General features: G+C 41.4%; 1 protein-coding gene across 1 annotated transcript; it reads left to right on the top strand.

The window, feature by feature from the left end:
- Positions 1 to 86,486: 86,486 nt before the first annotated feature.
- Positions 86,487 to 276,496, top strand: WDR72 (WD repeat domain 72). Its single transcript, XM_075273477.1, has 20 exons — positions 86,487 to 86,658; positions 114,271 to 114,435; positions 116,474 to 116,580; positions 119,418 to 119,496; positions 120,304 to 120,475; positions 125,268 to 125,344; positions 127,976 to 128,095; positions 130,162 to 130,307; positions 130,669 to 130,762; positions 131,752 to 131,893; positions 133,527 to 133,772; positions 135,732 to 135,952; positions 143,714 to 143,909; positions 167,596 to 167,801; positions 210,103 to 210,908; positions 211,755 to 211,843; positions 212,964 to 213,046; positions 215,461 to 215,641; positions 260,708 to 260,803; positions 276,384 to 276,496. The coding sequence occupies exons 1-20, from the start codon at positions 86,626 to 86,628 to the stop codon at positions 276,437 to 276,439; spliced, it is 3,315 nt and encodes a 1,104-aa protein (XP_075129578.1). The 5' UTR covers positions 86,487 to 86,625; the 3' UTR covers positions 276,440 to 276,496.
- The last annotated feature ends 11,862 nt before the right edge of the window (positions 276,497 to 288,358 follow it).

The following is a 288,358-nucleotide window of genomic DNA, read 5'->3' as shown; positions in this document are numbered from 1 at the left end:
TCCCCTGGGCTGGATGACTGTCTGTCATCCACATTTGATATTTTGTTATGACCTGGGGAAAATGATTTAGGGGTTCATCTGAATTACTTAGGAGGCCAATTAATCTCCTTGCTGTGTGGGTATTCAGACTATATGCACAGTCAATCCTATAGTGCTAAAGGTATGACACTATCAATGCTAGTGGGGGGGGGGGGGGGGTCACAATAACTCGCCTTTGCCATGAGTATTTAGATTTGACTTCTTTTATCTGGGAGGATATATTGTCCACATTTTTGCAAATGTGCATATTTGATTAACACTTCATATTCTATCATGTTTGTTTACCAACAAAAGTTATATTTTATATAATTTTTTTTCTTTGACTTTTTCCACCCTGTAAATAAAACCCTATGATAAAATTTACAGAGTGTATTACTTGTTTGAACTTTTTTTTACTTTATTGAGAAGCTTATTTGAGGTTTAATCATATTTATTCACATTGGGAGTCTGCAGACAATGTACTATACAACATTTAGTAGCATACATGAAATTTCTTTCTCTATGCCACCAGGTTTGATGACATTCCCAACTGAATTTCCTCATGGTGGGACTATTAAAGGATTATCTTATTTTATATTCTTAAACTAATATTGTGCCAAAAAATGGGGTATATAGTGTGATTAGACATTTTCACATGGCAGTGTCATGTCAGCAATTTACAATAACATCAGTATTTGTAAGCCAAACTCAGAAGTGGAACATACTAAGGGAAAATGTGTAATGGATAGATTTGTACCTCTTCTGTTATTCTGGCCTCAATCAAGTATTTTCAGTTAGAAATACAGATGAGAAATACTCAAAATACTGACTGTGTAAGGCTAAGGCCCAATGGGACGGCAATAAAGTGCTACGGGAAAAACCGTGGCGGGAACGCATCGAGGTTCTTCCCACAACGCTTTTAACCGAAAGTTGGCGGAGTTTTCCTCTACGGACTTTCTGTTACAATTATACCTATGGGGAAACCACTGGCATTTCTTCAAGTATAATTGACACCCTGTGATTTCCAAAATTGCGCCGGATTTTGCTAGAATCCCATCCACTTTGCCTGTACTGTAAAATGCCGCGATTTTTCCCACGGCATTTCTACTGAAGGCAAATCACAGCATTTCTGTCCCGTGGGGCCCCGGCCTCAAAGTGATCTTGGGCTAAGGCCACATGTTGCAGAAACGTAGCATTTTGAGCTGTTGTGGAAATGTAGCAGAAAAAAACAAAAAAAACCCCACTGTATTCTATGGTACCAGGAAAGTGAATAAGACTTTTTGTAATACATTGTGGACAAAAATCTGAGGAAACTCTGAATTAAGCATGTGTTTTTGAAAAACGCAGAATGTTAATTTTACCTATGAAGTTCTTCCCATAGGCTTATATGAGGAAGGCAAAAATTAAAATGGAGCAGAAAAGCATTGAAAAGCACAAGTGTTTTCCTATATTGTTCTGCTGCTTTTCTTTCCACTGCCTTTTGCTATATTTGGCCTCAGGCCTCGTTCACATCTGTGTTCGGTAATCTGTTTGGGGGAGCCCGCATGGGGACCCCCTGAATGGACTACCGAATGCATTGGCAAGCGGTGTGCAGTGAAAGCACCTGGACCCCATAGACAATATTGGGGTCTAGGTGCTTTTCGCATGGTCTCCGCACGAGTCATGTGGACAGAAAAGTAGATCATGAGCTACGGTTTTGTCCGCATGTTCCGTGTGGAGACCGTACGGAAAACACACAGACCCCATCATAGTCTATGGGGTCTGTGTGCTTTCACTGAACACCACTTGCCAATGCATTCAGTAGTCCGTTTGGATGGGATCCACATACGGACTCCCCCGAACGGATTGCCAACGCAGATGTGAACGAGGCCTAAGCCTTAGATAAAAGGGAAATGGACAGGAGAAAGAAGAGATTAACATGTCTAGCAAACTGCAAATTTGTCTTATCTAACAATTTGCTCTATTTTTCGATTTTCTCCATTGAATTATATGGGGAAGGCAAGAATAAAAACCGCACTGAAATGTAAATGTTATTGCTGTTTTTTTCTTTTTTCAAAAACTTTTTCCACACTATTTTTTACTTGCTATCTACCACATGAGGTTTTAGCCTAATGCAGTTTGGATCCACCATCATCTGCCAAACTACTCATCATTTTATATTATAAGAACGTTCGGCCTGTTTTAGGTGTCTGGTGATAGAGCATCTGCAAGTGCAGGACCAAAGGTGTGAATTTAGTACAGAAGGAGAAGCTCAGCAGCTCAGACATCCCTAGCTTTAGAATAACTGATTAAACTTTAGTTTCTGATTGTAGCGCATTTATGTAGATGTCCCTCTATTGTATCTATATATCTATACACGCTATATTAGGCTATAACTAGTATATTACTATACACTGATGCCATCCATGATTTGAAGCTATACAAGCGTTCCAGCTGTACGTCTACCAGACATCTAGTGCTCCTCCTCCTTATCAGATCAGTCACTCTTCGTAGCAAAGTTTAGCAGAGTCATACATTACAGTCTCATTCAGCAGAGTCATATGTTACCTTTCACACACAGGAGCACCATGTCCCTGGATCCACACACAGTGAAGTCAGTGAGCAGCAGTACACAGAGGAGCAATGTCACATCAGTCAGCCCTTCTCCCGCCCTCTCTCAAGTAACTACCAGTACACACTGATAGGTGCCGGCTAGGCGATGAGACCTGTACAGCTGCAAGCACTGACGTATCCGCCCACTGTATCAATAGTTCACTGTAACCTGCCCACATAGTAAACATACATTACATATCCTAAAATATTATGTCGCATGTTGAATAATACTGGAAGACTTAGAAAGGAGGAAGCAACACCATGCTGGAGTTTAGTGAACATTACAATAAGCAGAGGCAATAAGCAGAGTACAGGGCTGAAAGTTGTAGACATGTCAGAGGACTGTTCACACACTGACATTAATCACAGACAGACACACCCTGTGTGTAGGAAACCATAGGCATAACCATTGCTTTTCCTACAGGAAAAGAGTTTACATGTGCAATACTGCACAGGAGGTGAAGAATGAATGTAGTAGACCTATATACTGTATACTAAATGAACAGCTGCTTTATAGGCAGGGTGTGCAGGGTGACATGCTTGAAGCAATGCCTAAGTGCAGTAAGTTGTAAATGAACATTATATAATATTTTAGCCACAGATTTTTTTTGCCCTTTATTTTCCTCTAACCTGAATACTTCCTTGGATATCAGATTGTACCTTTGTAAAACCCAGGAGAGGCATAAAAATCATGGTTGTTACATTGTGTAATATGATTTTTGCAAGGTTTAACTTATCATGTGGACCCTGGTGTAAACTTTTGTCCAGGGCCCCCTACCCCACTCCTAGAGTGTATTCTTGATAGTAGCATTTATGGGTGCTGCAGCGATATCTCAGATATTTGAAAAGATACAGCTTTAGTACCTATAACTACAGTCATCAAGAATACAGTGAGTAAACAGTGCAGCCCCCAGCTTGTAAACAAGATAGGCACAGTATTACATGCTCCACAGTGGCCCCCACACAGTATTACGTGCTTCATTGTGGCCCCCACACAGTATTACGTGCTCCACAGTGCCCCCCACACAGTATTACGTGCTCCATTGTGGCCCCCACACAGTATTACGTGCTCCACAGTGGCCCCCACACAGTATTACATGCTCCATTGTGGCCCCCACACAGTATTATGTGCTCTACAGTGGCTTCCACACACTATTATATGCTCTCAAGAGCCCCCCTCCTCCTAGAACTAGTGCTATTATAATACTCTGGGGTCTCCTGAGATTCCAGAGTATATTAATTAAAGGCATACACTTATACAGTTAGGGCCAGAAATATTTGGACAGTGACACAATTTTCGCGAGTTGGTCTCTGCATGCCACCACATTGGTTTTGAAATGAAACCTCTACAACAGAATTCAAGTGCAGATTGTAACGTTTAATTTGAAGGGTTGAGCAAAAATATCTGATAGAAAATGTAGGAATTGTACACATTTCTTTACGAACACTCCACATTTTAGGAGCTCAAAAGTAATTGGACAAATAAACATAACCCAAACAAAATATTTTTATTTTCAATATTTTGTTGCGAATCCTTTGGAGGCAATCACTGCCTTAAGTCTGGAACCCATGGACATCACCAAACGCTTGGTTTCCTCCTTCTTAATGCTTTGCCAGGTCTTTACAGGCGCAGCCTTCAGGTCTTGCTTGTTTGTGGGTCTTTCCGCCTTAAGTCTGGATTTGAGCAAGTGAAATGCATGCTCAATTGGGTTAAGATCTGGTGATTGACTTGGCCATTGCAGAATGTTCCACTTTTTTGCACTCATGAACTCCTGGGTAGCTTTGGCTGCATGCTTGGGGTCATTGTCCATCTGTACTATGAAGCGCCGTCTGATCAACTTGGCAGCATTTGGCTGAATCTGGGCTGAAAGTATATCCCGGTACACTTCATGTCATCAATAAACACAAGTGACCCAGTGCCATTGAAAGCCATGCATGCCCATGCCATCATGTTGCCTCCACCATGTTTTACAGAGGATGTGGTGTGCCTTGGATCATGTGCCGTTCCCTTTCTTCTCCAAACTTTTTTGTTCCCATCATTTTGGTACAGGTTGATCTTTATCTCATCTGTCCATAGAATACTTTTCCAGAACTGAGCTGGCTTCTTGAGGTGTTTTTCAGCAAATTTAACTCTGGCCTGTCTATTTTTGGAATTGATGAATGGTTTGCATCTAGATGTGAACCCTTTGTATTTACTTTCATGGAGTCTTCTCTTTACTGTTGACTTAGAGACAGATACACCTACTTCACTGAGAGTGTTCTGGACTTCAGTTGATGTTGTGAACGGGTTCTTCTTGACCAAAGAAAGTATGCGGCGATCATCCACCACTGTTGTCATCCGTGGACGCCCAGGCCTTTTTGAGTTCCCAAGCTCACCAGTCAATTCCTTTTTTCTTAGAATGTACCCGACTGTTGATTTTGCTACTCCAAGCATGTCTGCTATCTCTCTGACGGATTTTTTCTTTTTTTTCAGCCTCAGAATGTTCTGCTTCACCTCAATTGAGAGTTCCTTTGACCGCATGTTGTCTGGTCACAGCAACAGCTTCCAAATGCAAAACCACACACCTGGAATCAACCCCAGACCTTTTAACTACTTCATGCATTACAGGTTTACGAGGGAGACGCCTTCAGAGTTAATTGCAGCCCTTAGAGTCCATTGTCCAATTACTTTTGGTCCCTTGAAAAAGAGGAGGCTATGCATTACAGAGCTATGATTCCTAAACCCTTTCTCCGATTTGGATGTGGAAACTCTCATATTGCAGCTGGGAGTGTGCACTTTCAGCCCATATTATATATATAATTGTGTTTCTGAACATGTTTTAGTAAACAGCTAAAATAACAAAACTTGTGTCACTGTCCAAATATTTCTGGCCCTAACTGTACTTACCTTTCTTCACCTCTCTGGGGCATATTCACTCCGTCCTGCTGTCTGCAGCATCTTCTTCTGTCTTACGACTGAGGTCTTGCACTACAGCAGTCAGGTGGGGCACGATGATGTCATTACACCGGCACGCCCCATGTGATCACTGGTGTAACCTCAATTATCAGCAGGAAGACCCCCGGAGTGGATGCTCAGGACAGGTGAGTATAAGTATTTTTAATTACACAAGTATTTTTTTTAAGACTCGCCATCTTTACTTGTGTAGCAGGTCCTGCGTAAGACCTGTTTGGCTGGCTGTCAGCACATGGCTGTTTCCTAGAACTGCAGTGTATTCTATCAGAGATCAGAAGATCCTATAATCTAGTCTAGTCTCCTAATAGTACTTTAAAAAAGGTTATAAAAAGAGTTTTAAAATAAATACAATTAGAAACATGTTCACATTCATTAAAAAAATAAAAAGCAACACACGTTTGGTATCACTTTGTTGATAATGGCCTGTTCTATTATAATACATTATTTGTCCTTCACAGTCAACATCTATAAATGGCTAAGAACAGAAACAGCAAAGCATGTTTTTGAACAATAAGCAATGAAACAGTTGAGTATATCTTAGAATGATATTAAAGCGGCTCTATCACTGGGAAAAGTCATTTTTAACTAATCGCATCCTTGCATAGGCTTTAGAAATGCTACTTCACACCTACCTATAGTATGTAGATTGCCTCAGTGGTTTCTGAATAAGTCCGTTTTTATTCATATGCTAATGAGCTTCCAGCCAGCACAGGAAGTTCCCAGCAGCCTCCTCTTTTCTATTATCTCCTATGTGTGTGAGGCAAACAGGAAGCTGAGTCATCAGCAGCAGCAGCCTGTGCATAGGAAACAACAGGGAGAGGAGTGCACCATCTATCGAGCACCAGTCTAATTAGCATATGAATAAAAACAGACTTATTCAGAAACCACTGAGGCAATCTACATACTATAGGTAGGTGTGGAATAGACTTTCTAAAGGCTATGCAAAGGTGTGATTAGTTAAAAATGAATTTTCCTAGTGATAGAGCCCCTTTAATGAAAAGTACAGCTATCTTCATTTATTGGAAAAATAAAAAAAAGTTATGGCTCCATTAACACGACAACATAAAGAAATTAAAAAAAATGCTTACAATGTGCAAAACCAGTAAAACATAAAACAGCTATGTTTGGTGTTTCTGTGATTAGAATGTCCCATAGAACAAGAATAATATATGTATGCTGGATGGCGAATGGCACAAAATTTATAATGTTAAAAAAAGGTGAAAAATCTGTGGGGGTTTTCTAAAAAATTGTTAAAAAAGTGAAAGAGAAGCCAAAACAATGCTATGGAAAAGTACAATGTGTCTGACAAAATACAAGCCCTTAAACAGCTACATTGTCACAAAAAATAAAAAGCTATGGAGCTTTTGGAGTACTAACAAGAAAAAAAATCAAAAAGCCATAGGGCCAGAACTGGCTATATCCAGCAGAAAGCTCAAAAAGACGCATTTTTGTTGTGGTTTCAGGAAATAGCAGAATTGAGAAGTATAACTGTTTCATGTATGTTTCCCATTCCGTTTGAAGCCGGTTAAAATAACGCAACAAAATTTGCAACAAAAAATTCTGTTTTCCGCAATATGTGGCCTCAGCTTAACCTTCACATGGATCTGATAGAAGTATATGCTGGGGAAAGGGGGGCATTCAAAACTTCACTATTGAGGCCAGTTTCTTCTAGTTGCACCCCTGTTCCAATGACTCTATACAACCAGGTTCTCCACATAAAATATGCATTGAAATAAGATTATCTTAAAATTATCCATTTAGCATAACGTTTAAATGGTTATTAGAAAGTAATTGATTTTTACTGGTTATGACGTCATGAAATTGGAATGTTCCACCAATTTATGGACAATGTTAAACAGAATTCTGACACATCTCATAGCATATTCATTTAACCTTCTGTTTGTTTTTTTTCTATTGCTCAACCTTTGTTCTGGATGATTGTAAAAATGAGAATTTATAATGCTTACATTTCCTTCTTTAACATATAGTCACATGCGTCAGAAGTGCTGCAGACTGTGACTGAATCATCCATACAACTAAATTAGGTTGTTTTTGCAGTAACCCTTTTTTACAGGAATTCCACAGTTTTTCTATGTGGCCTTTTTGCTTCAATTATACCTATTGGGAAACCGCCATTGTTTCTGTAGGTATAAGTGACATGCTGTGATTTCTAAACCTGCCGTATTTTTCTGCAGCGTGTGGATGGGAATTGTAAGAATCTAATCCACTTTGCAATGACTGTAAAATGCCATGGTTTACTCCACATGGGGACCTGGCCTGAATCCTCAGGAGAAATCCCATCAATGGGATCACTCCCCCTGCTATTTAATCCCAAGGTGCTCTCAATTCTGGGATGACTGAAGACGGACTTCTTACATGAGGAGGAAGGAAATGCTGGAGGTGCCACAGATTTTCAATAGACACAGTTATGATGGACAGAAATGAACATACTGTCTTTCAGTCAAACAAAACAGCAGTCAGAAAATTGAATACTGAAAATAATAATAATAATAATAATAATAATAATAATATAATATATGATAATCAATTACAAGCAAATGTTTGTTCATATAAAAAATGCACAAATATACACTTCTGATGGGTGTTTAATGCTTTTAACATATTATTGTACAAAGCAAAGATTTTTTTTAGTCTCAGCATCAGTTCATGGGCAATAATGAAGGAATCCAAAACCACAGCTTGAGATCAAATCACTAGTGTATGTTCACTTTAATTCATTTACAAGCCTCATGCAGTATATTGACTCACACTACTTGTTAACCTGTGGTCTAATACCCAAACGCTTAAAAACCCTTTGTCCTACTGAAGCTTACTTTATGACCTATTATTTATTCTTTGCTAAAAAGTACAACAAGAAAGAAAGCATTAGCTGTGATGAACACTCTGATCCATCTGGGGAACATTAAAGGTTACATTTTATGCATTGTTATTTTATATGCAAAAGTCAAAGTTTTAATGGTTTTCGCAAGTATAGTATAAAGCAGTGTTCAGGGTATTTACTAGAGATGAGTGAACAGTGATATATTCGATATTTGATATTCGTTTCGAATAGCCCCTCGATATTCGACTATTCGAACGAATATCGAATCCCATTATAGTCTATGGGGAAAAAAGCTTTGTTTCATGGGAAACCACTCTTCGACTCAGGAGAGTCACCAAGTCCCCTATGACACCCCAGGAAATGAGGACAACACCTCTGGAATGCAACTGGGACAGCAGGGGAAGCATGCCTGGGGGCATCTAACATGCCCAAGTATTACGCCACTAATAATGCGGGAGCTGACTTTTTCCCATAGGAATGCATTGACCAGCGTTGATTGTCCAAATGCCATACAGAGTACAGCATTCGGCTAATCAATGCTGGTTCTCCTCTGTGAGGAGGTGGAGTCTAAGATCGGTCCACAGCAGTCTCCATTGTGGTCCGATCTCAGGTATAGCTGAGTTGACACAGCTCTGCTACACCTGAGATGCAGCAGAGCTGGCCGTGCGCTGAGCACTGCTACACCTGAGATGCAGCAGTGCTGGCCGTGCGCTGAGCTCTGCTACACCTGAGATGCAGCAGAGCTGGCCGTGGGCTGAGCTCTGCTACACCTGAGATGCGCTGAGCTCAGGTGTAGCAGAGCTCAGCGCAAGGCAAGCTCTGCTGAATCTCAGGTGTAGCAGAGCTCAGCGCATGGCCAGCTCTGCTGCATCTCAGGTGTAGCAGAAATCAGGGCATTGTATTTTAGGCATTTTCAGATGTGGAGGTGCATAATGTGTTTTTTTTATTTAGTTTTATGTGAGATATAGGAAAAGTGGGGTGGGTAATATGAAATTTTATATTTTTTTTACAGTTTTTTTTAGATTCCCTAGGGGAATTGAATGCTATGATGTTTGATAACTATTGTATTGTAGTTATTGAGAAATCAATTCACTTTTATAATAGAAATGTATTGAAGACAGACCTGTGGGCCTTCAATAGATATGGATATTATGGATACAGGTCACTGCCCATGGATGTGATTCAAGGGAACAGCAATACTGTTTATATTGCGGTGATCTGATGCCTTGATCACATTTGAAAAAGGCATTAGAAGGGTTAATGCCTGCGATCAAAGAGAATACATCACAGGCATTGCTGTTGGAACTCTGCTTTGTAATATAGCAGAAACCCGGGGGCTATGGTTCCTGCTCAGCTCCTGAGTAGAGTCATGTTTAAAGTGCCGACATTCACCATAATAGTACGGCAGATGTTGCAAGGGCTTGTCCAAAGCCTAAATATGGATAACCTATCCTTAGAATAGGTTATAAAAATAAGATCCGTGAAGGTCTTCTTTTAAATTTGATAGCAGGTTATTGCATTTCCCTGTCACAGTACAGGATTGTACTGTGTGTGATACACTATTCCAGACATTACTATTGTATGCCATGAATCCATTAATTTCTGTAGCATAGTGGGAAGGGATAAATCTTTGGATTCAAGAGGACATACAATAAACTAAAAAAAAAAAAAATTCTGGTTCAAATAACTGCTATAAGGTCATGGATTTAAAGGGGTTTTCCTACAATCCATAAGTGATAAATGTCTGATAACTTACAGCCCCACCTCTAGGACCCTTGGTGACCAATAGATCAGAGGTTGCTCCTTACTACACTGCAATGAGGTGAAGTGTGAATGGAATAGTAGTCAAGTAAGTGTGCTTCCACTCCATTTAAAGTCTATGGGAGTTGTAAGCATAGCTAAATGGCTATCTCTATCAGTACAGCCTCCAATGCAGAGATGAACAAAACTTTACTGGTACAATACTTTCTTATGGAGTGACTAGGTAGTTAGTTATTACATTTACACAGAAGACACATCTACTTGTTATTGTGTAGTATGTGCTTTATAGGCAGATATTGCATGTAAAAAAAAAAAACTAGATAAATTGTCTGGTGGGATAAAGATCGGTGCACCTCCAAGAATACTACTGTTTCCCTAACAGATTGGACAGATCACGAAGGTAAATATTCCTCCCTCTAGACAAACTGGAATAGTTTAGCCAAATCAAGACCCAATAGATTAGGAGGTCACCCTGTCCTGACTCTGTAAATACATCACTGTTTTCTTAAGGTCAATAAATTATATGACGCCCTGGAAGATATGGACAGATAAATTAAAAGAAAAATATGCCAGGAAGCAAATTTATGCATATACTGTGTGTGTAATATGTTTAGGCTGAAGAGTGATCTGCTGGTGTAGTCTACCAGTTACATCAGTTGCCACCTAGTAGCATACAGAGTTCCTCAATGCCTGGGCCGGCCCGATACTAAGCGATCCACGGCTGGGTACTGGTGCGTGGTCTGGCCATTGGAGACCTCTGTTGTAGGGGACTTATCCTTCACTCTGTGCATAGGGCATACATGTTGCTCATAGCTTATTTTCATGTATTGGGCAATTTGTGTCTTGCATTAGGACAAAGCATTGGACTAGATTTTGTATTCCAAAGTCACTTTATCAGATACAACTGGATAAATTTGCCATACATCTGATGATTTGTACAAAAAAGACTGGCATGTCCCAAGACTGGCAATTTGCAGCAACCATAAAAGAAAATGTTGTGTCAGCAGGCGTGGCCCCACCCTAAGTGCACTAAACCGCTTATTTGCACATGGAATATAAGTGGAATTTCTCAGCACAAAAAAAGGTATTTTTACTATGTAATTAACTGACCCCAAAACAGGTTATACATGATTTAGTAGTGATTTTTGTGGCGACAGACTATCTTTAATACAACATTTTTTCAGAGGTAGTTTTCTTCAATGCAAAATTCATAACATAGATCTCACCTACTGTGTACCATTTATAATACAGGTGTCTTCTAATGTGGCAGAGGGTCTTTTGGGTCCCCTCAGATACAGGACCTAGTTGTGACTGCTAATTCTAAGGGGGCATTCACACTACATATACTGAAGCTTATTCTGAACGTAAAACACGTTCAGAATAAGCGGTGTATAAAGCAGCTCCATTCATTTCTATGGGAGCCGGCATACGAGCGCTCCCCATAGAAATGAATGGGCTGCTTCTTTCACTCCGTGCAGTCCCATTGAAGTGAATGGGAAGTGCCGGCGTGTACGGCAAGCTCTGCTCATGCCGAGCTTTTACGTTCAGAATAAGCTTGAGTATACGTAGTGTGAATGCCCCCTAAGGGTGCATTCACATGGAGTAAAGTGGTGCTGATTCTGCCACTATAACTGGCGGCAGAATCAGCGCTGACAAAAAGCCTCCCATTGATTTCAATGTGTTTTGCACGTAAGACGGAATCCATTGAACTCAATGGGAGTCTTTTTACCAACACTGATTCTGCCGCAAGTTTTTGTGGCAGAATCAGCACCATTTTACTCCATGTGAATGCACCCTAAGACCCCTATAGCTACACCCCTGGCATTTTCATCCAAAGAATAGGAGCTCAGTGCACCTGTAGTTTATGAACTACTCAAACTTTCGTGCCAGGCTCCAACAATCATTACATGGCCATGATCTCTCAGACAACATCTTAGCTCACCGTTATATTAATAATACAGCTTTGTAAGGAGTAAAGAATGACAGCAGAAACTGTACTATTTATAATATGGCCAAAAGTCTGAAAAATAAAGACAGGAAATGCACAAGCTCCTACTTTTTACTGAAAGCATATAATGACAAACTGTATCCAGCTCATAGCTCATGGTGGCGTCTGGAAAGTAACCTTTTGCCTGGTACACAGAAGGCAGGAAACAGGATAAGTGAAGGAATGTGTGGATCTGATTAGTTAGCTGGATACAATAATGTCTGTGTTATTCTGTAGAATGACATAACATCAAAGTACCTCAAACTGAGCTGCATGGTAAGTCACACTGTAAAGTCATGAAGTCACTACATAAAGGAGCTTAGAAAATATTTTTCATTAGCCTTAACAGGAATTGAATGTTATACCAAAAATCTTTTTAAACATTTTTTTTTTCTTTTCTTTTGGATTTGTTATAGAGATGAGCGAACACTAAAATGTTCGAGGTTCGAAATTCGATTCGAACAGCCGCTCACTGTTCGAGTGTTCGAATGGGTTTCGAACCCCATTATAGTCTATGGGGAACATAAACTCGTTAAGGGGGAAACCCAAATTCGTGTCTGGAGGGTCACCAAGTCCACTATGACACCCCAGGAAATGATACCAACACCCTGGAATGACACTGGGACAGCAGGGGAAGCATGTCTGGGGGCATAAAAGTCACTTTATTTCATGGAAATCCCTGTCAGTTTGCGATTTTCGCAAGCTAACTTTTCCCCATAGAAATGCATTGGCCAGTGCTGATTGGCCAGAGTACGGAACTCGACCAATCAGCGCTGGCTCTGCTGGAGGAGGCGGAGTCTAAGATCGCTCCACACCAGTCTCCATTCAGGTCCGACCTTAGACTCCGCCTCCTCCGGCAGAGCCAGCGCTGATTGGCCGAAGGCTGGCCAATGCATTCCTATGCGAATGCAGAGACTTAGCAGTGCTGAGTCAGTTTTGCTCAACTACACATCTGATGCACACTCGGCACTGCTACATCAGATGTAGCAATCTGATGTAGCAGAGCCGAGGGTGCACTAGAACCCCTGTGCAAACTCAGTTCACGCTAATAGAATGCATTGGCCAGCGCTGATTGGCCAATGCATTCTATTAGCCCGATGAAGTAGAGCTGAATGTGTGTGCTAAGCACACACATTCAGCACTGCTTCATCACGCCAATACAATGCATTAGCCAGTGCTGATTGGCCAGAGTACGGAATTCGGCCAATCAGCGCTGGCTCTGCTGGAGGAGGCGGAGTCTAAGGTCGGACCTGAATGGAGACTGGTGTGGAGCGATCTTAGACTCCGCCTCCTCCAGCAGAGCCAGCGCTGATTGGTCGAGTTCCGTACTCTGGCCAATCAGCGCTGGCCAATGCATCCCTATGGGAAAAAGTTTATCTCACAAAAATCACAATTACACACCCGATAGAGCCCCAAAAAGTTATTTTTAATAACATTCCCCCCTAAATAAAGGTTATCCCTAGCTATCCCTGCCTGTACAGCTATCCCTGTCTCATAGTCACAAAGTTCACATTCTCATATGACCCGGATTTGAAATCCACTATTCGTCTAAAATGGAGGTCACCTGATTTCGGCAGCCAATGACTTTTTCCAATTTTTTTCAATGCCCCCGGTGTCGTAGTTCCTGTCCCACCTCCCCTGCGCTGTTATTGGTGCAAAAAAGGCGCCAGGGAAGGTGGGAGGGGAATCGAATTTTGGCACACTTTACCACGCGGTGTTCGATTCGATTCGAACATGGCGAACACCCTGATATCCGATCGAACATGTGTTCGATAGAACACTGTTCGCTCATCTCTAATTTGTTACAATCCTCTTAATAAATGTTTTCCCATTTGACACTACATGTGATTATAAGACTAGGTTCACATCTGCAGCAGAGTCAGTCTCCACCACAGACACGGATGAAATTCATTATAGAAACGGTGGACACCCAAAGGACTGCATTATAGTCTATGGTGTCTACATTTTAGTGATCCATGTGCGTAGATGTGAACAAGTTATACTTGCAAAAAAAAAGAGCACCATGGTTTTTCAGCCTTGCTGTTAAGTGTAAACAATTCCAAAAATATTGAAGTATTTTTCAACAAATTCATACCACAAATAATACTGTCTTGTACTGCCCAGATAGCACTGTGAGTAGAATAATATTCTGTTACAAGAGTATATTTGTGTGTTTTTGTGTAAACTTCCTGAGAGCTCCATGAAATGATGGCTGTTGGACTGAAAAATGTATATTTTATGTTAAAAAAAAAGCAAAAGTATGCATTCATAAAGTGTCATCTAAAGGCCAATGTAAGCCAAATAATTTATGTGCAGCCCTAGTGTAGCCATAGGAAGTGATGGGGTAGCAGTCGCTACTAGGTCCTGGACCCTGAGGATGGTCCTAAAAGTCCGTATGCCATTCTAAATGGCATAAGGTAGATGGGGGGCACAGGAGCTTCAGGACGGGGCCCCAAGTTGTTGTAACTGCCACAGCAAAAAACGCTGCATTCTACAGTCCTTGCAACACATTACAGAAAAAGACCTGCAGTGGAATTGCTGAGATTTACAAAACTGTTACGTTTTTGAAAATCACAACATGTCAATTATACCTACGGAAATGCTGGAGGTTTCCCTATAGGTATAATTATAGAAGAAAATCCGCAGAGGAAAACCCGCGATGGGTTTCCGCCACAGTTTTCCCCTGCAGCACTTTTTCACTGTGACCCTCTAAGCGGGGCCTTATCCACTAGTTACACCTACACTATGTAATCAAAAGTATCCAGACACCCCCAAAAACATATGTTTTTCATATTAGGTGCATTGTACTGCCACCTACTGCCACATACTCCATATCAGCGACCTCAGTAGACATTCGACATTGTGAGAGAGCAGAATGGGGCACTCCACGGAACTCATGGACTTCGAACGTGGTCAGGTGAATGGGTGTCACACATCACTCAGGTCAATGCCAAATGATGCCTCACTTGGTGTAAGGAGCGTAAACATTGGACGATTGAACAGTGGAAAAATGTTGTGTGGAATGACGAATCAAGATACACAATGTTGCGATCCGATGGCAGGGTGTGGGTATGGCGAATGCCCGGTGAACGTCATCTGCCAGCATGTGTAGTACCAACAGTAAAATTCGGAGGCGATGGTGTTATGGTGTGGTCGTGTTTTACATGAAGGGGGCTTGCACACCTTGTTGTTTTGCGTGGCACTATCACGGCACAGGCCTACATTGATGTTTTAAACACCTTCTTGCTTCCCACTGTTGATGAGCAATTCGGGGATGGCGATTGCATCTTTCAACATGATCGAGCACCTGTTTATACTGCACGGCCTGTGGCGGAGTGGTTACATGACAATAACATCTCTGTAATGGACTGGCCTGCACAGAGTCCTGACTTGAATCCTATAGAACACCTTTGGGATGTTTTGGAACGCCGACTTCGTGCCAGGCCTCACCGACCTACATCAATACCTCTCCTCAGTGCAGCACTCCGTGAAGAATGGGCAGCCATTCCCCAAGAAACCTTGCAGCAGCTGATTGAATGTATGCCTGCAAGAGTGGAAGCTGTCATCAAGGGTAAGGGTGGGCCAACACTATATTGAATTCCAGCATTACCGATGGAGGGCGCCAAGAACTTGTAAGTCATTTTCAGCCAGGTGTCCGGATACTTTTGATCACATAGTGTATGTTTTTGTGTATTACTTCAAGGAAACCTTTTTAAGTATAGGGAAATTGTTTATGCCAAGAAAGACCTAACACTACACCAAGAACGACCTAAAACTACACCAAGAAAGACCATACATTTTGTAGTATTTTTTTTATTCGTTACTACTACACAGCAGGGAGAAAGGATTGCATTATTCAATGGTAGGCCATTTATTTGGCTGAGTCTCTGAAGGCTATATCACTATACTGGTTTCTAACTTTCAGAGTTTCTAAGTGAGCATTTTTTATGTTAAAAAAAAATCAGAACTTAATAAACAAAAATATAGAAACTAAATGTCAGACTCAGGGTACAGTAATCTACCTATATTTATGGCTGGCTTGATATGCTGGGTTCTGGTGACAGTCTTCTTTTACATGTAAGCACATGAAACAGATCAGTAGTGATCATATATCACCTCTGCTTTACAGTATGGTACATGATCAACTCCTCTGAAACATTGAAAGGGAATTATAGCTAGACACTGTGACTGCACCATTAAACTCCAATATATTGCAATTACTGAATAATCTGGTTTGAGATGTCCAGAATGAGCAGATTTGCTTTTATGCGCTGTGTGTATCAGAAGTCATTGTTAATGCATCACTCCTGTTCTAATGGACTGGAAGATGAAGTAACGCCTGCTACATCTGCTTATGCTTGATAAAGACACTATTACCAGCCTGAAATCTGGAATCAATGAAGCTTAATTATTAAAGAGACAACTTGTTTGCTTGGAACTCTTTCCAGTTACCACACTATGGACTTGGTGCCGTCTATCAAAGAAACTGAATCCACAGACATGAAAAATATATATTTATCTGGAAGGAACACATACCCTGTGATATATATGCTTTTTTTTTTTTTCTTTTTTTAGTAATGATAATAGTACGGAAGGCACAGATAAAGTCTATTCGGGGTATACACAGATATGATGTGGCATGTACTCTTTATGTTATGCAATCCATATCTGCAGAAATAATTCATTGCTTATGGACAGATCTTAAAAAAGGCTAATAAATTACCATGGACATGGGAAATGTAATGCATATTATGGTCAGAGACTTTCACTACATGTAGGCACAAAGTTATTAATAGCTTTAAAGGGGTTGGCCCATTATAGACAGGGGATACATGTCTGATCACTGAAGGCCCAATCGCCAGGACTCCAGTGATCAGCAGCAAGTAGGACCAAAAGCCTCTCCAAGGCGTCCATGTGTATGGAGTGCCAGTGTGCTCGTGTGACCGGGTCTCCATTCACAATGAGGGTTTAGGGGGACTTCTGGTCCCCCAACCTCCCGATCACTGTAAGACCCACCCAGCAATTGGACACGTATGCCCTGTCCTGTGCATAGATGTAAGTGTCCATTACGGCACAAACCATTTAAGTTTCTGTAATCTTCCAATATATTCAAAATGAATAAATTTAGTATAAGTATACTATAGTCTAATAACAGCAGAGAAATGTGGCTGAGGTTAGTCTAGGTGAGCTGAATGCTGTACAGGCATATAGCTTCTTTCCTAGTCATTTGGATTCCTATCCAGTATATCCTACTAATCCTACTAATCCAGTTAGGGTCAGAAATATTTGGACAGCGACACAAGTTTTGTTATTTTAGCTGTTTACTAAAACATGTTCAGAAATACAATTATATATATAATATGGGCAGAAAGTGCACACTCCCAGCTGCAATATGAGAGTTTCCACATCCAAATCGGAGAAAGGGTTTAGGAATCATAGCTCTGTAATGCATAGCCTCCTCTTTTTCAAGGGACCAAAAGTAATTGGACAATGGACTCTAAGGGCTGCAAATAACTCTGAAGGCGTCTCCCTCGTAAACCTGTAATCAATGAAGTAGTTAAAAGGTCTGGGGTTGATTCCAGGTGTGTGGTTTTGCATTTGGAAGCTGTTGCTGTGACCAGACAACATGCGGTCAAAGGAACTCTCAATTGAGGTGAAGCAGAACATCCTGAGGCTGAAAAAAAAGAAAAAATCCGTCAGAGAGATAGCAGACATGCTTGGAGTAGCAAAATCAACAGTCGGGTACATTCTAAGAAAAAAGGAATTGACTGGTGAGCTTGGGAACTCAAAAAGGCCTAGGCGTCCACGGATGACAACAGTGGTGGATGATCGCCGCATACTTTTTTTGGTCAAGAAGAACCCGTTCACAACATCAACTGAAGTCCAGAACACTCTCAGTGAAGTAGGTGTATCTGTCTCTAAGTCAACAGTAAAGAGAAGACTCCATGAAAGTAAATACAAAGGGTTCACATCTAGATGCAAACCATTCATCAATTCCAAAAATAGACAGGCCAGAGTTAGATTTGCTGAAAAACACCTCAAGAAGCCAGCTCAGTTCTGGAAAAGTATTCTATGGACAGATGAGACAAAGATCAACCTGTACCAGAATGATGGGAAGAAAAAAGTTTGGAGAAGAAAGGGAACGGCACATAATCCAAGGCACACCACATCCTCTGTAAAACATGGTGGAGGCAACGTGATGGCATGGGCATGCATGGCTTTCAATGGCACTGGGTCACTTGTGTTTATTGATGACATAACAGCAGACAAGAGTAGCCGAATGAATTCTGAAGTGTACCGGGATATACTTTCAGCCCAGATTCAGCCAAATGCTGCCAAGTTGATCAGACGGCGCTTCATAGTACAGATGGACAATGACCCCAAGCATGCAGCCAAAGCTACCCAGGAGTTCATGAGTGCAAAAAAGTGGAACATTCTGCAATGGCCAAGTCAATCACCAGATCTTAACCCAATTGAGCATGCATTTCACTTGCTCAAATCCAGACTTAAGGCGGAAAGACCCACAAACAAGCAAGACCTGAAGGCTGCGGCTGTAAAGGCCTGGCAAAGCATTAAGAAGGAGGAAACCCAGCGTTTGGTGATGTCCATGGGTTCCAGACTTAAGGCAGTGATTGCCTCCAAAGGATTCGCAGCAAAATATTGAAAATAAAAATATTTTGTTTGGGTTATGTTTATTTGTCCAATTACTTTTGAGCTCCTAAAATGTGGAGTGTTTGTAAAGAAATGTGTACAATTCCTACATTTTCTATCAGATATTTTTCTTCAACCCTTCAAATTAAACGTTACAATCTGCACTTGAATTCTGTTGTAGAGGTTTCATTTCAAAACCAATGTGGTGGCATGCAGAGCCCAACTCGCGAAAATTGTGTCACTGTCCAAATATTTCTGGCCCTAACTGTATGTAAACATTTGGATGTTTATGTGTTTGGATGTTTGTTCCTAAATCACACCAAAATGACCCATTGGATTTGCATGAAATTTGCCACATACCTAGAATGCCACCCAGATTAGAACATAGGCTGTTTAAAATCCACGTAAAGGACCAGGCAACCCGAGCGCCGACATTATGTACCGGCTCAGCTAAAGAACCCGACATGACATCATCTCAGAACCTTCCACTGTTGTACAATAGGGACGCAGGATGGTGTGAGTGGAGGTAGAGCGAGAGAAGCCGGCAGCAGAGCGAGGTGAAGAAAATGGTGGCTCATGTGCGAGCCGGCGACAAACAGACATGCAGCCTTGGTTTTGGGGGTCTGGTGCGTGCATCGGGTGAACCTTTCACGTGAGTACGCCGGAAAGGGGGGACACTGGTACGCTGTTCGGCAACATACGTTGGGGCATCTGAGCCATGCCGGGTGCGGGACGCGGCTGTACATATGCAGATTCCGTGATGTATCTGCACATTGACCCCGCAGGAGCGCAGCACAGTATGCTCACCATAGGCTGACATGTACACAATATGCAGCGGCGGCCGTGGACGCAGGGAGGTTCGGGGGCGTGCACATCGGCTGCAGGAACATGGGTGGGGGGCACACAATGGAGAGGGGGGGTCGGAGGCATGGGGGGGAGAGAGGCCCTTGGCCGCGGGGTGCGGTGGGGGGAGGGGGCAGGGACGCGGGGGAGTGGGGGGGCGGAGTCAAGGGGTAGATAGGGGGGTTGCGGGGCCAAGCGGGGGGGTGAGGCGTGCAGGGGGACGGCACAAGGGCGCACGCCATGGATCATATACAACAATTGGCTAACTATACGTGGTTCAGCGCCAACACCAACGCACAGACGAAGTCGCGGGCAGATGCTAGTATGTACATAAACAATTTAAAACATGTCTCCAGCATGTAAATGTAGTCTCAAAGCAAAGTGCAGACTATAGTGACGCCTGTGAATATTGAGTTTATGTGCTATTTAGTTTCATAGCAAATGTGAGATGCTTTTCTTTAATTATATCCTGTTGCTTATTCATCACAAACTGTAATGGTTAATAATACTGCATCCTAAGAATGGGTCACAGTTGCCAGGGGCATACCACGTGGGTCAATATACTGTTTATTAATAACTTGGTAGGGGATTTACAGAGTAGAAATTCAATATTTGCAGATGATACTAAGCGTTCCAAAGTAGTCAATATAGAAGAGGATACCGTAATATTGGAGACGCTGGAGGCTTGGGCAGAGAAAAGACAATGTAAATGGAAGGTAATGCACAAGGAACAAGGAAACCAGTTCTACAGTTAAGCAGTAAACACTGGATAAAACTGCCACACAAAATGACTTGTGGAAAACTTTAGCAACTAGTGCCCAACAATACAGTCATGGGGCATATCAAGACAAGATCCTCTTGATAATATCATTTTGCCTCTACACAAATCATTAGTCAGACCACACAGGCAATATTAGGAAGATTTATCATGAGAGGAAAAGTCAGTTTTGTAGCACTTTATCAAATGTCATCTGATGTTTAATAAATGTGATGGATCTTTAACTCTAACACATATGTCTAAATATGGTCCAACTCAGCAACATTTGTTTTGCAAAGGTTTGCCAACCAGATTGAAGGTTTAGCGTCAGACTGAATTTGCATGATCCAATCTGGAAGTGCTTTTATTATATTCTGGGGTCTCCTCTACTCTCATTTACATTGCAACTTTATTTGTCTTTTTTCTGCCCAAGCCTCCAGCTTTCCTAATATTACAGTATCCTCAGAGGTGTAACTAATGATAATATATAGTGATAATACTGGTATGCCTGAGTTGGTTGCCCACTTGGATGTGTTTGTTCCCCCTGTACTGAATCCCTAGCTACACCTCTGGGTATCCTCTTTGATATTGACAACTCAATACATTCATTTTGAATATATTGGAAGTTTGTCTAAAGAAACCTAAAGGGCTTTTCCTGTTATGGACACATCCCCTATCCACAGGACAGGGGATAACTGTATAGCATTCGGCCAATCAATGCTGGTTCTGCAGCAGGCTCGTCTTTGCCAGTCAGGAGAGCTGGCAGCTTGCGGTTATGCGGTAGCTGACTTTTTCTCATAGGAATGCATTCACCAGTGTTGATTGACCGAATGCGTTGAATGATGAGGCGGAGTCTAAGATCGGACCACAATGAAGACTGCTGTGATCCGATCTTAGACTCCGCCTCGTCACAGATGAGCCTTCGGCAGAATTATGAGAAAAAAATCAGCTCTCGGCTAACCGCAAGCTGCCAGCTCTCCCGACTAGCAAAGACGAGCCTGCTGCAGAACCAGTGTTGATTGACCGAATGCTATTCACTGTATAGCATTCGGCCAATCAATGCTGGTTCTGCAGGACGAGTAAAGACCGGTTCACATTAGCGCTTGCCTCCCGTCCAGAAGGAGTCCGCAGGAGGACCCCCCCCCCCCCCTGAACGGAATATCAGCGCAACTGCAAGCTTTGGACAGTTAAGCAAACGGACCCCATAGCATATAATGGACTCTGTGTCCTTTCAGCGCACTGCCCGCATCAAATGAGCATTTTTTCCCATAGACTATAATGGGAGTCGATATTCGATCAAGTAGTCGAATATTGAGGCTCTACTCGAAATGAATATCGAATCTTGAATATTTCACTACTCGCTCATCTCTAGTCTCTACCTCTATTGTCTCTATCTTTTCTGATATACTGTCCTGAGATAGTCTTTTTTTTGTTACCCATCTAAAAAATTTGCATATGATAAATCTGAATCCATCAACTCGACAGGCTAACTATGCTCTCTTTCAAGTTCACTTTTCAAAAAGTATGGCCAGTATGATGATCACAGTGGTAAACATATAAGAACCTAACATTGTTTTATTACATCCTCATCATGTCCTGAGATTGATATTATACTTAGAATGGCTGGTAGTTGTTTAGTTTTTCATAATGTAGTTTCTAATTGCAAATGGTGTGGCCTAACACATAGTAACACACCCTCTTCTTCAACAGCACAATCTAAACACTATATCTCAGATTGATAAATGATTATGTTTGGCATTGCTTATTTTCTAGTCACTGCTTATATTTTTTTGTGTTTGCTTTCAAAATGGGAAGATCCTCGAAGTGAGATCTAATTTATGGTGGAAATTTCCTTTTTTATGTGGTGTAAGAGAAGCTTGATTTTCCATAAAGATTTCCTGCATAAAGCTTCAGACTTTGAGCACAGAGATTGCAAAAACACTTTAATGGAAAGTAAAAATCCCTTGGGCTGTGCGTAAACATGCACCTTCATTTACATGACATTATTATCATATATAATACTCACATTGCCATCTAGTGGTCTTTGAAGTAACTTCCCCCAATGTTCAAGTAAAACTTTCAACGCAACTACTCTGCATCTATTTGGCCTTTTTATTCTTATATAATCACACGCAGTGTTTTAATGATATATTAATACCGTGATTGCAGGTTATAGCGGAGGGATACATCTGTACACCTCTGATAAATTCCTCAAACACCATTATAATCTAATCCGCATCAACACTAAATGGCTTATGTCTTTGGAATGACTAAACAAAAATTCCAAAATGCTCATGGTGACAGCACCTATCAGAAAATGTATGTATGGTTTTTCAGTCCTAGATAAAGGTCCTCTTTTGGTTCCACGTGGTGTCTCGCAGCAAAAAAAGCACTGCAAGAAAAACTGCACAGAAAGTTCTCAGAAGTTTCCCCTGTGGACTTTCTGCTTCAAATATACATATAGGGAAACAGTTGGCATTTCCATAGGTATAATTGACATGCTGCGATTTCCAAAACTGTAACAGTTTTGGAAATCGCAGAGTGTCCACTGCATATATTTTATCTTAAAGTGGGGATGGAATTTCATCCACTTTGCTGTGACTGTAAAACACTGTGTGGTTTGCCCGTGGTGTTTGCGCTAAGTGGAGCCCTGGCCTTAAAGGGGTTGGCCACTTTCAGACAAATATTGACAAACAAATGTACAATAAAAAGAAATACAATTTTCCAATATACTTTCTGCATCAATTCCTCGCAGTTTTCTATATTTCGGCTTGCTGTCATTCATTCTGTTACTTCTAGAGGATAAAACTCTGACCTGGGTCATGTGATTTACGGTCCATGGTCATGTGATGCGCACACAGGTGCAGCTCGTTACAGTCACAGCACAGTTGGAGCTGTGACATAAAAAGTGAATATAATGGTTCAGTTTAACAATGGATATAACATTCACCCAAAGTGCAATTGTGTCAATCCAATATAGAAAAAAAAATAAAATAAACATAATGCACAAATAAACACAAATTGCACAAATAAACATCTAATTGAAATCGCTCTAGATTAACTCTTCCTAGAGATACTTTCCTCCATTATATTCGTACCGGCATAACCCATGATGCCGAAGATAACTTTAATATATCATAGGATAGTTTTACTTCTGAACCTTATAGATTACACGCTTTTTGTATCAAAAGCAGCCTGGCATAGATGTTGTTGCCGTTCACTCCAAAATACCTTACCACACACTCTGATCTATGAGTTCTCCGGTCACGTGATACTAATGCACCTATCAGGTCTTCTTGTCCTTCTTTGTTTTTACTATATGACCATGTGACTCAGTTCTACCAATAAACAGTCTCCCTTTCAATGGTGGTCTATAGAGACCATGAGCTTTCTTTTTTCCGCTATCGGCAGCTGCCGAAAGCGGAAAAAAAGAAGCGAGCTGTCCTTTCTTCAGGCGGAAGCCCTGGCGCGCTGAGCCGCGGCTTCCACCTAGTGGCAGCACCCTCTGATGTCGGCTCATTCATTTGAGCCGGCTGCGGAGGGGAAAGCCGTGACCGCGATGGTCGTGGCAGGCAGGTTTTGACCCGAGAGTGACGCGGCTCGCCGCGTCTCTCTCGGTGTCAAAACCCGCCCCACCGCCCCACGTGTGAACGAGCCCTAACCTCCTTCCTGGGTGTTATCATGGGAACCAGTTATCAGCTGAATACTCCCCTTTACCAGGTGATGTCCTCCCATTGGACATTTGGTTACCATTCAGTGCTACGGGAGGTGTGATGTATGTATGAGACTCACTAGGTGGCGCTGTGTGGGGAGACTCAGGATCCCCGGCTATGTCACACAGGCTACATAATATAATACAATTATACCAGAGATCACCCTCAGCCCAGCCACAGCCTGCTCTGGTATGGCACACAAGCTATGTGTTTCTAGCACCATAGCCAGCAGGCTACCAGACAAGCTAGTCTTCATGCACTAGGAAAAATAGTTTGAATCAATGATTGTGGATTTTACCTTAAAGGGATGTTCCAGTTTTTTTTTGTAGTGTTTGGGTGTATTCACACTGAGTAAACGCTAGCTTATTCTGAACGTAAAACACGTTCAGAATAAGCGGCGTCTAAAGCAGCTCCGTTCATTTCTATGGGAGCGGGGATACGAGCGCTCCCCATAGAAATGAATGGGCTGCTTCTTTCACTCCGTGCAGTCCCATTGAAGTGAATGGGGAGTGCCGGCGTATACGGCAAGCTCTGCTCATGCCGGAGCGTACACGCCGGCACTCCCCATTCACTTCAATGGGACTGCACGGAGTGAAAGAAGCAGCCCATTCATTTCTATGGGGAGCGCTCGTATGCCGGCTCCCATAGAAATGAATGGAGCTGCTTTAGACGCCGCTTATTCTGAACGTGTTTTACGTTCAGAATAAGCTAGCGTTTACTCAGTGTGAATACACCCTTTACGTGTCAGAATGAGCAGCGCGTTACTCCGTGTGAAAGCAGCCTTACACTTACTCTTTCCTGTATTAACCCCTTAACATTCAGTGCTGTAATATTATTTTGCATTGAGTATTTTGTTAATGCTTAGTGCCATAAAATGTTACCTGCTTCATCAATATATTACACTGTTTTTATAAAAATAACCCCCTTACGCTGGGTTCACACCTGAGTTTGGGGTCTCCGTTCTATGGTTTCCGTCTTCTGCATGCCAGAAGACGGAAACCATAGACCGGGTCCGGCCGTGAGCGGCGGTGAGCGTTTTAGGCTCTCCGCCGCGAAACCGGATTTTTTTATCCGGACACAGAGTACTGCATGTCCGACTCTGTGTCCGGATTATAAAACCCGGTTTCGCGGCGGAGAGCGCAAAACGCTCACCGCCGCTCACAGCCGGACATCTCTCTCACCCATTCAAATGAATGGGTGAGAGAGACTCCTGCAGGTTTCCGTATCCTGCCTGTGTTTTAGGCAGGAAACGGAAACCTAAGTACGGAGTGCCGGGCCGCAGATGTGAACGAGCCCTTAGATGAAAATGAAGCTCTTACCTTTTAAATAGTTAGTGTTTGTGTGAGAGCTACAGTTAGGGCCAGAAATATTTGGACAGTGACACAATTTTCGCGAGTTGGGCTCTGCATGCCACCACATTAGTTTTGAAATGAAACCTCTACAACAGAATTCAAGTGCAGATTGTAACGTTTAATTTGAAGGGTTGAAGAAAAATATCTGATAGAAAATGTAGGAATTGTACACATTTCTTTACAAACACTCCACATTTTAGGAGCTCAAAAGTAATTGGACAAATAAACATAACCCAAACAAAATATTTTTATTTTCAATATTTTGCTGCGAATCCTTTGGAGGCAATCACTGCCTTAAGTCTGGAACCCATGGACATCACCAAACGCTGGGTTTCCTCCTTCTTAATGCTTTGCCAGGCCTTTACAGCCGCAGCCTTCAGGTCTTGCTTGTTTGTGGGTCTTTCCGCCTTAATTTGAGCAAGTGAAATGCATGCTCAATTGGGTTAAGATCTGGTGATTGACTTGGCCATTGCAGAATGTTCCACTTTTTTGCACTCATGAACTCCTGGGTAGCTTTGGCTGTATGCTTGGGGTCATTGTCCATCTGTACTATGAAGCGCCGTCCGATCAACTTGGCAGCATTTGGCTGAATCTGGGCTGAAAGTATATCCCGGTACACTTCAGAATTCATTCTCTTTACTGTTGACTTAGAGACAGATACACCTACTTCACTGAGAGTGTTTGTAAGGATCCAGTTCTGTTTTTACGTTTCACCTGTCTGTGGGCAAGTCTGCCTCGTTGTAAGATGGCCGCTATAGCTTCGGTGGCCATCTTGCCTGCTCTTGAGGCTATATTAATGAATGCACCTGTGTTCCTCCCTGCTTGAGTATCAGTCAGATCTTTGTCTCGTCTGCCTCTAGCTCTCCGCCTCTATTGTGAAGAGTCCTGTGGTTCTCTTGTTCCAGAGTTCTGCCATTTCCTACCATACCTGCATCTAGATACCTGTCTTCCTCCCGGCTGTTGCCCTTCAGCTTATCCCCTCAGCTGCACATGAGCTCCCCCTGATTGATTCAGTCTCTCATCAGGAAAACCTCTAGTGCTACACAACCTGCCTTTTACTACCGGCCGAACGCTACCCAGCTGTGCTGCAACTGACTGTAAGTTCGTCTCTTCTTTGCTGTAACTATTGTCTGCTGTGCATTTCCCCTATCAGCCATAGGTGTCCACAGAGCATCCACACATAGTGTAACAGGATACTCAAGCCCACAAGATGGAGGCCGCTGAGTCTGGGGACTTGGAGACCCGTATTAAGAGAATACAGCAATACACAACTTCTTTGTATACAGAGTTGCAGTCGCTAAAGTCCAAGATAAATTCTCTAGAGTTACAAGCTAACAAAAATGTGCAGGATCTTGGCAAAGCGATGCAGGACTTGCATACACGGACAACCGCGGTTGAGGCTTTGAAGTCAGCTCCCCCCGTAGTACTGAGCCCCCCAAAATTGCCACCATTTAGGTTTGGTGGAGACCGCGACAAGTACCGTGGCTTTGTAAACCAGTGTAAACTCTATTTTGATGCACATATCGGTCAATTTCCAAATGATCGCGCCAAGGTACTCTGCATCATCATGCTTCTGACACACAAGGCTCTAGCATGGGCAAACCCGCTAATTGAGACCGCTGATCCTTGTCTAGATAGTCTGACTCAGTTCCTTGATGGCATGGCCCTGATGTTTGATGATCCTAATCGTCGCGCCACTGCAGAGACCAACTTACTGGCGCTTCGACAGGGCCGACGTACGGTCACAGAGTATGCCATGGAATTTAAGAGATGGGCAGTGGACACGACTTGGAAATCTGAGGCGCAACTACCGTTGTTCAGGAGAGGATTATCCAGCGCCATTAAGGACGAACTGGCCCGTTCTGAGGCTCCCTCCAAGTTTGAAGAGTATGTACACCATTGCATACGGATTGATATCCGCTTATCCGAACGAAGACAAGAGAGATGGGCAGCGATGAATCGCAGGGACAGCCCACCAGCATTTTCTCCTGCATTTCCCAAGGAACCTTCTAATAGGCCCCCACAGGAGACTGAGCCAATGCAACTAGATGTTGTACAGAGGTCTGAGAGTAATGCTCGTAGGGAACGCCGGCTGCGTGACGGTCTATGTCTCTATTGTGGGGAGTCCGGTCATTTTCTCATAAATTGCCCGAATCGACCTCGCAGGACTGTCGCAGCCGTGGCCGAAGGAGATTTGTCTGACTGTGAATCAGAAGCCTCAGAAGCGTCACAGCCTTTGAATGCAGTTATTCAGACCCTGTCGTCGGTGGCTTCACACCTGGAGAAGAGGAAGAAGGAGACCCATTGCCTCCTGCCAATTCAGATTTGGACCAACACTCGTTGGATTTCCACCTCAGCAATGGTGGATTCCGGAGCTAGTGGCAACTTCATGGATCTGGCCTTTGCTAAAGAACATGGTATCGCAACCCAACATAGGGCCTCACCCGTGCTTATGGAGACTGTGGATGGTTCCCCCCTGGTATCGGGGCCAATAGATCAGGAAACCAGACCCCTAAGGGTATCCATGCCGCCTGATCATCAGGAAGAACTATCCTTCATGCTTATCTCCTCTCCTCATTTTCCAGTAATCCTAGGCCTCCCATGGTTGAAAAAGCAGAACCCAGCTATCAACTGGGAAACTAGAGAGTTACGCTTCCCTGCAAAGAAGAAGTCAGCCATTTGCCCGGTCACATCGGTTCCTGACAATCCTTCTAACCTTTTTTCATCAGTCTATTCTGACTTCTTGGGCGTGAGTGACAAGAAGAATGCAGATAAACTTCCACCACACCGGCCATATGACTGTCCAATTGAGCTTTTGCCCGGTGCAGCAATTCCGTTTGGCCACATCTATCCTCTAGCCGGGCCGGAGTTAAAGGCCCTCAAGGACTACGTTGATGAAAACCTGGCAAAGGGGTTTATTCGTCCTTCCTCATCTCCAGCAGGTGCTCCAATCTTTTTTGTGAAAAAGAAGGACGGGTCCCTCAGACCCTGCATAGATTATCGGGAACTCAACAAAATCACTGTTAAAAACCGTTGTCCACTTCCTCTAATCCCCGAACTTCTGGAACAAGTTCGCCATGCCAAGATTTTTTCCAAATTAGATCTTCGAGGAGCATACAACTTACTGCGGATTAGAAAAGGAGACGAGTGGAAAACTGCCTTTCGGTGTCGGTACGGACACTTTGAATATCTGGTCATGCCGTTTGGTCTATGCAATGCCCCAGCTGCTTTCCAACATTTGGTTAATGACATCTTCCGGGATCTCTTGGATCAGTTCATGGTGGTGTATTTGGACGATATCCTTATTTTTTCCAGCTCTCTACAAGAACATGAGGAACATGTGAAGATTGTTCTGGACCGCCTACGAGTAAACCAACTTTACATTAAACTCGAAAAATGCGAGTTCCACAAGACTGAGATCCAGTTTTTGGGCTATGTAATCTCACAACAAGGATTGTATATGGATATCAGTAAGATCCAAGCAATCATGGATTGGCCGGTCCCGAAGAATACCCGAGAGGTACAACGTTTCATAGGCTTTGCCAACTTTTACCGGCGCTTTATTAAGCACTTCTCAGAGATTGTCAGTCCCATTACCCAACTTACCAAGAAGGGGACAGTGTTCCGTTGGACACCCCAAGCCCAGGAGGCATTTACTCGCCTTAAGTCAAGGTTCACATCCGCCCCAGTATTAATACATCCTGATCCGGAGTTGGCATTTATAATAGAGGTGGACGCTTCAGACAGTGCCGTGGGAGCTGTCTTATCTCAGAGAACAGGAGAGAAGGGTCTCTTGCACCCTTGTGCATACTTCTCCCGAAAGTTATCTTCTGCTGAGAGGAATTACGATGTCGGAAACAAGGAACTGTTGGCGATCATCTCCGCGTTCAAAGAATGGAGGCATCATTTGCAGGGGGCTTCTCAGCAGATTGTCGTACTCACCGATCACCGTAATTTGGAGTTTGTCCGATCCGCAAGATGTCTTTCTCCCCGACAGGTTCGCTGGAGCCTATTTCTAAACCAATTTAATTTTATCATCTCCTATCGACCGGGCTCCCGTAATGGCAAGGCTGACGCCCTTTCCCGGATGTTCTCTACCGAATCGGATTCGGCTCCCTCATTTGAGACTATAGTACCCGACGCCAATGTGGTGGGAGTGATACAGAATGAAGACTTAATTAACGCCTTTAAGGAAGCCTATGTCACTGATCCTCTCTTGTCCCAGCCGGCTAATGACGTTCATCTGACCTTTAAAAATGGAGTATGGTTCCAAGGCCAATGCCTCTACGTGCCTAAGTCTGCCAAACTAAGAGTACTAAGACTGATGCATGACTCCAAGGTGGCAGGTCATAAAGGGGTGCAGAAGACTCAAGAGTTCCTCTCACGATTCTTCTGGTGGCCGGGGTATCAGAGGGATGTTAAAGACTATGTCCGTTCTTGTGTCATCTGTGCCAGATGTAAGACACCTCGGTCTGCTCCGACTGGATTGCTACAACCTCTGCCAGTGCCTTCTCGTCCATGGGGATCCATATCTATGGACTTTATTGTCGAATTACCTATCTCTAAGGGTATGAATACCATTCTAGTTGTGGTTGATCGATTAACGAAGGCTGCCCACTTTATACCTTACCCCAGACTACCAACTGCTAAAGACACTGTGGAATTAATTATTCAAAATGTCTTTCGGCTGCACGGGGTCCCCGACGAAGTCATTTCAGATCGAGGAGCGCAATTCATGGCGAGATTCTGGCAAGGATTTTGTTCAGCATTAGACATTAAAGTCCGCTTGTCCTCTGCCTACCATCTGCAGTCAAACGGCCAGACCGAGAGGACCAATCAGACTTTGGAACAGTACCTGCGTTGTTTCATCAGTCATTTGCAGGATGATTGGCTGGATCTCCTTCCTCTGGCAGAATTCTCCTATAACAATTCCCAGAGTGCTTCTACAAAGGTGTCACCCTTCTATGCCAATCTGGGGTTCCACCCCAAAGTTTTTCCCAGGCTGCCAAGTGTTGTCACCATACCGGCAGTTACGGAACGTGTGGCAATCATTCAGCAAAACTTGGAAGTGTTGAAGGAAACCTTGACTGCAGCTCAGGAGAGATATAAGAGATCAGCGGATCAGTCCCGCAGACCAGAACCCATATTCAAAGTTGGAGACTTAGTCTGGCTTTCTACAAAAAATTTAAAACTGAGAGTACCCTCCCCGAAGCTGGGGCAAAGATTTGTAGGACCATTTAAGATAAGTGCCATCATCAGTGCAGTGGCCGTTAGATTAAAGCTCCCCAACACCATGAAAATCCATCCAGTATTCCATGTTTCCCTATTGAAGGCTGCTATCCCTAATCCGTTCCCGGGACGCGCTGCCCAACCACCCGATTCAGTATTGATTGATGGTGAGGAACAATTTTTGGTGGAAGAGATTCTGGATTCTAGAATCCATAGGAACCAATTACAGTATCTGGTCAAGTGGGAAGGGTACCCGCCTGATGAAAATTCTTGGGAACCTGTTGATAATATAAATGCTCCCCGTCTGGTGTCCAGGTTCCACCGAAGACATCCCGGTAAGCCTGCCCATAGGGTGTCCGGAGGCCACTCCTAAGGTGGGGGTAGTGTAAGGATCCAGTTCTGTTTTTACGTTTCACCTGTCTGTGGGCAAGTCTGCCTCGTTGTAAGATGGCCGCTATAGCTTCGGTGGCCATCTTGCCTGCTCTTGAGGCTATATTAATGAATGCACCTGTGTTCCTCCCTGCTTGAGTATCAGTCAGATCTTTGTCTCGTCTGCCTCTAGCTCTCCGCCTCTATTGTGAAGAGTCCTGTGGTTCTCTTGTTCCAGAGTTCTGCCATTTCCTACCATACCTGCATCTAGATACCTGTCTTCCTCCCGGCTGTTGCCCTTCAGCTTATCCCCTCAGCTGCACATGAGCTCCCCCTGATTGATTCAGTCTCTCATCAGGAAAACCTCTAGTGCTACACAACCTGCCTTTTACTACCGGCCGAACGCTACCCAGCTGTGCTGCAACTGACTGTAAGTTCGTCTCTTCTTTGCTGTAACTATTGTCTGCTGTGCATTTCCCCTATCAGCCATAGGTGTCCACAGAGCATCCACACATAGTGTAACAGTGTTCTGGACTTCAGTTGATGTTGTGAACGGGTTCTTCTTGACCAAAGAAAGTATGCGGCGATCATCCACCACTGTTGTCATCCGTGGACGCCCAGGCCTTTTTGAGTTCCCAAGCTCACCAGTCAATTCCTTTTTTCTTAGAATGTACCCGACTGTTGATTTTGCTACTCCAAGCATGTCTGCTATCTCTCTGACGGATTTTTTCTTTTTTTTCAGCCTCAGGATGTTCTGCTTCACCTCAATTGAGAGTTCCTTTGACCGCATGTTGTCTGGTCACAGCAACAGCTTCCAAATGCAAAACCACACACCTGGAATCAACCCCAGACCTTTTAACTACTTCATTGATTACAGGTTTACGAGGGAGATGCCTTCAGAGTTATTTGCAGCCCTTAGAGTCCATTGTCCAATTACTTTCGGTCCCTTGAAAAAGAGGAGGCATCTGATTTGGATGTGGAAACTCTCATATTGCAGCTGGGAGTGTGCACTTTCAGCCCATATTATGTATATAATTGTATTTCTGAACATGTTTTAGTAAACAGCTAAAATAACAAAACTTGTGTCACTGTCCAAATATTTCTGGCCCTAACTGTATGTAAAGTATATGACTAGCTTAAAGTCATGTATTGAGTGGTGCCAGGGTCTGCGGTTGCTAGGTGGGGTGGCATAGACACACAAGTCCAGTTTCCTTAGTCCAAAACAAAGGTAGAGTTTTATTTTCACTCAAAAATATAGTGCCCCCCCCCCAGCTGTTCCATACAAATAATAAGTAATGCTTACTAAGTTCCATTCCCACAGAGCTCTCTGCTGCTTTCCTCCAGCTCATCTTGTTTCCTGGTCAATGTAGCAGGTCTGCACTGAGCTTTAGACAATATTAACTGTAACCTGAATGGTGGAGCAGGAAGCTAAAGACACCCTGCTTCACCATTATGATCACTGTAGCAGTTGGGAATTGCTGGTGTAGGCCTACAGTGTAATTGTCAGGTCATTGCAAAATATATACACTTAGTGACATATTGCACACCCCTTAGATATCATAATTATACAGTACACATTTGGTAATGGTAAATAGAAATATAAAATTACCACTGTGAGCTTTAAGCCACTAGATGCAGGAGATGGGGGTCTTCAGATACCTATTTGCTGTACACATGTATCTAAAAGTGCACAAACTACAGTAGTACAGTAGATAGGAGAATAATGTCATTGGATAGAAATAAATAAGCAAAGTAGACCACACTGTTCCATACAAGGGTGAATACTGCAACTGGATGATATCCATCACATGACTCAATCAAAACAGTTTGTCAGTAGCTTTTTCTGGTGTTAAACAGTACATCAATGATGTGAACAAGGCCTAAATCTGGTAATAATGGAAGCTGTCAGTCAAAGTGCTCTAAGTGAATTTGAAAGTTGTGTTTACTGGAAAAATGGGGGTCAGTCACAGCTTTAATAAACCATAAGAAATGTACAATGGTATAACATGAGGCTCCTGGACCCCCAATCTGTACCAGGCCCCCAAACTGTAATGCATCATTTATAGTACAAATCTCCCATAATTGAGAGGGGCACCTTGTGGGCACCCTAAGGCTCCTGGATTCAGATGCAATAGCATCCTCTGCACCTCCTCAAATTATACCCCTGTAAATGGGAGTGTTACTCTTTGTTCACATTTGTGGTAAAGGGCACATGTTCCAACTGTTTTGATGGAAAGCATTGCACAGTAGGTATGTTGTTCTTAACACTAATATGATGGCGACCACAATGCAGCTCCCATTATAAGCTAATTCAATTACTGTATGTAGATTAGGCTTGTTGGGATACATTGTATGACAATATGACTCAATGTTTATCTATTATAAACAGAAGTCAGGACACAATTGTTAAAGAACCTCTCTCTGTCAATGAAAATGAGGTTAGTCTACCTAGCCTACCCTAACTTTATAGAGAAGGATCATTACTATACTATATGTTATTATATTAAGCTGTCCAAATACATTTGGTTTAAATATTCAATAGACATAAACTTGCAGGATTTTATGAAGTGGACAATAGGCATAGACCACATGGACCACACACATAGAAGTAAACACATACTGCAGTCACACACAGATGCCACTTACTGAATGCACACAAAATGAACTTACTGGTCCACATCTATTATCACTCTTATGCCTAAAAAGTGGCTAAATGGTGCCTCACTTGGCACATTTTAGGCAAATTCTGGCACATCTCTTGACCCCGCTTGACACTTTTAAGGCAGTGAGCTGATCAGTAGGCCAAGGCATAGATGACTTGGTCCGTCAGATTTGCTATAGAAATTTGATATGAGTTATTACAGAATTCTAGGCTGGATTTGAATTCAGGCATATGAAACATCTCTACATTCACCAGAATTATTAGCTGATGCCTTTTAGTAATTCTGACACATCAATCTCACTGTAGCAAGGGCTCATTGCAGCATTTTTAAGGAAACACTTACATTGCTATTCCCTTCAGTGGATGAAATAAACTGTTGGCAATGAACTTTTGCACCATAAGGTGATTGGGATGAGGGTAGGTAAGACTTTATGTCCTCTCCCATCTCCTGCTGTCGAGTCATTGGAGGCAATAAGGAAACTGTTGCTGGGCCAGCCAGATAAAATGATTCTGGAGATGCACTCTCCACCAAACCCAAGGTTATAGACCATAACACCCTTCAAATGTGGGTGTCTTCTCTTGGACCATTATTGTGTTAGAGCCTGAGATCACTGGAGGATTCTTTGGTACTATTGGTGGGCCAGTCCAACGTAGAATAAGGGTACTTTTCATCAACACAAAGGAAGCTCAGCCTAACTCCTGGAGGTCAAAAGAACCAGGAAGGGGTGGGGGAAATGATGATCCAAACATAGAGCACAGCTGCTAGCATGAAGCATGCACATTAGAGATGAGTGAACAGTGAAATATTCGAGATTCGATATTTGTTTCGAGTAGAGCCTCAATATTCGACTACTTGATCGAATATGGAATCCCATTATAGTCTATGGGAAAAAATGCTCATTTTAGGGGAAACCACTATTCGACTAAAGAATAGTCACCAAGTCCACGAATAGCAGGAGGAGAGTGTTTAGAAGGAGCGCTGTGCAGTTAAAGCGCATGGACCCCATTATAGTCTATGGGGTCCGTGCGCTTTAACTGCATAGTGCTTGCAGTTGCGCTGATAAAAAGTAAGCTTCCTCGTAACCGCAAGCTGCCAGCTCTCCCGAATACCAAAAATGAGCCTGCGGCAAATCAACGCTGGTTCTGCAGCAGGCTCATCCTTGCTAGTTGGGAGAGCTGGCAGTTTGCTGTTACGAGAGAGCTTACTTTTTCTCATAGCAATGAATTGACCAGCGTTGATTGGCCAGTGTACAGCACTCGGCCAATCAACGCTGGTTCTGCCAGAGGCTCGTCTATGAGGAGGGAGAGTCTAAAATCGGACTACAATGGAGTCTTCTGTGGTCCGATCTTAGACTCCGCCTCCTCACAGACGAGCCTCCGGCAGAACCAGCGTTGTTTGGTCAAATGCTGCATTTAGTCAATCAACACTGGTCAATGAATTCCTATGAGAAAAAGTCAGCTCCCGCATAACCGCAAGCTGCCAGCTCTCCTGACTTGCAAAGATGAGCCTGCTGCAGAACCATTCGGCCAATGAACGCTGGTTCTGACTTGAATATTTACTGCGAATAACTAGTAGTATTCGATCGAGTACGAATATTTCGAATACCGTAGTATTCGATCAAATACTTACTCGATCGAATACTACTCGCTCATCTCTAATGCACATGTCATGATATATAGCAAACATATCTCCTGGCTTAAGTTGCATTAACAAAAGGAGACATTTTAAGAAGCAGCAGAATCTCCTTGGGTAGTGTAAATTGTTTAACCACTCGTGTATTCCCCTACAAACAAGTCAAAATGCACAACTTAAATAGAAACAAGTAATCATATACCTTAATAATAATAATGAACATGTTTCTCCTATTACTACTTGTTTTTACCTTCTAAATACATCTTTTTAAAGGTAACCTTAGAAAAATTCCGCCCAGCCTTGCTTCATTTCTCTACCTCTTAACCTCCTTGACGAGAGCTTAGCCCATTACTCTAGCAATTACTTGAAGGAGACATATTTAAATAAGTCAGCTAATCAGTATTGTGCCCAATTTCTTAATGTTTCTCTACCTATAAATTTTATGGCTATTTTATGACTTCAGCCTTCCCTGTCCTGAAGCACTCCCATAATTCAGCTTGACAGCTCCGCTTAGTTTAGTGTAATCTCAGGGAGTTATTTACTGGTTGTGCCGCTGTAACATATCAAAATGTGCCATAAATAAATACTTCTCCGGTATTACCTAAATACAGGCGCACAGGACATCGCTCATTCTGTTTGTCCTTCACTAATTTGTTATATGACACCTGCTCCAATCAAAAGAATGATTTAATCTGCCAAATTTCCAAATATCTAGAAGTGTATGTGAAGGTGTTACAAGTATGTAGTTTATCTTTAGAAAATAATAGCTTCTCTGACATGAAATGTAACGTTGCATCCTCAATATTTTACCGAATGATACATAAGATAATACAATAAATTCTCAGTGCTTGACATTCCTGGGTTGAGGTAATCTGAGTTAATGTTGCTTCATTTCTTAGTGTGCCGACATCTGTCAAGCATGATTTTAGCAACTAATTGTAGTGCTTAAGGTCTACAGCTGCCCATGCTTTCTAAAACACTTATATGTGATAGGAGGAGGGTAAAATTGCCCATTAACATGTTAATTTCACCAGGTTTGGATATTTTTTGAATATGTTGCCTTCTACACAAAACGTTATTTTCAATGATCTGAACTATTTTCCCAGAGGATACTATGTAAAAAATAAAAACATCAAGAACCGGATAGAAAGGGATATTTTCATTAGCAGGGTGGCTCATAGGTTAAGATTTATTGCTCTGGGTTGCTAAATTTTAATTTGACCAAAGGACACATGGAGTTTTTAAATAGGACCTTTCACCATCTCTGCCAATTCAAGTGCTTAGCATCTGTTAATAGGCAGCACTCCACTGATTCCAGCACAGTTGTAATTTTCTCTCTAACCTCCACCATTCCTGTGCAACAAACGCAGTTAGTTTTGGTGACTGATGTGTTATTTAAGCTCTGTATTGTCAGAAGAGCAGTGTTAGGGTGCATTCACACTGAGTAAACGCTAGCTTATTTTGTAGAGTAAAATTACACTTGTAAATTTTGTTATCCCATTGACTTCAATGACATTTTACAGGCGTATTTTTACAGGCGTATTTTTTACAGGCGTATTTTTTACAGGCGTATTTTTACACTTGTAAAAAAATATCATTGAAGTCAATGGGATAGCAAAATTTACAAGTGTAATTTTACTCTACAAAATAAGCTAGCGTTTACTCAGTGTGAATGCACCCTTAGGCAGGGGGGCATGATTAAGCATTGAAATCAGAGTTAGCCAGTGTCTGAGCTCAGAATCACACCCTTGTCTGCTCCTGCCTGACACCGACCACCTGACAGTACAGAGTCCAAATATCAAATCAAGCACCAAAACTAACAGCACTTATTGCTCAGGAATGGTGGGTGCTAGAGAAAAATTTCATACTGTGCGAGAATCAGTAGAGCAGTAGCTATTAGAGATGAGCGAACACTAAAATGTTCGAGGTTCGAAATTCGATTCGAACAGCCGCTCAATGTTCGTGTGTTCGAACGGGTTTCGAACCCCATTATAGTCTATGGGGAACAGATACTCGTTAAGGGGGAAACCCAAATCCGTGTCTGGAGGGTCACCAAGTCCACTATGACACCCCAGGAAATGATGCCAACACCTCTGGAATCACACTGGGACAGCAGGGGAAGCATGTCTGGGGGCATCTAACACACCAAAGACCCTCTATTACCCCAACATCACAGCCTAACAACTACACACTTTACACACTCAATACCACCTCTCTGACAGTAGGAAAACACCTTGAAACATGTGTATTTGGCACTTGCAGTGAGGAGAGCTTGTCACCAGCAGTGAATTTGGCCCTTGTAGTAAGTTGAGGTTGGCACCAACATTTGTTTTGAAAATCAGGGTGGATTGAGCCTCTAACCAGCAGAGTTTGGGCAAATTCATGGTGGAGGGAGCCTCTAAAAACCCCAGTTTGGACCAATTCATGGTGGAGGGAGACTCTAAAAACCCCAGTTTGGACCAATTCATGGTGGAGGGAGCCTCTAAAAACCCCAGTTTGGACCAATTCATGGTGGAGGGAGCCTCTAACCAGCCCAGTTTGGGCAAATTCATGGTGGAGGGAGCCTCTAACCAGCCCAGTTTGGACCAATTAATGGTGGAGGGAGCCTCTAACCAGCCCAGTTTGGACCAATTAATGGTGGAGGGAGCCTCTAACCACCCCAGTTTGGACCAATTCATGGTGGAGGGAGCCTCTAACCAGCCCAGTTTGGACCAATTCATGGTGGAGGGAGCCTCTAAAAAACCCAGTTTGGACCAATTCATGGTGGAGGGAGCCTCTAAACAGCCCAGTTTGGGCAAATTCATGGTGGAGGGAGCCTCTAACCACCCCAGTTTGGACCAATTCATGGTGGAGGGAGCCTCTAAACAGCCAAGTTTGGACCAATTCATGGTGAAGGGAGCCTCTAAAAACCCGTTTGGACCAATTCATGGTGGAGGGAGCCTCTAACCAGCCCAGTTTGGGCAAATTCATGGTGGAGGGAGCCTCTAAACAGCCCAGTTTGGGCAAATTCATGGTGGAGGGAGCCTCTAACCAGCCCAGTTTGGACCAATTCATGGTGGAGGGAGCCTCTAACCAGCCCAGTTTGGGCAAATTCATGGTGGAGGGAGCCTCTAAACAGCCCAGTTTGGGCAAATTCATGGTGGAGGGAGCCTCTAACCAGCCCAGTTTGGACCAATTCATGGTGGAGGGAGCCTCTAACCAGCCCAGTTTGGGCAAATTCATGGTGGAGGGAGCCTCTAAACAGCCCAGTTTGGGCAAATTCATGGTGGAGGGAGCCTCTAACCAGCCCAGTTTGGACCAATTAATGGTGGAGGGAGCCTCTAAACAGCCAAGTTTTGGGAAATTCATGGTGGAGGGAGCCTCTAACCAGCCCAGTTTGGACCAATTCATGGTGGAGGGAGCCTCTAACCAGCCCAGTTTGGACCAATTCATGGTGGAGGGAGCCTCTAAACAGCCCAGTTTGGGCAAATTCATGGTGGAGGGAGCCTCTAAAAAACCCAGTTTGGACCAATTCATGGTGGAGGGAGCCTCTAATTAGCCCAGTTTGGACCAATTAATTGTGGAGGGAGCCTCTAACCAGCCCAGTTTGGACCAATTAATGGTGGAGGGAGCCTCTAACCACCCCAGTTTGGGCAAATTCATGGTGGAGGGAGCCTCTAACCAGCCCAGTTTGGACCAATTAATGGTGGAGGGAGCCTCTAAACAGCCAAGTTTTGGGAAATTCATGGTGGAGGGAGCCTCTAACCAGCCCAGTTTGGACCAATTCATGGTGGAGGGAGCCTCTAAACAGCCCAGTTTGGGCAAATTCATGGTGGAGGGAGCCTCTAACCAGCCAAGTTTGGACCAATTCATGGTGAAGGGAGCCTCTAAAAACCCGTTTGGACCAATTCATGGTGGAGGGAGCCTCTAACCAGCCCAGTTTGGACCAATTCATGGTGGAGGGAGCCTCTAACCAGCCCAGTTTGGGCAAATTCATGGTGGAGGGAGCCTCTAAACAGCCCAGTTTGGGCAAATTCATGGTGGAGGGAGCCTCTAACCAGCCCAGTTTGGACCAATTAATGGTGGAGGGAGCCTCTAACCAGCCCAGTTTGGGCAAATTCATGGTGGAGGGAGCCTCTAAACAGCCCAGTTTGGGCAAATTCATGGTGGAGGGAGCCTCTAACCAGCCCAGTTTGGACCAATTCATGGTGGAGGGAGCCTCTAACCAGCCCAGTTTGGGCAAATTCATGGTGGAGGGAGCCTCTAAACAGCCCAGTTTGGGCAAATTCATGGTGGAGGGAGCCTCTAACCAGCCCAGTTTGGACCAATTAATGGTGGAGGGAGCCTCTAAACAGCCAAGTTTTGGGAAATTCATGGTGGAGGGAGCCTCTAACCAGCCCAGTTTGGACCAATTCATGGTGGAGGGAGCCTCTAAACAGCCCAGTTTGGGCAAATTCATGGTGGAGGGAGCCTCTAAACAGCCAAGTTTGGACCAATTCATGGTGAAGGGAGCCTCTAAAAACCCGTTTGGACCAATTCATGGTGGAGGGAGCCTCTAACCAGCCCAGTTTGGGCAAATTCATGGTGGAGGGAGCCTCTAAACAGCCCAGTTTGGGCAAATTCATGGTGGAGGGAGCCTCTAACCAGCCCAGTTTGGACCAATTCATGGTGGAGGGAGCCTCTAACCAGCCCAGTTTGGGCAAATTCATGGTGGAGGGAGCCTCTAAACAGCCCAGTTTGGGCAAATTCATGGTGGAGGGAGCCTCTAACCAGCCCAGTTTGGACCAATTAATGGTGGAGGGAGCCTCTAAACAGCCAAGTTTTGGGAAATTCATGGTGGAGGGAGCCTCTAACCAGCCCAGTTTGGACCAATTCATGGTGGAGGGAGCCTCTAACCAGCCCAGTTTGGACCAATTCATGGTGGAGGGAGCCTCTAAACAGCCCAGTTTGGGCAAATTCATGGTGGAGGGAGCCTCTAAAAAACCCAGTTTGGACCAATTCATGGTGGAGGGAGCCTCTAATTAGCCCAGTTTGGACCAATTAATTGTGGAGGGAGCCTCTAACCAGCCCAGTTTGGACCAATTAATGGTGGAGGGAGCCTCTAACCACCCCAGTTTGGGCAAATTCATGGTGGAGGGAGCCTCTAACCAGCCCAGTTTGGACCAATTAATGGTGGAGGGAGCCTCTAAACAGCCAAGTTTTGGGAAATTCATGGTGGAGGGAGCCTCTAACCAGCCCAGTTTGGACCAATTCATGGTGGAGGGAGCCTCTAAACAGCCCAGTTTGGGCAAATTCATGGTGGAGGGAGCCTCTAAAAAACCCAGTTTGGACCAATTCATGGTGGAGGGAGCCTCTAATTAGCCCAGTTTGGACCAATTAATTGTGGAGGGAGCCTCTAACCAGCCCAGTTTGGACCAATTCATGGTGGAGGGAGCCTCTAACCAGCCCAGTTTGGGCAAATTCATGGTGGAGGGAGCCTCTAAACAGCCCAGTTTGGGCAAATTCATGGTGGAGGGAGCCTCTAACCAGCCCAGTTTGGACCAATTAATGGTGGAGGGAGCCTCTAAACAGCCAAGTTTTGGGAAATTCATGGTGGAGGGAGCCTCTAACCAGCCCAGTTTGGACCAATTCATGGTGGAGGGAGCCTCTAAACAGCCCAGTTTGGGCAAATTCATGGTGGAGGGAGCCTCTAAACAGCCAAGTTTGGACCAATTCATGGTGAAGGGAGCCTCTAAAAACCCGTTTGGACCAATTCATGGTGGAGGGAGCCTCTAACCAGCCCAGTTTGGGCAAATTCATGGTGGAGGGAGCCTCTAAACAGCCCAGTTTGGGCAAATTCATGGTGGAGGGAGCCTCTAACCAGCCCAGTTTGGACCAATTCATGGTGGAGGGAGCCTCTAACCAGCCCAGTTTGGGCAAATTCATGGTGGAGGGAGCCTCTAAACAGCCCAGTTTGGGCAAATTCATGGTGGAGGGAGCCTCTAACCAGCCCAGTTTGGACCAATTAATGGTGGAGGGAGCCTCTAAACAGCCAAGTTTTGGGAAATTCATGGTGGAGGGAGCCTCTAACCAGCCCAGTTTGGACCAATTCATGGTGGAGGGAGCCTCTAACCAGCCCAGTTTGGACCAATTCATGGTGGAGGGAGCCTCTAAACAGCCCAGTTTGGGCAAATTCATGGTGGAGGGAGCCTCTAAAAAACCCAGTTTGGACCAATTCATGGTGGAGGGAGCCTCTAATTAGCCCAGTTTGGACCAATTAATTGTGGAGGGAGCCTCTAACCAGCCCAGTTTGGACCAATTAATGGTGGAGGGAGCCTCTAACCACCCCAGTTTGGGCAAATTCATGGTGGAGGGAGCCTCTAACCAGCCCAGTTTGGACCAATTAATGGTGGAGGGAGCCTCTAAACAGCCAAGTTTTGGGAAATTCATGGTGGAGGGAGCCTCTAACCAGCCCAGTTTGGACCAATTCATGGTGGAGGGAGCCTCTAAACAGCCCAGTTTGGGCAAATTCATGGTGGAGGGAGCCTCTAAAAAACCCAGTTTGGACCAATTCATGGTGGAGGGAGCCTCTAATTAGCCCAGTTTGGACCAATTAATTGTGGAGGGAGCCTCTAACCAGCCCAGTTTGGGCAAATTCATGGTGGAGGGAGCCTCTAACCAGCCCAGTTTGGACCAATTCATGGTGGAGGGAGCCTCTAACCAGCCCAGTTTGGACCAATTCATGGTGGAGGGAGCCTCTAAAAAACCCAGTTTGGACCAATTCATGGTGGAGGGAGCCTCTAAACAGCCCAGTTTGGGCAAATTCATGGTGGAAGGAGCCTCTAACCAGCAGAGTTGTGGGAAAGCAGGGTGGAGGGAGCCTCTAACCAGCAGAGTTGGTGGAAATCAGGGTGGAGGGAGCCTCTAACCAGCAGAGTTGGGGGAAATCATGTTGGAGGGAGCCTAGTATTAGCAGAATTGTGCAACGCTTATGGTGGATGAGTATGAGGATGCGGAGGAATTGGAGAGGTTGAGTACAGACATGGAGTTTCATGTTGGGGTGCTTTACACAGGTGGGCACAAAAATGAAGGCTCTATCCAGTGGTGGTTCATTTTTATCAAAGTGAGCCGGTCGGCACTCTCAGCTGACAGACGGGTGCGCTTGTCAGTGATGATGCCACCGGCTGCACTGAACACCCTCTCAGATAGGACGCTGGCGGCAGGACAGGACAGCACCTCCAAGGCATATAGGGCAAGTTCAAGCCACAGGTCCAACTTCGACACCCAATACGTGTAGGGCGCAGAGGGGTCGGAGAGGACAGGGCTGTGGTCGGAAAGGTATTCCCGCAACATGCGCCTATACTTCTCACGCCTGGTGACACTAGGACCCTCCGTGGCGGCACTTTGGCGAGGGGGTGCCATCAAGGTGTCCCAGACCTTAGACAGTGTGCCCCTCGTTTGTGTGGACCGGTGAGAACTTGGTTGCCTACTGGAGGAACTGCCCTCCCTGCCGCCAACGTCACATGCTGGAAACATCTCCATCATATTCTGCACCAATTGCCTGTGGCAAGCATTGATGCGATTGGCCCTCCCCTCTACCGGAATAAAAGACGAGATGTTGTTTTTATACCGGGGGTCAAGGATAGCAAAGATCCAGTACTGGTTGTCCTCCATGATTTTGACAATACGCTTGTCGGTTGTAAAGCACCCCAACATGAACTCAGCCATGTCTGCCACAGTGTTAGTTGGCATGACTCCTCTGGCCCCACCGGAAAGTTCAATCTCCATTTCCTCCTCATCCTCCATGTCTACCCATCCGCGCTGCAACAATGGGACGATTCGAAGTTGCCCGGAAGCCTCCTGTATCACCATCACATCATCGGACAACTCTTCTTCCTCCTCCTCCTCCTCCTCCTCCTCCATTAAACGCAGTGAAGCGGACAGATGTGTGGACCTACTCTCCAGCTGTGACGGATCGGATGCTATCCCTAACTCCTCTGTGTGATCTGAGTTATCCCTGATGTCAATCAGGGATTCTCTCAGAACACACAAGAGCGGGATTGTAAGGCTCACCATCGCATCCTCAGAGCTCACCCTCCTTGTGGACTCCTCAAAGACCCGTAGGATGTCACAAAGGTCTCTCATCCATGGCCACTCATGGATGTGAAACTGAGGCAGCTGACTTTGTGGCACCCTAGGGTTTTGTAGCTGGTATTCCATCAAAGGTCTCTGCTGCTCAACCACTCTATTCAACATCTGAAACGTTGAGTTCCAGCGTGTGGGGACGTCGCACAAAAGCCGGTGTTGTGGCACATGCAGGCGTTGCTGGAGAGATTTTAAGCTAGCAGCGGCTACTGTCGACTTGCGAAAGTGGGCGCACATGCGCCGCACTTTCACCAGTAGCTCTGGAACATTGGGGTAGCTCTTTAGGAAACGTTGCACCACTAGGTTGAAGACGTGGGCCAGGCATGGAACATGTTGGAGTCCGGCAAGCTCCAGAGCTGCTACCAGGTTCCGGCCGTTATCACAAACGACCATGCCTGGGCCCAGGTGCAGCGGCTCAAACCATATTGCCGTCTCATCGAGGAGGGCATCCCTCACCTCGGAGGCAGTGTGCTGTCTGTCCCCCAAGCTGATCAGCTTCAGCACAGCCTGCTGACGTCTACCAACGCCAGTGCTGCAACATTTCCAACTCGTAGCTGGGGTCAATCTAACAGCGGAGGAGGAGGCGGTGGCGGAGGAGGAGGCGGTGGCGGAGGAGGAGGCGGTAGAGGAGGAGGAGGAGGGGGGTGTTCTTCTCGTGTCCCTGCCAGGAATGTTAGGCGGGGAGACGAGGTACACCGGGCCAGTTTGGGAAGCAGTCCCAGCCTCAACTACATTCACCCAGTGTGCCGTCAGTGAAATGTAGCGTCCCTGTCCGCATGCACTTGTCCACGCGTCGGTGGTCAAGTGGACCTTTGTGCAAAGCGCGGAACTAAGGGCCCGCCTGATGTTGAGTGACACGTGCTGGTGCAAGGCGGGGACGGCACACCGGGAAAAGTAGTGACGGCTAGGGACGGCATAGCGAGGTGCCGCAGTTGCCATCAGGTCCAGGAAGGCGGGAGTTTCAACAAGCCGGAACGCCAACATCTCCTGGGCCAGCAGTTTAGCGATGTTGGCGTTCAAGGCTTGCGCGTGTGGGTGGTTAGCAGTGTATTTCTGCCGCCGCTCCAATGTCTGAGAGATGGTGGGTTGTTGTAAAGAAACGCCTGATGGTGCCTTTGATGGTGCAGGAGAAGGAGATAAGACAGGACCAGGGGAGGATGAGGTAGAAGTCAACAAAGTGGCGGAGGCAGATGAAGTGGTGTCCTGGCTCGTCCTCTGGAGTGCATCGCCAGCACAGTCAGCAGTGGCAGTGGCAGAGGCAGAGGCAGTGGCAGTGGCGTGAACGGCAGGCGGCCTTTGTCCTGCCGTTGCTGCCTGCCACTGATTCCAGTGCTTGGATTCCAAATGACGGCGCATTGAAGTGGTGGACAGGTTGCTCTTCTCAGAGCCCCTAATCAATTTCGAGAGGCAAATTGTGCAGACAACACTATATCTGTCCTCGGCGCATTCCTTGAAAAAACTCCACACCTTCGAGAAACGTGCCCTCGAGGTGGGAGTTTTTCGGGGCTGGGTACGAACTGGAACATCTTGGGAGATTCCGGGTGTGGCCTGGCTTCGCCTAAGCTGCTGACCTCTGCCTCTGCCTCTAGCTACCCTTTTTGGTGCTGCACCTGCCTCAACATCCACACTACTTTCCCCGCTTGACATCCCCCCTGTCCAGGTCGGGTCAGTGTCCTCATCATCCACCACTTCCTCTTCCAACTCCTGTCTCATCTCCTCCTCCCGCACAATGCGCCGGTCAACTGGATGCCCTGACGGCAACTGCGTCACATCATCGTCGATGAGGGTGGGTTGCTGGTCATCCACCACCAAATCGAACGGAGATGGAGGAGACTCTAGTGTTTGAGCATCTGGACACAGATGCTCCTCTGTTAGGTTCGTGGAATCGTGACGTGGAGAGGCAGGTTGAGGGACAATGAAAGGAGCGGAGAACAGCTCTGGGGAGCAGGGACAGTTTGGGTTATTGTTCTGTAAAGCTTCGGAATTTTGGGAGGAAGGAAGACAAGACTGTTGGGTAATAGGAGGAGAGGAGGCAGAGTCTGACTGGCTGCTGGACAATGTGCTGTAAGCGTTCTCTGACAGCCATTGCAAGACCTGTTCCTGGTTCTCGGGCCTACTAAGGTTTGTACCCTGCAGTTTAGTTAATGTGGCAAGCAACCCTGGCACTGTGGAGTGGCGCAATGCTTGCTGCCCCACAGGAGTAGGCACGGGACGCCCTGTGGCTTCACTGCTACCTTGCTCCCCAGAACCATTCCCCCGACCTCGCCCACGGCCTCGTCCACGTCCCTTTCCGGGAGCCTTGCGCATTTTGAATTCTTAGTTAGAAATTGGCACTGTATACCAGTAGTAAAAATTGTGGGTGCACGTAACCCCAATATATTCTTTGAATTCCCAGTCAGAAACTGGCACTATATGGCAGTAGCAAGAAATGAGGGTATTTGTATTCCCAATATACTCTTTGAATTCCCAGTCAGACAATGGCACTGTATACCAGTAGTAAAAATTGTGGGTGCACGTAACCCCAATATATTCTTTGAATTCCCAGTCAGAAACTGGCACTATATGGCAGTAGCAAGAAATGAGGGTATTTGTATTCCCAATATACTCTTTGAATTCCCAGTCAGACAATGGCACTGTATACCAGTAGTAAAAATTGTGGGTGCACGTAACCCCAATATATTCTTTGAATTCCCAGTCAGAAACTGGCACTATATGGCAGTAGCAAGAAATGAGGGTATTTGTATTCCCAATATACTCTTTGAATTCCCAGTCAGACAATGGCACTGTATACCAGTAGTAAAAATTGTGGGTGCACGTAACCCCAATATATTCTTTGAATTCCCAGTCAGAAACTGGCACTATATGGCAGTAGCAAGAAATGAGGGTATTTGTATTCCCAATATACTCTTTGAATTCCCAGTCAGACAATGGCACTGTATACCAGTAGTAAAAATTGTGGGTGCACGTAACCCCAATATATTCTTTGAATTCCCAGTCAGAAACTGGCACTATATGGCAGTAGCAAGAAATGAGGGTATTTGTATTCCCAATATACTCTTTGAATTCCCAGTCAGACAATGGCACTGTATACCAGTAGTAAAAATTGTGGGTGCACGTTGTTAAATATTATATATTTACAATATTCTCTAGCAGACATGGGGTTAACACTCTACTGACATCATAGTCTTATATTTTGGGTGCATGGGTGCGGTTAGAGTAGACCATTTTAGAAATCTCCTTACATAGCTACAAGATGGAAGGTAACACCCACTCTCATGAATATAAATGAGTAAGAAATACACATGTCTGGGTCTGTCTTTGGGAAGACCAGGGGAAGACCAGGAGGTCTGTCTTTGGGAACACCAGGGTGGGTGGTCCAGGCAGATGGACATCCATGGACGTCGTAACCAGCCCAAGTCCACCAACCAGATGACAAGCATGAACAAGCTGTAACTACAAGATATCCAGATGATTTAACTTCTCTGAAGATGTAAGCTATTGACAATTGACTGATATTTGTGTTATTTGGACATTTTCCCTGTTCCTGTGTTTTCCTTCAAGATATTAATAAACCTCTACACTGATTTATAACAAGCTGACTTCTTCCTATCGTGGACAAGGCCAGGTCCGGATATTTAACAGTGGACACAAGTCTCACCGGCAAATACAAGATATTTAACAGTGGCGAGCCAGCCTTCCTCCGTTAATTCATGGCTATTTAACAGTGGCGAGCCAGCACGGTCGTTTTTTTTTCCTGTTTTTCTCGTTCCGTTCACTTGCAATTAAGGGGGAAGAGAGGAGTATTTTGCAAGTTGTATGAATTGCAAGATTCAGGAAGACTTCGAAAAAGAACTTATATTGGTGAGATACAGATGACTGTTGTACGTGTTATATGATACGGAAGCCTGTGTGAGGAAAGCCTGTGAGGAAACACAGAAGGACCACAAGTGCCAGACGTACTGAGACGTTCTGATGACAGGGACCAACTGTTCCAAGGATAAGCTGAAGGTGAAGCTTTCTACAGTGGTGAGTAAAGATTTTACTTTTAAAGTATGGAAAAATTAGAGTCATTGTCTAAAAAGTGTAACGTTGATTTTAAAATTGTGCCTAGTGACAGTATAGAGAGTATATGGCAAGATTTGTATACACAATGTGAACAGGCAAATTCTAAGATTGAAAATAGAATTTGTTCTACAAAAGAGAAGCAGGTATTTAGGAATATTGCTTCTTTGGTAAAGATTTTTAATGACGTGGTAACAGAGAAGAAATTAAGAAATAGTATGCATAAATCTGTTCAGACAGATAATGAGAAATCTCAACATGTTGACAAAGAGCACCACGTGGCATTAATGGCCATAGATGGTGAGGAACAAATGATACAAGAAACTAAATTGAAATTAAAATCTCAGGAATATTTGATCAATCTGAGTAAAGCCATTCCCACATATGATGTAAAGATCCATGTGTGTAGAAACTCAGAAATTTTTGAAAGCCATGCAGAGAAATTTGATCTAAATATTGAACAGAGAAATAAACTGTTTAAATTATGGCTTCCTATTGATTTTACAGAACGTTTGTCTGCAAAAATGTCTTATGATAATGAGTCAAATGAATGGTTAAAAGACAGTGATGTGGAGAGATTAAAGAAACTAATCTGGTGCACTAGAGGTGACAGCATGCCAACATCTGACATACTGAATGAGATAAAGATTGGCAGAAAAGAATGTACTTTTGCATTCATGTCTAAATTTGAAAGGACATACAAAACTGTCATTCAAAAGGTGAACTCTTCATCTATGGTGAAAAGTTTTGTTAAAAAGTTCAAATTCTTGGATGCAGTCACCCTTGCCAGTGCCTCAGATAAGAAGACTTTATTTGAAGCTGCTAGTTTATTGGACATGGCCAGAAGACATCAGAAACATATGTCAAATGTAAATCGAGTATGTCCAAAGCAAAAAGCAAAGCCTATTAAGAGACATCTGTCAAATCATGTTAAAGTGTCCCCTATTTATAGGAGGGAAAGTGACAAAATCTATGAGAAACGTAGGAAATTACATGTTGCATATAAACCATATGCCATGCAGGAAAATCCACAAATTGAAATTCCAGTATTAACTGAAATTAAAGAATTGCAGCCAACCAAATCTATTGATAGTCAAAAGATTGTATCTGGGAATGTACCAGTTGTCTCCAAAATGTCAGATCTTTTCAGTAACCCAATGGCATCTGACCTGTCTTATATTCTTAGGAAAAGGGCAAGCTTGGCATTCTCTCATGACCTGGCGAGGCTATTATGGATGGACGTGTTGACAGGAAGTTCATGGGTTTAACTTAAAAATATATATCTGAAAGGAGTTCAGGGGTCGAATTTAAAAGTATCTCTGAAGGAATGACTATCTATTGAGTTTTACTTATGTACTATCTGGCTATGTAAAGAGAAATCCCTTTTACATGAGGAGAAGTCCAATGATCAGGTATAACCCACATGATTATGTGATAATGTTTGTAACATAATCCTAATTATGCTATTGTGAATAATACTATGGATCATATTATTATATATATACACACACATATAGGAGGAGAGCCTGATGTGTGGTGACAGATTTTTGTCATAGTCCACTCTCTGGATGCAGAGAGAGGAGGAACATGTTATGTACATTATATGAATATGATCAAATAGTACTAGGGATCCATAAAGTTATTAAATTTTCCATTGGTTAAAATCATTATTGTATTAATTTGGTTTTTGCTAAAGTTTATCTATTTTTTCTCATCAGATATAGATATATGGAAAAATGGATCAGTTCAATCAGTGATGTCCATTCATTCATCATTCTTTCCTTATAGCCAAAAGAATACATGGAGTGTCTAACTATTAATGAGTAAACTAATTTCACATGGTGTGACTAATAACAATGCATGATAAAGTGATAGAAGTTCTAACTTACCTCAAGCATGTTTGTCAATAGTTTCATGTAAAGTCCATGTTTTTAAGATTTTCAAGTTATAATCCATTTTGTTTAAAGGCATGCAACTAGGCATGGAGCTCTTACTGTGAATTAAGTGTTCGTTCATGTGGTCAGTTGATTGACAGCAACACATTGTGACCTGTGACCCTGATGGGCTGGTCAGTATAAGTGTTAAGTGTTATGTGTCGAGTCGACTGGTGTATACAACAGATCTGTGACATCACAAATAGGCCTAAGAAAATCAGGATGCATCCAACAAGGAAAAAAGGAAAATATATCCAACAAAGAGACGTCTATTTTCTTTCTATTTTCTATTTCTATTTTCTTTTTCTATTTCTTTCTATTTTTTATCTTATATGATCCTCTATATTAAATTGGGAAATTAGCAAATATATGTGAAATCCATTGAAAGGAACCTCATATGTTTATACCTACAGGAAAACCAAGTGTTTAAGTCACATGAGCTGAGAGAAAAGGTGACAGCTGCACTACAAAGCAAGGTTATTTTAGGTGAACATTCTGTAGGAAAAAGTAGCTTTTGAGAAGATATAGATAGCTCTTCAATATATTTGTTCAAACCTGACAAATAATAAAGGCTTATTGGGGTAATTGGATCATGGGATAATAAATATATTAGTTATGGTGGAAAATCTAGTTAGCTATAGCCAGTATTGCAGTATTGATTTATTGTATTATTATTCATTATGTATTCTTACATGTACACACACACTTGCATACACTTACACACATCAACATCTACAAACATTGGGAAAACAAACATTGGGAAAACAAACATTGGGAAAAATATGTCTTATATGCAAATGAGATAAGCTAATCATCTTCATGAAAGGAGAAGTATAATATCATCAAAGGATATGGGATATCAAGAGAGATAGTCTCTGGTTTATTCTTTAAACTTCTGATTATAGGATGTGACATATTTTGAAATGTTTATGTTTATATACTTATTTCATATATATGGTATTCATATACAGCCAGTACACAAGAATATATACAGTTAAGTTTAAGACAGAGACAAGAGTGTGTTGGCACAAGTGTTGTCTCTATTCTTGGTATTGGAGGTATCTGAAAGGTTAAGAAGGTCACAGGAATCTGTGAAGAGACGAGGTGTTAAGAGGAAACTTTAGGCACATACGTTTTTATGAATAAAGGTTAATATTGTGTCTCAGATAAAGAACACAATGATATTTAATAAATGAATGTTTAAAATAAAATAATATCTTATTAAAAAGGAAATAAAGTGATTAAACTTTAGAAAATGTATGATTAAGTATAATATAACACATTCATATAGGAACATATGTTTAGTATAATTGGTGAAAAGTTCTAACTAAAGAATAAATATTGTGATTGTCTATAGAATGGTAATTAATAATCACATTATATTTCAGAGTTATGTTGCAATTTGTCATCACAAGTAAATTACACATATATATTCATACATATAGATATAAAGATATATATGTTGATATATGATGTTTATATAGATTATTGTATCCAAAGTACTATTATCTGATAGTTTGATAAATGTATTGAATATCAATATTTTAATAAGTCAAATATAAATATTGATACAATGTAAAGAGAAGTATGATATATAAATGAGTGGTATGGTACACTGTGATATTATAGTTTAGTTAATTGCCTAGTTTGGCTTAGCTATTAGGGAAAGAAAACTTATCTTCAATCAAGTCCAAGATTATGATAAAGTTTGATATCAAATGTTAATAAAAAGACTTTAACAGTTACAAGAAGAAGATGTGCGGGAAAAGACAAAATCTGAAGGTATGATGCTATATGCTTAAGCTTATGCCAAGGACTGTGTTTAAAAACTATTACTGGAGTTTGGAACCTTTGATCAGCGGATGATTGGACAGATATAAAGACGTCCTCATCAATGTTTGGTGGAATCCTTTCTATTTCAAGACTTCAAGTTGTTTGTACGCAAAAGGGTTATGAATGATAAAACCCGAACACAGATATTGTGTATCCAAGAGACTGAGATTCCAGGACTGAACCTTACTGACAAGCAGCAGGGATGATGTCAGAATTCACACTTGCCTTGCTTTTGCAGTATTGCTCCAGAAGTGTCACATGATTGTACAGTGACAGGAGGTCAAGGTAATTACAGAAGGAAACCCTTCTACAGTCTATGTCTTGGTGAAGTGAAACATAACATATGGACTTTGCTGTTATATCAATATCTTCACAATATGAACTTTAATGGACAATGTTATAATATCTGCACAACACGGAGGAAATCTAAAGGACTTTAAGTCAAGAACTACATTTGTGGTAATAAGCCTTCTATTATGACGGAAGAAGAGATGACCAGAAGACCAGACGATGAAAGAAGAGCCTTCATCAGGTGTAGGTTAGATAGTGGATCAAATTGTTTTCATCTTTGATCACAGTTTACCATAACATAACATAACATTTATTAATGTCAAAATGTATTGCAAATTGATGAAATTATTGTTACATGGACAATCAATGAAAATTAAGTTCCAGCAAAGAAGAAAGAAGATATAATCTAATTGAATGAATATTGTTGTATGGTATATCTTGAGAGTTCAAACAGATATTTCACTCTCAAAAGGGGGAAATGTTAAATATTATATATTTACAATATTCTCTAGCAGACATGGGGTTAACACTCTACTGACATCATAGTCTTATATTTTGGGTGCATGGGTGCGGTTAGAGTAGACCATTTTAGAAATCTCCTTACATAGCTACAAGATGGAAGGTAACACCCACTCTCATGAATATAAATGAGTAAGAAATACACATGTCTGGGTCTGTCTTTGGGAAGACCAGGGGAAGACCAGGAGGTCTGTCTTTGGGAACACCAGGGTGGGTGGTCCAGGCAGATGGACATCCATGGACGTCGTAACCAGCCCAAGTCCACCAACCAGATGACAAGCATGAACAAGCTGTAACTACAAGATATCCAGATGATTTAACTTCTCTGAAGATGTAAGCTATTGACAATTGACTGATATTTGTGTTATTTGGACATTTTCCCTGTTCCTGTGTTTTCCTTCAAGATATTAATAAACCTCTACACTGATTTATAACAAGCTGACTTCTTCCTATCGTGGACAAGGCCAGGTCCGGATATTTAACAGTGGACACAAGTCTCACCGGCAAATACAAGATATTTAACACACGTAACCCCAATATATTCTTTGAATTCCCAGTCAGAAACTGGCACTATATGGCAGTAGCAAGAAATGAGGGTATTTGTATTCCCAATATACTCTTTGAATTCCCAGTCAGACAATGGCACTGTATACCAGTAGTAAAAATTGTGGGTGCACGTAACCCCAATATATTCTTTGAATTCCCAGTCAGAAACTGGCACTATATGGCAGTAGCAAGAAATGAGGGTATTTGTATTCCCAATATACTCTTTGAATTCCCAGTCAGACAATGGCACTGTATACCAGTAGTAAAAATTGTGGGTGCACGTAACCCCAATATATTCTTTGAATTCCCAGTCAGAAACTGGCACTATATGGCAGTAGCAAGAAATGAGGGTATTTGTATTCCCAATATACTCTTTGAATTCCCAGTCAGACAATGGCACTGTATACCAGTAGTAAAAATTGTGGGTGCACGTAACCCCAATATATTCTTTGAATTCCCAGTCAGAAACTGGCACTATATGGCAGTAGCAAGAAATGAGGGTATTTGTATTCCCAATATACTCTTTGAATTCCCAGTCAGACAATGGCACTGTATACCAGTAGTAAAAATTGTGGGTGCACGTAACCCCAATATATTCTTTGAATTACCAGTCAGAAACTGGCACTATATGGCAGTAGCAAGAAATGAGGGTATTTGTATTCCCAATATATTCTTTGAATTCCCAGTCAGACAATGGCACTGTATACCAGTAGTAAAAATTGTGGGTGTATATAGCCCCAATTCTATTGCTAGGGGACTTGCAGGGTATTTCTGGGGTGAAGGTGGGGGGGCACACCGTTGGAACGGGTATCGGGGTATATATCGGGTATACGGGAATACACTGACAGTGTATTCCATTCAGGATCCTGGGAAAGCTGGGTTGCGGCGATTGAGCCCGTCAGTGCCACGTTACACTGACAAGCTTCTCCCTGGAATTTAGCTCTTACAAGAGCTGTTGGTTGTCTTCTCCTTCCTATCCTAGCCTGTCCCTGCCTACCCAGAATCTAAGCCCTAGCTAGCTGGACGGAAACCTCCGTCCTCGGTGAATTGCAAGCTCAGAATGACGCGAAGCTGGGCGTCGCTGTTCTTTTAAATTAGAGGTCACATGTTTTCGGCAGCCAATGGGTTTTGCCTACTTTTTTCAACGTCACCGGTGTCGTAGTTCCTGTCCCACCTACCCTGCGCTGTTATTGGAGCAAAAAAGGCGCCAGGGAAGGTGGGAGGGGAATCGAGTAATGGCGCACTTTACCACGCGGTGTTCGATTCGATTCGAACATGCCGAACAGCCTAATATCCGATCGAACATGAGTTCGATAGAACACTGTTCGCTCATCTCTAGTAGCTATTAAATGATCTAAAGAGCTCGACTTGTTGGAGGTGGTGCAAGTTTCTCTTGAATGAAATTGTAAGCCTCAGTGAGAACAGACGTTATGTGAGTGATGGCAATAACTTTACAACACTACTGTTTTGTTTTTTTATTACATGTATATGAGCTCCCTGTGGAAGGAAATGGAGGGCCTAATACCATAAAGTCACAATCAGATGACCACAATCCTTCTGTATTATACTGTAAAAATCCTATCATCAGGAGTGTCTCTTTAGCTGCTGCTTCTTTAAGGAAGCTCTTCTGTTCTTTACTTCCATGCCATGACCCATCAACAGCTGAAGAGGCTTTTATACAACCACTGCTTTTTGATTCTGGTGCCGACTAATTTTCGTTGCTTGCTAGTTTTTCTCTGACTGTCTGTGTATACCTGCTTGATCTCTGACTACTGGCTTGCTCCTTGGATTCCCCTTTTGCTTCTTGATTCTGTTGTGATGTTCCCGGCTGGATTTATGACTCTTGGCTTGTTTCCCAGACATTGCTTTTGTCTCTCGTCTTTGCTTATATGTACTTTCCTGGTTTTGACTCTGCTAAAGTACACCTTCTCTGCATAAACTCCTCTTTGTAAGCTTTCAGGACTTTGTGTTGGTTTCTGCAGCAGCTTATTTATTATTAGTACATTTATCTGTTTTGTGACAAGCCAGATCCCCAGATCCAGAAAAGCTCATCTTTCCTTGCAGCAAGCTCTGGTGAAGGTTTGTCTTGGTTCACTGAGGTGTGCTAATGATACATAATTGTCTGTACTGCTTGCAGTTATCAGCCAATTTCTTGCTGTTGCTTTTATTGTGGCCTTACATCTAACCATAACACATATCATGATTGCAGGTCTGAGATCCTGAACTTATAGTATAACATGGATCTAGTGGATATGATTTGTGGTCATAAAGTAGACAATATAGTTTGGATGCATTACTGCTGTCAGAATGCAGTCTGTATTACAGATATGGAAATCCCTCAGCTCAGAAGGAACAACGCTCTTAGGAGAGTGTCAGTGTCCCTTTATTTTAGCAATCTGTGAGGGTTCAGATAATTTTTGACGTCATAACAGACTTTTTGTAAACTGTGTAACGTGACTGTACATGTAGTCAGGCTGCAGGAGTGGCCTTAAATAAGATACATAATAAGTTCATAGGCCCCAGTGTAATGGGTCTCCGCTCACCATGTGCTATCCATAGTACTGGTGCTTTCTTATGCTGTAGAGATGCATTTGGCCCCCCTGAGGCTCCAGGGCATAATATTTGCTCATGCTATATATCTGCACTCTGGGATCCTTGCATTTTGCGAAGGCAGCCGCTTTGTTCTTTATGTTTCTAAAACGGGAAGGTAGGGCTTTTTTTGTACTCATTATGCTGGGTTCACACCAGCGTTCGGCACTCCTTTCTCAGGTTTCCGTCTACTGCATGCAGAAGATGGAAACCTGTCATGCCGAGTCCGGCAGTGAGTGCCAGTGAACGTTTTATGCTGTCCGCGGCAAAACCGTTTTTTTAAACCGGACACAGACTACTGCATGTCCGACTCTGTGTCCGGTTTAAAAAAAAACGTTTCGCCGCGGAGAGCATAAAACACTCACCGGCGCTCGCAGTCGGACACTTTTCAAACCCATTCAAATGAATGTGTTTGAAAAGATGCCGGCAGGTTTCCGTCTCCTGCCCAGTTTTGTGCGGGAAACGGAAACCTGCAGAACAGACTTCCGGGCGCAGATGTGAACGAGCCCTAAGACCTAACATTCTCTAGAAATGAAAGTTTTAACAATAACAGCCTGGGGTCTGAGAAAGGTTCCCACTGCTGAGATTGCTAGCCAGGCCCTCTCATTCAATGTCAGTATCTGACCTCATACATGCTTTAGCTGCAAGGGCAGACAACACCATATTAATGGCTATGGATTTAGAATTGGATGCCATAGAAGCTCTTGTATGTGTAATGTGTAGATGTCACCATACTTTTGTTGATATATTTTATATTATATGCATACAGTAATAATAAAATGTCACATACATATATGATATTATTCTGCAGCACATTACACTTCATAGTGTACAAACAAAATGGAATATTACAGAAACAATCTAAACAATGGAGAGTACAGGAGTGATGCCTCTACTTTCAAGGGTTTAGATGACTGTGAGGACATATTAATATAATAGGTAGGGTTGGATGAAGACTAAGAATGAGTAAACCAATTCGATTAGAACCAGATTTGACTCAAACTTTCCAAAAACCCCATGCAATAAGACTAGTGTGTTATTTAGGGGGAACAACAAACAGTGCATGAAAATAAGCAATCTCAGAATAAATTCTTTATCTGTACGTCCAATAAAAATTGCATTATCGGCAATAAGTATCTATCTATCTATCTATCTATCTATCTATCTATCTTTCTATTTATTTTTATGTGTGCTGTGTCACAAACAATATGCACCTACCAGATCAATCTGCATATTTGCCAGACTTCAAGTCTGCTGGTATATATATATATACAGTCCTATGAAAAAGTTTGGGCACCCCTATTAATCTTAATCATTTTTAGTTCTAAATATTTTGGTGTTTGCAACAGCCATTTCAGTTTGATATATCTAATAACTGATGGACACAGTAATATTTCAGGATTGAAATGAGGTTTATTGTACTAACAGAAAATGTGCAATATGCATTAAACCAAAATTTGACCGGTGCAAAAGTATGGGCACCTCAACAGAAAAGTGACATTAATATTTAGTACATCCTCTTTTTGCAAAGATAACAGCCTCTAGTCGCTTCCTGTAGCTTTTAATCAGTTCCTGGATCCTGGATGAAGGTATTTTGGACCATTTCTTTCTACAAAACAATTCAAGTTCAGTTAAGTTTGATGGTCGCCGAACATGGACAGCCCGCTCTCAAATGATCTGAAAACAAAGATTGTTCAACATAGTTGTTCAGGGGAAGGATACAAAACGTTGTCTCAGAGATTTAACCTGTCAGTTTCCACTGTGAGGAACATAGTAAGGAAATGGAAGACCACAGGGACAGTTCTTGTTAAGCCCAGAAATGGCAGGCCAAGAAAAATATCAGAAAGGCAGAGAAGAAGAATGGTGAGAACAATCAAGGACAATCCACAGACCACCTCCAAAGAGCTTCAGCATCATCTTGCTGCAGATGGTGTCACTGTGCATCGGTAACAATACAGCGCACTTTGCACAAGGAGAAGCTGTCAGGGAGAGTGATGAGAAAGAAGCCGTTTCTGCACGTACGCCACAAATAGAGTTGCCTGAGGTATGCAAAAGCACATTTGGAGAAGCCAACTTCATTTTGGAAACAAAGATTGAGTTGTTTGGTTATAAAAAAAAGGCGTTATGCATGGCGTCCAAAAAGAAACAGCATTCCAAGAAAAACACTTGCTACCCACTGTAAAATTTGGTGGAGGTTCCATCATGCTTTGGGGCTGTGTAGCCAATGCCGGCATCGGGAATCTTGTTAAAGTTGAGGGTCGCATGGATTCCACTCAGTATCAGCAGATTCTTGAGAATAATGTTCAAGAATCAGTGACGAAGTTGAAGTTACGCCGGGGATGGATATTTCAGCAAGACAATGATCCAAAACACCGCTCCAAATCCTCAGGCATTCATGCAGAGGAACAATTACAATGTTCTGGAATGGCCATCCCAGTCCCCAGACCTGAATATCATTGAACATCTGTGGGATGATTTGAAGCGGGCTGTCCATGCTCGGCGACCATCTAACTTAACTGAACTTGAATTGTTTGTCCAAAATACTTTTATCCAGGATCCAGGAACTGATTAAAAGCTACAGGAAGCGACTAGAGGCTGTTATCTTTGCAAAAGGAGGATCTACTAAATATTAATGTCACTTTTCTGTTGAGGTGCCCATACTTTTGCACCGGTCAAATTTTGGTTTAATGCATATTGCACATTTTCTGTTAGTACAATAAACCTCATTTCAATCCTGAAATATTACTGTGTCCATCAGTTATTAGATATATCAAACTGAAATGGCTGTTGCAAATACCAAAATATTTACAACTAAAAATGATTAAGATTAATAGGGGTGCCCAAACTTTTTCATAGGACTATATATATATATATATATATATATATATATATATATATATATATATATATATATATACACTCACCGGCCACTTTATTAGGTACACCTGTCCAACTGCTCGTTAACACTTAATTTCTAATCAGCCAATCACATGGCGGCAACTCAGTGCATTTAGGCATGTAGACATGGTCAAGACAATCTCCTGCAGTTCAAACCGAGCATCAGTATGGGGAAGAAAGGTGATTTGAGGGCCTTTGAACGTGGCATGGTTGTTGGTGCCAGAAGGGCTGGTCTGAGTATTTCAGAAACTGCTGATCTACTGGGATTTTCACGCACAACCATCTCTAGGGTTTACAGAGAAAGGTCCGAAAAAGAAAAAACATCCAGTGAGCGGCAGTTCTGTGGGCGGAAATGCGTTGTTGATGCCAGAGGTCAGAGGAGAATGGCCAGACTGGTTCGAGCTGATAGAAAGGCAACAGTGACTCAAATAGCCACCCGTTACAACCAAGGTAGCCAGAAGAGCATCTCTGAATGCACAGTACGTCGAACTTTGAGGCAGATGGGCTACAGCAGCAGAAGACCACACCGGGTGCCACTCCTTTCAGCTAAGAACAGGAAACTGAGGCTACAATTTGCACAAGCTCATCGAAATTGGACAATTGAAGATTGGAAAAACGTTGCCTGGTCTGATGAGTCTCGATTTCTGCTGCGACATTCGGATGGTAGGGTCAGAATTTGGCGTCAACAACATGAAAGCATGGATCCAACCTGCCTTGTATCAACGGTTCAGGCTGGTGGTGGTGGTGTCATGGTGTGGGGAATATCTTCTTGGCACTCTTTGGGCCCCTTGGTACCAATTGAGCATCGTTGCAACGCCAAAGCCTACCTGAGTATTGTTGCTGACCATGTCCATCCCTTTATGACCACAATGTCCCCAACATCTGATGGCTACTTTCAGCATGATAATGCAATGCCATGTCATAAAGCTGGAATCATCTCAGACTGGTTTCTTGAACATGACAATGAGTTCACTGTACTCCAATGGCCTCCACAGTCACCAGATCTCAATCCAATAGAGCATCTTTGGGATGTGGTGGAACGGGAGATTCGCATCATGGATGTGCAGCCGACAAATCTGCGGCAACTGTGTGATGCCATCATGTCAATATGGACCAAAATCTCTGAGGAATGCTTCCAGCACCTTGTTGAATCTATGCCACGAAGAATTGAGGCAGTTCTGAAGGCAAAAGGGGGTCCAACCCGTTACTAGCATGGTGTACCTAATAAAGTGGCCGGTGAGTGTATATATATGTGTGTGTGTGTGTATTCGTAATAATCAGTAATATCCATAAGCTTAATTTCAGTTCTGGCATATTTTCTTTAAGAATCCATGCAAAGAAAAGTAACAAAGAGTATATTAATACAAAATATACGTGATGGAAAAGGAAGAATGAGTTTAGCATTTTTTTGGATAGACATGTTGATGTGTGTTCATTTCAGAAGCTGATCTGGATTAACGTGTGCAAACAACAAAGCATAATGAAATGAGGATAAAGCTACAGATAAAGACCCCTGTGTTAGAATGTCTTGTGTAACACTTGGCCTACAAACATGCAGTAGTTTAATAATGTCTGCAATGCTTACAGTAAACACTTTCTTTCTCACTGTCTGTTTATAGTGAACTCATACCTTCAGGACGGAGCTCTAGAGTAATAGTATATATAAACAAAAAGGATAGTGCCAGCTTGGAAGAAATGTATCCAATGTACCTTTAATGAGGTGCGGCAATATGGGCTACTAACAAACACCAATGTCCAGAGAGTCATTGGAAAGCTATAGAGATATCATAGAATATGCCAAGTGGAGTGGAAAGGGTAAATTTGTTAATACTTTTTAGCCGTTAAGGATGAGAATTATTGTGAACATTAAGAATGCAACAGCTTTTTGGTTTTCATTTCAGCATTACAGTAGCAACTTTATTTTTCATTTACTTAAGCCACATGAGGACTTGTTCTTTATGCACTGAGCCGCACTTTTTAATAGCACCATTTTGGGGTGCATATAATGTATTGAATAACCTTTATTACAGCGTTAAATATGTTAACACTTTTCTATTGGATATTTTGATTATGAAGGTACATTGGCCTGATGTATAAGTAAGGCCTTACAGTATCTACATGCAAGCATTAATCATAATAATAACAATAATAATAATAATAATAATTTGAAATCCATAATTGTTTGTTATAGCACATAGATACAACAACAGGAGTTCTATTTGGTTTACTTATATAGAATAGTGACAAGAAAAAGTATCTCATTAGTTTTCAGGAAATGTATGTAAGTGGTGGCTAAACATCTTTTCATCATGGCCATCAATGTATGGATGTTCAGGGGATCAGTGTCAGTATCTCTTCGCTTCTTATAGACAATGATACATTCAGAGCTCCACAAGAAGATCCAGCCATATTGCCCTCTGGCATTTGAAACCTGCTGCCAGGACAAAAATATTCATGAGGGAGTCTGAAAGGCCAATGGTTAGTGTGAATCTAATGCAAAATACTGTTATGAATTCTGTCTGAGGTCAGTTCCTACCATAAATGAAGAGTCATTGTTGGATTTCTCTGTGTCTCTGTTGTGTGTCTGATGCGGCTCATGTTTAGCCTGATAACATGACTGCTTTTATTCTAGTGTAACCCAAAACACTGCAAGCTTGAACATCAGGTTTTACTCTTCTGGGACGTCCTTACAGCACAGATGATGAGAGCAGAACACTGGTACATCTTATAAGGTAAGTGCACTAAAGTATTTTTAGGTTAAAGCCTTATTTTCATTTTGTAACTAATATATATATGTGTGTGTGCTGTAGAATGTTTGAAATATATAATTCCAATAGTATACAACTTTTCAGTCAAGGAGTTATTTGTTTTCTCTTAGATTTTCTTAGTAGATTTCCATGTTTATGTACTTTACATAGAAGAGCATGATCCCACATATCACAGTGATTGTTGTTTTACTACAATATAGTAATACTTAGTAACTTAAAGAGGTTTTCAGATTAATGACCCTATGCCCTATCTAACTGATAAGGGGTAAATATTTGAAGATATGGCCCCCAGTGATCACAGGAATGGGGTCCACAAGCAGCTCCTGTGAATAGAACAGTACTGTACATGCTTGGTCACCACTCCATCCACTTCTGTCAGAGATTGCTTGCAACAGGTACAGACTCCTATTCTTCTGATGACCAATGACACTTTTCTACAAGATAGGGGATAAAGTGATGGTGTTTAGACATGTATGCCCTATTCTGTGGATACAGTTTGTTAGTAGGATATGTAGATTTCCTTTATGTTTTGTATTTTAAGACAGAGATAGATAAATAAATAGATAGATAGGATATAGATAGATAGATAGATAGATAGATAGATAGATAGATAGATACCGTATTTTGAGGCATACATATATTACTAGCTATACACATAAGGTAGCTACAACACAAATGCTTGCCCATTTGGAAGTGATTTCTGCCATTTAGAATTGGCAGGTACAGATAATGTATATATTATTTCAGTTTTAGATGATAATTCTACATGAATTCTATACGGAAGGTTTTGTACTCCATAAATGACCTTCTAGGAGAACTTCTCAGCTGTTATATAAAAATAATTGGACAAGGTGCCTCTCAGTAGTAGATCACCTTCTAACGCGAACATCCGGAGTAAACTGAAAGACGTGCGTCATAATATCATCTGTTTTCTTGGTTATTACTTCTGCTTGCCTTTGCTTTTTAGTAGCTAAATCTTCTAATTAAATCTCATGCTTGTGTATTATAAAAGTAATCTCTGGTTTTGATCTAATGTGCTAGTGTTTAGCCAAGCTTTGTGACCGGATTGGTCAGCAGAGATGAGTAAAATGACTCGTCTATTGGTTACAAAGTTTTAAAAGTTTAATGGATATCATAAAAAACTATTAAACTCATAACATATCCGATAAATGGATAAAATTAGACATAAAAAGATAGGCAGGTCTGAAATAATATGTGAAGATAGGGACATTTTATTAACCCTCAACTGCAATGTTTTAATTCATACAGAATGTTTATCAAGATTCTGGCGTGATACAGATTCTGTATGAATTGAGGGATAATAAAATGTCCGTATTTTCACTTATTAGTGCTGCCTGCTTTTTTGTATTTCTTATTGATGACCATGGGCTAGTGACCTAAGAGATTTGCACCCATAGTTTTTTGGCCTTGGTGCTGCCCTTTTGTGGGTAAACAATTATGTGGGTAAAATTATGGTTATTTGATGACCGATACCACTATTATGTTTTACAGTCTCTTTTTAAGATATACTTTTGAAGCCTTTTCTAGGATATTAAATTAAGGCAAAAATGATGTGACAGGTTCTAACACTGAAGCTACTCAGACTTACAGGGGTACTCCAGTCACAATAAGGTACTCCCTAACTTTCTGATATTGGTTGGGGTCTAATATCTGGGACCCCTATGGTTATGAGAACCCCAGTGTGAAAAGAATGGTCGATGATCCAGTTATTTCAGTGGGATTGTCAGAGACGCTGAAGAACTATACACTGCTTGGCTATCTCCAGCTGTCCTATTAAAACTAATGGAGCAAGGAGGGAACATTTCTGAGCATCGCTCAATTCAGACAGGAATACACAATGCCCCCGATGGTAGCAGTCCAGCCACTATGAGTTAGCAAGTGGATAGGGGGTAGCTTGTTATGACTAAAACCCCCTTAAAAACTTATTGCAAACCATAGCTACAAAGTGACGACAATTAATCCTTTGATTGAAAAAGTTCTGGTTCTGGTTATAATGGTAAGACTACTTGTAACTCTTATGTCTCTAGCAGTGATAGTGAGTTAGTTTAGGCCTTGAATACAATCTAATAGACAGTGAATCTCTGCTAGCTGCCCTTAATGGCCTCTTTACTTACAAAGTCTCTATTGCACAGCTTGCAGCTGTATATGTCTGTCTCTGAGCCTGGCATCCATAGATTGATGTACGTTGATGTGAGGCAGTGGATGGTGACAGAACTGCAATGAATCAATGACTGATATGGGAACTACAATGAATCAAGCATAGATGTGAACAGAATTATGGCAGGGGAAAGACTATTGGTGAGATGACTGGGAAATTGTTGGCATTAGTCCTGTGCACAGGATAGACTCTGACAAACTCTCTACAAGCCACTCACCCACTAGTGCGCATAAAGAGATCTTGTAGAGTTTGCACTTGTATGAAGTGATTGTGTGCTCCGCTACCCAATTTCCGCCTTTAGACTCAACATAAACCATTTTAATTAATACTGTGTCACCAAAAGGGATTGAAATGGCCAATTGAATTTTGCCAAGATAGAGTCTTTTGATGAAAACATATCTTTATTGATTGCAGAAGTCGAAAATCATTCTTAAAATGAAATCCCGAGAAAAATCATATCCCTGAGAGAAAATTTCTGAGTGGCAGACCAAGATTAACATCATAAAATTGAATTTTTGCTGCAAAGCTTTGATGTAATCAGCAGCTGGGAGATGGTATTGCCCTCGCTGTGCTCTCTCTGATTGTGGTGAATTATTGTGTGGAATGAAATAAATGTTTCTTGTGTCATTCTTTCTTGAAACACAAAGCCAGGGGCTACAAGACAGTTGTTTTTATAAAACATGAAATTGGTTGTATTGCATTTATCATTTGTGATCATTGCTCCTCTCTGTAAACTCTTGTAATGCTAGCAGTTGAATACAATTTACCTTTCACTGTCTAATGGGCTTAAAGAAAGAATAGACTAGTGGTGATCTATGGTAGCAGGTAGTAAGGATCATTTACAGAAATGTGTATAGCCGCACCTTATGTGCAAATACAATCCTATGTATGGTTAAGGTGTTTGCTTTCCATTGAACATTTTATATATACAATTAATATACATGTAATATAGTAATGTAATGACATCACATATCCATCTATATATATAGCCTTCATAGGACCTGTATTCTCAATTTACAAAGCTAGTCACCAAGGTTGTCTATGAGTATATCCTTAAATTCTTATTGACACCTTTGCCTTTTAGGCTAAGGCTTCATTTAGCAAAATACAGAGTTTCCCTCTGCCCTTATTATACCTGTACAGAAAATGCTAGCGTTTCCACAGGTATAGTTGACATGCGATTTTCAAAATTGCAGCTTTTCGGCTACAATTTTTTTTCCTGCAACGTGTGGATGGGATTACCTGGAATCTCATTCACTCTGCAGGTAATGTAAAACTCAACATTTTTTGCTGCAGTGTTTCCTCACCGATGAAATGTGTATAAGTTGAATTTACCAGCTTGAACTTCATGCTCGGTATGGGACTCTTACGCTAGGTTCACACCTGCGTTCTGGTCTCCGTTCTGTGCTTTCCGTCTTCTGCATGCCAGAAGACGGAAAGCACAGATCGGGTCCGGCTGTGAGCAGCGGTGAGCGTTTTATGCTCTCGACCGCGAAACCAGATTTTTTTAATCCGGACATAGAGTACTGCATGTCCGACTCTGTGTCCGGATTAAAAAACCCTGTTTCACGGCGGAGAGCGCAAAACGCTCACTGCCGCTCACAGCCGGACAGCTTTCTCACCCATTCAAGTGAATGGGTGAGAAAGAGTCCTGCAGGTTTCCGTATCCTGCCTCTGTTTTGTGCAGGAAACGGAAACCTGCAGTACGGACACCTGGGCGCAGATGTGAATGAGCCCTCAGCAGTATAGTTATCTATAATGCTAGGAGTCCCTTCCTGCTGGTAACATAATGCCCCATACTACAATTGGTACAAAACAGTATGTTGCTGGGGGTAGGAACTCCTACCATCGAAGATAACTAGGATGCTAGGTGGAGCATGTCCTGATCACTTAGAGAAGCAGTAGATGGTTCTTAGTGTACAGTTTCCCCAAGTCTTAAGATATCCAGATCCCCAGATGTTTAATTGCATTCCTTAACTATTGAAGGTGAAAGGAGTTCTCTAAGTAATTCAAACGGTCAACAGGCTATGATTAAGGAGACCTTTTGTTTTCTCCGAAATGCGTCAGCTGGTTTCCTGGCATCACATGGGGGTCATTTTGATCCCGTGTGTTTTTTAACCTTTTGTAATATGTTCTTTAATTAAAAGTTATGTTTTAATGGAGTAACCGATGGCTGGATCTTCCTTCGTGGTCTCTAAGAAAGTCTGAACCAGCAGGGAAAGCAAGATATTAAGGGCCTCAGATTTTAGAAAGTGAATCTGAAAGTTATATTTCAGAATTTGTGGAAATCTGACATTAAGTAGGACAGAGAAGAGGACAGAAGGGAAAGGAGAACAATAGATATTGCTGTGTAAGCCGCTATCTGTATGTGTCTGTTGCCAATTCACAGACCGCAGATAACAGGATTGGCCCTGATAGTCCAAAGCAGTGGTTCTAGAGTCAAGATCCAAAAGGAAGAGGTCCATGACCTCATCGCAGGGCTTATGCCTATATGTGATGCAGGACAACAAATAGGAATGGCCACCCCACCCTATCAAAGGACTTTCCGTGCTGGTAGAGAAAAGACCAAATGGGAGGTGGTTGTCTGAGCATAATAGATAGCATTCACTATTTTGACAGTGTTATCCTGCGTTTCACGAGTCGAGACAAACCCAACATGATTGGATTACATCAAGACAGGCAGAAGGGGGCCAAATGCATAGCAAGGACCTTGGTAAATAGTAGCTTCCCGTTCTTATTTATACCGACATCCATTGTTCACGTACATGTTTTGTCCATATTTTTTGGTATATTTTTTTTAAGTGTAGAAGGATGTAAATGTGGACAAAGCAGGGTGAACACCAAGCCAAACTGTGGCAGAGTTGCTTTGCCCAACAAATTTGAGTTATAAACAATTTTTCATAAATGAACATCACGTGATGAGTATAAGAAACTTTGAGATATAGATAATTAAAGGAATATACAGTATTTAATTCTCCACTTTTGAGTTATAGTTACATTCTACATTTTATTCTATGAAGAGGGGAGGAGGATGCTAGAAAAGGAACTCAGATAATTGCTGCTGCTATATTCTGTTACTCTGTGGTCTTTTGTGACTGCTATGTTGTATTTAAGAAGCTGTTAGTGCACAGAATCCTACTAATATTATAAAGGTGAACGTTTGCGTGTTTGAATGTTTGGATGTTTGTTCCTCAATCACATAAAAACAGCTCAACTGATTTAAATGAAATATGGCACAAAGATAGTTTGTAACCTCGATTAAAACATAGGATACTTTTTATCCTGGTAAATCATATGGCTTCACAACTGTTATGAATTTATGTTTACATACTATATTAAACTGCTCTTGCAGGAGCTTATATCAGGTTCTGATAAAGCCAGGTTTGTTATCTCTCTATGTAAACACTCAGCTAACCCTCAGTCCATTGTGTACATGCATTGCATATTATGTGATCTGCTCTAGGCAACATGCTAACACACTGGATGGGAAAACACATTTAATCCAAATTGGCAGTTTGCTGCTTTTAAACATGCTGCAGGAAAAGAAAATCTAATATCTTGGAAAATTCTAAAACAACGAAAGCTATAAAGGCGGCCAGAAGTCAACAGAATACTTCTCAAGCAGAGCTGAGGGGAATCATCGGCACCAACAACATGCTCATTATATGGCGTCCCAGCGAGTTGCTGAAATACTGGAAGAATCACAGGCACAGTGCGAGGAACGAGTTCAACGGCAGGCCAGCTTGACAGCTATTCAAACGCCGGAGCAGGCAGATCATGGACACAACAATACACTCATTATATGGCATCCCAGCGAGCTGCTGAGATGCCAGAACAATCATGGGCACAGTGCAAGGAACGAGTTTAGCGGCAGGCCAGCTTGACAGCTGCTCAGACCCTGAAGCAGGCAGATTATCAATACTAACAACACACTCATTATATGGCTTCCAAGCGAGCTGCTGAGATGCCAGAACAATCACAGGCATGACGTGAGGAGCTTAAGGCCTGTTGAAACGCCAAAGCAGACAAACCATCGATGGCAGCAATTTGTTGAATATAGGCGGATCATCGACACCAAAAACACACAGACGCAGTCCCGGGCAGAGGCTAGTAAGGCAATAAATTAATTAGCCAACTGGCAACAGCCTCCTACTGCACCCCTCCCTTCTCCATAGTGTTCTATGTGTAAGCTTGGAAATGGAGACAGAATCTTGCGTAAACAACCATCTGAATGAAGATAAGCAGCAGTAGAACAGCTTAAAGTGGTAAAGGAAATGGATATCCTTAATAAAGTATATTACAAAGTTTCTTATATTCACATGATTCATTTATGAAAAATTGTAACTGAATATATTCTTTAAAGTCTCACATTAATATCTACACATAACAGAAAACAAAGTCAGCATGGATTTTGGGGTATGCTATTCATGATTTTAAGTTCCACAGCCATTTATGCTTCACATATCAAGAATTTGACAAGGATTTCAACTTGGAATTCATGAGAGAATCCACATTAAATCTAATGATTATTTGCGTTGTATGCTTGTGACTACTGTTTCTACCATCACAACAACATGTAGCATAAAGCTTCAGTAGGAAAAAAAAAATCTGTGAGAATTACCAGTTTCTGAACATACAATCCATCAGATTAGCCCATCTCGGATTAGTCACATTGAATGGGGCTAAGCCTCAGCGGCTTTGGGTTTCTGGTCTTGTAATGACACATGTGTTGGAGTTGCAATATGCAAATCAGAGATGCGTGAACATATCCTTATAGTACAATGGATAAACTTCCTAGAATTCAACAGGATTGTAGATGCAAAAGCAGATAATAGGGAAAAGTGGAGTGTTACGTTGCCAACATGCGCATATATATATATATATATATATATATATATATATATAGTTACAACCTCCTTCCCTCTTGAGTTTAGTGTGGTTTTAATGTTTTAAAGGGGTATTCCCACGTCGCATACTCACCAGTCTTCGTTCCTGTAAAATCTTCTGTCTTCCTGCTTTGTTGCGTCATTGGTGGGCGGGATGCCGCTGGCCCGCCTCTCTCTATTACAGCGGATGCTGGGTCTGTATTCGCATTGTGAAGGCTGGTCTCACCATCTATGAGTGTGCACGCAGGGCCAGCGGCATCTCGCCACTGACTTTGCATATGTGAATACAGACCCGGCATCCGCTGTAATAGAAAGGCGGATGCTGGGGAATGTAGACGCCGGCACAGATGCCTGCAACATCGCTATGCTCCTGCCCTGTATGAAGCCAGCAGTGGCAGGAGCTCCTGTTATTCCGCTCCTCCACCCCCCCCCCTCCCCTCTGGAATAGCAGCATCGCTCCTGCCACTGCTGGCTTCATGCAGGGCAGGAGCATAGCGATGTTGCAGGCATCTGTGCCAGCGTCTACACTCCCCGGCATCTGCGGTAATAGAGAGGCGAATGCCGGGGAGTGTAGACGCCGGTACAGTCTGTATTGGCGGTCCCTTCCCCCCAAAGGGTAAACTACCCCCCCCCCCCCGGCTCTCTCCCGTGCACTTAGCCCCTCCTCCCTCCCCCCTCAGAGCAGTAGATACATCACTTGACTTATGACCAGATAAGTCAAGGGATGTGTAAAAAAAAAAATGAATAAAGTAATATAGTGGACAAACAAAGCAGTTTTGCTGAAGCAATGTATTTAGGAAAAGTCTTACATTCACATTAACAAGCAGTATAGATAGGATCCTTGTGATGGGACAACCCCTTTAACATATACTTTTCGGCTCTTATTTATTATTATTTAATACATTTCAATTTAATTGTATTACATGTTATGGATATTAGATATTTACTGGGACACACACACACACACACACACACGCACACACACACACACACACACACACACACACATATATCATATTTCTAAAATTTGATAGGATTATTGAACATTCATGGGATCCTTCTGTTCAGTTCATATGATCTCACTCTGACTTGATAAAATGTACATGGGTTAAAAAGGGAGTCCAGAAATTTAGTATTTATCTTATCCTTAGAATAGGCCATAAAAAATCTGATTATGGGAATGAGAGACGGCCCCACACAGATAAGTTGCACAAATCCATTTACGGAACCCGTACTATACACAACACAGGGACAGAAGCAGTTGAGCTCTATGCCTGTGTAGCGACTGTGTGTTGATAGTGCATTCCAGGTCCATTCAGGTTCAATGGGAGCTGAACTGTAGTATTGGTGCCTGACCACTACACAGGTCACTGAGCTAACTGCTTCTGGCCCTTTGCTGTGTATAATACCCTGTACAGCTGATCTGGTGTATGTACAGTATAAGCCACCACTGATAAGGTTACTCCACTCCCCTTACTGAAAAAAACATAAAGACATGTTGTGGTTTGTCCTACTCATCTTCTGATGAAATGAAAATGAATTGTGGAATAGAGACAAGGAGTTCAGAGTATTGGTGAATGTAGCCTGGCTATCCATGTTCTAAGACCTGTGTATCTGACCTGCATCAACCTGTGGTCTATCAATGTATACAGACTTTTGTTTCAGAATGTTTATAACAAGGATGTTTCAGTAATAATCAATGTAATAGAAAAGGTCAAACTACCCTGACTGATGGTGTATTATTCCTCAGTCTGTACATGATTATATGTAGTACATAGTAATGCTGAGTTGGCCAGGGTCGGATCAACTGTTACTTAGATGTGAGCAGTCCCAAGCAGGGACAGCAATGACACTTGTAATATATGGACAAAAGTTGTCTTTGTCAGACAATCCAGTTAATGAGTCAAAATGGCAGTATGTGTAAGAAAGACTGTATGTACTGAGAGTCACTGAAAACAAGTGTCTATGGGTGGCTCTACTAGGAAGGTGCTGAATATTGCAACATTAACATCAGACTGCTAAAGAGGGGGGACTACAAGTACCAGGGTGTCCTGCAAGTGGCAAACAGTATTAGATCGAGTCTTCTAATCTGTTTGCGGTGCGATTCTTTTGGTTTATTTTTTTTCATACTGTATATTTTAAAGAACCATGAACTATTTATCCTAAAATCATAAATCTCTTTGTTGTAAATGTAGATATCTATGTGCATTTCATAGCTGTTCACATGGCAAAGTAAAATATTTTATTTGAGATTGACATACAGTCAATGATCCTGTTCTTTTTGGTTTTAACCCACACTGACAATGAGGCAAAACAGGTTTTTTATTTATCATGTGAGATTATCCTGTGTATATAGTATATTACAGAGTGTGATTTCAGGGTCACATCATTACATTTACTAATTTCTCCTTATAAATAGTATGGAAGCTTTCCCAGATAAATTACCATATAGGCTGTAAATGTAAGTAGTATTGTTGTGGAACCACGTTGTAGCGTAAGCTGCTTGGCCACTAGATGTCAGTCTCAGTTTACAAGGAGAATCATATAAGGTGAGTGAGGACAAGGAAGTACAATACTGCAACCATTCTTGTATCAGGAAGTAGTCCTGGGTGTGGAGCACCAAGCTGTAATAGAAGTTTACATAGTACTAGCTACCTGAAGAGACTGTAATTGTGTAACAGTAATTTCCTATCCCTAAACCTGTGTGCTCCCCCCCCCATCTAGAAGTCAAACTGATTTACCACATTATGAATAATGTACATAACTACTGCACTATCAATATACTGTATTACACTCTTTTATGTACCAATCTATAGTATATCTGCATAGTCTGTATCAGATACTGTATGTGTGTAATCTATTTAGATAGGTGGCTCATTGAGCAAAGCAGGGATATTTTAACACATTAATGGACCCAGTGCAAAGGTTTCATAAGTTGATCCCACAATCACGACTTAAAGCAGATTTATCACCAACTCCAACTCCTTGCATCCTTCAATAAGTGCTGCTCCGCTGATTCTGGTGCAGTTGATATTTTTTCTCTAGATCTCACCATTCCAGAAGTGATTACTCAGGAATGGCGGTGGCTAGAGAAAACATTCCACTACATCGGAGTCAGTGGAGCAGCACCAATTGAAAGAAGCAATTAGTTGAAGTTGGTGGACGTAGTGAAAGATGAACTTCAAGACTTCCCAATTTTCAGAGGATGAAAAGATGGAGAGCGAGGTGATGCATACTGCGTGCTGCTGCCATTTTTTTTCATGTCATGGACATACCTCTATCCTTGCCCTTTGTCTCTACTGAGCCCATCCATTCCCATTTAATGTCTTTGTGCCCTAACACAGTAATACCACTCATTAATGTAATAACGCACAGTGTTAAAGGCTCCCTAGTTCCCACTAAACATTATAATGTCCCGAAGTGGTTCCACATAGTATTATGCACCCTATAAAGTACAATGCCACCATAGTGGCCCTCACATAGTCTAATATCCTTTCACTTACTGAAGGGCCTGGTCTTATGTCTTAGAATAAGCATGTAAACTTTTAAGAGTGCTGTGGATTACTTGCTATATAGTTTATTGGCTGGAATAAGTTCTCTATAAGCACCTCCATTCTCTATACAGCAGTGCTGATCTCACCTCTCAACATTGAATAATAAAAAAATGCCCTAGATTTTGTCTATGAATAACTATGCCCCATAATAAAAATGACCCAGTACTATGATTAAAAAATGGCCATATTGTATGTACCCTGCTCCTAAATAATAAAAATTCTCACACTGTGGCCTAGAATAATTAAAATGCACACAATGCATCCTTACATAATAAAAATACCCATATTTTGCTCATAAATAATAAAAATTACCTGCACTGTTCTCTTTAGTAACAAAAAAATAATAAACTCTGCCCATTGAATAACAAAAATGCCCACACTGTCCCCACTGTACAGAATACTCAATTCCTGACAACCTCTTTATATTTTCTATCCACTGACTTCTCTTCTTTTGGCCTGGTTCCCATGTAATGATGGAGACACATTGTGCTTCTTGCATCACTGAGAAGACAAGCAGCTAAGCAGCAGAACAAGGAGCCTAGTAGGACTCCTGGCAGCCAGAATAGCAAAGTCTGAAAGTGAGACTGGGCCAGGATGGTTTATTTCTCCATGAATATAAATATGAATGGATTTATTCACTCCCAACAAGCAGAAATGTTAAAAATAATTCACACCTATGCTTGCGTGGAAAGCATGAACAGCACACAGATCCATTCTATATCAGCATTCATATGTCCCTTTTTCTGGGGACCATTATTGTGCAGAAAAAAAAGAAGGAATTATGAACATTTGTCAGCTTTTCAGACAGAACATGCTCATTCATATCAAATAAACAGACTTAGGGGGCTTCACACTTGCGCCAGTGTGCGCCCTGTGTCAGTCCGCCAGGTTTCCGTCCTATTCCCCAGAGAAACTGTACAGGGGACGGCTTCCCAGCGGTCAGTTTTAAAGGGATCCTATCTTTCAAACACTTTTTTTTCTGAGTAACACTTCGGAATAGCCTTAAGAAAGGCTATTCTTCTCCTACCTTTCGTTGTCTTCTCTGAACCGCCATTCGCCTGTAATCCCAGTATTTGTCAGTATGCAAATGAGTTCTCTCGCAGCACTGTGGGCGGGTCCCAGCGCTCAAACATCACTGGGGGCGACCACCATGCTGCGAGAGAACTCTCTCCAGCGCCGCCTCCATCTTCGTCAGCAGCGTCCTCTTCATCCTCTTTTTCCAGCACAGGTTTCAGACTCCTAGGCCTCGGGCAGAGCAGACTGCGCATGCCCACAGGCCACGAGAAAATGGCAGCTTACAATACTGTGTAAGGCCTAGAAGTCTGAAACCTGCGCCGGAAGAAGAGGATGCAGAGGACACTGCTGACAAAGATGGAAGCGGAGCTGGAGAGAGTTCTCTCGCAGCATTGGGGTCGCCCCCAGTGCTGTTTGAGTGCTGCGAGAGAACTAATTTGCATACCGACAAAAACCGGGATTACAGGCGAACGGCGGCACGGAGAAGACAACGAAAGGTAGGAGAAGAATATAAAGGCTATTCCGACGTGTTACTCAGAAAAAAAATTGTTTGAAACCCATGCATTTGAATGGGTTTTAAAAGCAAACTGCCGGTGTCCGCCTGCAGCCTCTCTGCGGGGAAACCGTTTTTTTTGGACATGCATGACTTTGTATCCAGCTAAAAAAAAACGGATGCCCTGAGACAGGGCACAGGTATGAACGCCCCCTTACAAATCCTACAAGCTAGTCTGACAGTCTTAAAATACATCAGTTTTATTAGAATGGCTGGTGCTGGATAGATCTGGTGTATCTTTAAACGGTTTACTTGATACCACCTATAATTTGGCTTACTTTGCAACTCAAATTTATTGGCAGAATTTTTGCACAATTCTGTTGCATATTTTCTCTTCTCAAGTCCCACCCCCTTTTCCACTAAGTCCCACCCCCTTGTCGAACAAGGCTTAAAAGTGTCCGAAACACATAATAAATGTGGTGCACAGCATAGAGATTAGTGACATTCTCACGTATAAAAAGAAGACCATATGGATGATACAACATATACGGTACAGGGATGAGTGAATAAGGCCTAACGAAAACAAAAGTACTGTGTTTCATGTTACATTATATTATATTTCTAAAGTTTTGTGTTTTAATATAGATCTGTCTGTTATTTTATATATCAATTTTTATAACTTCGAACCATGATAAGTAGAAATGTTCTAACTAAATGCACAGATGAAAGGCTAATATGTAGAATAGAATTTATAGTTCAGATATACTGTATAAGAGATCATTGCATAGCTATTCTTCTTTAATTGGTCACTACAGGCAGTCGTTGCTTGTCAGTTACACATGTGTACACATAAATAGTCCTTCAGTTCTGATCCATTCCTGTGCAGCCTCTAAACAGTCACTCAAATGCATAAATTATGTCTATCATAGAAAGTATTGAAAGCAAATCTGTGATGGCAAAGATTAGGTTGTAGTGAAATAGAGATTATAATCTGACTTTTACAAGTGAGGAGATATTAATTCTCATTCTGCAAAAACAGAATGAGAATTAATTGTTATGGGTAAAATGATGTTTCTACAGAGGTAATACTATTACCCATATCAGAAGGTGTGTTACATAGTGGTACTGATAATTTAATAACAGCCTATACCCACATTGTTATTTGTAAATTTTTTGGAGGAACAACAGAGGAACAAAACACATTTGTCTTCATCTTCACTCACCTCTTTAGGCCCTTCTCGCAGTGTCTGGTGATCTGTTTCTTCCTCCTCTTTGTGCATGACATCACAGAAGAGCGTCAGAGCTGGAGTCTGGTTCATGTCATATATCTGGGGTCAGCACTGAGGCCTGTGATTAGGCCTCAGCGGTGACATGGGCACACCGAACATCATGATGTCATGACACTTGATATACCCATGTGACCACTGGTGACCCAATCACGGGCCTCATTGGTGACCCAGGGTACATGACGTCATAGAAGAGCACCCGATGTCCCCAGGAGATTGCCGGACTGTTTTTTTTTTTTTTTTTTTTATACCTATGTTTCTTATGGTAGAGTTGGAAGGGACTTCAAGTTCCATCGGGTCCAACCCCCTGCGAGTGCAGGTTTTCCTAAATCATCCCAGCTATATGTTTATCCAGATTCCGCTTGAAGATTTCCATTGATGGAGCGCCCACCACCTCCCGTGGCAGCCTATTCCACTCTCTCACTACCCTCACTGTCAGAAAGTTTTTCCTAATGTCTAATCTGTATCTCTTTCCCTTTAGTTTCATCCCATTGCTTCTTGTACTTCCTTGTGCTAATGAGAATAGGGTAGATCCCTCTGCACTGTGACTACCTTTCAGATATTTGTAGACTGCTATTAAATCTCCCCTCAGCCTTCTCTTCTGCAAACTAAACAATCCCAGTTCTTTTAGCCGCTCCTCATAGGACATGGTTTGCAGACCTTCCACCATTTTGGTTGCTCTTCTTTGGACTTGCTCCAATATATCGATGTCTTTCTTGAATTGAGGCGCCCAGAACTGTACACAGTATTCCAGGTGTGGTCTGACCAGGGAAGAGTACAGCGGAATAATGACCTCTCTTGATCTAGATTCAATGCTTGTCTTAATACATCCCAGAATTTTATTAGCCTTTTTTGCAGCAGCACCGCACTGTTGGCTCATGTTGAATTTGTGATCTACTATTATGCCCAAGTCCTTTTCCCCTATGCTATCACTTAGTTCTATTCCTCCCATACTATATATGTTTTTTACATTTCTGTTACCCAGATGTAGAACTTTGCATTTGTCCCTGTTAAATACCATTTTGTTCACCTCAGCCCATACCTACCCTGCATCTCCACCTATTATATACTTTGGAGTATAATAATGTCACTTTTTGCTTTGACATAACTTTGGCTGTGTTGGCCTTAGGCTGGGTTCACACAATGTCTTTTGACACGTAATGTGCCATGTAGACGCCGCGGGAGCTTTTGCGGGCCGTATACGCTCCCATTGTTTTCAATGGGAGCCGTTACTGTATACGCAGCGTGATTTTGCGGCGGCCGCAAAATAGCGCCGCGTATACGGTACCGACTCCCATTGAAAACAATGGGAGCGTATATGGCCCGCAAAAGCTCCTGCGGCGTCTACGTGGCACATTACATGCCAAAAGACATCGTGTGAACCCGGCCTTAGAGAGCTAGATATTAGGCAACATGGTGGCTCATTGGTTAGCGCTATTGCCTTCAGCCTCTGGGTTTGAATTCAACCAAGGACGTCTGTAAGTGGTTCTCTGTGGGTATTCCTGGTTTCCTCCCGTACTCCAAATACATACTGGTAGGGAATTTAGCTTGTGAGTCCTATACGGGACAGTGCCTGGCAATGTCTGTAACATGCTGTGGAATATGTTGTGCTAAACAAGTAAGAGAAATCAAAATATTGATGCAAAATACCAATTAAGTTACTGCTATGAGAATGTGGCCTTATAGAAGTAATACTATGAAAATATTATTAATAAACCCGCTTATTGTGTAGATTATTACATCATAGCTGATGTATATTGTGCTTGTCTTTAAGGTTTTCTTTCAAATATAGAATTAAAGTGCATATAAGCAAACTATTTAAAATACAACTTGTTCATTTTTTAATAGAATTACTTTACAATATGATTAGGAAAAAAAAATAATATATTTTCTATTTCAAATAGGATATTCAGTTGTAATGTTACAGTTTTCTCATAAAGGCATGTTAGCATAGCACTGATATTATTAAGTTTTTGTGGCTGACGCTCTAGTTTGTTGCCTGTGATATTAAATTAAGTCGTCCACAATATATAACCTAAAGTATTATACCAACTATCCTTATACTTGATGCTCTATATGTTCTCATGAGTTCATGCCCAGTTTTCCCTTCTGTTGCAATGTTTTTTTGTTCATGTGCAGTATCCTAGTCATGTTGTCTATGACAGGCACTGTCCACACTGTGGCGCTACTGCTCTTCTTGTATAGTATTAGTATTTCTTGATTTGTGCTTGTGTTATGTATGGAGTCTCTCTATACATCACTTGCTGCTGGGGTCTTGGTCCTATAAATAAAAGAATATTCTTACATCAGTATGAGAAATTTTCACTTTGTATTTCTTTCTCACAATTATGTACTGTGGCTGCCCAGAAGACAGAATTCATTGAAATACAGACTGGAATAAATACTGGGAATCTATAAATATTACAGCACATTTAGTTTTTGTTCTTTAAAATATGCTCTGTGATAAAGTTCAGTCTATATGCTCTAGGGGAACATTTCTTTATATACACTTGTCTATAGTATATAACGTGGTAAATGTTATGTCGTATTGGCATAAATAAAAGAGAAGAGGTTCTATAGTAGAGTTAAAAATGCCCCCAGTTTCCCAGCTATTGTTCTGAATTTCGCAATCCAGATCAATTAGCCCCTCCCCAAATAAATATACACATCTATATCCATACAACAGAGACTACATATTCCATACATGTGTATACTATTGTGTAATCACAATATCTCTGCTTTATGGATGTGTATGTGTCCACTTATACACACCGATGCACATTTATAAAACAGAAACTGCAATTAAAAGACTGTAAATTTTGCACCCCTGTAATGCTATAAACATTGCAGTCATGTGACCACCCCAGGGACATTTGCTGGTTATTTGTTGATGATCAGTTTCACCGTTTCCTGGAAACAGAACATCACTACAATTCCCCCCATACACTCCATCATACTTACCTATCTTCTTCCTTCCAGGCTTCTTCCTGCAGGATGGAACCTCCTCCTTCTGTGACACCTGCCTGCGCTAGACCCAGCGCTGCACTGTACAACCAATAATCCACCTCTACTGCACAGTCATGGGAGCAGCATCAGAGATCTGCACATTTGAGGATCATCGGATAGAGAGCAGCGCTGGGTCTATAGCAGTCAGAAAAGAAGGATGGGTGTCCCACAGGAGGAACACTGGAAGGAAGGGAGATAAGTATATAATGTGGTCGGGGGTTGAGCTGAATAGGTAGGGAAGGGCTAGTAGTTGTGAGCGGAATAGCTAGAGAGACAGGGAGGGAGAGTATGGGAGGGAGGTAGAGAGGAAGGGGAGGGAAGTGAGGTGAGAGGGAGCTATTGTGGAAGTTACATAGCAGAAAGCTGAACCAAGTAAACAAATGCAGAAAATACCAGGACACCCAGAGACATCCAGAAATCACTCAAAACACTGCTAAAGGTATATGGGTGCATTTATTAACCCATTAGTAGCACTAACAGACCATTTAAAAAAACAAAAACATTTTTGCCCAGAAAACCCCTTTAATATTTGCCTTTTTTAAGATCTACTTTGTGACATTAAATAAAAAAAAAATGCAAAAAAACTGCAAGGAAGACTGACACAAAACTGCAATTCAAGCCTCAATAATATTTTTTATGGAGGTCCCATGTGCCAGAATTGAAATCTACATCAGGGCATGTATGCATGGACTGTGATGTGACGTGACAATTATTGACAGGCAACTACAAAGTCATTGGGGTATATCTTAAACTACTGCTTTCCCATTTGATTATTGGGCAAGGAATTGGCATAAAGTAGTCACACCATCACAGGTTGCCATGACTACCAATGTAACTAATTATTATTTAGTGGAATAGTGACTTTGCCAATAGAATATCATGGTTATATGTAACTATTCAGACCATGGTATTGATTTGACAATTCCAGTCAAACAGGAAGGAAAGCTCACAATTGTGTTACCTGATTCGCTGTTGAGTGTACAATAATATTGAAACAACTGTATTATGGGTACTGTCTTCACTGGAGTCTGAGAAAAACATAGAAGTTTATCATACCAGGAACTGGCTACCTGTGAGCGCTCATTGCTTTGTATACCATTCTTAGAGTTCAAGAAATTAAAGTGGCTTGAGGAATTATTAGAAAATAAGAAAGCAAACATTACTCACCTGTAAAATCCCTCCAGCACTGATGTGGTAGGGCGCCCTGCCTGCCTTTGTTTATTATGCTAGAGGGATGATGTGTTGTACATTGGGTTAGCTACTGCCACCAAGCATTGGCCTCTGAGGTCTCATAAGATAAGATAAGACAATCCTTTAATAGTCCCACCATGGAGAAATTCAGTGTGTTACAGCAGCATGATAATACAGTAATATATTACAAGAAAGAACACATACAAGCTCATAGCAGATAGAAAAAGATACTAGGAGTCATAGCAACTAAAAAGAAAAGAAGACTTCAGGATCACTTACTTCTGTGCGGTGTGATCTCCACTTAGCCTCATATTGATTATACAGCCTGACCGCGGTTGGGAAGAAGGATCTCCGATAGCGCTCCTTCTCACACTTGGGGTGAAGCAGTCGGTCACTGACGACAATACTGCCCAGTGCTGTCACGGTCTCATACATGGGATGGGAGTTGTACCAGACATCACCGCTGAATCCAGTAATATAGTTATATGGACCATTAACACTCCAAAAAAATAACAACCTGGGGGATCACCAGAGCATATGTGGTGGAAGGCCAGCCAAGAAAGGGGTGCCTATGATTTTACAGGTGAGTAATGTCTGGGGTTTTTTTTCCTGCAGCTACTTAAATTTCTAAAAACTCAGCAAACACCTTTAAATCTAATGAGCATTCACTGGAGTGATAAAGGAGCTAGAATCAGAATTTCGTACACCCCTCAGAAAGTATTTCATGCTCAGCATTCAACTATTAAACAATAGAACCATTGATATTGCCAATAAAAGAAAAATCTAAATCTAGATCATTTGGTTATTGTGTTGTGAACAAAACAGCTCGGGGGATTTATTTTTTAATCAGTTGCTTATATAAAGCTTCTGAAAATTGAACAATTTTAGGTGGAAAGTAGAAGTCTAATGGCTTTCTATGGTGGCATTCAGTTTGCTATTAGGAGATTATTGTGCTGCTTTGTGTTGGAAATGAATCCATGAACCTAAGAGGTATCTCCATAGACCACTTCTGCAAAACGGTGAGATTAAAAAAGAATCTATTCTCAAAATTACAATCCAAGTATAAATGATGGATTGACTGAGCTGTTATTTCCTCTAATTCCACAGTCACGGACTGGAGGACCACATACTTAGTATGTACATCACTACTGAGATGTGAAGCTGAGGTTGAAGACATTTGTGCTGCAATGGCAGAGGACAGAGAGATGACTTGAAGTATGCTGATTGCTAATCCATAAAACATAACGTTATGGTCAAATAAAACGTAAGCCTACTAGAAAATGACACAGCACGTGCCATGTTTCTTCGCAACCCCCTCCAGCTGGTCTGTGACCCACGGCAAGGTGGAGTCAAAGGGCACATTTTCTCCTTTTTTCTTTGTCTCAGAGTGAACTGAAGAGCAGCTGCTCACAGATAGAAGAAGAGGCGTCCTACCTCTCCATACATGACTTCTCCTCTAATTAGAAAGGAGCTACAAAATGAGACGTTTCTCTCATCTTCCAGCAGAGTCATTTAATCTAGGAAGGTACCTTCCATTTTTCAGCACACCATCTGAATACCCAGCGTCTCTGAGCACTGACAAGTGATGTAAAGTTTTCTTAATGGTATGGTTATGTGAATTATGAACACATACTTTATTTTGTCACAAGTGGTAACATCTCCTGGAAACTGCTAAAGCTCATAATGTTGTGCAGTAAATTACGGTATTTTTGTAGGTGGGTGGATGGGATGTCGAGGTCATCTCTATGGTTGCTCATCAGTTATTTTTTATTGTAGCATTTAGATTCCATCTTAGTGATGACGGTATATCTCATATACTAATAGATTTATAGTAAAATCCATGGAGCAGCCATCGAGTGGTAAAAGAGTCTGAAGTATATTTCTCTCCAACATGTTGTACACCCCTCTGATTCTACAGAAATAAAGCATCATACTTTATTGCACACCGCACAATGCAGCAGCAGATCCAGGCCATAAATTAAGATGACAACTCAAGTCTGTAAAGAAAAACTATGTAAAATGAAATACAACATATCATTTTTAATGTTTGACTCCAAATATAGCAAAAGATGCAATTAAATGACATATTAATAAAATGAAGAGCAGAAAACCAATTCATATAAATGCTCATCCTACCAGTCCCTTTAGTTTGCCTTAAGGATCCATTCCCACTGAGGAAAATGGTGAGGAATTTGGTGTGGAAGTTTCCATGCCGAAAAAAAGCCTCCCATTTATTTCAATAGGTTCTGCTAGCTTTTTTTTTCACTAGCTAGTGGGAAAAAAAGCTAGCAGAACACATTGAAATCAATGGGAGGTTTTTTCAGCGTGGAAAATTCCAAACCAAATTCCTCACCATTTTCCTCATTGTGAATGGACCCTTAAAGGGGTTTTCTCAGTATCATAATTTATCATGTATCCATAGGTGATAAGTGTCTGATTGCTGGGACCCCAGCAATTACAAGAACAGGACTCCCGTGTCCCCTCTTTGACTATAAAGGTGATTACAGACACTCTATTCAAAGTCTATGAGATTGATGAAGATACCCAAGTGCTGTACTTGCCTATCTTTGCAAGTCCCAAACAGATGAGATGAGGTATGTGTTTTTATGATCATGTGGGTTCCATAGGATAGCTGATAAGATTCTTGAAAAACTCTCTTAAGGTTGAGTATAGAAGCTGGAGGATTGAGTGTGTGTGTACATTCCTTGGAGAGCCCTTGGATTCAGTAATAACTGCACAAAGATGCACTGTCCCATTTTATTTGTTCTCAATGTTTCCTTATTTCATGCTAATATGCCATGAAAAGTATGCATCCTCTATCCATAGGAGAGAGAAATATTTGATCACTGGGATATGACCACTGAAACCGCACTGACCTGACCCCGAGTACGGGGTCTCACTAACGCCATTTCCCCCCCTCCCCGCCAGATGCACATTCAGTCTGACCTCAGCCAGGTAGAATGTAGGACAGTGGACAAACAAATCTCACTTCAATTGTAGCCCCATATGTAGCCTTTACTTGGGCTACCTCCAGCACTTCCATTGAAGTGGTTGGGAATGCTGTCTACCAAGTGACATGCCTACACTCAGATTGGGATATATAGAAAGCAATGGAACTGCACACTTCTAAACAAAGAGTATGGGTGGTAGCAGACAAAGAGTCCTGCGATTCACGTACAGTATAGATAAATGCTGCTGCACACCGTATGGACGTGAAAAGTGTAAAATTTATTGGTACATACACGCTAATTCATGGCGTATATGTACCAATAAATTTTTCACTTTTCACGTCCATACGGTGTGCAGCAGCATTTATCTATACACTCAGATTGGGAACTTTCATGTTGAATGCACAGCGGGGGCAACACCCCCTCCATTTTTGGGATTGCTGAGTTTCTTATTAGTCAGCCCTTAACAATCAGGTATCTATCTACAGTCCTATGAAAAAGTTTGGGCACCCCTATTAATCTTAATCATTTTTAGTTCTAAATATTTTGGTGTTTGCAGCAGCCATTTCAGTTTGATATATCTAATAACTGATGGACACAGTAATATTTCAGGATTGAAATGAGGTTTATTGTACTAACAGAAAATGCGCAATATGCATTAAACCAAAATTTGACCAGTGCAAAAGTATGGGCACCTCAACAGAAAAGTGACATTAATATTTAGTACATCCTCCTGTTGCACAGATAACAGCCTCTAGTCGCTTCCTGTAGCTTTTAATCAGTTCCTGGATCCTGGATGAAGGGATTTTGGACCATTCCTCTTTACAAAACAATTCAAGTTCAGTTAAGTCTGATGGTCGCCGAGCATGGACAGCCTGCTCTCAAATGATCTGAAAACAAAGATTGTTCAACATAGTTGTTCAGGGGAAGGATACAAAAAGTTGTCTCAGAGATTTAACCTGTCAGTTTCCACTGTGAGGAACATAGTAAGGAAATGGAAGACCACAGGGACAGTTCTTGTTAAGCCCAGAAGTGGCAGGCCAAGAAAAATATCAGAAAGGCAGAGAAGAAGAATGGTGAGAACAGTCAAGGACAATCCACAGACCACCTCCAAAGAGCTGCAGCATCATCCTGCTGCAGATGGTGTCACTGTGCATTGGTCAACAATACAGCGCACTTTGCACAAGGAGAAGCTGTATGGGAGAGTGATGAGAAAGAAGCCGTTTCTGCAAGCACGCTACAAACAGAGTCGCCTGAGGTATGCAAAAGCACATTTGGACAAGCCAGCTTCATTTTGGAAGAAGGTCCTGTGGACTGATGAAACAAAGATTGAGTTGTTTGGTTATACAAAAAGGCGTTATGCATGGCGTCCAAAAAAAAACAGCATTCCAAGAAAAACACTTGCTACCCACTGTAAAATTTGGTGGAGGTTCCATCATGCTTTGGGGCTGTGTGGCCAATGCTGGCACCAGGAATCTTGTTAAAGTTGAGGGTCGCATGGATTCCACTCAGTATCAGCAGATTCTTGAGAATAATGTTCAAGAATCAGTGACGAAGTTGAAGTTACGCCGGGGATGGATATTTCAGCAAGACAATGATCCAAAACACCGCTCCAAATCGACTCAGGCATTCATGCAGAGGAACAATTACAATGTTCTGGAATGGCCATCCCAGTCCCCAGACCTGAATATCATTGAACATCTGTGGGATGATTTGAAGCGGGCTGTCCATGCTCGGCGACCATCAAACTTAACTTGAATTGTTTTGTAAAGAGGAATGGTCCAAAATACCTTTATCCAGGATCCAGGAACTGATTAAAAGCTACAGGAAGCGAGTAGAGGCTGTTATCTGTGCAAAAGGAGGATCTACTAAATATTAATGGCACTTTTCTGTTGAGGTGCCCATACTTTTGCATCGGTCAAATTTTTGTTTAATGCATATTGCGCATTTTCTGTTAGTACAATAAACCTCATTTCAATCCTGAAATATTACTGTGTCCATCAGTTATTAGATATATCAAACGGAAATGGCTGGTGCAAACACCAAAATATTTAGAACTAAAAATGATTAAGATTAATAGGGGTGCCCAAACTTTTTCATAGGACTGTATCTATCTATCTATCTATCTATCTATCTATCTATCTATCTATCTATCTATCTATATGTCTTTTGCATAGAGGATACATACTTTTAGTTGCATATCCCTTTTAACTTAAAAAGAGAAAACAATATAATCTGAACCTCTTATTTCCAGGTTAACCATATACATTAGTTACAAATTGGTGTTTTCTAACCTCTCTGTTTTATTAAAAGAACTAAGATAAGTATCAAAAAGTAAAATTAAACATTAATGCAACAAATAGCATGAACTGCAAGCATTGTACAATGTAGTGCTGGATAATAATACCAGCTCTCTAATAGCTGTCCATCTTATCGCCATGAGGTGCAGTGCAGAAATGTCAGTAGACGCCGTCATGCTGACCTTTATTCATTGTGCTTGTGCTTGATATAAGCAAGGTATGATTGTTTTCTACAATTAAGGAGTGGTAAGAGAAGCCGGCCTGGGGTTAGCAAGAACAATGGAGAATGAGGTATCCCGAGGATCCTGTTGTGTATAAAACACAAGGATATTGTGGACCTCATATTTGATCAACACCACAAAACAATATTTATGAAAAGAAAAAGGAACAAAAACAGTGCGGTACAAAGTGTACATAAAATAGCGAGCAGGCTCAAATGGGCGCATTGAAAGCCATTTCATACTAAACAAAAAAAGATTTTATTATTGCAAACTTAGTCAAAGTGGCGGGCTAACAGGGCTTGAACAGGGCCTAGATTTGCTATTGTGGATATGACTGGACACTGGCGTAAACATTGCGCTACATGGTGCATCTCTGATGTAATGTGGGGCATCTAATTTGTGCTACAATTTTTTACATTCTCGACATGTGGGTGTGGATTTTTAGGAAAGGGGGCGTGGCTTAAATAGGCCACAATGCTCCAAAATGTGCCAAAATAGTGTGGAAAAATTCAAAGAGTAAGCTAACTATAGGGTGGTATAAATGCAGAATAGACATTCTGAAGATACATCAGATTTATCATCCATCATCATTCACGGTGATAAATCTGCTGTATTTTCAGTCTGCCTGTCTAAAGTTGCATTGCATAACTATTTGTAAATCTGGGCCAATGTGTAGTACCTATAAAGGGGTCACTAGAGAAGGGTGAACCAGTTTGTAACAAGCTGGGTTCAACCCGAATATTCAAAATTGTTTGGCTTTTAACAAAATTGAATAAATGCCAATTAATCTCAGATGAACTAATATGGCCGCCATCACATGTATCGTGCAGGAAAAATATAGAAGAGACACGTGTCTTGTGAGTCGATGTGATGTTCTGGCATCACCTGACAGCTTCTAAACCAATAGACAATGGTAGATGGACACTTTACATTGCTGATCTTGTATATACTATACAAGGTGCAGGGAACGCAGAGCATGTTAATCGTCATTGCACGATACAGAGTACTGAGTGCTGCAAAACTTATACATCGCAATAGAGCTATTCTTAGGAATAACAAAGTTTAGTCAATTTCAAGCAGCTTGGTGATAGAAATCATGGACAGGAACGAAGGAAAATAACCCTTTCATTGCCAATAATCTAATATTTTTCTAAGTCTGTTTTGCAATAGAGTAAACAGAGTGTTTAAACATCGTTTTTACTGACAGTTCTGTTATGTTAAGTCAATTTTTTATCACTTCACTTGTCAAGGGGCAGGCAAGCTGACAGCGTGCCACACATTTCTCTTCTCATTTTGTAGTAGCCAGTGCCACTTGCCACTGTATTGGCAATGTAATGCAAAAATAAAACAATCAATCAATCCCACCATTGCTTCTTCCAATACCGAAGCAATATAGGTGTAGCATTCTGATCTCATAGAGGGATCATTTTGGTGGATTTTTTTTTTTTTTTTTTTTTTAAGGGAAGCCATTTCTTTGTCACCACTTTTAAACAAAGCACATTGACAAATTTGTATCCCAAATAACAACAGTCCTGTAGCACTTAAAAGTCTTTAACATGGGCTAATTTTGCTACAAAACCATTGCTTTTTGCAATATAGCTGCCACACGTGTCTGAAATATCATGGGTAGGTTTATCCCCCAAAATTTTTTCAGTGCTTTATATGTTAAAATGTGTAAAAGCAAGTGGCAGGGCTGTATATAGTTAAACTTGGAGTTGCTTACCATCCATTTTTCCATAGACAACATATCACCTTGACATACCTTCGGCTGTGTTTGCCTTTGAGAGATAGAAATTGGATAGATAGGTTCCTAGGAGCTATGAAAGTGTTATACACTATGTTTTAAGCCAATTTAAGTTGTTCAACCTGAAATGAATCTGAGACACAAGTTACCCGAACCTGAAACAAAATGATTATTGGGAGTCACTACATGCTCGGCTTTTCTAGTGATATTCTATTACTATGGAGAAACTCTCAAGGGAGTCCATCAGCAGCATTGACCCCTCAAAACTGACGACAGGTGAATTCATACCTGCGGATTGCATGGTCGAGCAATCCATGTTTTAATGTCCCTAGTCCCACCCTTTCTATAGCACTGTCCATGGTTTTGAGAGGTCATACCTGGTGAAAGACTGCCTTTAAGCATATCCTCAGATGATTCTGTAATAGTTAACTGGCTGTGCATTCAGTGTTGCTTTCAGTCAAATGGGAGCAAATTCTTCTCATAGCTAAATCTTTGTCACACATCTGAATAGCTCAGAACTAGGCACATTTATAAAGCTATGAGCTTGGAAGTAGTCCATGGGCCATTTATTTTTAGACTGCAGAAATCAATGGGTTAAAGCTGTGGAATATTTACGCCTGAGCGCGCAGACCTGGCTCTGCTAAACACGTCATGATTAGCTCCAGTGCATTAGTCACAAGTACGCCCCTGGCACTCTTTGACTTTGCAAAGACACATTTTATATGTATATTTTGCTTTAACAACGCGGTGATAGAAACAGCTGCTAGAATTCAGGAGTTTTACTATCACCTCATACACGATAATGTATACTTGTTGCCATAAACTAAGTTTACTGAGGCAGATATAGACTAGAACCATTCCCTTGTTCAAGAATTGTGCCATTAATTCATCTAATGCCATGGAAGATGTGAACTGGACTTTGAAGAAGTATGTGAGTAACAGTTCTAACCTTTCATTAGTTATTCTTAGTTGCAAATATAATTTCTCAATTAGATCAATGCACAGTGGGAATGGAGTTTCTGATGTCACATGCTCTTTGTATCTGCTTTTCCCTATTTCACACAATGTCATTGATATTTAACACAGTAATATGGGTGGAGTGTATTTGACAACATTAAGGCCAAAGCATCATGACAGCTGGATAGTCAAATTACATTATACCTAATAGTGTTATTTTAAATGGGCGTGAAGTGACGGGAAATGACATATGTTTCAAAGATGTAGCAAGTCTCAAACTTAAAGTACCGTAAACCACTATTTTTGTACATAATAGAGAATACTATGCTGACTTATTATTGTCTATTCTAATATACTTAAAAGTTGTATCTACATCATTTTTAAATATTTTAATTATACTTCTATGTGTTTTACTATTTATTTAGATTTTGTTTTTCTATTGCTACTAATGTAATATGTCTCATAACATGGGTCAGAACTGTTAAGGTATAATATAAATTCATTATGATCCCAACTCATTGTCTGCAAGCGATCAATTCTTAAAACCCCTGGGGTAGGTATAGTTTGCCAAATGCGTATAATGGCATATGTGTGAAGACTCTAGAGTAACCCACAGTTATCTGTATATTTATAGTATCCGGCTTCAGAATATACAGACAAGTTCCACTAAATAGGACTAACACTTTGTCCAATCATCATTGTGCTACTTTATGGGTCATGAGCACGTTAACCATATTGTGCTTACCCCTCACATACAAAAACAGTAGGACTCACATTTCACTATGAACAGCAATAGAAATAGCTATTAGAATTGGATTACAGCATATGCAGGGGCACTGTGGGTAAAATTATCCAATAATTTACATGGTAAAATGAATGCTTACCTCTTATTTTTTTTTAAACTATCATATCAGAACATACTGTAGACATATGGTAGGTTCACACCAGTGTGGGGCTTCATTGATGGACCCAAATGATGGAGAGCTGGACCACCACTACAGTAGTTACACATGGAGACCAGCGGACCCCATTGACTATAATGCGGTCAGTTGTCTGCCATTTCAAAACTGATAACGGTGGAGAAAAAATGTCCACGAAGGACTATTTCTCTGCTGATTTTTGGCAATTTTCAAAACCCCTTCTTTGCTTTCTTTACGTCATTACGTTTAATTAACTTGGTTGTATAGTCATATGATTTACTTTTTACCTGGCACCCTACCAGTGATCTGTTCATCCTTCACATGGTCAGTTTGCATCTCATTCCTCTGTGGGCTTTCTGCTTCAATTATACCTGTATGGAAAATGCCAGCGTTTTCATAGGTATAATTGACACGCTGCGATTTACAGAGATTTGACAATTTTTGAAATCGCAGCATGTCTGCTTCGGATATTTTTCTGCAATGTGTGGATGGGATTAGCCAGAATCTCATTCACTTTGTTGGTACTGTAAAATGCTGTGGTTTATTAATCCCTTTCCCCCACAGGCATTTTCCGATTTTTGTTTTTGACTCTCTGCCTTCCACACCCCACAACTTTTTTATTTTTTTCAGTCACAAAGCCATATGAGGGCTTCATTTGTTTTGCTTGCAGGAAAAAATTGTACTTTATAATGGTACCATTAGCTATTCCATACAATATACTGGGAAGAGGAAAAAAAAAAATAGAATGGCATGAAATTGGAGAAAAACTGCGTTTGTGTGACTTTCTTACAGGCTTAGTTTTTAAGGCGTTCACTGTGCAGCTAAAATAACACGTCACCTGTATTTTATTTGTCGGTAGAATTCTGAGGATACCAAATTTTTATCTGTTTTTTTTTTTTTTTTTTTTTTAAACTTTTCAAACCCTTAAAAAGTCCAAAACTGAACGGGATGCATGAGGTTTGTTGTTTGTGGGGATGGATGTACTTTTTCTTTAATCCATTTTGGGGAATGTTTATTGCTTTGATTACTTTTTGTTCAATTTTTTATGAGAAATTTAATAGCGGCGGTTCGGATCTTTTTTCCCTCTATGGCATTCACTTTATGGGAAAAATATTTTTATAAGTTTCTAGACCGAGGACACATGGATACCTAATGTGTTTCAGTTTCACATTATGTTTTAACTTTTATATGTGTTCTAGAGAAAGAGGAGTGATCTGAATTTTATTATATATATATATATATATATATATATATATATATATATATATATATATATATATATAGTTTGTTTTTTGCATTGCATTGTTAATGCATTGAAATACATTGCAAAATGCTGGCAGGTCTATTACAGTCTTTTCTATGCAGTCTGTAATAGAACGTAATGCCAGATAAGCTTGGGGGCTTTCAATAGGTTCCCAACTGCCATGGCAACTATCCACGTACTGCCACAAAAATGGCACCTCGATCAACTCTGACTAAGTCCTTTTGGAGGACAAAGCAAAAATTGGAATTCCAAGATTTTTTGAATTCTTTTTTTAAGTATAAGTAACATGGGAATTCACCACAAATTCTTACAGAATGTGTTTAACATTGAGTTAAACAATAGGTCATTTTCTTGTATCATATTCCTTTTAAAGGTATAGAAAAGAACATACTGTACCAGCCAAAAGTCTGGACACACTTTTTTATTCCATGCTTTTGGGTTTGTTTGTTTTTTTAATTTTGTATACTGAAGACGTAAAAACTATGAAGGAACAAATAAGGAAGTATGTAGTAAACAAAAAAGTATTTAAACAAACCAGATTATGTTTTATATTTTAAATGAATCGAAGTATGCCCCCTTTTTCTTTGACGACAGCTTTGACATTCTCTTTATCAGCTTCATGAGGTAGGCACCTGGAATGGTTTTCAGACAGTCTTAAAGGTGTTCCCCAAGATGCTGAGCTTTTCCTTCACTCTGCGGTCCAACTAATCCCAAACCATCTCAGGCCGGGGTCCCATGGGTCGGAAATGCCGCGATTTGCCTGAAACACCACTGGAAAAATCACAGCATTTTACAGTAACTGCAAAGTGGATGGGATTCTTGCGAATCCCATGCCCACTTTGCGGTACAAACTGCAACGCGGATATGCTGCGATTTCCAAAACCAGCATGGTTTTGGAAATTGCAGCATGTCAATTATATCTATGGAAACGCTGGCAGTTTTCCTATAGGTATAATTGTAACAGAAAATTCACAGAGGAAAACTCTGCAAACTTTCTGTTTAAAACCCTGCAGGAAAAACCGCGATGTGTTACTGCCGTATTTTTTTCCCGCAGTGCTTTATTGCTGTGGGTTGTCCCGTGGCTAAAGGTTGGGTAAGTGTGGTGGCCATTTCATCTGGAATGGCACTGCATCTCTCTCCCTCTTGGTAAAATAGCCCTTACAAAGCACCCTACTGGAAGTGTGTTTGGGGGGTCATTGTCATGTTAAAAAACAAATGATGGCCCCACTAAGCACAATGGCATCTCATTACAGATTGCTTTAGATCAGTGGTTCCTAACCAGGGTTTGAACCCTAGGTCCTATGCACGGTTCATTTTGTGTACCAGTAAAAAAACATATACCTACGTCTTGAATTTGGAAAAAAAATCATACTTGATTTATCACTAAAGAAGGGTTTGGTGAATGTGCATATGAAACTGGTGGGTTTGGTACCTCAAACAAGGTTAAGAACCACTGCTTTAGATAAAAAAAAAATATATAGCAAAAATCCTTAGTGAACTCTCCACCCTCCATAAGTCAGAAAGTGGCATAAAAAAAACCCTAATGATAAATCAGCCCCTATAAAACTGTAACTTTATTAATTTCATGATAGAACTAATTATTCAAACCACGCTAAAATTGAGGAAAAGCCCACCACACTGTATCAAATTCATTGCTGTTACAATCTATACAGTCAGACATGTCGATAAAGGGGCAACCCCTTAATATCCAGTTTTTTCCTCTTTTTATTAGATAAAGCTGTGAATGCAAAGAAAGGTAATTGCTTCTGACTGTGTAGAATAAGAATAGATAGAGTTCAGAGCTGGAATTATGTAGTGATGCTATAAAACTTTATTTTTAAAGGAAGTAAACTACCATTTTATAGTAGGTCAAATATTCTATGGAACAATTGTATGGATTTCTGCATTAGCGCTGATAGGAATATATTTAGGAAATCAAAGGCACCTAGTACAGTGAGTAAGCAATTTGTTATCCTCTTTAAAAGCTGTACACGATAGGGGAGCGGAGAGCCATTAATACAGTAAATTGAATAGCTGTAGAATGTACTCGTTTGTAGGCATAGAGTGTGCTCTAAGAAGATAGAGTGTTCACTCTCATCCTCGGCAATAAATTGTAATGGTACGGTGGCAGATAGCATCCACAGCAAAATTGTGTTTTTGTTTTCTTTAGATTTCAGCATCTTTATATTTTCCCTTGTCATATAGCGCTTTTTGTCATTGTGGCTAAAAGTGACAAGATAGAACACAGGGCTCATCAAGATGCTATTGTGATGTTTTATGTGCTAAATAGTATAATAAAACAAGAAATTTCTTAGCCCTGTGTAGGCTGTTTTATTTCTATGGATGGTAACCCTTTCATTGCCAGACTACTTTTTCTCTTGCATCTGCTGGCAGGCTTTGATATCTGTAAACACCAGCTGTGTAACACATGTGCGTATCGTACAGTACTTTGCTTCAATGTCTGATCAGATTGTACATTATATGTAAAAGAAGGCAGAATAAAAATCATGGGATATGTGATTGGATATTGATTTTGTGCTGTTTTAAAAGGTTTATGTCGTGTTTATGATTTAGAAATACAGAAATAAAAAAGGCATAATAAAACTGCAAAAATGCCACAAAGGCAGCTGAGTTTTTGGTTGCAGTTTTTGCTATAATTGTTGTCTATGGGGGAAAAATGTTCTCATAAACACCATCCCCACAGGATTCTCCTGTTTGAGGAAAATGCCAACAGGATCAAAAATGCAATGTATGTTCAGAACTTTATGTTTTTCTTGCTAAAACAACAATAGCCTAAGAACAGCATTCGAAATGTCACCAAAAACAGCTCTAAATGCTGTCTAAATGACTTGAGCAATGGCTGATTCTTTTGTAATCATTTTTCCTCCCATTATTGACATGTCGTTTATTTTCAGGGGAATAGAGCACTTATATGAATATAAAATAAGATCATCCTTTAATAGTCCCTACATGGAGAATATATGTTGCTGCTCTGTATTAGGCTAATAAACATATTCAGTAAAGTTGCAATCTAATGATAATACAGTAAAAAAAGAAAAATAGTCTGACACTACTAACAGTCAAAAGAAGACCGGCTACAAATAGGAATGAACACAAAGATCCCTGCTTGCCCAAATTCTTAAGAAATTTTCCTTTGACCTGCAGCGATTTAGGGTAGCGGCACTATAGATGAGATTTATATAAAACTTGCAGTATAAAGTAACTGGCTCTGCAGGATATAAACAATCAGTATACCAATGTTTGCTCCTGGGGGCCACCAAAATACCTTACAGCATAGGCACAGCAAAAGCCACCCAAATTTGGCGATTTGCCATGGCAGTATGCAGGAAAATTTCAGGCAATTCAGCAGCATGTTTGCCCTAGGTGGCTCTAGCTCAAAAATATATCTTGTGCGTTAAGATATGTATGTATATTTTATTTCTAGACTTTATTTTTAGGGTTCTCTTTGGGGAGAATATATATCACATACAAGATTAGTTTGCTTTAGTGACTTATATTTTTAGACTGCATTGACTATTATAGGGGGAAAAAAAGATCCATATTATGCATTTTGCTAGTTGTTTGTTTGCTGGTCAGGAATATAAAGGATGGAATTTGCTGAATCTTCACTAAGTGATTTTTTTTGTGTTTTGCAAGCTAATAATGGCAAGTTATTATTACATGACAGCTTGCAATTGTCATCATTATTTCATTCTCCTAGTCTCTGGACACCAAGTGATGAGCTGAAGTATGGATTTTTGCTTGCATGAATGTAGACCAGTAAACAATTATACAGCCTCGTAAGTGCTATGTATATCGGCTATTCATTAGCTTGTAAGGTAACTACAGCAGTTAACTAGCTAGGTTTTAACATTGGAGAACTGTTGTCAAAAACATTGGGGGAGGGGCAATGATCTTTCTCTCTTTACCATTTACGCTTTCCCTAAGGTATCAATTTCCAAAATGAAATAATCTCTAGTACTGCTTATTGAAAGTAATTACCTCGGACTCCAGCTAAACATGGGATGACAAATGTAAAATCTGGCAGCTGTGCTACGTACTTTAATATATATAGTAACATAGTAGAGGAGGATGGAGGAAGCTATGTCACATCACCTAAACCTAAAACTAACATTCAGTATATTTTGTGTAACATCTCTGCCTGTTTGAGTCTCTGCGCCACCCTCTGCCCAAACATTGCAGCGCAGGAGGTGGGCTCATACTGATTCTTTGCTTAGAGTTTTTCATTGCACTGTGTGGATACTGCTCTATTTCCTCTCCTTGGTAATTGAATTTCCACCACACCCATCTCCTGCACGTTGTTTCTCTCTCTTCATCAAGTAGTTAATTATAGCTTTGCATGTGTGATTGACGTTCTGTCAATCAGCCTAGGGCGGGTCTTTGGCTTCCTATATGCAGGCCATCAGCCCACATAGGCTTGCTGGCTATTGTGACTCTGTCCTTTGACTTTGTCCCTGCTAAGCTCCTCTTTCTTCTATTATTGTATTACTTATCTCTGACCCTTGGCTTCTCTTGTGACTATTCTCTTGGATTTTGATTCTGTACTGTTTTTCTCAACTGTTACTGGACCCTTAGCTTGCTGACCTTCCTTTGTGTTGTTTGTCTTGTCTTCATTCTGTGTTGTCACATATACAGGTAGGGCTCTTTGACCAGTTGTCGCCTATTGCTTAGGATAAGACTGGCAATCAGGAAGGGACAGTGGGGGACATTCAGCTTACTGCTCACTGTCTATTGTGCCCCTCCCTTCAGGATTCACCAACAGCTACTGTGGATTTGCTGTTCTAGCAATTTCCTTACATTTTCGGTGCAATGTAAAATAAAATTCTCTGCTTCTTTCTGGTTATCTCAAGACTTTTATCTGGGATGATTCATGTATAAGACATACGATGGAATGGTATAAACTTGAAATTTGCAATATTTTTTACATACAGTAAAAGACATACATTAAAGCACACCACTCAATTCATTCACCTTTTCAGGAGATACTGCCGTGTGTGTACATGAGTAATAACACTGTTTCTGGTCATTATATGATTATTAGAGATGAGCGAACAGTGAAATATTCGAGTTTTGATATTCATTTCAATATTCGACTACTCGATCGAATATCGAATACCATTATAGTCTATGGGAAAAATTGCTCGTTTCAGGGGAAACCACTATTCGACTAAAGGAGAGTCACCAAGTCCACGAGTAGCAGGAGGAGAGTGTTTAGGAGGAGCGCTGTGCAGTTAAAATCAATTATAGTCTATGGGGTCCGTGCGCTTTAACTGCACAGCGCTTGCAGTTGCACTGATAAAAAGTAAGCTCCCTCGTAACCGCAAGCTGCCAGTTCTCCAGACTAGCAAAGACAAACCTGCGGCAAATCAACGCTAGTTCTGCAGCAGGCTCGTCCTTGCTGGCAGCTTGCTGTTACGAGGGAGCTGACTTTTTTGTCATAGGAATGCAATGACCATCGTTGATTGGCCAGTGTACAGCATTCGGCTAATCAACACTGGTTCTGTCAGAGGCTCGTCTGTGAGGAGGCAGAGTCTAAGATTGGACCACAATTGAGACTGCTGTGTTCCGATTTTAGACTCCGCCCCCCTCACAAACTAGCCTCCGGCAGAACCAGCGTTGATTGGCCGAATGCTGTACACTGGCCAATCAACGATGGTCAATGCATTCCTATGAGAAAAATTCCGCTCCCTCGTAACAGCAAGCTGCCAGCTCTCCCTGTTAGGAGTATTTAGGTTCATTGCTTTCTTTCCTGGTTGATTAGTCTGTCCTCCCATTTGCACCTGGGAGGAGTGGTCTCTACTCGGTATTTAAACCCATGCCTCCCATGGTTCTGTGCTGAGTGTCGCTTTTCAGAGCTAGGCCTTAGCAGGAGGAGTAGGTGGTTATCTTGGATAGAGGAAGTTCCGTGGTTGATTTTTGGGAGGTTTGGGTGTACGAGTTGGTTAGTGTGTTTTCCCTTCTGTGTTCACCAATCCTCCCTCTGTGTATAATTGACTGTGTGAGTGAATTGCCTTATCCTTTGATTTCTACTCAGTTTCCCTGTGTTTGTTTCCTAGTGTATGGTTCCTTCCCATATTGGTTTGGGGAATTCCTTTCCTACATGTTTCCTGTGTGCTGCTTGTGTTGTTAGTCAGCGCACACCCTTGTCAGTCCCTGTCAGTAGCAGCTTCACTTGTTCGTTAGGGGTGACCCCCTTTAGTCTCCAGTCCCTAGAGATCTTATAGGGCATTCCTTCTCCCCCTTCCCTCTAGGCCTACGGTGTCAGTGAGAGAGGAGCTGTCGGGGTCAGGCTTAGCCTGAGAACAGCCGACCTACACCCGTGAGGCAGGGACCGGGTTAGCTAGTGGGAGTAGTGCAGGGCGAGATTCCCTACTGCTATCCCTTAGCCCCGTTGCAGCTACCAGGACTGACATAACAGTACACTCAGCCGGTAAAAAAAAAAAAAAAAAAAAAAAAAGGTTCGTTTGTATTATGACGGACCTGAAACAGTTGTACCAGGCGGTGCAGCAGATCTCCACTGAGATGGAGGGGATCAAGCTACGAATGGATGCCATCCAAGCTTCTGGCGTATCTCAAGTACAGCAGTTGGCTCAACACACAGCCTCTCAGGTGGAGGGCATACAGAGGCAGGTGAGTAGCGCCCCTGTGGGTCGGCCTCTGGAGCCAAAAGTCAGCTTACCTGAACCCTTCCGAGGTAAGAGGTCAGATTTTTTCCGATTTCAAAAGGACTGTCTTTTGTATTTCCGGCTACGGCCGTTTTCCTCCGGTTCTGAGGTACAGAGAGTTGGGATTATTATTACTTTATTGAGAGATGATCCCCTCATCTGGGCACATTCGTTACCAGCCGACTCAGCTTGCTTACTAACTGTAGAGGCGTTTTTCTCCACAATGGGGTTACTGTATGACGACCCAGACAGGGTACGCACGGCTGAGTATAACCTACGACGTGTGGTGCAAGGGGATCACGCTATAGAGAAATATTGCACAGAGTTTCGTAGGTGGGCAGCAGAAGTACACTGGAATGACCCCGCTCTACTTAGTCAGTTTGAGACAGGGCTCTCAGACCAGGTTAAAGACCATCTAGTTTCTCACCCTGTTCCGGGAGATCTAGATGAGGCCATGCAGCTGGCAATTAGAGTTGGACGGCGCCTCCGGGAGCGTGGAGACAAGAGTCCTGGGGGGCTTAACCCTCCTCAATTCTCTGTTTTTAGAGAGGACCCGGGGGACCAACCCATGCAGATTGGGGCCACTGTGCGAAGTGCTAGACCCAAGAGTGAAGGGTCCCGCACAGTACGCTGTTTTGTGTGTGGAGGGATGGGACATGTAGCAAGGGTATGCCCCTCCAGAGAATGGTTCGCCAAGGAGAGTAATAACCCCAGGTCTATTGAGGGTAAAGGGAGAAAACCTACTAAGGAGGGAGGTGTGCATATTTCCTGTACTCAGACTGCCGGGTTGACCCTTGAAGGATGGGTAAATGGGCAGAAGTGCCGGATTTTGGTTGATTGTGGTTCGGCAGTCAACCTTATTGACTCAGAGTTTTGTGAGCAATTAAGGGTGAGTCCTTTGGTCTTGAAGTCTCAGATACCGGTGTGGGCTATTGATAAGACCCCTCTACAGCAAGCTGTCATCTCCAAACAGGTGGAGGGTCTGGAGTTTGTTGTGGGTGGCCACCGGGAAGAGATTGACTTGTTCTTGTTGTCTAAATTACCAGCACAAGTAGTGTTGGGGTGGCCCTGGCTGAAGCAGCATAACCCTATTATCAACTGGGAGACCGAGTCAGTAGTTTCTTGGGGGCAGGGGTGTAATGGTCGATGTCTGCCCATATCCGTTATGTCTTTGTCTATAGACAATTTGCCTCAAGAAATATGTGAGTTTAGGGAGGTCTTTGAGGAAAGGGCAGCCAAGACATTACCACCACATCGCACCTATGATTGCTCGATTAAATTCATACCAAATGCAGTGCTACCCAAGACACGGTTGTACAATCTCACTATTCCGGAGAGGGAGGCGCTCAAAGAGTATATTGAGGGGAGTCTAGAGGTGGGGCATATTCGCCCATCTAAGTCCCCAGTAGCAGTGGGGTTTTTCTTTGTAAAGAAGAAAGATGGAGGGTTGCGCCCTTGTTTGGATTTTAGGGAGATTAACAAAATCACGGTGCGGAATCCCTATCCCATTCCGTTGATCTCGGATCTATTCAGCCAGATTACGGGAGCCCGCTGGTTTAGTAAAATAGATTTACGTGGGGCATATAACTTGCTGAGAATCAAGAAGGGGGATGAGTGGAAAACAGCGTTTAACACACCCCTAGGACACTTTGAGAATCTTGTGATGCCTTTTGGTCTAACCAATGCGCCTGCGTTTTTTCAGAATTTTATTAATGATGTACTAAGTGCCGTCATAGGGAGGGGGGTTGTGGTCTATCTGGACGATATACTCATTTACACCCCGGATTTGGAGACTCATTGGGAGAGAGTGAGAGAGGTTTTAGATCTCCTGAGGGTTAACCAATTAAGTGCTAAGCTGGAGAAATGTGTGTTCGCGGTCAATAAATTATGTTTCCTTGGCTATATCCTATCGGACAAGGGGTTTGAGATGGACCCTGAGAAGGTCAGGGCAGTCTTGGAGTGGCCGCGACCCGAGAACCTAAAGGCGGTCCAACGGTTCTTGGGGTTCTCCAACTATTATCGCCAGTTTATCAAGGGATTTTCTGAGGTTGTGAAACCTATCTCGGACTTGACTAAGAAGGGGGCTGACTGTGCTAAGTGGTCGCCAGAGGCGCTAGCTGCGTTTGAAGAACTGAAGAAGCGATTCTCGTCCGCTCCCATTTTGAGACAGCCGGATGAGAGGTTGGCCTTCCGAGTGGAGGTGGATGCCTCCTCGGTGGGGGTGGGAGCAGTACTTTCTCAGGAGTTCGAGGAGGGTACGCATCCCTGTGCCTTCTTTTCTAAGAAATTCTCTGCCTCTGAACGGAATTATGACATCGGAGACCGGGAACTACTGGCAATAAAACTAGCGTTCGAACATTGGCGTCATTTCCTGGAGGGGGCCAGAAGGCCAGTCCAGGTATTTACTGACCACAAGAATTTGGTTTATCTTGGGTCGGCGAAGAGATTAAATGCACGGCAGGCCAGATGGGCTCTATTTTTTGCGCGGTTCCATTTTACCGTGACTTATGTGCCGGGTTCAAAGAATGTTAAGGCTGATGCTTTATCCCGGTATATGTCGACTGAGGAGGAACGAGAGGCGCCTGCCACTATTCTTGGGGATGGAGTGGTGGTAGCAGTATTGGGCGCGAAATTGGAGAAGGCCTTGATCGAAGCGCAACACGCTGCACCTTCCAAGATACCTAGAAACAAGCTTTTTGTTCCAACTACTCTCCGACAAAGTCTCCTGAGGGAGTGTCACGAGTCGGTTCTTGCTGGTCACCCGGGGGTTTCAGAGACCATGAGATTGGTGTCTAGGAATTTTTGGTGGCCAGGGTGGAGTAAGGATGTCTTACAGTTTGTTCAAAATTGTTCGGTCTGTGCAAGAGCCAAGGCGTCGCATACCCGTCCCCACGGTCTTCTACATCCATTGGAACCTCCTAAGGCACCTTGGACTCATCTGTCTATGGATTTCATCACGGGCCTTCCGGTGTCTAAGGGTTTCACGGTCATTTGGGTAGTCGTTGACCGCTTCACGAAAATGTGCCATTTGATCCCGTTTTCCAGGCTGCCATGTGCCAAGACACTATCTGAGGCGTTTATTAAAGAAATTGTAAGGTTGCATGGTCTTCCTGAGGATATCGTTTCGGACAGGGGACCGCAATTTGTGGCTAAATTCTGGCGGGCTTTTTGCAGCAGGTTGGGAGTTACACTGTCGTTTTCCTCCGGGTTTCACCCAGAGTCTAACGGACAAACAGAGAGGAAGAATCAGGATGTGGAACAGTTTTTGAGGTGTTTTGTTCGAGAGAACCAGAATAATTGGGCTGCCTTTCTCCCCCTGGCAGAATTTTCCCTAAACAACCATGATTCCAATGCCACAGGTACCACACCTTTTTTTTGCTCCGGTGGTAGACATCCTGTTTTCGGAGTATTTTCTTCCATTTCTTCCCCAGTTCCGGAGGAGGAGCTATTTTCTAAAAAGCTGCAAGGGGTATGGTCCCGTATCCGAGAGAATCTGGTGCGGGCGTCGCACCAGGCTAAGGTCCAGGCGGATCGGAAGAGAGGAGAGTTGCAGTTCTTCCCTGGTGAGATGGTTTGGTTGTCCACCAAGAATATCAGGTTGAAGGTTCCTTGCAAGAAGCTGGGCCCCAGGTTTGTGGGTCCTTTTAAGATCATCAAGATGGTAAATGAAGTGGCGGCGCAGCTGCAACTACCTAAAAGGTGGAAGATAAACCGGGTGTTCCATGTCTCCTTGTTAAAGAAGGCCAAGAAGGGAACGTCTCCTGTTAAGGTTCCACCAGTTTCTGAGTCCGGGGAGTATGAGATATCCCGAGTTCTGGATAGCAAATATGTTCGGGGGAAGCTACGGTATCTGGTGGCATGGAAGGGATACGGTCCTGAGGATAATTCTTGGGTTCTGGAGTCGGATATGTCAGCCCCCAGACTCGTGGAGAAATTCCACAAGGAGTTCCCGAAGAAGGATGCTCCTAGAGAATCCGGAGTCTTCTCCTTGAGGGGAGGATCCTGTTAGGAGTATTTAGGTTCATTGCTTTCTTTCCTGGTTGATTAGTCTGTCCTCCCATTTGCACCTGGGAGGAGTGGTCTCTACTCGGTATTTAAACCCATGCCTCCCATGGTTCTGTGCTGAGTGTCGCTTTTCAGAGCTAGGCCTTAGCAGGAGGAGTAGGTGGTTATCTTGGATAGAGGAAGTTCCGTGGTTGATTTTTGGGAGGTTTGGGTGTACGAGTTGGTTAGTGTGTTTTCCCTTCTGTGTTCACCAATCCTCCCTCTGTGTATAATTGACTGTGTGAGTGAATTGCCTTATCCTTTGATTTCTACTCAGTTTCCCTGTGTTTGTTTCCTAGTGTATGGTTCCTTCCCATATTGGTTTGGGGAATTCCTTTCCTACATGTTTCCTGTGTGCTGCTTGTGTTGTTAGTCAGCGCACACCCTTGTCAGTCCCTGTCAGTAGCAGCTTCACTTGTTCGTTAGGGGTGACCCCCTTTAGTCTCCAGTCCCTAGAGATCTTATAGGGCATTCCTTCTCCCCCTTCCCTCTAGGCCTACGGTGTCAGTGAGAGAGGAGCTGTCGGGGTCAGGCTTAGCCTGAGAACAGCCGACCTACACCCGTGAGGCAGGGACCGGGTTAGCTAGTGGGAGTAGTGCAGGGCGAGATTCCCTACTGCTATCCCTTAGCCCCGTTGCAGCTACCAGGACTGACATAACACTCCCGACTAGCAAGGACGAGCCTGCTGCAGAACCAGCGTTGATTTGCCAAATGCTATACAGTGTATAGCATTCGGCCAATCAATGCTGATTCTGAATCGAATATTTACTACGAATAGCTAGTAGTATTTGATCGAGTACGAATATTTTGAATACCGTAGTATTCGATCGAATACCTACTCGATCGAATACCTACTCGATCGAATACTACTCGCTCATCTCTAATGATTATATGGATTCTCTCCCTGCTGTATCAGGAACTTGCTGAACCAGGGATGGAGACTTACTTCCATACACTACACAATACACAAAGGAGGAATTTGGCTTGATAAATTCCCCCATAAGACCCCTTGAAGATGGCAGTGAGCGGATTCAGTGTGCTATCCAGGTTTTTCCCGGATAGCAAACTGACCTATTCATTTCTATTGGAACATGTGTATGACCATGTATTAGATGGATCAAAGTGTGGGCTGGCAGTTTGAGCCGTAAAACTCAGGACAGGTCCTATTCTTGTCCAGTTTTGCGGCCGTGCTTCTGCAGCTCCTATTCATTGAATGGGGTTGTGGAAGCACATCTGGTGCATGGGTAGCACACAGATGACATCTGTGTGCCACCCGTGCTCCAGCCTTGCCATATGGCCAGTGGCCAGCCCACAGCCATCTGCAAGGGGCCTAAGAGAACTGCCCTACAGTTTCATTATGCCTCTGTGGTCACACTTCAGGCCCTTGCCAATGGTCTATAGGAAATGTATAGAAATTTGAAGTTTCCCACTTCTTTGCAAATAAATATTTGAATGTACTTCCAGCAGTTGTTAGTGTTTCTATGTGTAACATCATATTAACTCCTTCCCAACATCCACCATAATAGTACAATGGATATTGGGTCTTTAAATATGCACCCACTCAGAAGTCGAGTGGGTGACATAACTGTGTCACAATTGGAGTTCCCTCTGATCACAGATATTAACCCTTTCAAATGACTCCTCCCAAATTCCAAAAAGTTCCTCTCTTGTGGTGCCTCCCGGCCCCCTTCCATTCTTTTTTCCAGTATGGTTCCTCTGTGGCAAGATCATGGAAGCTATTTAGTGTTCAGGTGCCTTGTGAAGGCTTCCTGGCTAATTATAACTATATATGTATTGAGGCTTGCCTGTGAAAAGCCTCAATATGTATATAGCAATTTCCCCATAAACTGCAATACAGTTGCAGTTCATTCTGTACAACAAATTATGTACATTTCAAGGTCACTGGTGGGGCTAAAAAATTTTTTTAATTTTTTTTAAATAAAATAAAAATAAATATATATGTGTATATATATATATATATATATATATATATATATATATATATATATATATACACAGTGTTGGCCAAAAGTATTGGTACCCCTGCAATTCTGTCAGATAATACTCAGTTTCTTCCAGAAAATGATTGCAAGCACAAACTCTTTGGTATTAATATCTTCATTTATTTTGCTTGCAATGAAAAAACACAAAAGAGAATGAACAAAAAGTCAAATCATTGATCATTTTACACAAAACTCCAAAAATGGGCCAGACAAAAGTATTGGCACCCTCAGCCTAATACTTGGTAGCACAACCTTTAGACAAAATAACTGAACAACCGCTTCCGGTAACCATCAATGAGTTTCTTACAATGCTCTGCTGGAATTTTAGACCATTCTTCTTTGGCAAACTTCTCCAGGTCCCTGAGATTTGAAGGGTGCCTTCTCCAAACTGCCATTTTGAGATCTCTCCACAGGTGTTCTATGGGATTCAGGTCTGGACTCATTGCTGCCTCTTTAGAAGTCTCCAGTGCTTTCTCTCAAACAATTTTCTAGTGCTTTTTGAAGTGTGTTTTGGGTCACTGTCCTGTTGGAAGACCCATGACCTCTGAGGGAGACCCAGCTTTCTCACACTGGGCCCTACATTATGCTGCAAAATTTGTTGGTAGTCTTCAGACTTCATAATGCCATGCACACGGTCAAGCAGTCCAGTGCCAGAGGCAGCAAAGCAACCCCAAAACATCAGGGAACCTCCACCATGTTTGACTGTAGGGACCGTGTTCTTTTCTTTGAAGGCCTCTTTTTTTTCCTGTAAACTCTATGTTGATGCCTTTTCCCAAAAAGCTCTACTTTTGTCTCATCTGACCAGAGAACATTCTTCCAAAATGTTTTTGGCTTTCTCAGGTAAGTTTTGGCAAACTCCAGCCTGACTTTTTTATTTCTCAGGGTAAGAAGTGGGGTCTTCCTGGGTATCCTACCATACAGTCTCTTTTCATTCAGACACCAACGGATAGTATGGGTTGACACTGTTGTACCCTTGGACTGCAGGGCGGCTTGAACTTGATTGGATGTTAGTCGAGGTTCTTTATCCACCATCCACACAATCTTGCGTTGAAATCTCTTGTCAATTTTTCTTTTCCGTCCACATCTAGGGAGGTTAGCCACAGTGCCATGTGCTTTAAACTTCTTGATTACACTGCGCACGGTAGACACAGGAACATTCAGGTCTTTGGAGATGGACTTGTAGCCTTGAGATTGCTCATGCTTCCTCACAATTTTGCTTCTCAAGTCCTCAGACAGTTCTTGTTATGTCAGTCCAGGTAGCTGCAACGGGGCTAAGGGATTGCAGTAGGGAATCTCGCCCTGCACTACTCCCACTAGCTAACCCGGTCCCTGCCTCACGGGTGTAGGTCGGCTGTTCTCAGGCTAAACCTGACCCCGACAGCTCCTCTCTCACTGACACCGTAGGCCTAGAGGGAAGTGGGAGAAGGAATGCCCTATTAGATCTCTAGGGACTGGAGACTAAAGGGGGTCACCCCTAACGAACAAGTGAAGCTGCTACTGACAGGGACTGACAAGGGTGTGCGCTGACTAACAACACAAGCAGCACACAGGAAACATGTAGGAAAGGATTCCCCAAACCAATATGGGAAGGAACCGTACACTAGGAAACAAACACAGGGAAACTGAGTAGAAATCAAAGGATAAGGCAATTCACTCACACAGTCAATTATACACGGAGGGAGGATTGGTGAACACAGAAGGGAAAACACACAAACCAACTTGTTCACCCAAAACCTCCCAAAAACCAACCACGGAACTTCCTCTATCCAAGTTAACCACCTACTCCTCCTGCTAAGGCCTAGCTCTGTAAAAGCGACACTCAGCACAGAACCATGGGAGGCATGGGTTTAAATACAGAGTAGAGACCACTCCTCCCAGGTGCAAATGGGAGGACGGACTAATGAACCAGGAAATCAAGCTGCCTACCAACAGTGCGTGCGAGCAAGTCAGAAGGTGTGCACCAATACCCACGACACAAAATACTCCTAACAGGATCCTCCCCTCAAGGAGAAGACTCCGGATTCTCTAGGAGCATCCTTCTTCGGGAACTCCTTGTGGAATTTCTCCACGAGTCTGGGGGCTGACATATCCGACTCCAGAACCCAAGAATTATCTTCAGGACCGTATCCCTTCCATGCCACCAGATACCGTAGCTTCCCCCGAACATATTTGCTATCCAGAACTCGGGATATCTCATACTCCCCGGACTCAGAAACTGGTGGAACTTTAACTGGAGACGTTCCCTTCTTGGCCTTCTTTAACAAGGAGACATGAAACACCCGGTTTATCTTCCACCTTTTAGGTAGTTGCAGCTGCGCCGCCACTTCATTTACCATCTTGATGATCTTAAAAGGACCCACAAACCTGGGACTCAGCTTCTTGCTAGGAACCTTCAACCTGATATTCTTGGTGGACAACCAAACCATCTCACCAGGGAAGAACTGCAACTCCCCTCTCTTCCTATCCGCCTGGACCTTAGCCTGGTGCGACGCCCGCACCAGATTCTCTCGGATACGGGACCATACCCCTTGCAGCTTTTTAGAAAATAGCTCCTCCTCCGGAACTGGGGACGAAATGGAAGAAAATACTCCGAAAACAGGATGTCTACCACCGGAGCAAAAAAAAGGTGTGGTACCTGTGGCGTTGGAATCATGGTTGTTTAAGGAAAATTCTGCCAGGGGAAGAAAGTCAGCCCAATTATTCTGATTCTCTCGAACAAAACACCTCAAAAACTGTTCCACATCCTGATTCTTCCTCTCTGTTTGCCCGTTAGACTCCGGGTGAAACCCGGAGGAAAACGACAGTGTAACTCCCAACCTGCTGCAAAAAGCCCGCCAGAATTTAGCCACAAATTGCGGACCCCTGTCCGAAACGATCTCCTCAGGAAGACCATGCAACCTTACAATTTCTTTAATAAATGACCCTGATAGTGTCTTGGCACATGGCAGCCTGGAAAACGGGATCAAATGGCACATTTTCGTGAAGCGGTCAACGACTACCCAAATGACCGTGAAACCCTTAGACACTGGAAGGCCCGTGATGAAATCCATAGACAGATGAGTCCAAGGTGCCTTAGGAGGTTCTAACGGATGTAGAAGACCGTGGGGACGGGTATGCGACGCCTTGGCTCTTGCACAGACCGAACAATTTTGAACAAACTGCAAGACATCCTTACTCCACCCTGGCCACCAAAAATTCCTAGACACCAATCTCATGGTCTCTGAAACCCCCGGGTGACCAGCAAGAACCGACTCGTGACACTCCCTCAGTAGACTTTGTCGGAGAGTAGTTGGGACAAACAGCTTGTTTCTAGGTATCTTGGAAGGTGCAGCGTGTTGCGCTTCGATCAAGGCTTTCTCCAATTTCGTGCCCAATACTGCTACCACCACTCCATCCCCAAGAATAGTGGCCGGCGCCTCTCGTTCCTCCTCAGTCGACATATACCGGGATAAAGCATCAGCCTTAACATTCTTTGAACCCGGCACATAAGTCACGGTAAAATGGAACCGCGCAAAAAATAGAGCCCATCTGGCCTGCCGTGCATTTAATCTCTTCGCCGACCCAAGATAAACCAAATTCTTGTGATCGGTAAATACCTGGACTGGCCTTCTGGCCCCCTCCAGGAAATGACGCCAATGTTCGAACGCTAGTTTTATTGCCAGTAGTTCTCTATCTCCGATGTCATAATTCCGTTCAGAGGCAGAGAATTTCTTAGAAAAGAAGGCACAGGGATGCGTACCCTCCTCGAACTCCTGAGAAAGTACTGCACCCACCCCCACCGAGGAGGCATCCACCTCCACTCGGAAGGCCAACCTCTCATCCGGCTGTCTCAAAATGGGAGCGGAGGAGAATCGCTTCTTCAATTCTTCAAACGCGGCTAGCGCCTCTGGCGACCACTTAGCACAGTCAGCCCCCTTCTTAGTCAAGTCCGAGATGGGTTTCACAACCTCAGAAAATCCCTTAATAAACTGGCGATAATAGTTGGAGAATCCCAAGAACCGTTGGACCGCCTTTAGGTTCTCAGGTCGCGGCCACTCCAAGACTGCCCTGACCTTCTCAGGATCCATCTCGAACCCCTTGTCCGATAGGATATAGCCAAGGAAACATAATTTATTGACCGCGAACACACATTTCTCCAGCTTAGCACTTAATTGGTTAACCCTCAGGAGATTTAAAACCTCTCTCACTCTCTCCCAATGAGTCTCCAAATCCGGGGTGTAAATGAGTATATCGTCCAGATAGACCACAACCCCCCTCCCTATGACGGCACTTAGTACATCATTAATAAAATTCTGAAAAAACGCGGGCGCATTGGTTAGACCGAAAGGCATCACCAGATTCTCAAAGTGTCCTAGGGGTGTGTTAAACGCTGTTTTCCACTCATCCCCCTTCTTGATTCTCAGCAAGTTATACGCCCCACGTAAATCTATTTTACTAAACCAGCGAGCTCCCGTAATCTGGCTGAAAAGATCCGAGATCAACGGGATGGGATAGGGATTCCGCACCGTGATTTTATTAATCTCCCTAAAATCCAAACAAGGGCGCAACCCTCCATCTTTCTTCTTTACAAAGAAAAACCCCACTGCTACTGGGGACTTAGATGGGCGAATATGCCCCACCTCTAGACTCCCCTCAATATACTCTTTGAGCGCCTCCCTCTCCGGAATAGTGAGATTGTACAACCTTGTCTTGGGTAACACTGCATTAGGTATAAATTTAATCGAGCAATCATAGGTGCGATGTGGTGGTAATGTCTTGGCTGCCCTTTCCTCAAAGACCTCCCTGAACTCACATATTTCTTGAGGCAAATTGTCTATAGACAAAGACATCACGGATATGGGCAGACATCGACCATTACACCCATGCCCCCAAGAAACTACTGTCTCGGTCTCCCAGTTGATAATAGGGTTATGCTGCTTCAGCCAGGGCCACCCCAACACTACTTGTGCTGGTAATTTAGACAACAAGAACAAGTCAATCTCTTCCCTGTGGCCACCCACAATAAACTCCAGACCCTCCACCTGTTTGGAGATGACAGATTGCTGTAGAGGGGTCTTATCAATAGCCCACACCGGTATCTGAGACTTCAAGACCAAAGGACTCACCCTTAGTTGCTCGCAAAACTCTGAGTCAATAAGGTTGACTGCCGAACCACAATCAACCAAAATCCGGCACTTCTGCCCATTTACCCATCCATCAAGGGTCAACCCGGCAGTCTGAGTACAGGAAATATGCACACCTCCCTCCTTAGTAGGTTTTCTCCCCTTACTCTCAATAGACCTGGGGTTATTACCCTCCTTGGCGAACCATTCTCTGGAGGGGCACACCCTTGCTAAATGTCCCATTCCTCCACACACAAAACAGCGTACTGTGCGGGACCCTTCACTCTTGGGTCTAGCACTTCGCACAGTGGCCCCAATCTGCATGGGTTGGTCCCCCGGGTCCTCTCCAAAAACAGAGAATTGAGGAGGGCTAACCCCCCCAGGACTCTTGTCTCCACGCTCCCGGAGGCGCCGTCCAACTCTAATTGCCAGCTGCATGGCCTCATCTAGATCTCCCGGAACAGGGTGAGAAACTAGATGGTCTTTAACCTGGTCCGAGAGCCCTGTCTCAAACTGACTAAGTAGAGCGGGGTCATTCCAGTGTACTTCTGCTGCCCACCTACGAAACTCTGTGCAATATTTCTCTATAGCGTGATCCCCTTGCACCACACGTCGTAGGTTATACTCAGCCGTGCGTACCCTGTCTGGGTCGTCATACAGTAACCCCATTGTGGAGAAAAACGCCTCTACAGTTAGTAAGCAAGCTGAGTCGGCTGGTAACGAATGTGCCCAGATGAGGGGATCATCTCTCAATAAAGTAATAATAATCCCAACTCTCTGTACCTCAGAACCGGAGGAAAACGGCCGTAGCCGGAAATACAAAAGACAGTCCTTTTGAAATCGGAAAAAATCTGACCTCTTACCTCGGAAGGATTCAGGTAAGCTGACTTTTGGCTCCAGAGGCCGACCCACAGGGGCGCTACTCACCTGCCTCTGTATGCCCTCCACCTGAGAGGCTGTGTGTTGAGCCAACTGCTGTACTTGAGATACGCCAGAAGCTTGGATGGCATCCATTCGTAGCTTGATCCCCTCCATCTCAGTGGAGATCTGCTGCACCGCCTGGTACAACTGTTTCAGGTCCGTCATAATGCAAACGAACCTTTCCTTTTTTTTTTTTTTTTTTTTACCGGCTGAGTGTACTGTTATGTCAGTCCAGGTAGCTGCAACGGGGCTAAGGGATTGCAGTAGGGAATCTCGCCCTGCACTACTCCCACTAGCTAACCCGGTCCCTGCCTCACGGGTGTAGGTCGGCTGTTCTCAGGCTAAACCTGACCCCGACAGCTCCTCTCTCACTGACACCGTAGGCCTAGAGGGAAGTGGGAGAAGGAATGCCCTATTAGATCTCTAGGGACTGGAGACTAAAGGGGGTCACCCCTAACGAACAAGTGAAGCTGCTACTGACAGGGACTGACAAGGGTGTGCGCTGACTAACAACACAAGCAGCACACAGGAAACATGTAGGAAAGGATTCCCCAAACCAATATGGGAAGGAACCGTACACTAGGAAACAAACACAGGGAAACTGAGTAGAAATCAAAGGATAAGGCAATTCACTCACACAGTCAATTATACACGGAGGGAGGATTGGTGAACACAGAAGGGAAAACACACAAACCAACTTGTTCACCCAAAACCTCCCAAAAACCAACCACGGAACTTCCTCTATCCAAGTTAACCACCTACTCCTCCTGCTAAGGCCTAGCTCTGTAAAAGCGACACTCAGCACAGAACCATGGGAGGCATGGGTTTAAATACAGAGTAGAGACCACTCCTCCCAGGTGCAAATGGGAGGACGGACTAATGAACCAGGAAATCAAGCTGCCTACCAACAGTGCGTGCGAGCAAGTCAGAAGGTGTGCACCAATACCCACGACACAAAATACTCCTAACAGTTCTTTGGTCTTCTTTCTTTTCTCCATGCTCAATGTGGTACACACAAGGACACAGGACAGAGGTTGAGTCAACTTTAATCCATTTCAACTGGCTGCAAGTGTGATTTAGTTATTGCCACCACCTGTTAGGTTCCTCAGGTAAGTAACAGGTGCTGTTAATTACACAAAGTAGAGAAGCATCACATGATTTTTCAAACAGTGACAATACTTTTGTCCACCCCCTTTTTTATGTTTGCTGTGGAATTATATCTAATTTGGCTTTTTGACAATTCTTTTTGTGGTTTTCCACTGAAGATAAATTAAATGAAGATAATACCAAAGAATTTGTGATTGCAATCATTTTCTTGAAGCAAATGAGTATTATCTGACAGAACTGCAGGGGTGCCAATACTTTTGGCAAACACTGTATATATATATATATATATATATATATATATATATATATATATATATATATATATTTGATTTATTTGTAAGGGTGTCAAAGCATAATAAACTATATAAATTTTGGCTGCATAGTGAATGCTATAAAAACAAAATTCATACTTGTAGTCATCCATATTTATTTGTCATCCAGTACATTGTACAGATTTTTAAATGGTACCACCATGAAGTACAATCTGTTCTGCAAATAATCCGCCCTCATACAGCTCTGTGAGTGGAAAAATAAAAAAAAAAGTTATGGCATCTGGAAGGCATAGAACGAAAAATGGCTGCAGTGGGAAAGGGTTAAACAATAAGTTTTGAAAAAACCAACAAATATAATTGCATACTTTATTATTTAATTCAAAGGTAAACATGCAATATGAAATATCAGCTAATTTATGTAATGGGATTAGTTTGTAATGAATTCCTTTAGTTTTATAGTGAGTGTGATCTTGGTGTTATGGGAGAGAAATGTTGGGAAATTCGATGACTTTAAGAAGTCGTCCAGGTCTTTTCTGTCCAGTATTGTATAATGTAGTTGTCAGGGGTATTTCTGTGACTTGTATAAAGTGAATGACAGACAGCTAGCACAGTAGCAGCTGGGGAGGGATGAGTTGGTACTGCTGGAGTACTGACCAGGGAGTAGGTCTAAATCTTCTTTTCCTCATCGTAATTGGCATTGGAGCCCTGCCACTAATCAATACTGTGCATAACAAACAACTGTGTGAGTCTGAATCCATTTGACAGGAAACTGTTCGTGTTTAACAAACTACTTTATAACATAGCAGCTTGCTGACAGTGGTAAGCCATAAGCAATAGTTAAAGAGAGCCACACAGTTCCAAAATGCAGATTATAGGTTCATGGGAATACTGTGCCAATACTATGACAATACTACAATATCGATCTCCATTTTCTCTGTGTTAATTAGTTTCTTTGTTTAAAAAAAGGTAAAGATTTAAAGGAACGATCCAGACATACCCGATACACTCAGTAATGCCTAATGCAGAGCCTGGGGGGTCTTGCATTACATAAGGCTTCTCTATTCAGGCCAATTTCACATGGGCAGATGGATTCATGAGATACAGACTGGATGTTGGTTTTATTTCCTGGACCGAACACTAAACTGGGACCTGCATGCCCAGAAAAAAGTCATCTAAATGCTCAGAATCCCTGTTTCCCTGTGGACAGTAGGACAGTAGTCCCACTGGTAGTCAGGGACTCCTAGTATCATAGATAACAATGATGCTATAAATCTGGGTCCCGACTCACTGACCATTCCAGGAAATATGGCCAATATCTGGTCCACATCTCATGGACTGAATACAATTGTGCATAGTTGGCCTTAGGTTATATTCACATAGGGATTGCTTAAAAACTGTCATCACAAAGACTGTCCAAAATTAGATGTTTTTTTTCTAGGATTTCTGCAGGCTGTATTATATATGGACATAGCCTTTGTGTTATTCATTTGTACTTGACATCATTTAACCTAGAGTGTTCCTTTAAATGTGCCTTAAGCATGCTAACAATATACATAAGGGAGATTTATTAAGCAAGATGCGCCAATATTTGACACAAAAAAGAGGACAGAATTTATGTTTTTTAACACTTTAACATCTAGTTGACAGATTTGGAACATATTTAACAAAAGAAGCTTAGCTAAGACTATATTGACATATGCATCAGAGCATCTGTCGCAGATTACATCAATAAAAACACAGAATGCAACTGTTTTCATCTCAAAAAAAGAGGGACACTGTGGTGGAACTCAGTAGACCCCAATAAGTAATTGGGGTGCATTAGTCGTCACTAGAGATGAGCGAACAGTAAAATGTTCGAGGTTCGATATTCGTTTCGAGTAGCTCCTCAATATTCGACTACTCAAATCAAATATTGAACCCTATTATAGTCTATGGGGGGAAAATGCTCGTTTCAGGGGTAGGCAACGTTCGATCAAATTATACTTACCAAGTCCACGAGTGAAGGTCGGGCTGGATCCTCCATGCAGTCTTCTCCTTGCAGCGTCCCCGCAGCATCTTCCGGCTCTTCATTCACTCTGCCAAGCATCGGGCCTGGGCAGAGCCGACTGCGCATGCCCGCACTACAAGCGGACATGCACAGTCAGCTCTGCCCAGGCCCGATGCTTGGCAGAGTGAATGAAGAGCCGGAAGACGCCGCGGGGAAGCTGCACGGAGAAGACTTCTAAAGGTAGGAGAAGAACCAGCATTGATTGGCCGACTGTATAGCATTCGGACAATCAATGCTGGTTCTGCATCGAACTTTTAAATTCGAACAGCGAGTGGTACTCGATCGAGTACGAGTATTTTGAATACCGTAGTATTCGATCAAATACCTACTCGATCGAGTACTACTCGCTCATCTCTAGTTGTCACCACTGTGTATTGTTTCTTGTTTATGGTGAAAATGCAAATATAAACAGAACCGAAAAGGATTTTGGTAGATTCCTGACTTGGCGAAGTGCAACTTTGGTTGCCAGGTTTTATTGAATGTTAACCATAAGAAAATATAATGAATACTTTTACATCTTGCAAGTTGCACCAAATAAATAATGCAACATGAACCATTTAGATAAACTTTGAAAAATTCATGGAACTTTTACAAAACTATAAATGCACGCATCCTAGACTGCCGATAATTCTTCCCCATTATTATAGTTAGATCCTATATGGCTATACCATGGCTGTATCTTAATGAACAAATGCAAATCTTAGCTCCATACCATCCAGTTCTGCAAACATAGAAGAGAAATACATTATATACATGGTTAAAACGCTGACATGTAGGTTTTATTAGTATTGTACCATACATGTCTGTGTGATTATACAACACATGTTATATTTAATCTATCTGTATTACAGATATCTAATGCTATATAACACGTTGTCACACAGAGGCACCATAAAGGGTCATCCAAAGTACATGTAGCATGTAGTTATGTGCCTATGCATAATGTACTAGGCTTGAATTTAAACCAAGGAAATTGTATATGGTAAGTGACAATTTCCGAATAATAGTAAATTTTATCTACATACTGTAACGATCTTCTCATAAAAGCACTTGGAATAGTTTGAAAGAGAAAGATCCTATTCTATGGTATAATAAACCCACAACATTACAAAGGCTATTTTAGCTTTTTATGTTTTCTATGATAGCAGAAATCCAGTTTTTTATAGTAGTTATACACCCGTCAATATCTCTTTCTATTGCTTTTGGACTCATATTCACTTGAAACGTTATCACTAAATATTTTTCAATATGAATGGTAAATTGGTAATTATAAGTAAGTATTGGTGATTATTTATGGTTTATTACATTATTCATAAGCGTGACATTCTATGTGTCTATTACTATACTTCAGAGGACTAGATAAATGACGTGGGACAAACGTCAATAGGGGATTTTATTAACACTGGTGAGTCTTACAATAGTCTTAATTGATTCCCCGACAACCGCAAGAATCTCCAGAATTACTAAGAGGCTCCAGTATCATCGCAAATCTATGTCTGTCAGGAACATACATAGATTTGTGATACAACACAAAAACTGTTAGCCCAGCCCTTTATCTAAAATATGCGGCTTGAGGTGTGTCACACTGTGCACAAAGTTAAGTGCATTTGTGGCCACTTACAAGGTACATTCGCTTTAGTAAATCTGGAACAATGCAGAGAATTTTTCAATTCCTCTACACATTTACTGTGACATAGGGGAATAATATTGTGGTGCACATTTGGCGCAAGGCCCTGTTCTGCACCTCACTCGACACAATGTGTGTGCATTATAATGGAATGCCGAAATTATAAAGGGTCTGGAGCCTCATCATAAGTCATCCGTACCCTTCGTCTATCTGGACCTCTATTTAAACTGGTACACAAAATGCCATTTTCAATAAATTTGCCCCAATGTGATTTCTGTTAGACTTCAGAAAATCTTGGGCAACAGTAAATTTTAGCATTGGATATGAGACAGTAATAGTATATCTAGCACCACGTAAAAATCAGACCTCTCTTTTTTTTTCAGACCGCAGAGTATAATGGGTAAAGGCCATGGGGAGTTGACCAAAATAAAATAACTTTAATACTTACCTTTCGCCGCTACTTCTCGGGCATCTTCACAGCATCCGACACTGCCCTGACATGCACCCAGGGTCATGGCTGAGGCCTGAGACTGGGCCACCAGTCGTCATATTGTCAGTCACAAATTGGATTGGTTCATACCAAACTTGTTGGTCCTGAAACAAATTTTTAACTCATGCCACCCAGACCTAAAATGTGAGGTTCGCCCTTCTCTAATGTGGATTTATTGGTATGTTTGACGGATGTGCTAGGATCTTTCCTGCTGTATATGGCAAATGGAGATTGAAAAACGTAGAGCTGGAGTGATAACAGAGGAAAGGCATATGAATGCGAAAAGATGCTCCAGAATTGTTACGGCATAGGGAGTGCAAGCATTAAAGCGAGTCTTTCACCACAACCCAGCTTTTCAGCCCAGCCTGTCTAAGGTCACCTCTATCAAACAGCATTCTCTCTGTGTGAATGAATTCTTTTGTTGCCAAGATTTATCCTTTATTTGTCAGTATACAAGTGAGCTCCTTGGACCAATGACGACATTGCTATTGCTCCAGAGGTAAGCAGCAATGGCCTCATTGTTTCCAATAGCTCATTTCCATATTGATAAAAACTTCGGTTTGTCAGCAATGGAGGCACCAATTCAAAAGGGAAAAAATTTGCTTAATTTAGGAGACCCTGACCCATTTACTACCTTTAACTAAAGCAGACCTGTCAGAAGAGTTGACCAATCATCTATAATATCATGCTGGGGAGTTCTTTTTACGGCACCGCCATGGCACATATACATATATACCATTATTTTCCCCCAAAGGTTGTGTACATCTACAAACAAATCTGGTGCTTTGGTTACCTTTTCCAGCAATTATCATTTTCTAGACAATTTCGAAACATTTGATTTAAGCATAAAAGACATATTAAATCTATCCCATGCTGCCTGTCTACTCCTTTTTTTTGGAATAAGTAATGAAGTTGAGCTTTATATGCAGGGAAAATTTAAGCAGGACCCAAATAGCTTTGCAACCAAGAGCTTGTACCCTTCATTCAGTTGGCCAATGGGGGCATAGTTGCACTCCAATTTTCAATTGAGTTTTCTAGTTTTTGATAAACATATAACATGTTCTTGATCAGGTGCTAATATAATGTTTCATTATCAAATGCAGGTCAAGTTCATGATGAAGAGTACTACCCAAGCTGTGGCCTTATGGGGGAATCGGGCTCCTTCTCACAGTATAACAGCCATGATGATCACTGATGATCAGAAAACAATTGTCACTGGAAGTCTGGAGGGGCAGATATGTCTTTGGCATTTGTCAATAGACATGAAGGTTTGTAAAAGAAAGTTTATTCTATATTCTATGTAGAGGCAACCGGAAAACTTATTAGTAATAAAACACAATCAGCAAGAAAAGTTTGTAGCATAGAAGGGAACAAACGTAGCTGTATATTCTCATGTCAAGGCAATTTATATACCGTCAATATTAAGAGTGGAATTTACAAACCAGTTTTTGCATAGGCATTCTGTTGTGGCTTTCCATTTCTGATTAGACGCAGATGAATGTGTCTAATCAGCAGGGAGTCTCGAGCCGTCAAATCTGAAACTGAACCAGCCGCCAAATCCGCGGCAAGATCAAACAGGGCACTGATTTTTTTTTTTCAGCTTCCTGCTGTGATCTCTGTCTCCCATTGAAAACAAGTGAATGTGTGCTTACACAGAAAACTTTCTCTAAACTTAGGATCTCACCTGTTATCCCATACTACCCTCATGCAGCATCAGAGGTTTTAAGAACCATTTTAAAGAGGACCTTTCATGGGTTTGGGGCACAGGCAGTTTTATATACTGCTGGAAAGCCGACAGTGCACTGAATTCAGCGCACTGTCGGCTTTCCTGATCTGTGCCCCGGGTGCCGATACCATAGCTCTTTACAGTCAGAAGGGCATTCCTGACAGTTTGTCAGGAACATCCTTCTTCACAACAGCACCTATAGTGCTGTACTGTGGGAGCGGGGAGGAACACCCCCTCCCCTCCTGATAATACTCGTCTATGGACAAGTACTGTGAGGAGAGGGAGGGGGCGTGACACTCTTATTGGTTTAGGTTATATTTTGGATCTGACAAACTCCATTTAACATTACAGATCTTCATTAAATAAACATTACGGAACACTGCAACTTAACTTTTTTCAAGGGCTTCAATGACTATTGTTGTATGGTATCACGGGACTGCAAGTTATCAGGTTAAAGATTAACCCTAAAGATAAAGCCTAAAGATAAAGCCTATGTATACTTGATAAAGCCTATGTATACTTGATTTACATTTTAATATTGATATCCTAAAAAAGCTAAAAAGAGTTTAAGTATCTTACAAAGAGCATATTGTGACCATTTTTGCAGAATCTTCATATGTACCTTCCCTTTATACTATAATAACAGAGGAATTTTTGTTGCACAGTAGTTTTATTGATCAGCTGAACTAGGAAGCCGCATCTTCTCATTTGGACACTGTTTGGAGTTTTAGGAAACTCATATTAATAAATAATAGTTTCCTATTAGAAGTACATCTGGCATCAGTGATCTGGAATTCTGTCATTTAGGTCTTGGTTTGACCAGCTGAATTGTAATTACATGAGAATACTGACTGAGTCTTTCTGGAATGAGAGAATCAGCCTTAGAAGAGTATAATTTTATGGTTCACATCTCTTAAATCAGACGTATATGGCCCAATGGGCCTCAGAGTTTGAATGTGTGTCTTATTGTGGATGGTGGGATAACTAGTAGTATTATAGAGACAAAGCAATAGTTTTAACTAACCAGTCAACACAGCCTTAAGACTAGGGCTAGAGTGACTTTGGGCACGATCCCCATCACTGTTACTTATATTAGTTACTCATGTTGCTCATGTTAGTGAATGGAGATGCATTGCAACTCTGAGAGTGCCCCAACCCTGACTTCTAGAGGTAAAATGATTGGACATTGCTCAATTTTTTTTTGCAACTAGAAATTGTGCCAACCTCCCCGTCATAATTCAACTTTAACATGAGTGAAATAGCTGCAGGGTATCCAGTGAACTATGGCCATGCCACAGAAGTTGTGGCCAAATTCTTCATGTAGCCTTAGCCTTATAAGCCCATTAAGGAGGTTTCTCGGGTGAAGAGCAGGGCTCTGACACCGGGGACAGCCACAGATCAGCTGATCAATATCCACATGGTGCTATCTCTTCTGCTGATGAATAGGGGTGTTGGGTGTTGGACCCCCACCAATCTATTATTTGAACTTTGTGTGATGAATTTGATATTGATGTCTGCAGAAACCCCCTTTAATGCCTTTGACTATTACTTTCCTATTAAGTATTTTTCTTAATTTTCAGGTTACATCCAAAGCAATTCTGTTTGGCCATACTGCTCCTATTACATGCTTAGCAAAGGCCAGAGAATTCGAAAAACAACCCTACGTGGTTAGCGCATCAGAAAGTGGGTAAGTGTGAGACTACTTTGTACATAAATGGACATAAGTAAAAAGTACTTAAAATATTATAAGCACAAATATTGCTCAAATGATAAAAATAATAAAAATAAATTAAATTGAAAAAAAATATTTAAATATTTGGCTTTATACTCATATTATGCACAAAAAGAAGAGCTCTATCATTTTAAGAGTGGATGGGAACATTAGATTTGCCAAAGATAGTGGGGGAGATTCATTCAAAAAATGTGCAAGTGTAGAATACACTGTGTAATATTCTAAACACTAGGGTTGAGCCGATCTTGACTTTTCAGGATCGATTTTTAAAATCCGATTTCCGATCATTTTTCATTCGAACCCAATTTCGATCCCAATGCAAGTCAATGGGATTTTTTTATTAATCGGAGATCGGATTTTAAAAGCAATCCTATTCACTATACAGCATGGAATCTAGCAATTGAACACTTTAATTGTTAGAATCCACGCTGTGTAGTGAATCACTAAGTAGCCAGAGGTGGCTGCTCCGGTGTTCTTCTTCGCCTCGCTGCCGCTCCACGCTGCTCTTCTTGCTTCGCTTCCCCCTGCCTCCCAGGTTAGGAGAGTGTGGGCGGATTAGGAGAGTGTGGGCTGGTACTGGGAGGGGAGACGTCACGTCTCCCCACCGTGTACCCGCCCACACTCTCCTAAGCCACAAGCCCCGCCTTCCTAGCTCTTTAAACACTAACCTGGGAGGCGGGGCAGTGAGGCAAGAAAAACAGCGTGGAGCAGCAGCGAGGCGAAGAAGAACATTGGGGCAGGAGCAGCCATCTCTGGAGGTAAGTAGCTACTAGAGATGTTAGTTTAGTCTCCCATTAGAATGAATGGAGGCAACCGGCACACAGGGGGTTAAGGCTGTGTGCCGGCTGCTTCCATTCATTTCTATGGAACCGCAGCGGAGCCTTCACACTGAGTATACACTATATACTCAGTGTGAAGGCTAAGCAAAGCATTGTGGGAAATAGTACCGATCTCGATCCCACCTAAAAAGATTGTGTTCGGAATTCCGACCGCAATCGTGAAATTTTCTCGAACGCCGATTGGAATCCGATCTTTTCTGGACACGATCGCTCAACCCTACCAAAACACTTGTTACACCTATTTGTACAGTTGCAAAAGTGTTTAGGAAAGAGGTATGACTAATAGAAGTCATAAAATATTCAACATTTCTTATGTGCCAATATATGCACATTTATTTAACCAAAATATTGGCATGTACAGTATACTTTGAAAGCATGGAAATCTCTAGAGGCCCCAAATCACACTGTTTTCATTGAAATACTCAAGAATAGCATCTTTTAGAAAACTATCAATAACATTAAGGACCTATTACATTGGCCGATACTACCCAGGGTGACCACTGATCCATGAGTAACACATATAAGCACCTTGTTATAAGCATTAGATTAAATAGGGCAGTTATCAGGAAAGAGTATTCCCAAGAACACTTATTCCCAATAAGTAGTTTACTTATCTTGTCATGCAATAGGGCTTTTACCCAAAATACAGGTTAGCATTTAATTATTTCTGTTCTTCTGCTCTGTCAGCAAAAATCAGTCATATTGGGTTAGTCATATTGGGTCGGATTCCTGTCGTTGAGTCTATCATTTTTGACAAAATTTGTAGCTCAGATGCCATTATGTGTGGCATTTTTGACAGAATCTGTAACACCAGTGTGGTAAAGCCATAGTGCATATTTATCATTCTATAATGTCTATGCCACTATATGCATTGTTATCCAACACATCAGCTGAGTTGCAGGGACTCTTCCCTCTAATAAATAAAATAAAACAAAGATATTGGCCAGTGCACCCTTATGTGTAGTCATATATTTTCTATAGGCAATAGGAGTTACATATAGAGTTCCGTAACATAATTTCCATATTAGTCACATTATGAAAAACGGTAAGTAGAAAAGTCCTTTTTATGGTATACATCTAGGAAAGGGTCATATTCTGTAACCATAACTATATTATGAAAAAAAAAAAAAAAAAAAATCAACCATCCATCTGCACTGATAATCAGACACATCTAAATATAAGAGTAAAGTAACATATTTTTATGAATCTAAAACCTGGCATATCTTTTCCTTTAGCACTATATGGAACCCATCACATTATAGAGATACAAGATAAATGGAATTTGATTGTATATTAATAAAACTTTTTCCTTTATGGCTAGTATTGCATAGCAGTTATGTTAGGAAAATACCATGAAATACATTTTTAATGCATTGAGAAATTTTGTAATCAAAATGTTGCAGCGATATAAAAGTGTTTGCAAGGACCTGATAAGGTCATACACCATAATGTTGTCTCCAACCTGCAAAGATTTAAAGCTAACATAAAATAATCCTCATGGTGGCGCTGTTTATTCTTAGCAGTAAATAAAGGTCTTTGAAAATAACATAGACACAGAACAAGACACGTGTTGTAAAATGTATGGCTGAGGTTCTGTGAAATGACCCATTTTCAGCAGGATGTAGTTCTGAAGAATGATACTTCTAGTGACACATTGATGAGACATAATGGCAGTATACCTACAATTCGTTTTATTCCAGGCATGGCCTTAAAGTTAGTCTGATGCTGGGCAGCAGGGTGTAATTACCTAAACAAAAGGGAAGACGTTCTCTATGCCATCTATTCTTAATCACCATGACGTTTTTTCTTCAGTAATCGCTAACAAAAATGCTACGTAAATGATAAGTGTTCTCTTAAATACAGTTTTTAAACTTAAAAATAAAACATATCAAGGAATTGTCCCAACCAACTAAATAGAAATGACAGCGAATAACTAAAGGTTATGTCTTACAGGGAGATGTGTGTATGGAATGTCAACACTGGCCAATGCATTGACAATGCCAAGCTGCCATATAGGCATACAGCAATTTGCGTAAGTATTGTGGATTGGTTGCAACATGTTTCCATAGAATGGTTTGTTAAGAACTTTAACTTTGATACAAAATTCTACTAGAGATGTCCCGAAGTACAATACATGTTGTCCTTGTTTTGTGACACTACATTTACTATTACTTCATCACATTTATACACATTTGGAATCTATTTTTATAGATGGATTTTACAAATAATAATAATAATAATAATAATAATAATAATAGAAATTTGATAGATTAATAGATAGATATTATGATGAGTGATGTGTAGATTTAGATACATTTACCTTATATGTCATAAGTCCCCCCATTATACCAATGTTATGTTCTTTCAACCTTGGTTTGAGGGTATCCTAAAGAGTTTTGGGGATTATAGCAGCAGACTGCGCTATTCCATACAGAATTCCATTCCATCCAGTTAAAAATGTATACATTTTTTTATAACATGAATACCTATTGCTGGAGGATTTCATTTTTGACCCATAGTAGCAACTGCCTAGTCACCATAAAAGCTTGGTCATCACTGAATTTACCTGTGGTCAGATATGGAGCTTTATACAGCGGTATTACTTAAACTGCTGCTTTTCAAAACCTATGTGTATATACAGTACCTTCTTGGGAAATCTGTATTTCTATACGGAATCGTTATTGTGTAACCTTCCAGTCAATAAGGTTTGTACAATGGACTATACTTTAGCATTATATAAGCTATTTCAACCCCATACTACAAGACTATGATATTCTAATATTCAGTTTTTCTTTCAGTAATAGTATTCTTATGTTTTTGTTTTTTGCTGATCTGATAGTACTACCATTGCTCATTCCGAATGACTGGAGAAGGCTGGCTGCTCTGCTGTGGTCACTATCAAGACATTCTCATTGTTGATGCAAAGACCTTGCAAGTCCTTCATTCTTTCAAGTCCCAGGGTTTGGACTGGATTCATTGCATGTGCATTGTACACTCTACCAGAATTCAAGGTAATGCAAAGACATAGGGATGCATCTATAAGAATAATCTACATTTGACCCATGGGTGCAGGTGTCATATATGTATGAGGCTGCAATTTCATGGCCAAATCAGGGTCCAGAATTCAAGTACTGCAGAGTCATAGGTATACATTTATAAGAATACTCAATGCCTGTACTTCTCCTAGGAAGCCTCTATGCAATGGCAGTGTGAATATTTGCATCCTCTGGGCAAACTTTTAGACTTGATATTCTTAATGTTCAGTGGGTTTAACATGTATAACAGATGTGAAAATCAGGACAATACTGTTAATATGTATCATCTCTGCCTGTTCAGGTACTGCACCACCCTCTGCTCGCATGCGGCGGTGAAGGCCGCGTGTGCAGTTTAGTTCCTTGCTTAGAGTTTTTGGTTGCACTGTGTGAACATGGCTCTAGTTATTTAATTGAATTTGCACCACACCCGTCTTCTGCCCTTGTCTGCCTCTGTCCATGAAGTAGTTAAATTTGGTCTTGCCCTGTGATTGACAGCCTACCTTCCTGTCAAGTCCAGGGCGGGTTCATCCTCCCCTATTTAGTCTTGGCTCACATTCACACTGGTGCCTGTTATTGCCTCGTGCTTGCTGGCTTTCTCTTGCTGTTAATTTACTTGTATTCTTAATCCTGACCTCTGGCTTTTCCTATTGACTATTCTTTTGGACTTTGATTTGGCACTGCATTGCTCGACTGTTACCGAACCCTGGCTAGCTGACCTCCCTTTGTTGTTGTTTGTCTTGTCTACGTTTTGTGTGTCACTTATACAGGAAGGGATCGTCTCCAAGTTGCCGCCTATTACATAGGATAGGGCCTGGCAAGAGGAAGGGACATTGGGGGGGCTTCAGCTTAGGGATCACTGTCTCTTGTTCCCCTTTCTCCAGTGTTCTCCACCAGGCAGCTACTGGGGAATTGTCATCTAAGCAATTCCCTAATATAATACTTATGTTTTTCGAAAATTGTAATACTTATATCCACCATTTGTATATTTTTCTGTTAGCTAGAACAGACTGGGTTTTTATGTTTGCAAACAAACTTATGAGTGGGCACAACCATCTATACCATCTGGGGTTCATCTCATGTATGCATAAAAGCATGATAATAATGAAACAGAATAGAACAGATCATACATGTAAATGAGAAGCTCAACCCAAAAATTATATGAAAAGTAAAATAATCTAATTTTATTGGCATGAATATATTAAAACCAATTCAAAAATAAGATGCATCTGAAATACCAAACGCAAATACACTGCCTGGCCAAAAAAAAAGTCGCGAGTGTTAATATTTAGTTTGGCCACCATGAGCACGAATAACAGCACGCATCCGTCTCGACATGAAGTCTATAATGTTCTGTAGTGTAGACTCAGGGATTTTGATCCAATTCTCAAGTATCAGTACCAGGTTACACAGATTCATTGGGGTGGTGAGTGACAGCGCAGGTTCCTTTCCAGCACATTCCAGTGTTTCGTGTGCTTCTCGTCGCACCCGGACACGACCATCACTCTGGAACAATGTGAAACGTGATTCATCTGACCACATGACCTTTCTCCACTGCTCCAGGGTCCAATCCTTGTGGTCTCTTGCAAATGACAGGCGCCGACGTCTGTTGGTCTCTGTCACCAATGGCTTTCGTGTGGCGACACAATTGTTGAGACCCATTCCTTTGAGTTCTCGTCGCATTGTTCGCTGCGAAATGTGTTGCTCCGTCAAGTTGAACATCTGTGTGAGCTCAAAGGTGGTTTTCCGGCGGTTATTCTTCACCAGTCGCTTTAGGGACCTACAACCTCGAGTTTTGAGTATAATCTTACGCTCACACTTTCCACGGTTGGAGGGGGGTTCTCCACCATCTTGCCATGCTTGTACGATACGCTGAACAGTTCTCTGTCCGATACCAGTTACTTCGGCTATCTTCTTGGTCGATTTGTTGGCCTGATGCAATCCAATGACTTGCCCCTTCTTGAAGGCACTAATATCTCTTCCTCTGGTAGCTCTTCCGTTGGTAGACATCACTTCACACCTTTAATTATAATCTGCACTTGACAGGCTACAGCTCAATTATATATATTCAAGAATATATGCAAATTCCTGACATGAACAATTCATAATTATATCTGGGGTGGAACGGTACCTTGTTGCACAAGGCGACTTTTTTTTTGGCCAGGCAGTGTACATATATAGTCTGTTATAAAATACAGTTTTATAAAGTCAGTTATAAAGGACAATGATATATATAATTAGAAAAATATGATAACGTGCTGGAGTGCTAGTGAGTATGTAAGTAATAATAAGCCTCAACCTTTCTCTGTTCTATAATATGTGCATGAATGTGAGGAATCTACAAAACACACTAATAAACAACATAAAAGAATAAAATACAATGAGTAAATCAGATTTAGCATGATAAGCTGACACTATATATAAGCACTATATAGCACAAAGCACAAAAGTCACAAGTAAATAAAGTGCTAATGCATAGTAGTGAAAAATAAACCGCATGGTGCATCAAATAAAAAACTCTATGCAGCACAAAACACCAAAGTCAATGATATTTCCACTGTCAGATAGAGCCCAAGGAGTAAGTGTAGATAAAATCCACACCCCTATCACCCTTAGCAGGACTTCATCAGGGATTTTTATGTTTAAAATGCTATTAATATAACATACATGTTATTATTATTATTATTATTATTATTATTATTATTATTATTATTATTATTATTATTATTATTATTATTGTACCTCATACCTATTATGCTTAGTGTATGGAGTATATTGAATAATTTCATTTAGAAATGCCATCTGCTTATTCCCTTACTTTGGCTCTATTTCTAATTGCCAGTTACCTTCAAGCTATTGCAAGGGGATTAGCTGCTAGGATATCTCACATATATTGCACACAGAAAGTAGAGAAGAGAATGCTCCTTAAGTCAGCATCAGCAGCAAGATCATATCGAACATACAATATATAGAGAAGTATTGACCAGTATGCTGATGCTGATGTTAATAAAGCACTTGGAGTGCAATAAAAACTTACTGTTTAGCTCCAACAGACTGTGTCTTTCTTTTCTCCCTCTCTCAGCACCTACTTAGTTGTCTACCCTTGCCTCTATAGATTTTTAGATAATCTGAAATCACTCTGAGCTGCACTCCTTCTTGCAAGACTATTTAAGCAGAGAGTTCAGAGTAAATGTCAGTTTAGGGCGAAGGAAGAGAAAAAGAGCTTGAAAACCTGATGATTGTTGAAAGCATTCTTTCCCATATAAGATATATTACAAAGTAGTATATATTCGCTTGTCCTATTGATTTATGCAAAGTTTGTTGAAGAATTAGTAACCAGTAGAGATGAGCGAGTAGTGTTCGATCGAGTAGGTGTTCGATCGAATACTACGCTATTCGAAATACTCGTACTCGATCGAACACTACTAGCTGTTCGAAGTTTAAGGTTCGATGCAGAACCAGCGTTGCTTGGCAGAATGCTATACATTCTGCCAATCAACGCTGGTTCTTCTCTTACCTTTAAAAGTCTTCTCCCGACGCAGCGCCCCCGCGGCGTCTTCCGGCTGGAATTCACTCTGCCTAGGCATCTGGCCTAGGCAGAGCCGACTGCGCATGCGCGGGCATGCCCTCGCATGTGCAGTCGGCTCTGCTCAGGCGTCGGGCCGGGCAGAGCTGACCGCGCATGCGCAGTCGGCTCTGCCTAGGCCCTGATGCCTAGGCAGAGTGAATTCCAGCCGGAAGACGCCGCGGGGGCGCTGCGTCGGGAGAAGACTTCAAGGGGAATCCAGCCCGACCGTCACTCATGGACTTGGTAAGTATAATTTTATCGAATTTTGCGTACCCCTAAAATGAGCATTTCCCCCCATAGACTATAATGGGGTTCTAAATCGTGTGTCGCAGTGCGGCTGTTCGAATCGGATTTCGAACCTCAGACATTTTAGTGTTCGCTCACCTCTAGTAACTAGTTATAATATATATCTAATGTATTTAGCTTGATTTAATCTATGTCATTTTGTGATGATACCTTCCATTTAATGTTTAACAGCACAAGAGATTCTATAGCAGAGCCTAAATGTCATTAGAATACTTTATGTATCAGTATACAATGTATCCAGTTCAGTGCTAGCTAAAGTATACAGTATATGCAACATAAAGTCATTTTAAATAGTTGAGCAGTTATTTCTGGAAACTGCAGGGAAGTTTTATGATATACTGTCTTGACTTTTGTCCCTGTATGCTACTTATACCATGAATAAGTGACATTGAGAAGTCAGGATACTGTGATTCCTTTGCTAAGCACCTCTCATAGAAAAAATATAACTTAAAATAAGAGTTTTGGTATGGTGACATGGCTCAGTTTTTTTCATGTTTAGCCCAAATTTCAATACCAAATATTTTAATGTTTTATGACTGACATACTTTATGTTACTTTACTTGCAATTACATAATGTGGGATTATCTTGCACAAAATTATAATCCAAAAAGAACATATTAGATGAGGTAGAATTAAAAATATGAAAACTTTTAAATCAGTAGGGAACCCTGTCATATTTGGTCTCCTGATATCCACGGAAAGCTACCTCTCGTCAAGTATTTTCCCTACTCTGGCCAAAGTTTTCCAACATGTTATTTTACTATATTAAGATATTATTATTGCTGTTTTTGGAAACATTTACTGTGTTCAGTTATAACCATTAATGTATGTTACTGTATATATAAATTATTCCTATACATCTGTTCTAAACAATTAATCCTACATTATGTTTTGCAGAAGATTCATTAGTTGCATTATCTACTACTGGGGAGCTGAAAGTTTGGGATCTCTCATCATCTGTTAACAGCATACAGGTCAGTAGAATTGTCAATTAAGCATGCATGAAACTGACATACTTAAGGTGGCTACAAACCTGCTAATTCTAGTGGAACCAACCAACCAGCTAATGTGTAATGCTAATTTGATATGCAGCCACCTGTCAGGCTATGACAGTAAAAAAAGGATTGGGTAAGTTGAAGTTCAACATGTCCAATCTTTTTTTTTTAACAGGGGAAATAGGCTGCTGATAAAAGGGCCGGGCATTGGTTTACTTGACTTCCTCTATTCAGAACACATACACACTGGCCAGGCCAAGCATGCATGTGTATGAGGAAAGGGAGGGATGAAAGGAATTCAACTGACAACTATTGTATTATGCAGTAACGGGCTGATATGAGAGCAGTAGAGCTAGCTGTCTAAATTGTTTGTTGTTATAAGTATATAGTAATAAGCCTCTTCCCCCCTCCCTCCTGTAACCCTACCCCTGTGTCCAGTCATAAATATGCAGCCTCTACAGAGTGTTTTTAGTTATATCTGAAGAAGAAGCTCAGAGGAAGCTTCGAAACGTTATATTCTGTCATCATTATGAGTTAGCCATTAAAAAAGGTATCACCTACTGAAGACTTGCAAATTTTTTTTTTTTATATTTTAAATCATACATGACACTGAGAGTTAGATCTCATCCACAAGTCAGATAGTGCTGAATTTGGAGCCCAGTAGCATCACAGAAACTGGTTTAAGAAATAAATGCTCCACAACCCAGTGTAAAATGACTAGGCAGAAGGATTTATCAGGAGAGTAAATGTCCTAGCAAAAGTCATTCTGATAGGTAACATCAGAGCCAAAATCAGAAGACAAGTAGATTTCCAGTAACAAACCAAAGGTCAGTCCAAGAGGTAACATCAGAGCCATAATCATAATACCAGTAACAAGCCAAAGGTCAATATAGAGCAGTCCAGCACAAATGTTCAGGATATAATAACCAATGTAGGTAGAACCAAATAACAGGCACCTGGCTGAGGAGTAAAAAGGTTTAAATAGCCTTCCTCAGCTGCTAATTGGCTAAGCCTAGAAGAAGCCTCAACATTGCAGAAGTGTCACAGGTTCACAATAAACTTAAAGCAACTTTAAGCAGCTAAACTGAGATTCCTGATATATTGGATGTGGATGCCTGTCTTGAGCAACAATTAATATATTTTAGAGGAGTAGGCTTTTACATAGAATGTTATGGAGAGGGGAGGGGGAGGAACAAATTGCTAGAATTGGCATACAAACAAACTGATGCTGCTAAGCTCTGCAATATTTTTAATAAAAGAGCTCTTTGACACTGCTGTATCTTTTAAGATAAGACTCTTCTATTGGACAGAGTGTGTCAATAAATCAAGTAATGGCCTTCTTCTTCCTCTCCCCTCTGTATAGACTTCTGTGTGTGAGGATGAGTATAGATATGGGTGCTATTAAAGATAAAAGGCTGAATGAATATAATGAGGAAGAGAAGCAGTCTAATAAGTGAATTTCCTTAAAGGGATTCTACCATTAAAAACATTTTTTTTTTGTCGTTGACACATTGGAATAGCCTTAAGAAAGGCTATTCTTCTCCTACCTTTAGATGTCTTCTTTGCCCTGCCATTCAGTTAAAATTCCATTTTCCGTTGGTATGCCATGAGTTCTCTCGCAGCACTGGGGGCGGGCCCCAGCGCTCAAACAGCACTGGGGGTGTCCCCAATGCTGCCAGAGAACTCTCTCCAGCGCCCCCTCCATCTTCATCTGGAACGTACGGAAAGAGACACAAATGAACGGGACGTTCCAGATGAAGATGGAGGCAGTGGTGGAGAGAGTTCTCTCGCAGCATTGGGGAGGCCCCCAGTGCTGTTTGAGTGCTGGGGCCCGCCCCCAGTGCTGCGAGAGAACTCATTTGCATACCAACGGAAAACGGAATTTTAACCGAACGTCGGGGCGAAGAAGACATCTAAAGGTAGGAGAAGAATAGCCTTTCTTAAGGCTATTCCAACGTGTCAACGACAAAAAAAAAAATGTTTTTAATGGTAGAATCCCTTTAATAGGATATGTTGCAAAGTTTGTTATATTGCACAATTATGATAAAAGATGTTTATTCCTTAAGATTGGTATGTAAATATTGCATCAAATGTGTAAGTTCCTACACAAATATCAAGGAATGGAAAACAAGGAATAGAATCCAACAAGTTCTAATTTTTTATTAACCTTATTAAAACGACTATACCATAAACTTCAGATTAGCAGTGGTGCAGTACCTAAAGCTGCCTCTTCTTACTGGAGTCACTCTGTCCAAGACCAGCTGATATGCAGGTGTCAGATCCTTGTAGATCTAATGTTGTAGACTTATCCTAAGGATACGCCACCAACAGTAGAAAGTGGTTTACCCCTTTAAGAATTGCATACAGTAAATCTATAGCATCAATGTCCATGATTCTAAATCTATACACTTAATTATAAAGCTTATAAGGTCCGCACTGAATGTTCACCCTTTCCCCCATAGTACTACGCCATGTGTACTATAACAATGTAATTATATAGACATCTACAGAACTGGTAAGGGCTTGTTTCGCATTGTTAATTGCATGGAATAGATGTGTAAAAATAAACAATAACTTATTAAGATTTTTTCAATGTTTTCTCATATATAGGAAAAGCTAAATGTGTATGAAACAGAATCAAAGTGTTTGGAGATGTCGAATTACTGCGCAGTGCGATTCTGCACGTACACAGAGAGGTTACTGCTGGTGATTTGCTGCAGATCCTGGAAGGTGCTGATCTTCTTATTATCCTGTATGTTTCTTTCTCTGTAACAGCATGAACAGCCTCTAAAATAACCGCTTGTGCTGATATCCATATTTTTCTCACTGTATGGAGATGTTAAATGTTTGCAAAGTGTCACTTCTCATCTTCATGAAATTACATGGCTGGGATACAAAATCTTTTATTCTCTCTACAGGTTGTCAACAAAGAACGTTGTTCTGTTTAGCACATTGCTTGCAAAACTTATTTTTTTCCTTTTTCAATAGAAGTAGTGCTGCTGGCCTATAACATAACCAGTGCTGTTTAAAGGGAACCTGACACAATGAAAATGTGAATTAATCCACCAGCATTGTGTTTCAGAATAGGAAGAGCTGATCAGATTGATGTAGTTTTGTGGGGCAGGGTTCAGTATAAATTGTAACTGATTCATTAAAATCCTTGCTTTTTCTTTGCTTAGGAGTCCAGTGGGCGGTCTCACTCAATGACTGGAATCTGTTACTGTATGAGTGAGTGTAGAGAACTGCCAGTCTTTAACTAGGACCGCCCACTGGACTCCTAAGCATAAAGAGAGCAGATTATAATTAATAAGTTATGTCATGCTGAATCTGTTCCCAAAAGCTGCATTAAATCTGCCCAGCTCTTTCTGTACTCTGGCAGACTGGATGTTCAGTGTTTTATGTACATTTTATGTTTTATATTCTATACAAACATAGCCTTATCCTGGGTTCCTTCACTAACATGAGGCCACACATCTGTAAAAACTGTGTTTTTTGTTATACTTTTTGCTCAAAGCCAGGAGTGGATGTAGCAGAAGGGAGAAGTATAAGGCTGGTCTTACACGACCATAGTGTATTTGCGGTCCGCAATTTGCTGATCAGCAACTCTAAATTTCATTTCCAAAAGTCATTCTGCAGACATCCCTATCCATTGGCATGCGCCCATAGAGTTCTATGGGACAGTCCACGCCGTTATATCCGTGACTTTGCGAACCTGTGGTATTCAGTGCGGACCCCGGTCATGGCACGACACACCACGGATAAAATATCCAGTGGTGTAAGAGGCCGCACTGAATACAATGTGTCCGCAATTGAGAACCCACAATTGTGGACCATTTGTGGACTAAACTTACTGTCATATAAGACCAGCCTAAGTGTTTTCTTTACATTTTCCATTGGTTTTGAAGCCACTCTTATCTTTGGTTTCAAAAAATGCTTCAAAATTTTCTGCAAAAAATCACAAATTTTCCACAATGTGTACCCTTAGATTTAAAGAAGATCTCTTGTTCATCAAGAATTAGTAGAAATGAGTGTCTGAGGCTAGGTTTTCCAAAAAACGGAAACCCAATCTTTATGCAGGATTTTTCAAGCAGAATCCCTGAACAGAAACCCAGCACTGGTAGGGGCAACATGGTGGCTCAGTGGTTAGTACTGCAGCGCTGGAGTCCTGGTTTCGATTCCTGCCAAGGGCAAACATTTGTATATTTTCCCCGTGTTTGCATTGATTTCCTCCCATACTCCAAAGACATACTGGTAGGGAAAAATGAACATTGTCTACCCTATAAGGGACTCACAGTCTACAAAAAAAACAGCAGTGGTGTGTATCCAGTCTGACAAAGATTTTTGGTGTTTTTTTTTTTTTTAATGGCATTTTTGCAGCAATTATGGAGCTAGATGTTACTTTAAAACCCATAGTGAATTATCACATTTTCTTAATATATCAGCCCTATAGTGATTACTTAGAAGTCATTGAAGCAGATTTTAGAGTCACAGCTAAAAGTTTCACTCTATTCTTTGAACTTTCCCTTAAAACTGCATTAAAACTGTCACAAAATACTATATGTAATTCCAATGTAGAAAAATTCTGCTGGATTCACTTCTGACTTTGGCTCAAATCTGCAGACGAGTTCTTTTGGTGTTGTGACCACCCAAAAGGTTATACAATGTATGGCTCAATAACTAGCAAAAAGAAAACAGCTAAAATAAAAAGAGTTTTAACTAAGAGCATGTGACTAATATGTATATTGTAGTGCTCGTAATGCCTTAACCTTCACTATTACCATTCCCTTTATCTCCAGGTCTTTGATTACTGTGATTTTTCACTTCTCTGCACTGATGTTTGTAAAAGTGGCCAGAATTTTGCTGGGGGGGAGTTCCTAGCTGCTAACCGACTTATCATCTGGACACAGGATGGGCACAGCTATATCTACCAGCTGCTGAACAGGTGGGCTCACACAGGACTGGTGTATGATAAGTCCAGGTACAAAGTAAGCTGTTTGTAAGTGTATTGTACAAAATCCCTGCTTGTCACACTTGATCAAAACCCATAACAAAACCCCTTTGACATTAGAACATTTGGCTTGAATTTGGCACTCTTCAGTCTTTATGTGAAGCAGCAGGAGATGAAGAAATAAGATTACCCATGTAGAACGTGATTGGGCAGATGGTGCTATGATTTCCAAGAACACAAAAGTAATTAGTTACCATCTTTGCAACTTTTCTTTTTGGTGGTAAGAATTTTAACCCCGTCAGTCACCTTTTTGTTTGATGTCATTTTAAAGCCTCATGTTGCTTTCTTTCTGCAGTGGCCTTTCTAAAAGTGTATGTCCGGGTGATGGAGGATTACTTAAAGAAATAATCACCCCTCACTTGCTGTGCTCCACAAGAGTGACAAAAGAGGTATGTTTTTATCTACAATATGCAAAAAATAATCACGCAAATACTTTACTTCCGTGAGGTTAATTCATGTCTGCTAGACCCAAAATTAAGGTTAGGGTCCCAAGCATTATATCGACTTTTTAGGATGTTTTGGGTTACATAAAGAAGTTCAACAAAGGAGGTGGAAATAACAAGGGAGCCTTTTATAATACAACCACATAGCAGATGAATTATTGTAACATGCAGGAAAACATCCATTCAAAGGATGCAAAAATAGTTAAGAAAGAGGTTAGAAACAAGGCAAACCGAATGGACGGCAAGCATGTGACACATATGACAAAGCAATTACAAGTTGGCATTATGTAACTGTTCGAGGGGATCTAGAGACCAAGGAGAGGGGATTGATATTAGAAATAAACAACACAAGATTGTTGTGACTATAGCAAAATCCTGTATAACAGCTGTGGTATATGTCGAAAATGCTCTTTATAATTTTCCCGACATTAATACCCTCATATACTGTGGCAACGGCTTTCTGTACAGTGGTCACATATGTAACCAGATGATTTATATCAAGAGCAAGAAGAACATGGATATCTGCAGGCCTCATGCAGATAAATGGAATAGTCACAAACAATTCTGCAGCAAATGTTCTGTGCCAACATATGTCCAAGCTGCGTAATGGTGTAAGTTGGTGTCAAATCTATGGATGCGAGGCAAATGATATATCCCCCAACCCACCTAATGACAGGAGACTGAAAGAGCAGCATAAACAACAATAAAGATATGAATAAAACCACCATATATCAGAGAATACAGATAGCAGTGCTAGTTGGTGGAATGCCAGCTACCTCTTATTCTCTACAAACGTTAAAGATTATTTTTACACCTGAATGGCCCCTTTCAACATGAACCGTAGGTAGATTCAAATATTATATGCAGAAGGCAAAGATTCTGGATTTTCATGAATATTAAAAACAGTTTGTTATCTCTTTGTTATATCTGAACAGAGCTCTTCATGTACTATGGGTTTCATGAATGAAAGGAAGGAACCATTTTATAAAATACTGTACTCTGGTGATTCAACTGGGCAGCTCAGCTTCTGGCATATCCCTGATGTTCCTGTGTCACAGTTTGATGGCTCTCCTTTGGGTAAGATAGATCTTTTGGTACATCAGTATTAGACTGCTCAGTTTCCCAAAGCACGAGTTTTCACTGAGAAATACTCCCAAATTGTTTTTGCAACAAAATTGTCTATAGTATAACTTAAATGTATAGTTGTGAAATTGGTTCTCTAGAGATTATAACAGTTGGTACTTTTTGAGATCTATTCTGCCTACTCTAGAATGGATAGATGACTCCACTGTATACATTTTCCCATACTTTTTTTTTTCCAGTTTTCCAGTTATATTGTAGATTTAAAGAAATTTTTCCAAAATTAACACTTATCCCATGATAGGTGAAAAGTGTATAATCTTTGGGCATCACCCACCACCAGAACCCCACTAATAATCAAAATCAGGGTCCAGTGCTCCCCATTTGAACAGACCAGTGAATAACTATGCACATTTCTGTACATTTAAATCGATACTATGGGACTCATAGTCTTGTGATTGGTGGGAGTCACATTGGATTCTTGGACAATCCCTTTAAGTATTGGTCCGCTATAGATTATATGGTTATTTTAGCTGATTTTATTGCAAGGAGGACTAACAGGGTCATAGCTGACACATACTCTTTGGGGGTAAGTTCATAAGGTGTAATTTTAAAAGAGGAATCCGTACCAAAAAAAAAAATCTCCCTGCTACTCATTTTAATGGTAGGCAGATGCTTCTTTGTCTTCTGGCTAAAAACGAAGAACTACTATTTTCAGGTGGGTACTGGCCGAACGTCCTTTTGAAATGAATGGAACTTGGAAATCTTTCTGCTAAGAGCAGGAAAAATTCCATTGAGAATTTTGCATGGGAGATTCCATCACAAATTGTACCATCTGAATTTACCCTAAAACTCTTCTTACCAGCAGGTCTTTGAGTAACAATGTGGCAAAGTGAGGTTAGATTGAGAGATATTGATCAATATGTTTTGAACATAAGGCCGATAATTGGGTACCCCAGATGAAGGGTTTTTAATAAGGTGAAGTGGTTACTTGCCCAGAAGAAAGCTATATGGCCATATATCACCTTTTTTTTATAAGACATAGAAAACAAAAAAATGTCAAAGGACCAGATTTATTGTTCTCTTATATAACAGCAATTAAAACAGAATAAAACTTCCATGATACTAAAGATAGAAGAATAGAGACCATACACTTAACAATGTGTTCATTCAGAAAGAACATAAACTAGCACTGTATGTTGTAAATATTCTACCAAGAAGACAAATATCTGGCCAGTCCTTTCTCTAAAGAAATTTCGATGATGTAATCATTTGTCAGGGATAATGGTGGCAGTCAGATGTTATCACCAGTTTATCTAGACTGGTCCTGGAGTTGGCAGCACACTTCAGATGAGTATGTTACTCAGTTCAGTAACAATAGACATCTCTACTAGGAGACCTGTCTACAGGCTTATTGTTTAACTAATAACATATTTCATTGATAGTTCTATCTGAGAAGTGACTGAGTTCAGCAAATATTGACCTGACATCTATTCTATAGATAAGAAGTTTCCAAGATAAGGACTACAATTCATTATTATGTTCTGGATAGAAGGGATTCTGTGCCTCTACCAGAAATACACTTTGATTTAATAATACCATTGATATGTTTTTTTTTTTCTTTTTTTAGAGATACCACTAAAGGTAAATGTGACGCTTCAAGAAATGTTTGACAGACATAAATCGATGTCTGAAGGAATCATAGATCATCTATGTACCCCCAGTGAAGGTGTGGCATTTGCCACAGTCACGGCATCCCTCTACATTCCCAGCCTTGATAAGTTGGTGTGTGGCTGTGAAGATGGTAGCATTGTTATAACATTTGCATTGCATGCTGCCAGAGCCAGGCTTCTTCAGGACCATCCGCTATTAAGGGGTAAAAATTATGACAACATGACTTTAAAGGGTTATTCCTATCTCAGTATTTTGGCTTTATCCATAGGATATGCTGTAAATGCCTAACAGATGCAAGTCCTACTTCTGGACCCACATCCTCATAACTCCAGTGGAATTGCATATGTAACCCTCTCCATTCACTATTGAACAGATAGGGTCCCAGTCTCAAGATAGAAGCTAGTACCAGAGGTGGGAACCACATCTTTAGGTATTTATGGCATATCCTATAGATTTAGCCATAGGTAATGAGATGAGAATACTGCAATGTAATGTTAAAAGTAAAGAAGAAACCATATTTATACATACTACAGGTACTAGTTATAAGACCACTACAGGTGACCCTGAAAATATTCTTAACTGTGATTATTAATTGAAGCTTTTACAGTCCTAAGCATGCTGTATGGGGTTATGTAATATCCCAATAACTTTTTAATCTTACTGCATCAGTTTCTCTGCTTGTTGTCATTTCTGGTTATCCTCTTGGGATAAAATTGATTACACAGCCATATGATGGGTACACAGGACTCTTTAGGTTATGTTCACATGGAGGAATTTGCCGTGGATTTGGGGGCGGATTTTACCCCGAATCCGCGGCAGAGTCCTCCTGGAATCCATCTCCCATTGTTTTCAATGGGAGGCAAATATCGCAGTCGGATGCAAAAAAAAAGAAGCGTCCTGCTCAATCTTGCTGCGGACCCTGCAGCAGAATTAGCAGCAGGATGCTGCGACGGAGTACTGATGCACTGCATTCAGCTTCCCGTCATGGCTAGATCGCGCCGAAAATGCCAGCAGTGGAAGATGAAGAAAAATTCCTCTTCATTTTCCACCGTGTTAATGTACCCTTACAGTTACAGTCCATTTATCAGAGCTGTGCGTGTAACAAGCCATGTCACTATATATCCATCCCACAAATGGCACAAAGTTTTATTCAACCCATTGATTTGATCTTGTGGTATGTAGGCCTCTTGACTCTCACCTGACAGATGATTTCAGGGAAAAATAGCTGTGAGTTTAACAAGTGTTCACCAACTACTACTAATGGTGTGTGAGTGGTTTTAAAGGGGTTGTGCTACCACCAACACTTATCCCCTATCCACAAGGACCTCCACCATCAAGGAAACAGGGAACAGAAAGTGCTCCTGAACCCTTCTTGTGAATAAAGAGCCAGTGCCATTACTGGCGCTCCATTCACTTCTACAAGGTCATCGGGGATTGGAGTCCTGCAGCACCATTGGCGCATGGCACAAAAGCCAAACAAGTGCACTGGCCTTTATTCACACCTAGAATTTCAGGGGGACTTTCTGTTCCTTGTTTTTCTGATTGCTGGATACTGGATGAGCGTTGGGAATGGCACAAGTGCTATAAGAGTCTTGTCCCTTGAATATAATTGTAGAACATCTTTGGTACATCAGTGGAATCAAATTTTACAATTTCAGCTCTTGTAATATCAATTAAGAAACGCCAGGACCTGGGTCTGAAAAGGCAAATCAAACTAAAATATTTATTTTATATTATATTATTGTTTATATATATATATATATATATATATATATATATATATATATATAACATATTTCTGTTACCTTTATTAATATAACCATTGTTATCTGGTAAACTGTAGCTTGCAATATACATTACAGCAGCTGTAGTCCACTGTGGCTTACTATAGTAAAGTACTAGACATATGTACTAATATTAGTGTAGCTTACATCATATTCCCCAATGTGACCCTTGGTGGTTGAAAAATACAATGCACAGTGCCCGACACACTTTACATTTATCTCCTGCAATAAATCTTCATATGTGGGACAAGCTGCTTTTACTCCCTAGGTACTTGAAAGAAAAAAAAAAACTCCTTATATCCTGCACTCAGGTCTTTATGTTGGTTCATAATAATTTTAGAAACTTTTGTGTCTAATTCTTTATTTCCTTTATGTAGGTTCCTTGCCACATAAGATATTTGCAGGGCATGACAGCAGTGTGACAAGTTTACTTTACCCACATGGACGGTCAGAGAAGTATGATCCAAGTTGGCTCATCTCTGGAGATCAGAATTCCTCTATAATTTGGAGAGATGTGTTCACAGGGGAGATATTTCACAAGTTCATGCTACAGTCTGGAGTGATCCTGAAGCTTCTGGTCCCACCTAATGATTACAAAGTAAGAGGACAAGTGTTCACAGAATAGATTTTGCCATTTTGTGCACTCCATTGTGATACTATGATAAGTCTTCTGGAACTGTAAATCTAGGGTACTTAAAGAGTACCTGTGTTTTCATCAGAGTTTGAAATATCTGCAGGGTTGTTCTGGACAGTTCTCTAGCTATATAAACCTTCGTACATGGTGTCCTATCAGTTGTTCTGCTGCTAACCCCATTATGGCTGTAGCACATTTTGCATTTGTCCCTCATGCCATGGGATGTACAATAAGGAGCACTCTGCTCTTATCCATTATAACTACTCCTAGTAGTACTAGTAACTGGTTTCTTTACTTGTAATTTTGTGAGCAATAACTAAAATATAGAACAAATGGCTTGGAAAAGCCCAAGTGACCATATTATAAGTAATACAGGGACATTGGACTGCAAGTCTTAGTTATGATTATGAATAGACTTAAAATTATCCCTGATAGAGAAAAAGAGAAATTTGAGCACAATAAGTAAAGTTGCTGACTGTCTATGAATAACAATCCATCAGCAATAAAACAAGCATGTATTCAGAAATCAATATACTCCCATTGATCAGTGAGACACGTCTGTGTAGTGTAGAAGCTGGGAAAGCTGGGTGGATTCCTTTTCTCTCTAGTCACTGTGTGAAGAAAGCTCACCCTTCCCTTCTGCACTCACTGTGAACTCGGCTTGCTTTTTTTAATGGTATCTATAGAAAGACCTTCCCTAGTGTCAGGGAGTGAACAGCATAATGCTAGAAGGGAGAAACCTAGTAGCAGGTACTGTTGTGGGGTTTTTTTCTTGACAAAAAATGAGATTTTTAATTAAAGTGTATTACATCCAGAATCACTTGTTCTGCTAAATGGCAGTAAGTTGTCTGATTGGTTAGTGGCTATTTAACAGATAAGGAGACAATGCAGCATTTTTACTGGGGAATAACTGAGTAGTTCATCAGTATGGCAGTATGGCAATTTAGTGTTGCGTGTACTAAATAACCTGACATAAACACAGAGTTAGGAATATGGCATACTTACTATCCATAAAAGCTAGCAATACTAATGTTTTTGAAGGCATTCTTTCTTTTCAGTATTTTTCCTCACCTGAATAAAACTTGTGCACACTAGTGTATATTACACATAGGAAAATATTTTGTCTGATTAAATGCCAGGCCCTTTATGGAAACCTGTCTGGTGCTTTAAGTATCCATCATAACAGGGTCCGGGAACTTCCACTATTTATGTTGTGCTCCTATGACATACAGTACTACTGAACAAAGGTGCAATTTGGAAGTTATAGTACACAAGAGCTTGAGTGCTGACGGTTGCTGACTTCTGGACAAAAATGTAAACTGGAAATAACCACCTTGCTGCTTCCAGTGCTGGGCTCTGGTTATATCCTGCTGCTTTGGTGATGAGGAATCTCCTTTACTACTGTACAGCGGTGATGTGCCTGTATACAGAACATGGTTGCTGTATCCAGTCACTGACCTTGGCAGTATATAGTATGTGAATTTGGAGGCCAGTGTTTGGCTACAGAGGTGACTTGCTGTAATATGGGCATCTCATTACTGCAACGGTATCAAGAAGCAGAGTCAGCTTCAAAACAGCGGAGTAGTGAACAAGTGAGCATTGCGTGGTTTACAGCAATGTTTAGTGCTGGGAACATTATTACTTAATTTGGACAACCCCTTTAAGCTCATGTTCCTGTATTGGGAATAGTTATCTTGCTGCTAGTATTGCAGTAGCTACATGTGTCACCAAAGGTTACTGGACTAGTGTGAACAAGAGCATGACCAGTGCGGTCAACACTGATGAAGCCTATAGGGAGCAAGTTGCTGGGACTCATTTATGAAAAGCTTAGCCAGTGTTTTACATGCATAGACCATACTTCGTGGATGACTACTTAATCAATGACCGCAGTAGAAAACTAGAATTATTCTTATGTTTTTTTCTGGAGTTTCCCTGAGAAAGTTATTGCATTTCACAGAGAAGGCTTAAGAGTTAAATGAGAAATGAAGCTTTGCTACAAGTTTATATATTTCATACACGTGTCAGCTTCAGTAAAGTGATATTCTGTTTTAATTATTGATTGATGCACTTTTGTTTTGGTGCAGTTAAAAATAATTTAAAAAGACAGCTTTAGGTCAGCGAAACTTGACATTTAAAAAAACGCCTGACCTTTTGAATAAAATACATAGAACTTTGACAGACAGTCAGCATGCAACACAAAAGTCTCCATCCTGCAGTGGGAAAAATCTACAATATGCACTTTTATGTCAAAGGTAACTATACCGTTACATCTCATCCAAACAGCTATATACATAATTGAGTTATTATATACAAAGCATAGAGTATCAGAGGATTTTCACAGCATATAGCATCAGATGATTTTGACATTAAGGTAGTGTACATGGATGAGGACAGTTTTTTATGAAAAAAAAAAATGTAAACAGTCAATTGACAGAAATAACGTTATTCCAGGAACACAGGCATATAATAAGCATTGGAACAGCTTAGGGTCCTTTCACACCAGCGCTCGTTCTCCAGTTTGTGCGTTCTGCCAGGTTTCCATCTTCTGCCCTGGCGAAACTGGACAGGGGACGGAAAGCCGGTGGTCAGTTTTCAAACCCATTCACTTGAATGGGTTTGCAAAGGTGACCGCCCGTGTGCATTTTCTGCCTGTCTGCGGGGAAACCGTTTTTTTCAGCTGGATACAAAGTCCTGAATGCCCAACTTTGTGTCCAACTAAAAAAAACGGTTTCTCCGTGGACAGGCAGACTGCTGGGTTTTACGTCCCCTGTCCAGTTTTGCCGGGGCAGAAGACAGAAATTTGGCGGAATGCACAAATTGGACAACAAGCGCAGGTGTGAAAAGACCCTTAGAGGAGCATATTGCATACAGTAACCCTACTGTAACTATACAACCATATGAGTAACTACTGTGTCCAACTAGCTTCCCTCATAGATTGTAAGCTCTTGTGGACAGAGTCCTCTTTCTTACTTATCTCAGGTCAATGACCTAGTCTATGTCACAGATGTATAGCACCATGGAAGTAATGGTTCAATAAAAATAAATATTAATTATATAGCAGAATCACCAACTGTATAAGGGTGCGTTCTCACTGTCATTATTTAAACAGCAATGGAGTGACTGATGCAGATGGAGCCCCCTTTGTCCATGTCCTTTCCCATTCACTCTAATGTAAGTCATTCTATTTTTGTTTAATTCTGTTGCTCTCATTGTATGACGTATGAGAGCAATGCACTATAATAGAGTACCCTTAAAAGCACCCTTACTCGTACCATATCTTGGATTTCTAAGATCCTGATATGTGTTGTCTATAGGTGAGCCATTGTTCTAATATTAGAATCCTAATTTAGTAAGGGACTGTACTTATGGAGCCTTTCTGTTAATTGTTGCTGTGTTTATCAGTGGTTAGATATAGTCAAAGAAGTTCTCTAATCTTTTTCACAGTGGAGTGAATTCATGCTCAGCCACCTTTAAAAATGAAGGGGTGTTAGGGATGATATAGACAAAGGCACCTGTATACCTTAGGTGATACCAACTTCATGAACATCACCATGGGTGAAAAAAAGCCTATTCTTATGTCACAAACTGAATGTATTAATCGTCTAGGTCATATTTTCTGGTGCCAAAAAGAGACACATTTTGATGATGATTCAAGCGCACAGTCAAGTTTTCATGTTATCTGGAGATACAGTTATTATGGGGGACTATTTAGTGGGTACAAGCTTAGCATATTTCTTTGTTTCCTTCACAAGTTTAAATGGTCACTAACTTTTCAGATAAATGAGTCTTGTTTAATAGATCATGTGATCCTGGACGAACATGCAATGTACTTAAAATAATTAAAAACCTTACTGCTTTCTGCCTGAAAAACCTCTGTAAAGTCCCCGCTACTATGTATCTCCTTTGTAGCTAATTGTGAGTTCACAACTTGTTACTAGGGAAGTCCTGTCCATAAATGCAAGATGGCTTCACAGGGAATGGAAGGAGAGATTCACAGTCTCCACACATGTCTGCAAGCTGTTTTCTCTATGCACTGTACTATGTAAGACTTCTGGCTTAATGTGTTATTACAGATGAGATATTATTCACAACTGACAGCTTTCCTAACTCTGCTACTAGATTGGTATCTTCCTGTGTCTGGGATCTTTTTAGCTGCATCATGCCTGCATGTAGTTTCCCTATATTTGCAGTTTGTAAATATACAGTCCTATGAAAAAGTTTGGGCACCCCTATTAATCTTAATCATTTTTAGTTCTAAATATTTTGGTGTTTGCAACAGCCATTTCAGTTTGATATATCTAATAACTGATGGACACAGTAATATTTCAGGATTGAAATGAGGTTTATTGTACTAACAGAAAATGTGCAATATGCATTAAACCAAAATTTGACTGGTGCAAAAGTATGGGCACCTCAACAGAAAAGTGACATTAATATTTAGTAGATCCTCCTTTTGCAAAGATAATAGCCTCTAGTCGCTTCCTGTAGCTTTAAATCAGTTCCTGGATCCTGGATGAAGGTACTTTGGATCATTCCTCTTTACAAAACAATCCAAGTTCAGTTAAGTTTGATGGTCGCCGAGCATGGATAGCCCGCTTCAAATCATCCCACAGATGTTCAATGATATTCAGGTCTGGGGACTGAGATGGCCATTCCAGAACATTGTAATTGTTCCTCTGCATGAATGCCTGAGTCGATTTGGAGCGGTGTTTTGGATCATTGCCTTGCTGAAATATCCATCCCCGGCGTAACTTCAACTTCGTCACTGATTCTTGAACATTATTCTTAATAATCTGCTGATACTGAGTGGAATCCATGCGACCCTCAACTTTAACAAGATTCCCGGTGCCGGCATTGGCCACACAGCCCCAAAGCATGATGGAGCCTCCACCAAATTTTACAGTGGGTAGCAAGTGTTTTTCTTGGAATGCTTTTTTTTGGACACCATGCATAACACATTTTTGTATGACCAAACAACTCAATCTTTGTTTCATCAGTCCACAGGACCTTCTTCCAAAATGAAGCTGCCTTATTCAAATGTGCTTTTGCATACCTCAGGCGACTCTGTTTGTGGCGTGCTTGCAGAAACGGCTTCTTTCTCATCACTCTCCCATACAGCTTCTCCTTGTGCAAAGTGCGCTGTATTGTTGACCGATGCACAGTGACACCATCTGCAGGAAGATGATGCTGCAGCTCTTTGGAGGTGGTCTGTGGATTGTCCTTGACTGTTCTCACCATTCTTCTTCTCTGCCTTTCTGATATTTTTCTTGGCCTGCCACTTCTGGGCTTAACAAGAACTGTCCCTGTGGTCTTCCATTTCCTTATTATGTTCCTCACAGTGGAAACTGACAGGTTAAATCTCTGAGACAACTTTTTGTATCCTTCCCCTGAACAACTATGTTGAACAATCTTTGTTTTCAGATCATTTGAGAGCGGGTTGTCCATGCTCGGCGACCATCAAACTTAACTGAACTTGAATTGTTTTGTAAAGAGGAATGGTCCAAAATACCTTCATCCAGGATCCAGGAACTGATTAAAAGCTACAGGAAGCGACTAGAGGCTGTTATCTTTGCAAAAGGAGGATCTACTAAATATTAATGTCACTTTTCTGTTGAGGTGCCCATACTTTTGCACTGGTCAAATTTTGGTTTAATGCATATTGCACATTTTCTGTTAGTACAATAAACCTCATTTCAATCCTGAAATATTACTGTGTCCATCAGTTATTAGATATATCAAACTGAAATGGCTGCTGCAAACACCAAAATATTTAGAACTAAAAATGATTAAGATTAATAGAGGTGCCCAAACTTTTTCATAGGACTTTTTCATAGCACAGCAATATAGTTGAAATACATGGTAGAGCAAGAAACAATCAACTTCCTACACTTATAATCTGTAAGCCACAAGTCACTTCATGGCCACTGGTCTACATGGGACCACTGACAATATTCCTGCCTCCTCGCACAGGCGCAATGATATCATAGCACCTTATAAAAAAGAAGAGGAGAGACGATAGCAGTGATGGCTATGATGGTTGTTTTGTTTTTTTGTAGTTTTATTTTAGGACAGTTTTTATTATATGTGGCATAAAGAGCATGTTAGGAGACTATTGGGGGGAGATCAATTATGTACGGGGTCATTAGGGAACATTATGTCTATGCTGGAGATCATTTATATAATGTGGACTAAACAAAATAAATGGTTGTTGGGGAGATTATGACTATGGGATCAAATCATTTATATAAGGGGCCATTATTTATATGAGGGGTCATTAGGGTGCAGTATGGCTAATGGGGGGGGGAGATTATATAAGGGCAATTAAAGAGTTTAAGTGGTCAATGGGAACATTATTGTTATAAAGGGGATGATTTATATAAAGGCTCATAAAGAATATAAGGGACATTATTTATATAAGGGGTTGTTGAGGGCATTATGAAAATAAGGAATCTTTAGAAGGCTTTATGAATATGACTTGGATCATTAATATAGGGGGCATTAGGTGGGGCATTTTTATCTCAGGGGGGTAGCCAGATAAACTAACAGAACACCATGTATGAAGGCTTATAAAGTTATAGAATAGATTGCCCAGTAAAACACTGCAGATATTTCAACTTTTCATGAAAACCCAGATACCTTTTAAAGGACATAGTCTTGTAAAAGATGGACCTTAAAGGGGTTGTCTGAATGATTAAATTGTTTGAAAACAAGCTGAGAATGGTGCAAAATAATAAAACAAGCAATACTCACTTTACTCATCTTATCCTAACCATTTATGGGTCCCCAATAGTTTTTACTCGCTGGTACCTGTTGAGAGATAGGAGATTCTGCTCCACCAATCACTGGCTCAGGTAATCTGCTGAGTGGTCATTTCTAGAGATGAGCGAACTGTAAAATGTACGAGGTTCAATATTCGTTTCGAGTAGCCCCTCAATATTCGACTACTCGAATCAAATATTGAACCATATTATAGTCTATGGGGGGAAAATGCTTGTTTCAGGGCTAGGCAACGTTCGATCAAATTATACTTACCAAGTCCACGAGTGAGGGTCGGGCTGGATCCTTTGTGCAGTCTTCTCCTTGCAGCGTCCCCGCGGCGACTTCCAGCTCGTCATTCACTCTGCCAGGCATCGGGCCTAGGCAGAGCCGACTGCGCATGCCCCCACTACAAGCAGACATGCACAGTCGGCTCTGCCCAGGCCCGATGCCTGGCAGAGTGAATGAAGACCCGGAAGATGCTGTGGGGAAGCTGCACGGAGAAGACTTCTAAAGGTAGGAGAAGAACCAGCATTGATTGGCCGACTGTATAGCATTCGGCCAATCAATGCTGGTTCTGCATCGAACTTTTACATTCGAACAGCGAGTGGTACTCGATTGAGTACGAGTATTTCGAATACCGTAGTATTCGATCGAATACCTACTCGATTGAGTACTACTCGCTCATCTCTAGTCATTTCCACATGTGCAGAGCGTCCAGGAGGGAACTGGTCAGAACAGGAGTGTGGGGGATTGGTGAGGTGAGCATCACTTGTTTTATTATTTAATACCATTTCCGGCTTATTTACTAAAAAAAAATGTAATTTGCTGGACAATGCCTTAAACACTATGTATCCACAGTAAAATAATAAGTAATATAATGGACTACTCTACTATAGTATCTGCAGAGAACTGCTGAGCTACTTAGCAGCCATTTTCTGTCATTTATGTTGTCATTTTTTTTGACAGGTGAAGTTGTTCCAGAGCATATACTGTATATGTAGTGATAATTCAGTGGCACTTCTCAACCTTCAGGAAAGAGCTTGCTTTTTCCATGCTAGAAAACATCTGTTTCCAGTAAAATCTCTAAAATGGCATCCAGTGGAAGAAGTTTTAGTTGTTGGCTGTGAAGATGGCTCTGTATATGTATGGGAAATTGAATCAGGTAGAGTAATATTTTAATGGTCTATTAGTCTTGAGTGTTTTGTGGCTTTGCTATAGTCAAAGGTGTATAAAATGAGGCTCATTTGATGTGGGAGTCATGCTAATTATACCATTCATGATATACAGTCCTATGAAAAAGTTTGGGCACCCCTATTAATCTTAATCATTTTTAGTTCTAAATATTTTGGTGTTTGCAGCAGCCATTTCAGTTTGATATATCTAATAACTGATGGACACAGTAATATTTCAGGATTGAAATGAGGTTTATTGTACTAACAGAAAATGTGCAATATGCATTAAACCAAAATTTGACTGGTGTAAAAATTTTGGTACCCTTATGATTTTATTGATTTGAATACTCGTAACTACTTTTTACTGACTTACTGAAGCACAAAATTGGTTTTGTAACCTCAGTGAGCTTTGAACTTCATAGCCAGGTGTATCCAATCATGAGAAAAGGTATTTAAGGTGACCAATTGAAAGTTGTTCTCCTATTTGAATCTCCTCTGAAGAGTGGCATCATGGGCTACGCAAAACAACTCTCAAATGATCTGAAAACAAAGATTGTTCAACATAGTTGTTCAGGGGAAGGATACAAAAAGTTGTCTCAGAGATTTAACCTGTCAGTTTCCACTGTGAGGAACATAGTAAGGAAATGGAAGAACACAGGGACAGATCTTGTTAAGCCCAGAAGTGGCAGGCAAAGAAAAATATCAGAAAGGCACAGAAGAAGAATGGTGAGAACAGTCAAGGACAATCCACAGACCACCTCCAAAGAGCTGCAGCATCATCTTGCTGCAGATGGTGTCACTGTGCATCGGTCAACAATACAGCACACTTTGCACAAGGAGAAGATGTATGGTAGAGTGATGAGAAAGAAGCCGTTTCTGCAAGCACGCCACAAACAGAGTCGCCTGAGGTATGCAAAAGCACATTTGGACAAGCCAGCTTCATTTTGGAAGAAGGTCCTGTGGACTGAGGAAACAAAGATTGAGTTGTTTGGTCATACAAAAAGGCGTTGTGCATGGCGTCCAAAAAAAACAGCATTCCAAGAAAAACACTTGCTACCCACTGTAAAATTTGGTGGAGGTTCCATCATGCTTTGGGGCTGTCTGGCCAATGCCGGCACCGGGAATCTTGTTAAAGTTGAGGGTCGCATGGATTCCACTCAGTATCAGCAGATTATTGAGAATAATGTTAAAGAATCAGTGACGAAGTTGAAGTTACGCCGGGGATGGATATTTCAGCAAGACAATGATCCAAAACACCGCTCCAAATCGACTCAGGCATTCATGCAGAGGAACAATTACAATGTTCTGGAATGGCCATCCCAGTCCCCAGACCTGAATATCATTGAACATCTGTGGGATGATTTGAAGCGGGCTGTCCATGCTCGGCGACCATCAAACTTAACTGAAATTGAATTGTTTTGTAAAGAGGAATGGTCCAAAATCCCTTCATCCAGGATCCAGGAACTGATTAAAAGCTACAGGAAGCGACTAGAGGCTGTTATCTTTGCAAAAGGAGGATCTACTAAATATTAATGTCACTTTTCTGTTGAGGTGCCCATACTTCTGCACCGGTCAAATTGTGGTTTAATGCAAATTGCACATTTTCTGTTAGTACAATAAACCTCATTTCAATCCTGAAATATTACTGTGTCCATCAGTTATTAGATATATCAAACTGAAATGGCTGTTGCAAACACCAAAATATTTAGAACTAAAAATGATTAAGATTAATAGGGGTGCCCAAACTTTTTCATAGGACTGTACATGGGCACATGTATTCACTTTCATGTAAAAAATGTACGAGTCTCCATTGTGGTCCCATTTTAGACTCCGCCTCCTCACAGACTAGCCTCTGGCAGAATCAGCGTTGATTGGCCGAATGCTGTGCACTGGCCAATCAACGCTGGTCAATTCATTCCTATGAGAAAAAGTAAGCTCCCTTGTAACAGCAAGCTGCCAGCTCTCCTGACTAGCAAGGACGAGCCTGCGGCAAATCAATGCTGGATCTGCAGCAGGCTTGTCCTTGTTAGTCAGGAGAGCTGGCAGCTTGCGATTATGAGGGAGCTTACTTTTTATCAGCACAACTGCAAGCGCTGTGCAGTTAAAGCGCACGGACCCAATAGACTATAATGGGGTCCGTGCCCTTTACCTGCACAGCGCTCCTACTAAACACTCTCCTCCTGCTATTCGTGGACTTGGTGACTCTCCTTTAGTCGAATAGTGGTCTCCCCTGAAATGAGCATTTTTTCCCATAGACTATAATGGGATTTGATATTCAATCGAGTAGTCGAATATTGAGGCTCTACTCAAAACGAATATCGAATATTTCACTGTTCTCTCATCTCTACTAACTAGTTCCTTTATTATGTGGTGTGGGTAGTCTTGGGCCAGAGCAAACAAGGAGGCATATTTCAGAGCTGCTTGACACTGTCCAACCATAGGTGGATAATATTAGAACTAGCTGTACAGATTTTTTGGGAAGAGTAGGGCGTAGAGAAAAAGAACTAGAGTTGGTGGAGTTGGTGAAAGGTCCTATTTAAACTTGCCCAATGCTGAACATCTGACTGCTGAGTTGTTGCCTTTATATTCCATCCTTTGACATTCACCTATTATCAAGGGATAATCAAAGTTTTTACTTTACCTGATGGTAGTTTTAATGTTATTACTGGTCGGTATATATGTAACTGTAATTATTTCTATAACCTTGACAGAAGTAATATTGGGATAAAACATAACAAGACAGATTGACATAAAGAGATTGATTTCATATGTTGGACCTATTATGTCTATTGATTAGAAAATGTACACATTCTAAGTGACTTCTCCTCTCTTATATACACTCATCATCTATTAGACAAATCTATATTTCCTGTTTGTATTGTCTTCTAGTGCTTCTTTTTATAAACTCTTAGTATTCCAAAAGCAGACTGACATACAGTAATGATGCTGGGTACATCATGTAGCAAAATCGTTTTTATATTATGGCACCTAACATTACATGTATACTAATAAACAGAGCCTCAGTACACAAGAAGAACATAGGATTCCTCCAGCTAGCTCCATATTGATCTGCTTAGAATATGAATATAAATAGATAGTCATAGTGCATTAATATAATATTAATTTTCAAAGCTAGTGGGTACAGGAAACGTCAATGAATTCCAAATCAATTTAGTAGTATCAATGTTAGGGTTAAATGAAAATGAGTGAAGAATATTATAATAGTTTGTATATTTATCTTCCATTTTGCTTGGGTCTTGGAGAACACAGGCTTGTAGATGTGCAGCTTGTCATAAGCAGTATCTGTCAGTTGTTCTGTTTGACCTTTGCAGTTAGTGATTGTGTCTGTCTTTTGGACTCCTGCTCTCTACCGTACCCACTCTTAGAGTAATTGTTTGTTTGTTCAGTGACAATGAGTGGCAGATAGAGTCAGTTAAGATGAGTACTGTATTTTCAGGAATGAGATAAAATCGGCCTTTATTTCATTACACTGTGGCGTTTAAAATAATTGGTTTTGAGATACATAGGGAATGAATAAAAGAAAACCTCTGTCAGATGTCTGTCTATTCTAGATCTATTCAAATCATAGCAAATTACCTTTATATCTGTGCATGCTATTATAAGTTATGGTAACTGTCTGCGTGCAGTCATTGCCCCTAATGCGGTTGGTTACTACGGTCTGAACTGATCGATAGTATTTCTGTTTACGTAAAACACTACTTAATTGAGATATTTTATCACAGACAATCTATTTAACAAAGGATCTGCTGGCTCCTGTCCTGTGCTGCTATCTACTCGCCTGGCTCTAACCTTTAACCTCTCATTCATTTCTAAACTCAACTTGGTCTACCCTTACCTAATCTTCTACACCTTTTACAATTTGGTTCATGCACGTCACAAAAACTTACGTTACTAAAACCTCAAATGATCTTGCGATGGCTCAGTCATAGAGCTGTTAATTCTTTTGGATCTCTTTGTGGTGTTGACACTTTAGACAGCCATTCCTATTCACCTACCACGACCTATGGCCTCCAAGTATTATTTTTCGTATCTCCCATGGTATAAACAATACTACAGTCACTTGGTCTTATTCCTACCTTTCTGGTTATTTATTCGGTGTATCAATAATCTACTTCTACTTCTCTTCCTCTTTCTGTTGGGGATCTCCAGGGTTCAGTCCAAACATACAGATTCTGAATGGGAAGAGGAAAGTCGGCTGTTGTCAGACACCTCTGGTGGTGGCTTATCTCCTGTGTAAAGAAAGGATCAGACAATATCCAATTCCTTATTCTCCCTAGAAAGGCTGAGGGGACATCAGCTAAACATCCAATGCACATTAGATGGCTAGTTCTAACTCCTTGAGTTCAGACATCCTTATTATATTGGCCGCCCATTAACTAGTGTCAACAAAGCTACATTTATACTCAAGGCCCAATGTGTCGATTATGCATGGGCATTCCCTTTCAGGTTTTTTCTTTTACCAAAAAGTGAAACTAGCAGAGGGAAAAAATCAAATATTTCCCAAATAAAAAGTTTTTCATCTTTACCCCACTATAAGATCTTATTCTATTATGGCTGAAATTACAAATTGGTATTTATAACCCAATATTAAAAAATTTAATATAGTTTTGTTACCACATTAGCAAAACCATTTTAATAACCTACTGAAATTACATCAGCATACTGAAAAATAAATCTCATATAGATGTTCATTATAGGGACCTTGTACTGTATATTATTTGATACTATCCTTCTATGTATGACCAGCATTAGACTAATAATAAAATACATAGGCAAAATCAAACATGATATTCTTAAAATGCTTCTTGAGATGATTTGAGAAGGTCTGGTTGGGCCCAGATATGTTCTATAGACATTGCTGATCCTTTAATAGTATGTTTTGACTCTACAATAGTGGTCACTTTGACCAGTCTTTTGTGTGGTGGCTATGTGTGTATTATCCCTTTGTTTCCACCAGCCTTTGTCTTTCAGACAGCAATAGTCATCAGTCAGAATTATATTTGAGTGGGGATGTAGCCCTCAACTGATATATTCTGCAGGGGTTTTTCAGCTGCTGGAGGCTGGGACATTGCAGGGGTCAGGGTCACAGTGGTCAGTAGCATGTATTAGAAATACACTGTGTTTACCCTTAAGGCTCATATGTGTGCAAAGCTTTCTTACCAGCCTGTGAATGTGGCCTCTAACTTTAACCCTTGCCTTGCGTCTAAATTTACTGCACCATCCTTTGTTGCATCTGTAATTGAATCTTGTGCTTGGTACATCTGTGCTGCAATAACAGAACAAATACATTTGCTTCCATATGCTTTTGTCAATGTTGCTACACATCTTATAGACATGGTATAATACAATGGATTGGGCACCATTAATTTATTTAATGCTTCTCTAATTGCAATGCATTGATTTATTCTGGAGTGTTTTCTTTTTCAGTGTCTTGTTACAGAATGAACAAATTGTAGATAGTAAATCCTCTCATACCTTTCAAATATATCCATCAAATAATATAAAAAATAATCTGTTTATAGGTGTAAATGGAATGAGGAGCGAGGCTCTGGAATCAAGAATTGATAATCGAGCCAATTAATGTGCAACAGTTTGTCAAACAGTCTTAGCTGAATTCACAGCACAATCTGCAATGGAAATCAAATAAAAAATTCCTATTTTTTGCACAGGATTTTTTACAATCCAGTGGCAGATTAAGTATACCACAGGAGCTGGACCGTTCACTCCCAAAGTCATTAATCCAATAAAAAATATTCTATATTTAGGTTGCATCTGAGTTGTGGACTAAAACAGTTTTATCAAGTTTTAAAGTTAACCCCTATCAATGGGATTGGTGGGGGTTGACTAAAGGGATGTTCACAAATCCTGAGAATGTGGTTTCTGATATAAGGCAGGCTGAGTATGCATCCTGCTACTCCATTCATTCACTATGGGAGTGCTGGAGATAGCCAAGTGCTGTGCTTGAGTATCTCAAGGGCTTCCACAGCAAAGGAATGGAGTAGTAGTAGTAGAAAAAATGTTAACATAGGTTGACACTTTGGTATGAAAAAGGGTAAAGTGTTGTAGATATGTTACCTTTATTGTCATCAAGCACTGTCCACATACAAAACATACAGCAGGATTATACAATTTCTGGGACATTTTCATGTACATTCTCCAATATGGTCCATAACACTGTCTATAAGGTGCCCCAATAAAGGAATTTACAATGGAGAAACAAAACAAAAACTGAAGGGCAGGATGGATTTACTTAGGCACACAATAAAATCAGCTGGGTATCACCATGGGAAAACATTTCTCAGAGCCAGAACACAGCTTGTCAGACCTCAAAGTCCTGATCCTAAAAAGTCTCTTCAAGAACTGTAGAGAGAGAAAAAATTGGGAATTCAAGCTGATGATAAAATTCCAATCATTGACGAAAGGACCAATCTAACACCTGTATTTATGAGCCCTTACATGTACACAATACACAGCCTCTTCAGGGTGACTCCAGACCCCTGTACTTCTGAGTCCTCACCCTCAGTTTTATTACCCCACTTTATCTTTACTAACATACCATCTTATTAGCTAATTTCCTTTGTTTAGCATTGTGCCAGTGTTGTAGTGTTGTGTTGTGTTCTTATTCTTTTGTAAGAGCCTGAAGAAGGAGCTTCTGTGCTTTTAAAGCTTTCAAATGAAAGTTTTTCTGGTTAGTCGATAAAGTATCATCACTAAAGTTCTTTTTTTGTTGCAAATTTGTTGCGTTGCCTACTTCTACATTTTGCTCAATCCACTCCTGGCTTTGGCTCAAAAAACGTAACAAAATCTGAAAAAAAATAAAGCTGTGTTTCTGCAATGGCTTAGTCACAAAATTATGAAATATTGGAATTGAGAAAGAGTATAATAGAAAGATTTGTACCTCTAATGTATTTTGAACTCCCGGTTCGGATTATAAATACTGCTACAAAATACTTTTGAAATAATGACCATCTGAAAGTGAACTAAGATTTCTAACACAGATAGCCACAATAAAGCATAGGCATACTCATCCGTAAATATAAAATAAACTTGATTTTTAAATTTGTGTTCAAAGAGATGACAGTAAAATACCTTCTGTTTTCAGAACACAATTCTGTTTCTGGCATTATGACAAAATACATGTTACACTTGGATCAAAATCGGCATTGGGTGTCTTTTCTTCTGATCCATCGAAGGATGAGAAGAAAGGACAAATAGACCACTAACATAGCTGACACCAATGGAGCCCAAGGGACCCCATGGACTCTAATGGGATCTGTTGTGAATTTGTCAGATGTAAATTATTTTAAACTGAAATTTGCAAACAAAAAGTTGGGGTTTGCAGGACTTTTTTATTCGTTAATTTAACACCAGCGTTTGGATTCCGTCTGGAAGGAGTCCGTATGAGGACCCCCCCAGACGGAATACAATTGCAACTGCAAGCGCTGAGCAGTTAAAGCACATGGACCCCATAAACTATAATTGGGTCTGTGCGCTTTAACTGCTCAGTGCTTGCAGTTGCGATTGTATTCCGTCCAGGGGGGTCCTCATGCGGACTCCTTCCGGATGGAATTCAAACGCTAGTGTGAACCGACCCTAAGACTGACACTGAAAGAGTGTCTCTGAACAAAACATGTTAACTTAGCTTTACACTAGAGGTAGCAAGTACAGTGGACAACCAATGTATACAGTATCATAACACAGGGTGAGGGTGGGTTCAAACCTGCGCCCGGTCTCCGCTTTGAATGTTTCTGTCTTCTGCCCGAGCAAATAGCGAGGAGATGGAAACCAGCAATCAGTTTTCAAAATCAATTCATTTGAATAGGTTTGCAAAGTGTCCGCCCATGAGCGGTTTCATGTCTCCGCAACTAAACCATTTTTTTTAACCGGACACAAAGTCGGACATGCAGTACTTTGTGTCTGGTTTAAAAAAAATGGTTTCATCGAGGACACCAGAAGACGCTCACGGGCGGTCATGGGTGGACACTGACTGCTGGGTTTCCGTCTCCTGTCCAGGTTCTTGGGCAGAAGACGGAAACCCACAAAGTGGAGACCGGGCGCAGGTGTGAACCCGCCCTTATTAGGTTTTAGTATGTAATAACGATACATATAGTAGATTTTCATTGCATTGTAGAACTTGGAAAAGTAGTTCAATTGTATTTTTCTTCTATTATGCTGTGCAATTTCGATTTTTATTGAAGCTTATCCATAGCCTTTGGAGTGCTTTTTTTTTTATCCTAGCCCTACTTTACCTGACATCAAAGGTACAGAAGCACAACCTTACACTGTGACCCCTTTTATTGGTAATGTTTTCTAGGTGAATGTAATGATGAAATGGCCCAAACTAATGTAATATTCTTTAAGGTATAACAATATATAGTCAATAGTATACATTGTGTTCACCATTCCCTTGTCATATATTTCCTCAAGTACGTGTGTGACAGTTAACACAGCAAAAAGCCACTGACCATTCATGTATTCCAGCACTCAAATGCAGTTAGTGTGAAATAGCTTTGCTAGGAAGGGGCACAAGGTTGATCTTTATGCCGTTCATGTGAGCGAGGCAATGAACTTCATCTGTAAGTGATGAGAAATGATACATCTTCAATTGCTCAAAGTTCCATGATAGATACTGCACGATTCAGCTGTCACTCACTGGCTTCTTGAACTCTGACAGAAGGCTTAAAATAATAAGCAACCCTGTCAATGCAACACATTTTATTGTTTGACAAAAAGAAACCTTAGTATGTCGAAACAAACAACAAGGCTTTTGACTAATGGGGCAATATTTCTATTGGTTCTTTTATAGCTTACTACACATGCATAGTATGTGTCATGTATGTATGAAGAGAGTGTGTAGCATTCTATAGGGAATGATACAGTGTTTGTTACATTAAGAATCTCAATTGTAGTGCAGGAAATGATTATAAGAACCAGTGCCTGGAGCTGTAAGGGAACTTAGCACAAACATGACAATGTTTCAATTGGTAGACAATTAACCATTTTTGCAAAATATAAATATCTAAAAATTTTGCAGCGTTTTAGAGATAATAGCCTCTAAAGAGTCTTGATATGTTGTCATTGAATTTGACCATGAATACAGGAAATTTCTATGGTCTGAAACAGAACAATGATTTTATTATTGTGTTATCTTCTCTTACCCCTCGTTCACCACAGCGTTTGAATTCCGTCCGGGGGAGTCCACATGAGGACTCCCCCCCCCCCCCGAACGGAATACAAAATGCAAGTGCAAGCACTGGTGCAATAAAAGCACACGGAACCCATAGACTATATTGGGGTCCGTGTACTTGCCATGAGATCTCTGCAGGGATCTTGCAGAAAGGAAAGTAGTTCACCATCTACTTTCTTGTCCGCATGATTCATGAAGGCAGTGCGCAGCAAGCACATGGACCCCATTATAGTTTCTGAGGTCCGTGTGCTTTTACAGCACAGCGCTTGCAATTGCGTTTGTATTCTGTTGGGGGGGACTCCCACACACGGAATCCAAATGCTGATGTGAACGAGGGCTTACATGTAGTGTAAATAATAAGGAAATCATGGCTGGATCATATTTTTAGTGTCCCTGTCTGATAACCTGTCCACAATATGGAAATCATGGCTGGATCATACATGTAGTGTCCCTGCCTAATAACATGTCCACTATAAGTAAATCATGGCTGGATCATGCGTGTAGCGTCCCTGTCTGATAACCTGTCCACAATATGGAAATCATGGCTGGATCATATGTTTAGTGTCCCTGCCTGATAACTTGCCCACAATAAGGAAATCATGGCTGGATCATGCGTGTAGTGTCCCTGCCTGATAACCTGGCCACAATAAGGAAATCATGGCTGGGTTTCTCACAAGTCCAAGCCCATAGAAAGTTCCTGTATTTATGTTCATATCCATTGGCAACTGACCATGAAAAAAGACTGTTGGCAATAAGATCCTTAGACATTATCTTTAAAAGTCTGCAACATTTTACATGTGTAATACATTGAAAGCAACAGGGAAAAAAGCCTCCCATTGATTTCAGTGGGGAGCGCACATATGCCGGCTCCCATTCAAGTCAATGGGAGCTGCTTTTTACGCCCTCATTCTAAATGTGTTTTTACGTTCAGAATGAGCGCAACGTAACTCCGTGTGAAGGCTCCCTATATTGTCACATCTTGAATTGTGTCATCTGTTTAGATTGGTGGTGTAATATTTTCTTGAAACACATCAGGTTACTTTATGGGGTTGTCTGCCCTCTAAACAATGGGTGATGAATGTACAATCACTGGGGGCCTACTACTGGGACCCAGAAGATGATTAGTAGGTGTGTCCTGAGCTTCCCTCCCTTTTGGCTGAGATTTGTGCCGTGGTCATGTATTTACATTGCAGCTCCATTCAAAGTCAAAGGGACTGATGAAGATAACTAAGTACAGCACTTGTTGCTCTCTGTTAGTCCCATAGACATTAAATGGTGGGTCATGTTTTACCATCACCCCTATCAAGTTCTTTTTGGTGATAGGACTTAACAGCCCTCAGTGATTATACATTTATATTGTCTATCATGTACATAGATAATTTATTTTATCCCTACGATAACCCCTATAATAAAACAGCAGTAGACTAAAAAATAACAAATACTATTATGCTGTTAGTGCAGGCACCATGTATTCCCAGTCCCCTATTGCCTCTTGTTCACTACATCATTGCAGCAATGATATCTTGTGCTCAGTGACTGGCGTAGGATTAATTTTAGTGGAGATAAGCTTGGTTACACAGCCCATGAGCCATGAACTGTATGGTACTGTATTTTTAGGGAAGCAGCCATGATACTCTAATTCTGACCAACCTTTGATTAATTCTGATTTTCTGATTTCTGTTTTTTTTATGTACAGTATATATACTTAGAGCTATTGGACTGTTAATGCCTATACATACCTCCCAACTTTTGAAGAGCCGAAAGAGAGAGAAAATATGCGGAAAACTTGGCCCCGCCCACATTTATGTTGACTCCGCCCATTCACATTCATTTTTCATATCCACACATCATAATCCTCCTATAGTCACCTGTAAATTATATTCCCCCCTCCATCTCTCCCACAGTTTCATATAACCCCTTTATCTGCCCCTAGTTTCATGTCCCCCCTCCATCTCTGTCCCCAGATTCATGTCCCCCCATCTCTGCCAACAGATTCATGTCCCCCCTTCATCTGCCCCAGTGTCATGCCATTCTCCCCCCTTCATCTGCCCCAGTGCTATGCCGTTCTCCCCCTTTCATCTGTCCCAGTGTCATGCCGTTCCCCCCCTTCATCTGCCTCAATGTGATGCCATTCTCCCCCTCCGCTATATGCCCCCAGTTTCATAGGCCCCCTACATTACGTTCCCCTCAATGTTTAAAACAAATACTTATACTCACCTTCCAACGCTCCCCCGCGACTCTCTCACTCCACTGACATAGTTGTAGGCCCGATGTGATGTCATCACATCGCGCCTACACATGCCGAAGCTGGAGCGCAGCAGTAAGGCAGGAGCTGAGCTGTGACAGCTCCTGCTTTACTCGCATATGTGTTCAACTGATGAGTTGAAATCGGGACATACCTCCCAATGACCGGGACCACGGGACAGGACACCACATTCGTGAATGTACCACAGAAATCAGGACGGTTGGGAGGTATGCCTATATATTATTTGCATTTAGATATTTGTTTTAAACCTATATCATTACATATTGGCAATAGCTAAACATACAGTAGCCAAAAAATGTATTTACTTGTATGGCATTTCTAGGTGAATTTTCTATTGTGGAGCCATGTCAGCTGTGTTTTACTTTTTAACAAACAAATACAACTGAATTATAGAAAATGTAGCTGTTACATAAAGCATTGCCTCCTGTATCTCTAGCTACAGCTATATACAGTATGTGTAAACTTGCTGCACCGCAGTGGCTAAACATTTTTTTTTTTTTTTTGCTGACTGAAAGGTGGCGCAGAGGTAAAGACTTGTGAAGTAGGATTGATGGTCTATAAGGGGTTAAGAATGTCTCATTGGGAAGGGATGTTTGTGCAATAAAGACCTGATAAACCATAATGGTAGTGGGGGAGTTTTTCTTTTAATTATGAATGTTAATCCTTAGATGTAAGGTCCAGAACAAACAGGACATGTATCAATTCTGCTTCACCTACCAATATAAAACCTAGAAATTAGAAGACCAGAATATTGTGGATTTGATATGTTCAAGAATAACTTCAAATAAATGGATGATCTTATAGATTGTCAACTGGGAGATGGGGAAGTTAAGAGGAAGTAGCATTTAGAATCTGTATCAGCCGTATTTGTATTATTTGATATCTGAAAAAAACTTCATATTGAAGAGAGATGTACTGTACTAGACCTAGCAGGAGTAAAAAGCATGGGTAAACTCTAATAAATATTGTATAGCTGAACTTTCAAGAGCACAAAGGTTCTTTCTGCAAGGTTAACAGGAAGGTTTTTCTTTTCAAGAGCCAGTTTTATTTACTCTAGATGAAAATTTATATCAGAAAAATCTATCTATCTATCTATCTATCTATCTATCTATTGTCTATCTATCTATCTATCTATCTATCTATCTATCTATCTATCTATCTATCTATCGCTATACTGATTTCATGTGTTGACATTAAATATGTTGGACCATTTTTATTTCTTTTTGACCCATTTGAAATACGTTCGAGGTAGTATTGTGCCATTGATCTTCCTACAGTGTCTAACTGTAATATTTGAAGGGTATCTTTATGTTACAAGATCAAAGCGATTGATCAGTCTAGCCTGAGAACAAATACTCCTCTGCGGGGGTGATCAGTAGCAAGGGACTGAGCATGATTCTGGCAAAGGGTTCTTATTTCTGAAACCACAGTTGCAATGAGAAGCATTAACATTAATTTCAGAAATAACAATAAATAATTCAAGATGTTTGGGAGATGGAGATAATATAGCAGATAGTAATTGTGTCTTATGTGTAGGTTATCTGTATGTGTAAGGTTTACATGTCATAATGAACCAAACTAAATCATCTATAGGGGGGAAATTAGTTCTGGCCACAGGGGCCTTCATGACCCTTTTGAGAGCCACATGTTATGTGGCCTCCAGGCTGCTTGATACCCAGCACTGTTTTTTCAGAAAGACCAAAATCAATAATCTGTCTTCCTGCCTTCTTATGCCAGCTGGGACACAAGCAGAAGAGCTGTTTTAAACCTGTGGAATAAAAGCTAACAGAAGCCACACGGCTCCTCTAACCCTTAGATACATTGTCATTAGCTGATCTCTCCTATATACATCCACCTCCGACCAAGGAGGAAAACTTCATTCTGAATAAACATATTGAATTTACTAACATATAGACTGTAGCATGAGCAGTTCTATCAACATTCGATTTATCTTTTTCTGGTATATTAGATACATTCTACATAAAGTCATTTCCATTTCACTAAAAAAATAAATAAATACTAAAAGTGTAACTTGTTTCTATATAGATATTAATAAATAATAGAGATGAGCGAACAGTGTTCTATCGAACACATGTTCGATCGGATATCAGGGTGTTCGCCATGTTCGAATCGAATCGAACACCACGTGGTAAAGTGCGCCAAAATTCGATTCCCCTCCCACCTTCCCTGGCGCCTTTTTTGCACCAATAACAGCGCAGGGGAGGTGGGACAGGAACTACGACACTGGGGGCATTGAAAAAAATTGGAAAAAGTCATTGGCTGCCGAAATCAGGTGACCTCCATTTTAGACGAATAGTGGATTTCAAATCCGGGTCATATGAGAATGTGAACTTTGTGACTATGAGACAGGGATAGCTGTACAGGCAGGGATAGCTAGGGATAACCTTTATTTAGGGGGGAATGTTATTAAAAATAACTTTTTGGGGCTCTATCGGGTGTGTAATTGTGATTTTTGTGAGATAAACTTTTTCCCATAGGGATGCATTGGCCAGCGCTGATTGGCCGAATTCCGTACTCTGGCCAATCAGCGCTGGCCAATGCATTCTATTAGCTTGATGAAGCAGAGTGTGCACAAGGGTTCAAGCGCACCCTCGGCTCTGATGTAGCAGAGCCGAGGCTGCACAAGGGTTCAAGCGCACCCTCGGCTCTGATGTAGGAGAGCCGAGGGTGCACTTGAACCCTTGTGCACCCTCAGCTCTGCTACATCAGAGCCGAGGGTGCGCTTGAACCCTTGTGCACACTCTGCTTCATCAAGCTAATAGAATGCATTGGCCAGCGCTGATTGGCCAATGTATTCTATTAGCCTGATGAAGTAGAGCTGAATGTGTGTGCTAAGCACACACATTCAGCTCTACTTCATCGGGCTAATAGAATGCATTGGCCAGCGCTGATTGGCCAGAGTACGGAACTCGACCAATCAGCGCTGGCTCTGCTGGAGGAGGCGGAGTCTAAGATCGCTCCACACCAGTCTCCATTCAGGTCCGACCTTAGACTCCGCCTCCTCCGGCAGAGCCAGCGCTGATTGGCCGAAGGCTGGCCAATGCATTCCTATGCGAATGCAGAGACTTAGCAGTGCTGAGTCAGTTTTGCTCAACTACACATCTGATGCACACTCGGCACTGCTACATCAGATGTAGCAATCTGATGTAGCAGAGCCGAGGGTGCACTAGAACCCCTGTGCAAACTCAGTTCACGCTAATAGAATGCATTGGCCAGCGCTGATTGGCCAATGCATTCTATTAGCCCGATGAAGTAGAGCTGAATGTGTGTGCTAAGCACACACATTCAGCACTGCTTCATCAAGCCAATACAATGCATTAGCCAGTGCTGATTGGCCAGAGTACGGAATTCGGCCAATCAGCGCTGGCTCTGCTGGAGGAGGCGGAGTCTAAGGTCGGACCTGAATGGAGACTGGTGTGGAGCGATCTTAGACTCCGCCTCCTCCAGCAGAGCCAGCGCTGATTGGTCGAGTTCCGTACTCTGGCCAATCAGCGCTGGCCAATGCATTCTATTAGCCCGATGAAGTAGAGCTGAATGTGTGTGCTTAGCACACACATTCAGCTCTACTTCATCAGGCTAATAGAATACATTGGCCAATCAGCGCTGGCCAATGCATTCTATTAGCTTGATGAAGCAGAGTGTGCACAAGGGTTCAAGCGCACCCTCGGCTCTGATGTAGCAGAGCTGAGGGTGCACAAGGGTTCAAGTGCACCCTCGGCTCTCCTACATCAGAGCCGAGGGTGCGCTTGAACCCTTGTGCACACTCTGCTTCATCAAGCTAATAGAATGCATTGGCCAGCACTGATTGGCCAGAGTACGGAATTCGGCCAATCAGCGCTGGCCAATGCATTCTATTAGCCCGATGAAGTAGAGCTGAATGTGTGTGCTAAGCACACACATTCAGCACTGCTTCATCACGCCAATACAATGCATTAGCCAGTGCTGATTGGCCAGAGTACGGAATTCGGCCAATCAGCGCTGGCTCTGCTGGAGGAGGCGGAGTCTAAGATCGCTCCACACCAGTCTCCATTCAGGTCCGACCTTAGACTCCGCCTCCTCCAGCAGAGCCAGCGCTGATTGGTCGAGTTCCGTACTCTGGCCAATCAGCGCTGGCCAATGCATTCTATTAGCCCGATGAAGTAGAGCTGAATGTGTGTGCTTAGCACACACATTCAGCTCTACTTCATCGGGCTAATAGAATGCATTGGCCAGCGCTGATTGGCCGAATTCCGTACTCTGGCCAATCAGCACTGGCTAATGCATTGTATTGGCTTGATGAAGCAGTGCTGAATGTGTGTGCTTAGCACACACATTCAGCTCTACTTCATCGGGCTAATAGAATGCATTGGCCAATCAGCGCTGGCCAATGCATTCTATTAGCGTGAACTGAGTTTGCACAGGGGTTCTAGTGCACCCTCGGCTCTGCTACATCAGATTGCTACATCTGATGTAGCAGTGCCGAGTGTGCATCAGATGTGTAGTTGAGCAAAACTGACTCAGCACTGCTAAGTCTGCATTCGCATAGGAATGCATTGGCCAGCCTTCGGCCAATCAGCGCTGGCTCTGCCGGAGGAGGCGGAGTCTAAGGTCGGACCTGAATGGAGACTGGTGTGGAGCGACCTTAGACTCCGCCTCCTCCAGCAGAGCCAGCGCTGATTGGCCGAATTCCGTACTCTGGCCAATCAGCACTGGCTAATGCATTGTATTGGCTTGATGAAGCAGTGCTGAATGTGTGTGCTTAGCACACACATTCAGCTCTACTTCATCGGGCTAATAGAATGCATTGGCCAGCGCTGATTGGCCGAATTCCGTACTCTGGCCAATCAGCACTGGCTAATGCATTGTATTGGCTTGATGAAGCAGTGCTGAATGTGTGTGCTTAGCACACACATTCAGCTCTACTTCATCGGGCTAATAGAATGCATTGGCCAATCAGCGCTGGCCAATGCATTCTATTAGCGTGAACTGAGTTTGCACAGGGGTTCTAGTGCACCCTCGGCTCTGCTACATCAGATTGCTACATCTGATGTAGCAGTGCCGAGTGTGCATCAGATGTGTAGTTGAGCAAAACTGACTCAGCACTGCTAAGTCTGCATTCGCATAGGAATGCATTGGCCAGCCTTCGGCCAATCAGCGCTGGCTCTGCCGGAGGAGGCGGAGTCTAAGGTCGGACCTGAATGGAGACTGGTGTGGAGCGACCTTAGACTCCGCCTCCTCCAGCAGAGCCAGCGCTGATTGGCCGAATTCCGTACTCTGGCCAATCAGCACTGGCTAATGCATTGTATTGGCTTGATGAAGCAGTGCTGAATGTGTGTGCTTAGCACACACATTCAGCTCTACTTCATCGGGCTAATAGAATGCATTGGCCAGCGCTGATTGGCCGAATTCCGTACTCTGGCCAATCAGCACTGGCTAATGCATTGTATTGGCTTGATGAAGCAGTGCTGAATGTGTGTGCTTAGCACACACATTCAGCTCTACTTCATCGGGCTAATAGAATGCATTGGCCAATCAGCGCTGGCCAATGCATTCTATTAGCGTGAACTGAGTTTGCACAGGGGTTCTAGTGCACCCTCGGCTCTGCTACATCAGATTGCTACATCTGATGTAGCAGTGCCGAGTGTGCATCAGATGTGTAGTTGAGCAAAACTGACTCAGCACTGCTAAGTCTGCATTCGCATAGGAATGCATTGGCCAGCCTTCGGCCAATCAGCGCTGGCTCTGCCGGAGGAGGCGGAGTCTAAGGTCGGACCTGAATGGAGACTGGTGTGGAGCGATATTAGACTCCGCCTCCTCCAGCAGAGCCAGCGCTGATTGGCCAGAGTACGGAACTCGACCAATCAGCACTGGCCAATGCATTTCTATGGGGAAAAGTTAGCTTGCGAAAATCGCAAACTGACAGGGATTTCCATGAAATAAAGTGACTTTTATGCCCCCAGACATGCTTCCCCTGCTGTCCCAGTGTCATTCCAGGGTGTTGGTATCATTTCCTGGGGTGTCATAGTGGACTTGGTGACCCTCCAGACACGAATTTGGGTTTCCCCCTTAACGAGTTTATGTTCCCCATAGACTATAATGGGGTTCGAAACCCATTCGAACACTCGAACAGTGAGCGGCTGTTCGAATCGAATTTCGAACCTCGAACATTTTAGTGTTCGCTCATCTCTAATAAATAACAGAGATGCCTTTCAGACTGACTGGCACACATAGTCATTGTCACAATTCTCTTTGGCACTAATATGCCATGGGGGCATGCCTGAAGTCACTGTCTGCCAGTCATAGAAAGAGTGAGTGTAGGTCTTTCCAAAAGGTTGACAATTGCAGTAAGGGTTTATTGACATGTTCCATTTCACGTACGTGTGCTGACAGAATTTTATGTGTTTACATTCATTTCAATGCTCTCATTCACTTGGCCATTTTTTCACGAACCATAGCTCTTCAAAAAAGAAAAAAAAACGGAAGCAGATTAATTGTTTTTCACTCATGTGGATGCATCATGTCAATGAAAGTGTTTCTGTTGCGGAAACGCATTGTGCTTTTTCCTGCAGAGCTTTTCGCAGAAAGTCCACAAAGGAAAAGTTCTTTGATTATACCTATAGGGAAACCACCAGAGTTTCCATAGGTATAATTGACATGCTGCAGATTAGCAAGAATCCCATCCACTTTGCAAGTAGAGATGAGTGAACACTGTTCGGATCAGCCGTTCCGAACAGCACGCTCCCATAGAAATGAATGGAAGCACCTGGCACGGCGACCGGTAAAGTGTACGTGCCAGGTGCTTCCATTCATTTCTATGGGAGCGTGCTGTTCGGAACGGCTGATCCGAACAGTGTTCACTCATCTCTACTTGCAAGGACTGTACAATTCAGCGGAAAAAAGCAAATTCCATCCACACCTTGCCAAAAAATATGCGCTGAGTATGGTATCATTATAATTGTAATGACCCACCAGGCAAAGTTACCATACTAATTTTAATACAAAGTGAACACCGTAGGAAAAAATAATAATTATGACAGAATTGTGTTTCTTTTCACATGGACTATGCAAAAATATTAATTTGTATCCGTCTGGGAAATTTGAGATACTAAACCGCCTATAGCGCCCTATGGATCAGTTATTTAGAAACCCAATCACCCTGTTTTAATGCAATCCATGGCCGCATTAAAATTAAAAAAGCTATTGACTGTACTCCCCATGCCAGTTCAGTTCTTCATGTCTGGTGCAGTGAAACCCCGGTGTTCAACTCTGTTGTTCCTGGTACGCTATTCTTCAGTGATGCCAGAGATCGGTCTGATGTGACTCATCTCTAGGTAAGTAAAGATTTTTGTTTTATTGCGGCCACGGATTGCTTTATAACAGGTCAATTTGGGACAGTACACCCCAGGCCTATAAGGTTTAGTGTCCTAAGTTGCCCTGACAAGTTCACTTTCATAAAAGCTAATAAAAGCATTATATGTCCCCCCAAAATCGTGACAAATGGAAATACAACTTGCCATACAAGGATTAAGTCCTCACTTGCTATAAAAAAAAGTTATGCATTTTAGAAGGCAGAGAACGAAGAAGTTAATTATAAAAGAAAAAGTTGCAGAGCATTAGCCTACAAACTACCCTTAAAGGGTTAAAGAGGCTTTCTGGGCCCAGGCAGACCAAGTAGTCAGGACCGAGCATAGCCACTATAAAATGCTTGGCACTGTGCCTCATTGTCAGTGAAAAGGCTGTTACACTTGTCTGAACTTTGTAGTCTCTTCAAACACATGATCCACAATGATCCCAGGTTTTTGCAACCTCGGCAATCTTCAATTGATGACTTTTCCAAAGTATAAAGGCTTATTCACATGACAGTGAGAAACAGATGTGTTACGGTCCGTTTTTACTGCGTATGACATTCACTATCTTTGTCCATTTTCACATGGACCCATTAGAAATCAATGGATCCATTTTTAGGTCGGGGCCCCACATGGTGTAAACAAAAAAAAAACTGAAAAAAATGTGGCGTTTTACAGTCACTGCAAGGTGGATGGGATTCTAAGGAATCGAATCCACACCTTGCAAAAAAGTACGCGCTGAGGACACGCTGCAGTTTTGGAAGTAACAGCATGTCAGTTATACCTACAATAAACACTGGCGGTTTCCCTATAGGTATAATGAAACAGAAAGTCCGTAGATGAAAAGTCTGCAGACTTTCTGTGAAAATTGCTGCAGGATAAACCATGATGCGTTTTTTCCTGCAGCACTATTTTGCTCCAGTCTGCTACCTGGGGCCTTAGCCTTATAGCTTTTTTTGTTGCACCTTTTGCTGCATTTTTTTGCTTTAGCCGAAGCTGCTGAGAGTGATTATAAAAGGAATAGGAAATATACAGTATATGAAGTACTTCTACTTCTACATTCTGCTTAATCCACTACTGGCATAGGCTCAAAAAAACACTGCAAAATCTGCAACAAAAAAGCTGCATTTATGCGGGACCTCAGCATCAAAAACTGATGCAAAAGGATGACACTTGGCCATAAAAGCTGAAAAATGGAACATCAAAGTGAATGAGATTCTGGCTAATCCCATCCACATATTGCGGGGAAAAAATGCTGTGAAACTGAATTTTTGAAAAAGGCAGCATGTCAATTTTACCTATGGAAATGCTAGTATTTTCTCCACAGATTTAATAGGAAAAGAAAAATTGACGGAAAAAAACACTGAAAAACACAATGAAAACTGCTTTGGAAAATGGCTAACAGGATTAACAGCCAGCACCTTACACCAGGAGAGGGATTCCTCACTGTATAGTTATATAGGCTGCCTCCCTGCGACCTGTACTATAATCACTCTGGGAATACCTGTATATGCAGAAGTGTCAATTATAAAAAAAAACTTTTTCTATAGAGATTTTTTTTCTCTATATTATGATGGCGCCTTTCTTTGTACTGCAAATTATAATTATATATAAAGTGGAATACATATCATAAAAATCATCATTAGAAAGCAAGACATGATAACAGACAGAAGTCATAAGTCGTCGTGTTTTTGTAAAACAATTAATAAACACATTTTAGCATTTATAAAGGAGAAAATTCACATTTCAGATTTGATTCTACCAATAAAAATCTGTTCCATAAACCTGACTGGGCTTTATTTCTGCAGTATGGACATGGAGTTCTCAGACAAGCCTTACTCAGACAAGTGTGAATTTACCCCTGGTCACGTTCAAGGCTTGTTAATTAAACTATGCAAATCTCATCTATGAAAGTGACGACTCTTCCAATAAATGTGTTTAGTATTTCGACTTTAGATTCTGGGATAGAAACTTGTGTGGCTTGTGCGGCTTGTGCGGCATGTTGATATGTGGATATAGAAATAATATCCTTAATTGGACCTCATGGGGATTGTAGTACTTGAGAGCAGAGACCTCAAATGATTTTCAACTATTTAGTTGAGCACTTGAAAGATAGCGGCTGATTTGCTGTACTCTCTTGACACCTATGACAAAATGGTCAAGAATATCTATAGTTCAAGCCAATGGGTTACCATTTCTTTTAGGTCTTTAAATGGAACAGAATGTACACTTATATACTTGTTTCATATGCATCAAGCACATTGGTAACGATTTTAGGTTTTATGCTAGAAGAGAACATTACGGGGTTAAAATATAGACCTATGAGTAGTAGCTTTATCTTGCAGTCAACACTATCCCAGGGTTACAATATAAACTTCATTACTTTCTTTTAGTAAAACTGAAGTATCATTTTCCTGAAAAAATAACACAAATATTGTATGTCATTCAATGTTTTAGAACAAGCATGGAAATGACTGGCTCAGTGGCATTTGAGCCCTTTACCTCTGCATAGAGATAGGTATCCTGCGGAGAGAATGAGTGCTATGTACAGCGGAGACTGTAAACGCTTTGGAGCTACACATTGCCCTATTAGACATGTCTCTATTCATTGCATGCTCTTTGTTATTAATGGCTCTGAACACATGAGGGCACTGCTTATGCTCTTCTATTGTTTTTATTCCCTTCATCCATAAAGGCTATTTTGACAAGGGCAAAACATTTGTCGTGTGCTGTGGTAATGACATTTCTGCTTAAATAGGTCCTGTCCTTTCTACAATATTGGCATAAATTAGTGGGATGGGTGCTGATAAGAAACAGTGTATTCTATCTTACCTACTGTTCCCCTGCTAATCTGCCCTTCACTATGAAAATTCTCCTATATCTGTCTCCACATGGAATGCAGGTCATGTCTACTGAAGTCTATGGAGAGGGAGGGGGGAGGAGTAATCAGGAAGGCAGGTTTAGAGCGTATTATCATGTCAGATTTTCATGGCCGTGTTGTAGTAGTTTTTTGAACAGCCAGCACATTAAAAATATAGAATCTATTCGCACAACCATTGTTTTAGCAGTCCGTGAGACTGACCCATGTAGCGATAGAACATGCCATTTCCCGGCCCATTTTCATTGATCCCTTAACCCTGTCGCAGACATTTTTCATTTTTGTGCTTTCTTTTTTTTACTCCCTGCATTCCAAAAGCCATCACTTTTTCATTTTTCCATTAACTTAGCCCCATAAGGGCTTGATTTTTGCATGACGATTTGTACTTCAAGATGATACCATTTATAATTCTGTACAATGTACTGGGAAGCAGAAAATACAGCAGAATTTTTTTTTAAAGGCTTCTACTCTGCAGTAAAAATAGCATGTTAGCTTTATTCTCCAAGCTGGTACGATCACAGTGATGCCAATTTTATATAGTCCTTTTCATGTTTTAATAACTTTACTAAAATTCAAAATTTTGAATAAAAAAATTATGTGACCATAATTTGACACCTGTAACTTTTTTTTATATTTTATTGGACAGAGCTGTGTAAGGTGTCTTTTTTTTTGCAGAACAATTTATAGTTTTTATTGATACCATGTTGTAGAATTAAAGATATTTCGATAATTTTTTTTAGGGAAGCAAATTGGCGAAAAAAATATTAAATCAATCATTTTTTTCCCTGAAACGTTTTCCGTTTGGGTGAAATATTTTTCTATTTTAATAATTTGGCCATTTTCAGACTTAGGAATGACTAATGTGTTTATGTTTACTTTTATTTTTTATATTTGTATGTGATCTAGGGTAAGGGGGGTGATATAAACCCGTTACTTAAAAAATAAAAAAAAGAAAGAAATGTAATTGTTAATGAATCATTGAAATTTCTGCTCCTTCTGAGCTGAGGGGCCAAGGAGGCAATCTCTGTATCACAGTCATAGAGAAGCAGTTGTCCATTTCTGACAGGACCGCCTCCTTGATGTCTATGTGCAGGAACGGCGGAGATATCAATGGATACACGACTGGTTATATGGAGTCTTTTTCTAGAAGTCTATACATCAATCTGCATAGCTTCTAAATTGCCTGATCGTCCATATACAATACAGTGTGTGCAAGAGTATTAAAATGTATAAGTGTGGCAACTTATATCTATCATCTGAAGGTTCATAGATTACTGGACATTGCAAACTGGATATGGCATAAAATGCGATGTACTTACTAAATTATTCATATATAATTAATATAAATAAAAAAATTGTGGTAAATATAAAATGCATTTAGATTGGGAAAAACTCAACTGATTTTGGGGTTAGGCTGAACCATCAAGCATTTAGGCAGTGTTTAGGGCAAGACGAAAAAGTCCATGGACCAATTTTCTCCTTGCAGATGTTTCTCTTAGGTTTCCTTCCTTCAGATAACGTAATAGTCAGACAGTAATCTGCTGAATGCCGCTAATGAGAATCTTGCATTTACTGACATCACATTTAGTGCATTTAATAATATCATCATGCAAGGATTTGGGGATTTTTCAGAGGTTTTCATGGTTCACACTGCTGATTATTAGTCTATTTCTTTGATAGCCCAACAATACCAAATTACTGAAAATTTATAAAAAGAATATCTAAAAGTATACTTATTTGTGTTGTTTGCTAGAAATTAGCCAAGTGAGGATTTTATTTCCATGGATTATGGCGATGAATATCTTCTAGATATCTCTGACAACTTTTATTGGAGGATAAACAAGGCTGAGCAAGTGTAACAAATAATCTGCATTTTAGGTCCTGCCTAGACATGGGATGGTAGGATCTCACAAAAATAAATAACCTGTCTATTGCCAGTCTACAATCGATCTAAAATACATGTTTTTCTTTTTATCAGGTACTTTAGAACGTCATGAAACAGGTGAGATGGCAAAAGCAATCCTTACCGCCTGTGAGGACTTGGCCCTTGATGTGAATGATGCCACAGTAAACCCTTCTCACGAGGCACAACGACACAGTAGAACAACCTTTAAGTCTTCAAATGCTCACAAACTTGGAGCTTTGTCTCATAATCTAATGCATCCCGAGAAGTCATCAAACAAAGTAAGGATGGTATATTTTACCTTACTCATAAAATTATAAGCTCACAAAGAGCCCCCAGTAAGGCGTTAAGAGCAAGATTCCATCCCTGAAGCTAGCAATACACGTATATAGACTAACCTGACATTCCTAATGGGAATAGTCAACCATCTAAGGAGTATAAGGCCGGGTTCAGACAGGGTGTTTTGGTCAGGATTTTGACACGGATCCGATTCAGCCGTGGACATCCTCCTCGCGACACCTCCCTCCCAACTAGGCCCATTCATTTGGGCCTAATCCGGAGCGGAATGCTTCAAATAGATGCCAGTGCACTGCACCAAAAACCTCATGTCTGAATTTAGGTAAAGTTTCTTCTGACCAGCATCAGTCTCTTCCAGATCACTACACATCCACCTCATCGTCCAACTGAGCCTGCATGGGTATTGGAAGTTGGGCAAGATAGTTTAGCTGACAGCTTAACTCAAAGTAGACAAAGATTGCTCAGAACCATCTGGCATCAGGGAATTAGAACATTTCATATATGCATATTTTTATTTTATCCATTACCTATATATTTGTTGAAATAAATATTTTTGCTGTAATTTTGTGTGAAATCTAGAACAAACATATGGTTTGGCAAAAATGGTGCGCTCTGCTATTGTACTGTAGCAAGAAACATGATTGAACTTCAGTGGGTAAGCAAGCACAGCCTTAGGGGTGTTGTTTTAAGCTTTGTACACATGGAACAGTTTTTGATTTATTCATTTCAGCTAAAACAAAGAATAGATTAAAAAGAAAAAAGAAGAAAGTGAAGATGTTTTCCTTTGTTTTTTATTTTTTAGCTTTTTTTGAAAACTATCAATATATACATGATAAAATAGACATAGTTATAGTATTGTAATTGACTACATTATAGGATTTAACCCAATGCAAACACAATTATGATATTTTAATAATTATTATATTATTATATTATGTACCTGTCCATAAGGTAATCCAGGTTCTACAGTTCCTCCAACCTTGAGCCTTAGCACTTCAGACACTTTCAATTACATGGAAGTGGGTTCTGGAAATGCCGGACACCCTTTTTTCATATGGAAATGATCGTTGAACTCAGCAAATTTATGTCCTTTTGTTTACCTCTAAGAAACAGACCTCCTTTGTATAAGAACATGTAGTCATATGAGACTAAATTAGTATCCTGCCATAACTATGTGGAATTTTTTGTTTTAAAGGGGTTGTCTCATCAGCAGTCTCAGCAGACAGTTGTCTCCTTGCCCATGGAAAGTTGCAGTCAGTCAGGCACTTCACCATCCATGTAGTATTGTTACAAGGGAGTCATTCAGATAAATGGCCACCCTGCCAAATACAGTGTCTATCCACTCTAAAACATAAATCAGTATGTAGTATGGTATCTATATGTTCTAATAGATCATATTTTGGTGGTTTTAGTACCCACATCCACCATCAAGGTGTGTAGAACGGTAGTTGTTACTGCCATTTGTTGTATCATCGTCCATTTTACCACTTAGCAATCTTTATTCATAGGTCTCCTGATGATCTCTTTAGACAGAGAGAAACGCATAGAGACATATAAATAACCACTAGGGGGTGTTATTTATGGTGGGAGTGATTGGGTTTTGCTTGTAACTACGACCCTCGCTAAATGGAATAACCACCTACCGCTCCCTTGTTTTTGGTGTAGTAAATATCAATCTAACAATAGCATTATGGATGTGATTAGAGGGCCTTATAGGTGGTTAGTGACTAGCTATCTTTAAGATCCACTGCACAGGCCCTCTGTGGATTTTCAGCGGTTTTCATTTACACAGAAGACATATTTTTCTGGTGTCTGCTTTGGCTGTTTGGCACTTTCAGCATTATCTTTTTGTATTAGTCCCCACCATGAATGACTTTATCTAGCCATTGGGGGGGATGGGTGTAGCTCTCTAGTATATTGAGGTGCTGCATTTTGTTGTTTATCTTACACTAGTTTTGCCCCATCAATTGAGTAAATGATTAGCAAAGACACACCCTTGTACATTTCTATACACATTGAGTTAATAAAAAGTGAGTCTTAAGTGTATATGATATAGAGGTTAGTGTCAGCTATTTCGATTTTGGAGTTTATAATCTATTACTCCGTTTACCAGTGATAGGTCATAAACTGCACATGTGAATTTAAATATACCCTGGATTTGTCTTTATTTTAATCTGAAAATTAATAAAAGAGTGTTTTTAGTATCTTTTGCCATACTCTGGTACTGAATTTAGTGTTGGAATTTAGAGGTTCCCTTGGATTTAGCCCTTCAAGATGTACCTGCAAAATAATTTAATAAAAAGCTTTATGGGTTGATTCCAAAAAGCTTCATAATAATAGAAATTATTTCAGTATGTGCCAATGATATCAATTTATTACAATATAACAGTCTACATATTTATCTATCTTTATTTTGTGTGTATGTGTTGTGCACTATATGATAATAATATTAATAATTAGAGATGAGCGAACACCGTTCGATCGAGTAGGTATTCGATCGTATATTACGGTATTCGACATATTTGATTCCAATCATATACCACGCGGTAAACTCAGTAAAAATTTGTATCCGCTCCCACCTTCCCTGGCGCTTTTTTTTGCATCAATAACTGCGCAGGGGAGGTGGGACAGGAAGCAGGAAAATGTAAGCATCGAAAAAAAATAGGAAAAAGTAATTGGCTGGCTCAATCAGGTGACCTCGGAATTATAAGAATAGTGTCAGCCATATTCGTGTCAGATGCGGTTTGGTGAGATAGGGAGAGACTTACTGCTGAGGGTCAGATAGCGATTAGCTTCTGCTAGGCCGGAAAACTGAAAATCAACAGCTCTTTTCAGAGCTAAACTGCAGGAAGAGTATATATACACCTCTAGTATATAGACTCAACCTGCCAAAATTTCACAAAAGCCCTTTTTAGGGCTCAAAATCCCTACCACTCGTATACACTATATACCTGTCCAATAGAGGGTGAGAAGAAACCTGTATACTGTCATCTGATATGTAGGGTAGTGGATATACGCTCAATATATCTACCCTCCAAGTGTATACTTTAAAGGGGCTCTATCAGCACCGGAGGAGGGCGGAGGAGGAAGAAGAGGCGTGGAGGAAGAAGACGGCGCACCCTGAATGCCCGCCCAGCGTGCATGATTCTTAAGTAGATAACATTCTTTTTTAGGGTTTTATTTTAAAACTGGGGGGTAGTTTAATATAACTTTTATGGTGCCCGAATAGCCTTTTTAAAGGCTATTCACGCATATGTGGGGCTCTATCAGCATGATTTTGCTGATAGAGCCCCTTTAAACAAAAACACTTGTATACATCTGAAAATGCGTCAGGGTAGCACAAAGGGATGGGGTCGAGGACGGAGGCGTGGAAATCCAACTGGGAATCCATGCCGCAGTTGAGCTACTGCGGATCCAATGACTACTGGAGAGGGGCAGCCTGCAGTGCCCTCATCCACAACGTCAAGCAGGGTGCAGGGTACAATGCTGACGAGGCCTGAGCACCAGGAACCGGTGCTACAATGGATAGCGGATATTGCTTCCAAAAACTCTGCTGGTTAAAGGCTCAATTCACCTCAAGGGCCAAAAAACACTGCTAGGTAAAGGCTCAGTTCACCCAAAGGGCCAATAACTAAAACTGTGCTGTTTAAAGGCTCAATTCACCCAAAGGGCTAAAATCTCTGCTGGTTAAAGGCTCAACTCACCCCAAGAGCCAAATACTAAAACTCTGCTGGTTAAAGGCTCAATTCACCCAAAGGGCCTAATACTCTTCTGGTGCAAGGCAAAACTCACCTCAAGTGCCTCAATCTCTGCTGGTAGCTCAGCTTAAGGTCCTCTAGCTTAATTTGGAAGGGCTCACCTCAAAGGCCAGAAAAGTATTTTTTTGGAGGTCTCACCACATCACACACACATACACAATGATAGTTAAGGGTGGGGGCTGTTGGATTTCCATTGCCTATGCCATCTGTGGTTGTCATGGGCAACGTGATATAAAGGGGTGCTTGCTAATGTTTCTTAAACTTAAAATTTGGCTTTCTGTCCATACTAATGTAGAGGAAAGAAGGTTTCCAAGTATTTTTCCACTTTCCATATTAAGTTTGAAGTGTCTAGTTGATAGGCTGTGATAGTAGGGTAATACAGGGACTTAGGCGTGTTATCCTGGGTTCATACCAGCGCCTGAACTCCGTTTTCAGGTTTCCGTCTTCTGCATGCAGAAGACGGAAACCTGTCATGCCGAGTCCGGCTGTGAGCGCTGGTGAGCGTTTTATGCGCTCCGCGGCAAAACCATTTTTTTTAAAACCGGACACAGAGTACTGCATGTCCGACTCTGTGTCCGCTTAAAAAAAAATTGTTTCGCCGCAGAGAGCATAAAACGCTCACCGGCGCTCACGGCCGGACACTTTTCAAGCCCATTCAAATGAATGGGATTGAAACATGCTGGCAGGTTTCTGTCTCCTGCCCCTGTTTTGTGCAGGAAACGGAAACCTGCAGAACGGAGTACGGGCGCAGATGTGAACGAGCCCTTAGATGCTCCCAGACATGCTTCCCCTGATGTCCCAGTTGCATTCCAGAGGTGTTGGCATCATTTCCTGGGGTGTCATTGTGGACTTAATGACTCTCCTTAGTCATTTTTTCCCCATATACTATAATGGGATTCGATATTCGGTCGAATATTGAGGGTCTACTCAAAACGAATATCAAATATTTCACTACTCTCTCATTTCTATTAATAATATATTTTATTTATATTGCGCCAACATATTCCGCAGCACTGTACTATATCATAATTTCTACATTTTTCCTTTTCTTGCATACTTTACAATTCAATTTTTTGATCCACAAGTTTTCAAAATGTTTCCTGTCAAAGATTTTTTATTTCAATGTTTAAGTTCTAGTAAGCGGCGTTAAATTTGCGGCGGCTGCAGAGAACAATGCGGGGGCAATGTGCTTCCTCTGGTTATATCTCACTTACTGCCATTGTCATGCTTCTGGAAAGACCTGCAGGTTAATCTATTCAGATTTGCGTATCAATGCAGGAAGAGGTCTGTTCAGCACAGCCGCACTTCAAAGACTTTGCTGTGTCACAGTATTTGTGCTCATGTAAATCTGGGTTATAAAAAGAAGAATGCCTCAATTTCATGGTCCCCTGTCCTTTCTTATTTCGTTATTGTAGTGCACGTGCCAAGTGAACTCCCAGTAACAGAAGGCCACTGCTTGGCCTTGTGTGACAAATGCAGTTGACACAAGATCCATATTAATGTTGTCAAGCATCTTTGATGTATCTAAGCAGATTTTAATTAATTTCAACAGCACAGTCTCTATGTTCCATTCTGTAATGGCCGTTTTGAGGAACGGTTTTAACTCCTTCATTTCCGGACACGTAACCACAACAAGAAGCTGTATGTTCTTTTTTTATGCAAAACATTTTCTTAAGATAGATAGAAATAAAACTTTGATATTTGCTCCTGCTTCCAACAAAGGGCATTCATCAAGTCAGCGATTTGTGTGGCAAAGTGCCATTTGAATAGTGTATTGTTAGAATACTTATGGTTCGCTTGACAAGGACTCTTGCTGTAAATAGTGCAATTTGACTCCAGCTGTTAAAGAGTGTCTCTGACAGGAGCCAAATAGAATGGAGATGCTTTACTGCACCGCAGAAAAATCAATATTGGGTTCTTGTTCACAGTAACCTGCTCTTTTCTACAGATTTATACAATCATATATGGACCTTACAAAGGAGATGGAAAAAAATCCTAAGTATAAATAATAGTATTGCCGTCTTTGCATGTAGAACCAATGAGTAATAACCATTGTAAATAATTATTACCATTTATTTTATTTTTATTCTTTTTCCCCATATGTATATGTTTTATTTTTAGATTCTCACAAATATCAAGAAAACTGGAGCGTACCCATAAAATGTTATATGTGGCTTTGTTATATAGCACAGGTGGTGCTTGTTTCCTAGCAGATTTTTTATAGTACATGCAGCGATGCTGGAACGCCTGATGGTAAATTAGTTGCATCCAATGTGCATAGGGACAGCATAGTATCAATAATAAAATGAAATCAATTAATCGTGTGCAAAAAATACTACCACAAAATACTAATACAAAAATTCAATCTTCATTGCCTTTCCATAGTTTTTTAGTTTACTATTTAATGCATAAATTGTGGCAGCTTTTTACAATACTGAACAAGGTGCTAACTGTAAATCTCTCAGATAAGATAACATAATACACAGAAGTTATTTTTCATATGATTTTTAATCTATAGATAATAACATTTGTGGTGATAATAATTGCTGATAGCATGGGGCGCAGAAAAATAGAACACTTTACAATTAAAAATATCACACCTGAAGCAACAGAGATAAAAGACAATGTGTCGTCTAATGAAAGGATTTATTCAGCTATGTCTTTCAGTTCACTTGCTAAGAAAGTTTGCTTTTATGATGTGAAAAAATGTTTCTTCATGGCTTAGAAAGTTCTGTTTAAACGCAGGAAAGGAATAAGAAAAAGTAAAAATTCATTTGCACATACTGTATATCTACTGTTGAAAAAGAACGCAGCAGAAACTCATTGTGTTTTTTTTTTCCATAGCATTTTTCTCAGAAAGTCGATAGAGATTTCCTCCGCAAACTTTCTGCTTCTATTATACCTATATGGAAATGGCACTGTCTCCGTTGGCGTAATTGAAGTGCTGTGATTTCAAAAATCGCTTGTGTTTTTGAAATCGCTGAATTTCCGCTGCAGATTTTTTTATGCAATGTGTGGATGGGATCATCCACAGCCAAACACAGCGTTTTTGCAATGTGGGGCTCCGGCCTAACATGGCTTTATTCACTCCAACAGCAGTGACGTTTCAGATGTTTCAACTCTGCATTAGAACCTTTTTAGGGTCAGTGCACACAGAGTTTTTTGGAGCTGATTTTGACACTGAATCTGCCTAAAAATCAGCCACCAAAAAAAGCCTCCCAATAGAAATCTTCCTCTATCTATCTATCTATCTATCTATCTATCTATCTATCTATCTATCTATCTATCTATCTATCTAGGCTTGCAAGGATACAGGGTATTCAAGAAGCAAGCCCCAATTAAAAAATTACAAAAAATATGAAAAAATAAAGCTATAGACACACAGTGAGACAGATTAGTTATGCCTTAAATGCCATATTCTGAATAAAAAAGGAACAATTTTGTTGGCATGTACTGGATTTTATGCATACAGTTTGACTTCCTTACTTTTTGTCCTGCTCACCATTTTCCAAAAAACAGTGTGGGGATAAAGGCAGCGTAGGGGAGGGAAACTTCATGCAGGCAAATAAATTATAATGCGTTTTAAAATTTGAAACATTCCAAGACGTTCCTTCTCTATGTAAAGGTGCTGGCTTAGGGTCCATTCACATGGAGGAAAATGGTGAGGAATTTGGTGTGGAATTTTCCACACTGAAAAAAAAGCCTTCCATTGATTTAAATAAGTTCTGCTAGCTTTTTTTTTCCCACTAGTGGAATAAAAAGCTAGCAGAACCCATTGAAATAAATGGGAGGCTTTCTTTCAGCGTGGAAAATTCCTCACCAAATTTCTCACCATTTTCCTCCATGTGAATGGGCCCTTATGGTATATTAGACACTAGAAATGAGCGAACACTAAAATGTCCGAGGTTCGAAATCCGATTAGAACAGCTGTACACTGTTCAACTGTTCGAACGGATTTCGAACCCCATTATATTCTATGGGGGAAAATGCTCGTTTCAGGGGTAGGCAAAATTCGATAAAATTATACTTACCAAGTCCACGAGTGACGGTCGGGCTGGATTCTCCTTGAAGTCTTCTTCCGGCTGGAATTCAATCTGCCTAGGCATCGTGGCCTAGGCACAGCCGACTGCGCATGCACGGACATGCGCAGTCGGCTCTGCCCGGCCCGACGCCTGAGCAGAGCTGACTGCGCATGCGAGGGCATGCCTGCGCATGTGCAGTCGGCTCTGCCTAGGCCAGATGCCTAGGCAGAGTGAATTCCAGCCGGAAGACGCTGCGGGGACGCTGCACGGAGAAGACTTCTAAAGGTAAGAGAAGAACCAGCGTTGATTGGCAGAATGTATAGCATTCTGCCAATCAACGCTGGTTCTGCATCGAACCTTAAACTTTGAACAGCTAGTAGTGTTCGATCGAGTACGAGTATTTCGAATAGCGTAGTATTCGATCGAACACCTACTCGATCGAATACTACTCGCTCATCTCTATTAGACACACCTTGTAGTTATTGCAAAAAGCAATGGTTGTAAAGAAAACATAGTCTGACAAATATGTGACTGTGAGTCTAGTGAGGAATAAGAAATTGTTTTCCAAAACTAGAGGGCATCAATTTATCCCTTCATGAGAGCAGAAGTGAAATAAAAATGGTGCTAGCATTGAAAGATGTAATGCCACAAATTTTCTTGATGTGGAGGTGATGACCTTTTTCAATTTAATTCTGTATGGCACCAACAGTGTGGTAAAGTGGAATGTGATGGACCAGGCTAGAGGACATGTCTGGCTGAGTAGTAGTACCTGTGGTAACATGAGTGACAGGAAAGACAGTATGGATTAACATGATGAACCAGGCCTTAGGACATGTCTGGTTGAGTGGTGGTAGCTGAGTAGCAATATGGCATACAATAATGTAAAAAAACGGTCCTCATGAGATGATTCTCAGGAAGTCCAACAATCCTGTAACTAATGGAAGTGCAACCAAAACCAAAAGTATTGTTGTTGCTGTTGCTACCTACATTCTTATTGTTAGTACTTGCATGAATGTCCTTCTCCTCCTCCTTTTGCCTGTCCCCTGCTCTGGTTTTTCCCAGTCAATTTACTGCATACTGCTTAATTATAATAGTGATTAACAATAGAGATGAGTGAACAGTGCTCTATCGAACACATGTTCGATCGGATATCAGGCTGTTCAATGTGTTCGATTCGAATCGAACATCACGTGGCAAACTCCAAAAAAATTTGATTCCCCTCCCACCTTCCCTGGCGCTTTTTTTTGCACCAATAACAGCGCAGGGGAGGTGGGACAGGAACTGCGACAACGGGGGCATTGAAAAAAATCGGAAAAAGTCATTGGCTGCCGAAATCAGGTGACCTCCATTTTAGACGAATAGTGGATTTCAAATCCGGGTCATATGAGAATGTGAACTTTGTGACTAAGAGACAGGGATAGCTGTACAGGCAGGGATAGCTAGGGATAACCTTTATTTAGGTAGGAATGTTATTAAAAATAACTTTTTGGGGCTCTATCGGGTGTGTAATTATGATTTTTGTGAGATAAACTTTTTCCCATAGGAATGCATTGGCCAGCGCTGATTGGCCAGAGTACGGAATTCGACCAATCAGCGCTGGCTCTGCTGGAGGAGGCGGAGTCTAAGATCGCTCCACACCAGTCTCCATTCTGGTCCGACCTTAGACTCCGCCTCCTCCAGCAGAGCCAGCGCTGATTGGTCGAATTCCGTACTCTGGCCAATCAACGCTGGCCAATGCATTCTATTAGCATGATGAAGTAGAGCTGAATGTGTGTGCTTAGCTCAACTACGCCGGTGGAGTAGTTGAGCTAAGCACACACATTCAGCCTGCTTCATCAGGCTAATAGAATGCATTGGCCAATCAGCGCTGGCCAATGCATTCTATTAGCGTGAGCTGAAAGTGCACAAGGGTTCCAGTGCACCCTCGGCTCTGATGTAGCAGAGCCGAGTGTGCACAAGGGTTCTAGTGCACCCTCGGCTCTGATGTAGCAGAGCCGAGTGTGCACAAGGGTTCTAGTGCACCCTCGGCTCTGCTACATCTGATGAGCTGACCGGCACACGGTGTAGTTGAGCAGAACTGGCTCAACACTGCTGAGTCTCTGCATACCCATAGGAATGCATTGGCCAGCCTTCGGCCAATCAGCGCTGGCTCTGCCGGAGGAGGCGGAGTCTAAGATCGGACCTGAATGGAGACTGCTTTGGAGCGATCTTAGACTCCGCCTCCTCCAGCAGAGCCAGCGCTGATTGGTCGAATTCCGTACTCTGGCCAATCAGCGTTGGTCAATGCATTCTATTAGCATGATGAAGTAGAGCTGAATGTGTGTGCTTAGCTCAGCTACGCCAGTGGAGTAGTTGAGCTAAGCACACACATTCAGCTCTGCTTCATCAGGCTATTAGAATGAAATGGCCAATCAGCGCTGGCCAATGCATTCTATTAGCGTGAGCTGAGTGTGCACAAGGGTTCCAGTGCTCCCTCGGCTCTGATGTAGCAGAGCCGAGTGTGCACAAGGGTTCTAGTGTACCCTCGGCTCTGATGTAGCAGAGCCGAGTGTGCACAAGGGTTCTAGTGTACCCTCGGCTCTGATGTAGCAGACACGAGTGTGCACAAGGGTTCTAGCACACCCTCGGCTCTGCTACATCTGATGGGTTGACTGGCACACGGTGTAGTTGAGCAGAACTGGCTCAACACTGCTGAGTCTCTGCATACCCATAGGAATGCATTGGCCAGCCTTCGGCCAATCAGCGCTGGCTCTGCCGGAGGAGGTGGAGTCTAAGGTCGGACCTGAATGGAGACTGGTGTGGAGCAATCTTAGACTCCGCCTCCTCCAGCAGAGCCAGCGCTGATTGGTCGAATTCCGTACTCTGGCCAATCAGCGCTGTCCAATGCATTCCTATGGGAAAAAGTTAGCTTGCAAAAATCGCAAGCTGACAGGGATTTCCATGAAATAAAGTGACTTTTATGCCCCCAGACATGCTTCCCCTGCTGTCCCAGTGTCATTTCAGGGTGTTGGTATCATTTCCTGGGGTGTCATAGTGGACTTGGTGACCCTCCTGAGACGGATTTGGGTTTCCCCCTTAACGAGTATATGTTCCCCATAGACTATAATGGGGTTCGAAACCCGTTCGAACACTCGAACAGTGAGCGGCTGTTTGAATCAGATTACGAACCTCGAACATTTTAGTGTTCGCTCATCTCTAATTACCAACAATTCTGACACTGTGTCTGACACTGTTTTTTTTTTTTTTTTTAAATAAAAAGCTAGAAAAATAGTAAAGTATTAAAAGGGTGACCTTGTCAGTGAGTATTAAACTAGAACTGCATTGCTCAGTTTTTTCTTTTTTTGCTGTTACAATGGCAGTTTGTATGTACTGTATATTGGGTACCCAAAATAAAAACCCTTAATAAATGGACATTTTTCAAGTTAGCAGGGTGAGTTACTGTCTATTGAGTGAGCAAAAAAAACAAAAAAAACAAAACAAAAAAACCTTAAGGCCGAGACCCCATGTAACATAAACAGCATGATTTGGTTGCTTCAGGAACACAGCATTTTACAGTATCTGCAAAGTGGATAGGATTCTGGCTAATCCCATCCACACATTGCAGAAAAAGATCCACAGCGAATATGGTGAAATTTAAAAAAAAAACATTGTTTTTTTGAAAATTGCAGCATTTCAATTATTACTATGGAAATGCTGGCATTTTCCATATAGGTATAATTGACCCAGAAAGTCCACAGAGGTTTTTTCAGCAGCGCATTTTGGTTGTGGCATGCTAAATTGTGCCTTAGCCTAACAAACAAATATTTTTCAGATTAACAGGTGCATGTCACTTTATTGGGTGAGGTAAAAAAAATCCCTTAACAAATGGCAGTTTTTGAGATTAGCACCCCTTTTTGCATAAATCCCATTTTACAATTTCTTTTTTTCTTGGTATTGTGTCGAGAGTTGTGTTGTGTTCAAATTCCCAACTGTGTTTTAGTGACAGGGTCAGACTGGGGTGTCTAGGGCCCCCGTTCGGGCCCCTGAACAATGCATCTGCCGTGGGTAAATGAGGAATTAAAAGTTGGGGCCCACCGGGGGATTCACCGGTTCCCCGGTAGGCTAGTCCGACCCTGTTTAGTGATATCTTAGGATCTATTATAGCTAGTGCTTAAATCTTGGAATCTCAGCTTATGATACCAGAACCATTTTTCTAGGTGGTATAAAACCCGTGATACAGCCATTTGAAGTGACCACCCCCCTTTGGTAACTGCTCCAGCTCTGCATATTCACAATACATTTGTGTATGAAATTTCCTTAGTAACAGCTCAGTTAGAGGGTTGCTAAGGAGAATATTATAGCCTGTTTTATAATAAAAAAGGAAGTTAGAAAAAGTTAATAAAGTATATAGCACAGGGTGATGCAGACAGAAAATAGTAGGGGTCTCATTGGCAAGAGCAGTGCTACAGGAAGCTGAAGGCCTGCCCCGGTGCACCAACTGTCTCCTTTAAATAAGACTTCAAAGTTATTTTTCTCAAAATCTACGTAAGTGAGACACATAACAAATGTAAGATGCTTATCACTGTAATGTGCTCTGTAGCACAGTGGAGGCAGTTGAATATGCTTGGAAGAGGTGATAAACTGCCTTTAATAGGTATTTGTGGTTTGTAAAAATTTCCAAAACAAATAATGCCTCTGTTCTTTTTTCCATGGATCAAAAGAATGTATGTCTGCATATGCCTATTCAAATTCATTTTGTATGGAGTAAAATAATTTTGCTTGCAATCTATGATTAACACAGACTACACACTTCTTCCCTTCTACCCCCTGTGATCATGTAAACTTTAAAGAGGATCTTTCACCTCCTGGGGCACATGCAGTTTTATATACCTCTAGAAAGCCCACAGTGCGCTGAATTCAGTTTCATCGGCTTTCACAATTTGTGCCCCCAGTGAAGAGCTATTGGTCCCGGTACCGTAGCTCTTCACAGTCAGAAGGGCATTTCTGACAGTCAGTCAGGAACGTCCTTCTCCACAGCAGAGCCTATAGCGCTGTACTGTGAGAGCGGTGAGGAACGGTCAAAAATAAGACATGTTTCCTATAACTGTCCGTTAAAAATGACTAGCAAAAAACGCATCATGTGAATAGCCCCCATTTGCACAGAGTGAATTCAAGGCAGCCACATGACGATGATTTTTACTGAGATGTGAATGTAGGCTAAGACTGTGTAGGGACACTCTATTCACAGAATCTTGGAAATGCCCAATAGCAGTTTATTTAGACATTTTCAGGAGGAATAACAGAAGAAAGCCACAATGCAGAATTCTAAGAAAAGATTCTCCAGAACTGTCACTTTATAGGGAATACAAGGATTTAGTAAAACACACATATCAGGAGAGCTGACAGGTCCTCTTTATTACGTATTAGATTAGATGTATTATGGGTTTAATCAGTTATACAAACCAACAAATGAATGCCTATAATGTTACTTGTCTAATACATATCTATAAGACGCAGAATGGTAATTAAGAATGTATGAAGTAGAATTGTATTTTAGATTGTGAAATATACTTAACAGGAGTGTTTATGGCAGGAAAACCTCACATAGCGATAGACTGAGCTGCACAGAAAATCATTTTTATTTATTTTTATCCTCTTTATTGTCTCTAATGCTTCCAAGCGCCTTCGAAAGGGTCGTTGGATTTTGTTATATATTTCATCTTTTTTATGTGTGACTGTATTCATTTTCTAGGTTTATGCCAGTGACAGGCATTCATTAATGTAGGTTCTTGTGCTCTGTATGGAGCATGATCTATGATGGTTTCTTCCTATCTGCCAGGCTGATAAAGAGGTCTGTCATACACAGAGAGCTGATAAAGCTGTGCAGCCCAAAAGAGGCTCATGAGGGAAGACAAACATTTGCATTGTGCAGCTGAGACATCCGCAAGATGCCTAGCAGTAGAATACTGGAGAGACTTCTCTAGTGCTGGAAAATCGAGCTAAAACCCAAAACTGGAGGGCAGATCAGTTTTATCCTTATATCCTTATACAGCAATTCTCAGCAAGTGCCAATGTAAACAGAAAATCCTACCACTCTAAAAATACAACTTACAAATAACAAAGACATTGTTTTTCCATAATAAAATATATGTTAGGTTGTTTCATATAAGTGATGTATAGTACATGTCTCAGATGCATAGTATAGGTCATAGGGACGTGTAGTATCTCTTGGAGATCCTCTAGGCTTATGTATATTCAGGTGAAGCAGGTGTCAGTTTGCCATTTAATATCCCTTAATATTGTATATTTTAGTCATTGTGACTAGTCATGGGAAAATATTACAGTGTTTATTTATTTTTTAACATAGGACTTACTTTAATACTCCATCTTTATGTAGAGTTATGATGGTGCAAATATAATGAGAAAATTAATATCTGCTATATCTGTATAAACCAAGCCATAAATGGTGAGAAGCAAGACTGGATTAAGGTTGGTGAAGGCCACTAGGCAAATAAAAATGATGGGGGCCTTTACACCTGAAGGGTCTTTCCATTTCTTAAAATGATAACATATAATACCTATAGGATTTGCCATTACTTTATAATCAGTGGAGGTCTGACATTTGGAAACCATTCCAGTTGCAACGTATTTGCTCTCACAGTGGCTGGGGACAACACCACATTGCACTGCATTCTTTGTCACAATACATGCTATGAGAATGGCGGGCATATGCACTTTTTTCTAATTGTCCTTAATGTTTAAGTTATCCAGCATGAGGGTCGGTATGGTCAGGTCTTAATTATTAAGACCTTGTTGCAGTGCTACAGGACTAGTCTGGTGTGGGTACAGACCAGGTATTTCCAATAAAGAGGGTGGTGGCACTGGCAAAATGCCTAGGCCATGTGGTTGGGGTGCCCTTCTCATAAGTCATCCCGACTAGAGATGAGCGAGTACTGTTCGGATCAGCCGATCCGAACAGCACGCCCCATAGAAATGAATGGATGCACCTGGTACTTCCGCTTTGACGGCGCCCGGTCGCTTAACTCCCCGTGTGCCGGCTACGTCCATTCATTTCTATGCGAGCGTGCTGTTCGGATCGGCTGATCCGAACAGTACTCGCTCATCTCTAATCCCGACCAATACTAGTTGGTAGGATAAACTACAGCAGGAGAACTTGCCATATACTGTCTTTGCCCTGAATGCACTGTAGCTTTACATAATTGCAGGACTATGCAACATGTGAATTGTTATTGCAAGAATACTATCAAGGGGTAACTTCATGAAACCCTCAAGTGGTAACTTGAAGATTATAGTAAATTCAGCAAATGGCTTATCTTTTCTGCATTAATCTGGTTATATTGTAATAGAACATATTTTACAGTGCATAAACTTTCTTACTGTATATATGATGGTCCCCCAGCGGTGCTGGACACAGGGAAGGGGACTGTCAGAAGTTTCATTTGTCAGCCTCCCCAGCTGCTGTAACTTCTCCTTGTGTCACTGAGTGGCCTCCATATTGAAAGGGTTAAAGGGACACTAAATCCTTAAAACTAAGAAAAAAAGAAAGAAAAAAGATACGTTATTTTTCATCTCTAGGTCTTCCTACAAGATTAATAGATAAGCTGCTACTCTGAGCAGTTTAGCACAAATCTTACAGAAAAATATTTTTGCTAGAAGTATAAGCATGGTATCTCAGGAAGTTCAGGAAGGGTGGGGCATATTATAGAGAAGACAGGGCTTAGTGCATATTCAGTATAATGCTGTGATGGAGTGCCATTGAGTGTAATGGAAACAGTGAAACTCTAGGCCAGGGATTACATCAGAGAAAGCTGAGGAGTACATGTTTGTTGTTATCATCTACTTTGTGCAAATCACCCAGCTTTCCCACATCCCTGAATAAAACTAGCAAGTTTGATTCAGAAGCCAGCAGGGGGATTTGGTTGGTATATTAAATATCAGCCGTTTATACCCAGATTGCGTCTGGTATCTTAAATATATATTTATTAGAGATGAGCGAACACTAAAATGTTTGAGGTTCAAAATTCGATTCGAACAGCCGCTCACTGTTCGAGTGTTCGAATGGGTTTCGAACCCCATTATAGTCTATGGGGAACATAAACTCGTTAAGGGGGAAACCCAAATTCGTGTCTGGAGGGTCACCAAGTCCACTATGACACCCCAGGAAATGATACCAACACCCTGGAATGACACTGGGACAGCAGGGGAAGCATGTCTGGGGGCATAAAAGTCACTTTATTTCATGGAAATCCCTGTCAGTTTGCGATTTTCGCAAGCTAACTTTTCCCCATAGAAATGCATTGGCCAGTGCTGATTGGCCAGAGTACGGAACTCGACCAATCAGCGCTGGCTCTGCTGGAGGAGGCGGAGTCTAAGATCGCTCCACACCAGTCTCCATTCAGGTCCGACCTTAGACTCCGCCTCCTCCGGCAGAGCCAGCGCTGATTGGCCGAAGGCTGGCCAATGCATTCCTATGCGAATGCAGAGACTTAGCCGTGCTGAGTCAGTTTTGCTCAACTACACATCTGATGCACACTCGGCACTGCTACATCAGATGTAGCAATCTGATGTAGCAGAGCCGAGGGTGCACTAGAACCCCTGTGCAAACTCAGTTCACGCTAATAGAATGCATTGGCCAGCGCTGATTGGCCACTGCATTCTATTAGCCCGATGAAGTAGAGCTGAATGTGTGTGCTAAGCACACTCATTCAGCAGTGCTTCATCACGCCAATACAATGCATTAGCCAGTGCTGATTGGCCAGAGTACGGAATTCGGCCAATCAGCGCTGGCCAATGCATTCTATTAGCCCGATGAAGTAGAGCTGAATGTGTGTGCCAAGCACACACATTCAGCACTGCTTCATCACGCCAATACAATGCATTAGCCAGTGCTGATTGGCCAGAGTACGGAATTCGGCCAATCAGCGCTGGCCAATGCATTCTATTAGCCCGATGAAGTAGAGCTGAATGTGTGTGCTAAGCACACACATTCAGCACTGCTTCATCACGCCAATACAATGCATTAGCCAGTGCTGATTGGCCAGAGTACGGAATTCGGCCAATCAGCGCTGGCTCTGCTGGAGGAGGCGGAGTCTAAGGTCGGACCTGAATGGAGACTGGTGTGGAGCGATCTTAGACTCCGCCTCCTCCAGCAGAGCCAGCGCTGATTGGCCGAATTCCGTACTCTGGCCAATCAGCGCTGGCCAATGCATTCTATTAGCCCGATGAAGTAGAGCTGAATGTGTGTGCTAAGCACACACATTCAGCACTGCTTCATCACGCCAATACAATGCATTAGCCAGTGCTGATTGGCCAGAGTACGGAATTCGGCCAATCAGCGCTGGCTCTGCTGGAGGAGGCGGAGTCTAAGGTCGGACCTGAATGGAGACTGGTGTGGAGCGATCTTAGACTCCGCCTCCTCCAGCAGAGCCAGCGCTGATTGGCCGAATTCCGTACTCTGGCCAATCAGCACTGGCTAATGCATTGTATTGGCGTGATGAAGCAGTGCTGAATGTGTGTGCTTAGCACACACATTCAGCTCTACTTCATCGGGCTAATAGAATGCATTGGCCAGTGCTGATTGGCCGAATTCCGTACTCTGGCCAATCAGCACTGGCTAATGCATTGTATTGGCGTGATGAAGCAGTGCTGAATGTGTGTGCTTAGCACACACATTCAGCTCTACTTCATCGGGCTAATAGAATGCATTGGCCAATCAGCGCTGGCCAATGCATTCTATTAGCGTGAACTGAGTTTGCACAGGGGTTCTAGTGCACCCTCGGCTCTGCTACATCAGATTGCTACATCTGATGTAGCAGTGCCGAGTGTGCATCAGATGTGTAGTTGAGCAAAACTGACTCAGCACTGCTAAGTCTCTGCATTCGCATAGGAATGCATTGGCCAGCCTTCGGCCAATCAGCGCTGGCTCTGCCGGAGGAGGCGGAGTCTAAGGTCGGACCTGAATGGAGACTGGTGTGGAGCGATCTTAGACTCCGCCTCCTCCAGCAGAGCCAGCGCTGATTGGTCGAGTTCCGTACTCTGGCCAATCAGCGCTGGCCAATGCATTCTATTAGCCCGATGAAGTAGAGCTGAATGTGTGTGCTTAGCACACACATTCAGCTCTACTTCATCAGGCTAATAGAATACATTGGCCAATCAGCGCTGGCCAATGCATTCTATTAGCTTGATGAAGCAGAGTGTGCACAAGGGTTCAAGCGCACCCTCGGCTCTGATGTAGCAGAGCTGAGGGTGCACAAGGGTTCAAGTGCACCCTCGGCTCTCCTACATCAGAGCCGAGGGTGCGCTTGAACCCTTGTGCAGCCTCGGCTCTGCTACATCAGAGCCGAGGGTGCGCTTGAACCCTTGTGCACACTCTGCTTCATCAAGCTAATAGAATGCATTGGCCAGCACTGATTGGCCAGAGTACGGAATTCGGCCAATCAGCGCTGGCCAATGCATCCCTATGGGAAAAAGTTTATCTCACAAAAATCACAATTACACACCCGATAGAGCCCCAAAAAGTTATTTTTAATAACATTCCCCCCTAAATAAAGGTTATCCCTAGCTATCCCTGCCTGTACAGCTATCCCTGTCTCATAGTCACAAAGTTCACATTCTCATATGACCCGGATTTGAAATCCACTATTCGTCTAAAATGGAGGTCACCTGATTTCGGCAGCCAATGACTTTTTCCAATTTTTTTCAATGCCCCCGGTGTCGTAGTTCCTGTCCCACCTCCCCTGCGCTGTTATTGGTGCAAAAAAGGCGCCAGGGAAGGTGGGAGGGGAATCGAATTTTGGCGCACTTTACCACGCGGTGTTCGATTCGATTCGAACATGGCGAACACCCTGATATCTGATCGAACATGTGTTCGATAGAACACTGTTCGCTCATCTCTAATATTTATACATGTCTGGTATTCAAAATAACCACTTCCGGACCGCCCATAGACTATATATGTCCAGATAGTGGTTGCCTTGTTTTGACAGGACATGCCAGTACGTCCTGACGGAACACAGCTATTGCATTGCCAAAGCTAGTAAAGTGTGTGTGTGTGTGTGGGGAAGGGGGGTGAAGTGGTGCGTATGGGGGGGTGGGGGGGTTGATTTGGGGTATAACAGTCCGTGGAGTCTCATCTTCCTCTTAGTTGGTGATCGCTATATGGGGAGGTGGGGTGGGTGGTTTGGGGTATAACAGTCCGTGGAGTCTCATCTTCCTCTTGTTTGGTGACAGCTGGACACGTATTGGGCAGCGATCTCCACAGTGGCCTCTTCTTCTCCCAGTAGGATGTAGAGTTTCCTCTTCTTGTCTGCAGATATGAAGTCTGGGATATAGGCAGAGAGTCTTTGGAAGTAGACGGCCCTCACAGCTGAGTATTTGGTGCAGTGTAGCAGAAAGTGGGTATCGTCTTCTAGGGCCCCCTGGTCACAGTGCTGGCACAGTCTGTTCTCCCGTGGCTTGTACATCTGCCTGTGTCATCCCATCTCCATCTCCAGGTTGTGGGCGCTCAGTCTATACCGGCTCAGGGTCTGTCTGTGTTTGGGGTGGCATATTCTCTCCAGGTAGGTGGCCATGGTGTAGTCTCTTTGAAATGACTGGTACACGGTGAGTTTCTTGGAGTTATTTATTGCGCTTCTCCATTCCTCGATGTACCGCTCTTTGTCTCTCTCAATTACTCCTTTTATTTGAGCCTTGTTCAGGGCATTTTGGGGGTTTTGGCTTGGCAGATGGCTGATGCTTGGTTGGGGGGTATCAGTTTTTCTCGGGGCTCTGTGGCTCAGCCAGGCTTGGTGGTGGTAAGAGCCAGGACTGCTGCCCTGTATGTGAGTCCAGAATGATAGCGCCCTCTTCTGCATGATGAGCCATAGGGGGAGTCTGCCTAGCTCTGCCCGGCATCCCATGTTGGAGGTGCTGTGGTGGACATGGAGGAGGTACTTGCAGAACTCCAGGTGGAAGGTCTCTGTTGGGCTGGAATCCCACTTTGACTAGTCTGGGTAGGTGGCTGGGCCCCAAACCTCACTGCCATAGAGAAGGATTGGAGCGATGACTGCATCAAATATCTTCAGCCAGACCCTCACCAGTGGTTTGAGGTGATACAGTTGTCTTCTGATGGCCTAGAAGGTTCTTCCTTTCAGGGTTTCTATTGCTATTCTATTTCTTTGAAGCTTCCTGATTGGCTGAGCTCCAGCCACAGGTAGGTGTAGCTGTTGGTTTTCTCCAGTGTGGAGTGGGGAATTGAATTGTGGGGTGGGGGCTTTGTTGTGGCCCTTCTTCTGAAATACCATGACTTTGGTCTTCTTCTGGTAGGGCCCATGTGGTGCTGAATTTTTCCAGCACTGACAGGCTTTCTTGGAGGTCTTTCTCGGTGGGGAACAGAAGTAGGAGGTCGTCGGCGTATAGCAGGAACTTCACCTTACGGTCGTTCAGGGTGAGGCCTGGAGTTGGTGAGGCCTCCAGGGCTGTAGCCAGTTCATTGATCAAGTTTATTCCCTTCCCTGCCTTCTAGATCGTTGTGTATACAGCGCTCAATGAGCGCTGTATACACAGCTATGCGCGTCGCCATGATGGGGCGCTTTCTGACCCGGCAGTCACGTGATCCGCCGGGCTCAGTGTCTTGCAAGAGCTGCTGGGTCTTACATGTTCAGGAGGCTCTATTCCTCCTGCTACTGGGGCTAAATGTACCAGCCCCAGTTATAGGAGAAATCAGCCTCTAATACAAAAAAAAGTGATCAGATGTTCCCAAAGGTCTCTTATGACCTTATGGGGGCAGCATCTGAAAAAAAAATATAAAAAAAATAATAAAAAAGTTTACATAATTTTTTTTTTTTTTAAAAAGTAAAATATACCAATAAAATGCCGTTATTAAAGATTATAGCCCCACCCCCGACAACACCATACAAAATAAAAATTACCGTAGCAGAGAGGAAAAACTATTTTATAAAGTTTTTCAGTAGCACTTTGTATTATTAAATTTAAAAAAAAAAAGAAAAGTGAAAACCACACTCAATTTCCCTCCTTTTTTAAAAATATTTTCCCAGATATAACAAAAATTAAAACACATTCAAAAATAAAAACAACATAAAATAAAGCTCTATTAGAGATGAGCGAACAGTGAAATTTTCGAAGTTCGATTCGAGTAGCCGCTCAATACTCGACTGTTCGATCGAACATCGAACCCCATTATAGTCTATGGGGAAAAATACTCGTTTAGAGGAAAACCAATGTTTGACTCAGGAGGGTCACCAAGTCTACTATGATACCTCAGCAAATGATGACAACACCTCGGGAATGCAACTGGGACAGCAGGGGGCATCTAACACGCCAAAGTCCCTGTATTACCCCACTATCACAGCCTATCAACTAGACACTTTCCAAACTCAGTAGAACCCCTATGAAAGTGGAAAAATACCTGGAAACCTTTTTTCCTCCCCAATTGGATGGACAGAAACCCAAATTTTACTCTAATGAAACCTTAAGAAGCACCCCTTTGAATCACGTTGCCCATGACAACCACAGATGGAATAGGCAATGGGAGATCCAACAGTATCCACCCTTAACTTTTCATTGTGGATGTATGTGTGTGTGTGTGATATGGTAAGACCTTCCAAAATTCACTTTTCTGGCCCTTAACGTGAGCCCTTCCAAATTAAGTCAGAGGCCCATAAGCTGAGTTACCAGCAGAGATTGAGGCCCTTTAGGTGACTTCAGCCTCTTACCAGCAGAGATTGAGGCCCTTTAGGTGACTTCAGCCTGTTACCAGCAGAGTTTTAGCCCCTTTAACTTAGTTGAGCCTTGCACCAGCAGTGTTTTTGGCTCTTGGAGTGAGTAGAGCCTCTAACCAGCAGAGTTTGGGGAAATCAGGGTGGATTCAGCCTCTAACCAGCAGAGTTTGGGGAAATCAGGGTGGATTCAGCCTCTAACCAGCAGAGTTTGGGGAAATCAGGGTGGATTCAGCCTCTAACCAGCAGAGTTTGGGGAAATCAGGGTGGATTCAGCCTCTAACCAGCAGAGTTTGGGGATATCAGGGTGGATTCAGCCTCTAACCAGCAGAGTTTGGGGATATCAGGGTGGATTGAGCGTAGAAGGATCGGAATTGTGCAACGCAGATGGTGGAGGCATATGAGGAGGAATTGTAGAGGTTGAGCGCAGACATGACAATTCATGTTGGGGTGCTTGACACTGGTGGGCATGAAAACGATGGGTCTATCCAGTGGCTGTTCATTTTGATGAAAGTCAGCCGGTTGGCACTCTCAGCTGACAGCCAGCTGCGCTTATCTGTGATGATACCACCGGCTGCGCTGAAAACCCTTTCAGATAGCATGCTGGCGGCAGGACAGGACAGCACCTCCAAGGCGTATAGGGCAAGTTCAAGCCATAGGTCCAACTTCGACACCCAATATGTGTAGGTGCAGAGGGACCTGAGAGGACAGGGCTGTGGTTGGACATGTATTCCCGCAACATGCGCCTATACTTTTCCCGCCTAGTGACACTAGACCCCTCAGTGGCAGGAGTTTGTCGAGGGGGTGCCATTAACGCATCCCAGAGCTTAGACAGTGTACCCCTTGTAGATGTGGACAGGACGGCACTTGTTCGCCTCATGGAAGAACTGTCCTCTCTGCCGCCAACAACACTTGATGGAAACATCTCCATCATGTTTTGCACCAATTGCTTGTGGCAGTCATTAATGCGATTGGGCCTCCCCTCTACCGGAATAAAAGATGAGATGTTATTTTTATACCGGGGGTCAAGGATTGCAAATATCCAGTATTGGTTGCTCTCCATTATTTTGACTATGCGCTTGTCACTTGAAAAGCACCCCAACATGAAGTCAGCTGTGTGTGCCAGAGTGTTACATGGCATGACTTCGCTGCTCCCACCGCAATGGTCACTCTCCATTTCCTCCTCTTCCTCCTCCTCCCTTTCGCCCCATCCACGCTGCAAGAATGGGACGCATTGACAGGTAGCCTCCTGTCTCACAATCATATTATCTGCCACGTCTTCATCATCCTCCTTCATCATTAAACGCTGTGAAGCGGACAGGTGTGTGGAACTATTCTCCTGCTGTGATGGTTCTGCTGCTATCCCTGACTCCTCAGTATGATCTGCGTTATCCCTGATGGCAATAAGGGATTCTCGTATCACACACAAGAGCGGGATTGTTACACTCACTAGTGCGTCATCACAGCTGACCCTCTTGGTGGACTCCTCAAACACCCGTAGGATTTCACATAGGTCTCCCATCCATGGCCACTCATGGTTGAGAAACCGAGGGAGCTGACTTTGTGGCACCCTAGGGTTTTGGAGATGGTACTCCATCAAAGGTCTCTGCTGCTCAACCACTCTGCTCAACATAAGATATGTTGAGTTCCAGCATGTGGGGATGTCGCACAACAGCCGGTGTTCAGGCAGATGTAGGCTGGAGTTTTTGAGGCTAGCAGCGGCTACTGTAGACTTGCGAAAGTGGGCGCACAAGCGCCGCACTTTCACCAGTGGCTTGTGCACATTTGGGTATGTCTTTAAAAAATGTTGCACCACTAGGTTAAAGACATTGGTCAGGCGTGGAACATGTTGGAGGCTGGAAAGTTCCAGAGCTGCTACCAGGTTCCTGCCATTATCAGACACAACCATGCCTGGTCCCAGGTGCAGCGGCTCAAACCATATTGCTGTCTCATCGAGGAGGGCATCCCTCACCTCGGAGGCAGTGTGCTGTCTATCCCCCAAGTTGATGAGCTTCAGCACGGCCTGCTTACGTCTACCCCTGCCAGTGCTGCAACGTTACCAGCTCTTAGCTGGAGTCAATTTAACTGCGGCGGAGGAGGAGGGTGTAGTTACAGAGCCCCTGCCAGGAATGATAGGCAGGGAGACGAGGTACACCGGCCCAGTTTGTGATCCAGTCCCAGCCTCAACTACATTCACCCAGTGTGCCATCAGTGAAATGTAGCGTCCCTGTTCGCATGCACTTGTCCACGCATCGGTGGTCAAGTGGACCTTTGTGCAAAGCGCGGAACTTAGGGCTTGCCTGATGTTGCATGACACTTGCTGGTGCAAAGTGGGGACAGCACACTGGGAGAAGTAGTGACAGCTAGGGACGGCATAGCGAGGTGCCACACGTGCCATCAGGTCCCAGAAGGCCGGAGTTTCCACAAGCCGGAACGCCAACATCTCCTGGGCCAAGAGTTTGAAGAGGTGTGCGTTCAAGGCTTGCGCATGTGGGTGGTTAGCGCTGTATTTTTGCCTGTGCTGAATTGTCTGAGAGATGGTGGGTTGCCGGGAGGAGGCGCATGATGGAACAGGAGAAGGAGCTGAGACAGGAACAGGGGAGGATGAAGGAGAAGTCCCCAAAGTGGCGGAGCCAGATGTTGCGGTGTCCTGGCTGGTGCTCTGGACTGCAGTGCCAGCACTGGAAACAATCGGAGAGGCAGTGGCGGCAACGCCGGATGACGATTGTCCTGTGTTTGCTCTCTCCCACTGAGCTCAGGGCTTGGATTCCAAATGACGGTGCATGGAAGTGGTCGAAACGGGGCTCTTTTCAGAGCCCCTACTCAGTTTTGAGTGGCAAATTGTGCAAACCGCAGTATATTTTTCCTCCGCGCATTCCTTGGATTGTTTTATTTTTCAGACACCCCTTAAGTGCTAGTAAAATAGAATTCCCTTTGGGGAGTGACCCCATTTTGAAAACTGCACCCCTCAAAGAATTTATCAATGGGACTGGTGAGCATTAACTTTCTAGATATGCATGTATAGAGGATGGTGAAAAGTGAATATGTTACCTCTGCAGAGTGCATTTGTCACTTCTGGTATCTTTTTTCTTGTATTCTCCGACCTATCCTTCAAATTGCACGTTCAAACCCTCACCACTTCCTATCGCCTCCAACTCAAGAACATCCATCAAATCTGCTCCTTCCTCACCCCAGAAGCTGCTAAAATGCTAGTTCATGCCCTCATAATCTCCTGCTTAGATTACTGCAACACCCTTCTCCATGGACTCAAAGTAAACACCTTCTCCCCCCTCCAGTCCACCTTAAACTATGCTGCTCACTTAATTCACCTCACCCCCTTTCTTCATTGGCTGCTCCCCTCTTCCAATCCCTTCACTGGCTACCAGCAAATTGAGTTCAAGTTACTAATGTTAATATACCTGTGCAAAGCCATTCACAACCTGTCCCTCATATATCTCTGACCTAATCTCTTGCTACCTACCCACACATAACCTGAGATCCTCCAAAGACCTCCTACTCTGCTCTGCTCTGATTCACTCCTCACACAACCGTCTCCAAGATTTCTCCCGTGCATCCCCATACTCTGGAACTCATTACCAAGACACATAAGACTGACCCCCACAATCACAGGCTTCATGAAGGCCCTGAAGAATCACCTATTCATGAAGGCCTACAACCCCAATAACACTACTGTCACCACACCACCATCTGAACAGTCTCCCCCTCTCCTTCTGTCTCTATCCCTCTTCCCTCATAGACTGTAAGTCCTTGCGGGCAGGGCCCTCTATCCCACGGTGCCAGTCAGTCATTGATAGTGTTATATTCATCTGTATATTTTGTGTACTTTATGTAAACCCCCAAATGTAAAGCACCGTGGAATTAATGGTGTTATATAAACAACAATAATAATAATAATAATAATAATAATAATAATAATAATAAATAATCTCTAAATCTGGGGTCTACCCTGATATACACTTGTATATGTTATATATTCCCTTCCTGCCACTGCCTGTTTTGCTTTAAAGATTTGGAGATAATTGGATCTTTTGTTGTGGCAATTTTACTAGTAATGTAGCCATATGAGGGCTTATTTGTTTTTTTTGCGGGATGACATGCATTTTGGGCTTGGTTTTTTTGATGGTTTTTTTCCATAATTTTTTATAACATATTTTAGAATATTGGTTTAACTATGCCTGATCAGTACATGGCAGACCTGGGGCAATGGAATAAGAAGAAACATCACAAACCCCGCCCCCCTCAGAGTTAGCAGTGGGGGAGGGTAGATGAGTTACGGAGTTACTATGTAAACACCATAGATCCTACGGGAATTACTACCATCACATAATAGTTACCTCTTTTTATGATATACTATCACATTCTTAATGTGGGGTCCATAATAGTTCTAGCATTTGTCAGACAGACCTCTGTAGGAGACAACATACATAACATATTCTTTCCAAATACAGTTAATCCCTGAAAAAAATGCCACTACAACATGTGTTAGTGTGACCTGCGTACTCCAAATGGTAGGACATGTCATACCTTATGTCTGGAGAACTTATTTAACCTGCTACCTTATCAAAATCCATATAAAGAAAGTGGCATCTTCTTTCTTACCTACTTATGTTTTCTTGCTTATTAATGAAATCATCCTTAACCAGCACTGTATTGTACTTACTAAAATCCCTTCCATCCTTTCAATCATATTCTACTTGCTTGCGAATAAGTGAAAAATTGTGACCCATGAAACTATGTTATCCACCACCAATAGGCAGAGTCAGTCGTGGCATGATAGATTTCCGCATGTGGTTGTATTGTATATAGAGACATATTTACTGTATATATTTGATGTAGTTTGTCAGTATATATAAATATATATAATATGAGAGAGTATATTTGTATCCATCTATGACCAGAATTCTGCTACTGCTATAAATCTCAGTTTATATTTATAATTTATAATACATCTTACAGGAATGGCACTGCCATTCATCAAATTCTATAATGTGAAATCCTTTGTCTTTCTAAATTGATCTTCCGATACTGTAATTTTTTTTCTTAGAAAATTATTAGTTTGTTCAATCAATGATAATCTAAGATTTGGAATTACCTTCATATTACTGGTATTTAGAAGCCGCTGCAAAGGATCATATCTATATTAGTTTTATCCTCTTCCATTGGACATTACATGAACTAGCATTCTGACCATAGAAAGCATAGAAGACAGAACAAGATGTTAATATCCAGCTGGATATACAGTACGCTGAATTCCCAAATATCTGTATGTTCTAGCCATGTTTAATTGGTTTTCCTATAAATGCTGAAGATAGAAAGCTCATTTCTCAGAATAAAACCACCTGCAGTGCAACTGTAATAGAGCCTGCAAAACATTGCCAGCCACTGGGCATGCCACAATGGAGTCACAGTGCCCCAATAACATTGTCAATTACAAGGCTACATAAATGTTGGTAGCCAAAGTGCTCCAACAACATTGTCAGCCATAATGTTCTCTTAATGGAGCAAAGAACAACCACCCATTAAGGCTGGTGTCACACAGTCTTTTTGCAGCAGTTTTTGATGTGTTTTTTTTTTTTCAAGTGGAGGATACAAACAGAAAGGGAAATATAATGGAACAATACTTTTTGTTCCTACTGGATCCAAGCTGACTTTGGTTCAAAAAACTTCAGCAAATCTGCCACAAGAAGACACCAGCTTTAGGCTAAGGCCTCATGTAGTAGGTCGCAGCAAAAAAAAAAAGTGCTGTGGGAGAAACCACAGCAGCAACACATTGTGGTTTTTCTCACAGAGGTTTCCTCTGTGGACTTTCTGCTTCCATTATACCTATAGGGAAACCAACAGCGTTTCTGTAGGTATAATTGACATATCTCGATTTCCAAAACTGCAACAGTTTTGGAAATCGCAGCATGTCTGTTACGCGGATTTTTCCACAATGTGCAAGGACCGTGAAATGTGGTTTGTGCAAATTACCTGAAGTAGTCACTTAAGATGGGGAGCAGCTTCTGAATAGTCATGCTACCTTCTTCCTAATCACTTTTCCAAGGCATGACAGACACCTTCCCCACAGTTTCTGACGTCACTACACCCCCTGCTTACCTGCTGGCTGAATCTTGTGCAGGCTCTGGCTCCGCAGTGGTGAGTGGCACTTGTTGAATCCTCTTATACTGCTGACATGTGCACCAGCTTCTCATAACAAGTCACAGACCAGGATGAAGCAGCAGTTTCTGTGGGAGATTTGGGTAGCGAGTAGGGAAAGGGTCTGCTAATGTAAGGAAGAAAGGGGACTGTTAGGAAATGATGCCCAGGAGATGTTGTTAGCAAAAAATGGTATGACTAGGCTGAAGCTACTCCTCACCCACCATGACTACTTAAGGCTAAGGCCCCATGGGATGTTCCGCAGCAGAAAAGCGCTGCACGAAAAACTGTGGCAGCAATGCATCAGGGTTCTTCCCGCAGCACAGAAAGTTTGCAGAGTTTTCCTCCACAGACTTTCAGTTCTTTGTGGAAATCTCCAGCATTTCTGTAGATATAATTCACAAGAATTCCATCCACTTTGTAGTTACTGTAAAATGCCACGATTTCCGACCCATGGAACCCTGGCCTAAGTAATTTTGCATATAACTAGGGTTGAGCGATCGTGTTTGGAAAAAATCGGATTTCGATCGGCGATTGAGAAAATTTCACGATCGCGATCGGAATTCCGAACACGATCTTTTTAGGTGGGATTGGGTTTGGTAGTATTTCCCACAATGCCTTCACACTGAGTATACTCAGTGTGAAGTGTGAAGGCTTCCATGCTGTATAGTGAATAGGATTGCTTTTAAAATCCGATCTCCGATTAATAAAAAAAATCCCATTGACTTGCATTGGGATCGGAATTGGGATTGAGATTGGGTTCGAATGAAAAATGATCGGAAATTGGATTTTAAAATCGATCCTGAAAAGTCAGGATCGGCTCAACCCTACATATGACATCTTATGCTTGCAAACATTTATGACTCCATTTTGCCGCACTTTGGGGCAAGCTGTCAGGTTCCCTTTAAATAAAAACAAAAGATCACTTCTGTTTGCTTTCACTTTTTAGTTAGCAAAAATAACTCTGCATGTTGATGGTCACATGTTTACTGCTACCCTAAGGCTACATTCCCACGACCATGGTGCAAAATGGCCATGAAAAATGTCTATTTTTTACAGGCATCTTGCATCCGAGGGGTGGCTGTTTTCATGGATCCCATATACATTTTAGTGCATAGAGGGGTCCGTGAAAACAGAAAAAAATTGGACATGACCTATATTTTGATACTCCATTGTAACGAACCATCAAAATAATGGCCATGTGAATAGCCCCATTTGCACACATTTAACCCCTTAGCGACCCATGACGTAACTGTACGTCATGGGTCGCATGGGGCTGTATGGAGCGAGCTCACACGCTGAGCTCGCTCCATACACGGCAGATGCCGGCTGTATCATACAGCCAGGACCTGCCACTAACAGCAGCTGATCGCTGCTGTTAACCCTTTACACACTGCGGTCAAACGTGACTGCAGTGTGTAAACGGCGCCGGCGGCACGGGCGCCGCCATGTTTCGCCGATCGCCGCCCTCCTGAATGTCACAAGAGGGCAGTGATCGGTTGCTATGACAGCCGGAAGCCTATTGAAGGCTTCCAGGCTTGTCTCTGCACGAGATCTATTAGACGATGCCAGAGGCATCGTCTAATAGAAGTGCTGGGATTCTGCTATTCACTGCAATACTACAGTAGTAGTATGAGCGATCAGACCCCCTAGGTTTCAAGGTACCTAAGGGGTCTGATCATAAATGTATAACAAGAAAAAAAAAAGTTTTTAAAAGTATTGAAAAAATTAAAAAAATATAAAAGTTCAAATCACCCCCCTTTCCCTAGATCAGCTATAAAAGTAATTAAAGAACATTAAAGATAAACATATTAGGTATCCCCGCGCTCCAAAATGCCCGAACTATTAGAATATTAAAACATTTATCCCGTACTGTGAACAACGTAGCGGCAAAAAAAATAAAAATAGCCAAATAGCGTTTTTTTCAACACTTTGCCTCCTATAAAAAATTGAATAAAAAGTGATCAAACCATCAGATCTTTCCCCAAATGGTATCAATAGAAACGTCATCTTGTCCCGCATAAAAAGACACCACAACCAGCTCCATACATGGAAATATGAAAAAGTTACAGGTGTTAGAACATGATGACACAAATTTTGTTTTCTATTTTGCAAAGTTTATCATTTTTTTAAAAGTATCAAAACATTTCAAATACTATATAAATTTGGTATCACCGCGTTCGTACTGACACGTAGAACACAGGTAACATGTCATTTTCACCAAACAGTGAACGCTGTAAAAATTAAACCCATAAGAAAATGGCGCAAATGCATTTTTTCTCCAATTGCACCTCATTCTGAATTTTTTTCCAGCTTCCCAGTACATTGCACAGCATATTGAATGGTGCCATTACAAAGTACAATTTGTCCCGCAAACAATAAGCCATCATGTGACTCTGTGAACTGAAAAATGAAAGAGTTATGGCTCTTGAAATGTGAGGAAGGAAAAACGAAAATGCGAAACCAAAAAATGGCCTGGTCCTTAAGGGGTTAATGTTGGTGTGTGATGTCCATTAAAAAAAACAGACATCACACAGCCATTATGCAGTGTGAACATAGCTTTAGTCAATAGAAATTGGCATACAGATTATACACTTGGGGTATGCTGCAATAAAAATATGTTCTAAATTATCTAAATGATCTGTGCGAATGTAAAGTGGCAATATGCTATTTATACATGACACCTGAAGTTTTCATTCCGCAATGTTGCTGTAATGCATGGAATTAGAAAGCCTCCAATAAACCTAATCCTCAGCTCTGTGTTTTATACTTCGGTTACCTTTATCTTCTAAGGCCCGTTCACACAGAGCAAGAGGGGGCGGATTTTGGTGCTGAATCCACGTTATAATCCGTCCACTCACAATAGCGGTCTATGTAGATCGCTAGCTTACTTTTTTCCGTGAGCAGCATGTTTTTTTTTTTTGTTTTTGTTTTTTTTTTTAAATGTAGATTGTGAGCCCCACATAGAGCTCACAATGTACATTTTTCCCTATCAGTATGTCTTTGGAATATGGGATGGAAATCCATGCAAACACGGGGAGAACATACAAACTCCTTGCAGATGGTTTTTTGCCCTTGGCGGGATTTGAACACCAGGACTCCAGCGCTGCAAGGCTGCAGTGCCAACCACTGAGCCACCGTGTGGCCCCGAGCAGCATGTTGCCACTCATGGAAAAAAGAAGTGAGCTGCCTTTTCTAAAGGCAGATCCCATGGCTGATTCAGCCGTGGCGTCCGCCTTGCAGCAGCACGCTGCGGACTGGCCTGTTCATTTGAGCCTACTTCGAAGCGGGATGCTGCGATTGTCGGAAGCCGCGACAGTCGTGGCAGATGTATTTTGGCCCTATTCTGATGCGGCTTCCCACATCAGAATCAGGCACAAAATCCACCATTCTGCGCCCCCGTGTGAATGGGGCCTTATCTTCGTAATGTGTACTGGAAGCCATCTTTGATAACTAACCAAAAACCATGATGAGTCACTTAAAATATTCTTTACTCATATGGGGAAGAAGAACCTTTTGGGTCCTGCTCCACCCACGGCGTTTACACCCTTGTTCAAAACTGCTTTTTCTCCCTGCCCTGCTTTTTCCCAGAATTATTGTCTTTGACTATGATGGTTGAGTCTGTTAGGAGACTCTGTGGTCACATTAACTGGAAGTGATGTCATATGACTGACAGATGCAGATAGAAGGATATGTTTTGGAACCAGAAGGGGCATCATGCCTAAATGACTACAATCATGTTACATACTATAATATTATTGCATAGTACTGTATGTTGTATCTGTTACATACATGTACATGTCAGCCTGTCATATATTATGTACAACTTTCAGTACTTTTTCAGTGAGCACAGTTTATTTTAACTCCACAAATGCTTACAGAATATATTTACAGTGGCTCTATTTCCTTCATTTTACATACTGTCTGGTCAGAGATAGGGGTCAGTACAGGATTATGACCTAGTAATTCGCACCAAGTGAAGTGAAGCAGAAGAATTGCCTGTCTGCCAGGCGAGCCCCCACTTTAATTGGTAATGATAGCAGGTATTCTCAGTAAAGTCATTGCTGAAAGAAAACAAAAAGTATCCAATATAGTAATTTATTACCAGTCAGTGGGATTTGCACACTGGGTTGTTTTACCCCTGCCGTGGCTAGAGAAAGCGAAAAGGTACTCTAACACTTAGCCGAAAATGGAAGCCCTGCTGCTAGCAGAGATGCATGGTGGTCAAATGATTGCCTATGCCATTAGCTTGGTAATGTTTTCTCTATTGTAAACTCAGATCCCTGAGCTCCTTGTGTGCATCAGCTGCAGATTGAAGGCTTTCTCGTCTGTGTTCTATTTGTGCTGCCAATCATTGCTCTGCTATCCACCAAGTGAATTTTAAGAAGCCAACTTTTTTTCCTTATTGACAGCCATCTGTTGAACAAGCTGTGCGCTCTGACAGTCAGAAAAGAGAGACAGAGAAGTATGTTTTATGTTTTCATTTTAGCGTCAAGATGACTTTTTTTTATCGTTGTAGCTACAACATTAATATTTGTGCACTTTTTAAATTTTTATATTTTAATATCAATTATTACAAAATAAAAGCAGTAAATATGTGCTTTATATCTTACAGCATTAGGCTGGGGCCACACAGTGGAAACATGCTGCAGGGAAATTCTACAATGAGTACTCCTGCATGTGTACATGGGGAAAAAACACTCAGACTAAGTTCACACGGAGTAAAGTGGAGCACGATCTGGCACGTATACAGCGTGTCAGAATTTGCACGCTCAAAAAGATCCCATTGATTTCAATGGGGGTTACAATCGTATACACCTCGTAATTTTGCGCCCGTAATTTTGCGGCCGCAAAATTACGCGGCGTATATGCTCCTAACTCCCATTGAAATTAATGGGATTTTTTTGAGCGTGCAAACTCTGACACAAAGTACACAGAGAAAAACTGTGAAAAGCACTGCAGAAAGAAAATCACTTTTTGGCTGCGGCTCGCTATGTGAGGCTTTAACTTCAGTCTTCCCTTTCAACCTTTTAAGTCTGCTCTGAGTGTGAATGAGATTAGTTTAGGGCTAGGGCTACATGGGGACTTTGTCCGCAACTACCATCATGAAAGTGAACAGAATTACACTGCTACTTTGAAGGTGCTGTAACTGCGGCCCTCAGAGTTGCAATATGACAATCCTCACTAACATTGGTGATGGAGTCAAAGGGCAATATAGTGATCTTTGGACACACAATACGGGTCATGACCAAAGTTGTTGTGTATCCCTAGACCAGGGGTGCCCAATACGTCAATTGTGATCTACCGGTCGATCGCGAAGGACGTATGGGTCGATCGCGGAATCGGTGTCTGCTTGTTGACAGCGCAGGCTGAGAATCATCTCAGGACACTGACAGGCAGGGGCCTTGCACTCGTTCGCAGTCAGGGCTGCGGCGGCCCCGCCTGCCAGTGTCCGGAGATGATTCCCAGCCTGCTTTGTGAACAAGCAGAGCTGTCTCCTGCTCTCATGCTCTGCCCCGCCCATAGGCCCCATCCAGGCCCCGCCCACAAGGGATCTTATCCCTTGGTCAGTTTCTAAGGTAGCTCACATGCTCAAAAAGTGTGAGCACCCCTGCCCTAGACTAACTGACATCCACATTGTGAATTGACACAATATTAAGGGAAACATTAAGGGGAAAATGTACATACACATATTTTCAATATGTGTGTAATATGTGTAATATATACAATATATACTGGACAGCCATACATTAAAATCACTGGCAGTTTGTATTGATAACACTTAGTGTCTATTGACATTGGCACCGTGAGGCTAAAGGCCACAAAAAAAAAAAGGCTGCACAAAAGACCGCAGTGGAAACACATCATATTCTTTTTCACAGAAAGTCTACAGTTTTCCTCTGCGGACTCTCTGTCCCTGTTATACCAACATGGAAATTGATGTGGTATAATTGATGTGCTGCGATTTTCAAAAATGTAGGCGCTTTTGAAATTGCAGATTTTACGCTGAGGATGTTTTTTGCAATGTGTGGATAGGATTTGCAGGTACTGTAAAACACAGTGTTTTTTTTTCGCAATGTGGGCTTCAGCCTTACAAATTATTAGAGAATCTGCAATTATTGCTACAACTCAATTAAAAGTTCACAACTACATGACTATAAAGTCACAGCACGTAGCATCGCCTTAGTCATGAGAACTAAAATTCTCTAAGGTCCTCTTGAGGCAAAAAAGTTTACAGCTAATATATCAACAGAGTTGAGTAAAACTCGTTGAGTTTTAAAGAAGAAATAAGGAGGGTATTTGTCTTCCTGAGTGATTGCTCTGTGTGCATTCAATAATAATCTTGAAAGAAATTTCTTTGAGAACGGTTATGTTTCAAGTCTATAAAGAAAAAAATCACAATAGGGGAAATTCTGTGACTATAGCTGCAGGGAGAACTGGTCACATCCAGGAAAGCTGTCAACTCTGTTGGCAATGGCAAGTCACTTGTGTTCACGCAGGCATCTGTAAGTCACTACTACTGTGAGTCGAGATAGCCAAATAAAACTCCTATGGTTAAAACTGCTAGTGTTGAAAATATGAAATGCAGCTGGCATGTTAAAGGTAACATATTATAGTCAGACTCAGGACCCAATTGTTGAAAAAGCCCGGCATTGTACAATGTATTACATTTGATTCATGCTGTTATAGTTTGGAAGCTTTTTCTTCAGTGTTACATTTTATTTGAGTGCTGTCTGCCCTCAGACACATGAACAAACTGGTAGATAAAAATTTCATTTACTGACTGACTGCTTAAGCTGTAGACAACAAATAAAACAACTGGTTGAAGGGATTGTCACTGTATATCAGATATATGAGATAAACAATTACTTATTCAGGATAATGATCTGCTCATATAATTTTAGAATAATTGATTATTTTTACTATTATTTGTTGCCAAGATTTTCAGGTTCTTGTGTAGTTTTTCTAGGAAGATGGTAAACAAATGCACACAACATTGGACACAACTAGTCAGGAGCCAGTTCCACATTGATCATATTGAATATATATTGTAACCTCTAGTGTTAGATTGGTTGCTGTAATGGACTGTACGCAGTACTACCTATTATTTACTATATGACTGATAAGCCTGAAGATTCTTAGTCTTCCTTTTTTAATTCAGGCTGTGTTGGAACCCTCCTCCTGGTCACCATTTTAGTAATCTGTTCTGGTTTGGTTGGCTCTTGGTTTCTTGGCTTTTGCTAACATCTGTTCTCTGGTCTACTGGCTGCTTTCTACGGTTCAGAACTTCTGACAACTGACTATAATCCGTTCTTAAGCTTTGCCCCCCTATATTATCTGCTCAGTTTGTACAGATATGGTGTTCATTTTTCTATAAGTTAGTGAATGGGTGACAACAGATGCAGCAGACTGGGATTTCTAAGTCTTCAGATCCTTATTACGCTGCAAGTTATGAACCTGCAGTGATGGAAAAAGAAAAAAAAGGAAAAAAAACTATTATTTTATGTCATGCATTATATTGTTGTAAATGTAATAGGAGCCTTCCAACAAATTCCAAGTGTATTTGTAAGATAAATGGAATTTAAGTGATTTATAGTAGATGTTTTCAGTGAGATAAAATGGATTTCATTAGTAAAGCACTGCCAACGACAAATATCCTATTTTACCAACTTACTTAGTAAAAAGTTAAAAAAAGACAAAAATCTATCAAATTCAGTTTTTTAAGCTGCAGTGTTGATCCAGAGGAAGAGAAAAGAAGACTAAAGCCAAATTTTTTCTCAACTGCAAAGATGTCAAACAATTAAAATCTCTGGATCAATGGTCCTTTTACTACATATTAACTTATATTACATACCGTATCACTTATTAAAGGGGCTCTATCATTAGATTTTGGCAATTTTAGATAATTATATGCCTGAATAGCCTTTAAAAAGGCTATTCAGGTACTGCTAATCGTTTTAGAAAAGACCCCCCTTTTTTATGATTTACTGGTAAACTGGATATGCTAATGAGTTCCTCCGTGCTCCCTGGGCGTTCCATGCACCCCCCTAGCATCATATCTTGCTCACACCCAACTCTGTTGCTTGTGCTCTAAGCCCACCTCCCTGCGAGTAACCGCCTCTATCGTTTGTATTATCGGCAGTACAGAATTGAAATCTCGGCATGCACAGTAAGAATGAATGAGCTCCATTTTCTCATGGAACTGTGAGTTCTCCACAAGAAAATGGTGCTCGGGCATGCTTACTGCACATGCCTGAGATTTCAATTCTCTACCACCAAGAATACAAACGATGGAGGTGGTTACTCGCAGGGAGGAGGCGGAGGACTTAGAGCACAAGCAACAGAGGTAGGCGTGAGTAAGTTACGATGCTAGAGGGGTGCACAGAACACACAGGGTGCATGGAGGAACTCATTAGCATATCCATTTTACTGGTAAATCATAAAAACGGTGTGGGGGGGCTTTTCTAAAACGATTAGCAGCACCGGAATAGCCTTTTTAAATGCTAATCAGGCATATGATTATCTAAAATTGCCAAAATCTAATCATAGAGCCCCTTTAAGAAAGACAAATGGGAGAAATCCCCTTAAAATGTACATAAGTGGTGGTTGAGGTATAATGACTTTCATAGATGGCATCTTCTGATATCTCTTTATTAATTGTTGAAAGATTATGTTCACTTGCTTATAGAATTAACATCAGGGCTGACATGTGTTACATGCAAATAAATCTTTATGTAGATTTAAAGTAGTTGTGTGCACCTTGAAGATAGTGCACTGGATTCTCTTAAAGGGGTTTTCCCATCTCAGTGTTTCAGCAGTATGGCTGCAGTCTTTTCATCTCACCTGCTGTATTTCTCCTCCCTCCTCCTTCCTCTTGCTAAACAGACCACAGACCGGAAAAGTCTCACAATACTTGTGCAGATCAGATAATATACAGATGCTTGTACAGAATGGACTCAGTGTGTTTACATAAGAGATAACAGACTTGGCTTTATCAGCAAAGTGTAATTAGCTGAACAGTTGTCCTGCCTTTAAGAGCAGTGTGTCACATCACTTGTCCTATAGGTCTGTGGTTATAGCAACACTGTGTAAACAATAGGATGAATAAGGTCACATAGCAGGAAAACAAAGCAGAATTTCTAAAGCAATATATTTAGGAAAAGTTTTCAATTTACACAAGCTATCAGTATAGATAGGATCCTTGAGATGGGAATACCCCTTTAAACTATCTGTGCTTTGATGTGCATTTACCTGCACCAGATGTACTAATCCTAAGAGATATAGTTTTATGCTCTCTCTATGCCCTTTACATTGGACATCACTAGTGGTCTTTGTAAGTGAATAGACTAATGGGCACACATCTCAAGTATCTGGTGTCCAGTGGTTACTCACCTCTTCATGCTCTAGGCTTGTGCTCCAATTAATGCTCCATAAGTTGGCTGGCAGGAGCTGAGTACCCAGATCCTCTATATGGACAGTCAATTTTGAGCAGCAAATCAGCCATATACCTTAGAGGCCAATGTGTAGTACTAGTTTGAGGCTAAAGCCCACATTGCCGAAACACAGTGGTTTGTTTTGCAATTTTTTTAGCCAATCGCAGGAGTATATATAGTTACATAGTAGATGAGGTTGGATAAAGACATTAGTCCATCAAGTCCAACCTATAAGCCTACAATCCCTATAGTGTTGATCCAAAAAATTCCTTCCCCACTCCAAATCTTGTAGTCAGTATGAAAACCCTGTATCAACGTGTCCTTAAAATCTAGAGTCCATAACTGGTAATATTGTTCTCTTCAAGAAAGGCATCCAGGCCCTCTTTGAACTTATTTAATGAATCCACCATCACCACTTCCTGGAGCAGAGAGTTCCATAGCCTCGCTGTTCTTACTGTAAAGAATCCCCTTCTACAGTATGTTTCCGGTGAAACCTTCTCTCCTCCAGACGTAGTGGATGTCCTCTTGTTACTGTCACTGGCCTAGGAGTAAAAAGATCCTGAGAAAGTTCTTTGTATTGTCCCTTCATGTATTTGTACATTGTTATTAGATCTCCCCGTAGACATCTTTTCTCTAAACTGAATAACCCCAAGTTTGTTAATCTATCGTTGTACTCCAATCCACCCATTCCCCTAATCATTTTGGTTGCCCATCTTTGCACTTTTTCAAGTTCACTTATGTCTTTCTTGTATATCGGGGCCCAAAATTGCACACAATATTCTAAGTGTGGCCGTACCAGTGATTTGTATAGAGGTATAACTATGTCCTTGTCATGAGAATCTAGACCTCTTTTGATGCATCCCATAATTTTATTTGCCTTGGCAGCAGCTCCCTGACACTGGTCATTAAAGGTAGGCTTGCTGTCCATCAAAATCCCTAAGTCTTTTTCATTGGCAGTCTTACCCAGTAATTTACTATTCATACATTTTATTACGTCGACCAAAGTGCATTACCTTAGTTTGTCAACATTAAACTTCATTTGCCAAGTCTCTGCCCATGCTTCCAGTTTCCTTAGATCCCTTTCTAATATTCTACTATCCTTCTCATTATTGATTACCTTACAAAGATTAGTATCATCTGCAAATATGGACACCCTGCTTTGTAAACCCTCTACCAGGTCGTTAATAAAGATATTAAACAAGAGAGGACCTAATACTGACCCCTGTGGCACCCCACTGGGGACTGTGGCCCAGTCTGAATATTTACCATTAACAAGTATCCTCTGTTTCCTATCAGTGAGCCAGTTGCTAACCCAAATGCATATGTTTTTCCCCAGTCCCAACATTCTCATTTTGCATACCAACCGTTTATGTGGAACAGTATCAAAAGCCTTTGAAAAGTCCAGGTTCACCACGTCTACTGCATTACCCATGTCCAGTCTTGAACTGACCTCCTCATAGAAGCTGATCATATTAATCTGACAGGACAAATTCCTCATAAACCCATGCTGATTTGGTGTTATAAGATTATTTACATTGAGATACTCCAGGATAGCATCTCTTAGAAAGCCCTCAAATATCTTTCCCACCACAGAAGTTAAACTTACTGGCCTATAGTTTCCAGGTTCACTTTTACACCCGTTTTTGAAAATTGGCACCACATTTGCTATTCGCCAATCCTGTGGAACAGACCCAGTCATTATTGAATCCTTAAATATTAGATACAAGGGTCTATCTATGCCCATGCTTAATTCCCTCAGAACTCGGGTGTGTATTCCATCTGGACTGAGCGATTTCTCTATTTTAGTGTTTTGCAGGCGGCGCCGCACTTCTTCCTGGGTTAAGCAGGTGACATTTAATTGAGAGTTAACATTACCCCTAATCATGTTGTTGGCCAATGGATTTTCTTGTGTAAACACTGTAGAGAAGAAGGCATTTAATACTTGTGCTTTTTCCTCATCCTCCTCCACCTTTACACCCAGATTATTTTTGAGAGTGCCCACATTGTCAGTTTTTATTCTCTTATTATTTATGTAATTGAAGAATAATTTTGGATTACTTTTACTTTCCTTGGCAATTTTTCTCTCAGCCTCAATCTTCACCTCCTTTATTTGTCTTTTGCACAATTTCTTTTTCTCCTTATAGTTTTTTTTTTTTTAGAAGGGAAGTGTCTAGGAGCTTTGTTTATATTTTTTCATTCCTTTTCAAGCCAATCCTGACTTTGAATCAAAAAGTGCAGCAAAATCTGAAACAATATATGCTGCGTTTCAGCAATGTGGAGCCTTGACCTTGAACTGCTTTGGCCATGGCTTTTGATGATAAATTTAGCTTGAATACGTTATATAAAATTATTTTACAAGAATGGAGAGCAGAATAGTATGGTGTACTTTATAGCAAGAAAGTTAGATTCCCGGATAAGGGTAAATGAAGTGGGGCTAAGATGTAAAATATCAAGAGATCTGCACACATTTCATGCAAATCTTCATAGACTGTAGACTATTGAAGGTTCCATGAAAACATGCAAAAATAAGACATGTCCTATTTTTTGATTGTATGTAAAAAAAAAAAAAAATTGGTTTGGTGAATAGCATAATTCACAAGTATTGTTTTTTTTTTAATGCAGTCATATGATTGCTGTTTAAAAAAAATGTCCATTTCACAGCTGAGATCAACGTTCATGTGAATAGATTTTTAGTTCCATTGAAGGGAAATCTTAATGCTTCAGCATACCAAGACATTTTGGACCATTGTATGCTTTTAACATTGTAGGCAAAGTATTGCAAAGAACCTTTCTATTCCAGCATAATTGTGTCCCAATGTACCAAGCAATGTCCGTGAAAACATTGTTGGGTGAGTTTAGTTTGAAAGAACTTGACTGACCTACCCTACTAGAAGGCAGAATGAGAGCCAGGTCCACTCATCCACCACCTATAACTGAGCTCACAAATGCTCTTCTGGAAGAATGGGCGAACATTCCCACAGATTGTTTTTTTTGTGACATATTGTTCTTCATGTCAGTAGTAAATTTTGGATAATATATTTTGTCTTTAATTATGAAAAAATAGGAAATTTGGTAAAAATTTAGAAAAAAGATACAGTTTTCAAACTTTGTATATAGAAAGTCATACTACCCAAATTACTTTACAAATATAATTTACCATATCTCTGCTTTATGTTGCAATCAAACTTTAATTACCATTTTATAAGGCTTACAACTGAAGCAGGAATTTTCCAAATTCCCAAGAATATTTCCAAAACACATTTTTCAATGGACCAGTTCAGTTCTGAAGGGGTCTAGAAAGGCCTCTCTAATACAAACCCATATAAATCACCCCATTCTCAAAACTGCACTCCTGAAAGAATTAGAATACCTATTTAAGAATTTCACAGCAAACTAAAACAAAATGGAGGTTAAATTTACACATTTTCAATTTATATTATTAATATAATCATTTAGTCCTAGATAAAAGCTCCACTGTAGGCTTCAAGACCTGTGTATAATTATAACCCCATTATTTTTTTTAGCAGTAATAAGACTTTTAACTTTTGATAGTCTGGAATACTTCATACTAGGGATGTGTTGGACTCGAAGAATCTCTGGAATATTGAACATTGCTACATTTTATATTTTCCTGAAATGAGGGAATAGAAGCAATGTTTTACCCTGGTAAAGTTGGGAACAGGAAATGGTATAGTGAGGAGCAACTGGAGGAGGCGGGTGGTACCTTCCTGGGTGTTGAATCTGAGCATGCACCAAGATAGGTGCTGTTAGTACTAGCACCAAGCCTTGCTGCATTTCTGGACAGCTGCCACTGATGTTCAAAACATTGATCTAGTGGACCATGAAAGCTATGTATTCTCCCTGCCCATAATTGTTAACGGTAGCACCTTTCTCCACATGGACAAATCCAAGGAGAGTCCCACATGACAGTATCAAGAAGAGCCATCTTTTCTAGTGAAATAATGGTGGCTAGGTATTGTCTATCAAGACCACATGCATGCTATCTGTTGGTGAAATGCACATCAATCCAATAAGTGGCATGGCAGCAACAGCACAGCAGCAATTCCCTTATGGATAACTAACGTCAGTATAGAGGAGGAGGAGCAGATGAAGTTGATAATGATAGGGACGATGTCCATGTGCTAGGTGTAGACCTGACCTGCCTACAAAAATGATTATGGGGAAAAGAAGTAGAATGTTCTTGGTCATTGTCCCTGCCAGTGTAACTGCCAATTCTATTTTTACATATGATCTGATGATACTATTTCATGTGAGTACGGAGAGACCTAGTTACTACATGTGTACCTGCATAGACATAGCTAATGTTCTGCTTGCAGATCTTGCACCTTGCCATGGATTTGCTATTTGGTAAGGTATAAAAAAATTCCCATATGGGATATGACCTGCACTACACCAGTAGCAGTGGAATAGTGCCAACATCACCCAAGCTTGATGTAAGCCTACTCTGAAAAGTCAGCTACAGAATTTTGTGCTGTATCTGTAGTCACAACTATCCTGCATGTCCTGTACATGTGTCAATCTACCCCTGGAAGTACATATCTCAGTTTTCCTCTATAGGGTGTATATTGCTATGATTACTTTGTTATACATCACAACAAACCTGTATGTGTATTTTACTTGCACTGCCTTGCAATTTTATTACTTGTGATACCATAGACAGCATTAATACCAATGCAATGCACCTTGTATGTCTAGGACACATGCAACTTTAGATAGAGCTAGCCACCATAATTTGCTCTTCTTACTCCTCGTTCACATCTGCGTTTGGTAATCCATTCAGGGAGTCTGCATGGGGACCCCCCAAACGGACTACCAAACGCATTTGCAAGCGTTGTGCAGTAAAAGCACACGGACCCCACATGGGGTCTATGTGCTTGCTGCACAGAGAGGAAAGTAAATTGTGAACTACTTTCCTGTCCGCTGTAAATGTGAACCAACACTTACTGGTAAGGGGTATCATCACCTTAACTCTGAATCTAACTGCTGAATAGAAATGTTATAATGACTGTCTGTTTTCAAGCAAAAGATCCACGAAGCTGTATATTCACAACTTGCTATGTTGAGCTGTTATTTTATGCCACCATTCTCTTAACAAATCTCATATGAATTATATTAACCTTTACAATCTGTTGCTTTACAATTTTCTAATATTAACTATAGACATTTATTTTGCTTCTAGATTGTGGATCCCAGCTACACCACTAGCCCATTCACCGTTGTGCCGGTGCGATCTACGTATAACATTAGTCTACATTTACTTCTATTTGACCTGGAAAAAGTTTTAGAACTTTTACAGTCTTCTCAAGCCAATGGACTGAAGTCAGCAAACTCTTTCCATAGCTATGATGCACTAAAAACAGCAAAGAGTTCCTCCGAGAAAAGACCTTTAACACTGAAAAGAAATAAAACTGCTGGATCATTGTATCAGATGGATGGACCAGTCTCTGAATCTAACACTAAAGAAAATATCAGTCGATTTCTTGAAGAAAATAGTGGCATCAAAAGACACAAAAAATTCAAAAGTACTAAGAAAAACAAGAACCAGTCTTCAGGAAAAATAGATGTTAACATGGTGACTGATGCTGCAAAACTCCTACTCTCCTGTCTCTTACCTTGGGGTATAGACAAAGAACTGGACAATTTTTGCATTAGGCACTTGGACGTCCTAAAGCTCCAAGGATCAGTCACTTTCGGAGTGATATCAGGCATAGATCACTTGTGTTTGATGTTACCTGGGTGGAATCAAATAAACCATGACATGACTGGAGAACATTCACATAATCTATTGTCAAAGAAAGTGATTGAACTCTCTGCAAAATATTCTTTCGCTGCACAGAAACACCACAGCAAAAAGGAGCGACTGGAGAGCTACATCACAAATGCAATAGGCCTTCACACTCTTCTACCCTTCCTAAAAAAGTTATTATATGTCAGTAAATCACTAAGAATGGAACTGAATTCAAAATGTAGCAGTCAGTCTGGCAGGTAAAATATGGATAAAAAATATGTATATCTTTTATCTTTCTAACACATATTTGTTTCCATTGAGATAGAAAAAGTATCATATTTTAAAAACTTAATGAACTACTCTTGATACTTCTAACCTTGACGACTGGCATTATTATTATTATTATTATTATTATTATTAATAATAATAATAATAATAATAATTATTATTATTATTATTACTACTATTATTATTATATGGCTTTATCAATGTTGCTGTGCATTTGTGAAGGGGTTTACATGCATAGGACAAATACAACAAGTACAGTAAACAAAGAACTAACAAGATGACTAAACTGAAGTAGGAAAGACTTACAATCTGTATATAATTTTTTTAAGTAAAGGATTTTTAGACTTGTACTTGTAGCCCAGAACTGGCATAATTCTATACATTTTTTAATGTAGATTGTGAGTCCCATATGGAGATCACAATGTACATTTTTTTTCAGTATGTCTTTGTAGAATGGGAGAAAATCCACGCAAACACGGGGAGAACATACAAACTCCTTGCAGAAGTTGTTCCTGGTGGATTTGAACCCCGGACTCCAGTGCTGCAAGGCTGCAGTGCTAACCACTGAGCCACCGTGTTCCCCCTTGACATAATTCTATACATATAACAAAGCCTGACAATGTCAGAGTAATAAAATGAATCTCAATCACCTTACCCATCCCTTGCCATTCTCTTTCTGATGCCCCTCGGGTTTCTGGTCCTTCTTGATATACAGGAAATTGGCAGCCATGTCAGGAATTGATGACCCCAATATACTATAATGTAATATTATTTAATGCTTTTATAAATCTATATTATTAAATGTTTCTTTGCAGTCAGGAGAAAATGGAGTCTACCCGAGGAAAATGGAAAAGCACAGAACATTTTAGTTCCTCGTTTCCAGCTTTTGCAGACATCTTGCACGGTATGTATGTGGTTTATGAAGATTTTAAGAGTATACATCTGTCTTAAAGAACCTGTTGAATATTGTATTAGTGCATAATAATAATAATAATAATAATAATAATAATAATAATAATAATCTGCAAGTAATTGATGTCATAGACTTCAGTTCTTTGAGGGTTCCCTAAAAATGGCGTGAGAAATGACATATGTTATTTAACAGATTGGTCACAAGTATTATTACAAAAATCAATTGAGCAGATCCATTATTATGATCCATTTTTATGGGACTGAGTGCTGTCCTTTAAATAAATGGCTAACACCACGGTCATGAAAGCCTGTAGTGTAAGTAAGAGCAAATTGGCCAACATCCTCTATAGTCAATGAACAAGTGAACATTTCAGAACCATATAAAATCCAAGCACTAAATGGTTTTGTTACAGAATAACATATATACAGTACAACTAACAATAATAATTATATAGACATCTGATGGTAATACGTTTTCAGAGATCTCTCATAGATTTAAGTCTATTACAGGATCTCTGAAAATGGCTTGAGAAATGACATATTCTATTATTTAACAAATTGGTCACAAGGACCATTAAAAAACTGTTGTGGTAATAGATCCATTATTTTCTATAGGGACCTGTGCTGTCCATTAAAAAAAAAAGCCTAGCACTAGGCTGTGAATAAGCACAAAAGCAAATCAGCCATCATCCTCTATAGCCACTGAACAAGTGCACATTTCAGAACCTTATAAAATCCAAGCAAAAATAATTTGGTGAGAGAATAACATATACAGATCTAGGAGAGTTAACCCAAACTTCTCCTATTGGTTAAACTGCAAATCATTACATGGATGTGTCGGCCACTTCTTACCCCATTTAAACAATATGCATAGGTTAGTAAAGGTTAGCTTGTAGTGTTTTCTCCTGTTCCTAGCAAAATGCTTGTGTCTAAAAGCCAATGCCAGATGAAAGAAAGGGTTTTGCATTGTGTTTTGCAGACTGAATATAGTACTCAAGGTAAAGATATACCCTGGAGAGCAACAATACTAATCACAAAAACATTGTCATTGTTATAAACTTATTTTATCTTCCCTGACTATTATTAAATTATGCTCTTCTTTATTCACATAGATAAAAATGGTTCCAGTTTTCCTGATGCAGAAAATGTTTTTGTAATGAAAATAGTTTCTACTTGGAAAGATCAATCAGTACAGGTAAGTCTGCTGTATTTTAGGGATAAATACTGTGGGAAGCAAGAGACACACCTGTATAAATATATAATGTCATATAATATATATATATATTGTGGGGAAGTGAGCTCGGTAGAAGCAGTGGTGTGGACCCAAGCAGTCAAGACAGGGACACAAAACGTGCAGCAAACTGGTTTATTTATAAAAAAAAAAAAAAAAAAAGTACAGGCACATAAACAAAACAAAATACTAGCCTTTAGGTAAAAACAAAATAAATACATGCTCGTCTGAGCAGCTAACTAATCAGAACGGATAACCTAACTATACATGTGGCTTACTTCCAGCCACACGAACATAACAGGTGCAATATTCTCTAACTGGACTCAGGGTTACAGGACAGAACCATACACCTCCTTTCACCTCATGGAACTGCACTGCAATGCAGCAGCTGCAGCCTTTCCTGGCCCAGTAATGAGCGCAGGATCTACACCTGGGCTGATGCCTACTCCAGACCCGCCCTGGACCACACATATATCAGAAATCTGGGGCTGATATATCTGGACTTCAGCACTCTGCCTGTCACCTTCTCACAGAGATTAGTTTCTCTAGTTAAGTTTCTCTCTCTCTCTCTGTCATATACTGCTGTCAGATAGGACAGCAGTCATCATCTGACTTCTAATTATTTGTTTAACATTGAGTGATATGTAGCGGGCGACAGCAAAAAAGACCACAGCGCTTTTCACAGAAAGTCGTATAGGGAAACCACTGGTGTTTCTGTATGTATAATTGCTGCATGAAAAGAAAACACATTTTGCAGTCCCTGCAAAGTGGATGGGATTCTCGCAAATCCCTTCCACAGTCTACAGAAAAATCTGTTGCGGTATTGTAAATTGCAGCATGTCAATGATATCTATGGAAACACCAGTAGTTTCTCTATAGGTATAATGGAAGCAGAAAGTCCACAGAGGAAACTTTCTGTGAAAAGAGCTGCAGGAAAACCACAATGTGTTGACCAAGCAGTTTTTCCTGCAGTGCTTTTTTGCTGTGGCCCGCTATATGGGGACTTAGCCTTAGCCTTAGGCCCCACGTTGTGGAAAGGCAGCTTTTTTGTTGCAGATTTTGCAGCGTTTTTTTGAGCCAATGCCAGGACTGGATTGACCAGACGGGAGAAGTATAAGAGCTTCCTGTATATTTTCCATTCCTTTTGAAGCCAAAAAAGAAAACCTGCATTTCTGCAACATGGAGCTTTAGCCTAAAGTGTAACTCCTATTTCATTTCCTTTATTTTCCTATTGTTTCAGGGAATGTTTGGTGAACATTTCTGTGATATACTTTATTAATCTATCAAACTTCCTTTTAAAGGGAGCCTATCATTCAGAAGTAATTTTTTGTCCCTAACACGTCGGAATAGCCTTAAGAAAGGCTATTCGTCCCCTACCTTTCGTTAGCTTCTCCGTTCACCAAAATCCCAGTTTTCGCCGGTATGCAAATGAGTTCTCTCGCAGCACTAGGGGCAGGCCTCAGCACTCAAACAGCACTGGGGGCGATCCTAATGCTGCCAGAGAACTCTCCAGTGCCGCCTCCATCTTCTTCAGGAGCATCCTCTTCCTGTTTCTTCTTTTAGCGCAGGCATTGAAACTTGTAGGCTTCGGGCCTCGGGCAGAGCCTACTGCCCATGCCCGCGGCCACAAGATAAATGGCTGCCCTCAGTACCCCAAGAGAACTCATTTGCATTCCAGTGAAAACCGGGATTTCGGGCGAACGGCAGCGCAGAGAAGACAATGAAAGGTAGGAGATGAATAACCTTTCTTAAGGCTATTCCGACGTGTCAGGGACAAAAAATTACTTCTGAATGATAGGATCCCTTTAATAGGAAACAGGCTGTAAGCATTTCCAGGAGACTGTCCATAAGCATGCATTCAATGTAGTACATAGAGCGTTTACTAGCGGTTAGAGAAGTAGAGATATCATCAGTTAAAACACAGTCAGGAATGTGATTTTACATGAAGCATGAACTTCTATATATTAAGCTCAAATTCCTGATTGTATTTTTAACTAGAGATACCTCTAATTCTTTTACAGCTAGTACTTCAATAGAATCTCAGCGTCCTGACAACAGAACCATTTTTCTAGGTGGTATAAAACTGAAATATACAGACATTTAAAGTGATCATCCATGTTTGGTAAATGTTTCAGCTTAGCATATTTACAATACAACTGTGTACGGACTTTCCTTAGTAACATCTCAGTAGGAATGTTACTAAGGAGAATGTAACAGCCTGTTTTATAATAAAAAGTAATTTAGATATGATAAATTATATTAAATAGTATATATTATATATATTAAATAAAAATAGCATTGGGCAAGTGTATGTTAGTTTTATGTTCTTTGATTACTGGTATAATATTTAACTGTACTTTATGCTGCTTTCACTTTAGGTGACAGAGGCAATGCAAGCAGTTTTACTAGCAGAAGTTAGAAAATGGATGGATGCCATGAGACAAAATGTAATTGCAAGTCAACCAGTTTCTGCAGTGGAGACCAGTTGTGCACAACCTCCGCTGAGCATAGACCAATCTTACAATTTTGAACAGTTATTTCATGAAACATCACTTCAAAGTAAGTTGAAACCATAGACAAACATGTATTTCACTATTCATATCTATCTGCAGGGTTAGAATAATTTGTTCTTGCATGTTGGAGGTGTTAAACTGAACATTAAAATACAAGCCTTAAAATAAATAGGCGATCTAGCTATTCACATTGTTATTCAATTTGTAGAATTTTTATTTGTGTTTCTAAATTATGGTAGAAATTTTGCATGAATGTACACAGCTTTTAACTTCCTCCTGATCACTTCTTTTCTCACTCTTCTGTGCTCCTCCTCTCTCCCCACATCACACATGTAGCTAAAGTACTGTATGTTTTTGTGAATTATTTTAAGGGACTTTCACTTTTCTATTTTTGTTAGTATTTTTTTTATATTAACTTTGCCCATTTCAGGACATTTAGAGACAAGAACACACAGTATATATTGATTGTCTTCTCCAAGACTTTAAGATACATTGACACTTTCCTGACATTTATCCAAAAGTAAAGCTAGAAGACTAGGAATGTTTATGAAATGAAATATAGATTAAAAAATATATGGTTCAGTATTTTTAGTTTTCTACAGTCTGTTTTTCACTTACATACATACGTACGTACATACAGACATTGATGCCATTGTCCAGTTAAAGTATGGCACCAATGTGTTAACCACTGATTACCTCAATCAGCATCTTCTAATACTTGTGAATATCTCCTCTTTTTGTGCAAATTAATTTACCTGCAAAAACTATACAGACATTAACAGGCAATATAAAACTACTGTACATCAATTAGGGGTAAAACCAGTTTTTGTTGCGCCCACTGTATATGTCTGTATCCAGGGCCTTAAATGGGTTTTCTGGATTTTTTTTTTTAAAGGTTTGTTAGTGCTATTAATGGGTTAATAAGTGCACCCAAATACCTTTAGCAGTGTTTTGAGTGATTTCTGTGTTTCTCTGGGAGCTCCTGGTATCCTCTGCACTTGTTTACAGGTGTAGCTTTCTGTGCTCCTAGCCTGCAACTACCATAATGCTTTTCTCCTTCCTCCTCCCTCTCACTCCCTCCCTCAAACCCCCTCCCTATCTTCCTTAGCTAGCCCGCCCACGGCCCCCTCCCCCCCACATCATACTTACCTGTTGTCATGTCGCCTCCTCTTCTTGATGTCTTCCTGGAACAGAAGCAATCTGCACTGCAGGCCTCCCATGCTGCTTGGAGCGAGCTCAATGTTACTTCCAGAAGTGACGTCATGGCTCACCTCCAGCATGTTCCCGCTCACGGAAAAAATAAGCGAGCCACCCTTTCTTCAGGCGGATTCCGCGGCTGATTCAGCCCCGGTGTCCACCTCGCAGCAGCACCCTCCGCACTAGGCTCATTCATTTGGGCCTACTCTGGAGCAAGAAGACGTAACTGTCGGAAGCCGTGACAGTCGTGGCAGGCGCAATTTAGCCCTATTCTGACGCGGCTTCCCGCGTCAAAGTCAGGACCAAAATATGCCTAACCATGCCCTGTGTGAACTACCCCTTAGGGTCAGAGGAACCCTTTTGCCCTCTCAACCTCTATGGACCACTTACCACCTCTGCACCCTAACATTACACCCCTGCTGCCTGTAAAGTAATTGATGGTTTGAGATTGTAGAAAATAGTTTTTATTACTTATTGTACAATAATACAACTAGGTGATATCATGGATTGTATTTACTGTTCATGGTAAGATTTATATGTTACTTTTATTTGATTAGATGAGATTGTGCATGTATTCTGTATTTATACAATTATTTCTATCTTGCAAGATACCACGTATGCAAACTGCACCCCAAAATATTATGTTATAGTGATTTTTTAAGCCTTAATTTTGTGTACAAGGTAAAAGCATCTAAAGCAGAAAATGATTTTAAAATTCTTCCAATGTCTCCATATTTTTCACATCACTAACATCTAGAATTGAGGAATATAAATTTACCTTTAAACCATACAAGTAAGTGACAGCAAAGTCTGAAATTCATTAGGTTTTATTCTAAGTTTAATCACATATTGGGCTTGAGCTGTAATTGAAGATGTCAGTGCACAGTAAGTGATAATCCACACTACCCTGCTGCTATCATTACTGGAAGCCATATGTATTCTATTAGGGTAATATTTATTTACATCAACCATACATTATAAACTGCTAAATGTGCAGCCATGGAAGTTCCCGACTTAATGTTCCCTAGATGATTTTCCATTTATATTTAATTCTATTTTTCCTCTTCAAAGTGACTGGCATAATATTTAGGGTTTCGAATTGCACTTATTTCTCGTAAGAGAACGCATATCCAATTATATTCTGCCACCGTGTCTTAGACTTTAACTTAGTATTAAATCATCTTCTTTTCACTCAAATGAAATGTTTTCATTTTTCTCTTCTCGTGGCTGATATCTCAGTGTTCAGACTGAGGAAAAGAAAGGCTGCTGAGTCCTCCAAAACTAAAGTATATTTCCTCTCTCCTTTGTGCATTTTACTGGAGAACAATTTAATGTAGTAGAAATCAGATTTGGTGTGTATTTTTACACAAAATCAAATTGCAAAGGCGCCACCCTAGCACTTCATCCTTCTTCCAAACACTAAGGAGGATAAGATTCCACCATCAGTTCTCACCGCAGTTAAACATCCTTACAGGAAAGCCCTTCCTGTAAAGTGGAGATTACACTTTCCAACTTAGAAATAATTTGCTGTAAATGCTTGTCAACTTCCTGAGCTCTCTGGGATATATTGTGAAGAATATTGTAGAGCAATGACTTTTGTTCCTTAGGCCACGTTGTGTTTGTGAGTTGTGATAAAATAGGACGTGCTCTATTTGTTCATTAATCAGTCCCATAGGTCAGTTTTCAGGGATCCGATTCACCCATTGATGTGAATGGGTCCATGAAAAAAGCAGATCACGTGGAATGAAAACAGAGGTGAGAATCGGCATGGTTATGCAAATATTAGGCCTCATGCTGTCTACATGTCAGTAAAAATGGCACAGATGACACATGGATAAACTGGATAAGTATCTGTGTGTCATCCATGGTTTTCTCTGACCCTTACATTGAAAATGAATGGACAGAGCCACAACTATGGACAGGTAAAGGACCTTGCACAGATGTTTTAATGAGGAAATGGGAAATTTTCTTATTTATTTATTAAGCTTGAAATTTTGCAGCTCTTTGCATGGAAAACTATTTTGGACAACACATTGTAGCAATTATAAAACACAACATGGTAAAAGCATAGGTTTACATGATAGGAAAGAACTCTGCCTATACCAGCTTAAAATCTTTAATTGATAGGGAATAGGGAGTAGATACAAGAAGTAAGGAAAAGGGAGTAAGTAGGTGATGATGGTGTTGGAATATAAGGCTATGTTCATATCTGCATGGTGCCTCAAGCCATTTACCAAGGACAAGCCCTGAACAACATTAAACCTACTGCCTTTCACACATAAGTAAGTGCATACAACACCAACACTTATAAGAACTGCAAACAAATAAATACAGACCCCAAAACTTAACAAGGACCGTAGTCTAGGTTTCTTAAATAATTGCGTGTTACATCCTTGGCACACCTAATGGGAAAGGTGTAATGGGAAGAGCCTGGACGATCTGTATAAGCATTTGGAAATACATCCTATGGGAGAGGTATGATCAGCGGTAGCAGCAGTGGACCCACACAGTCAGAGACAGACACCAAAATCAGATACAACAGGGTTTTAAACCTGTGTGTTTATTTTGCAACAAAATAAAAGGAGTTGGCAGACAAAATAAAGAGGCCTTAGGGTTAGTTCACACGTTTGGGGGTCCGCACGTGTTTTGACACAGAGAGATGCGTTGAGCCGCATCTCTCTCTGGTCAAAACCCACCTGCCGCGACCATCGCGGTCACAACTTTCCCCTCCTATGTTGGCTCAAATGAATGAGCCGACAGAGGAGGGTGCTGCCGCTAGGCGTAAGCCGCGGCCCAGCGCACCGCGGTTTCCGCCTGAAGATAGGACATGTCGCTTCTTTTCTCCGCTAGCAGCAGCGGCGGTCTGTATAGACCACCATTGTAAAAGGGCAGATTTTGAAGCGAAATCCGCTGTCAAAATCCGCCCCTTTGCCCACGTGTGAACGAGCCCTTAAAGGGGTTGGCCACTTTCAGAGCAATATTGACAAACAAATGTACAATAAAAAGATATACAATTTTCCATTATACTTTCTGTATCAATTCCTCACGGTTTTCTAGATCTCTGCTTGCTGTCATTCATTCTGTTACTTTTAGAAGATAAAACTCTGACCATGGTCATGTGATTTACGGTCCATAGTCATGTGATGAGCACACAGGTGCCGCTCGTTATAGTCACAGTACAATAATCAGACATCTGCCTGGTAATCAGCTGTGTACCTGTGTGCTCATCATATGACCGGCAAGCCGAAATCTAGAAAACCGTGAGGAATTGATACAGAAAGTATATTGCAAAATTGTATATCTTCTTCTTTTACATTTGTTTGTCAATATTGCTCTGAAAGTGGCCAAACCCTTTAACTTCAGGCAAAAATAGTAAACACAATCATCTGCCCGGCTGGGCGACTAACTAAACAACAGCTCTCTTCCTATACGTGTGGCTCCACCACTCTCCCTCAAGAACTGCTCAGGTCTAAAATCTTGTCAGGCTTTATAGGCCTGTAAAAGGGTTCAGCTCCCACCTGTGCATGAAAGTTCCTTCCTGCATTGGAATAAGAAGGGTTAAACTCCCAGGTGAGGTTTTGATATAGCCATGTGAAGACCTCACTTACCACACAAAAGTGAGGAATCTGGGGGAGCTATATCGTCCTTCCAGAACTTTCCCTGTCACTTTCTCACAATCTGTAGCACTCAGTTGAGAACAGAAGAGAAAAAATGTCCTTTATTAATCACACATAACATATGTCACCAATACATATCAAGAGTATTGATTGTATTAATAGTGAATATCAGTTGGCCGAATGTTTTGGACATTAGGCTTTTCCAATGTAACCCCCATCTTAGTGTACACAAGATGGGGGTCATCTGAATGATATGTCTCTAGTAGGGTTGAGTGATCAGGATCGGAATTTTGACCCGTTCTTTTCCAGCGGGATCGAGATCGGAGGTTATCTCAAGATCGGCTCAACCCTAAAAGTGACTTTTCCCATGGAGAAGAATTGACTAGGGTTGAGGATCGGGATCGGAAAAGATCGGATTCCGATCGGCGATGGAGCAAATTTCGAGATCGAGATCGGCTGGAAAATTATCGGAAATCGGATTTTAAAATCGATCTTGAAATCTCAAGATCGGCTCAACCCTAGTCTCTAGATCTTTCTACTATAAATTTAATGTTGAAATGTGTATCGTGTACCTGTGTACCTAAGGCCTTTTAAACTGGAGGTACACTTTTCAATTTTCATGTATTTTTTAAAGTCAAGTTGCTAAAACATTACAAGATTATATTACTCAATTTATAAAATCAAGAAATTATGGAAGCATTTACATTTTATTGTTCTTAGGTCATACCTAGCCAGAGCAAAGTAAAATAAAAAAAAAATTATATATATATATATATATATATATATATATATATATATGATTAATTAAGCTATATGTGGAAAATTAATAAGAAGAATACATTAGTACATATACACACTGCAGATCAAAATTAGAGAGCAATTTTTGAACATTTGATTTTTTCAGAAATAATGTAATCTTCATTGCTCAACAGTTGAGGGAATTTCTCTTTTGCCTATGCTATGCTACTAAAACAGTGTTTTGCGAAATAACCAAGGTGCTCAAAAAAAAAACAAACCCTTGATTTTGAGGAAAAACAATGATCAACATTAGAGAACTGCAATGACTATAGCTCAGAGACAGATTAGACCTGAATTTTTTGAAGGTTACAACAGTCAACAATTAGGGCGGGTTCTATGCTTTGTGGGTTTCCGCCTTCTGCTTGAGAAATGGAACCCGGCAGTCAGTTTTCAAACCCATTCACCTTTTTCTTGGGAATGTAGGCTTAGGCTGCCAATTAAATAAGGTTTCTCTAATAATTAAGGAAATTAGCACTGGTGCCAGATAAACAACCATAACTCGCAAGGATCTGAAAGTTCTCTAATTTTGATCACAGTTCTTTTTCAAATATATCAATGAAGTTTTTTATACTGTGCTTCAGAATATATGTAACTCATGAAATATGCTTTAAAGAGGACCTTTCACATCCTTGGGGCACATGTGGTGTGATACACCGCTAGAAAGCAGACAGTGCCCCGAGGACATGAAAGGTCCTCTTTAAATATTTCTCTTTTACTCCTGTTTGGATTATTTCAGATAGAACAATGGAGCGATTGTGACCTGTAGGAAATTGTATGTTGTTCTCTAATTTTGTTCTTTAGTAGATATATAATCTGAGTATTTGACGCATGCTACTTGGTCTGCTTAACTCAACTAGGACCAAACAATAGACTCCATTGCTATCTCCCTTATATCTCCACTTGCAATTTATTGGGCTTGCATACTTGGTGGTGTGGACCTCCTCCATGCTATATGAGAGAGGAGGCAAGCCCAAGCTTTCTTTGTCAATTTAATCGTGTTTTTAAGCGAATGAAACATTAGGATTGCTATATATTTTACGGTATTGACAAAGGTAGGAAGAGTATTGAATATTTTTTTTATTGCTATTACAGGTTAAATATGTTTTGAATCCAAATAAAGGTTTATTTTTCCTGTGAGAAGACCTTTGGGATTCAAGCGGTTCATTTTTTGTGATATCATTGTGTAAAAATGTCGTTTTTCTTTGCCATACATCAGAGAACAAATATTTGTGCTGAAATAACAGGTTTTCAAATGTATTGAATTAGTCTTCTATTCACTGCACAGATCTGCAGAATATTACTATACTCTAGTTCTTTGCTAACAATTGAAGAAGTGATTCTCTTAGATGCCACTTGAAAGTTATAATAACTAGACCAGGTGCCACTGTGTCACATACCTACCTAAGTCAAAGGAAAACATTTTTAACACAACACCCATCTGGCTAAGTGCCTATGACATTTTTCTCCTTTTAGTAAGGTAGGAGTTTAAAATCTCATTTTTTTTATTCAGACATATGCTGTGATGTTAGCAGGGAGATCTAGTAAGTTCTGTACTGGAAAGCATTTGGTTTTCCCTTTGTGAGTTTTTTTCCTTTTCAATCTCCTGTTGTTTTCTATCAAGCTAAAGGTCAAGTGAAATACTTTTGTTAGTAACAGTGAAGTACAAACGGTGAGAATGGACGCTGTACGCAAAGGTTCATTAACCCTTTGAGAGATGTTCCTTAAAGAGCATCCGTCATGAAAATGCTGTTTGTATAAATTTGCACAAGACGTTCTAGAATGATATACTGTGTTCTGCAGTAGGTAGGGGTTATTTTTTTAAACATTTATTTTTTAAACACTAAACAAGTATACAAGCTCCTGCTCATAGACTCGTTTTGAGATCGGAAAACCCTAGACATCATGCTGCGCTATTTTGCCAATGATTTTTGACAGAATCTACAAAGGAGGCTCCTAGTAGACTTACCAGCACAGACCTAAGCCTAGCCTTAGAATGGAATACCTTTGAAGCATACGTCTTTTTCCATCGTGCAATGTAACATAAAAATTAAGCGGAGAAACTTTATTTTTGAAGTCTGATGTCATGTTCATATTTGTCAGTTTACTTGACATATATGTCCATATATGTCACAATAGAGACATCCTGGTATAATGCAACTACAAGACATGCATTAATGGCTCAGAAATTACATCTTCCACCCAAATACAGCCTATGATATACTGTCACACAATACATAGTAGAATCCACTAAGTGGTACAGCAGCAACTGCACCAGTAGCTTGGCCAGGTATCAGTTAAAGATGCAGACCAGGCAGGTGACTGGGCACATATTGCTGTTTCCTGGACACCCTTTCCCCTATAGATACATGATGTTGAAATAAATCGTGGGGAGAAGGTATTGCTCACTTTGCTTGCCAATGTCACTGCCATTTCCATTTTGTGACATGAGCTGGTGACACCATTTCATGTGAGTACAGAGAGACCTAGTTACTACATGTGAGCCTGCACATCCATGGCAAATTTTTTGCATGCAGATCTTAACCTTTCCATGGATATGTCATATGGTAATAAACAAAAAGTTCCCATACAGGAGAAGACAAAACGTGACTGCTACTGCCACACCACCAGCAGTGGAAGCATGTCTGGCAGTGCCATCACTACTACCACCACCCAAGCTTGCCTTGGACCTACCCTAGACCAGATTTTATGATGTTGGAGCTGCAAATTGGATGGAATTGTTAATATTGCATCTACCACCAACCTCTTTTACTGATGTCACTGATGTCTGCAATAGAATCATCATCAGATTCAGTAATTTATTCACCTTCCCCAATTTTTTTGACTGATCATGGCAATTGGATTCCTCTACTGTATAATATCACAATTTCAACCTCCACATTTCCCCCTAGTGCCCCTACCAGTATAACAACCTCTACCACAACTACATTCATCACCACCAGTTATGTCTTTCACCTCTGCCTTCTCTACATTCAAAAACCACTATCTGTTCTCGTCCAACTCATCAAGAAGAAGAAGACTTGGACTATGAGGAATATATCTCTCAGCAGATGCCACATGATTACTGGTAATTGGGATCTGTGTCAGTGAAGGTTAAGAAGACATAGTTATTAGCTCAGAAAGGCAGTGTGGTAAATTATGTTTTACAGTGTGAGAAAAAGAGGAATGCACAGAATCATGGTTCAAAATTTGTGTTTCACTACTGTCAGATCTGATATTCTGCTGTGACAGACGTGACTGAGCATGAAAATTAATGAAAAAAGTCATCTTTATATTCAGGAAGTACAACAACCATGCAGCTACTGCAGGTGCAGCCAACACCAGAAGTAGTTTTGCTGTAATCATCCACATTTTTATTATTAGTACTTATACTGGTGAATAGCATGACAGAAGCACAAGTGTTTCCTCTGTCTCCTGCCCCCTCCCCCCATTTTTTTCAAACAAAAATTTTACTTTCCTGCATATACAATAATAATTGTCAACAATTCTGAAGGGGTATGCATGGAAAGGGTAAGCTGAACAAGTTGCATAAGTCAACTTTGTTTTTTTGCAATAATAATGGCAGTTTTCTGTGTTTGTTAATAAAAAAAATACTATTTCAAGGTCATCTGGTCAGTGAGTATTAGAATAAAACACACTGCATGAGTCAGCTTTAATTTTTACAGCAATAATGGCAGTTTTCTGTATTGTTTAACAAAATACTATTGAAAAAAAGCTTATCAAAATGAGATTTTGCACTGAAAGGACTGACTTTTTCAGTGAGAGATAGTACTACACTGTGTGGGCAGTCAGATCACAGTGTAGTAAGCTATACTAATGTCAGATCTGACATTGCTCTATTGCAAAAAAATTTACAAAATGAGATTTTTGGCAATGAAAAGGTGACCTGGCTAGTGTATGAATAACACAGTGAATCCTCCAGTCACAGCACAATGCAGAGCTTCACTTACCAACTCTTAGGATTTTTCTGGCAATCTGTCTAAAATTAATTAAATCTAACTAGACTATGCTCCAGACAAATCCTCCTCTCCTATGAATCTAAAGTACTATTGCAATGTTAGTAGAGATGAGTGAACACTGTTCGGATCAGCCGATACGAACAGCACGCACCTATAGAAATGAATGGAAACACCTGTGACGCCGGACGCCGGCAAAGTCAGCGTCACAGGCGCTTCCATTCATTTCTATGGGTGTGTGCTGTTCGGATCGGCTGATCCGAACAGTGTTCGCTCATCTCTATATGTTAGTATTTCCCGTATTTACACTATAGTAATTGCTTTGGATAATGCAGTGAAACAAAGCTTCCCCTAGGTTGACTATCACAAAATTTCTCTGCTTCTTACTGCCCACAGTATCTATTATCATGCTGGATATGACATCATTACTGTAGTCTTTCCACTTAACACACATTGGTAAGATTGGATTGGCTGAGATGCTGTCATATGATGCCAGAAGCCTGCCTAGGTCACAAAGATCAGTTGGTCTTCTACCTTGAATTACATGTAGTGGCGGACAATCACAAAATAAACTTTTGGAAATTTGGGTCGAACCTGATCCATTACTAATCTATATCCCACAATTAATAACTGACTTCATAATACAAAGTTACACCCCAGACAAGAAGAGTTAAATTCAAAAGCAACCTTTTTTTAGCCATCCGGACTGGAAATTGAAAGCCATGACTACATCCAACTTGTCATTAGCTATAAGTGACTTCTACAAACCCTACATAAAATTATGTTAGAACTCCAATCTATAAATGTTACTGAGAACAGATATTTCTAAACCTTTGCACAACACAATAGTTATATGTAGCAGATATGCACTATTGTCCTTCTATGACAGGACTAACTTACCTGTGACTTATAGGATGTCAAATAATAACATGGTTATACACTGTCTACCAATAAGTATTTGGACACCCATGCAAATAAAGATATCTGCGGTCATGATGAACGTCATGCTTTCTGCCGTTAAATAAGAAACAGCATTGGCATTAGTGCATTGGCATTGTGCAGAGTTGTCCAATTTTGAGAAAGGCATAATTGTAGGGTACCACAGAAATGTTCAATTCTCAAGAAACAGCAAGCAAACTGAATTACCCAAAAATCTATAGTGGCCTATGTGATTGCGAAGCGGAAAGTGAACGGTGATTGTCGGAATGTCCCCCGAGTTAGTAGACCCCCGAAACTGGGAGATGGAGACTGACGGGTGCTGGCCAGAGAAACCGCACCCAACCGATGGCTCACATACACCAGGAGTTTCAACAGGCATCCGGGAGTATTGTGTCGATCAATACCATCCGTAAGGAAGCATCTGCTGGGTTCTACCAACTATTGAATATGAATACATGTTGTTTTACTATTCTACTGCAGGTGTCCAAATACTTATTGGTAGACAGTGTAGCCACAGATGAGTACTATAGGGAGGGTAAAGCAAGTTATGGATACATGATGATTTTGTAACATGTTTATACACTCTGACCTCCCCCTCCCCAAAACACAAATATACACAAATACACTCACAGCCACATACTACACTGTATTCCAAATTATTATGCAAATAATATTTTCTCTTATTTTCAAAAATTACATATATGAATTGCAGTCATTGTAATTTTCCAGTCATCAACTATTAGAGTATAATTGAAAGGTTTTTGAACAAACTGCCTATGATAACATATTTTAATTAAAACAAAAATGCACTCAAAATGCACGTTCTAAATTATTATGCACAGCAGAGTTTTCAACCTTTTTATTTTTATAAAGAACAAAAAAATGGTCATTTGGGAAATTATAAGCATTAGCAGGTTATAACAAACTGAAATCAAACAGTTTTCAAGTCAAAACTTTATTCTAGGTGATGTTACATTTGCACATAGGACCCCTTTTTCGAAAGGAGTTTCTGAACTCTCTTGTCCATTGAATTTGTCAGGTTTTGGATGGTTTCGGCTTCAATTGTTTTGCATGAGGACTGAATACCTTCCCAGAGCTGTTGCTTAGATGTGAACTGCCTCCCGCCATCATAGACACTCCTTTTGATGATGCTCCAGAGGTTCTCAATGGGTTGAGGTCAGGGGAGCATGGGGGCTACACCATAAGTTTGTCCCCTATTATGCCCATAGCAGCCAGAGATGCAGATGTGTTATTTGCAGCATGAGACTTTGGTGAATTATCATGCATGAAAATGATCTTGCTGTGGAATGCACGGTTCTTCTTCTTGAACCATGGCAGGAAATGCTGTTTGAGAAACTCCACATACATTATGGAGTTCATCTTTACCCCTTCAGGGATCCTAAAGGGGCCGACAATCTCTCTCCCCATGATTCCAGCCCAAAACATTACTCCACCTCCTCCTTGTTGGCGCCATAGCTGTATTTGCATGGGGTGTCCATCAACCATCCATCCTCCACTCCATCCATCTGGACCATCAAGCGTTGCACGGCACTCATTAGTGAACAAAACAGTTTTGAAGTCAGTCTTCATGTATTGTTTGGTCCACTGGATCTGTTTCTGCTTGTGTGCAGTGGATAGAGAAGGTCGACAGGATGGCTTATGCACAGCTGCAAACCTCTGAAGGACCCTGCATCTTGTTGTTCGGGGGACGTTGAAGGCACCAGCAGCTTCAAAACATGTCTGCTGCTATGACAAGTCATTTTTGCAGTTGCTCTTTTAACCTGAAATAATTGTCTGTTGGAAAGAGTCCTCTATTCTCCCTTATCAGAACGCACATGTGTGTGCTGTGAATCAGCTACATACTTCTTGATTGTGCGGTGATCACGATGAAGTGTCTTGGCAATGTTGATTGTAGTCATTCCTTGACCTAAATACTCCACAATTTGCTGCTTCTCAGCAGCCAACGCATCCTTTTTCTTTCCCATTTTGGCAGAAAATGTAGGCTGCTTAATAATGTGGGACAGCCTTCTTAAGTATATAGATGAGCGAACAGTGAAATATTCGAGATTCAATATTCATGTCGAATAGCCCCTCAATATTCGACTATTCAAACAAATATCGAACCCCATTATAGTCTATGGGGAAAAATGCTTTGTTTCAGGAGAAGCCACATTTCGACTCAGGATAGTCACCAAGTCCACTATGACACCCCAGGAAATGATGCCATCACCCTGGAATGCAACTGGGACAGCAGGGGAAGCATGTCTGGGGGCATCTAACATGCCAAAGTTCCTGTATTATGCCACTATCTCGCCGGGATCCCTGTCAGCTTGTGATATGCGGGAGCTGACTTTTTCCCATAGGAATGCATTGACTAGCGTTGATTGGCCGAATGCCATACAGAGTACAGCATTCGGCCAATCAACACTGGTTCTGCCAGAGGAGGCGGAGTCTAATATCGATCCACAGCAGTCTCCATTGTGGTCCAATCTCAAGTGTAGCAGTGTTGAGTGCACAGCTCTGCTACACCGGAGTTGTAGCAGAGCTGGCTGTGCGCTGAGCTCTGCCACACCCAAGATGTAGCAGAGCTGGCCATGCGCTGAGCTCTGCTACACCAGAGATGTAGCAATGCTGGCCTTGAGCTGCGCTCTGCTACACCAGAGATACATCTCTGTTGTAGCAGAGCTCAGCGCACACTCACGCACTACTGGCATATATTCCAACTGCACCAGTTTTTAGTAAGTTTACTGTTAGTATCACTAAATAATGTAGTATTGCTTTCCAAGGTCTTTGATGTACATTACTATGGTAGAAATATCCTAAATATAAACAGTGACTATTTTTATGTATAGTAACTGCTTTTTTTCCTGTACCAATGGTACCAATACCAACACTTCACTTGTGAATAAATGGATAACAATTGACAACTCAAAACTCCCTTGACCAATTTTTATCTTGAAATATTTACCTGCCATTGTTTACTTTGTATTATTTGTTCCTTCACTTTTAGTATGTTACTATTTCTGGGTTGAATGTGGCACATAAGTTAAAAACAATAGGCTCTCATTTTTGCATTACTTTTCATTGTTGCACCCTTAGCAAAGGTAACAGATTATTATACTCCATAAATTTTTACACTCCCTCTTGTAAATAAAATTACATAAAAATCTGTAAAAATAATGTTACCATCACTAAATATAATGTCAACCGTTATATACAGAATATTGAAACTCTTGCAGCAACCTGTTGGAGGGAACCCAGAGACTGGGTGTAGTAGTTCTCAAACTGGTACTGGTCACAATCGCTAGATAACACAACCAAATTCCTCTAATTCTCCTCCTGGGCTGGTACAAAGCTGAGCTGATGGTGGTGGTACTTTTTCCTAATGGTCTTCAGTAGAGATAAGCGAGTAGTGTTCAATCGAGTAGGTGTTCGATCGAATACTATGGTATTCGAAATACTCGTACTCGATCGAACACTACTAGCTGTTCGAAGTTTAAGGTTCGATGCAGAACCAGCGTTGATTGGCAGAATGCTATACATTCTGCCAATCAACGCTGGTTCTTCTCTTACTTGTAGAAGTCTTCTCCGTGCAGTGTCCCCGTGGTGTCTTCCGGCTGGAATGCACTCTGCCTAGGCATCCGGCCTAGGCAGAGCCGACTGCGCATGCGCAGGCTCTGTAGGCTCTGCTCAGGCCCCGATGCCTGGGCAGAGTGAATTCCAGCCGGAAAACGCCGCGGGGGCGCTGCGCTGGGATAAGACTTCAAGGGGAATCCAGCCCGACCGTCACTCGTGGACTTGGTAAGTATAATTTTATCGAATTTTGCATACCCCTGAAACGAGCATTTCCCCCATAGACTATAATGGGGTTCGAAATCCGTTCGAACAGCCAAACAGTGTGCGGCTGTTCGAATTGGATTTCGAACCTCGGACATTTTAGTGTTCGCTCATCTCTAGTCTTCAGCCTTGATGGGTGTTGGAGTGCCCATCATGTTAACACAGGAATGAAGCTCTGAAGACTTGTGGTTGCAGGAAAACAGATCATCACACATACCATTACTTAAAACAGAGCAGGAAGGAAAGATAAGATAATCCTTTAATAGTCCCACAATGGGGACATTTCAGTGATACAGTTTCATAGATGGTACAGTAGTATATAACAAGAGAGAAACACATACAAGCTCATGGCAGATAGAGAAATCCTAGGAATCATAGCAACTAAAAAAGAAAGAAACACAGACACACTGCAGGATCATTTAGTTCTCTGTGTGAAGTGATGTTAATAATACAGCCTACTGCGGTTGTAGGACATGAGGAGGGAGGTCACAGCATATAGATATAACAGGTAGAAACGTTTTTTGCAGAGGTGGGGGACATAGGCAGCTATCACGATAACATGTGGTAGTTCTTTGGTAGGTGGTGAGATCTCCTGCTCACAGCTGATAGTTTGGTATCTTGTATCAGCACTATTGTCCATTAACCACAAAAAATGCCCCAAATGTCCTTCATCACAAGCCCTCCTCCTTTCTTCTTACCACTGTGTTCTACTGACCAAAGACATCTGAAGCCATCCCGGTAAACATGGTGCTGCTTTCTTGCCAAGCTTCCATGAACTCATGGGGTAGGTGGGTGATGGTAGGTTCCCAGGCTGTAACAGAATCCCACGTGTCCACAGTAATAGAAAGAAATACCAGCCAGCTGTAGGCATCTTCACACATCAGCAATAGACTCCAGAAATCATCTCCTTGAGAGAAGAAGTCCACACATCCATGCAGGTTTCTCCTCCATGCCGCATGGTGAAACATGCTGTACTTAGCTCCTGGGGGATGGTAACAGGCACATGTGCAAACAGGAAAACTCCAGCTGATTCAGGTCTTTAGTCTTGTCCATGTTTAACAATAGAAACAAAAGGAAAAATATACTCCATAGGGTCTTCCATTCCATTTATAGTTGCTAATTTATAGTGCTAGTTTGCTTGGTTAGAGGATTCTTGAAGATACAGACAAAAAGAGTGAAAAAGGAAGATAAAGGTTGCTCCCAGCTTGGAGCTCTGTATCGAGGCTGCCACTCAAGGCGGCGCCATGATAGACCAACAGCCTCCAGCAAATGGGGGTGCACATCTCGTAGTATTGGAATACAGTGAATATGGGGTGAGCAGGTATCTCTCTCCCTAAATATGTGCCAATCTATTTCTCTTTCCCACTGGCTCTCTCATCAAAATCCCAGTTAGGATTCACAAGGATGCCCTTCCAGTCCTGTAGCTAGGACAGAGTCAATGTCCTGCAGACATTGTTCACCTTATCCTCAGACTTCAGACTTTCCTAATGATTACAGATCTCTCTCTGTCTAGGCAACCATACTTTTCCTGACTTCAGGCTGCAGTGCAGCTAGTCTTTCTCTAGCCCTCCTCAGTGGCTCTGTATAACCTTCCACACTGGAACTTGGGTGAAGATTCATGGTATCTCTTCACACTCCAGAACTACCTGGGTGGAGCATACCAAATCTACCCAGAGTGGATCATGTGAACACTTGCATAAAAACTATGTACAAAAATAAGGCACAATATACATACATTATGAGCAGGACAAAACCTTTTTCAATGCCCAGTGGGACACTCCAAAACGTTGTATCACACTGTAAATGCAATATTACAGTACTGTGGAATATGTTGATGCTATATGAATACAACTGACATCACTAGGGCGCTATACCAAGCCTGCTGGACCAAGTCTGGGGCTCCTTTTTGATAAATGATTTTACAGTTTGAAGATGTGAATAAACATAACTATGATTAAATTACCTTCAGTAACTAAATTTCCTTTAATCTTCCTAATCTTTCTTCCAGGCTGAAAAGAGGAAGAATTGTGTATGCCTTTTAGAGAACTAGGCTTTTTGGATCTATTGATTCATCCTCACAACTGCTCCATTTCTGTCTCTGAAGACAGAAGTGCTGGCTGGGGTTTACATTGTACCAGGGTAGAGAGGCAAATATTAACAATGACGATCAATAAATCTTTATGTTCACTAAAAACCAAATCTATTTTTGTACAGTTACATAACTTAAGTGGATTCTGCTTTTATCTGTGTTTTCAAAGGAGCAATGTAGTTAAACATAAAACAGAGTGATCCCAGATATAAATGTTCTACAAAGTAGGAAGGTACTCCATGAGATAGAAGGTTCAGTCATGGTCCTAATTACATTTAGCAACAATGAACTATTATTTCAACTCTGCTGGAAGAAATTTCAGGAAAAGAGTGAAGTGTTTTGCAGCAGAACACCAGACCTAATGCCTGTCATACGTTCATACTTATCAGAAAGCATACACCATGTTGCTCAACTCTACAAACTGCACAATTGAGGAAGAATATGGCGTTATACATGTATATTGTCATCTAAGGACCAATTCATTGTTCAGAGCAAGACAAGATTTGTAAAGTTTTATTTGGGAAACGTTGAATGTAAGTTTTCATATATGTGCAGGGCACATATTAGTAATGTATAGGGTGGCTCAGATTAGCACTGTCACTTTGCAGTGCTGGATACTTCGGTTTGAACATCTGCATAGAGTTTGTATGTTTGCAAGAGTTTCCCTAAGGTATTCCAGTTTCCTCCCACACTAGAAAGAGATACTGAGGCTAAGGCCCCACGGGACGTCTTGCAGCAATAAAGCGCTGCAGGAAAAAGTGCAGCAGCAATTCATTGTGGTTCTTCCTATAGCACTTTAAAGAGAAAATTTTCCTCCGCAGACTTCCTGTCACAATTATATCTATGGGTAACCGCCGGCGTTTCCGCAGATATAATTGACATGCTGCAATTTCCAAAACTGCACTGGTTTTGGAAATCATGGCGCGTCCGCATGGTAGTTTTTACCGCAAAGTTGGAATGAAATTTGCTTGAATCCCATCCACTTTGCCCATACTGTAAAACGCTGCGATTTTCCCCATTGCGTTTCCGCATTTCCGTTCCATTTTGGTGCATTTATTCAGTGAGCGGATACTTCATAAAGAAATCTCTGTATTAGAATCATCTCAAATTCAAAGAATGTATCCTAAGTAAATTAAGACAGTATCCATGCAAAGTAGTACTGTATCCAAATTTCTCTACTGATCATACAAGCATCAGTATTGGACAAATTCTTACATATTACAGTACATATGACTACAAAATTGCCTCCATATCTGAACATGAATCAAGAGAATCTTTATCCTTCTGGAAAATCCAAATAGTCTCCTAGAAGATCTCTGTGAAATTACAGTCTGACTGCACCAACAAAATACTCTGAAGTCAGATGTGCTATTTGAGCTCTACGGCTCAGTTGGCATTCTTCAATTTGGTCAATTTTCTGTGGCTGCATTGGAGAAGTATACAGTACTGTATCCTTCAGTATCTAGCTTAAAATAGCTATTTGAATTGGAATAGAGGATGACAGAACTAAGATAGAGAACTAACAAGTCAATGACTGACCTACAGTACTAAGAACTTATGTATTATATAGAAAAGTGGATGGGCATTTTTTATTTTACTTTAACTTTGATTTTTATAACTTCATACTGGACCTGTCTTAAATATAATTCAGATCTGTAAATACTGTTAGGGGTACTTCTATGCGTAGTGTTCTTTTGTGGCTTTGTCTTGACAGGTTATAATACATTAAAAAAAAAAAAACCCACTGTAGTTAGGTGTTCAGTTAAAGAGGACCATTCACGTCCTCAGGCACATGCGGTGTAATACACGGCTAGAAAGCCGACTCTGCTTTCCCGTTCTGTGCCCCCACTGAAGAGCTATCGGTGCCGTTACCGTAGCTCTTCAGTGTCAGAAGGGCGTTTCTGACAGACTGTCGGGAATGCCCCTCCTCACAGTAGGGTTTATTGCACTGTACTGTGAGAGGGGGCATTCCTTACCGGCCTTCTGGCACTGAAGAGCTATGGTAACGGCATCGATAGCTCTTCAGCGGGGTAACAGAACGGGGAAGACAATAGTGCGCTGAATTCAGCACACTGTCGGCTGTCTAGTGGTGTATTAAACCGCATGTGCCCCGGGAGGTGAAAGGTCCTCTTTAAAGACCAGAAGGAACATTTGCATTTTTGATGAAGTGGCCTACAGTGTAAATTGACAGGTGGATGGGATTTGGTGAAATATTCATTTTGCTGCTAGTAGAGATGGGCAAGTCAGTTCACAATTAACTGGATTTGACAAGAATATTTTAGATTACATTTTTAACAAAACCAAACTATTTGGAATTTGTCTTGGATGAACTAAAATAGCCATTGCTGGTAAATTCTTATATTCTGCGGTCTCTTCAGAGCCCAGAGTATAATAGGTTAGGACTTGGTAAGTGACAAAAAAAACATTTATTCTCACAGTCTGTTACCTGTTTTGGGCTTCCTCATGGCCTCCAGCACTCTGTGCCTTCCTCCTTGCGGCATCTGGAGTTCTTCTGTAACACCAAGTGCCCAGTGCTACCATTGAGGCCGGTGATTGGGTCTCAGACATGACATGGCCATATCAAAGAGGTACCTGAAGGTGAGTATAAATGTTTTTTTTATTTTCACCACCTCCCTTCAGCCTCCAGCTATTATACTCTGGAGGCCCCAACGCATAATAATTTCTCTTCCGGGAACACAGGACAAAATGAATCTTGTGGGCTAAACCCATCTTTAGTTGCTACTTTATTTTACAGCAGGTGGTCATAGAGCACCCTAACAAAAACTATGTAGGTTCTTAAATCACACTTGTATTAATGAAACTTGTAGAAATAAAAAAAAGTGTTGTTTGTAACTTGTCAGAGAAAAAGTGGTAAAATGGATTATATTCAAATATTAAAATGACAAAGAAATTCGGCAAATTCTCTCTAATTATAGAATTGTACACATGCTTCTTTTCTGTATTTTCTGTATGTTAGCTCAGTGGTTAGCTCTGTTGCTTTGGAATCAATGGTTTTGAATCCAGCCAAGGACTAAATCTGCAAGGAGTTTGTATATTCTCCCTGTGTTTGCGTGGGTTTCCCATGTGTATTCTGGTTTCCTCCCACACTCCAAAGATACTGATAGATTGTGAGGCCTATATGGGATAGTATTGACTCTATTTGTAAAAGTGTTGCAGAATAGGACGGTTCTATGTATGTTAGCTAGATAAATAAATAGCGCAGCATAGTGTGTGCCTATATATTTTGAGCCAGGTAGGATGGATGATGTTCTTGGAAATAAACTTCCAGCCTAACTTTGCATTGACTAAACCCTAATAGACAAGCAGGGGTAACTATAATATACATTGTTTACTTCATACAATATTGGTGACATGATGTTAGTCTGTAAAACTTTTTTATGCCTAGTTGTGAAGCCTGTGTAGTGAAAGATGAAAGAAATACATAGTAAGTATATACTTACTATATAGAATATGGTAAATATATTCAAGTAAAAGTACTGTACAGGTGCATATTGTACAAATTATCTAAAGAAGAGAATGGTCTGATCCTAGGTTAATACTATTACAACCTTCTCTTTCGTTCAGGTCTGCCAGTAGACCTGGACAATGGAGAGTCAGACTACTAAAACAGCAGTTACACACAGAAAGCGGTGAAGGAAAACATCCTCCATGCAGAATCCATTGGAGACTCTGTTGCAGATGTGACCCCAGTCTCATAGTTTGCCAATGGATGTGTCCATGAATGCAGAAACTTTCTATGGTCTGGCATATGTCAGAAATCTAGTCATGATTGCTTTGTTGTTGCCAGGTTATCATCATCATTATTATGTGCATGTATCTGATAAGTACCAAAGCATAGAAATTTCCTGCATTCATGGTCGCATCCATTGGCAAACTCTCAAGACAAAATCTTGTTACCGCCAAGATGTTTTTAGGCTAAAAGCATATGACTGTGAGAAGTGTACAGGTCAGTAAAAATGACACCTATGACACACATATTGGTATCTATATGTAACCATAATTTTCACTGACCTATACATTCAAAAGAATTAACCAAACTACAAATATGGAAAGGTTTAGTACCTGCTCCATATTTTCTATGGCCTGGACACACATCAGTAAAAGCTATAACAGAGTATTTTTTGGCACCTGCTTTAGGCTAAGTACCAAGCAAGCTAAAGTAGTATTAGAAAGTCACACGGCAGAACACTGCTCAGCAGATTTGTTGTCACTATAGATGATGAACTGAATATATATTTGTATATATTCATATGCTGTATATATCATACGCGAAGTCAATATTTTGGGAAGAATAGCCAAAATGTTGACTAATCGATCATACTATGTACATGTACAAGGTTTGTTTCCCCGTTAAACAAGGCTATATATGATAAATGACCTAGTCATGTGCAGGATTCAATCCCAAGCAACTTATAATAACAGTCACATAAATAGAGGACATTGTGGTTATTGTTTGTGCTCCAGTCCTAGGATGACATCACTGGGTTATAGTTACAGTCGCACATAATACTGTGCATTGGAAAGTAGCACAATAAAGAATTTGGTGCATCCTGAATCTTTGCTGTAATAAAGTAGCTGTTCATCTGTGGTCAGAGATCACCATAAAAGTCCTTGAGTTCCTTCACTTTATTTCACAGAAAGGTCATCAGACGGCTTTGCATCATCTAACTCTATCAATCAAGGACCTCAACCACTGCTTTCTGCTGAAAGCCTTCCTGTTTGGCTCTGCTTTTCATAGACAGCTCAATAACTTGTCTGTGAAGCTGTGATAAATGTGGCATGTTCTCTTAAACTGCTCCTTTAACATTGGGCAGAATTTCAATACGCTCTTCCTTGTACGAAGCAGTTTGTGTTTGAGGCATGTTTATTTCCTTGAAATGGTCATTCGTCTTCTCAGCCTGCTCATATTTTCCCTTTTTTCTCTCTACAAAGTGTTAACGTTTTGCGTTTCAGCACATCAATTAGGTGTATTTTAGCCTCTAGGTTTTTAGAAGGAAGTCTTCCGAGCTTTTGTAAAACAGCTTACAATCGGGAGACTAATGTGGGCCATCTAATCCAAGTGCCTGCTATTAATGTTCTCTACAAATGGTACACATCAGGAAACATTGTCAGACGACAACTTTCTTTCTTTCTTCCAGCCATCTTCACTTTGATCAAAGCTAAAATGGGCTCAGTGTTGTTCTATCCGAACAGTTGTCAATATCTCTAAACCATCCCATTTTTGCTCAATTGTCTATCTCAGGAAGAAGGACTGAAATAGAGCTATTATAGTAAATGAATAACTTCTCACTCTGAAAGAGGATGGCTCTTTCAAATCAGGTTGGAGGTCAATGGCAGGGCAGGGCATAAGAGCTCACATTGCAGCTGCCTGCAAATGAGTTGCACCTAAACATACAGCAGCGGATGCAGTGTGCAATACAGTGTGCACTATTGTCCATTTCTAGGTAACTTAAAAGCAAACCACACTTCATAGTGCTGAGGATGATCGTGATACACAATAAGGTAATCGAGTGCTACTAAACCAATACAAGAATAAAAACACAGCAAAGACCTGCAGCATCTTCCTCACTTCGATCTAGCATAACTACACAATGCTTACCAAAGTAAAATGACTGTATAGATGTATGACCTGTAGATATATTCAAAACGCTACTGTCAGCTTCCCATATAAGTTTTAGAAAATACTTGTATTTTTTTATGGAAAAACAATAATGAGGATTCACGTCTTATAACATTGCATTTTGCCTATCTTTTGCTCTTCTTAAAAACGGATGGATAAATTGACCATTGCCATTCCATTGTCCATACATTGTGAACCCATATATTCTGATCCTATCAAAAAACTACTGTGAAAAAATTTGATCTCTCCCCTCAGTTGGTGCCTGGCAGTCTATCACTGATTCCTGTACTAGTGTGCTCATGGGTCACACGTGTGTACTTGGTTCTTTTAAAAAGTCAGAGCATGCTAAATGACACAGAATCCAGAAACCAATGTGTCCCAGATTTTATAAGGATCATTTGATGGGCATAACTACCAGGGTAGCATACATATGCGACCCAACAACTAAGCGGGAGCATTTACAAAGATATTTAGGGTGCAGTTAATGATAACTATTAGAGATGAGTGAACCGTGAAATGCTCTAAGTTCAATTCGAGTAGCCGCTCAATACTCGACTGTTTGATCGAACATTGAACCCCATTATAGTCTATGGGGAATAAATACTCGTTTAGGGGGAAACCACTATTCGACTCAGGAGAGTCAGCAAGTTCACTATGACACCCCAGGAAATGATGCCAACACCCTGGAATGCAACTAGGACAGCAGGGGAAGCATGTCTGGGGGCATCTAACATGCTCAAGTCACTGTATTACGTCGGGATCCCTGTCAGCTTGCGCTATGAGGGAGCTGACTTTTTCCCATAGGAATGCGTTGACCAGTGTTGATTGTCCGAATGCCATACAGAGTACAGCATTCGGCCAATCAACACTGGTTCTGCCAGAGGCTCGTCTGTGAGGAGGCACAGTCTTAGATCGGACCAGAATGGAGACTACTGTGGACCGATCTTAGACTCTGCCTCCTCAGGCAGAACCAGCATTGATTGGCCGAATGCTGTACTCTGTATGGCATTCGGCCAATCAACGCTGGTCAATGCATTCCTATGCCGAGATGTAGCAGTGCTGGCCATGCGCTCAGCTCGGCTACACCGGAGATGCAGCCGAGCTGAGTGCACGGCCAGCACTGCTACACCGGAGATGTGAACTCTGCTGCACACTCAGCTCGGCTGCATCAGAGATGCGCTGAACCCTGCTTCACACTCAGCTCTGCTCAGAGATGTAGCAGTGCTGAGTGTGCGCTGAACCCTGCTCCACACTCAGCATGGCTGCATCAGAGATGCGCTGAACCCTGCTTCACACTCAGTTCTCAGCAGGGTTCAGTGCACACTCAGCTCTGCTTCATCTCTGGTGTAGTAGTGCTGAGCGCACGGCCAGCACTGCTACATCTCAGCATAGGAATGCATTGACCAGCATTGATTGGCTAAATGCCATACAGAGTACAGCATTCGGCCAATCAACGCTGGTTGTGCCGGAGGAGGCGGAGTGTAAGATCGGTCCACAGCAGTCTCCAATAAATAAATAAATAAATTAAATATATATATATATATATATATATCTGGATTGAAATGAGGTTTATTGTACTAACAGAAAATGTGCAATATGCATTAAACCAAAATTTGACCGGTGCAAAAATTTTGGTACCCTTATCATTTGATTTGAATACTACTAACTACTTTTTAATGACTTACTGAAGCACAAAATTGGTTTTGTAACCTCACTGAGCTTTGAACTTCATAGCCAGGTGTATCCAATCATGAGAAAAGGTATTTAAGGTGGCCAATTGCAAGTTGTTCTCCTATTTGAATCTCCTCTGAAGAGTGGCATCATGGGCTACTCAAAACAACTCTCAAATGATCTGAAAACAAAGATTGTTCAACATAGTTGTTCAGGGGAAGGATACAAAAAGTTGTCTCAGAGATTTAACCTGTCAGTTTCCACTGTGAGGAACATAGTAAGGAAATGGAAGACCACAGGGACAGGTCTTGTTAAGCCCAGAAGTGGCAGGCCAAGAAAAATATCAGAAAGGCAGAGAAGAAGAATGGTGAGAACAGTCAAGGACAATCCACAGACCACCTCCAAAGAGCTGCAGCATCATCTTGCTGCAGATGGTGTCACTGTGCATCGGTCAACAACACAGTGCACTTTGCACAAGGAGAAGCTGTATGGGAGAGTGATGAGAAAGAAGCCGTTTCTGCAAGCACGCCACAAACAGAGTTGCCTGAGGTATGCAAAAGCACATTTGGACAAGCCAGCTTCATTTTGGAAGAAGGTCCCGTGGACTGATGAAACAAAGATTGAGTTGTTTGGTCATACAAAAAGGCATTATGCATGGCGTCCAAAAAAAACAGCATTCCAAGAAAAACACTTGCTACCCACTGTAAAATTTGGTGGAGGTTCCATCATGCTTTGGGGCTGTGTGGCCAATGCCGGCACCGGGAATCTTGTTAAAGTTGAGGGTCGCATGGATAATGTTCAAGAATCAGTGATGAAGTTGAAGATATGCCGGGAATGGATATTTCAGCAAGACAATGATCCAAAACACAGCTCCAAATCAACTCAGGCATTCATGCAGAGGAACAATTACAATGTTCTGGAATGGCCATCCCAGTCCCCAGACCTGAATATCATTGAACATCTGTGGGATGATTTGAAGCGGGCTGTCCATGCTCAGCGACCATCAAACTTAACTGAACTTGAATTGTTTTGTAAAATGGAATGGTCCAAAATTAAGGTTGAGCGATCGGGATCAGAAAATATCGGATTTCGATCGGCGATCGAGTAAATTTCACGATCGCGATCGGAATTCCGACCTGATCTTTTCCAGCGGGATCGAGATCGGAGGTTATCTCAAGATCGGCTCAACCCTAAAAGTGACTTTTCCCATAGAGAAGCATTGACTAGGGTTGAGGATTGGGTTCGGAAAGGATCGGATTCCGATCGGTGATCGAGCAAATTTCACGATCGCGATCAGGATCGAGATCAGCTGGAAAATGATCGGAAATCGGATTTTAAAATCGATCTTGAAATCTCAAGATCGGCTCAACCCTATCCAAAATACCTTCATCCAGTATCCAGGAACTGATTAAAAGCTACAGGAAGCGACTAGAGGCTGTTATCTTTGCAAAAGGAGGATCTACTAAATATTGATGTCACTTTTTTGTTCATACTTTTGCATCGGTCAAATTTTAGTTTAATGCATATTGCACATTTTCTGTTAGTACAATAAACCTCATTTCAATCCTGAAATATTACTGTGTCCATCAGTTATTAGATATATCAAACTGAAATGGCTGTTGCAAACACTAAAATATTTAGAACTAAAAATGATTAAGATTAATAGGGGTGCCCAAACTTTTTCATAGAACCAGGAGCTCCCAGAGACACCCAGAAATCACTCAAAACATGGCTAATGGTATATGGGTGCATTTATTAACCCATTAATATCTCTAACAGACATTTTTGGAAAAAACAAACATTTTTTGCTGTGAAAACCCCTTTAGGCTAAGGCCCCACATTGTGGAAACACGGCTTTTTTGTTGCTGATTTTGCTGCAGTTTTTTTTAACCAAAACCAAGAGTGGATTGAACAGAAGGTAGAAGTATAAGAATTTGCTTTATATTTTCCATTCCTTTTGTAGCCATTCTTGGCTTTGGCTCAAAAAACCACAGCAAAAAAAGCTGCTTTTCTGCAATGTGGGGCCTCAGCCTTAATTTTTGAGAAACAAGATAGTGCTTACTTATTACTCATTGGCAAAGATTCTTGCCTCTATACTGCACAACAACTGTATAGGTAGTATTTTGACAATGTACACTAATGTCACTTGAAACTATAAAGCTGAGCTTTGAAGAATTGACTATGAAAATATTTGTTTTATTGACACCTGCCAGGAATTTTATTGTTGCCTACATTGGCCTCCACTTTGGGCATGAGCCCTAACCATTACAATATTGCTTAATTGGCTTTGACCTTGCTTTCATGACTTGTCTAATGAACTGTTTACTCCTGTCATCTTGATTGATTGTCTGTTTACAATGATAGAAAACATTTGTCTCTCTGGACATATAGCCTAAATGCTCCAACAGTAGTTGTAGTTCTCCATTTGCTTGGCAGGTATTTTTCCTATTTTAATTTACCAGGCGATTCATGTTGGCCTATATGAAAGTAGAATATAATAGTAGGAGAGAAGCTGAGCTCTGTGATATTAATGCTGTGATAAATAGATTTATTTTAGGGTGAGTCCTGCTTACCCCACCCCACAGGGATTGATAGTTTCGGACCCCCTGACAACGAAAAAATTTGTCAATCACTGTGTATGCAGGGGCATATCGTGTTTCCCTGAAAAAAAGACAGTGTCTTATATTAAATTGTCGCCCTAAATATAGGACCTGTCTTATTTTCGGAGGACGTCTTATTACAACCGGCAGTCATGCCGACTCTTCCTTAGCGGAGCGTCAGCATAACTGCTGGTTGTAGGTAGTGTAGGGGAGGGGGGGAAGGTATTATATTTACCTTTCCTATTTTCCTACGGTAGCAGGGCTTAGCGATCCTCACTTCACTGACACAGCAGCCGTGCTCTGTGCTCCATGTGCAGAGGAAAGCTGGCTGCTGCCTCTTCTGTATGCTGGCTGCTGCCTCTGGGATGAGCTAGGAGAGCTCATCCTACAGCAGCAGGGACAGTGGACACAACAGCAGAGGCAGCAGCCGGCTTTGCTGTGCACACGGAGCACAGAGCACGGCTGCTGTGACAGTAAAGTGGGATCGCTAAGCCCCACCCACGAAAGCCCCACCCTCAAATCCCCGCTAAGCCCCGCCCACCACTGACAGGCATGCCTTATTTTCGGGAGGTGCCTTATATTAGGCAATTCAACAGAAACCCCTGACATGCCTTACTTCCGGGGGTGTCCTACTTTCGGGGAAACATGGTATCCATAAGGGGTGTAGTTATAGTAGTCACTAATGAGCCCCAAACCTTGAGGGGGTCCCATAACCCATAAAATACACCACTATTTGAAATGGCACAGAGTAAAGGCCCCTTCAGTTGTACCATTGGGTTTTTAGCATCAGGAGCTTCAAACTATGCCTCTGTGTGTATGGACAGGGTTAGGGCGGGTTCACACCAGCGCCCGATATCCGTTATGTAGGTTTTCATTTTCCTGCCCGAGAAACTGGGCAGGAGACGGAAACTGGCAGGCAGTTTTCAAACCCATTCATTTGAATGGGTTTGAAAAGTGACCGCCTGTGAGCCACCGTGAGCGTTTTCTTCTCTCCGCAGCGAAACCGTTTTGTTTTTTTTTAACCGGACACAAAGTCGAACATGCAGGACTTTGTGTCCGGTTGAAAAAAAAAAACGGTTTCGCCGTGGAGAGCAGAAGACACTCACGGGCGCTCACCGGCAGACAGTGAATGCCAGTTTTCGTCTTCTGCCGACAGGAAATGGAAACTTACATAAAGGAGAAAGGGCAGAGGTGTGGCCCTTAGCAGGACTCTCCCTTTCACTCCTAAGAGTCCTGCAAAGATTTTATTTTTTACTGTTTTTACTCCTCTTTAAAATAGTTTACACCTATATATCACCAAGTTCAGTTTCACTCCCTCTATCATATCGTGCCCCCAGATAAAGCAGAAAAAAATAATCTCATATATTCTCTTTAAGAGTATAACATAAATGTCACTGAAGATTTCATAGGCCTCATTCAGAGTGAGCATTCCAGATGTAACACTCAGACCCCCTGTGTTTCGACTGAATTGAACTTATAGCACCATGGTTATTTGGCAAATAAAATATAGACACGTTCGTCTCTGTGGGAAAATGTGTGCAAAAGTATATAAATGCTCAGTATGGCAGGGACGGTAAAAGGTGCATTTTTGCTGTTGTAATAAAGGCCAATTAGTACGTCATGGCCGCCTCACACCTTGTATGGCTTCCTTGCAGTTTCTTTCACTGTACATTGTATTTTTCAGTTGCTGACACACAGAATACATCTAGGCTAATTGAAATGCATCCATTCAGTCTGAGTATTTTTCAAGTCTTTACTTTTAAATGGCTGACCCGGCAGCCCTTGCAGTCTAGGAGATTAGAGAATTGTGTAAGAATCAATTAATTTGTTTTTCATTAAAATCATTAAAATAGATGATGGGATCCTCCCTTGTGTTTGCCTGTATGTAATTGGATTGGAAACAGCTTAAGCATCCAAATCTTAAAAGTCAAATGATCCCAGCTGTTTTAAAAGCTTAAGAAAACCAGACCATATGATTATGTCAAGAAAGACTTGTAGAAAGGACTTTAATCTTCTTTTTCTGATCGTATAACACCATAGAAGTGTCTAAAACCTTGTAAAACTGTACGTGTCCCAGATTGTCCTGTTACCATTCTGATGTATTGAAGGCACTGCTGATTATTTAGCTGAAGAAGTACCATCACTTCATCTAGAATATTCATGGTACAGCATTTATCGACTCCCGAAATGACAAATGAATATATAAAATTGCATAAAGTCAAATTTCCTTTACATTTTATACCCCAGACATTTACAGACAAACTTAATTTTTCTACATACATTCTAATTTATGTATTTCTATATTATTTGTATGTATGTCATACAAAAACCTACCTTGTATACATTTTACATAAATTCTGTAGATGGATATAATAGTTAAAGGGTTTCCACTAATCAGCAAATGTTGGCATACTTATAGGATAGCCATGTACTTCAAAAGATGGTCAGCGCTCATACTGCTCATTTTATTATCCAAATGGTTCCCATTCAAGCATAAAAAACAGTATGATAAAAAGACACTAAGTGCCACTGCTTTGATTTTGAGGGGGCAATCACACAATGTAACGCGGCATTGATTCTGACACGTAAACTCGTGTCAGAATCAATGCTGCGAAACAGAATCCCATTGACTTCAATGGGTTCCATTTAGAGCGTGTAACACATTGAAATCAATGGGTTAAAAAGCCTCCCATTAATTTCAATGTGTTACGCGCGCTAAATGGAACCCATTGAAGTCAATGGGATTCTCTTTTGCAGCGCTGATCCTTACACACATTATCGTGCAAGAATCAGTGCCGCGTTATATCGTGTGAATGCCCCCTAATGGATGTAGTGTGATAATCTGAAAAAAATATTAATTTCTTAGGCCGGGGTCACACATGGGAAAAAAAATGTGATGCGTTGCTACCATGATTTTTCCCCACAGTGCTTTTTTTTTTGCTGTGGAGCACTACATGAGTTTTTGCCTTAAGTGTTGTTTTTTTTTTTTTTTTTTGCCTCATATATACAGTCTACAATATATGCAGCCTGCATGAATCTAAAAAAAACTTTATTACAAGATTTTTTTTCTGCTCTGCTCACCAAATAAACAATGATGGTTTTTTGTTGCTATAGTGTCTGCGCTAGTGTCTCAGTGTCTGCACTAATCTGAAAAACACAGTTTGTTTTTTTTTGTTACTCAATACACAAATACATATGCAAACTGCTGTCATTCTAATGGCAATAAAAATTCTAAGCTGGCGTAGTTCTAGACCAGGGGTAGGGAACCTTTGGCTCTCCAGCTGCTGTGAAACTACAACTCCCAGCATGCTCCATTCACTTCCATGGGAGTTCCAAGAACAGCAGAGTAAGTATGCATGCTGGGAGTTGTAGTCTTGCAACAGCTGGAGAGCCGTACGTTCCCTACCCCTGTTCTAGACTAATAGTCACTGACTAGGTGCTTTTAATTTTTTGCTATTGTTTGTAAAATATTTTTTTGTAAAGAAAAAAGAAAAAAAACAAAACATTTGTACAGGTGTTAACAATAGGAATGTGGAAGGCAACAGCGACACTACTTCTGGTCTTGACAGCCCTGATACAGTGTTGTTTTTCTTGAGAATAAAAACATTTGTGAAAGAAGTGAATCACAAATGTGGAGTCAGGGTTTTGTGTGGTACTACTACATCTTTGATGTAACACATAATTTACCATGATGTCTTTCTGTACTGTCAACCATGACTTTTTTTTTTTTTTTTTACTGAAACAGATCCCATTTTCTAGTACTTATATGGTATCTATTGAGGAGATATTTCTCAAAGTCCAATATTTCCTCTTCATTATGAATTGGATAAGAACAGTCTTTTTTAGATCTATAGGAGGTAGAGGTGGAAGACATAGGTCTTGGTGGAGGTAGCAGTGGCTGAGGGTATGATACTGGTAGTAGAGCTGGTACAGGCAGCCACTAGTGGGAAATCTGTTAGGAATTGTGAGGGCATAGAGGAATCCAAGTGCCATGATTAGTCACAAAAAGTGGGTAAGCTGATGACATTACCACTTATTATTCTTTTGCAGATAAGATCTGGGAACTGGGTTAGGGTGACATCAGAGAAAAAGAATATTGGCAGCTGCTCTAGTAAAAATTCCACATGATGTGCAGGCCCAACATCCAAATGACCTGCCTGGGGTAGATCTGAGGCAAGCACATGTGGTGGTGTCACTGACAGACACATTTCTACTGTTGCTGGTTTGAATGGCAGCAGCTACATGTGGTCATCTCCTGTATGGGAATTTATTTGTATATTATCAATAGACAAATCAATGTAAGATCTGCAAGCCAAAAATTACCAATGGGGCTGCAAAAACACATGCAGGAACTAGGCCCCTCCATATGAAATGGTGTCACCAGCTCATTTGGCAAAATGTAATTTGCAGTGGCACAAATTGAACAAAGCCATTCTATTCCTTATCCCCATTATTGCTTTTGTAGAAGGCTACATCCACACCTAGCAAATGGTCATCGTCATTATCATCTCCATTTGCTTATCCTCCTCCTCCTTCACGCCAATGTCAATCAGCGTCCATAATGGAACGTATGTCCAGTCACTCTGCTGGTCTGAAACTTTAACTCCTGGTTAGCCACTTAGTGGAATCCACTGTGTTTTACCAACTGATGGAAGCACATAGCATCAATGGATAATACCTAGCTACCATTATGTCTCTAGGAAAGCTGTTCCTGCTTGATATTTTCATGTGGACCTCTCAAGTAAATTTCTATGTAGGTAAAAGTGTGCAGTCACACATGGACCAGCAAATATGGGCAGGGACAATACATAACCTTCATAGCCCACTGGCTCAATGTTTTGAGCATCAGAGGTCACAGTCTAGAAGCACAGCAAGTATTAAACACTATATTATAAGCCAATTTATGTTGTGGATCATACTGAATTTATTCAACCAGAGACAATTGTGGAACCTGAGCCACCCGCAACAAAACAAATCTTGAAAAGTTCTCGGCTGAAAATATTTTCCTACAAGAGGTGATTAGTGATTGATTTTGGTTTCAAGCTCAACCAATCAGCAGGGCAAAGGAGTTACAGCACTTTAATTGGGGCTGAGACATGGTACTAGACATGTCTGCACATATACTCAACTGCCCCTGTGCTGCAGCACTCAATACAGTGTTGGTAAGGGCCATAAAACTCATAGGATAACATCTAAGCCTGGAAAACTCCTTTAGGGATAAATCCAGATGGGATGTATATTCTGCTGATTTTCTGGAGCCAATTGTGGTTTTTTTGTTGCAGATATTATGCATACAGTTAGATACAGGTTTGCATTGCAAAGGGTGAACTCCGCAGTGATTTTTTTGTGCGGTATGTAGATGAAAATTGTCTAACTATACATCTACCTTTTGTGGAGTTTATTTCCTATATGATTTATTTACACCTAAACATGGAACCCATTTGTTGGAACACATTGATTTTTCTATGGCTTTTGTAATCGGGAAAAAGTGCAGCCCTCTGAGGCACAACCGCTTGTGAATGTACCATACCCCTATATATATCCATATAGTAAGCTGCTGATTATTTTTTTATGGATAGTATGCAGCATTTCTTACTTATTTGCTCACAATTACCTCCAATTTCATCACAAAGAATGTACAATGGCTGGACTTGTGTCCAGCTTCACGTTGCCCATCTTTTTGCACACTCAGGGGTGACACCAGGTTGTTGCTTTAATTTGCCCTGGTGACACAGGGCGGCTAGCAGCAAATCAAGTGCACTTAATGCTCAGCTGCTCTATGGAGCCAGGCAAGACGCAAGTCCCAGCTGTTCAGCTGCTATTTCCTGATTGCACCCTGTGCTCGGGCTGTGAACTCTTTTCTGGACAGTAGATTTTTCAAGCTCTAGGGTTTTAAAATCTCATGCAGGCAGAGCATCCTCAGATATGCCATTATAAGCTGCTGCCAGGGGATCTTCCCGGAGATAAATGGAATCTGTGTGAAGTAAATTAGAGTGAACCAGTCAATCTGTGTGTCAGCCCTAAGTGTAGGGTAACTAGTCTGCCAACACAAAGGCCGTTGCCTTAATGTATAGGTGACTAGCTTGGAGTTACCTTCATGCTTTTGAAATTCTGTCAATTTCATTTGCAACTCCTTTGAAAATCATAACTAAACAGAATAACTTAGTGGTAAATCCAATCACTGAGCCAAAGATCTCAGCAAGGGCTTCCATATTAACACATAATTGAATGCATGCTTGAAATTCTATAGACAACTCAGTCACCAGGGGAGAGATAGACTAGTTGGTCTGAAAAATACAGTCGATATATTGGCAATATGTCCCAGACTGACTATGGCTGGAGACCCTAACTCACAGTAATATAGTTATCTATGATGCTTTGAGTCATTGCACCACCACAAAACTATAGTCTTGTCATAATTACAGTATGGATTTCACAGTAAGGCAGTGGCTCACAGCATTATAGATAAGGCTGGGTTCCCACTAGTGCTCATTTCCATTTGGGGATTCCATCCCCCATGCAAGTCCTGTAAGCAGGACTTTTTTCTACGCATTTTACCCACAGACCCCGATATAGTCTATGGGGTCTGCGGGTTTCCGCAGTTAACCGCTTTTTAATCGGATTGGGTATCTGCTTTTCTGGTCCCCAAGTGGACCCAAAGAATGGAAACCCACGCGCAGATGTGAACCTACCGTAACTATGATACTGTGAGTCTAGATCTCTAGGTACAGTGCAGTCTTGGTAATACAACTGATAGAAGGATCATATATTCTGGATCATGAATGCCTGAAGTTTAGTGCAAGCGTACTATGCAAAATAGTTGGTCACAGCGGATTTCAGTTCTCATTTTTAAAGGACGCTTATAAATTGAAAGCAACAACTTGATTGATAGCTATGGCGAATGACTTTTCTACCTCACTATGTAGGTCATATATTAAAACTGGCGTAATTTTTTCCAATATTCCAATCTAGATTCTGATATCATGAATTCTCTGTTTCCTAACAACATGCCTGCCAACATGCCTACTAAACACTGGCAGGGAAAATGGAAGAGATCAATTAACACTTCCTTTGCTGTAACAAAACATGGTAGAAGAACTTTCAGAGTCAAAGCTTATTCACAAGTGTTCTGTGTTCTCTATAGAAATCACACAGATGAAGTGAAATACATTTATATAAAACTTTCAATGTATAAGATTAAAACCCTCATAAATATGGTAATAAAAATTAATATAAATAATGTAATACATCCTGTGATATTCTGACAAAAATATTAAAACTACCAATTTATTCATAGATGGAAACCAATAAATTATGAAATATCTGACGCGCTCCGCCCTGCTTTATAGTAAAGGTTCTTCAGGGATGACTTTAAACAAGAAGAACAACTAATGATGAATTCCAGATATCATCATCAGTCACATAAGTTGGTTATAAGATATTAGGTGACTTCCTTTCCCATCCTAGTACCCACATAGCAAAACTAGGAGCGATATCTATATTGTTCTCTTTTGTTCTTATAGCAATCTTGGCAGTATATGAAAGCATTGCAGCTTTCGTGTGATTCCAGAACTATTTTTCTGGGTTGTATAAAATCAAAGATACAGCTGTTCGACATGACCATACCTCCTTTGGCAACTGCTACAGCTCCACATAATGCATTGAGTGCAGATGTATGAGAAAGACTGTCCCTGGCAATGCTTAAAGGGATTCTACCATTAAATAGCTATTTTTTCTGCTTTAGACGTCGGAATAGCCCTTAGAAAGGCTATTTGTCTCTTACCTTTAGACGTGGTCTCCGCGGGGCCGTTCCTTAGAAATCATGTTTTTTTTACCGGTATGCTAATTAGTTTTCTCACAGCAATGGGGGCGGGCCCCAGCTCTCAAACGGCGATGAGGGCGTCCCCACTGCTGCACGAGAACTCTCTCCAGTGATGCCTCCTTCTTCGCCGAACATAGCATACTGTGCATGCTCAGTAAGGTGTGTACAGCCCTCTGAAGCCTGGATGACTTCACTCGCGCTTCGGATGGCTGTACAGACCTTACTGAGCATGTGCAGTACGCTCTGTTCGGCGAAGACTTCGAGGAGCGTACTGAGCATGTGCGCAATTGTGGCCTCGAAAATATGGCCGCCGGCTGGCATGCGCAGTCGGCTCTACTAGTGTCTCGCTGGCAGAGCCGACTGCGCAGGTGTCCGAGCTAACGCAGAAGGAAGACGACGAGAGAAGGAAAGGATGCAGCTGAAGAAGGAGGCGTCACTGGAGAGAGTTCTTGGGCAGCAGTGGGGATGCCCCCATCACTGTTTGAGCGCTGGGGCCCGCCCCCATTGCTGTGAGAGAACTAATTAGCATACCGGTAAAAAACGGGATTTCTAAGGAAACCACGTCTAAAGGTAAGAGACGAATAGTCTTTCTAAAGGCTATTTCGATGTCTAAAGCAGAAAAAATAGCTATTTAGTGGTAGAATACCTTTAAGCTATATTCATATGACAGTGAATAGCAACCTTGTGATGGATGTTTTGTTTGTTTTTTAAATGCCCACCACATGACTGCAGAAAATTCAATGCAAGTCTATGGGGGCTATTCACATGACCAATATTGTGACAATCTATTACAATGGACTATCAAAATGCACTATTTTTGTCTAAATACAGGTGCCCCTTGGTTGCACAATGGCCATGAAAAATTTATATTTTTCACAGCTGTTTTCACCATCAGTCTTCTGAAAGGAGGCTAAGAGCATTGCCATTGGGAAATGTATGGCCTGTTTTCTATTTAAAAGGAAGTTAGATAGGTTAAATAAGTATATTACAAACATTTTCACCAACGTTACAGGGGAAAATTAATGGAGAAATCATCCCTCCCATCAAAATGTCGAGCATCACAAAGTCATGATGCTTGGTGTTCCCAACCCAATCACAAGCCTCAGCAGTAACCCGGGGCTCATGATGTCACTGAAAAGACCAAGGGAGAACCAGATGCCATGAAGAGGTCCAAAAGAGATTAGGAAAGGTGGGAAATTGAGTATGAATATTTTTTTTTATCTTTTACATCTCCCCTGGGCCTCCACTTATTATACGCTGAGGTTTGCCTCTCAAGTAAAGAAACAAAATTTTAAGGGAGATAAAATTGCATTAGATAAATAATGGAAATTTCTAGGTCAAAATACATTTGCACAAAAGAATAGCCAGCCAATGTTTTGATATTTGTGTGAATCTTTACTGTGCCAATGGGACACATCTAACATTAAAAATGAAAAAGCTTTTAAAGAGGACCTTTCATGTCTTCGGGCCCATGTGGCACTAGTTAGAAGAACGTTCATCACAGCTTAGCCTCATGGCTGGGCAGTAAGGAACGCCCCATCTGACAGTACAAAGCTATGGATGAGTACTGTCAGGGGGATGGTTCTTTACATCCCAGCTAGACTGTCAGGAATGTCCTTCTGACGGTGGGCAGAGATCATTGCCGTTATACAGCAAAAAAACAGGAAAGCCAACAGTGTGCTGAATTCAACCTTTTTTCTTTAACAGATAAATTAGAATATTATAATGATTCTCAAAGAGTGATATGTATCAGGCCAAAATACTAGTTATGATGACCTCAGTAGAATTTATTGTGACCTGTAAAAACCACACAAGTTTCTCCAGCTTAACAAAATCAGACATCAGATATTTTTCATGGACAGTGAGAAAAAACAACAAATTTATTTTTAGCGACTGTCTAGAAATGTCTTTATGGTTGGCAGGCAACCCCTTTAACCCCTTAGTGACCAGCCTATTTTGGACCTTAATGACCAAGCCAAATTTTGGAAATTTGCCCTGTGTCACTTTATCAGTGAATAATTCTGTAACAGTATAGCGCATCCAAGCGATTCTGATATTGTTTTTTCGTGACATGTTGTACTTTACTGAGAAGGTAAAATTAGACTGATATAACTTGCGTAAATTTATTTAAAAACTCGCAAATGCTGAAAATTTTGAAAATTTTTCAATGTTTTCCATTTTTAGCTGTGATATCTCACATATACACAATAATACAGGGCAAAAAAGTTAGTAGTTATATACTTCCAAATGTTCCTTTTGTGTTTCAAGCATATTTGAAATAATTTTAGCATATTTGAGTAACTTAGACAATTTACAAGTTTATCAAGTTTATAAGCAAATTTTGGAAATTTTGAGTTTGTCATTTTTTCCTGTACCAAGCTCTGTTTGCAGACAGGAATTGGTGGAATAATGACAGAACCTCCCATTAAATGACACAATTTGGAAAACTAGACCCCTTCAGGTATTCGTTGAGGGGTATAGTGAGTATTTTGATCAAATAAATATTGTTTTGCAAGAATTATTACAAATGATGAAAAAAATGACATTTTCATTTTCTTCAAATATATGTCATTTTAAAGCCAGTTTTTTTGCACACAACACATCAAAAAGAAGAAACACACCCCAAAATATATCACCCCACTTCTCCCGTGTTAAAATATGTTCATTTTGTGGCCTTAGTCCTATGTACACACATATAGTAGGGCCTAAGAGGTAAGGAGGGCCAATTGGATTTCAAAACACAAATTTTGCTTGCAGATATTTTAGGCCCATTGCACATTCAAACAAGATTTGAGTTACCAAAGCAATTGAAAACCCCCATAAATGACCCCATTTTATAAACTAGACCCCTTAGGGTATTCATTGAGGGGTATAGAGAGTACTTTGACCCCATAAGTTTTGAGAAAATTTGCGTCAAACAAAAAAAAAATCATATTTTTTACACAAGTGTCATTTTATAGGCAGTTTTCTTGCACATAACACATGAAAATGAAGAAAAACACCCCAAAATAGATGACCTCATTTCTCCTGTGTTCAAAAATGTACACTTTGTGGCCTTAATCCTATGTACGGACGCACGGTAGGGCCCAAAAAGAAGGGAGCACCAACTGGATTTCAAGACACAATTTTTGCTTCCAAATGTTTCAGGCCCATTGCTCATTTAAACAAGATTTGAGTTACCAAAATAATTGAAAACCCCCATAAATGACACCATTTTATAAACTAGACCCCTTGAGGTATTCATTGAGGGGTATAGTGAGTATTTTGACCCCATAGGTTTTAAAAGAATTTGCGTCAAACAAAAAATTCTCATATTTTTTACACAAAAGAGTCATTTTAAAGGCAGTTTTTTTGCACACAAGGCATGAAAATGAAGAAAAACACCCCAAAATAGATGGCCCCATTTCTCCCGTGTTCAAAAATGTACACTTTGTGGCCTTAATTCTATGTACGGACGCACGGCAGGGCCCAAAAAGAAGGGAGCACCAACTGGATTTCAAGACACAAATTTTGCTTGCAGATATTTCAGGCCCATTGCACATTCAAACAAGATTTGAGTTACCAAAACAATTGAAAACCCCCATAAATGACCCCATTTTATAAAATAGACCCCTTAAGGTATTCATTGAGGGGTATAGTGAGCATTTTGACCCTATAGCCGTTTCACAGATTTTACTAACCTTAGGATGTGTAGGTTAAAAATTACTAAAATGTCCCTTTATCCCCAAAGTTTTCATTTTCACAAGGGGTTAAAAGAGAAAAAGCCCCCACAGTTTGTTACACAATTTCTCCTGAACACGGCAATACCCCATATGTGGCCATAATCTGCTGTATGGGAACATGGTGGGGCTTAGAATGAGAAGACGCTATTTGGCTTTTGGAGGGCAGATATTGCTGGAATAGTTTTCAGGTGCCATGTCGCATTAGCTGAGCCCCTAAAGTATCAATACAATGGAAAGTCCTCAGATGTGACCCCATTTTAACAACTACACCCATCAAGGAATGTATCAAGGGGTATTATCATTTTGAGCCTAAAAATGCTTCCCAAAAATTAATGTACAGAATGAAAATTGAAATTTTTAAAGAAATCTGCCATCTCGGTGCCCAATACGTTGCACCCACTTTGTGTTGTCAGAGACCTGCACTCCTAAAACTATTAAGGGGCCATCCCGAGGGGCAAAAAATTATATATGTGGGTGTAAACTGCTGCTTGGGAACACAGCAGGGCTCAGAAGGGAAGGAGCACTGCGCTTTTTAGCTATTGGGGTACAGAGTTAGAGGGACTTTTGGGGCGCCATGTTGTTTTTGCAGAGCCCTGGAGGTGCCAGTAAACTGGAATTCGCCAAGAAGTGACCCCATTTTGTAGGGGAAATTTTAGGGTCTCAGCAAATATGACATGGTGTCCAAACACCAACAATCTAAATCTACACTCCAAAAGCACATAGCGCTCCTTCACATCTGCGCTCTGCTGTGTACCCAAATGGCGGTGTATGCCCACATGTATGACACTGGTGTACCCTGGATAATGGACTTAATGCCATGTGTGGGTAGAATCGGCTGTTTGGGTACAGCCGGGCACAGAAGGGAAGGAGCGCTATTTTGGTTTTTGGAGCACAGTTTGGTTTTTGGATGTCACTTTTGCAAAGCCCCTGAATTGCCAATAAAGTGTAATCCGCAGACATGTCACCCCATTTTGGACACTAGCCCACAGATGGGATTTATCAAGTGGTGTAGCGAGCATTTTTAACCCTTGAGTGTTGCATTTATTTGGTTTCCAGAAATGAAATTGCGGCTGATAATGAGAAGTTAAAAATGAAGTTTTCCAGAGATTCGCCATTTCAGTATCTGATATGTTGTGCCCGACTTATGTCAGCAGAGACACTCCAAACACTGGTAAGCGGGTATCCCGGGCACAACAGCTTTCAGAGCGTTCATCTCTGATACAAGGTGGGCACAACATATTAGGCACTGAAATGACGTATTCCTGGAAAAATGGTCATTTTCACCTTTCACAATCATCTGCGTATTCATTTATGGATAATAAGTTATAGCAACATTTGGGGGTTAAAATGCTCTCTGTACCCCTGGAGAAATCCTTCAGGGGTGTAGTTTCCAAAATAAGGTCACATATCAGGGGATTCCACTTTACTGGCGTTTCAGATCTGCAAAAGTGTCATGGCATCCAAAAACCAAACCGTCTGTGCTCCAAAAACCCAATAACCGTTCTTCTCTTCTGTGTCCGGCTGTGCCCTAATATCAGTTTATACCCACATATGACATTACGTATGTTATCCCGGGTACACCAGTGTCATACATGTGGCATACATGGGGCATAATCTGCAGTTGGGGTACACAGCAGGGCGCAGAAGGGAAGGAGCGCTATGCTGCTTTTGGAGTACAGATTCAGATGTTTGGTATCTGGACGCCATGTCATGTATGTAGAGCCTGTAAGGTACCAGAAAATTGGATTCCCCAAAGGAGTGACCCCATTTTGAAAACTGCACCCCTCAAAGAATTTCTCAGGGGGTGTAGTGAGTATTAGTATCCCAGACGTGACTGCACAGCGGATGGCGAAGAGGGAATATATAAGCTGTGCGGAGGACATTGGGAACACCAAATTCCCTACTATGTCCCAGTAGCTCCTATGATTGGGGGAGTTGCTCTGGGGGTCACTTTGGGGGTCACTTCTGGTGTCTTTTCGCTCATAAGCTCTAAATCTGGGGTGTCCCCTGATATTCGCTCGCACAGCTTATATATTCCCTTCCTGCCGCAGCCAGTTGTGTTCTAATGATTTGGCGATTTTGGGGTTGTTTGTCTTCACATTACTAGATGATATATTTTCTTTATTTTTCTGGTGACGTGGCCATATAAGGGCTTGTTGTTTGCGGGATGAGATGCATTTTGTAATGACACTATTTTTGGGTGCCTACAACTTATTGAATACATTTTATTAACTCTTTTTTGCTGGATTTTCTAAAGAAAAATCAATTCTGGCATTGCATTCTACCTTTTAAATTTTTCGCCATGCAGCGTACAGTATAAGTATCATGTGACCTTTATTCTGCGGGTCGGTACGGTTACAGCGATACCTCATTTATGTTATTTTTTAATGCGATACTAATTCTGTAGAATAAAAACACATTTAGGGACATAAATCAATTTTTTTTGTATCGCCATCTTCTGAGAGGCGTAACATTTTTATTTTTTGGTTGACAGTGTTGGTTGAGGGCTTATTTTTTGCGGGACAATGTGCGCTTTTTATTGGTACTGTTGTGCGGTGATTATGACTTTTTGATCACTTTTTATAGCATATTTTGTAAGGTGAGATGGCGAAAAATCACTACTTCCGGCGGGTTTTTTCCGTTTTTTTTTTCCGACGATCACCGTATACATTAAATATTGTTGCAGTTTTATTGTTCAGATTGTTACGGACGCGACGATACCAAATATGTATTGTTTTTATTAACTTTTAGGTTTTTTTTAACATAATTCATTTTCTATAGAAAAAAGGGAATTTTGGGGCTTTATAACTTTATTCATTTTTATCAGACACTTTATTTATTTATTTTTCACTTTTTGTTTTTTTTACTTTTTTATGTGTCCCTTTAGGACACTTGGATTAGTGATGCTTTGATAAAAGCATCACTAATTCTCTATCAGACGCTGCAGGACACAACTGTCAGTGTCTTGCAGCGTCTGGAGGAAGTCAGACGCAGGGGCTGCCTGCGTCTGACTTCCTCTTAAAGCGGCAGGATCAACCAGGTATTGGGGGTCTCTTGGAGCTTGGGGTCACTGGCCAGACCCCAGGCTCCATGTTAGAGACATCGGCACCCCTCGATCTCGCCGCGGGGGGTGCCGATTCAGCCGGCACCGTCACGGAACCGCTTCAGTTCCGTGATCATGTTTGATCACGGAACTGAAGGGGTTAAAACCCCCCGATCGGAGACCCCTCCAATGGGGGGTTATGGAATGGGGTCTTAGCTGTTAGATACAGCTAAAATCCCATCCAATTATGTCGGCACTTACAGGGAATCCTTCCCTGACTGCCCGACGTAGTTTTCCTATAGGGCAGTCAGGAAGGACCTGCAAGTGCCGACGTAGATTCCCTATGGGCCGGTCGTTAAGGGGTTAAGAGCTGTGACTGTAACTAAATACAGAAGTAAAAGAGCACTCCAGGCTCCTCTACTATAAAGGCTTATTTACTTAAAGGGGTTGTCCCACGTCGCATACTCACCAGTCTCCGTTGTTGCAAATTCTTCTGTCTTCCGGCTTTGTTGCGTCATTGGTGGGCGGGGTCACATATGCAAAGCCAAGCGGCAAGATGCCGCTGGCCCTGCGTGCGCGCTCATAAACCAGTCTAGCCTTCACAATACGAATACAGACCCGACATCTGCCTCTGTCTATTACAGCGGGTGCCGGTCTGTATTCACATTGTGAAGGCTAGACTGGTCTATGAGCGCGCACGCAGGGCCAGCGGCATCTCGCTGCTTGGCTTATGCATATGTGAATATGTGACCCGGCATCCGCTGTAATAGAGAGGCATATGCCGGGGAGTGTAGACGCCAGCACAGATGCACAGACACCGGCACAGATGCCAGCAACATCGCTATGCCTCTGCCCTGCATGAAGCCAGCAGCGGCAGAAGCGATGCTGTTATTCCGCTCCTGCCGCTGCTGGCTTCATGCAGGGCAGAAGCATAGCGATGTTGCTGGCATCTGTGTCGGCGTCTAACCGTCCCCGGCATCCGCCTCTCTATTACAGCGGATGCCGGGTCTGTATTGGTGGCCCTTCCCCCAAAGGGTAAACTACCCCCCCCCCTCCAGGCTCGCTCCCGTGCACTTAGCCCCTCCTCCCTCCCCCCTGAGAGCAGCAGATACATCACTTGACTTATCACCAGATAAGTCAAGGGATGTGTCCCAAAAAGATGAATAAAGTGATATAGTGGACAAACAAAGCACTTTTGCTGAAGCAATATATTTAGGAAAAGTCTTACATTCACATTAACAAACAGTATAGATAGGATCCTTGTGATGGGACAACCCCTTTAAATATCACCTTTATTTCCTCATGGCCATTTAGCTACAGTAGTCGCACTTTGTAGTCATTTTATATTCACTATAACAGAAAATCCTTCTCATGTGTTGACTTTCTGTTAAGTTTGTGTTAGCCTTGTACATATACAATATCTACTCTGATCAAGCAGAGCTGCAGTCGCACTGGTAAGGGCAGATCAATGACTTCTGTGTCAGTAGGCAAATTTCAGACTACTTTAGGTAGACTGGAATGAACAGATCATAACTGAGTTTTGAAGGCAAAGTCGATCACATGAAATATCGATTTTGTTTACGTTTCCTTTTATTCACTTTATTTTTTTGATTAAAAAAGAAATACTAATAGTTTATTTTTTCAGAGAGCACTTTTATATTGCATTGTTTTTTTTCAAACCTACCTAGGAAGTTTTGTACGGTATCATATGTGTGCATGATTTTATTCTTAACATGGAAGTGAGACAATTTAACATCTAATCCCTTTCAGTTTATATAGTCCAATACTGTAACTCTCCAATTTGCTATTGTAACTCTTCAACTCTCTCTTTACAAGGCAATGATGAATACCTATAGGAATCTACACTATATGAAATAATAGTGATCATTTGAGTGCAATAGGCTATGTGAGCTCAGCATTTGACTTGGAAAATATATTGTTTATTGGAGAAAATATTTGCACAACTAGGTATCCTATGCTGTATATGTCTTATCAAAGTAGTTCCCCTTGGGTAATGGAAGTGACTACCATGCCACTTTGCAATGCATTTTCAGACTCAACAATGTTTTAAGGTTTTTTTGCTTTAAATGAAACTTCAACTTAATTATTCAGCTATACATTTACATGTCAGATCAGGTTGGAAATAACATGGCTGCTTCCCCTTTGGGCAATAAATCTCAACTAGGATGAGCATTGTCATTGCCATTATTTAAGAACAATTCGGTTTCTTTTTTTGTATAACATTGTTTAATAATCTCTAAGGTACACATTGTTAAATAAATAATATACCATTCTATGCCATCAGAGTGTATGCAGTTCAGCAATATACATATGACTACTGACAGGTGAAGTGAATAACACTGATTATCTTGTGACAATGGCAGCCACCAAGGAGAGGGATATTCTCCACACCAAGTGAACAGTTACCTCTTCAGTCAATGTGTTGTATCTATGGTGGCTATCACAGAATGATGTTAGAACTAGAGATGAGCGAACACTGTTCGGATCAGCCGATCCGAACAGCACGCACCCATAGAAATTAATGGAAACACCTGTGACGCCGGCCGGCTGCCGGCAAAGTCAGCGTCACAGGTACTTCCATTCATTTCTATGGGTGCGTGCTTTTCGGATCGGCTGATCCGAACAGTGTTCGCTCATCTCTAGTCTCTGGTGCATATGGAGCTGCACACTCTAGCAACAGACCAGTTAAAGTGCCCCTGTTAAAGGGGTTATAGCACAAATTTTTTTATCACTATAGGGTCAGGGATAAATAGCTGATCGGTACAGGTCCAACTGTTGAGACCCCACCAATCTCAAGAACAGAAGGGTCCATTGCACCAGAAATAAAATCTACACCAGTTCCTGAGTCAGGTCTACTTTATGCCAGTTTTCTGGCATGATTTTTTGTAAATTTGTTGGCAGAGGTGTTCCTGCCTTGCACATCTTGATTCCTTTCCTGCTTTGCCTAGTTTTTTTTTTTTTTTTTTTTTTAAGTGGCAAGTAAGATAGAAAATCAAGTAACCAACAAATACTGCCCTTTTGGTCCAGAAAGCTGGTGTAAAAAGTATAATAAATTACCCCTACTGTTTCATTAGAGGTGCTCAATTATTTAATGGAGATTTAGGATGAGGCCCCACATTGTGGAATCATAGCTTATTTTGTTGCAGATTTTGCTGTAGTTTTTTGAGCCAAAGCCACAGAAGGAATGGGAAATATATAGGAAGTTATTAGGCTCCGTTCCCACAGAGTAACGGGCCGCGCATTCAGACACGTAAACACGTGTCAGAGTGTGAGCGCTCAAAACAGATGCCATTCACTTCAATGTGTGCGGGCTTGCGGGCGCTATACATTGAAATCAATGGGAGGCTTTTTAACCCATTGATTTCAATGTGTAGCGCGCGTGAGCCAGCACACATTGAAGTGAATGGGATCTGTTTTGAGCGCTCACACTCTGACACGTGTATATGTGTCTGAATGTGCGGCGCGTTACTCCGTGGGAATGGAGCCTTACACTTATCCCTTCTTCTCAATCCACTCCTGGATTTAGCTTGAAAAATCAATACAAAATCTGCAACTAAAAAGCTGTATTTCCACAACATGGGTCTTTCGCCTTAAAGGGTTTTCCCAGAATTTACAATTATCCCCTTCAGGAGTACAGAGTTCTGCAATCTCTGTCAGCCCATAGACTTTGAATAGAGCAGCATCTCACCTTCTCAGTTTCCACTCTTAAATTCCTTCTCGCTTATTTTTATGAATGACGGGGGTCATTTCTGTGGGAACCCCGGAAATCAGGCACCAAAGTATCATGCACACAACAGAATGAGCTGTTCAAGGGATTCAGATGCTCTGTTACAATGATTCTAGAGAAGGTTCTATCATGCTTTGGGACAATCAATGGAGAAGGCACTCAGATGACACTAAGATGTCATCTAAGCTTTATCCGAGTGTGTTTAGTTATAAAAACAACCTCCTCAGTCTGCACACTCAGTTGCGTGCTTGAGGCCTTAATGTCAATTCTGAGAAAATCTGTGAATAAACTAAATACAAAACATACATAAAAATAGATACATTGCACATTTATCTTATATATAGTGTACATGATATTGTCTTTTATTGTATTTACATTGGTTATAGAATAATATTGCCTCTATTCAAATTGTAGCTCCAGAGGCCTCAGAAAAAAGTGAAAAGGCTGTAATCTTCCAAGAGCCAGAATCCATCATAGAGAAAAGTGGACTGGAGGACACAGATAGTCCTGGTAAGAAAACGCTGGACAAAATACGCTATCAATTATCCTTCCTCATAAAGTGCAATAGTGTAATACCTTTTTAGTAGCTGCTGCAGCAAATTAGTAATCACCTCTAATGGTCAAGCAGCGCAGAGATTATTCATTTTGCTCTTTCATCAAGAATTCACATCTCAGATTGGCCAAAGGCTTTATGACTTCAGAAGAAAGCTGACACTACCACTTCATTATAATTAGTTTTACACTCAAGTTTTCTTAAATATATGTGCCAGGTCCAACCTCTGAGCGTTCACTCGGTGACCGTATTAAAATGACTGAATAAAGAGCTGGTTTTAGAGAGGCTGACACAGGCAAACCATCCATACAGAACTTTAATTCATTTGAAGCCAGACCAATACACATTACTTGTCAAACCTTCCCATTTTATCAATTTAACCAGCTACTATGCAAGAAAGAGGTCTTCTTAAATTGTATACTTTTAATGCTGTTTTCTTAGGATAGATAGAATGGGGTAATTTCCTCTAAAATCTTGCATAAATGTGATCTCAAACAGTGAAAAAGTCCCCATGTTGACAGGGGGCAGCTGATAGTAGTCACCTGACCGCTCCCCGAGGAAAAGCCTTAAGGCTGCTTTCATACAGAGTAATGCTCCGCTCATTCTGACACGTAAACACGTGTCAGAGTGCGTGCTGTAAAACAGAATCACATTGACTTCAATGGGTGCCGTCTTACGTACGCTATACATTGAAATCAATGGGTTAAAAAGCCTCCCATTGATATCAATGTGTAGCGCACGTATGACGGCACCCATTGAAGTCAATGGGATTCTGTTTTACAGCACTCACTCTGACACGTGTTTACGTGTCAAAATGATCGCAGCGTTACTCCGTGTGAAAGCAGCCTAAGATTTCATCTTCTTTGAAAGAGTACAGCCTGCTACCATACACAAAGTTGTTTCAGATTCCAGGAAGAGTCATGTTGCTGCACATTTATGATGCAGTTTGTTCATCCAGACGGGCACCATACACAATATAGATAGGTTGGTTAGTTTTAGTTATAGTGTAATATAAAACATACATTCTTTATACATCAAACTGAGCTACAACCAACACTATCTGTTCATATCTATGTGTTATAAAGTATCCAGGCATCAGGTTATATAGTTATTAGAGTTTGGACATTTCTCCGGTGATGTAGTGCCGTAAGCAGTGTTTGCTCATCGTGAAATAATGATCAAAGCAGCATTTGGGGACTGCAATGCGAAAGCTCATTGGATTGAGTAGTGGAGACACTACTAGCCAGGTAAATCATATGTTTGGTTATTCTAGTGGTCTATCAAACACCAATTTGCATATTAGAGGGAAATTATTTATACACTACCATTTAGGTTCCAGCACACTAATAAAAAAAAATGGCTACATGTGGAAAATATACTAAAAACCCAATAATCCCTTGCTTAATCCCATGCAGTTACAGCTCTGATTCTCCAGTGGCCTCCACCAGTCTTTAATCCCCTTCAGCAATAACACAGTGTACATACATGTGACCACTGGCATGATATCAATGGTAACATGTATAGCATGAGCCCGCTGAGTCCAGTGCCTGGCTGCAGTTATGTTCATATACATGATATTATCACTGCGAGGTAGTGAAATAAGATTTGCAAGATGGTGGTGTTGGAGCTCCAGGGGATTAAACAGGTAAGTATTGATCCTTATTGGTATGTTATCACATTTTCTGTATGTAGCCATGTTAAAAAAAAAAAAAAAAAAAAATCCAAGACAAAGACTTCAGTTTCATTCATCTCTGATAACTATAATGTTCTTATTATCATTAGCTAATAATGATGCAAGTCAGTGTCCGATATAGACATACATTAACGCATTGCAAAAGTCAAAAAGTCTCTGAAATCTCTAAGACATAACAATACTTTGTTTATTTTTGTAAATTCTAGTCTCTATGACACATTACATTCTCACTTACAAGAGATATATGAGGCAGACTTGTGCTTTGAATAAAATTGATGACGGGAATCCAGATTGAGAATAGGATTCTTCAAATATGGTATCATTATATTGGCAGTAAACAATGAATTGCTCAGTCTTCCCTGTGTGTCCATCCCTGAATTTTAAAACACTGTTCCTTATAACTCTGAAAACCTCTGGAGAATTCAGAACTGGTCTCATTGCCTTCCACAGAGAATTTGTGGCTGGGTTGCCATAGAGACATCGTATTTCTCCAAGAATTGTTCATATTGATCCGTGGATAGGCGTAAATGGCCAGACTAGTGAGGAGAATAAAAGAGGTGGGCAGTACAGAAAATGACCAGAGGTTATGGCTTGGAAATAAGCTTACCGCAGACACACACACTTTGAGACAATGATAAGGAAAGTGTAGCATTTTTTGGTTGGATTTTGGTTTTTGTACTTTGTGCCATTGTTTTCCTTCACTATAGAGTGAAAGAAACTTGTTAGTCACTTGTCATGTCAGATCTTTGGTGCTTGTCCTGACACAGCTGTCAGCCGCCGAGCTCCGTGCGCAGTTCAGGGACACACAACAAAGAGCTAGTAACATGAATTATTTATCTCTGCCCGTGTGGAGGAAATTCTGTGATAAGAAATTAAGACACTTCCAATAGGAGGCTAGGTAAAACAGGTCTGATCACGGAAGTGTGCACTTAATGTCTACAGTATATACAAGATATGAGACTGACATGCTGTAATATTACGCACAAATTACCATGTAAGACCCTCATAAAAAGCTACACTATACATCCTACAGTACAAGCTTTAAAAATAATGTAATACTGTAAGAAAATAAACAGAATAACATATAAACAGTTTTATTTTGTATTGGAATTGACAACAAAACAAAAATATGCAAGTATAGTATAACTAATCCACATGCCCAAATCCACATTTAGAAGCACCGTCCTTTCATCCTTTCTCCCTGAAGTTTATCATTGTTTCCACATTTATTAAATTGCCCTATTCTCCCCCACTACCTGTTCTAATATACAATGTATACCATGCATCACCCAACCTCACACCCTCTTACTTCACACATCTGAAATTTTTAAAGGGGTTATCGTTGACCTATCCTTATAGCCCATCAACAGGGGTGTAATTTGAGGAGGTACAAAGGGTGCAGTTGCACCTGGGCCCAGGAGCCTTAGGGAGCCCATAAGCACTGGCATCAGTATGGAGATTTCAGCTTCCATCTGCCCATAAACCAAGGAGACCCACAGATTACCCTAACCACACTAAGGCTGATTAAATTCCTTAGCACCCGTAACCATCACTATCAAGAATTCGCTGTAGAGATGAGGTAGGGGGGGGGGGGGCTCTGGACAAAGGATTGCATCAGGGCCCACAAGACTTTAGTTAGGCCACTGCCCATCAATATTAGATGGTCAGCAGTCTTACTTTCAGGACCCTCATGGATTAGCAGTGCTGACATTGCTTACATGCTGGATGCCGCAATGCTCATTTACCATAGTTTTAGTGGTGGCAGTTATCAGTGCAGTGTCCCATTCAAGTGTATAGGGCACCATTGCAGTACTGATAACCATATCATGTCTACCATACCATATAGTTGTAATAGGATTAGCCAACGTTTACAGCTCCTGTACTGACATTATCCCTCATCTCTATTATGTTTTTACTGCTTGTATATGCACTTTTCAGTCAGCTACTATGCTCTACAGGGAGGTGCTTATATATAGTGTATAATCCTACGTGACAGACACCACTACACCAATGAGCTATGCATCTGGTCACCTAAAGCATCATAATCCACCCAGCACAGTGGTTGTGCAAAGAAATTTGCAAGCACACTATTGTTTTCTTTCTTTGTTACTTGTTTAGTTACTTTTATCCCAAGCATGCACCTTCCCTTCTCTTGTGCCCTAGGCAGCTATTCTCTTCATCACCTTCTTTTCCTAGGTCGTAAGGGGTAGTGTCTCCCATTAGAGAGAGAAGGCACAGGGACTTATTAGACTATACATGCCCTCTTAAAGATTCTGGGTAAGGAATATACAAATAAGACTTCACTGGTAAGGAACTTGCTCATAGCACCACGATTAATACCAGGTTTTCAAAGAAACATAATGGTATATTCTGGGAATTATAGCCAAGCCAGAATAACTCCTCTAAAAGGATTACATTTCCATCAAGGTTTCTCGATGTGTGACACCAATGAGGTTTTATTTGCATATTCCTTATTCTTAGCAGAGCATGCATGGTCTAATAAGTCCTTGTATTTTCTTTCCCTAAGAGAGACATTACCCATTACTAGAGATGAGCGAACACTAAAATGTTCGAGGTTCGAAATTCGATTCGAACAGCCGCTCACTGTTCGAGTGTTCGAATGGGTTTCGAACCCCATTATAGTCTATGGGGAACATAAACTCGTTAAGGGGGAAACCCAAATTCGTGTCTGGAGGGTCACCAAGTCCACTATGACACCCCAGGAAATGATACCAACACCCTGGAATGACACTGGGACAGCAGGGGAAGCATGTCTGGGGGCATAAAAGTCACTTTATTTCATGGAAATCCCTGTCAGTTTGCGATTTTCGCAAGCTAACTTTTCCCCATAGAAATGCATTGGCCAGTGCTGATTGGCCAGAGTACGGAACTCGACCAATCAGCGCTGGCTCTGCTGGAGGAGGCGGAGTCTAAGATAGCTCCACACCAGTCTCCATTCAGGTCCGACCTTAGACTCCGCCTCCTCCGGCAGAGCCAGCGCTGATTGGCCGAAGGCTGGCCAATGCATTCCTATGCGAATGCAGACTTAGCAGTGCTGAGTCAGTTTTGCTCAACTACACATCTGATGCACACTCGGCACTGCTACATCAGATGTAGCAATCTGATGTAGCAGAGCCGAGGGTGCACTAGAACCCCTGTGCAAACTCAGTTCACGCTAATAGAATGCATTGGCCAGCGCTGATTGGCCAATGCATTCTATTAGCCCGATGAAGTAGAGCTGAATGTGTGTGCTAAGCACACACATTCAGCACTGCTTCATCAAGCCAATACAATGCATTAGCCAGTGCTGATTGGCCAGAGTACGGAATTCGGCCAATCAGCGCTGGCCAATGCATTCTATTAGCCCGATGAAGTAGAGCTGAATGTGTGTGCTAAGCACACACATTCAGCACTGCTTCATCAAGCCAATACAATGCATTAGCCAGTGCTGATTGGCCAGAGTACGGAATTCGGCCAATCAGCGCTGGCTCTGCTGGAGGAGGCGGAGTCTAAGATCGCTCCACACCAGTCTCCATTCAGGTCCGACCTTAGACTCCGCCTCCTCCGGCAGAGCCAGCGCTGATTGGCCGAAGGCTGGCCAATGCATTCCTATGCGAATGCAGACTTAGCAGTGCTGAGTCAGTTTTGCTCAACTACACATCTGATGCACACTCGGCACTGCTACATCAGATGTAGCAATCTGATGTAGCAGAGCCGAGGGTGCACTAGAACCCCTGTGCAAACTCAGTTCACGCTAATAGAATGCATTGGCCAGCGCTGATTGGCCAATGCATTCTATTAGCCCGATGAAGTAGAGCTGAATGTGTGTGCTAAGCACACACATTCAGCACTGCTTCATCAAGCCAATACAATGCATTAGCCAGTGCTGATTGGCCAGAGTACGGAATTCGGCCAATCAGCGCTGGCTCTGCTGGAGGAGGCGGAGTCTAAGATCGCTCCACACCAGTCTCCATTCAGGTCCGACCTTAGACTCCGCCTCCTCCGGCAGAGCCAGCGCTGATTGGCCGAAGGCTGGCCAATGCATTCCTATGCGAATGCAGACTTAGCAGTGCTGAGTCAGTTTTGCTCAACTACACATCTGATGCACACTCGGCACTGCTACATCAGATGTAGCAATCTGATGTAGCAGAGCCGAGGGTGCACTAGAACCCCTGTGCAAACTCAGTTCACGCTAATAGAATGCATTGGCCAGCGCTGATTGGCCAATGCATTCTATTAGCCCGATGAAGTAGAGCTGAATGTGTGTGCTAAGCACACACATTCAGCACTGCTTCATCAAGCCAATACAATGCATTAGCCAGTGCTGATTGGCCAGAGTACGGAATTCGGCCAATCAGCGCTGGCTCTGCTGGAGGAGGCGGAGTCTAAGATCGCTCCACACCAGTCTCCATTCAGGTCCGACCTTAGACTCCGCCTCCTCCGGCAGAGCCAGCGCTGATTGGCCGAAGGCTGGCCAATGCATTCCTATGCGAATGCAGACTTAGCAGTGCTGAGTCAGTTTTGCTCAACTACACATCTGATGCACACTCGGCACTGCTACATCAGATGTAGCAATCTGATGTAGCAGAGCCGAGGGTGCACTAGAACCCCTGTGCAAACTCAGTTCACGCTAATAGAATGCATTGGCCAGCGCTGATTGGCCAATGCATTCTATTAGCCCGATGAAGTAGAGCTGAATGTGTGTGCTAAGCACACACATTCAGCACTGCTTCATCAAGCCAATACAATGCATTAGCCAGTGCTGATTGGCCAGAGTACGGAATTCGGCCAATCAGCGCTGGCCAATGCATTCTATTAGCCCGATGAAGTAGAGCTGAATGTGTGTGCTAAGCACACACATTCAGCACTGCTTCATCAAGCCAATACAATGCATTAGCCAGTGCTGATTGGCCAGAGTACGGAATTCGGCCAATCAGCGCTGGCTCTGCTGGAGGAGGCGGAGTCTAAGGTCGGACCTGAATGGAGACTGGTGTGGAGCGATCTTAGACTCCGCCTCCTCCAGCAGAGCCAGCGCTGATTGGCCGAATTCCGTACTCTGGCCAATCAGCACTGGCTAATGCATTGTATTGGCGTGATGAAGCAGTGCTGAATGTGTGTGCTTAGCACACACATTCAGCTCTACTTCATCGGGCTAATAGAATGCATTGGCCAGCGCTGATTGGCCGAATTCCGTACTCTGGCCAATCAGTGCTGGCCAATGCATTCTATTAGCTTGATGAAGCAGAGTGTGCACAAGGGTTCAAGCGCACCCTCGGCTCTGATGTAGCAGAGCCGAGGCTGCACAAGGGTTCAAGCGCACCCTCGGCTCTGATGTAGGAGAGCCGAGGGTGCACTTGAACCCTTGTGCAGCCTCGGCTCTGCTACATCAGAGCCGAGGGTGCGCTTGAACCCTTGTGCACACTCTGCTTCATCAAGCTAATAGAATGCATTGGCCAGCGCTGATTGGCCAATGTATTCTATTAGCCTGATGAAGTAGAGCTGAATGTGTGTGCTAAGCACACACATTCAGCTCTACTTCATCGGGCTAATAGAATGCATTGGCCAGCGCTGATTGGCCAGAGTACGGAACTCGACCAATCAGCGCTGGCTCTGCTGGAGGAGGCGGAGTCTAAGATCGCTCCACACCAGTCTCCATTCAGGTCCGACCTTAGACTCCGCCTCCTCCAGCAGAGCCAGCGCTGATTGGCCGAATTCCGTACTCTGGCCAATCAGCACTGGCTAATGCATTGTATTGGCGTGATGAAGCAGTGCTGAATGTGTGTGCTTAGCACACACATTCAGCTCTACTTCATCGGGCTAATAGAATGCATTGGCCAATCAGCGCTGGCCAATGCATTCTATTAGCGTGAACTGAGTTTGCACAGGGGTTCTAGTGCACCCTCGGCTCTGCTACATCAGATTGCTACATCTGATGTAGCAGTGCCGAGTGTGCATCAGATGTGTAGTTGAGCAAAACTGACTCAGCACTGCTAAGTCTCTGCATTCGCATAGGAATGCATTGGCCAGCCTTCGGCCAATCAGCGCTGGCTCTGCCGGAGGAGGCGGAGTCTAAGGTCGGACCTGAATGGAGACTGGTGTGGAGCGATCTTAGACTCCGCCTCCTCCAGCAGAGCCAGCGCTGATTGGTCGAGTTCCGTACTCTGGCCAATCAGCGCTGGCCAATGCATTCTATTAGCCCGATGAAGTAGAGCTGAATGTGTGTGCTTAGCACACACATTCAGCTCTACTTCATCAGGCTAATAGAATACATTGGCCAATCAGCGCTGGCCAATGCATTCTATTAGCTTGATGAAGCAGAGTGTGCACAAGGGTTCAAGCGCACCCTCGGCTCTGATGTAGCAGAGCTGAGGGTGCACAAGGGTTCAAGTGCACCCTCGGCTCTCCTACATCAGAGCCGAGGGTGCGCTTGAACCCTTGTGCAGCCTCGGCTCTGCTACATCAGAGCCGAGGGTGCGCTTGAACCCTTGTGCACACTCTGCTTCATCAAGCTAATAGAATGCATTGGCCAGCACTGATTGGCCAGAGTACGGAATTCGGCCAATCAGCGCTGGCCAATGCATCCCTATGGGAAAAAGTTTATCTCACAAAAATCACAATTACACACCCGATAGAGCCCCAAAAAGTTATTTTTAATAACATTCCCCCCTAAATAAAGGTTATCCCTAGCTATCCCTGCCTGTACAGCTATCCCTGTCTCATAGTCACAAAGTTCACATTCTCATATGACCCGGATTTGAAATCCACTATTCGTCTAAAATGGAGGTCACCTGATTTCGGCAGCCAATGACTTTTTCCAATTTTTTTCAATGCCCCCAGTGTCGTAGTTCCTGTCCCACCTCCCCTGCGCTGTTATTGGTGCAAAAAAGGCGCCAGGGAAGGTGGGAGGGGAATCAAATTTTGGCGCACTTTACCACGTGGTGTTCGATTCGATTCGAACATGGCGAACACCCTGATATCCGATCGAACATGTGTTCGATAGAACACTGTTCGCTCATCTCTACCCATTACCCATTCTGACCCACATCAAGACCTCTCACAGAGCCAGTTAAAACCCTACTTTGCACTGATGAGAGACAAAAATCCCAAAACCACTTCCTTTTGAGCTTGGCTATAGTTCCCAGATTATGTCCTAATATTTAGTTGAAAAACAGGTATTAATCTATAAGGAGCTACCTATCAAAAGATGGCACTATAAGTAAGTTCCTCTTTTTCACCAATGCAATTTTAGTTGCATATTCCTTACCCCTTTTTCCTGGACATAAATTACAGAAAATAATCATACAAAACTATATTGCAAAAATTGTAGTTTTATGCTTTGTTGTACACTTGTCATCTACTATTTAAATTAACAGAAGTATTATTGCATATGTCTCATGTCTTTATTCAGTCAGCAATTATAGTGCACAGTAGAACCTTTAGGGGTGAGTTCGGTGTTCGGTTTTGTGGACAGACATTGTGTAAATGTAAAGCGATTTCATGACCCGTGTCCATACTTTATAGAGGTTTCATGAGATTAGGAAAAAAGAATTTATTTTTACAAAGATACAGCACTACTCCTTTCCTTGGGCTGTAGAATCACAGTGATATTCAGTATGTCGGCTCTGGGATGGATGTTGATTTGGATCTACAAATAGAGATGAGCGAACACTAAAATGTTCGAGGTTCGAAATTCGATTCGAACAGCCGCTCACTGTTCGAGTGTTCGAATGGGTTTCGAACCCCATTATAGTCTATGGGGAACAGATACTCGTTAAGGGGGAAACCCAAATCCGTGTCTGGAGGGTCACCAAGTCCACTATGACACCCCAGGAAATGATACCAACACCCTGGAATGACACTGGGACAGCAGGGGAAGCATGTCTGGGGGCATAAAAGTCACTTTATTTCATGGAAATCCCTGTCAGTTTGCGATTTTCGCAAGCTAACTTTTCCCCATAGAAATGCATTGGCCAGTGCTGATTGGCCAGAGTACGGAACTCGACCAATCAGCGCTGGCTCTGCTGGAGGAGGCGGAGTCTAAGATAGCTCCACACCAGTCTCCATTCAGGTCCGACCTTAGACTCCGCCTCCTCCGGCAGAGCCAGCGCTGATTGGCCGAAGGCTGGCCAATGCATTCCTATGCGAATGCAGACTTAGCAGTGCTGAGTCAGTTTTGCTCAACTACACATCTGATGCACACTCGGCACTGCTACATCAGATGTAGCAATCTGATGTAGCAGAGCCGAGGGTGCACTAGAACCCCTGTGCAAACTCAGTTCACGCTAATAGAATGCATTGGCCAGCGCTGATTGGCCAATGCATTCTATTAGCCCGATGAAGTAGAGCTGAATGTGTGTGCTAAGCACACACATTCAGCACTGCTTCATCAAGCCAATACAATGCATTAGCCAGTGCTGATTGGCCAGAGTACGGAATTCGGCCAATCAGCGCTGGCTCTGCTGGAGGAGGCGGAGTCTAAGATCGCTCCACACCAGTCTCCATTCAGGTCCGACCTTAGACTCCGCCTCCTCCGGCAGAGCCAGCGCTGATTGGCCGAATTCCGTACTCTGGCCAATCAGCACTGGCTAATGCATTGTATTGGCGTGATGAAGCAGTGCTGAATGTGTGTGCTTAGCACACACATTCAGCTCTACTTCATCGGGCTAATAGAATGCATTGGCCAATCAGCGCTGGCCAATGCATTCTATTAGCGTGAACTGAGTTTGCACAGGGGTTCTAGTGCACCCTCGGCTCTGCTACATCAGATTGCTACATCTGATGTAGCAGTGCCGAGTGTGCATCAGATGTGTAGTTGAGCAAAACTGACTCAGCACTGCTAAGTCTCTGCATTCGCATAGGAATGCATTGGCCAGCCTTCGGCCAATCAGCGCTGGCTCTGCCGGAGGAGGCGGAGTCTAAGGTCGGACCTGAATGGAGACTGGTGTGGAGCGATCTTAGACTCCGCCTCCTCCAGCAGAGCCAGCGCTGATTGGTCGAGTTCCGTACTCTGGCCAATCAGCGCTGGCCAATGCATTCTATTAGCCCGATGAAGTAGAGCTGAATGTGTGTGCTTAGCACACACATTCAGCTCTACTTCATCAGGCTAATAGAATACATTGGCCAATCAGCGCTGGCCAATGCATTCTATTAGCTTGATGAAGCAGAGTGTGCACAAGGGTTCAAGCGCACCCTCGGCTCTGATGTAGCAGAGCTGAGGGTGCACAAGGGTTCAAGTGCACCCTCGGCTCTCCTACATCAGAGCCGAGGGTGCGCTTGAACCCTTGTGCAGCCTCGGCTCTGCTACATCAGAGCCGAGGGTGCGCTTGAACCCTTGTGCACACTCTGCTTCATCAAGCTAATAGAATGCATTGGCCAGCACTGATTGGCCAGAGTACGGAATTCGGCCAATCAGCGCTGGCCAATGCATCCCTATGGGAAAAAGTTTATCTCACAAAAATCACAATTACACACCCGATAGAGCCCCAAAAAGTTATTTTTAATAACATTCCCCCCTAAATAAAGGTTATCCCTAGCTATCCCTGCCTGTACAGCTATCCCTGTCTCATAGTCACAAAGTTCACATTCTCATATGACCCGGATTTGAAATCCACTATTCGTCTAAAATGGAGGTCACCTGATTTCGGCAGCCAATGACTTTTTCCAATTTTTTTCAATGCCCCCAGTGTCGTAGTTCCTGTCCCACCTCCCCTGCGCTGTTATTGGTGCAAAAAAGGCGCCAGGGAAGGTGGGAGGGGAATCGAATTTTGGCGCACTTTACCACGTGGTGTTCGATTCGATTCGAACATGGCGAACACCCTGATATCCGATCGAACATGTGTTCGATAGAACACTGTTCGCTCATCTCTACCCATTACCCATTCTGACCCACATCAAGACCTCTCACAGAGCCAGTTAAAACCCTACTTTGCACTGATGAGAGACAAAAATCCCAAAACCACTTCCTTTTGAGCTTGGCTATAGTTCCCAGATTATGTCCTAATATTTAGTTGAAAAACAGGTATTAATCTATAAGGAGCTACCTATCAAAAGATGGCACTATAAGTAAGTTCCTCTTTTTCACCAATGCAATTTTAGTTGCATATTCCTTACCCCTTTTTCCTGGACATAAATTACAGAAAATAATCATACAAAACTATATTGCAAAAATTGTAGTTTTATGCTTTGTTGTACACTTGTCATCTACTATTTAAATTAACAGAAGTATTATTGCATATGTCTCATGTCTTTATTCAGTCAGCAATTATAGTGCACAGTAGAACCTTTAGGGGTGAGTTCGGTGTTCGGTTTTGTGGACAGACATTGTGTAAATGTAAAGCGATTTCATGACCCGTGTCCATACTTTATAGAGGTTTCATGAGATTAGGAAAAAAGAATTTATTTTTACAAAGATACAGCACTACTCCTTTCCTTGGGCTGTAGAATCACAGTGATATTCAGTATGTCGGCTCTGGGATGGATGTTGATTTGGATCTACAAATAGAGATGAGCGAACACTAAAATGTTCGAGGTTCGAAATTCGATTCGAACAGCCGCTCACTGTTCGAGTGTTCGAATGGGTTTCGAACCCCATTATAGTCTATGGGGAACATAAACTCGTTAAGGGGGAAACCCAAATTCGTGTCTGGAGGGTCACCAAGTCCACTATGACACCCCAGGAAATGATACCAACACCCTGGAATGACACTGGGACAGCAGGGGAAGCATGTCTGGGGGCATAAAAGTCACTTTATTTCATGGAAATCCCTGTCAGTTTGCGATTTTCGCAAGCTAACTTTTCCCCATAGAAATGCATTGGCCAGTGCTGATTGGCCAGAGTACGGAACTCGACCAATCAGCGCTGGCTCTGCTGGAGGAGGCGGAGTCTAAGATAGCTCCACACCAGTCTCCATTCAGGTCCGACCTTAGACTCCGCCTCCTCCGGCAGAGCCAGCGCTGATTGGCCGAAGGCTGGCCAATGCATTCCTATGCGAATGCAGACTTAGCAGTGCTGAGTCAGTTTTGCTCAACTACACATCTGATGCACACTCGGCACTGCTACATCAGATGTAGCAATCTGATGTAGCAGAGCCGAGGGTGCACTAGAACCCCTGTGCAAACTCAGTTCACGCTAATAGAATGCATTGGCCAGCGCTGATTGGCCAATGCATTCTATTAGCCCGATGAAGTAGAGCTGAATGTGTGTGCTAAGCACACACATTCAGCACTGCTTCATCAAGCCAATACAATGCATTAGCCAGTGCTGATTGGCCAGAGTACGGAATTCGGCCAATCAGCGCTGGCCAATGCATTCTATTAGCCCGATGAAGTAGAGCTGAATGTGTGTGCTAAGCACACACATTCAGCACTGCTTCATCAAGCCAATACAATGCATTAGCCAGTGCTGATTGGCCAGAGTACGGAATTCGGCCAATCAGCGCTGGCTCTGCTGGAGGAGGCGGAGTCTAAGATCGCTCCACACCAGTCTCCATTCAGGTCCGACCTTAGACTCCGCCTCCTCCGGCAGAGCCAGCGCTGATTGGCCGAATTCCGTACTCTGGCCAATCAGCACTGGCTAATGCATTGTATTGGCGTGATGAAGCAGTGCTGAATGTGTGTGCTTAGCACACACATTCAGCTCTACTTCATCGGGCTAATAGAATGCATTGGCCAATCAGCGCTGGCCAATGCATTCTATTAGCGTGAACTGAGTTTGCACAGGGGTTCTAGTGCACCCTCGGCTCTGCTACATCAGATTGCTACATCTGATGTAGCAGTGCCGAGTGTGCATCAGATGTGTAGTTGAGCAAAACTGACTCAGCACTGCTAAGTCTCTGCATTCGCATAGGAATGCATTGGCCAGCCTTCGGCCAATCAGCGCTGGCTCTGCCGGAGGAGGCGGAGTCTAAGGTCGGACCTGAATGGAGACTGGTGTGGAGCGATCTTAGACTCCGCCTCCTCCAGCAGAGCCAGCGCTGATTGGTCGAGTTCCGTACTCTGGCCAATCAGCGCTGGCCAATGCATTCTATTAGCCCGATGAAGTAGAGCTGAATGTGTGTGCTTAGCACACACATTCAGCTCTACTTCATCAGGCTAATAGAATACATTGGCCAATCAGCGCTGGCCAATGCATTCTATTAGCTTGATGAAGCAGAGTGTGCACAAGGGTTCAAGCGCACCCTCGGCTCTGATGTAGCAGAGCTGAGGGTGCACAAGGGTTCAAGTGCACCCTCGGCTCTCCTACATCAGAGCCGAGGGTGCGCTTGAACCCTTGTGCAGCCTCGGCTCTGCTACATCAGAGCCGAGGGTGCGCTTGAACCCTTGTGCACACTCTGCTTCATCAAGCTAATAGAATGCATTGGCCAGCACTGATTGGCCAGAGTACGGAATTCGGCCAATCAGCGCTGGCCAATGCATCCCTATGGGAAAAAGTTTATCTCACAAAAATCACAATTACACACCCGATAGAGCCCCAAAAAGTTATTTTTAATAACATTCCCCCCTAAATAAAGGTTATCCCTAGCTATCCCTGCCTGTACAGCTATCCCTGTCTCATAGTCACAAAGTTCACATTCTCATATGACCCGGATTTGAAATCCACTATTCGTCTAAAATGGAGGTCACCTGATTTCGGCAGCCAATGACTTTTTCCAATTTTTTTCAATGCCCCCAGTGTCGTAGTTCCTGTCCCACCTCCCCTGCGCTGTTATTGGTGCAAAAAAGGCGCCAGGGAAGGTGGGAGGGGAATCGAATTTTGGCGCACTTTACCACGTGGTGTTCGATTCGATTCGAACATGGCGAACACCCTGATATCCGATCGAACATGTGTTCGATAGAACACTGTTCGCTCATCTCTATCTACAAAATGTACCTTTAACAAGATGGTACTTTCAGAGTAAAAAGCAGCAAGTATAGTCATGGGGGCACCGAAGCAAAAAATCTGCAGGCATTTGTCTGAAACTTCAGCAGTTGCTAATGCAACATGTTTTCATGTACATTCCAGGACTATTATGTAGAGCTTGTGAGAGCACAGTGTTAAATAAATGAAGTCTATGCAAATGTGGAAGTGTATGTACAATCATGTTACCTGTATCTTAAAAGGGATGTCCAGCTCAGCCTGGTGCGCAAAAATAAAAATAGACTTACTCACCAATCCACATTCTTCTATTTGTGATAAGGTTATGCCACATTCCTAGTTGTGTGCTTTGCTTGCCGGTTTTGTGAAGATGGGCAGAGCAGGGCAGAGATCAGGGCAGGCCTAGGAGTGGATGCCTTGGCCTGACAAATTTATTATAGTGTAGTCAGTTTTATTGCCTGAAAACGGAGAAGAGCTCAGGAGAACACACTGCAGAAAGTATTTACAAAGACTGCACAGAGCCCCCTGGAGTTTCTGTGGCTTGTTATACTATGGAACATGCTATACTATATATTAGAGAAAACCTCTCTATTGTGACATCTAATGAAGCACGCCACCATTTTATTTGTCTGTAACATGAATAGAAAGCACTATAGAGGTACAATAGGGCCATACACCTATAGTGGTGCCATATTATGGCTATGGCAATGTGGAGGTTGTATGTGATACTAACAATGCCATAGCCAAATGCTACAGGTTAAGTATTTGGCATAATTCAGGTATATGCCAGTGCGCCAAAATGGAGATCTATGCCAGCTTGAAAAAAATGCCCAAAATGCTTCACAATACAGGCAATTTATAGCTTTAAAAAAAAAATCCAAGTTAATAGTGTGATAGAAGTGTTAGTGAGTATTAAAGGTAACGTCTGCAGTTTGAATGAATTGGTGGAAATTTTCTAAACTTTTCTGATGGATTTTTGCTTTTTTTTCAGATGAACTTAAGCAGAACCCTTGGATGTCAAAAGTGTGTTACTGCAAAGTGTGTTAAAAGTACTACTGTGATACCCTGAATGACAAATATATACTGTGGATGGATGTTAAATTCGGGGTTCAACAGGAATAAATAAATTATTAAAAATGATGTATGATACAAAGTTACCAAATACAGTTATTATATTTGAGTGACGTTTCTCGAAATAAGCATTACTGACTTCTAGGTTAATACATCATGTTACAAAGTTGTGTATAAGAAAGCACTACATACAAGGACTGGTTATAGATGGCCATATTTTAGCATCTGTGTTATATCTGCAACACTTCAGACCCCCTAAAATCAGTTCTATTAAATAGGACTTTAATCATCATAGAATTCTTCCTCTACATTCGGTTCTGCAAACCCATAGGGAGTCAGTACAATGTAGGTGGCAAAATACAGCTACAATATTGCCACCTGAATCTAACTTTCATCTGAAAAACAAAGGGTTGTTCAGGAAAGGATCTTTATTAAAGTTCATTTTTGCGTACTATCTATAACTTTCTATAATAAAGGATCTTTAAACCAAATCTGGTCTAAGTCTGATCTTTGTCTTTTTTTACACCACTAGTTTTGTTAGTTTAGTTTTATTAATACAATAATTTTAATAAGATGGCCATTTGAATGAAAATGGGTCTCCAAAACTGAGTCACAGAGGCATATTTGGAAACTAGAATCACCACTACAAGGCACTGAGATTAGGTTTATATCCAATTAACAGCAAACAGACTCCCTTTAAGTGTGGATTCACATGAGCACATGGAGTGCTCATATCTTATGGTCTGCATTATCTGGACCGACTACAACTCTTGTAACCCACATTCACAGCACTAAGAGAGTTCTATAATGCTCTGAGTTCCAGACTGACCATTAGTCTATTGACCCAATCTCAAATTATGCAGTGAGCTTGGGACAGTAGACATGCTGTCCTACTGGATATCACTACATCTCTGTGAGTTGTTTCTGTGAGCTCAGGCCAGGAGGGGACTACAGTGTTCAGACTCTACCCATTTGACTTAATCCAGTTTTAGGAGTAGCTTGCTAAAGCTGGATTCACACCAGCTGTTTCACTTGGCAGGGACCCAGCAGCATTGTCAAATGCGACCACAGGATCTGAGTTGTTACATCACTTTCCCTAGTATGTTTGGTAATGGGGTGGCCCCCCTGATATAAGATTATGGGAGCCGTCCTTTTGAAAGCTTCCGGGCCTGCCATACTTAATGGAACTACTGAAGCCTGCCTGCAGCTTGCTTTAATAGTTACATAGCAAAAATAAGGCATCTGCAGATAGCATGCTCAAGTTCCCTAAGAGTAAGTTCACACGGGGTATTTTTGTCAGAATTTTGAGGCTGTATCCGCCTCAAAATCCTGACCAAAAAGACAGCTCCCATTGAAATCAATGGTAGCCAGTCAGTTCTTTTTTCCAGGAGCCGTTTGTTCTGGCTCCCTGAAAAAAGAAGCGACATGCTCATTCTTTCAGGCGGAGACACTCCGTCCCTACTAGGCCCATTCATTTGGGCCTAATGCAGAGCAGAGTGCGCGACTGGATGCCGGTGCACTGCTCTGGCATCCAGTCACAGCTACCCGTATTTTGGTCTGGAACCTGAAGCGGCCTCCGCCTCAGGTTCTATACCAAAAAAAACCCATGTGAACTTACCCTAAGGCTTAAAAAAGTTAAAAAAAAAAAAAGTTTAGACTACTTATCTAAATTCAAGCAGTCTAAAATGAGATGATATTAAAAAATCTCCCAGGTGTTTATTTTTTATTTAAATTTTTATGATATTTTTAAAATATCATAAATTGTACAATATAAATATTTCCTTACAAATATCTTCTAAAAATTTATAGCGTGTCCAGAAAAAAGAACTTACATCAATACATTGTTGATGCAATTAAAAATTATGCCCAACCTAATACAGGGTGCAAATAATTTTGCAGGCCCATTAATCTCATTAAGCGGTTAGGATACACTCAAGATTAGAATAAAAATTATTAAAAACAAAAAAGAGTATTAAATGAGCAAAGTTCTCCAGGCCGTCTGATCTAAACCAACTATTGGAAGTGCCAGAGATATTATTTGCTATGTCTTAGAGTCATACTATTAATAAAATACATAGGTTAGAATATTTTTATCATTAATAAACTACAAGTGTTATTAATATATTATATTATTACAATACAAGTACTGTAATATTTGTGTAATAGTAAAATAGAAGTGTTATATATTAATAATAAAATATGAGAGATTATAAAATGGATTAACCTGTTAGTTTACCATAACAATTGTTAGAATTAAAAGTATCTCTTAGTACTGGTAACAATTTCAATATTTTCTCAATGTAAGCTATAAAGGTATTTATAGCCCTTACGGTTTGTCCATATCTCTGCCTGAAGCAGTTCGCTCCCTGAAACCATGCACATTATTTAAACAAGAGTGTCGTATAAGGGAGAATACAAGTGACAAATGTCTTTGCTATGTACACCATACAACAAGCTCTGTAGAAAATTGGGCCCATGTGGGCTTTTCTGAACATCAGCCATTTTCAAAAGAATTGAGTAAAACCGTTTGTGACCCCAATAAATACTGCTGTATAATTTGTATTGAGAAAGCTGTACAACATTTGTGTCATCCGCCTGCACAGAGCCGTTTGGATGCATTTTTATAATGGCTAGATTCACAAGCTTTAGAGCATGACAAGTAAAAAAGACTCTACAAAGCAATTTATTTTATTCACTTGTCTGAGACGTGAACTATTAGTAAAATCCACTTGTTATTATGGAAAATATCTATAGTTTTTGAATAATATACTTCCATTTCCATAGTAAAATGACATCAATTGTCCAAATATTGTTAAGGAACGAATAAACCATGTCGGGAAATCTATGGATATTGTTAGTATAGTCAGGACATAATAAAGCATGAGAACCACAAATGGCCAATGTTGCTCCTGTTCAACCAGTCCAGAAATTAAGTTTTAGCTTTTTTTTATGTAATAAAAGGGTTGTCTTTAGGGTTGAGCCAATCTTGAAATTTCAGGATCATTTTTAAAATCTGATTTCCGATCATTTTCCATTCGAACCCGATCCCGATCCCAATGCAAGTCAATGGGACTTTTTTTTTTTAATAATCGAAGATCGGATTTTAAAGTTTTTTCAATTTTTGGACTCCATGCTTGGTCCGGTCTCTCCTTCACATGCCTTCAGAGTGCCGCCACCTCCCTAGGCTAGTGTTAGAGATTATGGGAGTGGACGGGGCTTGTTGTGGCGTAGGAGAGTGTGGGCTGGGAGACGTGAGTGCATTACCCGCCCACACTCTCCTAAGGCAGAAGCCCCGCCTTCTCCCAGCATCTTTATAATACTAGTCCAGGGAGGCGGGGGGGCGCAGGGCGCTCTGAAGGCATGTGAAGGAGAGAGGACCGGTCCAGAAGAGGGCAGCGGCATCACTTCTGTGCAGATAAGTTGAGCGAAGTTCACGACTAGATAGATACTACAGTACATAGACTTGTCTAGTAGATATACAAGTCAATGTACAGTAGTATCTATCTACTCGAGGAACTTGCCTTGTTGTCCTCACAGCAGCACACAGTGATTTACCGCAGCCTGCCACTCTTCTGCTTTGTCCCTGTTTTACCGTATATTCAGCTGAGTATACGGTAAATCAGGGACGAAGCAGAAGAGTGGCAGGCTGCGGTAAATCCATAGGAATGAATGGACGCAGCTGGCATGCAGGGGGTTAAGCGGCCAGTAGCCAAGCATTGTGGGAAATAACCTCCGATCTTGATCCCACTCGAAAAGATAAGGATCGGAATTCCGAACACCGATCATGAAATTTACTCGATCGCCAATCGGAATCCGAACATTTCCCATCCCGATCGCTCAGCCTTAGTTGTCTTAGGATAGGTCAAGAACATCTGATCAGTGAAGGAGCCACCAGCGGACATGTACATGTGTATGTATAAGAATGAATATATTATGTATAAATTATACTATTTATTACTATTATATTACTGAATATATTATGTATAAATTATACTATTTATTACTATTTTTACATACATATTTATACAGTTGAGAGAAAGGCAATGCTCATCCTCTTTGAACTCCATAGTTTTTCGTGATAGGACATAATTAATAATATAGGCATAAAAGCACCAAGGATACAAAGTGGTTAAATTAACAGAAAATTGACACTTCTCTTTGGTTGCATATGAAGGTTAAGTAGCTTTATTGACATAAAACACCAGTTAAATAATCAAGATCCAGTATAATAATGTGGATTATATACGATAGTCGAACACTTCAGTCTGTTTTGAGCTTCTTCAACAAATATATATGGACACTTGAAAGGAGCCTGGAATCTGGTCTGGTGCACGTCCAGTGGCAAAACTAGGAATAGTGGGGCCCTGTGGCGAACGTTTGACATGGGGCCCTTAACTCCCCCGACCAACCCCCGTCAAAGACCCCAACCCCCCCCCCTTCCCCCGCATTCCTGCGCACACTTTTATGCCCCATTGTGGACACCCATGAACAATTATTATACTCTGGGGTCTTTTCAGACTGCAGAGTATAATAATTGGAGACCATGGGGAGGATACAAACATAAACACTGTGTTTGGGGGCCACTGGAGGATATTAGTACTTGTCTAGGGGCCAGTGAGGACATTATTATTTGTCTAAGGGTCACAGAGGACATTATTACTAGATTGGGGGCAATTAAAGAACATTACTAGTCACCTGAGGCCACTGGGGAACATTATTAAGTGTCTGTGAGCCAGTGGGGAGAATTATTAGATATCTGGGGGCCAACGGGAAGCATTATTGGGTTTCTGGAGGCCAGTGGGCAGTTGTATTAGATGTTGTGGGGACACTGGGAAGCATTATTAGGTGTCTGGGAGCTAGTAGAGAGCAATATTAAAAGTATTGGGGCCAGTGGGGGGCATTATTAGGTATCTGGAGGCCATTGAGAAGCATTATTAGGTATCTGATAACGGAAAGCTGAATGCTTGTGTGACCCTAGCGTAAGGAAGCTTGGTGATGGTAAAAGTTGAATTTGAGTATGTTCTGCATGGAAAGTCTAGGATGGTGTAGCTTTGAGTGTGTACAGTATTCACATGGTGCAGTTACAATTGCATCAAAACTGCAACAGAAAAATGCATGTAGTTTTGATGTGGTTGCAGCTGTAATTTCAAAAACTGCTCTAAAAACATATCAAAACGGTAGATTTTTTTTTTGTGTCAAAATTATATAGCCAGGGTGGCCTGAGGAAATTTTTTTCCAGGGGTGCCAAAGTGTTAAAAGGTTGAGAAACATTGCTCAAGATGTAGCCCACCTGCCATGACTACAAAGTTGTTATGCAGATTTATTGTTCTCATAAATGGAATGCCATTTTCTTTGCCTTTTTACTTACAGGATCCTAGTCAATTGTTTCTCTTCAATATGTGTTTTTTTCAATGGTATCAATAAAATAACTTCGTAAATATAGACTTTCTCAGTAATACAATCTGCATGCAATGATTTTTTTTCTTTTTTGACACTGCTGAATGAATTTTCATACAGATGCACAAAAGAAATATAATGTTACTCTGCTGAATTGCTCGACTTTATTATGGGATGTAAGAAGTCATGAGACCTGCCAGCAGCTTAATAGAAACAGCTCCCTGGAGTTCTCTCTGAAATTCTTTCCTTCTCCTCAACTATCACAAAATGCAAGTTATTATAAGTAACGTATTCCAGCAATTGTAGCACTGAAACTATTATCTTCTATCATTATTTTGCTCCTGCATTAATGTATATTGTATTTCTACACCACCAGCTATATCTTTTCTAGCTGCTCTGCAGTGTTATATTCCATGGATCTGGGATATGGTAAGGTATTTAGTGCAGTACGGCATCATGTTCACTAATAATAATAATAATAATAATAATAATAATAATAATAATAATAATAATAATAATAATAATAATAATAATACAACAGTGTAGTATAATGAGGGATTAAGGCCTGGTTAACATCTGCATTCAAATTCTGTTTGGGAAGTCTGCTTCGGGACCCCCGAAAAGGAATACCGAACGCATTAAAGGGATCCTAGCTTTCAAACCCTTTTTTTCTAACTAACACGTTGGAATAGCCTTAAGAAAGGCTATTCTTCTCCTACCTTTCCTTGTCTTCTCTGCGCCGCCATTCGCCTAAAATCCCGTTTTTTTGTTGGTATATAAATGAGTTCTTTCGCACTACTGGGGGCGGCTCCAGTGCTGCCAGAGAACTCTCCAGCATCGCCTCCATCTTCGTCCACAACGAGGTCTTCACTGCGGGCAATTCGACTGCACATGCCCGCCGGCCGCTTACACCGCGGACATTTTTCCTGTGCAACGAGCATGCGCAGTCGGCTTGCCCTAGGCACGAGACCTAGAAGTTAGAAGACACCGCCGAAAGAAGACACAGTGAAAACCTCGTTCCAGACGAAGATGGAGGCGGCGCTGGAGAGTTCTCTTGCAGGGATTAAGGCCCGGTTAACATCTGCGTTCATTTTCTATTTGGGAAGTCTGTGTGGGGACCCCCGAAAAGGAATACCGAACGCATTAAAGGGATCCTATCTTTCAAACCCTTTATTTCTAACTAACAAGTCAGAATAGCCTTAAGAAAGGCTATTCTTCGCCTACCTTTCGTTGTCTTCTCCGCGCCGCCGTTCACCTAAAATCCTGGTTTTTGAAAGACCCAAATAGTTATCAAGCAGGGACAACTTTCATCGAGAAATAATGGCGCCTGTTCTCCATGGAGACTGTGTGCTGCCATAATTTGGCGAATCGTAGTTGATCCTAATAAGTGGCATGGTAGCCACTCCACTGCCAGTAAATTTGCCAGGTAGAATATTGGAATATTCAGAATGGATTAAAGGGGTGTTCCCATCTCAGCCTTTCAGCCAGGCTTCCTGCAGTGTCTTCTTTCCACTTCCTGTATTTCTCTCCCCCCCTCCTCCCTCTTGCTGAGCGGAGACTGAACGCTTCTGCAGGTCAGATAATATGTAGATTCTTGTACAAAATAAACAAAGTGTTATCTGTGTGTTTACATAGAGAGATAACTGACTTGGATTTATCAGATAACTCAATTATCTGAAATTATCTGAATGGATTGCCCTGTGGGCAAGAGCAATGAGTGAGTGATGTCACTTGCGTTATGGTAACGCAGTTTAAACAATGGGAGGAGGAAGAAATTCCCATTGCAGGCAAACAAAGCAGAATTTCTAAAGCAATATATTTAGGAAAAGGCTTCAATTTATATAAGCTACCAGTATAGATAGGATCATTGAGATGGGACAACCCCTTTAAGCTCGTTACAAAGTGGTTCACAAATCTTTACTGTTGATTTTAAGACAGATCCTGTCACACAGTTATAATGAAGAAGATTTCAGCTCACCCTCCAAAGCTTTATACATATAGTCAATGAGACTTTTTAGGAGAATATAAAGAAAGAAGAAGAATCACACTTTCCTAGCAAAGATGGTAATTTGCCCATATGATGCTGTGCTCCAGCAGCCGCCCCTCACACTCAGGCAGAGAGCAGGTCCTCTCGGTGCCTGCTCTCTGCCTGTTAAGACGCTCGCTCCACTCGGCCCTGCCCCTCAGCTCGGCCTATTCTAGGGTCTATGGGTCTTTATCAATGTCCAGAACCAAATTTACTTATATACAAAGACGTTCTAGGGAAAGAGTGCCTGCTTTTGAGAAAATTTACATAAAAAAAAATCACTGAATAGTGACTTACATATTTTTATATCATAGATAATTAGTGCCGTTTCATCAACATTTTCATAAATTAATACTACAGGCTATTATAAGAAACTTTGTAAATTATCTTATCAGAAAGAAATGCATCTTTTTGCTCTTATCGGGCTTACCTTCACCTGCCAAATTGCCTTTCACTCTAAACCACTGCTCTACCCATCTCAAGATGGATGGTCACATGAGTCCAATAACTAATATCTATAGAGACTATGGCTAAGGGAGGGGAAGGAGTAAGCAGGAGTATATGAGATAAGATTAGAAATACACTGAATAGAAGCTTTCCATTACAACCAAATCACTTTACTCAGATCAGTACTTCTCTCTATATGTCCTGTATAAACCTGGGATTGTTTCTGAGAAGGAGAGACAGATACAGAGCACATTCTCGTGTATTTACTACGAGCAGTGTATGGCTACTAGTGTCCACACCACCGACTAAAAGGGGAATGCAAACTATAAATATAGTATGCAAGGAAGAAAACTTAAAAACTGCAGAATGTAAGTCAATAATTTGTGGTTCAGGACCAGACTCATTTCTGAAGTTTTTTGTATGTACGGTTTTGAGGGCTTTAACATTTTTTATCATTTGCATTATCCAACTAATTTCTGCGCCTTTTTTCAGTGACACGTAGAGCTTTATGTTTATGTTGTTTTTATTTTTGCATGTGTTTTAATTTTTTTATATTTGGGAAAATATAAACAAAAGAGATGAGAAAACATGTCTGTTTTTTTAATTTAATAACAGAAAATGCTTCTAAAAAAATGTAAATAGTTTTTCCCCTCACTATGGTAATTTTTATTTTGTACTGTGTCTTTGGGGGTGGGGCTAGATCCTGTAATAAGGGTGTTTTATTGGAATATTATTTATGTATTTTTTAATTACTTTATTTAATTTTTATTTTATTTTTTATTTTTATTTTTTAACATTGTGTCCCCATAAGGGTATATAATAGACCTTTGGGGACATCTGATCATGTTTTATTGTTTTTTGGAGGAAGGGGGGGTGTATGGGTAAATATTAGAGATGAGCGAACACTAAAATGTTCGGGGTTCGAAATCTGGTTCGAACAGCTGCACACTGTTCGACTGTTCGAATGGGTTTCGAACCCCATTATAGTCTATGGGGGGAAATGCTCGTTTCAGGGGTACGCAACATTCGATCAAATTCTACTTACCAAGTCCATGAGTGAGGGTCGAGCTGGATTCTTCTCCCTGCACAGCGTCCCCACGTCCTCTTCCGGCCTTGAATTCACTCTGCTAGGCATCGGGCCTAGGCAGAGCCGACTGCGCATGCCCGCACTACAAACGGACATGCGCAGCCGGCTCTGCCCAGGCCCGATGCCTGGCAGAGTGAATTCAGAGCCGGAAGAGGACGCGGGGACACTGCGCAGGGAGAAGACTTCTAAAGGTAAGAGAAGAACCAGCGTTGATTGGCAATGTACAGTCATGGCCAAAAGTTTTGAGAATGATAGAAATATTAATTTTTTACAAAGTCTACTGCTTCAGTTTTCCTAATGGCAATTTGCATATACTCCAGAATGTTATAAAGAGTGATCAGCTTAACAGCAATTACTTGCAAAGTCAATATTTGCCTAGAAAATGAACTTTATCCCCCAAAACACATTTCAACATCATTGCAGCCCTGCCTTACAAGGACCAGCTAACATCGTTTCAGTGATTGCTCCATTAACACAGGTGTGGGTGTTGATGAGGACAGGGCTGGAGATTAATCTGTCATGATTAAGTAAGAATGACACCACTGGACACTTTAAAAGGAGGCTGGTGCTTGGCATCATTGTTTCTCTTCTGTTAACCATGGTTATCTCTAAAGAAACATATGCAGTCATCATTGCACTGCACAAAAATGGCCTAACAGGGAAGAATATTGCAGCTAGAAAGATTGCACCTCAGTCAACAATCTATCGCATCATCAAGAACTTCAAGGAGAGAGGTTCCATTGTTGGCAAAAAGGCTCCAGGGCGCCCATGAAAGACCAGCAAGTGCCAGGACCATCTCTTAAAAGTGTTTCAGCTGTGGGATCGGGCTACCAGCAGTGCAGAGCTTGCTCAGGAATAGCACTGTGAGGCGGAGACTCTTGGAGCAAGGCCTGGTCTCAAGGAGGGCAGCAAAGAAGCCACTTCTCTCCAGAAAAAACATCAGGGACAGACTGATATTCTGCAAAAGGTACAGGGAGTGGACTGCTGAGGACTGGGGTAACGTCATTTTCTCTGATGAATCCCCTTTTCGATTGTTTGGGACATCTGGAAAACAGCTTATTCGGAGAAGACGAGGTGAGTGCTACCACCAGTCTTGTCTCATGCCAACTGTAAAGCATCCTGAAACCATTCATGTGTGGGGTTGCTTCTCAGCCAAGGGAATCGGCTCTCTCACAGTCTTGCCTAAAAACACAGCCATGAATAAATAATGGTACCAGAATGTCCTCCAAGATCAACTTCTCCCAACCGTCCAAGAGCAGTTTGGCGATCAACAATGCCTTTTCCAGCATGATGGAGCACCTTGCCATAAAGAAAAGGTGATAACTAAATGGCTCAGGGAACAAAACATAGAGATTTTGGGTCCATGGCCTGGAAACTCCCCAGATCTTAATCCCATTGAGAACTTGTGGTTAATCATCAAGAGACGGGTGGACCAACAAAATCCTACAAATTCTGACAAAATGCAAGCATTGATTGTACAAGAATGGACTGCTATCAGTCAGGATTTGGTCCAGAAGTTGATTGAGAGCATGCCAGGGAGAATTGCAGAGGTCCTGAAGAAGAAGGGTCAACACTGCAAATATTAACTTGCTGCATTAACTCATTCTAACTGTCAATATAAGCTTTTGTTACTCATAATATGATTGCAATTATATTTCTGTATGTGATAAAAACATCTGACAAACACACATAAAAACTAGAGGGCAGCAGATCATGTGACAATATAATATTTGTGTCATTCTCAAAACTTTTGGTCATGACTGTATAGCATTCTGCCAATCAACGCTGGTTCTGAATCAAATCTTAACTTCAGCTAGTAGTACTTGATTGAGTATGAGTATTTTGAATACCGTAGTATTCGATCGAACACCTACTCGCTCATCTCTAGTAATTATACATTTTTGATATAGTTTTTGATATAATTTTTGATATTTAGTTATATTATGTAGACAGTAGGCGATTGGAGGGTGTTTAGATTAGTATAGGGTTTAGTTTTTATATCAGTCAACCCCTGTAAGTGATTTTTATAATAGGTTCCACCTACACCCATTACTAAGATGACATCAATCATTGAAGCATCATATACAAGTTTATCTGTGGATCTTCCTAAATATGTCCTTTTCAGTTGCACATTTGTAGTAGAAAGTATCTCTGCTAAATGGATTGACTTCTGTGGCTTCCTGCTCCTTCAGTGCATGCGGAAACAGGAAACATAAGGCATTTGAAATGAAAAGATGATAATCGTTTGCTTTTATGTATTGATCCACCACTGACTTCTCACCATTGATTTCTTAGTTTCAAATATTACTAGGCAACTCCCCAAACTGATCCTCAGCATTAAACCAAGATTTTTATTGTTGTTTCCTACTAGACAGGATATTGGTGCTCGAGCTGTTCAATGAAGTATTTGATAATGTCACAGAGTCCCAGACTCCTCACAGTCACAACACTGAGGAACTTGATAGGAATGACTATTTTAGAATTGAATATAGCCACACACAAGACACATGGATGTCTACCACTGCAGTATTATAAAGCAGTAACATACATGCACTATATCCTACATACTCCCTACGTAATTACACCATGGGGGACATTTTAACCCTTTGGTGGGCCCAGGGCAAAACTTTTATGAGTGGACCCTAAGCTGAACTTCAGCAATCTTGGAAAGCTGAGTGACAAAACATAAAAGTTGTAATGATCCCATTTAAGCTCCTCCTTGAAGAATTCAACCCAGCAGTCATATACATATACAGTCATAAGGATGTATCACTATATATGTGGTGATATTAGCCATTCAGAATTCTAAGAAAGGTGGTTGACAACTTGTAATCATGGCTCTACTGGTTGTCATCCAGCTCTCTAGGAAACAGATTAAATGTTCCCTTGAACAAGGATAGGAAATAAATGTTTTGTGACTATTTTATGAGCTGGAGCC

The sequence above is a fragment of the Leptodactylus fuscus genome, chromosome 5, assembly GCF_031893055.1.
Source record: "Leptodactylus fuscus isolate aLepFus1 chromosome 5, aLepFus1.hap2, whole genome shotgun sequence".
Taxonomy (NCBI): Eukaryota; Metazoa; Chordata; class Amphibia; order Anura; family Leptodactylidae; genus Leptodactylus; species Leptodactylus fuscus.
The sequence above is the reverse complement of the archived record's forward strand: the minus strand, read 5'-3'. Positions and strand labels throughout refer to the sequence as shown.

What these genes read in the sequence shown, in the direction of transcription:
- WDR72 (XM_075273477.1), top strand. Translation starts at nt 86,626, where the DNA reads ATGGAAGATGTGAACTGGACTTTGAAGAAGTAT. An exon ending in GTTAGCGCATCAGAAAGTGG is followed by an intron (nt 116,581 to 119,417) that starts GTAAGTGTGAGA and finishes TATGTCTTACAG; the next exon opens with GGAGATGTGTGTATGGAATG. An exon ending in TCCCACCTAATGATTACAAA is followed by an intron (nt 135,953 to 143,713) that starts GTAAGAGGACAA and finishes TTTTTTTGACAG; the next exon opens with GTGAAGTTGTTCCAGAGCAT.